At 45.7% G+C, this 247,943-nt stretch overlaps 4 protein-coding genes and 1 pseudogene across 9 annotated transcripts in view; 4 read left to right on the top strand and 1 right to left on the bottom strand.

Annotated features, from left to right (window-relative positions):
* Nucleotides 1-33,497, top strand: part of kalrna (kalirin RhoGEF kinase a) — a 1,017,450-nt gene extending 983,953 nt beyond the window's left edge. For all 6 annotated transcript variants that reach the window (XM_085986273.1, XM_085986275.1, XM_085986274.1 and 3 more), the window contains 3 exons: nt 11,916-12,116; nt 20,687-20,825; nt 25,214-33,497. In XM_085986273.1, the coding sequence (XP_085842399.1) occupies nt 11,916-12,116; nt 20,687-20,825; nt 25,214-25,759 (886 nt within the window). In that variant the 3' untranslated portion in view covers nt 25,760-33,497. The remainder of the gene's footprint in view (nt 1-11,915; nt 12,117-20,686; nt 20,826-25,213) is intronic.
* Nucleotides 33,498-56,788: 23,291 nt separating this feature from the next.
* Nucleotides 56,789-132,863, top strand: LOC147120400 (rho guanine nucleotide exchange factor 25-like). The gene is made up of 11 exons (XM_085986271.1): nt 56,789-56,908; nt 60,074-60,140; nt 62,082-62,185; nt 69,712-69,781; nt 72,716-72,802; nt 77,698-77,790; nt 80,102-80,152; nt 108,610-108,687; nt 112,604-112,789; nt 114,794-114,965; nt 127,220-132,863. Exons 1-11 carry the CDS (start codon nt 56,841-56,843, stop codon nt 127,354-127,356), a joined length of 1,113 nt encoding a protein of 370 aa, XP_085842397.1. The 5' UTR covers nt 56,789-56,840; the 3' UTR covers nt 127,357-132,863.
* A 14,251-nt stretch (nt 132,864-147,114) lies between these two features.
* On the top strand, nt 147,115-170,072 carry umps (uridine monophosphate synthetase). The gene is made up of 6 exons (XM_085986270.1): nt 147,115-147,290; nt 154,928-155,081; nt 160,724-161,431; nt 166,691-166,866; nt 167,464-167,578; nt 169,748-170,072. The coding sequence occupies exons 1-6, from the start codon at nt 147,156-147,158 to the stop codon at nt 169,924-169,926; spliced, it is 1,467 nt and encodes a 488-aa protein (XP_085842396.1). The 5' UTR covers nt 147,115-147,155; the 3' UTR covers nt 169,927-170,072.
* Nucleotides 170,073-183,641: 13,569 nt separating this feature from the next.
* cybrd1 (cytochrome b reductase 1) lies at nt 183,642-229,684 on the bottom strand. The gene is made up of 4 exons (XM_085986269.1): nt 228,691-229,684; nt 227,247-227,455; nt 185,986-186,140; nt 183,642-184,523 (listed from the first exon to the last, which is right to left on the bottom strand). The coding sequence occupies exons 1-4, from the start codon at nt 228,875-228,877 to the stop codon at nt 184,229-184,231; spliced, it is 846 nt and encodes a 281-aa protein (XP_085842395.1). The 5' UTR covers nt 228,878-229,684; the 3' UTR covers nt 183,642-184,228.
* A 4,836-nt stretch (nt 229,685-234,520) lies between these two features.
* LOC147120397 (uncharacterized) lies at nt 234,521-235,391 on the top strand (annotated as a pseudogene).
* The last annotated feature ends 12,552 nt before the right edge of the window (nt 235,392-247,943 follow it).

The raw sequence follows: 247,943 nt of genomic DNA, 5'->3' as shown, positions 1-247,943 counted from the left end.
GGTTGCGCCATTATCCACTAGGCTGTCAAGACAGCATTTTTTACAGCAGAAACCTTTTAGGGCCTCATGTTATGCTGATAAGAAGCTGCTATCTCCCTCAAAAAGCTGTTGAGGCTAGGTCAATTGAAAAATTCAAAACTGAGAGAGATAGATTATTGTTCGGTAAATGTATTAAGGGATTTGGAGAAAGGACGGGTAAATGGAGTTGAGGTACAGATCAGCCATGATCTAACTGAATGGCAGAACAAGTTTGAGGGGCTGAATGGCCGATTCCTGTTCCCACACCCCTATTATGAAATATTTAGTTGTATAAACCTGTTTGGATTTTTTTATTTGAATGGAGATATATGTAATATTTGTTTTTGTGTCTGTCCTGTCTGAAGTCTCATTCAGGAGTTTCTGATTGTTCAGTGTTACTACTGTTTATGATTGGTGTTTATAGTATTATTTCTTCCTGAAAAAATTTTCATCTGTGTTTTCAGGCTATATTTGTTTTCTAAACAGGGAGGCTGTCTGTTTTTCAAAACAAAGAGGCTTTGTTTGTAATTAATATACGTGTCTGTGCGTGTGCGAGTGAGAGTCTGATTGAGTAAAAGACAGACCAGTGATTACACATCCGTTGTAACTTTTGTTTTGTGCTCTGTGAACTTTAGAAATTGTATAAAGTTTAAAGAGTCACAAGGAGCTGATTTTAATGTAGTGCCCGACACAGGTACGAAGTTGGCAGAGCCACCGCTTTGCCCACCCGTTGGTGCCGGCATGAAGCCCGAAACTCATTAGTATATTACCAGTGAGCTGCAGGCCCAAAGTGGGTGCCCCGCTACAGCATGCCTGTTCTGGGAGTTTGGGAAATCAGCTGGCTCCCACAATGAGACAGCTGGCAGGATGGCCCTGGATGGGGAGACAATCCCGGGGCCGGCAGCGGGCCAGAGTTTTATTGGGGGACCCAGGAGGAGCATTCCTGCTTCTCATGGCTCCACCAAAATGTGTTTTTTCATTTCCTGGGCCGTTGTGTGTGCAGCCACCAATGGTCCCTTTAAGGACTGCTAGTTAGGCCAACCAACACCTGCTACAACTGGGCAGAGTGGACATGGCGCATACTCCACCCATTTGTACCTGAAAATTACAATCGGAGTACTACAACTGTTTCAGGTGGGCAGGCTGCTTGCCCATTTACAGGCCCACCTGAAATTATATCAGGCAGGCCTTGAGTGTTAATGGGGCGGCCGAGGCGCTCCCCCCCTTCTGTCTCCCCCCCTTCTCTCTCCCCCCCACCTTCTGTCTCCCCCCTTCTGTCTTCCCCCCCCTCCTGTCTCCCAATTTACAATTTACAATTTAAATCGCTTTATTGGCATGATAAGTTACATCTTATGTTGCCAAAGCATCAAAATACATTTATGGTTTAGCACATAAACGCAGTTCTATTCATACAGTGTATAAACAGGTATATCCCTGAGTGTATAAATATACATTCGCATTGTTTATATATATTTTTTTCTTAGTTTACTGGTTGTCCCTCTGTTCATGGCAAGCTGTAACATAGTGCGCCGCCAGTGTTATACAGCTTCTCTCCTCTCCCAGTAGGAATGGGAGTTTTTGGTTGTCATTCAGATTTCTGAAATCAGGGCATATTTGTGAGAATTTTTGGTAGAAATTCTCCCTGATGCCCTGATATTTTCCACAAGCTGTGAGGAAGTGCATCTCTGTCTCCACCACTCCCTGACTGCAGTGAGAGCAGTCTCCCCCCCCCTCCTGTCTCCCCCCCTCCTGTCCCCCCCTCCTGTCTCCCCCGCCCCCCCTCCTGTCTCCCTCCTCCCCCCTCCTGTCTCCCCCCCTCTCTCCTGTCTCCCCCCTCCCTCCTGTCTCCCCCCCTCCTCCCCCCCTCCCTCCTGTCTCCCCCCCCTCCCCCGTCCCCCCCCCGTCTCCCCCCCCCCCTCCGTCTCCCCCCCTCCCCTCCGTCTCCCCCCCCTCCCCTCCTGTCTCCCCCCCCTCCCCTCCTGTCTCCCCCCCTCCCCTCCTGTCTCCCCCCCTCCCCTCCTGTCTCCCCCCCTCCCCTCCTGTCTCCCCCCCCTCCTGTCTCCCCCCCTCCCCTCCTGTCTCCCCCCCTCCCCTCCTGTCTCCCCCCCCTCCCCTCCTGTCTCCCCCCCTCCCCTCCTGTCTCCCCCCCTCCCCTCCTGTCTCCCCCCCTCCCCTCCTGTCTCCCCCCCTCCCCTCCTGTCTCCCCCCCTCCCCTCCTGTCTCCCCCCCCTCCTGTCTCCCCCCCTCCTCCTGTCTCCCCCCCTCCCCTCCTGTCTCCCCCCCTCCCCTCCTGTCTCCCCCCTCCCCTCCTGTCTCCCCCCCTCCCCTCCTGTCTCCCCCCCCTGTCTCCCCCCCTCCCCTCCTGTCTCTCTCCCCCCCCCTCCCCTCCCGTCTCCCCCCCAACTCCCGTCTCCCCCCCTCCCCTCCTGTCTCCCCCCCTCCCCTCCTGTCTCCCCCCTCCCCTCCTGTCTCCCCCCCTCCCCTCCTGTCTCCCCCCCCTCCCCTCCTGTCTCCCCCCCCTCCCCTCCTGTCTCCCCCCTCCCCTCCTGTCTCCCCCCTCCCCTCCTGTCTCCCCCCCCCCTCCTGTCTCCCCCCCCTCCTCCTGTCTCCCCCCCTCCCCTCCTGTCTCCCCCCCTCCCCTCCTGTCTCCCCCCCCTCCCCTCCTGTCTCCCCCCCCTCCCTCCTGTCTCCCCCCCCTCCTCCTGTCTCCCCCCCTCCCCTCCTGTCTCCCCCCCCTCCCCTCCTGTCTCCCCCCCCTCCCCTCCCGTCTCCCCCCCCAACTCCCGTCTCCCCCCCCTCCCCTCCTGTCTCCCCCCCCTCCCCTCCTGTCTCCCCCCCTCCTGTCTCCCCCCCCTCCCCTCCTGTCTCCCCCCCTCCCCTCCCGTCTCCCCCCCCCTCCCCTCCCGTCTCCCCCCCCTCCCCTCCCGTCTCCCCCCCTCCCGTCTCCCCCCCCCTCCCGTCGTCTCCCCCCCCGTCTCCCCCCCCCCGTCTCCCCCCCCCGTCTCCCCCCCCCGTCTCCCCCCCACTCCCGTCTCCCCCCCTCCCGTCTCTCCCCCCCCCTCCCGTGTCTCCCCCCCCCCCGTCTCCTCCCCCCCCTCCCGTCTCCTCCCCCCCTCCCGTCTCCTCCCCCCCTCCCGTCTCCTCCTCCCGTCTCCTCCTCCTGTCTCCTCCCCCCCCTCCCGTCTCCTCCCCCCGCCTCCCGTCTCCTCCCCCCCCTCCCGTCTCCTCCCGTCTCCCCCCCCCTCCCGTCTCCTCCCGTCTCCCCCCCCTCCCGTCTCCTCCCGTCTCCCCCCCCCTCCCGTCTCCTCCCGTCTCCCCCCCCTCCCGTCTCCTCCCGTCTCCCCCCCCGTCTCCTCCCCCCCCCCGTCTCCTCCCCCCCCGTCTCCCCTCCCGTCTCCTCCCCCCCCTCCCGTCTCCTCCCCCCCCTCCCGTCTCCTCCCCCCCCTCCCGTCTCCTCCCCCCCTCCCGTCTCCTCCTGTCTCCCCCCCCCGTCTCCTCCTGTCTCCCCCCCCTCCCGTCTCCTCCTGTCTCCCCCCCCCGTCTCCTCCTGTCTCCCCCCCCCGTCTCCTCCTGTCTCCCCCCCTCCCGTCTCCTCCCCCCCTCCCGTCTCCTCCTGTCTCCCCCCCTCCCGTCTCCTCCTGTCTCCCCCCCCGTCTCCCCCCCCCTCCCGTCTCCACCCCCCCTCCCGTCTCCACCCCCCCTCCCGTCTCCTCCCCCCTCCCGTCTCCTCCCCCCCCCGTCTCCTCCCCCCCCGTCTCCTCCCCCCCCTCCCGTCTCCTCCCCCCCTCCCGTCTCCTCCCCCCCCTCCCGTCTCCTCCCCCCCCTCCTCCCGTCTCCTCCCTCCCGTCTCCTCCCCCCCCTCCCGTCTCCTCCCCCCCCTCCTCCTGTCTCCTCCCTCCCGTCTCCTCCCCCCCCCTCCGTCTCCTCCCCCCCTCCGTCTCCTCCCGTCTCCTCCCTCCCCCCCCGTCTCCTCCCCCCCCTCCCGTCTCCCCCCCCTCCCGTCTCCTCCCCCCCCCTCCCGTCTCCTCCCCCCCTCCCGTCTCCCGTCTCCTCCCCTCCCGTCTCCTCCCCCCCTCCCGTCTCCCCCCCCGTCTCCTCCCCCCCCTCCCGTCTCCTCCCCCCCCCGTCTCCTCCCCCCTCCCCCCCCGTCTCCTCCCCCCTCCCCCCCGTCTCCTCCCCCCTCCCCCCCGTCTCCTCCCCCCTCCCCCCCCGTCTCCTCCCCCCTCCCCCACCCTCCCGTCTCCTCCCCCCCTCCCGTCTCCTCCCCTCCCCCTCCCCCTCCCGTCTTCTCCCCCCCCTCCCCCTCCCGTCTCCTCCCCCCCCTCCCCCTCCCGTCTCCTCCCCCCTCCCCCTCCCGTCTCCTCCCCCCTCCCCCTCCCGTCTCCTCCCCCTCCCCCCCCTCCCCCTCCCGTCTCCTCCCCCCCCTCCCCCTCCCGTCTCCTCCCCCCCCTCCCCCTCCCGTCTCCTCCCCCCCTCCCCCTCCTCCCCCTCCCGTCTCCTCCCCCCCTCCCCCTCCCGTCTCCCGTCTCCTCCCCCCCTCCCCCTCCCGTCTCCCGTCTCCTCCCCCCCTCCCCCCCCTCCCCCTCCCGTCTCCTCCCCCCCTCCCCCTCCCGTCTCCTCCCCCCCTCCCCCCCTCCCCCTCCCGTCTCCTCCCCCCCTCCCCCTCCCGTCTCCTCCCCCCCCCTCCCGTCTCCTCCCCCCCCCTCCCGTCTCCTCCCCCCCCCCCCGTCTCCTCCCCCCCCCTCCCGTCTCCTCCCCCCCCTCCCGTCTCCTCCCCCCCCCCTCCCGTCTCCTCCCCCCCCCCTCCCGTCTCCTCCCCCCCCCCTCCCGTCTCCTCCCCCCCCTCTCCCGTCTCCTCCCCCCCCTTCTCTCCAGTTGCTGGCCGCTGGGTTTTCAAGCAAGAAACAAACATCCACCAGTTGAAAAATCGCACACAGGGTGTTTTTCCTCATTGTAATTAATTAGTTACTTTTTGAAGGAAGCAGCTTCTAACTACCTCATTTGATTATCTCTGTTATTTTGACAGTTAGAAAATGCACACATTCAAATTCCTAAAAGCTGTCACACAGAGAAAGCAAGAGCTAGTGGCTTTCCTCATTTCATTTGTTTTATCAAATAAGAACCAACTGAATTGTATTTAGAAAGCTCTAATTACTACCTATGTTTTTTTTTGATAATTAGCAATTAGAATGATTACATTGCACTGCAGCTGTGAGATAGAAAGAGACAGACAGAAACAGACACATAAATAGACACCCAGGAACCAATTCACAAAATACCAAATTCAATATTTTCAGAGATTATTTAGAAAGTTGATGGACGTGGGACCTCCCTATCCCAGCCCCCACCCCCACAACCGTTGGAGTAGGGCTCATGCCCTGTCTCTCTCCTCTATGCTGATGTACACCAGGAATCCACCAGTGAGTCAAACCTCACACTCTACTCCCAGCTGTCCCAAACTCCAGCCCCCCTCCCCACCACTTCCTCCCCCACAGTGATACCAGATCAAAAGACCCTTTCCCCAGGCTACCAAACTCCAGCAGCCTCACAGCAGTACTATCAGACCCCAGTGCTACCAAAGCCCAGGACTGCCCCGACTGCAGTTACATCCCACTCCCCTCCCTAGTATTGCTAAATCTTGCATACCATCTTGCTGTGTATTATCAGCTTTAAAAATGGAAAAGGATAAAAATTAAATACATAGGTAAGTTGAATAAATATAAAATATAACAGCTGCAGTTTTCATGGAATAATTGTCCGAGTTTTGAAATTGAATCCCCAAAGCATCAGTGACAAAATCCCAGAATACATTTAAATAAAAGTGATATTTGACTTATTCAGTCACTGTAGCTCAATGACCCTGATCTTATTCTATTGCATAAACATCCTTATTGATAGAAAACAGTGGGAACCTTCACAACTGACCCCAGCAAACTTTCCATGGTCAGGAGAACATTACTAGTTAGCCTGAAAATGGAAGGCACTCATGTCACTAGGGGTTTATCTGGGGTGTTCACTATATTAAAACACCTGGAAAGTGCAGTGAGCCCAGGGTGGGGTGTCGGGCATCTCACCAGAAACAACACAATTGTGTCTGCAAAAGCCTCATTGCTAAGGGCTGCATTACAATTTGGATTTTTTTTTTTTTTTAAACCCTTTGTTCTTTAGGGGTCCAGGCCTAAATTCTGACCTGGATATCGCAATCGCTGGTGTTCAGGGAGGTAGGCCTTGTTAGACCAGGCTCTGAAGGCCTGAGGCATGGGAACTCCTGATGTAGGAAGTCTCTGTCCCCTTACAATGATGGGCATGTCTGGGCAAACAGAGGCTCCATCCCCAATAGACCATACAGGATATTTGGACGCAAGGGAAGGACCCAGTGTATCCCAGTCTGTAGTGTCCGTGTGTAGATAAAGACACTGAAGACAGGAGTTGGTTCATAGGTATTTACTAAGCAAGTCTGGGGGGGGGTTTCTAAAGGATATACACAATACACAGGCTTATATAGCCCAAGTGGCAATTACCGGCATTACGCACACCTGGGGCTCTTAAAGGCACATACACCATAATTGCTCTTAAAGGCACATACACCACAATTCCTCCCCTTCTAGCTAACTAGTACATCATATTTTAAGTAAAATTACATGTTATATGCAAAATAATATACATTGCTGTATTAATTAATTATAAGTTAGTCTCTCAGGAGGCTTCCTGACTCGGTCCGGATAATGCCTCGGGGGTGTAGTAGTTTCTGGTGGTGTAGTAGGTTCTTCTGGCAAGGCTGATTCGGCTTGAAGGCCAGTGTCGGGTTCATCGGGCTCCAGTATCACCGGATCGGAGGTAGATATGGGTATCTCTACTTCATCGTTAGATGTATAGAGTGGTGGTGTAGGTTGTCCCTTTTCGGATGACTTGATGATTTGGTCAGCATGGCGCCTTATTATGCTGTCTCCGATGTCCACGGTATACATCAGTGGTCCTAATCGTGTGCAGATAGTTCCAGGCTGTCATTTCTCAGTACGGTATTCCCGGGCCAAAACCGGTTGGCCTATCTGGAAGGCCCTAGTTGGCCTTTCATTCATGCCCTGAAACTGCCGGTTCTCCACGTCCCTTCGGATGTTGGGCTTGACCAAATCCAGCCGGCATCTTAGGTTTCTATTGTAGAACATCATGGCGGGAGTTTGGTTAGTAACCATATGCGTTGCATTCCTATATGCAAATAAGAAGTTATCCACCTTGTGCTGAAGTTTTATGTCTTCATTACCCATGGCCTTGATGGCCTTCTTGAAGGTCTGGACAAACCTTTCAGCCAATCCATTGGTGGCGGGATGGTATGGGGCAGACGTGTAGTGCTTTACCCCATTGTTCTTTAAGAACTTTCTGAATTCTTCGGACACAAATTGCGGTCCATTATCAGAACATATCTGCTCCGGCAGCCCATTCCTGGCAAATATGGTCCTTAATACTGTGATGGTTTTTTCCGTGGTGGTGGAGGACATCTTTATTACCTCCGGCCACTTGGAGTGTGCATCAACTGCGATTAAGAACATTGAGTCCATAAATGGACCAGCAAAGTCGATGTGCACCCTTTGCCAGGGAGATGAGGGCCACTCCCATGGATGTAGAGGGGCCTGTGGCGGAGCATTTTGGACCTTCTGGCATCCTAGGCAGCTCTTGGTCATGTCTTCGATGTCTCCATCGATACCTGGCCACCATACAAACGCCCTACCTAGGTTCTTCATTTTCACTCCACCCAGATGCCCCTCGTGAAGCTCCTTTAGCACTTTATCCTGGAGTTTGGGCGGAATCACCACTCTGGATCCACACATCAAGGTTCCTCGGCACACTGACAGCTGTTCTCTTCTTTGCGAGTATGCTGGCAACAGTGGTTCGCCATGTGCTGGCCATCCCTTCACTGTTAAATCGTAGACCCGTGAGAGAGTAGGGTCATTTCTTGTCTCCCTTTCAATGGCAGAATTTGTCACCGGTAGACATTCCACTATGGTAGAGTGGAATATCTCTACTGGGTCTACTGTAGGTGCCTCTTCTATCGTTGGCAACGGTAGGCGTGATAAACCGTCAGCATTCCCATGCTGTTTTGACCCTTTGTATTCAATGTTGTATTGGTGTGCCCCTAGAAAAAGGGACCACCTCTGTAGTCTTTGTGCCGTCATAATGGGGACACCTTTTTTAGGGTTGAATATGGAGATGAGGGGTTGATGGTCAGTCAGCAAGGTAAATTTTTGTCCGTGTAGGTAATGGTTGAATTTCTTCACTCCCCATACCAGGCGGAGTGCTTCCCTGTCTATCTGGGCATAGTTACGCTCAGCTGAGTTCAATGAGCGTGACGCAAAAGCTATCGGCCGTTCCGAGCCATCAGGGAATCTATGGGACAATACCGCTCCTATGCCGTAAGGGGATGCATCGCACGCCAGTCTGATTGGTAGTGATGGGTTGTAATGAGCCAAAATTTTCTCGGATGTGATTAAGTCTTTACATTTATGGAAGGCACGTTTACAGTCTTCGTTCCATTTCCAAATCACTCCTGTCTGTAGAAGATCATTAAGAGGGTGTAGAATAGTTGATAAGTTCGGTAAAAATTTATGATAGTAATTTATTAATCCCAGGAATGACCTTAATTGTGAAACATTTTCAGGTGCTGGGGCTTTTATAACTGCTTCAATTTTTTCAGGTGACTTATGCAACCCTTCCTTATTAATTATGTGGCCACAATATGATATCTGATTTTGGAAAAATTCGCACTTGGGGCGATTTGCTCGTAGGCCTCGTTCTTTCAGCCTAGTGAGCACCTGCTCCAAATTGGCAAGGTGCTCGTTGTCATTTTCTCCTGTTATAAGGATGTCGTCTAGGTAGCATTGAGTCCCCGGAATCCCTTGCAGGACTTGCTCCATAGCTCTTTGCCAGATAGCTGGAGCTGATGCTATTCCAAAAACCAGTCGATTGTACTGGTACAGGCCTTTGTCTGTGTTTATTGTGAGATACTTTTTAGAGGTCTCCTCAACCTCCATCTGTAGATATGCCTGTGCCAAGTCAATTTTTGTGAAACGTTTCCCTCCGGATAGTGAGGCGAAAATATCTTCTATCCTCGGAAGAGGATACTGTACCGTGTGAAGGACCGGGTTTACAGTCACCTTAAAGTCCCCACAGATGCGAATTTTTTTCTCTTCCTCAGAGTTATTTTTCAATGTTTTTTTCATGACTGGAACGATGGGTGTTGCCCATTCGCTCCAATCTACTTTGGATAATACGCCTGCCCTTTCCAAATTCTTCAGCTCTGCCTCGACTGCCGGACGTATTGCGTATGGCACCGGTCTTGCCTTAAAATTTTTTGGAATTGCTGTATCTTCCACTTTTATTGAGGCGGTGATGCCTTTCAAGGTTCCTAGTTTCTCTTGAAACACTTCTTTGGCGTTGGCCAAGATGTCTTTTAATCGTTCAGGCATGATGTCATCATTGTTTTTTTCCTTACTGGTCACCGTCAGTGCCTGAATGGAGTGCCAGTCTAAACGTATCTTCCTTATCCATTCACGTCCCAACAACGGTGGACCACCATCTTGTAGAATGTATAAATACAACTTTTGTATTTCTTTGCCGTTGTATACCACAGGCACCCTTATTTTTCCTTTGGGGTAGACTTTCTGCCCCGTATATGCTTTTAAGATAATGGATGTGTCTTTTAGAGGTATATGCGAAAATAGCCTCTCGTAATCTCGTCGATTTATTACGGTTAGAGCTGATCCTGTATCTAGCTCCATTTTAACTGGGGACCCTGCTATTGTGAGGGTAACCCAAATGGTTTGGTAATCCTCTTTGGCAAGTACATTATGTAATTTGAGACAGCTTAGTCTCTTGTTTCCAGAGTCGCTATCGCTATTCTGGTCTTCGGAGCTACTGTCCGCCATCATTTGTACCTTCCTGTACTTTTCTTTATTGATTCTTTGTTTTCTGTCAGTGGATTTATTTTGTCCAGATTGGCATACCCGTGCAATGTGTCCAATCTTACCACATTGCCTGCATGCTTTGCCCTTGAACCAGCAGTCCCTCTGGTTATGGGTGGATCTGCCGCAGCGATAACATCTTCCGAACTCCTGTGTCATTTTATGGGTGCCGAAGTCCTGTGTCTCTTGTTGTATCTCTGCAGCTCCTTTTGCTGCTGCTTCGTATGATACAGCCATACTGAAAGCTTTGTCCAATGTTAAATCTTTTTCAGAAAGCAGTCTTTTTTGTGTTCCTTCACTTAAGAGACCGCAAACAAATTTGTCTCGAAGATAATCCGATAGTCCTGCTCCGAATTGGCAGTACTTTGATAGCTTTCTTAATTCGGTTAGGTAATCAGCGTTACTTTCATTCTTGTGTTGATTTCTCTTGAAGAACTTGAATCATTCCGCTATCAGCAGCGGTGTTGGGTTTAAATGCTCCTGCAGGGTATCAACAATTTCTTTAAAAGTCTTGTCCTTTGGTTTGGCTGGAGTGATTAAATTTCGTAACAGCCCGTATGTCTTCGCGCCCATTAAGTTCAGAAGTACTGAAGCTTTTTTTTCATCTGTTATTCCATTTGCAGTGCAATAAACCTCTACTCTTTCCACGTATGTGGTCCAATCTTCTATTTCGCCATGAAAAGCCTCAATATTACCAGATTTAGGCATTTCAGAAAAGATATGGCGCCTCCCGCGCTTTTTTTTTTTTCTCTCTCTGTAGCAACGATATGGCGCTTCCCGCGCTTTCCCGCCGCTGCTACCGATAACAACGCTGTTTTACTGTGGTTTCCGTTTATTCACTGTTGGAGACTCGTTCCCGACGGAGGTCTAAACGCTGACCTGCTTGCCGCGCCGGCCGTCTCTCGAGTGCACCCTCCCAGTCCGTTATTGCTTGCCTCCGATTTCGCTGCCTGTCTCAGCTGTAGAGCCCGCCGCTGGAGCTCCAGCCTGATGCCCAGGAAGGATTAGCGCAGTACCTGTCACCAGCTTGGCCAGCTGGTGAAACCACAGTTTCTCTTACTTCCTTGTGTCTTCTGGACGCTGGAGGAATCGATGTCCTTGAGGTGCTGCCGAATTGCAGGTAAGTCCGTTTCCACTTCGTCGCCACTGTAGTGTCCGTGTGTAGATAAAGACACTGAAGACAGGAGTTGGTTCATAGGTATTTACTAAGCAAGTCTGGGGGGGGGGTTTCTAAAGGATATACACAATACACAGGCTTATATAGCCCAAGTGGCAATTACCGGCATTACGCACACCTGGGGCTCTTAAAGGCACATACACCATAATTGCTCTTAAAGGCACATACACCACACAGTCCTAGCCTAGTTTTCAGCCGGTCCAATGGACTCCCGCTGAAGTTACAGTCGAAGTACATCAGATATGCGTAGTCCATCTGATACATTATGCCTACCACCTTGTTGTGTATTTTTAGTTTTAAAACTGGTAAGGGATAAAAATTAAATAAGTAGGTAAAGAAATACATATAAATTAAAGGCCACCCATTTACAATTTTTAGAACTGTGGAATTTGATCCCCAAAGTGCCAGCAAAACCCTGAAGACTTGCTATTCAATTCGAATGGAATAGGAAATTATTCAGTAAATCAATGGCCCTGATATTCTATTCCATACGCTATAAACGCCCATTATTATTAAACAGTGTATCTTCCAACTCACCATCAGCAACACCATGGGACATTTGCTAGTTTTCACAATAAATATATAAACCAAGTGTTAAGCGTACATTCCTGAATCAGCAAGTAAGAGTTACTGAACCCATTCACAGTCTGTAGAAGTTAATGTGTGCCAACAATTTGCAAGATGCAAGACTCCAAAAGACCTGGAAACTCAATTAAGTTATTGATCCTATCGACTTGTGTTTTGAACACTGTTCTGTGTTACAGGGGTCGTTTCTCTGTGGTGAAGAAATGTATACAGAAATCAACCAAAAGAGAAGTAGCTGTCAAGTTCATCAGCAAGAAAATGAAGAAGAAAGACCAAGTAGCACATGAGGCAGCTATCTTACTAAATCTACAACACCCACAATTTCCTGCAATATGTGATACATATGAGTTTCCTACCGGCTATATCTTAGTTCTCGAACTGTAAGTGTCCATTTTGTATCCCCTAAGCTGTCAGCATTTGTTAGATAAAGTATCATTTGCATTAACACTATGGGATTGATTTGCATCTTTACTTTGGCCAGCCTAGTCATTCATGTAAATTCATTTTCCTCCAAAAGTTCAAGCAGCCATTTTTCTTCCTCTTTCCCATTAGTTTTCATCCCTCCTCTTGACATTGAAAGCCCCTACTGGGATATGGTTTGTGGGAGCCATGTTCCCTATGGTACTTTGCCAAGCTCTCATTATTCATGGATACGCCCAGACAGTGAGTGTTGGCAGGCAATTTGACCACATAGGGCATCACAGTCAAGCCCAATTCTGTTCTCATTCAACACATGCACCTTCTAGCAGGTGTCACTGTATAGCAATTGGCAGCAGGATCCTAGCCATTGTTGTTTTCTTTATCTCCTCCATAACCCAGAGACACTAAAGATGATTGTAGCATCTCTTCCACCATCATGGCCAGAATCAGCAAACTCAGCATAGACTGGAAATTTAACCTGCGGTCTTCCTGGTTTATATGTTTTCAGCTACTCACTGCCTTAACCAGTTGAGTCATCAGGGAAGCTTGAGCATTTTTCATGCTACTTAAATGAGCTATTTTGTGACACAAAAGCAACAATTTTGCACACTTGCCAACTGTTCAGTCTTGTCCTGAATTTACCTTACAGCAGCATCACTGCCAGTGATAGGCCCGACTTCAGCAGCATCACTGCCAGTGATAGGCCCGACTTCAGCAGCATCACTGCCAGTGATAGGCCCGACTTCAGCAGCATCACTGCCAGTGATAGGCCCGACTTCAGCAGCATCACTGCCAGTGATAGGCCCGACTTCAGCAGCATCACTGCCAGTGATAGGCCCGACTTCAGCAGCATCACTGCCAGTGATAGGCCCGACTTCAGCAGCATCACTGCCAGTGATAGGCCCGACTTCAGCAGCATCACTGTAAGGTAACTGAGGTGGTGGTGCTGCCCACAGAGTTAATACCATCCTTGGTGCCAATATAAATGCTACTGCTGGAAGAAGAATGTTACCATTTATCCAGGTGCCAGCAGGTCGGGCGGCACAGCCAGTCACTACAGCCTTGCAATGCAGTTTTGCACTTAATCACAATGGGCCAGAAATTCCAGGCCAGAAGCGTGAGTACGGTCGGGTTACTCACGCATCTGGCCGTTGGAAATGCTGGCGTTCAGCAGGAACAGCGCATGCGGGGAACGCCGGCATTTCCAGACCCGAGGTCTATTCACAGCGCGTGCGACTGCACAGGCAGCGCTTGCGCAGTGAACTTTGTAGATTTCACTGATGGATTGAGTGAGGGTAAGTCCCTAGAACTTGCACTTGAAAAAAGCAAGTGTAAAGTTGTTCATTGGCTGGGGAAGGAGATATATTTTATGGAGGAGCTTATGAAATGCAATATTTAGGTTTGGGAAAGGGAGGGAAGTTATTTTAAGAAATTTTAACTAAGTTTTAAACTTTAATTTTTTTTTTTTAAACGGGTTTTCAGAACGGTAGGTAGAAGGAGCAATTGTGGCTGTGTGAATGGAATGTGAGAATGAGTTATGTATGTATGTCCACATATATTCCTTTACGTATATGTATGTATGTTTTATATTCCTTTACTAATGTGTATGAATGTATATTTTTAATTATGATTTTCCAATAAGTTACTTTCTCTGAAAGTCATAATTAAATAATACATTTATACACATAAGTAAAGGAATATATACATAACACACAAAGGAATATATACAGACATACATACTTTCAGAAGCTCCACGATAAGAAATATCTTCCTCCGCAGCCTCTGGAGCAACTGTACCCATGCTTTTTTCATGTGTAAGTTGTAATGACTGGACCTCACTGAAAGCATTAATGAAAGCGGCGAATTATACTGCGCACGCGCTGCCTGTGCAGTCGCACGCGTTCTGCCTCTGAACCCCTTCGTTCAGAGGACAGGAAATGCCGGTTTTCCCCACATGCACGGTGCATGCTGAAAACCGGCATTTCATCCGGCCAGATGCGTAAGTACCCCGACCGTACTAGCGCATTTGGAAGGGAATTACTGGGCCAACATTTTACATGTCAAAATAAAAAATTTAACAATTGCACAACTTGCCCCCTCGCATCTGCGACTGAGGGTCCAAGGAGGTGCATTGCGCAAGAGGTCATCATCGTACGTATCCTCACACTGTTCCCTTTGGGGAACTGTATGAAGTGGTGGAAGGATTTATGGCTGTGATTAACGCTCATTCCGTGACCGTAACCATCTTTGAACCAGCCATTAGGGTGGTTAGTCCTATGGCGGGCGGGTTTTACGGGCTCCCACAACCCATCTGAGGGGGGGGGGGGGGGGGCCAGCAACACCCACGGACGCAAGCATCCCGCTGGATGTCCACCCAGAATTTAAAGTTGGAGCTCCGACTCCACTTGCTGGGACTGTCTGGAGTGGGGTTCAAAACCCTACTCCTTCTGGCCCAGCGGCAGGGATGCTTACTGCTACGCAAAAGGCCCACTCCGCACAAAAGGTGACACCCATACGTTTCCTGCGCCTTTTCCCTCCCCGTGACTGGAGCCCTATGCTGCCATTTCACGTTGCTAATTGGATTGGGCCTTTGTCATAGTGGTAGGATCCCCGCCGCTGGGCCAGATCAGGGTAGGGTTTCGAACCCCGCTCCAGACAGTCCCGGCAAGTGGAGTCGGAGCTCCGGCTCTAAATTCTGGGTTGACATCCAGTGGGATATTTGCGTCCGTGGGTGTGGGTGGCCCCCCCTCCTTGTATAGCTTGTGGGATCCCGTAAAACCCTCCCGCCATAGGACTAACCGCCCTAATGGCTGGTTCAAAGATGGTTACGGTCACGGAATGAGCGTTAATCATGGCCATAAATCCTTCCACCACTTCATACAGTTCCCCAAAGGGAACAGTGTGAAGACACGTATGACCACGACATTGCTAAATAAATAAATGGAATTAAAAAAATTCTTTTAGGGCTTTTAAAAGTCTTTAAATTGCTTTAATTCTCTTTAAAACTACTTCAGATTACTCAAAATAATGTAAACATTTTAAAAAGTTTATAAAAGTTACCAAAATCTTCAAAAAACTTCCAAAAACCTATTTAAACTGCTGCTTTGCATGTAAAAATCCTTAGCAGCTTGACAGAAACATTGGGGGCGTGTCCAGTGAAACTGAGACCTCAAGTGGCGTGTCTCACTTACACTGCACGCTCCTGGCATCGCACTGGCTGCACTCCTGGGCGGCGTGATGTCATACGCTGCCCGGGAATGTGCTTTCTATTTCTGCAAGTTCAGGCGTCCCAGGAGCTGATCGGCACGAGCGCGGGGTAAGTGTAAATACGGGGCTTGCACGCGCTGCAAGCCCCGTTCTGGAATTTCTGGCCCAATATGATTAGGCAGAGTCAACACGGTTTTATGAAAGGAAAATCGTGTTTGACAAATGTATTAGAGTTTTTTGAGGGTGTAACTGGTAGATAAGGGGGAATCAGTGGATGTAGTATATTTGAATTTTCAGAAGGCATTCGATAAGGTGCCACACAAGTGGATGTTACACAAGATTAGTGCTCATGGGATTGGGGGTAATATATTAGCATGGATTGAGGATTGGTTAAATGACAGAAAACAGAGAGTAGGAATAAACGAGTAATTTTTGGGATGGCAGAGTGCTGCAAGGATCAGTGCTTGGGCCTCAACTATTTACAATCTATATCAATGACTTGGATGAGGGAACCGAGTGTAATATATCCAAGTTTGCTGACGATACAAAGCTAGGCAGGAAAGTTAAGCTGTGAGAAGGACGTAAAGAGGCTGCAAAGGGATATAGACCGGTTAAGCAATTAGGCAAGAAGTTGGCAGATGGAGTATAATGTGGGGAAGTGTGAAATTATCCACTTTGGTAGGAAAAATGGAGAAGCAGAATATTTTTTAAAAAAAGGTGAGAGACTAGGAAATGTTGGTATTCGGAGGATTTGGGGTCCTTGTACACGAATCACCAGAAAGTTAGCGTGCAGATACAGCAAGCAATTAGGAAGGCAAATGGTATGTTAGCCTTTATTATAAGGGAGTTGGAGTATAAGAGTAAGAAGTCTTGCTGCAATTATATAGGGCTTTGGTGAGACCACACCTGGAGTACTGTGCACAGTTTTGGTCTCCTTACCTAACAAACGATATATTTGACTTAGTTGCAACGAAGGCTCACTAGATTGATTCCTGGGATGAGAGGGTTATCCTATGAGGAGAGATTGAGTAGAATGGGCCTATACTCTCTGGAGTTTAGAAGAATGAGAGATGATCTCATTGAAACGTATAAAATTCTTAGAAGACCTGACAGGATAGTTGCTGAGAGGCTGTTTCCCCTGGCTGGAGAGTCTAGAACCAGGGGCCATAGTCTCAGGATAAGGGGTCGGCCATTTAGGACTGAGATGAGGAGAAATTTCTTCACTCAGAGGGTTGTGAATCTTTAGAATTCTCTACCCCAGAGGGCTGTGGAGGCTCAGTCGATGAGTATATTCAAGACAGAGATCGATAGATTTTTGGGCACTAAGGGAATCAAGGGATATGGGGATAGGGCGGGAAAGTAAAATTGATGTAGAAGTTCAGCCATGATCTTATTGAATGGCGGAGCAGGCTCAAGGGGCCGTACGGCCTACTCCTGCTCCTAATTCTTATGTTCTTATTATGACCTATACATTATCTTCCTCGGCCATTGGGAAGCTCTGACTACCATAAAATAAAATCATGAAACTATGACTTAAAAATAATTGCAGCTATTTATATATGTTCAGTTCTTTTTGTGACGGTGTTGCGCTGTAGAATCCACCTCTCTGTAAACATGGCAGATTCCTCAACATGGGAGTCCCTGCCAGTGGTAGGCTATATTACTGCTTAGAATCATTTCTTGAAGGTATTTGTAACATAAATGTAGCATTAAACTATAGTCAGATATACAAAAAAACCTGTGCAGATTTTCATGTTCTAGCACAAATATTTTTAAATTGTGTTGGGGGGCCAAATAGGCAGCAGGGAAGGCCCTCGAGGTTTCACACCAGGGCCTCGCGTTTCTGCTAGTGCAATTTGCCTGAAATTGGCCAAACCAGCGTAAAAATCGAGGAATTTTAAGCGCAAGTTACGTCGAGCGTAAATTGAGTTTCCGCGATCTTTAACGCTGGTTTATAAAAACATCGCAGTGGAAAATGGCCCTGTCTATAAAACTGGCCACGCCCCCAGAACGAAGTAATGAGCACGGTGAGTTTCCGTTCGAGAATACTCTTCAAGTTAAGCTGTTTGTTTTTAGGCGCAAAGGCACTAGTAGGTACATTTTAAAAACATTTAATTTACTAATAAACTGACTAGTGCACACCAACGAAACTAATAATTGGTTCTGTATAGTTTTTTAAAAGCCATTTTCAGTGATTTAAAATCAGGTGGTGGACTAGACACCCTTATTAAAAATGCTAATGTTTTGCGATTATCCCATTTTCAGCTGTATTAATAAAACTGCACCAGGTTAACACTCTTAAATATATCAATGAATATTTTTACAAGAAAAACAAATTAGGTTCTGTTACGCTGACCGATTGTGCTGGTTTTACGTTTGTGATTATGCAAATAAGTTTGAGCGGAAACTTGAATCATAACTTTACGTCGGAAAACCAGCGTAATTTCAAGTGCAGTTTGCGCCCAGGTTGCCGATTGCACCCAAAGCGGAAACTCTACCTCCAGGAGTTCACTGAGGGGCCAGATAAAATTTATCATCAGGGTCACAGAGGGACCTGAGCATGTGTAAACAAGTTGGGCGGTGCTGTACTGCTGATAGATTGAAATCACACAGCGGCTGCATTTGATTTCACTTTCAAGCAGATACATTTAGTGCACCAGATTTTTTCTTTTATCTTTCAACACTCAATGGCTTTGTAGTGCAATCGCATGCTGAGTCTCAGAGCCAATACACAGTGCCAGTAATGGGTGATAGAGCTAATGGCCCAGAAATTTGGGTCTTCACGGGTGAGTACGCACGGGGTACTCACGCGTGGGCCCAATGGAAGTGCCGGTTTCTTGCATGCACAGCGCATGCGCGGGAAACCGGCACTTCCGTTCCTCTGAACGAAGGGGTTCAGAGGTCGAACGCGTGTGCGGGGGAGTCTGCGCGTGCGCTTTGAACTTACGTTTTTTATACAGGTTTTTCCGTGAGGGTCAGCCTTTAGATTTTAGAAATGTAACAACCAGGCGTAAGGCCTGCATTTTAAAAGGTAAGTGGTCAAGTAATTAAAATTAAAACATTTTTTCCACAGGTTTATTATTTTTAAATACTTTAAAGCAAGGTAAGTTTATTTTTAGCCCCGTTTGAATATAAAATTATTTTTTTCAAAAATTTAAATTATTGTTTAAAATAGTTATTTAATGTAATTTATAGTTTATTTAAAAAGTGTGATGATTTTTAAAAATGTATTTGAAGGTTTACTACTATTTTGAGGCCGTAATATTTATAAGTTTTGACAAGTCTTCCTGTCACTACTTATGAATGGGCTTTTCCCTGCGCCAATTGGCTGCCCATGGCCCACGTGATCTCAGGGGACGCATCGCACTAACTACGCCCCTGGGACACGCAAGCACTGCGCGCCAGCAGCTGGGCCAGGCCCCGGAGCGGAATTCCACGGGGCCCTACAGCTCAACTGCCGGCACGCAAGGTAAGTGCAGGTCGGGGGCTTACACCCGCGGGAAGCCCCCGACCCGAATTTCTGGGCCATTGTTACTTGACAGATCTTTGAAAAGCCATTCACAGTACCACCTATGGATGTAATTAGAACTGCATCCAAATGTTACATAGGATTACATAGGATTCACTCAGTTGATTCCTGAGATGAGGGGGTTGACTTATGAAGAAAGGTTGAGCAGGTTGGGCCTATACTCATTGGAATTTAGAAAAATGAGAGGTGATCTTATTGAAACATATAAGATACTGAGGGGGCTCGACAAGGTAGATGCAGAGGATGTTTCCCCTCGTGGGGAAATCTAGAACTCGGGGGCATAGTTTCAGAATAAAGGGTCGCTCTTTTAGAACTGAAATGAGGAAGAATTTCTTCTCTCAGAGGGTCGTAAATCTGTGGATTCCTCTGCCCCAGAGAGCCGTAGAGGCTGGGTCATTAAATACATTTAAGGTGGAGATAGACAAATTTTTGCAAGATAAGGGAGTGAAGGGTTATGGGGAGTGGGCAGGGAAGTGGCTTTGAGCCCAAGATCAGCCATGATCCTAATGAATGGCGGAGCAGGCTCGAGGGGCCAAGTGGCCTATTCCTGCTCCTATTTCTTATGTTCTTATATACGCCACAGAAACAGGCCATTCGGACCAACCAGTCCATGCCGGCGTTTATGCTCCACTCAAGCCTCCTCGCGTTTTTCCTCATCTAACTCTGTCAGCGTAACCCTCTATTCCCTTCTCCCTCATGTACTTATCTAACCTCCCCTTAAATGCATCTATACTATTTGCTTCAACCACTTCCTGTGGTAGCGAGTTCCACATTCTCACCACTCTCTGGGTAAAGAAGTTTCTTCTGAATTCCCTATTTGATTTCTTGGTGACTATCTTATATTGATGGCCTCTAGTTTTGCTCTTCCCCACAAGTGGAAACACTCTCTCTGTACCTACTCTATCAAAACCTTTCATAATTTTAAAGACCTCTATCAAGTAAAAAGAGACCCAGCCTGTTTATCCTTTCCTGATAGGTATACCCTCGCATTTCTGGTATCATCCTTGTAAATCTTCTCTGCACCCTCTCCAGTGCCTCTATATCTTTTTTATAATATGACGACCAGAATTGTACGCAGTACTCCAAGTGTGGTCTAACCAAGGTTCAATACAAGTTTAGCATAACTTCACTACTTTTCAATTCTATCCCTCTAGAAATAAACCCTAGTGCCTGGTTTTCTTTTTTTTATGGCCTTGTTAACCTGCGTCGCTACCTTTAGTGATTTGTGTATTTGTACTCCGAGATCCATTTGCTCCTCTACCCCATCCAGACTTGCACCCTCCAAGTAATAAGTGACCTCCCTATTCTTCCTACCAAAATGTAATACTTCACATTTATCTGTAATGTTGTTAAATGTTGGCACTTTTAAAATTAATTTTGCCATAGTCAGATCCTAACAGGAATTTTCAATACATTTTTGAATAGAACGGTGGGACCCGCTCATTGAGGGTAATTTTAACCTAACCCACCCAGTGGGAAACTAGCGGAATATGGCTGACCGCCTATTTTATACCCCGTCCAATTTTACTCTCCATTGAAGTCACAGGAGAAGAAATGTAATTGCAATTCACCCAGAGTTCGAGTTAAATCTGTGTTCCGCATACCAATTTCGTGGTGGGACATCTCATGCCAGAAGTGCTCATGAAATGCATATAAACTACTGTATATGTATAAAATAGCATGAATGTGAAATAATTGTAATTTGTTTTAGTCCCTCCTCCTCATCCCTTGTTATTATTAAAAATGTACTTTTAACATTAGGATATTCTAAATACTCCTGTTTTTGTCTCAAAGCTTGGATAATGGTCGCTTGCTTGAATTTCTGGTAAATCAAGGGGAACATTTGGAGGAAAAGGTAGCCTTTTACATCCGGGACACCTTGGAGGCCCTCCAGTATTTACACAACTGCAGGGTTGCTCATTTGGATTTGAAGGTAAAACTTTACCTAAATTAAGAAATGATTCATTATAGGTTTCTTATTCTTCCAATACAAATTTATATTTTCTGAAATTTTGTTGTGTCATAAAATTTTTGTGTTTAAATTTAGTGGCCAAATGAACATCAGAAGGTTGTTTTTTCTCACTTTGGGTAATGCAAAATTAAGCAAATAATTAAAATGATGTTAGATAAACTAGTTCCTCAATTCCAGCAACACAGTAAACAATAAACACCAGTGTGAAGTCCTAGCTGCTTATTGCACAATATGTTTAGCAACATTGTATACCTTGTTGCTCTTTGACAGAAAAGCAGGAGAAAGGAGAAAATTGGCACCAAGACATTAACGCCTTGCTAGGGCATGGCTCTAGATTCACCAACATCCCTTTGGTGCTACATATTTGAGTCGAGACAATGAGTATCTGTAGGAAATTTGACAAAGTAGGGCATTACAGCTGAGCCTGATTATGGGGCTGTATTCATCTTGCATTTATATCATTCCCACTCATATGAAATAACATCTCAGAGCACTATACAAGGGGGATAGGAGGACACTTAGCAGGAAGCAGAAGAAATGTGGAAGAACAGAAGGTATGGCTGAAGAGAATTTTTTAAGAGTCTATTGAAGGAAAGGTGTTCCAAAGGGCAGTGACACAGTGGCTGAAAAATGGTGGAGTATAGGAAGCAGTAATCCAAAGTCAGAGGAGCAGAGAGTTGAGTATAAATCTAGAGCTTGATAAGATGGAGGGAGACCATAGAGAGATTTGAAAATGTGCACGAGGAGTGAGACATGGATATGCTGGGGAGTAGAGCTGACAATAATGGGGCTGTGGATGTGTGTGCCGGTGCTGGCACTCTCTCCTGTAACCCCATTTCTCCCAGTTCCTTTTATATTCCTCCTTTTCAAATAATTACCCCATTCCCTTTTAAATATTCTAGTCTCTGCCTGAATAGCCATTTGTGGTGAAGCATCCAATGGTATAATAGCCCTTAGTTCAAAAACCTTCCTTCTCCTTTCCCCTCATTTCATACAGTGAGAATCCTAGGTCTCCATACCTTTGTCCCCCATTTGGCCTCCAGTGGAAACAATCTTTCATTATTTACCCACAAGAAAGCCCCCAGGTTTCACTCACTCCTTTACTGGCTGCTCCTCTCTCAGTACTGCTCCCACTCGCCATGTTGCTACTGCTGCTGCTCCTGGCTCTGCAAAAATTGCTGGGCCCTACCCCCACTCTCACCTCAACCCTCACCTCAACCCCCACCCTCACCTCAACCCCAGTCTCCCTCTCTCTCTCCCTTTGACCGAGCTCCAATCACCTCAACCCCCAGTCTCCCTCTCTCTCTCCCTTTGACCGAGCTCCAATCACCTCAAGCCCCAGTCTCCCTCTCTCTCTCCCTTTGACCGAGCTCCAATCACCTCAACCCCCAGTCTCCCTCTCTCTCTCCCTTTGACCGAGCTCCAATCACCTCAACCCCCAGTCTCCCTCTCTCTCTCCCCTTGACCGAGCTCCAATCACCCCAACCCCCAGTCTCCCTCTCTCTCCCCTTGACCGAGCCCCAATCACCCCAACCCCCAGTCTCCCTCTCTCTCTCCCTTTGACCGAGCCCCAATCACCCCAACCCCCAGTCTCCCTCTCTCTCCCTTTGACCGAGCTCCAATCACCTCAACCCCCAGTCTCCCTCTCTCTCTCCCCTTGACCGAGCTCCAATCACCCCAACCCCCAGTCTCCCTCTCTCTCTCCCTTTGACCGAGCCCCAATCACCCCAACCCCCAGTCTCCCTCTCTCTCTCCCCTTGACCGAGCTCCAATCACCCCAACCCCCAGTCTCCCTCTCTCTCCCTTTGACCGAGCTCCAATCACCCCAACCCCCAGTCTCCCTCTCTCTCCCCTTGACCGAGCCCCAATCACCCCAACCCCCAGTCTCACTCTCTCCCTTTGACCGAGCTCCAATCACCTCAACCCCCAGTCTCCCTCTCTCTCTCCCCTTGACCGAGCTCCAATCACCCCAACCCCCAGTCTCCCTCTCTCTCCCTTTGACCGAGCTCCAATCACCTCAACCCCCAGTCTCCCTCTCTCTCCCTTTGACCGAGCTCCAATCACCCCAACCCCCAGTCTCCCTCTCTCTCTCCCCTTGACCGAGCTCCAATCACCCCAACCCCCAGTCTCCCTCTCTCTCCCTTTGACCGAGCTCCAATCACCCCAACCCCCAGTCTCCCTCTCTCTCCCCTTGACCGAGCCCCAATCACCCCAACCCCCAGTCTCACTCTCTCCCTTTGACCGAGCTCCAATCACCTCAACCCCCAGTCTCCCTCTCTCTCTCCCCTTGACCGAGCTCCAATCACCCCAACCCCCAGTCTCCCTCTCTCTCCCTTTGACCGAGCTCCAATCACCTCAACCCCCAGTCTCCCTCTCTCTCTCCCCTTGACCGAGCTCCAATCACCCCAACCCCCAGTCTCCCTCTCTCTCTCCCTTTGACCGAGCCCCAATCACCCCAACCCCCAGTCTCCCTCTCTCTCCCCTTGACCGAGCTCCAATCACCCCAACCCCCAGTCTCCCTCTCTCTCCCTTTGACCGAGCTCCAATCACCCCAATCCCCAGTCTCCCTCTCTCTCCCCTTGACCGAGCCCCAATCACCCCAACCCCCAGTCTCACTCTCTCTCTCCCTTTGACCGAGCCCCAATCACCCCAACCCCCAGTCTCACTCTCTCTCTCCCTTTGACCGAGCTCCAATCACCTCAACCCCCAGTCTCCCTCTCTCTCTCCCTTTGACCGAGCTCCAATCACCTCAACCCCCAGTCTCCCTCTCTCTCCCTTTGACCGAGCTCCAATCACCCCAACCCCCAGTCTCCCTCTCTCTCCCTTTGACCGAGCTCCAATCACCCCAACCCCCAGTCTCCCTCTCTCTCCAGTTGACCGAGCCCCAATCACCCCAACCCCCAGTCTCCCTCTCTCTCTCCCTTTGACCGAGCCCCAATCACCCCAACCCCCAGTCTCCCTCTCTCTCTCCCTTTGACTGAGCTCCAATCACCCCAACCCCCAGTCTCACTCTCTCTCTCTCCCTTTGACCGAGCCCCAATCACCCCAACCCCCAATCTCCCTCTCTCTCCCTTTGACCGAGCTCCAATCACCTCAACCCCCAGTCTCCCTCTCTCTCTCTCTTTGACTGAGCTCCAATCACCCCAACCCCCAGTCTCCCTCTCTCTCTCTCTTTGACTGAGCTCCAATCACCCCAACCCCCAGTCTCCCTCTCTCTCCCTTTGACTGAGCTCCAATCACCCCAACCCCCAGTCTCACTCTCTCTCTCTCCCTTTGACCGAGCCCCAATCACCCCAACCCCCAGTCTCCCTCTCTCCCTTTGACCGAGCTCCAATCACCTCAACCCCCAGTCTCCCTCTCTCTCTCCCCTTGACCGAGCCCCAATCACCCCAACCCCCAGTCTCCCTCTCTCTCCCTTTGACCGAGCCCCAATCACCCCAACCCCCAATCTCCCTCTCTCCCCTGCCAAAGCCCCATTCTCCTGACCCATATTCCCCAGTCTCCCTCCCTCCCCAAGCTCCCATTCCCTTGTCCCTCTCTCTCCCCAGTTTCCTCTCTCCCCAATGGTCCCATTCTACAACCCCCATTCCCTAGTCGCCCTCTCACGCAAGTTTCTTCTCTCCCCATACCCCCATCGCACCTTCTCCCACCCCATCCCGAGTCCCAGTCCCCAGTCACCCACTCTCTCAACCCCCAGCCCCTGCCCTCTAGCCTCTGTTCACCCTTATCCAACCCAGCGCCGCGCCTGTCCCCACTCTGTCTCTCTCCCTCCCCAGACTCCTGACTGTTTCTCCACCAGCCGGTCCGGTTTCCAGCCAACCCCAAAGCCGTGGCCAGCTCTATGTGGTGGTGGCCAGTGACATATTGGAGAAGGGGGAGCTGATGTATTGGCAGGAAATTTATAGGGCAAAATTCTCCCGGGCTGTTAGCAGCATTGGCCAGGAGATTCATGTCCCATTTTGGGAGACTCCCGAGCAAGCCGGGAGGGTTGGCAACAATAGTGGATTGGAATTTTGACAATAGAGGACAGATACATTAGCTGGAACTTCCCTGCAGAGAATGAAGAAAATCCTTGAGATGTCTTTAGACAACAAGAAATCTGCTTGATGGCGATGATTGACAATGGTCCAGGAGGCAGGTGTCCGCTGCGGAATGGGGTGTCCTATGAGAAGCCCCCAAAAAGGTTATTTCTGCAGTGAGAGGAAATTGTAGATTATTGGACCTAATGCTCCATATCAGTGTTAAACTGAGTGGGTTTGAAGTCAATCATTTGGGTTCACACAGACCTAAGTTAACAATGCATGTGGCACTGTTTCAGCTTTATTAATAAATATTTTCCTTTCTAACAGCCAGAAAATCTGTTGATTGACCTTCACACACCTGTGCCACGTGTCAAGCTTATAGATTTGGGTGACGCTGTTCAAATCACAACTTATTATTATGTACATCAGTTGTTGGGAAATCCTGAATTTGCAGCTCCTGAAGTAATTCAGGGAACACCGGTTTCACTAAGTACAGACATCTGGAGTCTCGGGGTCCTCACTTATGTGATGCTAAGTGGGGTATCCCCCTTCTTGGATGAGAGCGTAGAGGAGACATGTATGAACATTTGTCGACGAGATTTCAGTTTCCCTGATGAATATTTTCATGGAGTCAGCCATGTTGCCAGAGACTTCATAAGGGCCCTGCTTCAGGGAGACTTCCGCTGGAGACCCACAGCTGCCACTTGTTTACAAAATCCTTGGCTACATCCTCAGAATGACAGTTACTCCACAACCCCACTGGATACCTCACGGTTGGCTTTGTTTATTGAGCGCCGCCGACATCAAAACGATGTGCGCCCTGTCAGCAATGTGAAAGGTTTCTTACCAAGCAATCTTGGATCAAGGATGTGAAGCAATAGTGACCTGTACATACTGAGTCACTAACATGCTGCTGAATGATGTGTTGAAAGTAGTTTCACTCCACGCAGTGCTGGAATAGTGAGGCTGAGCACAACTTGAATAGATTTAAACAGGTCTATGTTACAATAGAATCATGTATATAGAATGTTTCTGAAGTAGTATCCTTGGAGACACGTGGCAAGCCAGATGAGCAAATTTCAATCTATTTACTTTCAATTGAGTGCAAATGTTTTAACCCTTTGAGAAATTAATATTCTTTGAAGTTTTAAAGAGAAATGAGTTTTGTATTGCACATAACATCTGCAAAATTAAACTCCTGGAAATTTCACATGCTGAATGTTGAAAAGTAGATGCCAAGAAAATGCAGAAAATTGCAACAGTAATCATATATGCTAAACAAAGTAACTTAAATGCTAACCCTGCTAGATTAGGTTTAATAAAGCAATGCTGTTATAGTCCTTGAAGAGTTTGCAGGTAATCTGTGAGGTCCAATTTTAAGAATATGCACTACAGGTGAGAAATCTCACTGACACCTGTGCATTTTGGGAAATTGTGGGCGCATAATTTTCCATCCCTTAGTGGCACTGCACTGCACCCACAGTCTCCCGAAATGCAGGGCTGTCGATGAGACCTCCTCCGGTAGCACACATTCATAAAATAGACCATGTGGTCTAGTGAAATATTGTCAAAAAAAACTTGTTTTAACCCAATTTTCTCCTCTCCTTGGGATCTGGCAGACCTCTGGCACTTCACCCAAGTAGCCTCTCGTCATGTGTGAGCCTAGCTGGTGAGTGTTGACAGGCTATTACAGCCAATCTTGCACTCATCAATATCCACATACATGCACTCCAATAGTAATCAAAAGATAGCAATCAAGAGCAGGAACCCTAGCTATTTTTTCTTATTCTCCTCCCTACCTCACTGGTAATTAAGGTCAACTTTACCCTCCCTACTTCCACTCTGGTTTATATTAGTTAACTGAGTAGCTAGCGATCATTAAACCTGGTACTTCCTGTTCTGTGTGGCCTAGTACTACACCGTGTGCTGCCTTTAACTCACTGAGCGTTAAGGGAGCTTAAAAAAAATCAAATTTCCCTTATGTTCTTCTGAAAGCTGCATTGTCATCTGGATTCGGATGTAGAGGTAGTGAAAATGATGTTCACTCTATGACCCAGTTAATTTTCATAATAGTTCATTCATACTAGTGTGACTAAAGGTGAGTAAGATTGTCCAGATTGAGTAAGAAGCTTAAAAATACTATTGTCAAGTTATGGTAGATTTGCATGCCTACTACACCCTAAAAATGCCCCTATTTACATGCAAGAATATCTGGCTTGCAATCTTAAAATTCTGGATTATGAAAAGCCTTATGAAAACACTGCAACATTCTTATTTTCATTCAGTTTTATGAATGGGGCTCATTTTCACCTTTGCTACACCCTGAAATGGAGTGCTAAATTAGGCAAATTTAAGGCCTATTTCCATCCTGGTGAATTGAAACTGCCATCTGAAGCAGGCGAGACCTTCATTTGCTTATTAAAATGGGTTTGGGATGTCATCCACATGATTTCTTGGCATGCAGGAAATTACGTCAACTTAGAAAAATGAAATGCTGGTGGAGGGTCTTCTTCCCAAAGGAAGCTGGGCCAGCAGACACCAGTGGTATCATTATGGTATGTAAATTGGCATATTGCAATCCTGATCTATGGGGATGATACAATGGAGTGACAGAAAGGGCAACTTTCACTGAAAGCATCTCATGCAGCTCCCAATCCACTTCAGCAACCATCAAACAGAGGGTTGGGTGCTGGGCTGCACTGTCACTTGTTTGCAGACCCATGCCTGCACTAAAGTTACTATTCCTTTCATTTTCACCTGCAACTATTAATTGCCTGTCCTATCAGCCTTGAGAACGGCTGCTAATGGGCTGAGATGTCTTTTGAGGCTCTCCAAAGGCTTTCACAATTTTTGTCCCCATCAGTTAAATCTGATTTATTTTCAATTTTCCCCTCCTAGACCTGAGTCTGCATCTGTTGACCTGTTGTGATTAATCATGCAAATGTGCCTACATCATAGAACTAAGTGCCATTAGCATTGACCTTCATACGGGATTTGCAATAGTTTTTAATCATTTAAAATTGATTTACAGCTGTAGATTGAAATCAGCCCCCATGAATTTTAATAATGGCCCGGATTTTGCAGTAAGAATAACAGTGAGGCTATCAGCGGTCACCACTATTAAGGAGTAAATCGGACAGCAACTTCTGGCGTCCACATATGCACAGTTAAATGCAGAAATCAGGAAGTTGCTGTCCGAGTTGCCCTGCTCCTCCAGAACCTTCACTGTAACAGTATCTCGCCGAGAGATTCGGCATTCACATACATGGAATGGCTTGAAATTGCGGTACTTGCCCACTAAATACCTACTAAACACGCCAGAAAAAGTTAGGGCTTATCCATTCAAGTGTAAGTGATTTTTTAATGGTGTGATAAGTCTTAATTACTGCCAAACAACCTGTCTGGCACTGAAAATTTACTTTTAAAAGTGTGGAGTCTCATTCCTTCAGATTTTAATTATTGTTGGAAATTAAAAAAAATTCTTAATCATAGAATCATAGAAATTTACAGCACAGAAGGAGGCCATCTTGTCCATGCCGGCCAACAAAGAGCTATCCACCCTAATCCCTTATCTCTTTTATCTCTCTCTTAATCTTATCTCTTTCTCTCTCTTTATCTTGCTTTCTGTACATGATTTTGGCACTGAATTAAATATTCCAACTGACATTTCCTGGTTTAGACTCTGCGTGCCTCAGTAAGGATTCTTCAATCTGATTGGTTAAGGGGACACACCATTGCTTACCCTGTTCACACAGGTCCCAGGTCCCCTGTAGAAGGTGCCGCACTGTTTTGAATCTCTAATAACCGCAACTTCCAGTAAGTGTTATGAACGACGAGCGCCGTTCATTCGCCGCTGACAGGAAAATCTGAGCCATTATGTATAATTCTGTAATGTACCGAGATGGGCGATGGGAGTGATTCCTACAGCATTACAATGCAACATTCTGAATGGGTTCAAATATGTCGTCAAGACTATTGTCTAATTTGATTTTTAATGTTTTAATCTAGCATATCAGAAGGGATATTGATAACTTGAATTTCCTTCTTTACTTAAATCCCACAGTTTAGAATGAGTTTTCAGAGTTACCCATAAATATGGTGCTTATATCAACTCTGTGCATCTGCCAAAATATCTCCATTTGCCTACACGGTTATGTTTGTTTACATAACAGTGACTACAATTGAAAAAGTAACTTGTGTGAAGCACTTTTAGATGTTTCTCAGAGACATGATATATAAAACTTTTTTTCTTTTCAATTTAATTACCAAGTAGATAGCAATAAAGATCAAACCCTGATGGCTTAATGAGTTTATCCATTGAATAGCTGAACCACACAGACTAGGAAGATGCCAGGCTCAATCCTCAGTCTGTGCTGAGTTAGATGATCTCACCTGGGTGGTGTCAGTCAAGCTATAATTGACCTGTGTGCTCCTGGGTTAGAGAGGAGGAAAACAGGCTTGGGGTTCCTGCCATTGATGACTATCCAATGACTGCTGCTGGAAGCACACTTATTTGGGCACTGCGAGGGCAGGATCAGGCACTGCCATGACACACCTATGGAGAAGTAGCCTGCCAACACTCCTGATCAACAGTCACACATGAAGAATAACCCATATAAGTGAGGTACTGGGGGAACTGATCCCTGTAGATCTGTTATGCAGCTACAAGTCAAAGACCTGCAGGAGGTGTGAGAGAATTGTTAAAGGAAAGGAATTAAATTATACTTTGTTGTGTAACAGCAATTCTGCCACAAATGAAGGGCGACAGACACTCAGTTTACAACTAGACTTTGAAAAAATGGATAAATAATGCATAATATTTAAATCATTGTTAGACTATTACTTCTAATACAATACTTACCTAGTTTTTCACATGCCACCAAGACCATCCTTCCATATCTTTTATTTTAGTTGAACCAGTTTTTCTCCTATTTGCATGAGCACAAATATTCTCTACCGTATAACAAACTAACATCATAGGTGAGAACGGTGACAGACTTCCATGGCTGGAGACATCAGTGGTGATTCTTATGGTGATGTGGAAACAAATATCTACATTGTAATTAGTAAACAAAGCACATAGTGAGTTGAGTAGAAAATGTGTACTCTGGTGATTTGGGCTATAAATATCATTTAGTAACGACACCATGTGTGGGGTTTAATTATGCCTCAACTATGGATCAAATCAAACTACTGTCACAAAACATATTTGCTATGAACAGAAAGCTAATGTGTCACAAAATCTGTAACAAGCTTGCACTTACAGTGGCTACAAAATATCAAAGAAAGCAATTTAGATGGTGTGTAAAATCACTGTGTACTGAATCTTTGCAAATGATTCTTTTTAGAGGCAGGTGCCTTTTAGGAATGATCATACTTGAAGAGTACAACATATACTGATAGACAGCCTCTTTAATTTGACTGTTTCAGCAGTGGAGGATTACATATCTGTAGGTTATTATGCTGGTGGATAATGGATTTTGTGGCAGACTGATATATTTGTACAGGTGCTCAGTTTATATTCAAGTATGATTTGAATAGTTCACATGTGGCAGTAATAAAGACACATACCCTTAGATTATCAGGTAGAGCATTCACTGTAGAAAGGAAAGCCTCGATGTTAAACCCTCCCCCCACCCCGCGTCACACACCAGACAAGAAGGGGACATGCGGGTGGGGGGGAGGGGTAGTGTGGCATTCACCAGGCTACATTTTAACTGGCAGCAGCGAGGTCATCAGACAAACCCGGCACACAGGATCAACAGGCCCAGAAGAGGGCCAAATAGGTCAAATATTTTAGTTTTGACCAATTCCAGGAGGAGCAGAAGTGCTCATCCAGGACCCACAAAGAATTCTTGGGCCTCCCCAGCTCCAAGCAGTTTTCCACCTGGGACCTACCCTGTCCCCCCCGCCCCCCTTTCACCTACTTTGCTGGGAACCCATCCTGCGGGTCCCCGACTGTGGCCTCCTGCTGCGCTCACCTGACTCCCACCCACTGGCCTGATGTCCTTGATGTCGGGTTCAGGCAGGCGTTGGGCCTGCTCTGTTTAAATGAGGCTCGATTATTAAAATGACTTGGACCTCATGTCGGCGAGCCGGGGCAAACTTGGCTCTCAGCTTGCGGTCCCACACTTGCCATTGCCCGGAGTTAAAATCGGGCCTTAAGATTCTTGCATTGTACTACACAGATCAATCATTGGGAATGGTCATAAAGTTTTAAATGTAAAATGATTTCTTTTCTTTTTATACAGAGGAATGTAACTTAACAATGAAATGCTAGAGTGCAGTAGAGTTCTAATGGCAATTTGTTCATTTCAATTGTAGCACAGCACAAAGGGTTAATAAATTCATATGAAAAAGATTGAAACCAATGCACAACAACTTGCTGAAAATCTTTGCTGCTTATTTTTATCAGTTCCTATCATAGCCATATCTTCGTTTTTAGATTGAACCATCTGCCTTCTTAATTGACTGCTCAGAAATTTCTAAAATGCAAGCTAGGCATCGAAGATATTTTAACCTATGTGGAGACTTTTAATTATTAAGGTTTTTCAATGAATTTTCATTATCAGTAAAGCAACTATCAGAACTCAAGGCATAATCCCATCATCCCACCCTCCTTGTTCTGTCCCAATCCTGCCTAGTTTTAGATCTGGAAGATGGATGCAACCAGGCTGCCGATTTAAGAGGGAGCAAAAGTGGCATTGTGTACCTTTGCATGACATTTGCATATCGTACAACCGACGGTCATGATTTTCTTGATCTCCTTGGCCACCATCTTGAATCAGCCAATTGTTTTCCACAAATGTTCCAATTGGTTGGACACTGCGGCTAAGTCTGTTGCTATTCAGATTGGTCAGAGGTGGCCTGTAATCTGATGGTGACCCTTGTGCCGGGTATCCATGCACTGAACTCGCAAACAATACTTAGTGCCCTATGCACATTTCGTCAGTAGTTGTGCCGCTGCGCTTGCTGAAAATTATGGAGAAGAATGTTGTCTCTTTTGCTTACCCTGTTGAAAGAAACGATGAGGTAATGGCCTTTGAAAAATATTCAAACAGAAATATTGCTGGTTTTTCTTTTGGGCTGCTCCTCCTGTTGACGGCAGGGTCAGGGCAGTCTATGCAGCAGAATATTTCATAATTACTGCTGCTGTTCCTCCCTAATCCGCAGCAGGCATGATTTTATATTTTTCTCGCCTTGGGAATGAACCGCCTTGCCTGGGCATGGTACTCCAGCCAGCAGCAGCCCAGCTGAGAATAGATTAAACAAGTAAGTTTGAGCAGCACTTGAACTCATTATCTGGTTACAAATTGATTGCTAACACTTGACCTACCAGGTCACTGACCTATACATTTTTAAAACCTATTTCTGAACCTATCACTGAATGAAACCTTAATGCTTGTTTATAAAATGCATTTTTCTACCAGCAAAGCTTCTGCCTATAGTTTTCTTTGACAATTGCCATTTTTATTGTGTTATCTCGACCTATTTAAACATCATCCATAAATCTTCATACAACCTTTTACAAATTATGCTACAACAATGAAACGGCCACACTGACATCAGCAGGTTTTATTATGTGTGGTACTTAATCCTGTGTATTAGTTTTAACCTCTTGATGCTGGTATATACTATGACACACTTCTTAATACGCAAAATCACCCTTTCCCTTCACATTTAAAATGAATTTTATTCAGTATGCTGCACTAATAATATTCAGTCAGATTTTTAATTTAAAGATTGATTTTTTTTAAGATTATGAATGTTTGCAATGACTTATTTTACAAACATTTCATTAATATATCTTTTCAAAGTTGACATATAATGGCGTGCGATCCCACAGATGGTTGTAGTACCCGAAAGGCAAATGCACCGTTTGTAAAGTCTAATTTTCACAAATGTGTGCAATGCTGTCAGAATCATTTGTGAAAGTGCTGGTCATGTTAGCTGAGCTTTGTCTTAGAAATTTGTTACCTTTTTCTGCTTAATACATATTTCACATTTCTGCACAAGGCAATTCTGTACAGTTAGTGTTAGTAAACGATCAGACCAAACAAAGCATTTCTAAAGCTGACTTTTGAAGCAGTAATGACTTATTTTTACATTATAGAATTTAATAAGGATACATACAGCTTTACAGCCTTAAAGTATCTCAATTGCTTGCCTCAGCACTATTCCATGTCAGCCTTTTATTGATCATTAAGCTTTGTTGCATATTTTTTAGTACTAAATGTTATATAAAGTCTGGTGTATATATTTAATTTTTGATGATTTACAGAGATAAAATATGTTGTAATTTTTTGGAAAGTGGAACAGGAACATTTTAGTAATTGCTAATGATTCTTTTTACTTGTCGAAAGCTAGCAGACTGTGTATATGCTTATATTATAAATTTGAAACTGCATGCAGCATCCTGTATCTCATATGACACAGTTCAAACAGGTGACGCACATAATTAGAGTAATAAAAGTTAGAATATTTCATACAATGTATTGCTTTGGTTATAATATGTTAGCAACAATCCAAAACAGGCCTTTACTGTTTCACATGTGCTGGCTGTTTGTTATTGAATATTTAATACGTATTAAATGCTTGGTTTCTAAATATATCCCTTTCTTTTTCATTTTGCTGAAATAGTGATTCAGTTCTGGAGTGCAAGTGTGTTCTTTCATATTGAAGCTTTAGTACCAAGGAAGAATTCATATATTTCATCGACAATCTCATGTTCTGTTTTTGCTTCTCACGGTATATGCATACATGTGAATCTAATTCTACTGAATGACCGTTGTCCTGTTTGCCTTGAGCTTTCTGTATTGCTCTATACTGTAAATAGTTATTTAACTGCACAATCACCAAATTGTAAAGCAGAAGTGGGGGCTTCTCCAGTGGCCTGCAATCCATGAGCCATACAAATCAGGAGGGTTCCACGTTGAATCCTGGACTGTGCTGTGTTTGAACATCTCAGCCATGGCAGTGATAAAGGCATTACAATTGGCTGCTGGTTAAGGGTTGCCATCCCTGATTGCGAGTAACTGCTGGAGCATCATGTGTAGATGCCTGACTGTGAAGTCCAGTTTGCTGACTTTTGCTGTCAAGCCTCACACATGAATAATGGACATTTCAGCAAGGTACCATAAGGCACCCACCACCCTTGAAACTTTCACAGAAATCACAGAATCACAGAAACCTCACAGTACAGATAGAGGCCATTTCGGCCCATCAAGCCTGCACCGACACATATCCCACCCGATCCCCGTAACCCCTACACATATCCCACCCTATCCCCATAACCCCACGTATTTAATCCCCCTAACACTAAGGGTCAATTTTTATCATAGCCAATCAACCTAACCCCGCACATCTTTGGACTGTGGGAGGAAACCGGAGCACCCGGAGAAAACCCACGCAAACACGGGGAGAATGTGCAAACTCCACACAGACAGTCACCCGAGGCCGGATTCGAACCCGGGTCCCTGGCGCTGTGAGGCAACAGTGCTAACCACTATGCCAGTTTACGGCATAGAAGGAGGCCATTCGGCCAATCGTGTCTGTGCCGGCCAAAAAGAGCTATCCAGCCTAATCCTACTTTCCAGCTCTTGGTCCGTAGCCTTGTAGGTTACGGCACTTCAAGTTATAGCCAAGTACTTTTTAAATACGATGAGGGTTTCTGCCTCTACCACCCTTTCGGGCAGTGAGTTCCAGACCCCCACCACCCTCTGGGTGAAAAAGTTTCTCCTCAACTCCCCGCTAATCCTTGTACCAATTACTTTAAATCTATGTCCCTGGTTATTCAATTCTCTGCTAAGGGATATAGGTCCTTCCTATCCACTCTATCTTGGTCCCTCATAATTTTATACACTTCAATTAAATCTCCCTTCAGCCTCTTCTGTTCCAAAGAAAACAACCCCAGCCTATCCATTCTTTCCTCGTAGCTAAAATTTCCAGTCTTGGCAACATCCTCGTGAATCTCCTCTGTACCCTCTCTAGTGCAATCACATCTTTCCTGTAATGTGGTGACCAGAACTGTACGCAGTACTCTAGCTGTGGCCTAACTAGTGTTTTATACAGTTCAGGCATAACCTCCCTGCTCTTATATTCTGTTCCATGGCTAATAAAGGAAAGCATCCGTATGCCTTCTTAACCACCTTATCTACCTGTCCTGCCAAGTTCAGGTATCTGTGGACATGCACTCCAAGGTCCCTCTGTTCTTCTATACTTCAGCCATTCTACCGTTATTGTGTATTCCCTTGCCTTGTTACCCTTCCCCAAATGCATTACCTCACACTTCTCCAGATTAAATTCCACTTGCCACTTTTCTGCCCACCTGACCAGTCCATCAATAGCTTCCTGCAGTCTACAGCTTTCTTCCTCACTATCAACCACATGGCCAATTTTTGTATCATCTGCAAACTTCTTAATCATGTCCCCCACATTGAAGTCTAAATCACTGATATATACTAGAAAAAGCAAGAGACCAAGTCAATGTTCCCTGTAATTATTTTTCATGTGTGGCCCCTTTAACTGGCCCATTCAAATCTTTGCGCATGCGCAGTTATTTCCATTGAAAAGCCGGTGAGTGTCCTGCGCAGCTTAATGGGAACATTGGAACTAGTACTGAGCCCTGCGGAACCCCACTGGAAACAGCCTTCCAGTTACAAAAACACCCATCAACCATTACCCTTTGATTCCTGCCACTGAGCCAATTTTGGATCCAACTTGCCACTTTTCCTTGGATCCCATGGGCTTTTACTTTTCTGACCAGTCTGCCATGGTGAGACTTTGTCAAAAGCCTTCCTAAAATCCATGTAGACTACGTCAAATGTGCTACCCTCATCGACCCTCCTTCTTACCTCCTCAAAAAACTCAATCAATCAAACTTTACCCTAGTAAGAAAGTCAGTGGCCTAAAGAATCTGCTGGGGCAGCTACTTCCACTGTGCAGCTCTGGGATTGGCCCTCCCTGTGTTTGTGGGGTCAGGGGAAGGGCCTCCATGAGCGGGCCTTTGGCAGATTGGGTGCATATTTGTGGTGCCCACCACCAAGGACTCTGAAATGCTGCCTTAAGCTGGGAGGGAAGGGGCTCCGGATCCACCTACCAGGAAAAAGAATTGTGTCACGAGGCTGCTTTAGAGGTTTTTTCCCCCCTACCCCTGATCTTTGAAGTTAGAGACCCCAATCATGGCCTGGGCCCTGTAACGATCAATAACGTGTCATCCTATAGTGGACACAAGGTGGAGCCGTAGAGCTGTATATAGCTGTATGTATAAGACTACACTGCCCAGCTGTATGATATTAAGACTATATTACCCATGAGGCACTAGGCTACCCACAAGGCAGCAGTCAAGATGGAAGCCTCTACAAGATGCTGTACAAGTCCACATGTGCTCAATAAAAGTAGCTAGCAAAAGCTAGCTGTGTTCATAATAAGAATGTCTATTTATTAATGAACATAACATGGTACCAGGGTGGTGAAGATCTGCTGAAAATTGTGAAAAGCGACATGGAGAATTTGAAGCCACCAGAGCGTTTGAATCTCACAGAAAAAATCGACTAGAACTGGCAGACTTTTAAACAGCAATTCAAACTCTACATTGCAGCCATCGGATTCGGTACGAAGCCAGACGCAAGGAAGATAGCGTTGCTGCTTACGGTTGCAGGCCCACAGGCGATAGAGGTATTTAATACATTTGTATTTAATCCAGCGGAGAACAGAGAAAAATTAGAAGATGTGCTAAAAAAATTTGATGCACATTGCTCTCCCAAAAAGAACGAGACGTATGAAAGATACATCTCCCGTTCTCGGACACAGCAACAAAATGAGACTTTTGATAGCTTTATAACTGATCTGAAACTGAAAGCACAGACATGTAATTCTTCTGAGCTCAAAGCATCCATGATTCGTGACCAGATTGTGTTTGGTATTCATGATAAAAAAGTCAGGGAACGCCTGTTGAGAGAAACTGAACTAAATTTGGAAAATGCGGTGAAAATATGCCAAGCCAGCGAGCTAGCTCGAAATCACGCAAAGACTTTCAGTGAAATCAATAATGATGCGAATGTAATGAGTGATAATGCTGCTGTCGGTGCTGTGTCCTACAAGGGGAAGAAACGTGGGCAGAACAGAAATGAAAAGCAATCGGAGGATGAAATTTTTAATTGTAAACGCTGTGGTTACAAACACCAGTTAAGACAATGCCCAGCGTTTGGAAAATTGTGCACAAAGTGTAATGGACAGAATCACTTTGCCAAACAATGCTTTTCAAAAGTAAAAACGACGAAAGGGCAACGAGTTAATGTGATTGAGGACACTGATTTAAGTGAGACATTTTTTGTAGGAATGGTGTCATGTGACGATATCAAAAAAGATACAGAAAATGTGCAGCCCTCAGAAATAGATAATGCTGAACATAAAGTTAATGCAGTAAAAGAGGACAAATGGATGATCCCACTGCAGATAAATGGAGCATTAGTTACATTGAAACTGGACACTGGGGCAAAAGCAAACTTAATCAGTATGAGTGACATAAAAAAATATGAAAGAAAAGCCCAAAATACAGAAAAAGTCAGTACTACTGAAGAGCTATAATGGACAGAAAATAGATGGCTTAGGTGTATGCAGACTTAAAGTGACAGTCAAAGACAAAGTGCATCATCTCATGTTTTCTGTTGTGGCTGAAAGACTTGATTCGATACTAGGTGACAAAGCTTGTGAAGACTTAGAACTGGTCAAGAGAGTCTACCGTATAAACTGTGCCATAAGCAGACCAGATGACTCAGGTGATGAAGCAGAGAGCCCATCAAGGATGAAAAGGCCAAAGGGTATCCATGTCTTCAAAAAGCCTAGTTTCTCCAAGAAGAAAGAAAAAGACTTTAAGGTCAAAGAAAAGCACAAAGAGGAAAAACACAAGGAGAAAAAGTCCAAAGATATAACCGCAGCAGATGTTGTTAAGCAGTGGAAAGAGAAAAAGAAAAAGAAGAAGTCTGCACCAGAGCAGGAAGCAGTTCCGGTGGATACTCCTTCTTCCCTCAGGCCAATCTTTGGTGTTCCATTAGCCGAGGCTGCTGAGAGGACTATGCTGTATGATGGGATCCAGCTGCCAGCAGTTTTTCGAGAGTGCATTGACTACATTGAGAGTTATGGCATGAAGAGTGAAGGAAACACTGAAACCCTCTCCAAGCAAAGATCGCAAGGAGACCTCGATCTATTCAAGACCAGATTGATGACAATGCCGCAACTGCATCTTGTCATTCACCGCCAGAACAATCTCATGAAGACACATCAGACTTACCCCTGTTGAGAAGATCCACACGTGAAGTAAAAGAGCCTGATAGACTTAATCTTTGAATACAATGTAAAGCTTTGAAAATGTGTTGACTGTTTTGAAAATGTTTATGTTTATAGAGCACTAACAAAAGTGTTACTGATATTATCTTTATTGTTTTCTTGAAAATTGATTGATATTGATTTTGTTAAACCTCAAAGAAAGGGGGATGTAACGATCAATAACATGTCATTCTATAGTGGACACTAAGTGGAGCCGTAGAGCTGTATATAGCTGTATGTATAAGACTACACTACCCAGCTGTATGATATTAAGACTACATTACCCATGAGGCACTAGGCTACCCACAAGGCAGCAGTCAAGATGGAAGCCTCTACAAGATGCTGTACAAGTCCACATGTGCTCAATAAAAGTAGCTAGCAATAGCTAGCTGTGTTCATAATAAGAATGTCTATTTATTAATGAACATAACAGGCCCCACATCCACCATTATTGGCCAGGTACACCGAAGAGACCAAGAATTACTGTGCTGATGCTACATCGGGTCCCGACTGAGGGCTCGGGAATGGGAACTCCTGACTTAGGGAGTTTCTACCCCGCCCCGCCCCGCCCCAACCCCCTTACACTACTGGCCTTGTAGAGGCAAGAAAAGGCTCTGCCCGCACAAGACCATGTGGGAAACTTACACTTACGGCTGTAAGGCAGGAGCCCATCAGATCAGCCATGAAATTTTGGCGGCCTATAACCTTCAGGAAGGGGAGAAAACATGACCAAAATAAATGTTAAAAAGTAAAGCAAAAATATATTGTAAACTGAAACAAAACATTGGCCGGGAATTTCCTCCGAGCTGTTTCTGCTCCGGTGCCATAACTTAACTGGAAGTGCGGTGGAAACCCCATTTATGCGTGTTAAATGGGATTTCCACCACACTTGCAGTAAAGTTACAGTAACAGAGTGAGAGCAGTTCCAGGAAATTCCCATGATTTCAATCCTGTTTCTGAATACAGTAATACATTCTCATTTCACACAAACATTTTCTTGGACTGGATATTAGTTGAAATATCTTAACAAGGTGGTGTGTCATAAAGTAATAGATAGCAAGTTAATGCCGTAAAGTGCCCCCCAGGTGAGTTCCTAATCTCACTTGTACCGTACTAACAGATACAAGGGTGAAACCAGGTGCTCCCCAAAGGGACAGAAATAACGTTGGAGGGAGGGAGTTAACCTGACCAGTGGATGTTGTGTATTTGGATTTTCAGAAGGCTTTCAATAAGGTCCCACATAAGAGATTAGCGTGTAAAGTTAAAGCACATGGGATTGGGGGTAAGGTACTGACTTGGATAGAGAACTGGTTGGCAGACAGGAAGCAAAAATTTGGAATAAACGGGTCTTTCTCCAAGTGGCAGGCAGTGGCTAGTGGGGTACCGCAGGGATCGGTGCTAGGACCCCAGCTATTCACAATTATATTAATAATCTAGACGTGGGGACTAGGTGTAATATCTCCAAGTTTGCAGATGACACAAAGCTGGGTGGACATGTGTGCGGTGAGGAGGATGCCGAGAAACTCCAGTATGATTTGGACAGGTTGGGCGATTGGGCAGATGCATGGCAGATGCAGTATAATGTGGATAAATGCGAGGTTATCCACTTTGGTGGCAAAAACAGGAAGGCAGATTATTACCTGAACGGCAATAGATTGGGAGAAGGGGAAGTGCAATGAGACCTGGGTGTCCTTGTGCACCAGTCGCTGAAGGTAAGCATGCAGGTGCAGCAGGCAGTTAAGAAGGCAAATGGTATGTTGGCCTTCATAGCGAGAGGATTCGAGTACAGGAGCAAGGATGTCTTGCTGCAGTTGTACAGGGCCTTGGTGAGACCACACCTTGAGTATTGTGTGCAGTTTTGGTTGCCTTATCTGAGGAAGGATGTTCTTGCCATGGAGGGAGTGCAGCGAAGATTCACCAGACTGATGCCTGGGATGGCAGGAATGACGTATGAGGAGAGATTGGGTCGATTGGGCTTATATTCATAGAAACATAGAAACATAGAAGGTAGGAGCAGGAGTAGGCCATTTGGCCCATCGAGCCTGCTCCGCCATTCAATGAGATCATGGCTGATCATCCAAATTCAGTACCCTGTCCCTGCCTTCTCCCCATATCCCTTGATCACTTTAGCCTTAAGAAATATATCTAACTCCTTCTTGAATATATTTGATGAATTGGCCTCAATTGCATTCTGTGGTAGAGAATTCCACAGGTTCACCACTCTCTGGATGAAGAAATTCCTCCTCATCTCTGTCCTAAATGGCTTACCCCTTATCCTTAGACTGTGACCCCCTGGTTCTGGATTCCCCGGCCAGCAGGAACATCCTTCCTGCATCTAGTCTGTCTAGTCCTGTTAGAATTTTGTAAGTTTCAATGAGATCCCCTCTCATTCTTCTAAACTCCAGCGAGTATAAGCCCAATCGACCCAATCTCTCCTCATACGTCATTCCTGCCATCCCAGGTATCAGTCTGGTGAATCTTCGCTGCACTCCCTCCATGGCAAGAACATCCTTCCTCAGATAAGGCGACCAAAACTGCACACAATACTCAAGATGTGGTCTCACCAAGGCCCTGTACAACTGCAGCAAGACATCCTTGTTCCTGTACTCGAACCCTCTCGCTACGAAGGCCAACATACCATTTGCCTTCTTAACCGCCTGCTGCACCTGCATGCTTACCTTCAGCGACTGGTGCACAAGGACACCCAGGTCTCGTTGCACTTCCCCTTCTCCCAACCTATTGCCGTTCAGACAATAATCTGCCTTCCTGTTTTTGCCACCAAAGTGGATAACCTCGCATTTATCCACATTATACTGCATCTGCCATGCATCTGCCCAATCACCCAAGCTGTCCAAATCATACTGGAGTTTCTCGGCATCCTCCTCACAGCACACACGCCCACCCAGCTTTGTGTTGCTGGAGTTTAGAAGAATGAGAGGGGATCTCATTGAAACTTATAAAATTCTAACAGGATTAGACAGACTAGATGCAGGAAGGATGTTCCCGATGGCGGGGGAGTCCAGAACCAGGGTCACAGTCTAAAGATAAGGGGTAAGCCATTTAGGACAGAGATGAGGAGGAATTTCTTCACCCAGAGAGTGGTGAACCTGTGGAATTCTCTACCACAGAAGGCAGTTGAGGCCAATTCATTAAATATATTCAAAAAGGAGTTAGATATATTTCTTAAGGCTAAAGGGGTCAAGGAATATGGGGAGAAAGCAGGGACAGGGTACTGAATTTGGATGATCAGCCATGATCTCATTAAATGGCGGAGCCGGCTCGAGGGGCCGAATGGCCTACTCCTGCTCCTATCTTCTATGTTGCCACACGTGCACAGTGAGAAAAATTATCTATTTTTGTTTATTTTAGTTGGTGGCTGTCACTATACATCCAGTCACAAGTACATGGATAACTTTTAAAAAGTGAAGGATTTTGGAATCTCAATATGGGCTTTTAATACTAGTTTTTAAGGAAAACTAAATGGATGGCTAGAAACCCTGGACTGCATGCTAAAAGAGCTGAATTTAGTTACAAGTATTAACAAATGCTAGAACACAGAACTGTTAAACTTGACCAAAATCAGAAGGCATGCTGGGAAGTGTTATGTTCATTAATAAATAGACATTCTTATTATGAGCACAGCTAGCTTTTGCTAGTTACTTTTATTGAGCACATGTGGACTTGTACAGCATCTTGTAGAGGCTTCCATCTTGACTGCCGCCTTGTGGGTAGCCTAGCCTCATGGGTAATGTAGTCTTAATATAATATATAGCTGGGTAGTGTAATCTTATACATACAGCTATATACAGCTCTACTGCTCCACCTAGTGTCCACCACAGAATGACATGTTATTGATCACTACATCCTCCTTTTTTTGAGGTTTAACAAAATCAATATCAATCAACTTTCAAGAAAACAATAAAGATAATATCAGTAACACTTTTGTCAGTGCTCTATAAACATAAACATTTTCAAAACAGTCAACACATTTTCAAAGCTTTACATTGTACTCAAAGATTAAGTCTATCAGGCTCTTTTACTTCATGTGTGGATCTTCTCAACACGGGTAAGTCTGATGTGTCTTCATGAGATTGTTCTGGCGGTGAATGATAAGATGCAGTTGCGGCATTGTCATCAATCTGCTCTTGTATAGATCGAGGTCTCCTTGCGATCTTTGCTTGGAGAGGGTTTCAGTGTTTCCTTCACTCTTCATGCCATAACTCTCAATGTAGTCAATGCACTCTCGAAAAACTGCTGGCAGCTGGATCCCATCATACAGCATAGTCCTCTCAGCAGCCTCGGCTAATGGAACACCAAAGATTGGCCTGAGGGAAGAAGGAGTATCCACCGGAACTGCTTCCTGCTCTGGTGCAGACTTCTTCTTTTTCTTTTTCTCTTTCCACTGCTTAACAACATCTGCTGCGGTTATATCTTTGGACTTTTTCTCCTTGTGTTTTTCCTCTTTGTGCTTTGCTTCGTTTGGCTTCTCTTTGACCTTAAAGTCTTTTTCTTTCTTCTTGGAGAAACTAGGCTTTTTGAAGACATGGATACCCTTTGGCCATTTCATCCTTGATGGGCTCGCTGCTTCATCACCTGAGTCATCTGGTCTGCTTATGGCACAGTTTATACAGTAAACTCTTTTGACCAGTTCTAAGTCCTCACAAGCTTTGTCACCCAGTAGTGAGTCAAGCCTTTCAGCCACAACAGAAAACATGAGATGATGCACTTTGTCTTTGACTGTCACTTTAAGTCTGCATACACCTAAGCCATCTATTTTCTGTCCATTATAGCTCTTCAGTAGTACTGACTTTTTCTGTATTTTGGGCTTTTCTTTCATATTTTTTATGTCACTCATACTGATTAAGTTTGCTTTTGCCCCAGTGTCCAGTTTCAATGTAACTAATGCTCCATTTATCTGCAGTGGGATCATCCATTTGTCCTCTTTTACTGCATTAACTTTATGTTCAGCATTGTCTATTTCTGAGGGCTGCACATTTTCTGTATCTTTTTTGATATCGTCACATGACACCATTCCTACAAAAAATGTCTCACTTAAATCAGTGTCCTCAATCACATTAACTCGTTGCCCTTTCGTCATTTTTACTTTTGAAAAGCATTGTTTGGCAAAGTGATTCTTTCCATTACACTTTGTGCACATTTTTCCAAACGCTGGGCATTGTCTTAACTGGTGTTTGTAACCACAGCGTTTACAATTAAAAATTTCATCCTCCGATTGCTTTTCATTTCTGTTCTGCCCACGTTTCTTCCCCTTGTAGGACACAGCACCGACAGCAGCATTATCACTCATTACATTCGCATCATTATTGATTTCACTGAAAGTCTTCGCGTGATTTCGAGCTAGCTCGCTGGCTTGGCATATTTTCACCGCATTTTCCAAATTTAGTTCGGTTTCTCTCAACAGACGTTCCCTGACTTTTTTATCATGAATACCAAACACAATCTGGTCACGAATCATGGATGCTTTGAGCTCAGAGAAATTACATGTCTGTGCTTTCAGTTTCAGATCAGTTATAAAGTTATCAAAAGTCTCATTTTGTTGCTGTGTCCGAGAATGGAAGATGTATCTTTCATACGTCTCATTCTTTTTGGGAGAGCAATGTGCATCAAATTTCTGTAGCACATCATCTAATTTGTCTCTGTTCTCTGCTGGATTAAATACAAATGTATTAAATGCCTCTATCGCCTGTGGGCCTGCAACCGTAAGCAGCAACGCTATCTTCCTTGCGTCTGGCTTCGTACTGAATCCGATGGCTGCAATGTAGAGTTCGAATTGTTCTTTAAAAGTCTGCCAATTGTAGTCTATTTTTTCTGTGAGATTCAAACGCTCTGGTGGCTTCAAATTCTCCATGTCGCTTTTCACAATTTTCAGCAGATCTTCACCACCCTGGTACCATGTTATGTTCATTAATAAATAGACATTCTTATTATGAACACAGCTAGCTTTTGCTAGTTACTTTTATTGAGCACATGTGGACTTGTACAGCATCTTGTAGAGGCTTCCATCTTGACTGCCGCCCTGTGGGTAGCCTAGCCTCATAGGTAATGTAGTCTTAATATAATATATAGCTGGGTAGTGTAGTCTTATACATACAGCTATATACAGCTCTACTGCTCCACCTAGTGTCCACCACAGAATGACATGTTATTGATCACTACAGGAAGCTTGACCAAGTTCGAAAGTTTTCATGGATATTATTATTGCTTCAGACTTTTGAAGACTATCTGCTGCGTTCAAGAGACTTGATGCATTTTCACAGAGGTAAGGAGGGAGGTTAGAGATAAGACCTTGGGAAACTGAGAAACTGTCATACACAGTAGCAAACTGTTTTGCAGCAGCAAGGAGGGATTTTAAAACTGCCATTTTAGAGTTCAAGGAGACAAAGAAAAAGCAGTTCATAGAAGATGTCAATGAAGAATTAACCCCTCAGTCTCTCGAAGCAGAAGAATTGATCATTCTGAGTTTTGAGTTGTATTACCGGCTAGGGTTGCAAGCATCTCTATTTGTAAAACTGTTGTGTCTTAATAGCAATAAAACCAATTATTTAGAAAAGATTTTCAGTGTCGGTTGATTGTAAAGAGAAAGTTAAAAACCCTACTAAAGCGACTACTGCAGGTCAGTCCCCTGTACAAATCTTATTTTGATACATTAGGAGGTTTCCTGTGGCATTGCTCATGGTTTTATAAGAACAAGTGTGCTAATGCCAAGTAACAGCAACATTTATATAGCACCTTTAATATAGTAAAACATCCCAAGGTGCTTCACTGGAGCGTTATCAAACAAAATTTCACACCGAGCTACACAAGGAGATATTAGACAGAAAGCGGTAGGTTTTAAGGAGTGTCTTAAAGAAGGAGAGAGAGGTAGAGAGGCAGAAAGGTTTAGGGAGGGAAATCCGTAGCTTCGGGCCTAGGCAGCTGAAGACATAGCCGCCAATGGTGGAATGATTAAAATCGAGGATGCGCAAGAGGCCAGAATTGGAGGAGCACAGAGATCTCGGAGGATTGTAGGGTGGAAGAGATTACAGAGATAGGGAGGGGCGAGGCCATGGAGGGATTTGAAAACAAAGATGAGAATTTTAAAATTGAGGCATTGCCGGACCGGGAGCCAATGTAGGTCAGCGAGTACAGGAGTGATAGTTGAACGGGACTTGGTGCAAGTTAGGATATGGGCAGCAGAGTTTTGGCTAAGCACAAGTTTATGGAGGGTGGAAGATGGGAGGCCGGCTGGGGAGCATTGGAATAGTCGAGTCTGGAGGTAATAAAGGTATGGATGAAGGTTTCTGCAGCAGATGAGCTGAGACAAGTCCGGAGACGGGCAATGTTCCGGAGGTAGAAGTAGGCGGTCATGGTGATGGAGTGGCTTTGTGGTCGGAAGCTCATCTCAGGGTCAAATACAACACCCAAATTTGTGAACAGTCTGGTATTATGAACTACACTGATATCAGTATTGGGAGTACTGGGAAGAGTGCCAGGAATTCAGACATCCTGGAATACGATCACAGAACCTTGCAGTATTTTGAGGGGGTCCTAAGGTCTGGAAGCGCCAAGATAGAGTGTGAGAGAACTGGCACATTGGAGAAGGAGGTTCTGGTATGGGGCAGGTTCTGGGTCTTGATTCTTGGGGAAAGATGTTTCAGGGTCTGGAAACATTGGCAGTTGCTTCTGGGAGCATTGGGAATGTAGTTTATGAGTACTGAGAGGAAGTCCCAAGAACTGGGAATAGAGGGGAAATTTGCTTCGGCGGGGGTTGGTTGAAGTCCAGCAGGACAAGGGAGGGGTAGTGTTGAAGTTGCTGGGATCTGGCATTTCTGAGGCGGGGGGGGGGGAAGGGGCAGCAGAGTCCAACAGTCTTCATAGGTTGGGGGTCAGTAGAATGGGACCTAAAATGCCCTGGCCCCTTTTGAACTATTGGGTCCTGACCCCTCACCATGTTCCCAACCATCACCACCCCCCTCCCTCAACCTATTCACTGTCCTTTTTTATTATATATCCCTCCCCCCCAACACACACACACACACACACACACACACACACATATACACACGCACGCACTACATTGCCTTTACCTTCTGTTTTTAAGTAAGGATACATTTTCTGCTTGTTAAAATTTATAGTGGAAAATCACAGGCTGGGCATGCGCAATTTTCAAAATATGCTCCCGGCCTGTAGCAGATGCAGAAAATATACCCTTAAGTGCACTATTAGTGAGTTTGATGACTTATAAAGTGATTAATAAACAAACATTTCGATAAACAAAATTGCCTCACAAAAATGTTCAAAATTTCATCACTTACACAGTTTCCAAGTTATATAAATATTCCCTAAGCCCCAAAGTTAGCAGGGAAGAGAAAATATTTTAAACTGAATGTATGCAACTAAAATAAAGAGCTGATTGACGTAAAATAAATCCATCCTCATTAAACAACTCTTTTTAACCCATCAACAATGAAACAGGCATGACTAATCAGAGATGCCTGAGCAGTCCATAACAAAAAACTGCAATTCTTAAAATAAATGTCATCAATGGCCTAAAATAAAGTTTTCAGAATTTAATTACCAGTTTCTTTCAAATTATTTTGGAAACAGCAATGAAACTCTCAATCCCTTACGATCAGGGGACAGACTTTACTGCCATTCAACCCCTGTTAATGTACAGACTGGATCTTGGAAATGCTACAAAATGCTCATATTCACAATGTACAGGTATGATTGGTGGGCAAGACCAATCTGCCGAAGAGCAACCTCCAGAGATGTCGTCAGCAGCGGCTCCCTCCAAGGAGCCATTTCAAACTCATGACCACTTTGTACAGCCTGAATAAGCCTCTCATGCTACAGGCTCTTAGGGAGCACTTAGACACAAGGCATGGTTAAAGATGATGAGGAAGCACAGTGCTAAGAAAGAGTGGGATGTCTTATGTAACAACAGAAAACACTGGAAATATTCAGCAGGCCAGGCAGCATCTGTGGAGAGAGAAACAGAGTTAATGTTTCAGGTCTGGGACCCTTCATCAGAACTGGAAAAAGTTGGAGATGCAACATATTAAGCAGGTGCAGAGCCGGGGGGCGGGGGAGGTGGGAGGGGAGGAAGGAATTGAAGGAATATACTGTGCTTATATAAGAGGCAGGAAAGATAAAGGGCTAGATTTTCGGAGAGCCGTCAGGCGGGGTTTCAGGCGTGTGGGGGGGGAAAATCCCGACTTTGGGGGTCCCGACACCATCCCGCCCAAAACCCCACCCCACGTAAGTTTCAGGGGCGGCGGGTACCTGCCCCACACTGGGACCCGCCGAAACCAGGCGGGAAGGGATTAGTGCCAATTAACTGCCTAGTTAACAGGTAGTTTTTAGCCTAATCTCCATTTTGAGGGGTTTCGTGTGGGTTTCCCGACGGCTCCAAACCACGCCAGGTTAGAGCAACGTGCCGTCGGGTTGAATGAGTTGGAGGGGTCACGATGTCGGTGCTCAGGTGAGTGATGGGTGCATGAGTGTAAAGGTAAGTGTGTTTTGGTGTGTCTAAAGTGTGTAAAGAACTTTTACTTAACTTTACTTACCTTAACAGCCTTTCTTCCTGTAGCCGTCGGGAGCGCAGCACTCAGCCGGAACTGGAAGCTGAACGGCTGCGATCTGTCAAAAGTGACAGCCTTCAGCTTTTAGTGCTGCTGAGATTTCTAAATGAGTCTGCGCAGAAGGACTCATCTTAGAAATCAGACTGTCAGTGTTTGACAGCTTCAAACAGCTGTAAAACACTGATATTTCATCTGTCAGAAATCTTGACAGATGAAATTTCAGTCTGTGACGTCACCTGTTGCCGGGTGGCCCTAAATTGGCCTGCTGAGCCCGCTGGGCGGGCTCAACAAGGTCAATCAAGGGAAAATCGCGTGAATTGGCTGGACGTTGAAGTAGGCGGGTCAGAAACCCAAAAGGGGAAGTCCCGCCTTCTTCCCGACAGGTTTGACAAAATCGACCCCAAAATGTTGCAAAAGGGAATGGCAAAATCATACAGCATGAAAAATGGGGGCAGGGGTTATAGTTTGAAATTGTTGAACTCAATGTTGAGTCCAGAAGGCTGTAAAGTGCCTAATCGAAAGTTGAGGTGCTGTTCCTCGAGCTTACCTTGAGCTTCATTGGAACAATGCAATAGGCCGAGGACAGAGAGATCAGAGTGGGAGTGGAGCGGAGAATTAAAGTGACAGGCGACCGGAAGCTCGGGGTCACCCTTACGGACTGAACGGAGGTGTTCCGCAAAGCAGTTTCCCAATCTGCCTTTGGTCTCCCCAATCTGCCTTTGGTGACCCCCAGGATGTTGATAGTGGGGGATTTGGCAATGGTAATGTCATTGAATGTCAAGGGGAGGTGGTTAGACTCTTGTTTGTTGGAGATAATCATTGCCTGGCACTTCTGTGGCGCGAATGTTACCTGCCACTTATCAGTCCAAGCCTGAGCGTTGTCCAGGTCTTGTTGCATGCGGGCATGGACTGCTTCATTATCTGTGGAGTTGTGAATGGCACTGAACACTGTGCAGTCATCAGCGAACATCCCCATTTCTGACCTTATGTTGGAAGGAAGTTCATTGATAAAGCAGCTGAAAATGGTTGGGCCTAGGACACTGCCCTGAGGAACTCCTGCAGCGATGTCCTGGGGCTGTGATGATTGACCTTCAACCACCACAACAATCTTCCTTTGTGCTAGGTATGACTTCAGCAGTGGAACGTTTTCCCCCTGATTCCCATTGACTTCAGTTTTACTAGGGCTCCTTGATGCCTCTAGGATTTTAAGTTCCTCAGGCCTTGCTTCCTATTTCTGCAACTGTCAGCATTGTTTCTTATCAGTTTCTCAGATCTTGTAGTCTTCTTTAAAAACAAGTATTAAAAGTCCATATTGAAAATTCCAAAATCCTTCACTAGAGAAAGGCAATTTTAGTAATGCTGTGAAGAAATGCCTCTCCACACATAGTGATCAACAGATGGAGTGAATTTCCAGGTAGAGTTCTGGAACCATTATGACTTCTTGCTGTTACATGGGGTAGGGAGATGGGCGAAAACTAAAGGTTCTTTTCAGATGGATGAGCTAAGATTGTCGAAATAGACACACTGATCTGTATTATCTTGTGATACTTAATGACTTCATGCACGAAAACCCGGAACTTGTGGTCTGTCAAGTTTCACTTGGACAGAACCTTTGCATCCGTTACAAGATCACTTTTGCTGGCGCAGAATTGGGCTATTTCCCAACTAATGCCCAGCAAATGCCCATGAAACCCTTACGCCTGGTAAAAGCAGGCGTTCAGTCCGTAAGGGTGACCCTGAGCTTCCGATCGCCTGTCACTTTAATTCTCCGCTCCACTCCCACTCAGACCTCACCGTCCTCGGCCTCTTGCACTGTTCCAATGAAGCTCAACGTAAGCTTGAGGAACAGCACCTCATCTTTCGATTAGGCACCATACAGACTTCTGGACTCAACATAGAGTTCAACAATTTCAGACCATAACCTCTGCCCTTATCCTTTTTTTCCCATTTTTTTTCTCTCTCTCTCACATGGCAGCTGTCTTTCATTCTGCCAGTGCCATTTACACTTCATCTAGAGCCATCTTTTATTTCTTAACTTGTTCCATTACCATCTCCTTTTGCCTTGCACCATCTCTTAATCTCTCTTAATGTCTCTTAATCTCTCCTGCCTTCCACTCTATCACAGACCTTCCCTTTTGTTCTTTCCTCCCCTCCCCCCTTTCCCTGCCCCTGCCCCTGCTTAAAAACCTGTTGCATCTCCAGCTTTTTCCAGTTTTGATGAATGGTCATCGACCTGAAACGTTAACTCTGTTTCTCTCCACAGATGCTGCCTGACCTGCTGAGTATTTCCAGCATTTTCTGTTTTTATTTCAGATTTCCAACACCTGCAGTATTTTGCTTTTGTAAGGCCTTCGTTTATCGCCGTAAAGGGTAAAATAAATGTTAAAATAATGTTTTTAAATGATTGAAACATACTCATACATTTAAAATAAGTTGAGGTAAATTTTGGCCCATTTTAAAAATGTTTAAATTTATTTTTCAAAAAATAAAACTTTTATTTTAAATGCTTAAAGGGTCTTTTAATTCATTTTGAACATGTGATCATTTATTTTTATTTAAGTGGTGTGAATTCTTATTTATTTGGGGATTTCTAATATGCTTACGAGGATTCCACACGTAAATGGAATCCCCATAAACATCATAGGAATCCCCTTTGTGATTGGTTGACTAGGCCCACGTGATCCCAGGGACTTTTGCGAACCGCCTGTGCCCCTGGGATCTGTGGGCCTTAAGCTTATGCCTGCAGGCCCAGGACCTGAAGAGTCCGATGCTCTGGAGTCACCAGGTACATTCGGATTTTTTTTCCGGTTCAGAGGCATAGGGCTGGATTTTGATACTGGAGGCATGATGGAGGCGGGACTACAACTTTCGGGGTTGTAGTCCCGCCTCCATCGAGTTGTGGCCAACCCACACAATTTTCACTTGATTGACCTTGTTGAGCCCGCCCAGTGGGCTCAGCAGGCCAATTAAGGGCCGCCCGGCAACAGGTGACGTCACAGATTGACATTTCATCTGTCAAGAGCTTTTGACAGGTGAAATATCAGCGTTTGACAGCTCTTTGAAGCTGTCAAACACTGACAATCTGTACTCCAAGTTAATTCCTTCCTCTCAGGCTGATTTAGAGATCTCTCCAGAACAGAAAGCTGCAACTTTTGACAGCTCGCGGCCATTCTGCTTTCTGTGCCGGTGAGATGAGGGACTCCCGAGACCTGAAGGAAGGAAGGCTGTAAAGGTAAGTAAAGGTAAGTAAAACTTCTTTAAACACTTTACACACACCAAACACACTTACCTTTGCACTCATGCACCCATCACTCACCAGAACACCGGACATCTTGAACCCTCCAAGCCCTTCAGCCCGACGGTCTGCCTCGCTAACTTGGCGTGGTTTGGAGCCATCGGGAATCCCACACTTCAGCAATAAAAATAGGGATTAGGCTAAAAACTGCCTGTTAACTACCTGTTAACCTCCACGGCCCAATGAAAATCCTGCCCATAGTGTTCTGTTATGCCTCCGAACGCAAACTCACGGCCCATATGTTTTCTTACCACCCCATAACATATTCTGTCCAACTCATTTTGTAGTCCTTGGGCTGCCTTTTGGGATTCAGCTGCCCCTCCTAGTTTATTATTGTCTGTGAATATGACCAGTTGGTGTTGAATTTCTAATTCCAAATCTTTAATGCAGATTAGAAATAGTAAGGGTCCCCAGACAGATCCCTGGAACATTCCACTGTGTACATCTTCCCGCCCGCTCACCCCAAGAACTCACAAAATGCTGCTCAGATCATCGTCTTAATTACTAGAATCTTGTAAGATTTGAAAAAATCTGAGGATTTATGCATAACAGCATGAGATTGTAAATTACCTTGGGAATGAGTCTGAGATCTGTTGCACTTAAAGCATTGGGCCTTAGACTAAAAGGCTGATTTTAACACCCGGCGGGAATCCTCATTTGAATGCTGCCGGTCACCTGTTTCCGGTGGAGAGAGACGAAGTTTGGCATAAAGAGAAGGCTGCTGGCAGCAAGGTAAGAGTGGGAAGAGGGGGTGTTGTGAGGGTCTCGTGGCTGGCGGGGGCAGCCTGGGGTAGCAGAGGCCTGGACTTACCTTGTGGAGCCCGGAGAAGTACTCCTGCACCTCTGGACCCCACCAAGGAAAGCTTTTATTAAACTTACCCTATCGGGCCTTGCTATCTTCCTGAAAGGTTCACCTGGCCCACTCAGGAGCAGCTTAAAATTCCATTGGGGTCCCATGTATGTTATGGGACCTCGATTTGCATTTATTAATGAGGCTATCGCCAGAGTCCAATGGGAACCTAAACCAGTAGCGTTAGAATCGCAGATCGATGGGAACGGAACGAGAAATGGAGCTACTCCTTTATTAACTGCTCCCCTGCTCCATTCCCGCTGATCAGGGAGAGTTAAAATCATCTCGTAAGTGTGTGATCCTCACGTTTCTTTATGTATTTGGCTGCTACTGAAAACAGTTGATTCTACTCAGCATGCAGTTGCATTGTGTAATTTGTTGACTATAATATGGAGTGTGTGAATATTCATTACGCTTAATACAATGTGTTATTTAGTAATAAGCATGCAAAATATATGCAAACCAATACGCCCTTTTCATAGCCAATGTCGTAATCCAATGAATAATATTTGCTATGAATAGTCCATATAAAAATCCTTCAAACCATTCTCCACATTTCCTCCCCTTCCCTCTCCTACAGTGGTCATTTTAAAAAGGCACTCCATGGAAACAAACTGACTGCTGCTGCTGCTGTAGTTGTCTGCAGACTGAACATTGACTGGAATACTTATAGTCAACTGTGTTTAAGTTTTGAAACTGTTCTTGGTAAGTTTACCTTATAGTATTGGACTGAAAATGTTTCCTTGTCCTGTGTTTGCCAATATGACATAGATAAACTTAGTTCTTTGTTTCCCTTAAGTATTTGCCTGGTAGTTCATTCTTTTTTCTAAAAGGGGCAGTGTTTACATATGATAAGCGGTCTGTAGTCTGTTTCAAATCAAATTTTATTCTTTAACTCTAGTTTGCACTCTATCTGCTAATATTGTTCTGAATTGATTCTTAAATCTGGGAAAACAAATATTCCATTATTTACCTGTTTTAGACCTGGGGAAAAGTGTAGAAGCTTATCTAACTTATATTTTTAACTATCCTATTGCAAAGAACCGATAGTCCTATCCTGGCATTGCCTGAGAATAATGTGGTACTGCACCAGGAACACAACCTCAGCACCTGATCTTCCTCTTGGGGCCTGATTTACATATCATAGATATGCACCAGATGCGCATGGGCAGGTGCTTTATTGGACCAACCAAGAGGAAGTCTGGACTGTAAATGTGCCTTAAAAGACAGCAGCAACCTTAAAGGGGCAGGTCAAAAGGAAGTGGACTTAAAATTTAGCAATGGGAATAGGATTTTTATGTGGACAGCTTCTGAAGACGCCTGCAAGTTGTTAGATCCTTTTATATCTGCTGGAAGCTGTGATTTGCATGTTGGTGATTTTCACATTTATGTAAATGTGATTGACTTTTCTCTGCTGTGCCATCCCTGTGATGACAGCAGCACCCCAAGAAGGCTCATATCTCTGTAGACTGCCATGGAGGGCGTGGTTAAAAGGCAACACCATGGTGCCAAGCAGTAGGTGAAGAGACAGTGAAAACAAATGTGTGTATGAAGAATGGTAGTACAGTTAGGAGGTGGGCCTGTGAGAAATCACTTTATATTGCAGATGGGATGGAGTAGTTGCATGGTCAGGGGAGGGGATATTCTTGTCCTGTGGTAGGGAAACAGTTATTAATGGCTCAATAGGGCCAGACAAGTAACTTCAGCAGTTGTCGAGAGGGCTCGTGATTGCTTCCCCTTTTTCATCTCCAAATAAATCACATCACAATATCAGGGTGGGGAGGCGGGGGGAGGGGGGTGGGGGGTTGTGCGGGTTGACACAGTACTGAATACTGCCTCCATCACTAGGTGTAAAAGAATAACAGTATTCTACAACAAGGACTGAAGTAGCAATACCACTTTTTAATTCAAAAAGACTTACAGCACCAAACCAGTAATGCCAGGTATTTATGGTGAAAGTCTGCCCTCATCTGTAGCTATCCCTGTTGGAGGAATTCTGTGTATAAAGCCATTTGAATCAAAATGTGAAATCAAAAATAGAAAATTGCGCATGTCATGCTGCTATTTAAAAATGGTGAAAGAGGGAAACCAGGGTATTATAGACCAGTTAGCCTAACACCTGGTGTCGGGAAATTGCTAGAGTCTATAATTAAGGAGAGGGTGACTGAACATCTCAAAAATTTTCAGTTGATCAGAGAGAACCAGCATGGATTTGTGAAAGGTAGGTCAGGCCTGACAAACTTTATTACATTTTTTGAGGTGGTGACTAAAGTAGTGGACAGGGGAATGTCTATGGATGTTAATTATATGGACTTCCAGAAGGCATTTGATAAAGAGACTGCTAACTAAGGTAGAAGCCCATGGAATTGAGGGCAAATTATTGACCTGGTTAGGAAATTGGCAGGAGGTAACTAGTGGTGTCCCGCAGGGATCTGTGTTGGGGCCTCAACTATTCACAGTATTTATTAATGACTTAGATGATGGCATAGAAAGTCAAAAATCCAAATTTGCCGATGACACAAAGATAGGCGGCACTGTAGGCAGTGTAGATGAAAGCATAAAATTACAAAGGGATATTGACAGCTTAAGTGCATGGGCAAAACTGTGACAATGAAGACAAATGTGAGGACATCCACTTTGGACCTAAAAAGGGTAGAACAGGGTACTTTCTAAATGGTGAAAGACTAAAAACAGTGGAGGTCCAAAGAGACTTGGGGGTCCAGGTACATAGATCATTAAAATGTCATGAACAGGTACAGAAAATAATCAAAAAGACTAATGGAATGCTGGCCTTTATATCTAGAGGACCAGAATACAAGAGGGTAGAAGTTATGCTGCAGCTGTACAAAACCCTGGTTAGACCACACCTGGAGTACTGAGCAGTTCTGGGCACCACACCTTAGGAAGGATATATTGGCCTTGGAGGGAGTGCAGCATAGGTTTACCAGAATGATACCCAGTCTTCAAGGGTAAAGTTACAAGGAAAGATTACACAAATTAGGGTTGTATTCCCTAGAATTTAGAAGGCTAAGGGGTGATCTGATCGAAGTTTTCAAGATATTAAGGGGAACAGATAGGGTAGATAGAGGGAAACTATTTCCATTGGATGTGGACTCTAGGACTAGGGTAAATAGTCTAAAAATTAGAGCCAGACCTTTCAAGAGTGAAATTAGGAAACACTTCTACACACAAAGGGTGGTAGAAGTTTGGAACTCTCTTCCACAAATGGCAATTGATGCTAGATCAATTGTTGATTTTAAATCCGAGATTGATAGATTTCAGTTAACCAAAGGCATCAAGGGATATGGGCCAAAGGCAGGTATATGGAGTTCGGTCGCAGATCAGCCATGATCTCATTGAATGGAGGAGCATGCTCGAGGGGCTGAATGGCCTACTCCTGTTCCTATATTCCTATGTTCCTAAAGGTTATAGAGGAAGTGATATTCAGGAGCAGAACAGGGAATAACGATTAACAATGGCCCATATTTTCCGATCGCAGGCCTCCCGCCTCTCCAAACTCCAAGTGCGCAGGGCCCACGTATCCCAGAGGCACAGGCAGTTTACAGCGTCTCTGGGGTCACGTGGGCCATGGGGAGCCAATCAAAGAAGGGAATCTCCCTTCATACACTTGACAGGAAGACCTGTCAAATATATGAATGGAGATCACCCCAAAAACATAGTAAAACTTTAAATATTTTTTTTTAAATCACATTTTTAAAATGATTTGAAATTACAATAAATTAAATATTTTAAACAAAAATTTATATTTTTGAAAAAAATAATTAAAGTTTTTTATGGGGCTAAAAATAAACTTACCTTTTTTTAAAGTATTTTTAAATGATAAAGCAGTGAAATTAAAAAAAAAAAACTTTTTTCAACTCTTATCCTGGTAAAAGCAGGTCTTACCAGATGTAAGAATTGTAAGGGTTTTCTGCGGACGGAGGTTCTCCAGAAAGCGGAACTATCCGCCCGCAGAGGCCCTTCTCCAGGGCAGCCGGAGGATCTGTCAAGACCATTCTTGACAGATCGGAAATGCCGGTTTTCAGCACATGCGCTGTGCATGCCTGAAACAGGCATTTCCGATGTCCTTACGGGTGGGTACACAGCGCGTACCCACCCGAAGGGATCGGAATATCTGGGCCATTATATTTTCTCTGCATTGCATCCATTTTATAGATGAAATTTGGGAACAGAGCAGAGGAAATTTTACCCTGTGTATATTACATATTATTTCTTTTAAAACTCTGTCTTAACTGTAACCTCTACTTTCTCCTCCCTTCTTCCCTATTCTAATAATGTATTACAAGTGACAGACTATTCATTTGTTTTACTTCCCTTTTCCCTGCTTTCACTTCTGGTAATGCTTCTTCCTTTTTTATGCTCATTTTCTTCCCCCCCTCTCCTGAAGGTTCCACTTGTGTTGGCAACACTCTGGCATCTCTTTCAAGTGACCATTTTTCATTTGTGAGCCTAGACAGTGAATATTGCGGGCTAATTCCTATACTCACTTGATGTACACACAAGAGTAAAGGACAACTATCGGGAGCAGAAACCCTGGCTGATTTTATATTTCCCTGCCCTAATTTTGGGGAGTTGAGAGCATTTATAGCACGCCAACTGTTGCCACAGCTAAATCAGCACAGATCAGGAATCAAACCAAAGTTGCCGTGCTGCCTGCATTACACTGAACAGGGGCGGGGTAATCGGCATCGCGATCCCCGTGCCCGTTTTCGGGGGCCATCCAATTTAGCCCCCGTGCAGTATTCATATATATGGTTATTGCCCACTTTTTATTAAAAAAATTAAAAATTTCTCATGTCAACATTTATTCTCTTCTAGACTCTGGAACCAGGTTGTTGTTTCTTAAGTCATTTGAAAGATCCCCTTAGTTCCAATTCAATGACTTCTTCACTGTCACCTGGAGATCATGATGAAGAAAAACAGGCCAAAGGACTTAAAGGCATAAAGTACGCTCATTTTCTTTATAATTTTACAAGTAAAATGCAATATTAAATAATATCTGTATATTAAGATTTGTCTAAAAAGCTATGAATATATCTTGTGTAGATGTAATTGGCTATAATTTTAAATAGTGGCAGAACATTATGAAAATTCAGCACAAGGTCTATAGTTGGTATTGCACCAATTACCAGACTCTTCAGATACGATATCACTCTGTTTTATTTATAGGCTCAATGATTGATAACAAATGGAAGGGTAGATTTTCTACCTGTTACTGTTTGGATCTGATAGATCAGGAGAAGTCCTGTCCTACTGTAAATGTGGTAGGTTTGTTTCCGAATGCATTTTCTGCATAGAACCAAATATGTTTACAGCACAGAAGGAGGCCATTTGGCTGTAAATCTAAAAACAAAGCAAATGGCCTCTACCTGAAATATTGACCAGTCTTTGTTTAAGATGTTGACAGACCTGCTGTGTTTTTCCAGCATTTTCTGTTTTTACTCCGATCTCCTTTATACAGGTCCACAACCCCTTATCCGCAATTCCGAAATTCGAAAAGCTCTGAAAACCGAAAGTTTTTTCGTGGAGTGTCACTCGTGTGCACGACATGACCCGAGTGGCACCAAACATGACCCGACGCGGCCGATGCTTGACCCACGCAGGTGTGAGGCGTCAGTTGTGTCTCAGCGCTGCTACCAGTCACACGTGCGTCTGCTGCTCGCTGATATTTTTTGTTATTTTGTGATTTTGAGTTTAATTTCACAGTGAAAATGTCAAAAAGAGCTGCAGATACCCCTATGGTTCTGAAATCCGAAAAATTCCGAATTCCGAAACACATCTGGCCCCAAGGGTTTCGGATAAGGGATTGTGGACCTGTATGTTTTATTTTCAAGTGAAAGGGTAAATTTCTACTACTTCCCTCATTCTTCTGTATTTGTCATACATCATCTTACTAAGAAATGGCTGTGCTTCCTGAAACACCCATCCTCTGCAGTTCACCTTCACAGCTTTGTAGACAATTGACATTGAATATCATCACCTTAACACAAAGATACAAACAGGGAGTTTGAAAAGAAACTTGCAAGAGATATCAAAATCAACGCAAAAAACTTTTACAATGATATTAGGAAAAAGAGGGTGGTTAAGAGCAATGTGGGCCCCTAAAAACTGATGATATTATAAATGAAAATAAGGAAATGGCGGACATGTTAAACAATTACTTTGCATCAGTATTTACAGTAAAGGAAGAGGATAGCATGCTGGACATCCCAAGGAATCTAATACTGAATCAGGGGCAGGGGCTCACAAAAATTAATGTAAGCAAATTAACAGTAATGAAGAAAATAATGGCATTAAAGAGTGACAAATTCCCAGGATCAGATGGTTTTCATCCCAGGGTTTTAAAGGAAGTAGGTGAAAAAATTGCAGATGCCCTAACTATGATTATCCAAAGTCCTTTCGATTTAGGAACCATTTCTTTAGATTGGAAAATTGCACATGTCACTCCACTAGTAAAGAAAGGCGAGAGGGGGAAACCAGGGAATTATAGACCAGTTAACCTAACATCTGTTGTTGGGAAATTACTAGAGTCTATAATTAAGGATAAGGTGACTGAACACCTTGAAAATTTTAGCTGATCAGAGAGCCAGAATGGATTTGTAAAGGGTAAGCCATGCCTGACAAACCTGATTGAATTTTTTGAAGAGGTGACTAAAGTAGTGGGCAGGGGAATGTCTATGGATGTTATTTATATGGACTTCCAGAAGGCATTCGATAAAGTCCCTCATAAGAGACTGTTAGCTAAAGCTGAAGCTCATGGAATTGAGGGCAAATTATTGACCTGGTTAGGAGATTGGCTGAGCGGCAGGAGACAGAGAGTAGGGATAATGGGTAGGTATTCTAATTGGCAGGATTTGACTTGTGGTGTCCCACAGTGATCTGTGGTGAGGCCTCAACTAATCACTGTATTTATTAACGACTTAAAGTTAGGGATCGAGAGCCACATATCCAAGTTTGCTGATGACACAAAGATAGGCGGCATTGTAAGTAGTGCAGATAGAAGCATAAAAGTACAAAAAGATATTAATAGATTAAGTGATTGGGCAAAACTGTGGCAAATGGATTTCAATATAGGCAAGTGCGAAGTCATCTACTTTGGACCTAAAAAGGATGGATCAGAGTACTTTCTAAATGGTGAAAAGCTAGAAGCAGTGGAGGTCCAAAGAGACTTGGGGGTCTATGCACATAGATCATTAAAATGTCATGGCTTTTTTCCAGTTCTGACGAAAGGTCATCGACCTGAAACGTTAACTCTGTTTCTCTCTTCACAGATGCTGCCTGACCTGCTGAGTATCTCCAGCATTTTCTGTTTTTATTTCAGATTTCCAGCACCTGCAGTATTTTCTTTTTGTATTAAAATGTCATGGACAGGTACAAAAAATAATCAAAGAGGCTAATGGAATGCTGGCCTTTATAGCCGGAGGACGAGAATACAAGGGGTTAGAAGTCATGCTGCAGCTGTACGGCAGCTGATGCTGGATCAATTGTTAATTTGGGGAAACAGCAGCCAATATTCATGCAGCTGGTAGCGACCCTGTATCCAGAAAGGCGGAATCATGGGACGCATGCAACATAAAGAACCAACACCTCATCACTGATCCAACAGCAGAGGTCCCTGGCTTCAACCTCCCTCGAAGACAGTGGACAGCGCTCAACCCAATCCGCACAGTGTATGGACGATGCGGTCACCTGCTCCACAAGTGGAAGATAAGGGACAACCCCAAGTGCGACTGAGGCCATGAGTCCCAGACCATGGAAGACATAATTATGAACACATAACATCAACTTGCCCACTAAGTTCTGTTGTAGGAGGCACCTCATTTCTCCACTCGGCATCTCAGGAGGCCATTGAATGGACAGCCAAACTAGACATCCCATTATAAGCTTTTTCCATCATACAAAACAACAACAAATCTGATATTGATAGATTTCTGTTAACCAAAGGTGTTAAGGGATATGGGGCAAAGGGGGGTATATGGAGTTAGGTCACAGGTCAGCTATGATCTCACTGAATGGCTGAACAGGCTCGAGGGGCTAAATGGCCTACTCCTGTTCCTATGTTTCAAACAGAATTCTTACCTATCAATACATAACATTTTATCTTATTACAGGTATGTCCTAAATGAACTTGTTCAAACTGAGAAAATTTATGTGAAAGACTTGGGAGCTGTGGTCGAGGTAAGATGAGTTGGATCTAATTAGACTACCATTGAAATGAGTTTAGTAATATTCACTGTGCAGGGTTCTCTCATCCAGTTGGCTAATTTGGGAGTCTAGATTTTCTGATTAGAGTGCACCTCTGGTGGGGTGAGACCTCCACTCACAATACAGGTGCCCTCCCGGCCTCCCAACTCCAGCCAATATTCCAGACTCAGGGGGCTAGATCTTCTCAATGGAGACGTGCTGGAGGCGGGACTTCTGGTTTCCATGTTTCAGTCCCGCCCCCAGCGATGTCTGACCAACCCACGCTATTTTCCCTTGATTGGCCTTGTTAAGCCCGCCCTGTATGCTTACCAGCCAATTAAGGGAAAGCCGGTGACAGATGACGTCAGCATATGATGCTTCAACTGTCAAAAACATTTTGACAGATGAATTGTCAGTGTTTGGCAGCTTTGAGAAGCTGTCAAACACTGACAATCTCTGTTCTAAAGTGAGCCCTTGCACAGAAGGCTCACCAAGACCTCTCTCCTCAGCAGAAAGTAGATGGCTGCTGAATCTGAGAATGCAGCAGCCATTCTGTCATCTCTGCCATTGAGATGAGGCACCTCCAGATCCTCAAAGGTTGAAGCCTGCAGAAAGAAGCAAAGGTAAGGAAACTTTTTCCAACACTTTACACTCACCTCTCATGCTTACCTGTCCACACTTGCACCCATCACTCACCTCTACATCTGACATGTCGACCCCTCTCACCCCCGCAGACCCACTGCTCGCCTCACTGACCCTGGCGAGGTTCGCAGCCAATGGGGAAAAGCCTCAAAACTGCCTGTTTACTACCTGTTAACAGGCAGTTAATTGGCTCTAATCACCTTCCTGCCTTGAGGAGACGGGTCCCTGCGTGACTCGGGGACCCGCCTCCCGGGAAGATGGCACGGAGGCGGGTTTGGAGCGGGGTTGGTATCTGCTCCCAGTTTCTGCCATTTTCCCGGCAGTCCAGTCTCCATACCTGCCTCCCCAGGGCTGGGAAAGTTCCCTCCCTCGGTCAGTTAAATACAGGAGGCAAACTTGCCGGCTTCAGCTAGGTAATCCCACTGAAATAGGGGTGGAGTTCTGCTGTGGCATGTTGTCGAGGCCTCCCACAGGGTAAAGATGCTGGCACCTGCAAGCAGGCCAAAATGTTTTCTAAGTTTTTTTTACAGGGTTCTTGACTGACAGAAACTTTTCCTCCTCCACCTAACAGTCAGCCCTTGTATTCAGCATTCTAATGATATAGATTCCAGGAGATAAATTGAAGGATAGATTTCCTTCATTTTACATGTAGCCCAGGCCAGTTTTAATCAAATGCACCTGAGGCAGGTGGAACTTCTGTCCATCTCATACATGGCCCATGATGTAATAGGAGACAGGACCAGTGGGGAGGCTTTCCCCCAAATGGAATCCATTGGCTCCCACCCCCATCTGTCTAGTGATCAGGATGCCAGAAAGAATCCAGCATTCAGGTAACTTTAGTGACAAAGTGGAGCCATCAAGTTCTCTGGGCCTGGAAGCCCCCAGAATTGCTGCCATGCAATGTGCTTGATTGAAGCTTTTATAAAGGGGGCTAATCAACTGCAGTGCCTGAACTTTTGGAGGGGGACTACCACCAGCCTCCCAGGCAGCCATCCGCCTATGCATTTCTCCTTTGCCTTCTCCAGCTGCTGCCTAAAAGGTGCCCACTGAAAATATTTAAATCAGGTGACCCCCACCTAACCCCAGATACTCTGACGGGGTCATGAGCAGAGGTCAGTGGCACCTGCATCATTACGTTTACGCTAGTGGAGCAGGCCTGAAGATTTTCCGGGCCTTTATTCATTTGAGTTCAAGCATTTGGTAAGGAAGTGTAATATACAATTTACTATCATGGCATGCGTTACAAGAGACTTTCATTGTGATACCAGTTTCTGCATGTTTCTGATACTTTAGGGTTTCATGAAAAAAATGGAAGAAAAAGGAGTTCCTGATAATATGAAAGGAAGAGATAAGATAGTTTTTGGAAATGTTCAACAGATCTACGACTGGCACAAAAAGTATGTAGGTAGCCATCTTGGATAATTATTGCTGAAGGAACAAATCAATAATCTGTGAAGGGAATTCCTTTTTTTTTTCTCACTAATATTTCTCTGCCAATTTTCTCCCCTTTCCCTGAAGATCTTAAAACTTTCCTAGCATAGTTCCACAGCCTGTAGTCACCGTTCAATATTTTGCCCAATTGAGCATTTAAAAAAAATAAATTGAAATGATGGATTGGCACCAATATTGAAAAAGAGGAAACAGTAAATTAGGAGTGGCGATGCTGAGTTTGGGTTTTAAAAGCCTAATGATTGTAGGAGGAAGGTAAAATTTCCCCACACTGAAGTTAGCATTCTTGGTGACTAACATAAAGCATAAGTAACGGGTCTATTTCTCCTCTTCTAATGATAATGCCTGCTACCCTTAATGACTACAATCAACTCATTAATCAGCCTACCTGTATTCCTGATTGTCCCAGGTAATCACTTGGCTATCTTGCTCACCTCCCAACTAAACTCCTGACAGCTGGACTTTTCTAACCACTGTCTCAAATCTGCCTCTTGCAATACCTTGCAACAAATAACACTCTAAATCAGTCCCATCTTGTTTGGAATTATGGGGGAAATTATGCAGTTCCATTGGTGGGTCAGTGTGACTGCAATGCATCATACACAAAACGCAAAAATAACAGAATTAACCTTATGTCTTTTTACAAGGTCAGCTTATTTACATGTTTATTTACATGGCCAGGTTCAGTGCTATATACATCGGCAGGACCTGGGAAGAGATGCAGCAGAAGACAACATATTTTAAGGCAGTGGTTCTCAAACATTTTTGGTTGAAGGACCTCTTTTCAAGTCAATTAGTAACCATGGACCCCTGAAGAACCCCTTTTCAAATCAATTAGTAATCACGAGCCCCCCATCTAAATTATAATACTCAGAATATGGAAGTGCTGCACATAAAGAGTGTTTTAATAATGCTTTTAAGAAAAGAAGTATTTACTTACAGATATCAGTGAGATGGGTGTGCCTGCTTCTCACTATTTATCCTTGGTGTGATGTTTGACAATTTATTTAAAGCTGCACCTGCTGTTCACTTTCCTACTTGTTACATTAATTTTAAGTACGGTCCTAAAAACTACTGCTCATCTACAAATTTTAATTACGCACCTTTATTTTTTAAATATAATTTTAAATTAGCAATAGCCTCAATTTTAATTTAATGCTAAAGACCTAAAGAAGTGAAATTAAAAAGAACTCAAGACAAGTCTAGGAACAGTGCGGTACAAACAGAAAATAGGAAAGAAACACACAGCCCAAGAGTGGCCTCGTCCTTTCCGCGCTTACTCTATGTTCCGGGATTAGATTCTAATTGATCAAAGGGTCCAGAACTCCTGAGATAGAAACTAGCATTCAAACTATCTAAATCCAAAACAGACCTTAATTGAATCAGGCCCTTTTATTACTAAATTAATTAATCACCTCCGAATATCTTTGTTTAGTTATTATTTATACGAGTTCCAGATTTCCACAACCTTTTGTGTGAAAAATGCTACTTGATTTCACTCCTAAATGGCCTCACTCTAATTTTAAGATAATGCTCTCTTGTTCTGGATTCCTTCACCAGAAGAAATAGTTTCTCCGTATCGACGCTATTGAATTTCTGAAAAAATTAATATTTCCTAAGTATAAGAAATATTGGGGGCAATTTTAACCCTCAATTAGGGGTGGGCTGGAGAGGGCGTTACAATTTTAACCCCCAATTAGGGGTGGGCTGGAGAGGGCATTACAATTTCAAAAATCAGAAGCCCGACCCCAATCTGCCTCCAATGTGCTCGCTTCTGGTTTTAACAGAGGTGGGTTGGGAGCCGAGCAACTATTTTGCTCCCCAGAGGCGGGTCTGTAATTTAAATATTTTGATGAGGCTGCGTGCCTTAAATTTTACCACAGATTTAAACTTAAGTGCTAGGGCTCAGGAAACCTGGCAGCTGAAGGAAGGCGAGAACAGTTGGATCCGTCAGGTAAGTGCCTTTCCAGCACTGCTTGTAGGCCAGGAGGAGCAGGAGTGCTTCAGCCAACCCACCAAGCTAACCTCCTTCCCTCTCTGCAACTGCCCCGCGATCGGACCCCCGACCCATGATCGGACACGCCTCCCCCCGCGCATTTGGACCCCCGACCCACGATCGGACCGCTGACCGGAACCCCCCACCCCCGCGATTGGACCTCCAACCCATGATCGGACCCCCGACCCACAATCGGCAGGACCTCCAGGTTACCCGCATTTCCGGGTATGTTTAAGGTTTTTAAATTGCATAACCTAGTCCTAATTATACTGATAATTACGCAAGCCAAAAGAAATCACATGGCCACAGTGCAACACTAATTTATGTGTAATTCACTTCTATTTGCCAGTCATCAAAGATGAAGTCAAACACAAAGATGCATTTAATTTATTTAACAACACCTATGAGAATACAATTAATACCATCACAAGGTGAAGCATTGAGGATTACATAAAGTAATTGGATGTTTACTATTAACCAGAGTCTGAATCATCATTGGCAGAACGGTAGTTTAGGTCTATCACAATTGGGCCAGAAATTCGGGTCGGAGGCTTCCTGTGGGTGCAAGCCCCTGACCTGTACTTACCTAGTGCGCCTGCCGTTGTGCTGTGGGCCCGTGTGGGATTCCGATCCTGGGCCTCCTCCAGCTGCCGGCGTGCAGTGCTTGCGTATCCCAGGGGCACAGTTAGTTCTGGGATCACGAGGGCCATGGAGAGCCAATCGTAGCAGGGAATCTCTATTCATAGATTTGACAGGAAGACCTGTCATATCTATGAATAGAGATCGGCCCCAAAACCTAACTAAAACTTCAAATAATTTTTTAAAAAAACATCACATTTTTAAAATAACTATAAATTACATAAAATAACTACCTTAAACAATAATTTAAATTTTTGAAAAAATTAATTACAGTTTTTAACGGGGCTAAAAATAAACTTACCTTTCTTTAAAGTATTTAAAAATAATAAACCTGTGGAAAAAATGTTTTAATTTTACTTAATTCACCACTTACCTTGTTAAAAGCAGGCCTTGCGACTGCTTTTTAAACGCGCTGCTGCTAGAGACTTACCCTCCCGGAGAAACCTGTAAAAAAAAACGGACATGTTCGACCTGTGAACCCCTTCCTTCAAGGGAACGGAAGTTCCGGTTTCCAGCGCATGCACAGTGCATGCACGATACCGGCACTTTTGTTGGCCCTACGTGTGAGTACCCAGCGCGTACTCACCCGTGGGGACCCGAAGTTCTGGCCCAATATGTCAGTTTTAGCTAAATTTCTTGATAACAATATGCATTCAATGGCTAAGATTACAGTGCAGCATAGCAAGATTAAAATTACAGCTATCCCTCTGTGATTGGAGCACTAAACATACCTCATAATTTTAGTAGGTTTAGTGGTTGTACCTCCCACTGGAGGGGTGGGGGTGGCTTTACCACGGGGGCCATCTGTAGTGTTACCTTCCAGGTTGTCATTTTCTTTCTTTAGTTGTCTTCTTCATTCTGGCTTAACTAAGCCTGTATGCATATATTTTTCTATATCATTATCCTGTCATTTTACTCTCTGGGTTCAGAGACTGAAGCTATTAAATGATAGTTGTGATACATTAAACAAATGTTCCTTTTGTTCGATTAAACATGTAACCTTTCCTAACCTTCCAACTTTCACTCTTAATATTTTCTGCACTTGGAAGACCTATTTCCAACATCCTTTAACCATCCACCCTTTGTAAACCTGAGGGAGTGCTGCACTGTCAGATGTGCCGTCTTTTCGATGAGATGTTAAACAGAGCCCCGTCTGTCTTCTCAGGTAGACGTAAAAGATCCAATGGCACTTTTTTGGTTCTCCCGTTATCCTGGCCAACATTTATCCCTCAAGCAACGCCTAAAACAGATGATCTGGCCATTTATTTCATTGCTGTTTGTGGGACCTTGCTGTGTGCAAATTTGCTGCCGTGTTCCGTACATTACAACAGTGACTAGACTTCAAAAGTACTTAATTAGCTGTGAAGCGTTTTGGGACATTCTGAGGTCTGAAAGGCGCTATATAAATGTTTGTTTCCTTTTTTTCTCTCTCCAATTAGCACCTCCACTTATCACCAGCTCTATCTACTCATTTGCTGATGTTTACATTTTACATTCATTATTTTCCTCAGATTATATGTTCTCAGAGCTAAAATTGGCCAGTCACCAAACAATGTAAAGGGACCTTGATTAGCAAGGGCAATGTAAAGCACACAAATTGTTATGTGAAGGTACTGTTGCACATTCCTATGTGTCTTTTATGAAAATCATTATATGGATGTAAGATCATTCCTATTCATAAGTAAACTGCAGTATTCTGTATTTATCATTTAAATGCAAATGTAGGGAAATATCTCAGTCTTTTTTATACACTGAGTTTATAAATGAAAGCAGTCTCCATTTCAAATATACAGGTCTTGTCGTAGCTAGAGAATCACCTGCAACGGCTTCTCTTCCCGCTCCCACATCGTTACTTCTGGAGTCCCCCAAGGCCCCTCCTATTTCTCATCTACATGCTGCCCCTTGGCGACATCATCCGAAAACACGTCAGGTTCGATATGTACGCTGACGACACCCAGCTCTACCTCACCATCACCTCGCTCGACCCCACCACTGTCTTTAAATTGTCAGACTGCATGTCCGACATCCAGTACTGAATGAGCAGAAATTTCCTCCAAATCAATATTGGGAAGACCAAAGCCATAAGAACATAAGAAGTAGGAGCAGGAGTAGGCTATACGGCCCCTCGGGCCTGCTCCGCCATTCAATAGGATCATGGCTGATCCAAACCTAGACTCACGTCCACTTCCCTGCCCACTCCCCGTAACCCCTAATTCCCTTATCAGCTAGGAAACTGTCTATCTCCGTTTAAAATTTATTTAATGTCGCAGCTTCCACAGCTTTCTGAGGTAGCAAATTCCATAGATTTACTGCCCTCTGAGTGAAGAAGTTTCTCCTCATCTCAGTTTTGAAACAGCAGCCCCTTATTCTAAGATTATGCCCCCTAGTTCTAGTCTCACCCATCAGTGGAAACATCCTCCCCGCATCCACCCGATCAAGCCCCCTCACAATCTTATGTTTCGATAAGATCGCCTCCCATTCTTCTGAATTCCAATGAGTAGAGGCCCAACCTACTCAACCTTTCCTCATACGTCAACCCCCTCATCTCCGGAATCAACCAAGTGAACCTTCTCTGAACTGCCTCAAGAGCAAGTATATCTTTTCTTAAATATGGAAACCAAAACTGCACACAATATTCCAGGTGTGGCCTCACCAGTACCCTGTATAACTGAAGCAAGACTTCCCTGCTTTTATACTCCATCCCCTTTGCAATAAAAGCCAAGATTCCATTGGCCTTCCTGATCACCTGCTGTACCTGCATACTAACCTTCTGTGTTTCATGCACCAGGACCCCCAGATCCCTTTGTACTGTAGCACTTTGCAGTTTCTCTCCATTTAGATAATAACTTGCTCTTTGATTTTTTCTGCCAAAGTGCATAACCTCACACTTTCCAACATTATATTCCATCTGCCAAATCTCTGCCCACTCACTTAGCCTGTCTATGTTCTTTTGCAGGTTTTTTATGTCCTCCTCACTCACTGCTTTCCCTCCCATCTTTGTATCGTCGGCAAACTTGGATACATTGCACTTGGTCCCCTCCTCCAAATCATTAATATAGATTGTAAAGAGTTGGGGTCCCAGCACTGACCCCTGCGGAACACCACTAGTCACTGATTGCCAACCCGAGAATGAACCATTTATCCCAACTCTCTGTTTTCTGAAGCCATTGTCTTCAGTCCTCACCACAAACTCCATTCTCTAACCACAGACTCCATCGTTCTCCCTGGCCACTGTCTGAGGTTGAACCAGACCATTCGGAACCTTGGTGTCATATTTGACCTCGACAGGAGCTTACGACTACATATCGCGCCATCACCAAGACCGCCTACTTCCACATCTGTAACAGCCCCCGACTCCGCCCCTGCCTCAGCTTATCTGCTGCTGAAACCCTCTTCCGTGCCTTTGTGATCTCTAGGCTTGACTATTCCAATGCTCTCCTGGCCGGCCTCCCATCTTCCACTCTCCAAAAAATAAAGCTCACCCAAAACTCTGCTGCCCATATCCTAACTCGCACCAAGTCCCGTTCACCCATCAACGCTGTGCCCGCTGACCTACATTGGCTCTTGGCCTGGCAACGCCTCAATTTTAAAATTCTCTTCCCTGTTTTCAAATCCCTTCATGGTCTCGCCCCTCCCTATCTCTGTAACCTCCTCCAGCCCTACAACCCTCCAAGATCTCTGCACTCCTCCAATTCTGGCCTGTTGTGCATTCCCTATTTTAATTGCTCCACCATTGGCGGCCATGCTTTCAACTGCCTAGTCCCTCAACTCTGGAATTCCCTCCCTAAACCTCTTCACCTCTCTATTTCTCTCCTCCTTTAAGACGCTTCTTAAAACCTACTTCTGTGACCAAGCTTTTGGTCATAGGTCCTAATATCTCCTTATGTGACTGTTGTCAAATTTTATTTGATAACATTCCTGTGAAGCATCTTGGGGCGTTTTACGACTTGAAAGTTGTTGTAAATGGATGACTTGGTAAACACTAGATTTTCTTGTAATGGCACCGATGTTCTATGGATTTGAATCTGAAAAATGAAGGATCTCTCTTTAACTAATAGTTTTTAGCTATTTTGATAAATAAACATTTAAAAATAATAAAACAAGCTGACAATACATTTTCTAAAATGAAATTCACCAAAAACCAAATGCTAATGAGCACAAATTGTATTGCTCTGGCACAGTACGCGATCACTATGAGTTTGAATTAGGAGGCAGGCAAAGGCACAAGTTAGATGAAGAGGGGTGGAGGGAGGCTCTTGTGGCACACAGACCAGTTGGGTTGAATGGCCTGTTTCTGTGTTGTAGACTCGATGTAACAAGTTGAAATTCCACTTGAGGGCTTTAGGAGGTGGTGGATCTGGTGGGAGGAGTTTGGAACTTCAGTCTGTCCTATGGATGTGCCCTGACCTCATCCTAAATCCTGCGACCTGGTATATTTGCATATTGTGCAACATCAACTTTGCTGAATCATAGGGGAATTTCAGACCCAAGATGACTAACAAAACATTCTGAAGGTGGCACATGTATGTTGACATGCTAATATTTTGACTGTAAAGTATTAGAGCTGATGTCGCACCAGAACACTTCTTATTAATTATTCACATATGTTGGCCATCAAATGAATTTGCTAGACTAATGTATTAGCTTGTTGGATTGTTTTCTAAATAGTGCAGCCCTGGAGTAAATGCACCACAGCATATTGCAAAGAATGTCCTACAGTCCTTAAGTAGTTAACACAATTGATTACACCGTGCTACTCAGTATTCAAAGTGGTAGTGGAGAAATATGCACACAGTGAGACAAAGTTGTAGAATGATTACTGTTCATATTTCTTTGTAGTTATTTCTCAGGAGAACTGGAAAAATGCCTTCAGGATCCAGAGTATTTGGCAGAGCTCTTCATCAAACAGGTAAGTTTTTACAGTTCTCGTTAGATCTTTGAATAAGAATAGCAACTTGGCCCAGTTAGTGCTGAATTGGAGAACATTTCATTACGTTACACTTTTCCTTCTGTCACCTGCAAGAATGTACCAAAATAGGAGTAAATGTGCTACAATTCACCTCAACATCCCAGTTAGGAGGGCTCAATTAGCCAGGGTTCCCACAAAACTCCTTGTAATCACTATCCAGTGACCCTTGTTGGATAATTTATGTATGTGGACGTCAGGTGAGTTTGAGAAGCGTACACCCCACCCACCACTTAAGTACCAATGTGAACTGTGTCTTTTGCCCCAGATGGATCTCTATGGACTGGTGAGTAAGAACAAAAGGGCAAATAATGAGGAGAGTTAAGGATCTGGCGACATGTCCAGCAATTGAGGGACAAAATACTTCTTCCTCCTCCTCCTCTTTACTGTTTGCTGCTACCTAGCATTTAGAAGGAAAGAACAAGGTCAAGGGTTTAGATAAGGAGCTGGGCAAAGTAGGAAGTCACATATTTACAAAAAAACTGGCTGTGCTCTCACTGCCGAGCCGAGAAAAGCAGCAGATTGTTGCCAGAAATAATGGGGGTGGTGTGGGGGTGTGTGTGTTTGGGGGGGGGGGGGAGGAGAGGTAAAGGACTTCCCACTTCTCCATTGCCCACAGTGTAGATCAAGTGCCTCCCCAACAATGACAGCACTTCTTCATCATGCGGAGTTAGTACACGAATGTCAGCAGGAGTTTCTCTGTTGCCTGCCTCTCCTTTGCACTATGGAGAGTTTCCTCCTGCAAGAAGAATTCAGATAGTGTGAAATGCACGTTGGAAGGAAGCAAGGACATGGGAAGTGAGCTTTCAAAGGGTATCCAGAACTGCCTACTTCTGTTTATTTATGAAGACATTTTAGGGACTGGGCGTTGAGCTGGCATACTCAGAAGGTGTATATGGGAGAGGGACGGAAACAGGAAGCAATAGTGCATTTTGTAGCCCTATAGAGCAGTGACTGAACGCTGTGAAGACAATGAGTGATACAGTAGCAAAGAGGGTCTGATAAAGAACTCATGCCAGCTCAACTCATACCCTTCCTGCCCGTGTTAGCTGTGACTCATTGGTAGCAATTCAAGTCCCACTCTAGAGACTTCATCACATAATCCAGGCTGACACTTCACTGCAGTACTGAGGGAGTGCTGCACTTTTGTGGGTGCCATCTTTTGGATGAGATGTTAAATTGTCTGCCCTCATGGGTGGATGTAAAAGATCCTACAACACTATTTCGAAGAAGAGCAGGTGAGTTCTCCCACTGTCCTGGCCAACGTTTATCTCTCAACCAACACCTGAAAAACAGTTGATCTAGTCATTTATTTAATTGCTGTTTGTGGGAATTGGTGTGCGCAAATTGGCTGCCGCGTTTACTACATTGTTTACTTCTATGATTACAAGTGACTACATCTCAAAAGTTGGTTGTAAAGTACTTTGGTATGCCCTGAGATCGTGAAATGCGCTATATAAACACAGGTGTTTCTTTCTTTGTCAGGTCATTAAACATCTTCCTAGGTGAAAGTGGCCCTCACAGTCATTGCAACCTCCTTTCACATGGCTCCAGCAGCTAAGGGAGTTGGTTTCCTGTCACTCACCCCAAGTTTTGAATCCCTCCTCTGATGTACCTCTGTCAACAGTATCTTATGATCAGCCTCAGAGAAACTAGCTGTCCTCTATTTAGCTGTTGCTGTCATTTTCACTGTGGTTTTTTTGCTGTCACTGATTCCTTTAAGCTACTGAAGGCCTGTAAATCCTCCAGTAGGTGCCAGCTCTCCACACTCCCCATGAGTTTTCTGAACCCTGGCACAACTGGCCAACTGCTAGCTGGACTTATGCTGTTTGCTGGCCAACAACCTGCTGAGCCTGGGATTTCTCAGTCAGTGTTAGACTGGAAGTCCTATCCCATCACAGTTCTAGTGGTGGTGTGGGAACCCAGGAATTTCATGGCCCCTAAGGTTTCTGTAAATACAATGGCCAGGAATTTCCTCAGATTTGCTCTCACTCCACCGCTGTAACTTTGCCAGAAGTGTGGCGGAAACCCTATTAATATTGGTTAGGCCACAGTTAGAGCACTGTGTGCCGTTTTGGGCATCCATTATAGGCAGGCCATTAAAGCTGTAGAGAGTAGCTTCACCAGGATGATGCTAGGGATTTGAAGTATTGGAACTATTTCCACTTGAACAGGAAAGGCTGAGAGAAGATTAAACAGAGGTATTAAAAATTATGAAGGGATTTGATAATAAATAGGAAAATATTTCCTCTGGTTGGGGAGTCAATGATGAGGAGTCATGAATTTGAAAAATGTCACTACAGAGTGAGAAGAGACGTAAGGAGAAATTTCTTTACGAATGGAATGCTTTGCCACAGGGAGTGGTTGAGGCAGAGACCATTGCATCATTGAAAGGAAAATTAGATCAGTATTTGAAGTAGAGGAAGATACAGGGCTAGCAAAGAGCCAGCACAGACATGATGGATCAAATGGCCTCCTTCTGTACTGTAATCTTCTCTGGTTCTATGGCATAATCTTCAATTTGCTTAGCCTCTAAGCATGTGGCAAGTAATAGGAAACCTGCAAGAAATAATCTTATGTACTTACCATCTGAGACTGTTCTAAGAACTTACTCAGAGGGGCTATAAAAATTCTGAATGCTGTCTTTTCACATCCAGCTCAATTTGTATGCAGTGTAATTTTGATTATTATATCACCAGTATCTTACCGATCTTTTCCCCAGGCATTGAAGATCATAGTGTGTACTGCTCAATACCAGGATATTTGCCCACTATATCATTAGGAGTGGATAGAAATGGATGACACCTTTGGGCGGTGAAGTAAGAGACTGTAACACTGGCTATCTAGTTACCACAGCTCTCCATTTTGTTTTTGCAGGAAAGACGCTTAGGCATGTATGTGGTGTACTGCCAAAACAAGCCAAAATCCGAGTACATTGTGATTGAGTATGATGCCTACTTTGAGGTGAGCAGTTGGTTGTCTTTTTTCAATGGTAATATAGATAAACAGCACCAATTGGAGACCAGTGGTTTACCGCAAATGAATCATCAACCTATGAAGAACACAGTTAATTATGTTGGCTGGAACATGACTGGAATTTTCTGTTTATAGAGTAGAGATGATTAGTTTCCTTTAGACCTGATTTTTCTTTCTGCTTATTTTGGCTTGTGAAGTGGCCTCACGTAGAGGGGGGAAAGTTTTTTTTTTAAAGAAATGTTATTGAAAGGTATAAAAATGATATTCTAATGTAAATTTCAAGATACTCTTTCTTAATATATTCTCTATCTAAAGAGACACACTGAAGTTTGGTTTTCAAGCAATTAAACCACACTAACAGTTTTTACCCTTTTTTTCCTCCTTGTCTCATGAGGACAGAACTACTGAAATGACTGATGCTATGTAATCGTTCCATCTGCATGGCAGCCATCCAGTATCTTGCCTAAATATCTATTCTTCATGTGTGAGCCAAAGTGATGTTGGTAAGCTGTTCACCCATTGGGGAGGAACAAGCCCAAACCCGGCCTCACTCAACTGCCATACAAGTATACCCTCTAGAAGTGCTCAATGGATAGCAATCAGAAGTATGAATCTTGGTTGCTGATTTCCTCGCCCTAGCCCAGAGACTCTAAGATCAATTATAATGCCCTCAACATTGACCAAAGCATGAGATCACCTAACTCAGCACAAACCAGAGCTGAAGCCAAAGGGATACATTTTGGGGAGTCTCAGCCACCAGATACGAAAACTGTGGTGTATGTAACCGTTCCACCTTTAAGAGATGCACTACTTTATCTTGGCTGCTGTATACTTAATACCGGTGGTGACCACACCGGTATATAAGTGCTGTGTAATGATTTATTGGGCAGTTCCGCCCTGACCTTCGACTAGTAAAGACCTGTTAAAATTTACTCTTGTGGTCTGTGTAGTAATTCTCACTATAACACACAGACTTAACAGTGGCGACGAGTACGATCTTACCCTGCGGCAGAGATACATCCAAGGCAGTTGACGGGCGTTGAGAGGAGGCATCCGCCCTCATCATCCTGCTGAGAAAAGACGCAGGTCTGAAGAGCAAAGGAAGAATCCTGACACGAAGTCTTCCATCAGCAACAGGCAGTGATCATCCCTTCTATCACGGTGGTGGGTAAGCCGATCAGCGACGAGCAGCAAGTCGGCCACGTTGGCTGTGAAGTAGGGGAGGGAAAAACGGAGGATATAAGGGCGGAGAACTCGACCACGGCCGGGGAAAAGAGCCGGACAGAAGTCGGGGCCAGAGGCGCTGAGACTGGGGCAGCGTAAGGCACGGGAGCCGCGGTGAATGCAAACGCAGCCGGTGTAAAAGACCGGGCTGCAAGCGGGCTGGGAGACGCAACAGCGTCGAGAGAGAGCTCGACCGCGACCGGTGAAAAAGGCCGGGCAGCTACCGAGGCCGCGAGGCGCAGCGACCGGGTCAGCGTAAGGTGCGGGAGAAATTTTTTTTTTTAAAAACCGCGGAGAACTCAGCCGCAGCCGGGGGGGGAAGGACCGGACGCAAGAGGGGCTGGGAAGCACGATTTGAAAACCGCTGGGGAGGGCGAACGCAGCAATACGGCAATCGCCATTACAGCCAGCGGGGGAGAAAAGCAAACGCGGGAAGCCGCCATTTTCGTAGGCGGGGGAAGAAGACAAGCGCGGGAAACCGCCATTTTGAAAAAAAAAATAAAAGAAAAATTTCTTTTTGTTTCTCAAGAAGATTGCGAGGATGCCTAAGCGTGGTAATATCAACGATTTCGATCCCGATGTTGAAGATTGGGCCACGTATGTAGAACGCATAGAGATATATTGTAAGGCAAATAAAATATCAGATGAAGATAAAGCACTAACCTTACTAAACTCAATGGGTGCGAAGACATACGGGCTATTGAAGCATCTTCTATGACCAGCTAAACCGACGGATCAGACTTTCGCTAAAATTGTTGCTGTCCTGAAAAATCATTTGAACCCCACACCACTGATGTTAGCGGAACGATTTAAATTTTATGCGAGAACGCAACTGAAAGAGGAAAGCAACGCGGAGTATTTAATTGAACTGCGTAAGCTAGCGAAATACTGTCAGTTTGGGGAAAGTCTGACAGAGGCACTGAGAGACAAATTCGTGTGTGGATTGTCGAAAGAAGGAACACAAAAGCGGCTGCTTGAAGAGAATGATCTTACACTTGATAAGGCTGTCACTATTGCAGCATCGCACGAAGCCGCAGCGAGAGGCACTGTGGAAATGCAGCTGAAGGCAGCGGTACTCAGCGTAGATCAAATGGCTTTGGGTACAACGAAATGTTATCGTTGTGGAAAGACAACACACGATCAGAACCAATGCTGGTTTAAAAACCAGGAATGTAGAAAATGTGGCAAGCTTGGTCACATAGCTAAAGTATGCCGGTCAGGAAAGAAGACCAGCAACAAAAAGTCACCGCAGGAAAAGTGCAGAAAGGTACATAAGGTGGCTGAGAAGAGTTCGGATGAACAGAATTCGGATTCAGACTCCAACAGCAAGGAACTGGGTAGTCTGAGAATTCACAATGTGAGTAAGGAAGCTGACCTACAAACTATCTGGGTCACACTTCAGATAGCAGGAGTCCAAGTGAAGATGGAATTGGACACCGGATCGGCGTTGACGGTCATGAATAAGCAAGATTACAAAAGGTTATTCACACATATTCCCCTACGGGATACGGAGATAGTATTGCAGACATACACGGGGCAAAGAGTATACCCCATCGGAAAGATAAAAGTCAAGGTGGTACACAAGGGCAAAGAACACCAAGGAATGGACTTATATGTACTACCTGAGGGAGGTCCACCACTTCTGGGACGGGAGTGGATCAGGAAAATAAATATGGACTGGCACTCCCTAAAAGCAATAACGGTAGATTCCGGAAAAAAAAAAGATGTCAAACCTGAACGATTGTCCAGAATATTGGATGAGGGCATATGCAGCAGTGACAGTGACAAAGCAGAGAGTGAGAACTCGGTGAAGACAATCAGCTCAGACTCTGGAACTGATGATGGTAAGACCAGCCTATGTGCAAAAGACAAGTCTAAAATGGACTTGCAGACTAATGGTGGAAAAACAAAGGAGTGCATAAATGCTTCAGAAGAGAACAAAGTATCAGAACAGAATTCCACTGAACAACAACAACATAGTTTGACAGAGAATTCTGAGTCTGTCCAGTCTACAGGCATGCACATTTCTGAGGGCACTGCTGATTCAAAGAATGAAAAAGAATTGCTAACCAGAAATGAAAAGGAAAGTAAATCTGATAAACAAGTCACTCTGGTCCCGGATTCATTAACTCTCAATGGAGCAGTAGATTCTACCAATAGAAAGTCAGAGAAATTCTGATTCGGGTAGCATATCTGCATCCGATAGCATTGACTTGAACATTTACCTTTCAGGTGATCTCTCTTTAAACAAGGAAAGTGGCTCTCTATCAATACGGGGTAACCAAGCATACAACAAAACTCTGAAACGAACTAGAAAATTTGTTGTCGATGGAGTGGGAGTGAGTGTCACTACTTCAAAGATTATTGGTGAGGATGAGAAGAAAGCTGAGGAAATGCGATTCCTAAGGCGGCAGGAGCTGCGAGAGTTGCGGTTGCTTCAGAAGGAGGAACACCGGGCTCGAACTCAACTCAATTTCAAACTACAACAGCAATTAGAACAAATGATTCGCCGTTTTGAGCAAGAGATGAATGCAAAGAAAAAGTTCTTTGACACAGAGTTGGAGAATCTGGAAAGACAGCAGAAGCAGCTGATTGAGAAAATGGAACAGGAACACACAAACCGTCTGCGCGATGAGGCCAAACAAATCAAAGCTGAGCAAGAAAGGGAATATGTCAAATTCATCGATCAGTTGAAAGCTAAGAAGAAAGAGCACCCTTTTGTGAGCAGTGTCAGCAGTAATAAGCCACTCAGGGAATTGGTGGCAGAGGCAAAAGCTGAAGTGATGGAGGAAATAGAAGACAATAGAGAGGAAGCAGAAGATGATGACTCACCTGAACCATTATCACCCCTACCAGGTCACGCACGTGGTCCCTCCGAACTGAGCAAAATCAGTCTGGAAGCAGAAAAACTTCCCAAGGTACTCGAGCCTTTAGAAGTCAACAATGCTGGTTCTGAAGTTACGAAAGATCAAGCTGTTAAGTCCAGTGAAGGACTATTAGATGAGTCACCCCAGCAATGAGAACCAGAGACCCCTGAAAGGCGTTATCCGTCTCGGATCAGGAGGCCTCCTCAGAGACTGAATCTGTGAACTGTTTTTACATGAAGTTGTGTATATGTGTTATTATGTTATGTTAATGGGGAATATATACTGTTAAGCTAAAAAGGGAGGATTGTGGTGTATGTAACCATTCCACCTTTAAGAGATGCACTACTTTATCTTGGCTGCTGTATACTGTAATACCGGTGGTGACCACACCGGTATATAAGTGCTGTGTAATGATTTATTGGGCAGTTCCGCCCTGACCTTCGACTAGTAAAGACCTGTTAAAATTTACTCTTGTGGTCTGTGTAGTAATTCTCACTATAACACACAGACTTAACAAAAACTGCACACAGTTTTCTAACAATTAATTTAAATGATCATAAAATCATGCATAGCCCACGCCAGAGTTTCCAGTACCCGGGAGTGCAATGTCAGAAAATTACTCTATAGAATGTTCCTAGTCTATATGGTTCAATATAACACCACAAGGGCACTTACCCATTGAGCTATTAGAATATCCACCAGACAGTTCTTTTTGAAATCTGGTGGTAGCTCAGCAGACATAAAATTATAAGATATAACATTAAGTATCACATTTTTTGTCTTATTTTTCAGGAGTTAAAACTGGAATTGGGTGAGAAGTTTAGCCTGAGTGACTTTCTCATCAAACCTGTGCAGAGAATAACTAAGTACCAGCTGCTGCTCAGGGTGAGGACTTCTCCAACTGATAACCTGCATAGAAATATAGGAACAGAGTAGCCCATTCAACCTCTCAAGCCTGTTATGCCATTCATTTAGGCCATGGCTCATCTGTACCTTTTTGGTAGCAACCTCTAGCGGTACCGTTAAGGACTGCTGGTAGACATGGTTATCGTGAATGCAGCAAGGCAACCCAGTTTTAGGAAGGGGTCCTGAAACAATTGTTAGGTCCCCTATTTGCATATGCAAATTGCCTAACAGCCATTTCAGGCAAAGGTTCTGGATACCTATACTGGATCCTTCACCAATATAGCGGCCTGCACGCTTCTGACGCAGAATGTGCGCAGGCCGCCCACCATATTGGATGCTTAGGCACCCATTCTAGCTGTAAAAGGGGCGTGGCCAACATTCCCTCTAAGCTGCGCAGCTCTCTGCCAGTCCCATGTTGCCCGGGACTGGCTTTCTCAATGTTAAATTGCGAAACTGTGAATGGGCCGCAAGGCCCTTAAAGGGGCCGCGCACCCAAAAAAGCTTAGGGGGAACATTGGGCGTGGCTTCAACTAATTTCTTGCCATTTATGTCTGCATCCTAGCATGAAAGCTACTTTCTCTGTTGGCAATGTATGACGCAAAATTAGTCATGTACACTGGGCACTCTGCTCACTTCAATGGATGTAAATTGGCAGAAATTTTGGATGCAGGGAAGTTGTGTTCTTTTAAAGGGATTGCACCGTGTTTTGTATCTTGTTGCGGTCAGGACCCTGATCACTAGGAAGCTTTGTTTTGGTTTTTTAAAGGAAACTATCATGTTTTTATGTTGAAGTATGAACATTCTCAGTTTTGTTTTCAAAGTGTGTGACAGGACAGAAAGATATATTACTAGCACCAAAACACCACTTATACAAGGGGAAGATGAAATATTTACTGACAAGATAAACTTCTGCATGTGTGCTTCATGTGTTACGGTGACCCATGACTCATCACAACCGGGACAGATCTTGTCTCACCTGATGCCCACTTGCCAGAACTCACTGGGTAGCCATCAGGAGCAGACTTCAAGCACTTTGGGAGGGAATCTGATAGAATTCATCCACCAACTGGACTCTCGCGTCAGAATGCCCTGACTGATATCCCATCCACCCCCCAGCCCAGGGGAGCTGAGACCAGTTGTTGCGTCCCAACCGAGATCCTCCTTCTCAATGGTCTGCACTCACCGTGTGTTTCCCTGTTTATCGGTGGCAAGGGCTGCCGCGATGTATTGGTTGTACAGTGTCGCGTTGCTGCAGCGCTTGCTGTCCAATTCCACGTTGTGGTTTGCAATGTCGTGTTCGAGTCCGGCCAAAGAATCTTCCAGCAACAGAATTGCACACTAGCTTTAGTCTTCCTTCCGCCCTCTTTAGTTTCCAGTCTGGTGCACTGCTGGTGGAAGCCAAGCCCTTTTCTACCTGGTTGTCGAGGTCGGAAGGACTGTTGCCCAGTTACTCTTGTGCACCTCCTAGGGAGTGACTGAGAGTGGTGTTTATGGACCCTGGAAGCACATTGGGCACAAAACGCACATTATCAAAAAGGAGAGAATTTTTCTCTCGAGATTTACTCCATACAAATCTACCTGCTCCCCAATGAAAGCCACCGTATAGAGTGTGTTTGTGTAGGCGTCAGGTAAAGGCAGGGTTGTGATGCGCCCACAGCCAAACAGCCTGCTGATGCTGGAGTATTGTGTCCAATTGTGGACACCACACTTTAGGAAGGACGTGTAGACTTTGGAGTGGGTACAGAAGAGATTTACTAGAATGGTTCCAGGGATGAGTGGACTTCAGTTATGTGGTTAGACTGGAGAAGTTGGAGTTGTTCTCCTTGGAGCAGAGAAGGCCAAGAGGAGATTTGATAGAGGTGATTAAAATCATGAAGGATTTAGATAGAGTAAATAAAGAGAAACTGTTTCCAATGGCTGAAGGATCGATAACCAGAGGGCACAGATTTAAGGTGATTGGCAAAAGAGCCAGAGGCGGCATGAGGAAAAACTTTTTTACGTAGCAAGTGGTTAGGATTTGGAATGCACTGCCTGATAGGGTGGTGGATACAAATTCAATAGTAGCCTTCAAAAGAGAATTGGATAAATACTTGAAAAAATAATTGCTGGGATATGGGGAAAAAGCGAGGGAGTGGGACTAACTGGATTGCTCTTCGCCAGAGCCGGCACAGACTCGAAGGGCCGAATGGCCTCCTTCTGTACAGTACTATTCTATGATATCTTTGTGCAATAATGTTATTTACGCAGCGTGCTAAATATTCATTAATGACTGAAAATTATTTTGTTCCAGGACTTCCTTAAATACAATCAACAAGCTGGGCTCGAATGTTCAGAGATTGCGGTAAAACTTGCTTTCTTAGATTGACAAACATTTATAGTATTAGTGGATCTCCTGTCACATTGGTGGCAGAAAGTTGGAGGAACTGCTGAATACCCATGCAAATTTATTAAGTAAAGAAATAGCATCTATTTACTGCAATTGTCTTTGCATAAATTTTAAAAATTAAGTGAACGGGGCAGTTTAATGGAACGGAGTTAGCGCAAAATTTATTAATTAAATTCTAAAAAAATATTTTCAGAAAAAAACTCAAGGTGGATAAGTCACCTTGTGGCTGTTGAAAGAAGTGAGTGAGCAGATAGCAGAGGCCACAATTTTTCAACCCTCTTAAACTATCTAAATTGCCCATTCAGCCCCTCAAGTCTGTTAGGAACATAGGAATAGGAGTAGGCCATTCAGCCCCTCGAGCCTGTTCCGCCATTCAATTAGATCATGACTGATCTTTATCTTAACTGCAATTACCCGCCTTGGTTCCATATCCCTTAATACCCTTGCTTAACAAAAATCTCTCTGTCTCAGTTTTGAAATTTTCAATTGACCCAGCCTCAACAGCTTTTTGGGTGAGAGAGTTCCAGACTGCTATTAACCTTTGCGTGAGGAAGTGCTTCTTTATTTCACTCCTAAATGGCCTAGTTCTCATTTTTAGATTGTGCCCCCTTGTTCTGGATTTCCTCACCAGAGGAAATGGAACGTAGCAAATGTAGAATCATAGAAAGTTACAGCAGGGAAGGAGGCCATTTTGGCCCATCGTGTCTGCGCCGGCCAACAAAGAGCTATCCAGCCTAATCCCACTTCCCAGCTCTTGGTCCGTAGCCCTGCAGGTTAGAGCATTCCAAGTGCACATCCAAGTACTTTTTAAATGTGGTTAGGGTTTCTGCCTCTACCACCCTTTCAGGCAGTGAGTTCCAGACCCCCACAACCCTCTGGGTGAAGAAATTTCCCCTCAAATCCCCTCTAAACCTTCCCCCAATTACTTTAAATCTGTGCCCCCTGGTTTTTGACCCCTCTGCTAAGGGAAATAGGTCCTTTCTATCCACTTTATCTATGCCCCTCATAATTTTAAACACCTCAATAAGGTCTCCCCTCAGCCTCCTCTGTTCCAAGGAAAACAAACCCAGCCTATCCAGTCTTTCCTCATAGCTAAGATTCTCTACTCCCGGCAACATCCTTGTAAATCTCCACTGTATCCTCTCTAGTGCAATCACATCTTTCCTGTAATGTGGTGGCCAGAACTGCACGCAGTACTCTAGCTGAGGCCTAACTAGTGTTTTATACAGTTGAAGCATAACCCCCCTGCTCTTGCCTTTATTAGCCGTGGCATAGAATACAAGTATTCCGTATGCCTTCTTAACCACCTTATCTACTTGGCCTGCTACCTTCAGGGATCTGTGGACATGCACTCCAAGGTCCCTTTGTTCCTCTACACTACTCAGTGTCCTACCATTTAATGTGTATTCCCTTTCCTTGTTAGCCCTCCCCAAATGCATTACCTCATACTTCTCCGGATTGAATTCCATTTGCCACTGTTCTGCCCACCTGACCAATTTATTGATATCTTCCTGCAGTCTACAGCTTCCTTCTTCAGTATCAACACACAGCCGATTGTAGTATCATCTGCAAACTTCTTAATCATACCCCCTATATTCAAGATAAGATCGTTGATATATACCACAAAAAGCAAGGGACCCATAACCGAGCCCTGCGGAACCCCACTGGAAACAGCCTTCCAGTCACAAAAACACCCATCAACCATTACCCTCTGCTTCCTGTCTCTGAGCCAGTTTTGAATCCAAATTGACACTTTGCCCTGGATCCCATGGGCTTTTAACTTCGTGACCAGTCTGCCATGTGGAACCTTATCAAAAACCTTGCTAAAGTCCATATACACTACATCAAACGCACTGCCCTCATCTAATAATATCTCCAAGTTTGCAGATGACACAAAGCTGGGCGGGCGTGTGTGCTGTGAGGAGGATGCCAAGAAACTCCAGTATGATTTGGACAGGTTGGGTGATATGGCAGATGCAGTATAATGTGGATAAATGCGAGGTTATCCACTTTGGTGGCAAAAACAGGAAGGCAGATTATTATCTGAATGGCAATAGATTGGGAGAAGGGGAAGTGCAACGAGACCTGGGTGTCCTTGTGCACCAGTCACTGAAGGTAAGCATGCAGGTGCAGCAGGCGGTTAAAAAGGCAAATGGTATGTTGGCCTTCGTAGCGAGAGGGTTCGAGTACAGGAACAAGGATGTCTTGCTGCAGTTGTACAGGGCCTTGGTGAGACCACACCTTAAGTATTGTGTGCAGTTTTGGTCGCCTTATCTGAGGAAGGATGTTCTTGCCATGGAGGGAGTGCAGCGAAGATTCACCAGACTGATACCTGGGATGGCAGGAATGACGTATGAGGAGAGATTGGTTCTGTAATGTATATACCTTTAAGGGGGGAACTACTTTTTACAGCTAATGTATACTGTAGTACCGGCAGTGACCACACCTGTATATAGCACTGAGTAGTAATCTGTACAGTCAGTTCCAGAGTGAGCCACGTTGAGTAAACACCTGTTGTACCGTTCTCCTGCAGTCTTGTGTCTTACTACTGACAGACACAACATTGGCGACGAGGCAAATTCAATCCTACCTGCAACTCTGCATCACCTCCCAGGGATTCGTTCCTGGAGACCAGTAGATTGGAGGTCAAGGCCAGAGACACAGGCGTCGACCACGGGCAACCGCCCAGTCATCCAGCAGAGACTCGAGAATTGCGGGGGAGGCTGTTGAGAGCCAGGCTTGGCTTTCCAGTCGCGGTGGTCCAGCGAAACGGGCTGGCAACAGGTAGTGCGCAGACCCTTCCCAGACAGTGGCGGGCTAGAGCCCGACTGAGCGGCACAGCAAAGGGCCGAGCAGCGTCGACGGGAGAGAGAGAGAGTGAGGGCAGAGCGCACAGGGCGCAGCCGGTGTTCAGGGGCCGAGCAGCGTCGAGGAGAGAGATGCGCAGAAACCCGCGAGGCGCCGCCATTGCCACAAGGACCGCCGAGAGCGGCGTTGGCAGCAGCGCAGGAGAAGCGCGCAAAACCTACAGGGCGCCACCATTGCCACGAGGACCGCCGAGAGTGGCGTTGGCAGCAGCGGGGGAGGAAGGAAAGTGCGGGAGACGCCATTTTAAGCCACACACAAAATGCCGAAGAGTGGCAGTATCACCGCATTTGACAATGAAGTTGAAGATTGGACTACATATGTCGAACGAATAGAGGTACACTGCAAGGCAAATGAGGTGTCAGATGACAAGAAAGTGCCGGTATTGTTAAATTTAATGGGTGCAAAGACGTATGGCTTATTACGAAATCTAGTAACCCCAGCGAAGCCAGTGGAAAAGAGTTTTGGAGACATAGTGACGATACTACAGGAACATTTAAACCCCACACCGCTGCTGATCGCAGAAAGATTCAAGTTTCACAAATGGAACCAGCATAAGGATGAAAGCAATGCTGAATATTTAACAGAACTGCGCAAACTATCGAAACACTGCCAGTTTGGAGCGGGACTGGCAGATACCTTAAGGGATAAGTTTGTGTGTGGGCTTCAAAGTGAAGGAACCCAGAAACGGCTTTTATCTGAAAAGGACCTTATGCTGGACAAGGCTTTCAGCATTGCGGTATCATATGAAGCAGCAGCACGGGGCGCTGCAGAGATACAACAGAGACCGCAAGAATATGGCACAAACGAAATGTCATACAGAACAGAGAAGTGCTATCACTGCGGCAGAACAACACATGACCAGAATGATTGCTGGTTCAAAGACAAAGTGTGCAGACAGTGTGGAAAAGTAGGACACATAGCACGAGTCTGCAGGTCGGGAAAGAAAACCAGCAATAAGAAATCTCCAAAAGAAAAGTACAAGAAGGTACATAAGGTGACGGAGAATAGTTCAGACGAACAAAAGAGTGATACCGACTCCGAAAACAGGGAGCTGAGTTGTCTGAAACTACATAATGTGATCATAAGAAACCAGCACAAAGATGAGAGCAATGCTGACTATCTTACGGAACTACGCAAGTTATCGAAGCACTGCCAGTTCGGAGCAGGAGTGGCAGACATCTTACGGGATAAGTTTGTCTGCGGGCTCCAGAGTGAAGGAGCCCAGAAACGACTACTTTCGGAAAAGGACCTGACGCTAGAACAGGCTTTCAGCGTGGCAGTATCCTACGAAGCAGCAGCACGGGGAGCTGCGGAAATACAACAGAAACCACAAGAATACAGCGCTAATGAAATGGCGTATGGAGCAGAAAAGTGCTATCGCTGCGGCAGAACAACCCATAATCAGAAGGACTGCTGGTTGAAGGACAAAGTATGCAGGCAATCTGGGAAAATGGGACACATAGCAAGAGTCTGCAGGTCAGGAAAGAAAACCAACACTACAAGAACTACTAAGGAAAAGTACAAGAAAGTAAAGAAATTGACAGACAGTAGTTCGGAAGATCAGGAGAGTGATAAGGACTCCGGGAGCAGGAGACTAAGTTGTCTAAAGTTACACAACGTGATCGCAAAGGAGGATCACCGAACCATTTGGGTCACCCTCATGATAGCAGGGTCCCCAGTAAAGATGGAATTGGACACAGGATCAGCCCTAACTGTCATGAATCGACGAGACTATGAGCGGCTATTCCCACACATACCCTTGAAGGACACGTCCATTGTATTGAAGACATACACGGGGCAAAAAGTCTACCCCAGAGGAAAAATAAGGGTGCCAGTTGAATACAATGGCAAGGAAACACAGAAACTGTATCTATATATACTACCAGATGGAGGACCACCATTATTGGGACGTGAGTGGATCCGAAAAATACAATTGGATTGGCATTCCATTCAGGCGCTAACTGTGACTGATAAAAAGGATGATGACGTCACACCTGGACGACTGTCAAAGATTCTAACTGACGCGAAAGAGGTGTTCCAACAAGGACTTGGGACTCTAAAAGGAGTAACGGCAACGATAAAAATCGAAGATATCGCAAACCCAAAATTTTTTAAGGCCAGACCGGTACCTTACGCGATCCGCCCAGCCGTTGAAGCAGAGCTGGAGAGTCTGGAGTGTTCGGGTGTGCTGTCCAAGGTGGACTGGAGCGAGTGGGTCACACCCATCATTCCTGTAATGAAGAAATCATTGAGCAGCACGCCTGGGGAACCGAAGAAGGTTCGCATCTGTGGGGACTTCAAGGTAACTGTGAACCCAGTCCTGCACACAGTACAATATCCACTTCCACGGATAGAAGATATTTTCGCCTCACTATCTGGAGGGAAACGCTTTACAAAGATTGATCTGGCCCAAGCGTATCTACAAATGGAGGTGGAAAAAGCATCTAGGAAATACCTCACGATAAACACTCACAAAGGCCTTTACCAGTACAATCGACTGGTATTCGGGGTAGCATCAGCCCCGGCTATTTGGCAGAGGGCAATGGAACAAATCCTGCAAGGGATCCCGGGGATCCAGTGTTATTTGGACGACATCCTGGTTACGGGCGAAAATGACAGTGAACACCTTGCCAACCTGGAGCAGGTGCTCACGAGATTACAGGAATATGGGCTACGAGCCAACCGCCCCAAATGCGAGTTCTTCAGGAGACAAATCTTGTATTGTGGCCACATGATTGATGAGGAAGGGTTGCATAAGTCGCCGGACAAGATTGAGGCTGTAGTCAAGGCTCCAGCACCGAAAAATGTGTCGCAACTGAGGTCGTTCCTCGGGTTGGTGAACTACTACCATAAGTTCTTGCCGAATTTATCTACAATTCTGCACCCACTGAACGCCCTGCTGCAAACTGGAGTAACATGGAAATGGAGTGATGAGTGTAAGCGTGCCTTTCAGAAATGTAAATGCCTAATCACTTCAAAAGAAGTATTGGCACACTACGATCCAACACTACCGATTCGGTTAGCATGTGATGTGTCTCCCGATGGCATCGGAGCGGTGCTGTCACACAAATTCCTTGACGGTTCAGAGAGGCCAATAGCCTTTGCGTCGCGCTCGTTAACCTCAGCCGAGCGTAACTACGCCCAGATTGACAGGGAGGCCCTCAGCCTTGTGTGGGGGGTGAAGAAGTTCAATCACTATCTGCACGGGCAGAAATTCACACTACTGACTGATCATCAGCCCCTGGTCTCCATTTTTAACCCAAAGAAGGGCGTTCTGGTGATGACGGCGCAACGGCTGCAAAGATGGTCACTTTTTCTAGGGGCACATCAGTACGACATAGAGTACAAGGGTACGAAACAGCATGGAAACGCTGATGGGCTGTCACACCTACCGTTGCCTACGGTAGAGGAAGCACCTGCAGTGGACCCTGTTGAGATATTCCATGCGACCATAGTCGAATGTCTACCTGTTACAAACTCAAGTATAGAGAAGGAAACCCGAAATGACCCAACACTCTCTCGAGTCTATGATTTGACGGTGAAGGGATGGCCAGCACATAGCGACTCACTGTTGCCAGCATTCTCGCCAAGGAGAGAACAGCTGTCAGTGTGCCGGGGGACCTTGATGTGTGGATCCCGAGTGGTAATCCCACCCAAGTTGAGAAATAGAGTGCTCAATGAGCTTCATGAGGGTCATCTGGGAGGGGTAAAAATGAAGAGCCTAGCCAGGGCGTTTGTGTGGTGGCCGGGAATCGATAAAGAAATCGAGGATATGACCAAGAGATGCACAGGATACCAGAAGGTCCAAAACGCTCCACCAAAGGCCCCGCTACATCCATGGGAGTGGCCCTCATCTCCATGGCAACGGGTACACATTGATTTTGCTGGTTCATTTATGGACTCAATGTTCCTAATCGCTGTGGACGCCCATTCGAAATGGCCAGAGGTCATCAAAATGTCCTCCACCACCACGGAGAAAACTATTGCAGTCCTACGGACCATCTTCGCCAGGAATGGGTTGCCAGAACAGATTTGCTCCGACAATGGGCCACAGTTTGTGTCAGAGGATTTCCGGAGGTTTCTGAGGAATAATGGGGTGAAGCATTACACATCTGCCCCATATCATCCAGCCACAAATGGATTGGCTGAGAGGTTTGTTCAGACCTTTAAAAAGGCAATAAAGGCAATGCATAATGACGACATACCACTACAACACAAGGTGGATAATTTCTTGTTTGCTTACCGGAATGCGACACATGCAGTCACCAACCAAGCTCCAGCCATAATGTTCTTCAACCGAAGGCTAAGATGTTGCCTGGATTTGCTCAAACCAAACATAAGACGAGATGTTGAGGATAAGCAATTCCAGCACATAAATGAGAAGCCAACCAGGAGCTTCAAGATAGGGCAACCAGTCTTGGCCCGCGACTAATGAACAGAAAAATGGCAGCCAGGAACATTATGCACACAGCAGGGACCACTAATGTACACAGTGGACGTTGGAGAGAGCATCGTGAGACGCCATGCTGACCAGATTCTAGAGTCACAGGAACAAGCCAAACCCATACCATGAGCAGGTGCACCTGGTAATCAACCCGAAGTACAGATTACGTCTACCTCAGAAGCAGTGGTATTGGAAGCTGACGAACCAACCAATGACAATGAGCCAGAATCAACTCTGCCTCAAGAACAGGATACTCGAGAAAGGCGCTATCCAGTCAGGATCAGGAAGCCTCCTCAAAGACTGAAATTATAAATGATTATTTCAGTTGTTGTATATAGTACAGAGGAAATTGTAATTGTAATTAGTTATTATTTAGTTGTTAAATGAATGTTATGTACTGTTTATCTAAAAGGGGAGGAATTGTTGTGTATGTACCTTTTAAGAGAAGAACTGATTCTATACTGCAGTACTGGCAGTGACCACCCCTCTATATAAAGCCATAGCAGGCTTCTGTATTTCAGTCTTAAGTTACCCTCTGTTCAGCTGCAAGCACGAGTAGAGGGAGCAGCCAGACTTTGGAGAGTGGATTAAAGTGGTGGTCCCCTGACCAGGAAGAGGAGGAGAACGTTGGACCACCACCACCAACTCCACCATCATTACATCAACTGAGGTGCCTGGAGAGAGAGGACAGAGGAGGAGAAGGAGAAAGGAGGCCTACATCAACATCAACCAGGGGAGAGGCCTTTCTATCACTGCCTCCCCAATTTGGCCTCCACTTCAGGAGAGGGAGAGAGGGGAGAGAAACCAACTGCTTGAAAGGAGGGAAGAAAACTTCATCCGGAACATCTACAGGTGGGTGTTATTTGGGGCACTCTCCCAAGACTTTGTATTTTAGGTGGGGGGAGAAAAGAAGAAGCAAGGCCGGATCATCAAGGGGTGTAGTGTGTGTGCTCTTGTTAAAAGCTAGGCCACACACACCACTAATTAGCATCCCTTCTATTGCCTGCCCTGGGAGAGCTTGGAGCTGCCCAAGGTGAAGTCCTTAATTTAATTTAATTACCTCGTTAAGACCTGTTGCAGGACTAAGCCTGGGCTTCTCCAGCTTTTCCAGGTGAAGACGTCTTCTCCCCCTGCCAGAAGACCACCATCACCAAAGACTTTTTCCATCGGAGAGTGCAACCCTGCCTACACCCACCCACCATCCTGAGTGGCAACACTGCCCTTTGCGGCCTCCCTCCTTCCCACCCCCCCACCTCTCTCTCTCTCTCTTTGTCTCTCTCTGCCTGTCTTTCTAAGGCACCTTAGTTTCATCTATTTTATTAATTGCCAATTGAAGCAGAGGGGCGAGGGCTCCTCTCCCAATTTAAATCAATAAGGAGAGAGGTGTGTCCTCATTTTAATCAGCTCCCTCTGCTCAATAGAGGACAAAAAAATATATATATACACCGAGGCCATTAACACCTTCAGGCCTGTGACTTGGGGTGAGTGTAGCCCTTAAAAAAAGCATCCCAGAATGGCGACTGCATCTTCGCCGGTGGCGGGGCCAGCCGGGACCTATGCGAGAGTGGTAGCCACAGCCACAGCTGCTCCCGCTGTTCCTGCTGCCCCGTCACCTTTTCGATTAATAACGAAAAAGCTTGGGGTGAAGAGCTACACTCACCCCACTATGACCATCGAGGCCTGCGTCAAGGCCATGGCTGGGGTTGTCGGCCCCTCAGCCATCGTCGCGGCCTCGAAAATGTATGGGAAGGCTGTGTTCTTCCTGGGGTCGGAGCGGGCGGTGTCCCTGGCTGTCGCCAAGGGGCTCACCGTGGGCGGGACTTTCCTGCCGGTGGATCCTCTCGAGGCCACCGCGCAGAGGATCATTATTTCCAACGTCCCGCCCTATGTTCCTGGTGAGCTCCTCCTTCCCCATTTGCGACAACTTGGGGAGGTGAGGTCGGGGATCACGCCCATCCCGCTCGGCTTCCGGGAGGCCAGCCTTCGCCACGTCTTCTCCTTCCGGCGCCAGCTGTTTATCCAGCTGGCGCGGGAGGAGGACACTGAAGGGGCGTTCGTCGTCCTCCACGAGGGGACCGCCTACCGCGCCTTTTGGACGTCGGACGGTGTGAGGTGCCATGCCTGCAGGGAGGTGGGGCACATCAGGAGGAACTGCCCTGCCTCCAAGGCCGCCGGACCGTCTCGTGCGGCTGAGGCTGGCGCCGCCGCCGCCGCCCTTCCCCCCGGATCTGCCCACGCGTCAAGTACGTCTGATGCGCGGTTGACGTCGGGGGCCGATGCCACCAAGGCCTCCGGCGGGGGGGAGGGAGCGTGTCCGGCCGGAAAGAAGGCGCGGGGAAAAAAGAAGCACCTTAGGGCAGGTCCGCCCGTGGATGGTGAGCCCTTGCCCCTTGAGCCCCTTACACCCGCGCTCCTCGCGGAGTTGATCAGGGCAGATGTGAGCGGGAGGGGCCCCGTGCCCGAGCCTGTGGCCGCAACCGCCGCAGCGGTAATGCCAATACCTGCGGCCGGGCTCGGGCCCGAGGAACCCGACAAACCTGCTCCGCCGGAGGGAGTCGAGGAGGAGGCCTTTGCAGACATGGAGGTCTCCCTCGCTCCCTCCGTGCTAAAAAGAAGGCGCGACCCCCTGGATGAGGAGGAGGACCGGGAGGAGGAAGGTCCCTCCGAGCAGGGGGAGTCGTCGCCCGCCGCGGGTACTGCGCCCCCCCGCCCCCCCAGCGCTGTCGTCATCACCAGCGATCGGCAGGGGTCGCCTGTCCCTCGGGAGGCTGAGGCAGATGTGTCTGTCCAGCACGTGCCTCCCGGGGATGGGGATGAGACCCTGCCCGTGGGGGGGGTTGCGGATCAACCCGCGGCAGTAATTGAAGTTGACCTTTTATCGGTGTCGTTACCCCTCGCCGGGTCGGGCAGCCTGGGGGCTGGGTCGGGCGAGCTCGAGGATAATGAGCTCGCCCAATGCGACCCGGACGTCTCCCAGGGGATGCTCGTCCTGGTGGAGCTTTTAATTCAAAACCCCCCGTCCGCTGGGTCGGAGGTTGGTGGCGGGGAGGAGGATGGCCCCCTGGCTGCGTCTCTGGTGCCGGACGTACTGGAGGAGCTGGAAATTGTTCTCTCCCCGGTTTCTCCGGTCGTTCCGGCGTCTGAGGCGGAGGGGAGCTCTGAACCGCCGCCGTCTTCTGGCCCGGCACCCCTAGAGGAGCCCAGGGAGAAATCCTCTGCCGCCGATCCTGGGGGTGAGATCCGGGCGGAGGCGGGGCTGGCTGGCGCGGCCGAGTCGTTCGCTTCGCACTGCGCGGCGGACGGGTCGGCCGCTGGTGACGACCCCCTGGAGGAGGATGGGGACTCGGTGATGGGCACGGAGGACGATTCGGACTCCAGCGCCGACGTGGCGATGGATGACCTCGTGCCCCTTGCCGAGTCTCCCCTCATTTCCGTAAGGGAACTCCGGGATTTTATGGCCACGTGCCTGGGTCAGCGCAATAAGGTCCGGCTGGCCCTCGACAGGTGGTCGGAGCTGGCGCTGCTCATCGATTCCGTCCGCGCCGCCGTTAAGATCTTGGGCGCGGACGAGGGTGTGAACCCGCTCGAGCTGCGTCGGCTCACAACGTTTCTCACTGGGCTGCTGAGGAAGTGGCGGCTGACCAGCGGCTGCGCTTCCTCGCCCCGTTAGGTGTAGGTAGAGGTTGCACTATGCTTCTGACATGAAGATAACCATAGCCAGCCTCAACATCAACGGCAGCAGGGAGGCGCGCCGCAGATTCAATAACTTCTCGGTCCTTCGGGACGGGAAGTTTGCGGTGTGCTTCCTGCAAGAAACCCACACCGTTCCGGGAGACGAAGCCACGTGGCTCCTGGAGTGGCAAGGAGGGGTCAGCATGAGTCACCTCTCCAACAATTCCAGCGGGGTGGCTATCTTGCTGGCCCCGCATTTTCAGCCGGAGATCTTGGGGGTCAAGGAGCACGTGCCGGGCCGCTTGCTCCAGGTCACTGTTCGCCTGGGGGGCGTGCCGCTCCATCTAGTGAACGTGTACGCCCCTCAGACCAGTGCGCAGCAAGTGCGCTTCTTCGAAGAAGTGTCCGCTCTCTTGGGCTCCATCGACGTGGGCGAGTGCGTCATCCTCGGGGGGGATTTTAACTGCACCCTCGAGGCGAGGGACCGTTCGGGTCCCCCGCGAAGCCCGGCGGCGATGGAGAAGTTGAGGGACCTGGTTGGGTCCTTCGACTTGGTGGACGTCTGGCGAAATCTCCACCCCGACTCCAGCGCCTTCACTAGCGTGAGGTCTGGGGGAGGAAGGTCCAGAATCGACCGCCTCTACATTTCCCGGGCGTTCGTCTCCTGCGTTCCGGCAGCTTCCATGCGGCCGGTGCCGTGCACGGACCACCACCTGGTGTGGGCGGAGCTCGCTCCGCTGCGCACGCGGGGGGGGTCCGTGTACTGGCATTTTAACAACCTGCTGCTGGAGGACGCACGGTTCCGGGATTCGTTTCGTCGATTCTGGGCCGACTGGAGAAGGAAGCAGGGGGGCTTCCCCTCCTTGAGGCTATGGTGGGATGTGGGCAAGGCTCACATCCGTCTCTTCTGTCAGGAGTACGCGAAGGGGTCGACCAAGAGGCGGGAGGCCCGGGTCGGGCGGTTGGAGAAGGAGGTGCTCGACCTGGAGTCCCGTCTCGGTCAGGTCGTCGAGGACCCGGCCCTGCGGAAGGTGTACGAAGAGAAGAAGGGCGCGCTGAAGGACCTGCAGCTCGTCGGGTCCCGAGGCGCGTACGTGAGGTCGCGGATCCAGCTCCTGCGGGACCTGGACCGCGGCTCCCCCTTCTTCTACTCGCTGGAAAAAAGACGGGGGGTCCGTAAGCAGCTCTTGGGGCTGCTGGCCGACGACGGATCTCTGGTCTCGGATCCGGAGGGAATCAACGCGGAGACCCGCGCCTATTACGGGGCTCTGTTCTCTCCGGATCCGTCCAGCGAGGATGCGCGCAGAGTTTTGTGGGAGGACCTGACGAAGGTTGGCCCGGAGGGCGCCGAAAAATTGGACGCTCCGCTAAGTCTGGCGGAGCTGACCGGCGCCCTCCGCCAGCTCTCTAGGGGAAAGTCCCCGGGGCTGGACGGGCTGACCGTGGAGTTCCACAGGGCGTTCTGGGACGTCTTGGGGGGCGACTACGCGCGGGTCCTGGGGGAAAGTTTGGCGACCGGGGAGATGCCCCTCTCTTGGCGCAGGGCGGTCATTGTCCTGCTGCCTAAGAAGGGCGATCTCCGCCTCCTTAAGAACTGGCGCCCGGTCTCCCTCCTCAGCACGGACTATAAAATCTTTGCCAGGGCCATGTCTGCTCGCCTTGGCACCGTGCTGGCCCACATGATCCACCCCGACCAGTCCTACACGGTCCCGGGCCGGACCATCCACGATAACATCCATCTGGTCCGGGACCTGGTCCACCACTCCCAGAGGGCTGGTCTGTCGGTCGCCTTCCTTTCCCTGGATCAGGAGAAGGCGTTCGACAGGGTGGATCACGAGTATCTCTTCGGGACTCTGCGCGCATTCGGGTTCGGGACGCATTTCGTCGCCCGGATCCGACTTCTGTACGCCGCCGCGGAGTGTCTGATTAAAGTTAACGGGTCCTTGACGGCGCCCCTTCGCTTCGGGAGGGGGGTGCGTCAGGGATGCCCCATGTCCGGTCAGTTATATGCCATTTGCGTGGAGCCTTTCCTGCGCCTCTTGCGGAAGAGGTTGACGGGACTGGCTCTGCAAGGGCCGGGCGTGGAGGTGGTCCTCTCGGCTTACGCCGATGACGTGCTCCTCACGGTCACGGATCCCGCTGACTTGCGGAGGATGCGGGAATGCCAGCAGATTTACTCGGACGCATCCTCCGCCAAGATCAACTGGGAGAAATGTTCCGGACTCCTGGTGGGTCAGTGGCGGGTGGACTCCCTGCCGGAGGAGTTCAGGCCTTTCGCCTGGAGCACCACGCACCTCCTCTATTTGGGAGTCTACCTTAGCCCTGCCGAGGACGCTTGGCCGGCGAACTGGCAAGAGCTGGAGGCCAAAGTCACCGCTCGCCTAGGACGCTGGACAGGACTGCTCTGAGTGTTGTCCTACAGGGGTCGAGCGCTAGTCATAAACCAGCTGGTGGCCGCCATGTTGTGGTACCGGTTGGTCACTTTGATCCCTCCCCCTGTGTTTGTCGCCAAGATTCAGAAGAAGCTCATCGACTTCTTCTGGGACAAAAGGAAGCACTGGGTCTCTGCCGCGGTTCTGTGTCTCCCGCTTAGGGAGGGCGGTCAGGCGCTGGTGTGCCTTCGCACCCAGGCTGCGACTTTCCGTCTTCAGACGCTGCAGAGATACCTGTACGTCGAGAATCCTCCGAGATGGTGTGCGCTGGCGACGTTTTTCTTCCGCCAGCTGCATGGCCTCAATTACGACACGCAGCTCCTGTTTGCGAAAGTGGGCAGCAGGCGTGCCGGCCTGCGGGAGCTGCCTGTCTTCTACCAGGAACTACTATGGGTTTGGAACTACGTCGCTTCCAGGCGGAGCTCTCCCCCGTCAGGAGCGGCGGCTCTCCTTCGGGAGCCGCTGCTCAGGAATCCGCACCTCCACGAACACGGGTTCGGGCGGCTGGCGGAGGGTAGGGCTGTGGCTGGCAAGGTGACCAGAGTCGGGGACCTGCTCGATGGCGGAGGAGCGGGCTGGATGGCGCCAGAGGAGCTGGCGCGGCGCCTGTCCTGGGCCAACGTCCAGCTCGCGGTCGAAACCATCGAATCGGTAAAAGCGGCACTGGGCCCCGACTCCACTAGGTGTATCGAGGCGGCTCAAGCACGTGGGGCGATCCCGTCCGAGCTTACCCCCGTTCGGACGGAATTCCTCATCGGCGCTCGGCCCCGAAACTCCCCTCGGGAACCGGCGCCTCACAACTTCAGCCGTCTCGAGGAAATACCCTCCGTGCCTTTTCATTCCGCGCGGAGGGGTTTCCTGTACGGGCTGCTCCTGCACACTCTCCACTTTGCCATCTTCGTCTACCGTCCGGACACGCCTTGGCGTGGCGTTTTGCCGACCGGCGGTAGCGGAGGTCCCCAATGGAGGGCTCTCTATGCGGGAGTCCTCCCTTGTTCCATCGGGGACTTGGCCTGGAGGGTGTTGCACGGAGCGGTCCCGTGCAATAAGGTTTTAAGTAGGTTCACGGACTCCCAGGCCGCCTGCATTTTTTGCGGCCTGGAGGAGTCCGTGTTTCACGTTTATATGGATTGTGAGAGGTTGCAGCCCCTCTTTCACTACTTGAAGGGGCTGCTCCTCGATTTTTGGTTGCACTTCAGTCCCACGCTCTTGATCTACGGTCACCCGGTGCGGAGGGGAGCGGACAGGTTGGAGGACCTCCTTGTGGGCCTGCTCCTGGGCCTGGCTAAAAGAGCCATCAATTGGTCCAGGCAGCGGGCGGTCGAGGGGGTCGTCCAGCCGGATTGCCTGCATCTCTTCCGCGGCCATGTTCGCGCCCGGGTGGCCCTGGAGATGGAGCACGCGGTGTCCGCTGGTGCGCTTGAGTATTTCCGCGACCGGTGGGCGCCGCGGGGACTGGAGTGCATCATCAACACGGAAAACCAAATTTTAATTTGATTTGTTAAGCTTTAGTTGAACTTTTGTTTATTTACAGTCGAATTGGTTTTTTTTTTTGGGTCCAAATAAAAGAGTACCCTCTGTTCAGTAAATACCTGTTATTATTCTCCTGCAGTCTGTGTATTATTTATACTCGGACACTACATAAACACCTGTTGTACCGTTCTCCTGCAGTCTTGTGTCTTACTACTGACAGACACAACAGGGTCGATTGGGCTTATACTCACTGGAGTTTAGAAGAATGAGAGGGGATCTCATTGAAACTTATAAAATTCTAACAGGACTAGACAGACTAGATGTAGGAAGGATGTTCCTGATGGTGGGCAAGTCCAGAACCAGGGGCCACAGTCTAAAGATAAGGGGTAAGCCATTTAGCACAGAGATGAGGAGGAATTTCTTCACCCAGAGAGTGGTGAACCTGTGGAATTCTCTACCACAGAAGGCAGTTGAGGCCAATTCATTAACTATATTCAAGAAGGAGTTAGATATATTTCTTAAGGCTAAAGGGATCAAGGGATCAAGGGATATGGGGAGAAGGCAGGGACAGGGTACTGAGTTTGGATGATTAGCCATGATCTCATTGAATGGCGGAACAGGCTCGAGGGGCAGAATGGCCTTCTCCTGCTCCTATCTTCTATGTTTCTACCCTCCTTTTTACCTCCTCAAAAAATTCAATCAAGTTTGTATCACCTTTGTTCAAGAAGGGAAGGAAGGATAAACTGGGTAACTATAATCCAGTCATACTAATGTTAGTTGTGGGCAAACTCTTAGAATCTATAATTTCCTCATGAACTCCTGAGGAAATGTTCAGTGTTACAGTATAAGGATATTCATAAGGCGTTCAATAATGTGTTTCACAAGAGTCTCATTGACAGACAGGAAACATAGAGTTAGGGTAAATGGATTATGCTTAGATTGGAGAAGGGTTGGATCTGTATTGTACCTGAGTGGTAAGTACTGGGTCTACTTTTGTTCCCAGTATATATAAATGATGTAGACTTGGCATGGGAGCACAATCGTGAATGTTCCTGATTACCCCCTCTTTGTCATTTACCTGAGAGCCACTGCTAATGTTGCAGCGGCCCGATCTTCAGAGATGCTTCGCCATCTGAGCTGCCTCTCACTCTCTCCGCAGCTCGCCGACATCATGGAAATTAGGCCCGAGGACCAATATTGGGGGACCTCGGGCCTCAACATTCAAGTGCAGGGATTGTGCCCGGTGGACCCTGCACGCCCCAAAATGGGTGTGTCTGAATTTCTAGGCCATAGAGCACTTACAGTGTAGATTCTCCAGGATGATGCCAGGGATGGGAAACTATAGTTATTAGGAAAGCATAAGATTATTTCCAATGGAGCAATGAAGATTAAGAAGAGATTTCATCAAAATTTTTATTAATTATGAAGCGATTTGATAGACTGAATAGGGAAAGATTGGCCGGAATTTTCTTTACCTTGGCGGGTCCAGTGCAGGCGGTGGCCATGTCTGGTCGCGACCCTGCTGCTGGCCCTATCCCGCTGTTGAAAATGAACTTACCTTAATGGGACCCCTCCCGCGCCCCCCCCCCCAGCGCGTTTGCCGGCCCAATGAGATGGAGTGGGTCTGGCGACGTCATTCATGACACGTTTTCAGCTGGCATCTTTAAAGGGACCATGGCCACATAACATTTGAAGTTTAATCTAAAATAGTGCTGTCAGTGCACTACAGTATTGGAGTGCTGCAAACACTGACAATGAATGCACAGAGGCAGAGGGCTGCACCCAGGCTCTCCGATGACTCCCTCCATATGCTTATGGAGGGAGCCAGGGCATGCAAGGAGGTCCCTTTCCCTTCCGATGGGCGGAAGAGACCTCCCCAGGAGACCAAGACAGCCTGGTTGCAGGTTGCAGAGGAGATCACAAGCAGGGATGTGGTCAGGAGGACCTGGGTGCAGTGCCACAAACGTTTCAATGATCTCATTAGATCAGGAAATGTTAGTACAAAGCCACATTCAACTGCATCCTGCTGTGTCTCTCATCACATCCCTATCACTCTGCCTTCCCTACCCTACTCCTGCACATCCTTCATCACACCAACATACCTTGCGCCTCCACCCATCCCTCTCTATCTATATTATCACATCCCCATCTCACTAGCCACCCCTCACACTCACCCTCATCCTAATGCAATCATACCAACTAACAACACACAAGGGTAGCCACTTGGTGTTTTATCCAATGTTTATGTAAAGTTTCTATTAATGTGGTGGCAAACATAAAAATCTTTATTTTCAACACTTTCCAGTCTTGGACAGATTTGTGTGCATCTTTGGAAGTGGCTTAGTGAGTAACGGTACCCCCTGCAATGCTGATGAATGTGAAAGGAATGGCTTGGGCATTGTAGGGATGCTTTATGGTGTTGGGGTGGGGTGGTGCCAACCTGACACATCATGTGGCAGCCATATGTGTGTACAGCATAAAGTTAACTAAATCTGGCCATGATGAGGCCATCCCTGACCTCCCGGGCAGCAATATGCTCGGATGCCGATGCCCTCTGTCCTGTGCAGCATCAGGTGATTGCGGAGAAGGTTGGTGTTGTTGGTGCTGCTGGTGTGCCTGGTGTTGCCAGTGTTGGGGCTCATCGTGGTCTGATTCTGAGGACCAAGGTGAGACAGTATAAATGGCACCCATGTTGACGGAATAGATGGCAGGTGAAGTACAGATGACAGAAGCATTCTGACAATGGTGTGAGTTCTTCCAATGAGGTGACACTGGATGGAGACTTTGCTGGAAACACTTGCAGCCTGCAGAATCTGTGCTGGAAATGGACTGAGCAACAGCTCCTGCCTGAGAAAAGTGATCATCTGTCAGGTGGGAGCTTTTACTGTACATTTCATGCTGTCAAGTAATCAGCTGGAGTAATGGCCATGGAACTCTCACCTCAGGTTGACAGACGTGGTTCCCAAGCTGCGTGAATCCTGTGGCCATGCAAGGAAATTTAAAAAGTAAGTGAGAAAAGGCTCTTAAGTGCCTGTAGACTACCTGATAATCATTTCAATTGGGTCCTCCATCACGGCTGGTCTGTTCGGCTCCGCGATGACAGACGCACCTGGGGGAAAGGCGTGTGGGAGCGAGATGACGGCGGGTTCCTGACTCGCTGTCAAAGATAACAACTTTCCCACTTTCCCACCCGACCCGCCACCGATCACGCCCGCTACCACCCCGGAACATTCCGGACATTATTTCCTCTGGACGTCAGTGATGAAGGACCATCAATTTAAAATGAGGGTATGAGGAGAGAGCTCTTTATCCAGATAGTTGTTGAAGAATGGGTTGCTTTGCCACAGGGCCCATTGCATCTTTCAATAGAAAATGTGTTAAATATTTGAAGCAGAGGAAGATACAGATTTATGGAGAGTACAGTGTTGGCTTGCTCTGACAAAGAGCTAGCACAGCCACAATGAGCCAAATAGTCTCCTTCTGTGCTGTAAAATTCTATGGGGGAATTTTCCGAGGGGTCAGCAGGCGGGATTGGTGGCACGTCGGGTGCAAAAGTGTTTTTTTTGGCAGCGGGGTCCCGCCGCCACGCACCTGTACCAAATGTCGGGTCCATCAGCGCTGAGCAGACCCGACACACAGCGGCAGGGGAGGCAATTCAGGTCATTATGACCTTGTTAACGGAGGATTAACAACAATTTTGAGCTCACCTTCAGAATTTAGCAGCTCGCCAACGGGGTCCGCGCTGCTCGGGATCACGTCTGTTAAACTGGGCGTGAGTTGAATGGCCATGGAATCATCTCATTACTTGACAGCTTGGAATGTGCTATAAAAGCTCCCATCTCACAGCTGTTTATTTTCCAAGTTCAGAAGCTGTTCCTTACTGCATTTGACAGACAGATTGAGCATTATGCAGGTTGCATGTGTTTGGAGCAAACTCTCTGTCCAGTGTCACCTCATTGAAACAACCTCTCTCACCATTGACAGATTGGTTCTGTCATCTCAAGTTAACTTGTGGTGTATGTAACCGTTCCACCTTTAAGAGAACTATTTTAAGAGTTGCACTACTTTATCTTGGCTGCTGTATACTGTAATACCGGTGGTGACCACACCGGTATATAAGTGCTGTGTAATGATTTATTGGGCAGTTCCGCCCTGACCTTCGACTAGTAAAGACCTGTTAAAATTTACTCTTGTGGTCTGTGTAGTAATTCTCACTATAACACACAGACTTAACAGTGGGGACGAGTACGATCTTACCCTGCGGCAGAGATACACCCAAGGCAGTTGACGGGCGTTGAGAGGAGGCACCCGCCCTCATCATCCTGCTGAGAAAAGACGCAGGTCTGAAGAGCAAAGGAAGAATCCTGACACGAAGTCTTCCATCAGCAACAGGCAGTGATCATCCCTTCTATCACGGTGGTGGGTAAGCCGATCAGCGACGAGCAGCAAGTCGGCCACGTTGGCTGTGAAGTAGGGGAGGGAAAAACGGAGGATATAAGGGCGGAGAACTCGACCACGGCCGGGGAAAAGAGCCGGACAGAAGTCGGGGCCAGAGGCGCTGAGACTGGGGCAGCGTAAGGCACGGGAGCCGCGGTGAATGCAAACGCAGCCGGTGTAAAAGACCGGGCTGCAAGCGGGCTGGGAGACACAACAGCGTCGATAGAGAGCTCGACCGCGACCGGTGAAAAAGGCCGGGCAGCTACCGAGGCCGCGAGGCGCAGCGACCGGGTCAGCGTAAGGCGCGGGAGAAAATTTAAAAAAAACGCGGAGAACTCAGCCGCAGCCGGGGGAAAGGACCGGACTGCAAGAGGGGCTGGGAGGCACAATTTGAAAACCGCTGGGGAGGGCGAACGCAGCAATACGGCAATCGCCATTACAGCCAGTGGGGGAGAAAGGCAAACGCGGGAAGCCGCCATTTTCGTAGGCGGGGGAAGAAGACAAGAGCGGGAAACCGCCATTTTGAAAAACAAAAAAATAAAAGAAAAATTTATTTTTGTTTCTCAAGAAGATTGCGAGGATGCCTAAGCGTGGTAACATCAATGATTTCGATCCCAATGTTGAAGATTGGGCCACATATGTAGAACGCATAGAGATATATTGTAAGGCAAATAAAATATCAGATGAAGATAAAGCACTAACCTTACTAAACTCAATGGGTGCGAAGACATACGGGCTATTGAAGCATCTTCTATCACCAGCTAAACCGGCGGATCAGACTTTCGCTAAAATTGTTGCTGTCCTGAAAAATCATTTGAACCCCACACCGCTGATGTTAGCGGGACGATTTAAATTTTATGCGAGAACGCAACTGAAAGAGGAAAGCAACGCGGAGTATTTAATTGAACTGCGTAAGCTAGCGAAATACTGTCAGTTTGGGGAAAGTCTGACAGAGGCACTGAGAGACAAATTCGTGTGTGGATTGTCGAAAGAAGGAACACAAAAGCGGCTGCTTGAAGAGAATGATCTTACACTTGATAAGGCTGTCACTATTGCAGCATCGCACGAAGCCGCAGCGAAAGGCACTGCAGAAATGCAGCTGAAGGCAGCGGTACTCAGCGTAGATCAAATGGCTTTGGGTACAACAAAATGTTATCGTTGTGGAAAGACAACACACGATCAGAACCAATGCTGGTTTAAAAACCAGGAACGTAGAAAATGTGGCAAGCTTGGTCACATAGCTAAAGTATGCCGGTCAGGAAAGAAGACCAGCAACAAAAAGTCACCGCAGGAAAAGTGCAGAAAGGTACATAAGGTGGCTGAGAAGAGTTCGGATGAACAGAATTCGGATTCAGACTCCAACAGCAAGGAACTGGGTAGTCTGAGAATTCACAATGTGAGTAAGGAAGCTGACCGACAAACTATCTGGGTCACACTTCAGATAGCAGGAGTCCAAGTGAAGATGGAACTGGACACCGGATCGGCGTTGACGGTCATGAATAAGCAAGATTACAAAAGGTTATTCACACATATTCCCCTACGGGATACGGAGATAGTATTGCAGACATACACGGGGCAAAAAGTATACCCCATCGGAAAGATAAAAGTCAAGGTGGTACACAAGGGCAAAGAACACCAAGGAATGGACATATATGTACTACCTGAGGGAGGTCCACCACTTCTGGGACGGGAGTGGATCAGGAAAATAAATATGGACTGGCACTCCCTAAAAGCAATAACGGTAGATTCCGGAAAAAAAGATGTCAAACCTGAACGATTGTCCAGAATATTGGATGAGGCTAAAGAGGTGTTCCAACAGGGACTGGGAACACTGAGAGGAATTAAGGCAAAAATCAAGATTGCAGAACATGCAAACCCAAAATTTTTCAAAGCCAGACCGGTACCTTATGCGATACGACCTGCTGTGGAAGCTGAGCTGGAAGGGCTTGAACGCTCAGGAGTACTGTCTAAGGCGGACTGGAGTGAGTGGGCCACGCCCATTGTTCCCGTCATGACGCGTTCATCGAGTAACTAGCCAGGGGAACCGGGGAAGGTCCGCATCTGTGGAGGCTTCAAGATCACAGTTAATCCGGTGCTTCACACGGTGCAATATCCGCTTCCGCGGATTGAGGATACCTTTGCTTCATTGTCTGGCGGGAAACACTTCACCAAGATAGACCTGGCGCAAGCGTACTTACAGATGGAAGTTGAGGAAGAGTCGCGCCAGTATCTCACAATCAACACGCACAGAGGCTTGTATCGATATAATAGACTGGTTTTTGGAGTGGCTTCGGCTCCAGCAATTTGGCAGAAGGCCATGGAGCAGGTATTACAGGGAATTCCAAGCACTCAATGTTACTTGGACGATATCCTGATTACAGGAGATGACGATGAGGAACACCTTGCAAATTTGAAACTGGTGCTCACCAGGTTGAAGGAATATGGCCTTCGAGTTAATCGCCAGAAATGTGAGTTCTTTCAGAAACGGATCTCGTACTGTGGTCATGTCATTGACCAGGAGGGGCTGCACAAGTCACCTGACAAGATCGAAGCTGTTGTGAAGGCTCCCGCTCCGGAAAATGTATCCCAGTTGAGGTCGTTCCTAGGGTTGATTAACTATTACCATAAGTTTCTGCCAAATCTATCCACGGTGCTGCACCCGCTGAATGCTCTTTTGCAGAAAGAAGTACCATGGAAGTGGAGCGAGGACTGTAAGAAGGCCTTTCGCAAAAGCAAGGCATTGATCACCTCAGAGGAAGTGTTGGCTCACTTCAACCCAACACTACCTATTCGTTTAGCTTGTGATGCTTCTCCTTATGGTATTGGAGCAGTACTCTCACACAAGTTGCCAAATGGCTCGGAAAGGCCAGTCGCATTTGCATCCAGATCATTGACCTCCGCTGAGCGCAACTATGCTCAGATAGATAGGGAGGCTCTCAGCCTGGTGTGGGGAGTAAAGAAGTTTAATCATTACCTGCAGGGCCAGAAGTTTACACTGCTGACAGACCACCAGCCGTTGGTATCCATATTCAACCCTAAAAAGGGCGTTTCCATTATGACAGCGCAAAGGCTACAGAGGTGGTCCCTTTTCCTAGGGGCACACCAATATGACATAGAATACAAAGGATCAAAACAGCATGGGAATGCTGACGGTTTATCGCGCCAACGGTAGAAGAGGCGCCAGTGGAGATGTTCCACTCAACCATAGTGGAATGTCTACCAGTAGCAAATTCTACCATCGAAAAGGAAACGAGAAATGACCCGACTCTCTCTCTCGAGTCTACGATTTAACGGTGAAGGGATGGCCAGCACATGGCGAACCACTGTTGCCAGCATTCTCGCAAAGAAGAGAGCAGCTGTCAGTGTGCCGAGGAACTTTGATGTGTGGATCCAGAGTGGTGATTCCACCCAAACTCCAGCATAAAGTGCTAAAGGAGCTTCACGAGGGGCATCAGGGTGGAGTAAAAATGAAGAACCTAGCCAGAGCGTTTGTGTGGTGGCCAGGTATTGATGGAGACATCGAAGAAATGACCAAGAGCTGTCTAGGATGCCAGAAGGTCCAAAACGCCCCACCACAAGCCCCTCTACATCCATGGGAGTGGCCCTCATCTCCATGGCAAAGGGTACATATCGACTTTGCTGGTCCATTTATGGACTCAATGTTCTTAATCGCGGTGGATGCACACTCCAAGTGGCCGGAGGTAATAAAGATGTCCTCCACCACCACGGAAAAAACCATCACAGTATTAAGGACCATATTTGCCAGGAATGGGCTGCCGGAACAGATCTGTTCTGATAATGGACCGCAATTTGTGTCCGAAGAATTCAGGAAGTTCTTAAAAAACAATGGGGTTAAGCACTACACGTCCGCCCCATACCATCCCGCCACCGATGGATTAGCTGAAAGGTTTGTCCAGACCTTCAAGAAGGCCATAAAGGCCATGGGTAATGAAGACATAAATCTACAACATAAGGTAGATAACTTCTTGTTGGCGTACAGGAATGCAACACGTGGTTACAAACCAAACTCCCGCCATGATGTTTTTCAATAGAAGACTAAGATGCCGGCTGGATTTGATCAAGCCAAACATCAGAAGGGACGTAGAGAACCGGCAATTTCAAGGCATGAATGAAAGGCCAACTAGAACCTTCCAGATAGGTCAACAAGTTTTGGCCCGGGACTACCGTACCGAGAAATGGCAGCCTGGAACTATTTGCACACGACTAGGACCGCTGATGTATACCGTGGACATTGGTGAAAGCATAATAAGGCGCCATGTTGACCAGATCATAGAGTCATCCGAAAAGGGACAACCTACTCCACAACTCTATACGCCTAATGATGAAGCAGAGATACCCATAGTATCTACCTCCGATCCGGTGATACTGGCATCAGATGAACCCGACACTGGCATTCAAGCCGAATCGACCTTGCCAAAAGAACCTACTACACCACCGAAAACTACTACACCACAGAGGCGTTATCCGGACCGAGTCAGGAAGCCTCCAGAGAGACTGAATCTGTGAACTGTTGTACATGAAGTTGTGTATATATGTTATTATGTTATGTTAATGGGGAATATATACTGTTAAGCTAAAAAGGGAGGATTGTGGTGTATGTAACCGTTCCACCTTTAAGAGAACTATTTTAAGAGTTGCACTACTTTATCTTGGCTGCTGTATACTGTAATACCGGTGGTGACCACACCGGTATATAAGTGCTGTGTAATGATTTATTGGGCAGTTCCGCCCTGACCTTCGACTAGTAAAGACCTGTTAAAATTTACTCTTGTGGTCTGTGTAGTAATTCTCACTATAACACACAGACTTAACATAACTTGCCATCTATTCCATCAGCATGGATACGGTTTATACTCTCTCACTTCGTTCCTCAGAATCCCACCACGATCAGCCACAACACCAGCATCACCAGGCACACTAACGGCACCAACAACCACACCAACCTTCTCCGCAATATCCTGATGCTGCTCAGGACAGAGGGCATCAGCACCCGACCACATTGCTGCCCGGGACGCCAGGGTTGGCCTCACCCTGGCCAGATTTACTTTGCTTGACACTGCATATCCTGGCTGCCACATAATGCGCCAGGTTGGCACTACCCCACACCAACACCATAAAGCATCCCTACAATACCCAAGCCATTCCTTTCACACTCATCAGCATTGCAGGGTACCGTTATGTCTCACCATTCACTGCAACTCACTAAGCCACTTCCAAAGGTGCACACAAATCTGTCCAAGAACAGAAAGTGTTGAAAATAAAGATTTCAATGTTTGACAGCACATTAACAGAAACTTTACATGAACATTGGCTAAAACACACAAGTGCCTACCCTTGTGTGTTGCTAGTTGGTATGATTGGACTAGGATGAGGGTGAGTGTGAGGGTTGCCTGGTGAGATGGGGAAGTGATAATGTAGATAGAGAGGGATGGGTGAAGGTTCAAGGTAAATTGGTGTGAATAAGGATGTGCAGGAGTAGGGTAGGGTAGGGAAGGCAGAGTGATGGGGATGTGATGAGTGGCACAGCAGGATGAGGTTGAGTGTGGCTTTGCAGTAACATTTTGTGAGCTACTGAGATCATTGAAAGGTTTGTGCCACTGCAGCTTGGACCTCCTGATGACATCCCTGCTTGTGCCCTCCTGTGCAATGTGCAACCAGGCTGCGTTGGTCTCCTGGGGAGGTCTCTTCCACCCATTGGAAGAGAAGAGACCCTCTCTGTGTGCTACGGAGAGCCTGGGTGCAGCCCTGCACCTCTATGCAATGCTTGTCAGTGTTTGCAGCACCTCAATGCTGTAGAACACTGAAAGCACAAATGTCAAAATAAATTTGCGCATGGTCCCTTTAAGGAAACCAGCTGGTGATGTGTCATCAAATGACGTCATCAAATGACGCCATCAGACCCGCTTCCTTCAATTGGCTGGGAAACTCAGTGGGTGGGCTTAACAAGCCCAATCAGTGGAAAGTCATGTCGAAGGCTGGGATGGAGCCAGCAGTGAGGCCTCGACCCACCACTGACATCGCCCGCCACAGGGAAATCACGGCATATGGTTCTAAAAGCAGTCACAATTTGATGGTAATGGGTTGGCCATTTAATTGGATAGGTTTGCACAAATTTATTAATTAAATAAAAGGAGTAGGTATTTAATATAACAGAGTTTCCATAAAATCATTTAATTAAATAAAATAATTGAATAGAGTTAACTCCAGTCAAAATTCATTAATTAATATGAGTAGGAAATTGAACAAGGTAGCACTTAAATTATTAATTAAATAAAAGTATCAAACTGAAGAAGGTTCTTCGAAAAATAATTTTTTAAGCACGATCAGTAAATCAAATATGGCTGCCATTAAATCAAACAACAGCAATGGACATTTAATGGGCAGTAGGCTGTGAATAAGCAATGAAGTATGAAGGTAAATTGGAGTTAAAATTAATTATTTTTAATGGAGTGTTGGACGAAGGACAGGAGAGACTGTGGCCTAGAAAGGGTGGAAGAGAAGGCTAGGATAGTCAGGGGAAAGGCAGGGCCCAGAAAGGGCAATAGAGCAAGCTAGGAGCTATAAGGCAAGAGGCCGCAACCCAAAAATAATTCAAATGACTTATACAGTCAAAAAAGAGCAGTAGAGGAGAGCCAGGAACAATTGGGGAGAACACAGAAAGCGGTGGGGCATCCAATAAGAGCACAGTAGGGCTGAGCACAGTGGCAACAAAGGTGGAGAGAGAACACCAAGAACAGCAGGGTGTTAGAGGCAACACCAGTGGGGCAGCAGAGCAGAGTAGGAAACATGAAATTAAAAATAAATGAAAACAAATAAATACAATGGAAAAAAATTAAAAATATAGCTTACCTGTGAAAATGGCGGGCAGATCCATGCCACAGCACCACCAGTGGTGAGAAGACAGAATAATATACATTCCAGCGTTACCCATTAAAAGTAATAGACAGGTGTTATTAAATGTCACAAATCATGATGCAGAAGATAGTTGCGCCAAGAGTTTAATTTTATATATATGTCACATTAACCGTACAAGAATATGGTAAAATAGATTTAAATTCAATCCTATTTAAATATTTTAAGGTTTAGACTGGAGGGCTTTAATGTGAGTTTTTTTCCTAAACATTCAACTACCTCTCTTCAGCCTAAAGCGTGTTGATATCATCAACTGCTCCGTTTCCTCAGGAATTTCTCCTTGCCTATCAAATCTACCTGCCTTCTAAAAATGCTCACTTTGACCCCTCCATTCTTTCTAATTATCACTGCATTTCTAACCTCCCCTCCCTCTCCAATGTCATCAAATGCATCTTCACCACACAACTCTGCACCCACCACTTTCATCACTCTGTTTGAATCTCTTCAGTCTGGTTTTCACAGCATCAAGAAAGTGTTATAAATTCTGTGTGTCCTGCGGTGCATTTTCCCTTCCTGTCCTCTGTCTGACCTTCATTATGGTCAACCATTCCATCCTACTCCATGGTCCATCTCCAATATCCTATCATGGTTCATTTTTGACTATACCACTGCAATCAGTGCATCTTCTGCAATGGCTTCTCCTTCCTTGCCCACACAGTCACCTCTGGTTACATTCTTGGCTCCTACTATTCCTATTCTATATGCTGCCTTTTGACTATTATTCAAAAGGTATGGCATCAGTTTCCACATGTACACTGATGACACCCAGCTTTACCTTTCTGCCACCATCCTCGACTGTATGACTGTTGCGATGCTGTGTGACATCAAGTTGTAGGTGCGACAGAACTTTTTACAGCTAAATATTGGCAATATAAAAGCCATCCTGTTTGGCTCTCGCCAGAAGCTTTGCAGTTTAGCACCTGACTCCATCCCTCTTCCTGGCTAATTGAGTAGAACCTAACAGTGCAAAACCTCTGCATACAGCTTGATCCTGAGCTGAGCTTCAAATCCCACATCCAGTCCATCATAACGACCACCAATTCTGAAACTTTGACCCATGCATTAGTCACCTCCAGGTTCAACTTCTCCAACTCTCCTCACTGGTCTCCTGTGCACACCCAATGTAAATTCCAACTCATCCAGAAATCTGCTGATTGTAGCCTATCATCTAAAGCTCTCTAGTCTATAATTCTGTCTTCAACAACCTCCAGTGCGACATTTTCCCCAGCATGTTGATTTCAAAATCTTTGTCCTTGTTTATAAATGTCTTCATGGCCTCTACCTCTACAACCTCCTAATTTGTACTTTCCAGGCTTGCCATCTCTGGATTACTGTATGTTCCCCCTCAATGGATGTTAAAGTAATCTAGAACATTGGTGCAGTGTCAAGTCTATTTTCCTCAAGTTTTTTCTTATTTCATTGAAACTTAGTAAAATTGAGAAAGTTAATCCAGAGAGCAGAATTTTCTTTTGCTCTTGGGATGTAGGCAAGGCTGTATTTGCTTCATCATCAATGGCAGTGTTTCAACTATCACATCCCTGCACGAGGCAATTTTGTTCCTAAAACCTTTCTATTTCACACCCACCTTTGAAAGCTTTCTCGTAACCTACCTTTTCAAAACCTCCTTCAAGCACTTCCTCCAACTCCTCCCTCAACTCCTGCTTGGTGTTCATTCCTCCTTGTGAAGCACTTGCGGGCATTTCACTATGTTAAAGGCACTCTACTAGTGGAAGTTTGGCTGCCACATAACAATAAATTCTAAAACTAATGCTAATTGAAAGCATCAATATTTTATGTCCATCATTAACTACAGTTCAAACAATTAAAACAATAGGTAGTTTGATAAACTGGTATCGGGGACACTTAAAGTACAAGGTTAATTAATCTCTGGCACTGTCATATTAGATTTTGGTTTAGTGGTAATATATGTGTTCAACTTCATTGTTTATTTTTCAAATATTATTGAATAACATCTTAATATTATCATTTTGCAATTTATAGAAAAAGTATAATTATGCAAAAAGACACAAACATATAGAATTGAAAGTAAATGTGTTGGATGGATTCCAAAACTATTATGCTAAAAATACTTATATCTGCAAAAACTGATATCACCAGAAACCCATTAAGTTAGTTTTGTGTTTTGTTGACAGAAAGCTGTTGATGTGATGTACCTTGTACCGAAACACTGCAATGATATGATGAATTTGGGAAGGCTTGATGGTTTTACGGTAAGGTTTATATCCCTTTCCTCTCCCTGCATTATTATTTCACTGGTGTATAAGTATACCAGAATTTTATGTCCATGAAATTTGTTAGTAATAAATTGAAAAAGTTTCAAAATGCACTACCATATCTCAGATCATCTTTCTGGTATACGATGGCCTGCGGCGAATTTTTAAGGAGAATGAGAGAATGTTCTGTTGCGTCACTGGGGGCCAGTTGAGTATACAATTAGTTTGCTTCAAAAAATATTAGCTGGAGCACCAGCTGGTAGTTTTTCAGCTGTGAGATCTTTATTACCTACATGGTAAGCAGATGGAACCTTGGTGCAATGGTTCACATGAAGTGCCTCATCTCTACATTCAAGCTGCATAAAACTACTTTGGGCTGGTACTTACAAGGGTTAACTGTTTCCAAAATAATGATTTTACGTAGGACTTGGATAGGATACAACACTTCAATGCTTGCTCTGAGCATTGGAGGCTTTTCTTTAAAGCCCAGGTGCTTGTTGGTATCTGGGTTGAAAACCTAAATCTAAGTAAACATTTCTACTTAAATTGTTGTTTCACAAAAAAGTAAAATAAAAGTATTTTGCAGTGTTGCTTCTATAATGAAAATAACAAATAGAACAAATAATATGTGTGAACAACATTTGGTGCGTTGCTTCTCAAATTTGACTTACAAATCTCAGTAGATGGATGTTAGTAATGTAATCGAGAATGTGGGTGCAGTGTCATAAAGTGTTCTCCTCAAGTTGCTTCTTATTCTATTGAGACTTAGTAAAATTGAGAGGAGAAATTTTTATTTTGTTCTTGGGATGTGAGCAATGCTGGCAAGGCAGCAATTATTGCCCACCCGAGCTCCCCGTGAAGGTGTTAGTGGGCCTTCTCCTTCAACCACTGCTGCCCTTGTGGTGATGGCCCTTCCACAATGCTGTTAGGTAGGTTATTCCAGGATATTGACCAGTCACGATGAATGAAAGGCAATATATGCCCAAGTCAGGATGGTGTGTGATTTGGACAGTAACTTAGAAGTGATGGTGTTCCCACAACATTGCTGCTTTGTTCTTCTTGGTGGTAGAGGTCGCAGGAGAGTGATTTGATGTCAAAGTAACCTTGGTGAATGCTGCAGTACATCCTTTTGTACATCCTGCAGTACAACCCAAGTCCACCAGTGATGGAGGATATTGAATCAAGAGGCAGGAGCACTGATCAAGGATGGTGGATGGCTCTTCATTGTTATTGTGCTTGCACCCATCCAGGCGAGTAGTGAGTATTCAATCATACTCCTTACTTGAGCCTTGTAGATGGTGCAAAGGTGACAAGTTAGGAGGTGAGACACTTCTCAGAGTGCCCAGCCTCTGCCATGTCTTGCAGCTATCATGTCGATACAGCTGATCCAGTTCACTGTCTGGTCAGCGAACCCCCAAGATGTTAAAGGTGCACGAAGTAGTGATGGTGGTACCGTTGAATATCAGTGGGAGATGACTGGGCTTTCTCTAGTTCAAGGTGTTCATTACCTGGCTCTAACGTGGCAGTAATATTACCTACCACTTGTTAGCCCAAGCTTAGATGATATACAGGTCTTGTATAGCCTGGCATGTGCTGCTTCATTATAAGAGTTGTAAATGGAGCTGAACATTATAGAGTAATCAGTAAACAGCCCTTGATCTTATGATGGAGGGAAGGTCAATGATGAAGCTGATGAAGAAGGTTGGGCCAATGACGCTTCCCTGAGGGACTCCTACATTTATATCTTGGAGCTGTGATGACTGGCCTCCATCCACCATAACCATCTTCCTCTGTGTCAGGTATGATTCCAGCCACTTGAGTGTTTCCCCTTTAACCCCCATTGACTTGAGTGTTGCTAGGACTCTTTCGAGCCATTCACAGTTGAATACCACCTTGATGTCGAGGGCAGCCACTCTGAACTCTCTTCTGGCATGAAGCTTTTGCATCCATGTCTGGATCAAGGCTTAGATGACACTAAGATAGGAGGCGCAGTAAGTAGTGCAGATGGGAGCAGGAAGTAGCAAAGGAACACAGACAGATTAAGTGAGTGGGCACAACTATGGCAAATGGAATTCAATGTGGGCAAGTGTGAGGTCATCCACTTTGGGTGCAAGAAAGATAAATCAGAATATTTTCTAAATGGTGAGAAACTAGAAACTAGAAACTGTAGTGGCGCAAAGAGATTTGGGAGTCCAAGTTCACAAATCATTAAAAGCTAGCAGACAGGTACAAAAAGCAATCAAAAGGCTAATGGAATATTGGCCTTTATCTCCAGGGGGCCGAAATACAAAGGGGAGGAAGTTAGGCTTCAGTTGTATAGACCATTGGTCAGGCCCTGGCTGGAGTACTGCATTCAGTATTTGGCACCGCACCTCAGGAAGGATATATTATTTAGCCTTGGAGAGGGTTGGAGGGTTAAATTATGAGCAAAGGTTGCATAAAATTGGCTTATATTCCCTTGAGTTTAGAAGATTGAGATATGATCTGATCGAGGTGCTTAAAATGTTAAAAGGATTTGATCGGGTAGATACGGACAAACTATTTCCTCTGTTGGGGGAATCAAGAACAATTGGTCATGATCTTAAAATTAGAACCAGGGCACTCAGGAGCGAAAGGTCCTGTGCAGCCAGCTCACCGACTTTTAAATGGACAAACCGCACATGCCCGTTAAAGGGGCTGCGCGGCCCAAAAAAAAATTAGAGGGAACATTGCACCTGAATGCACCACCTCTAACTTTTTTTGGTGTGTTTAGTGGGTAATTACACCAAGTTCACGCCTTTACATGGATTTCGATGCCGAGTCTATTGACAAGGTACCTTCTTAAATATCGGTATTACGTTAGCTATCCACCAGTCCTCTGGCACTACACCTTTTTCTAACGAATTATTAAATATGCGTAGTAATTCCTCTGCTATCTCTTCCCTAGATTCTTTTAAAATGTGTGGATGCAATCCATCCGGACCAGGGGTTTTATCCTCTTTGAGTTTGATTAATTTATTTTATATATCCCCTCTTTTTATTTTAAATGCACTTATCTCATTACTAATCTCATCATCCAATGTCACGTCCAACTGTTCTCTCTCCCTGGTAAATACTGAAGCAAAATAATTATTTAATATTTCTGCCATCTCTCTATCGTTACCTGTGGTATTGTCCTGATTATCCCTTAATGGCCCTATTCCCATGATTGCATCATGTGGGTCTGCTCCACGCCCGTTGCCGCACATTTGGCGCCAAACCCGGAAGAAAAATTATAATGATGTGCCTGCGTTAAAATGTCACAGATAGACGCGCTGAAATTACTTCTGGGTTTCCCGCACGATAGTGGATGTGACCTGAAGTTAATATCGGGGCCATAGAATTTCAGGGCAAAAATAGACCATTTGGCCTATTGTGCCTGTGCCAGCTCTCTAAAAGAGCTATTCTCTTAGTTCTATTTCCCTATCCTTTCCCCAGATACCTTTTTTCATTAAAAATTAACTACTTCTCTTTTAAAAGATATTATGGATTCTGCTTCCACCACTGTTTTTGATAGGACATGCCAATCTTCCTGGAATCATATGGGTTTGTGCAAACAATTCCCTGTACAGTGAATTCCCAATCTCAGCTAGCCTGTTCACCAGATACGAAACAATTATCATTTCTCGTCCCTCACCCCAGAAAATAAACAATCAACTGGACTGTTTTCACGACCCTTTTTACAGAGAACCACTGGTGGAGGCCTGAGGTCAGATGACTTGTTTGCTGCGTCCCCATCAGTGAATGAAGGATGAGGAGTGGAGTCCCAAAAAGGAAAGGGGAAAGATTAATCTATTTTAGAAATGGGTGCAGAAATCCTTTATTTTTTGAATGTGAAATGATAAAATGATGCCTGACAGAATTGAATCAACTTTGAATTATTTGTTACTTCCAGGGCAAACTCACAGCACAAGGGAAGCTGCTACAACAGGATACATTTCTTGTGATAGAGCAAGATTCTGGAGTTTTGTCCCGAAGCAAGGAACGACGAGTCTTCCTCTTTGAGCAGATTTTAATCTTCAGTGAACTACTGAACAAGGGTTCCTCAACACCAAGGTATCAGTTCAAGAAGAGCATTAAGGTAAATATGCAAACGAGTAACTAACGATTGCATCATAATGATACTCAATTCTTTACAATCAGCTCGCAGAGCTGGGAAAACAGATAACATAGATTTTACTTTTGAACATGGTGATCAAAAAGTTATACTTAGTTCATGGGTACTGACAGCTTTCCCTTCTCCAAACCAAATGGCCACTCTTAATGTGTAAGCCTGGACAATGATTGCTTGGCGACCTGTTCAACAATGGGAAGCATCATATCAGAGTATTGTTCTGCCTTCTATGACATGTACTTTCTAACAGGGGTCACTAGATAGCAATTAAATGCAGTTACCGTACCTGATATTTTTTAGGTCCCTTTGTTAGCTTAGCCTAAGGACACAAAGATCAATTCAACATAGACAGGTACTAAACCTGGGACTTTCCTGGTGTGGCTCACATGATGCACAACTCACTGAACCACTGGAGTTGTTTCTCCTCCTCCGTGGAGATATGGCACACTCCCTCTCTTCCACTCCCAGGTCCTCATTCTCACTGGTACTCAGTGTTTCACTGAGTTGGTAGCCTTTCTGATTCATCAGCTACTTCCTCCTGAGTGGGTTTCTCTAAGCTGCTGCTTGCGCAAGTAAGATGCTGAGTTGGAGTTGGTGATGAAGTTGTGGATCTGGAAGTGGTCGTCTGAACAATTGGTCTCTTCCTGCGAGGCAATCCCTGTGATGTGAAACACACAATAACTTGTTTAACTGTGCACACCACAATAATTGTCCTTGAAGAAACAGTTGTTGAGTGCAAGGCATTGCAATACTTTGAGAAGGTACGTGAAACTGTGATTATATATGACAAGCCTTGGCTAGCCTTCACCACCCATCTGTTGCAACCTTGCCTCTAACCATGCCATCTCCCATAGTCTTTTGTCTCTGTCTGCCTAAGATGTCTAAGATTTCTTTTACTGCAGTTTTGAGTGATGGCACTCCTCCCTCGGTTGCACATCTCATGCGATGGTTATGGGCAAGCTTTTCCTTTGTAAGGAGAGAAAAGAATGTTAAAGGCATGTGAGTAACATGGACTCTTGCTCCATATGAGTGCATGCATGCCATGATGATGAGAGATAAAGGTGCATTGTTCCTCTAAATGAAGTATCCTTAAGACCAGCAGACACCTTTGTGGCAGGTTATGTGAGTTGACAGAGTGGTTGTTGGTTAAGATGGTGCTTGAGTATTTTGAGATGTTGCCCTTTGCATTAATGAGCTTCCCCAAAGCCCAGGTGTTGAGAACAAGATAGGTAAGGAAGTGAATGAGGGCAGTATGAGTGGTAGAAGATGTGTAATGGCACCAGTGTCTAGACATACCTTAGCTGGCATTGTGAGGTATCGGAATCTCTTCTGGCACTGTGTGCCACTTCTCATGGTGGTGATGGTTGCACTGATTGCCTGTCAACCTCCCTTCCCTCATAGGAACAGGAGTAGGCCATTCAACCCCTCGAGCCCACTCTCTAGACTTGGGGTACAGAGGCCAATTGTAGCAACCCAAATGCTGCCCAAGCTGAGATCAGCTAACTCAGCACAGATTGGAGATTCAATCTGTGGCTGGCCTGGCCTGGCCTGTACTACACCTACAAGGTTCAAATATCACATTAGTAATGTCTTATTGAGGAAGCCTGCTAAGATCTGCAGATGAAGGTTTGCTCCTAAAGTAAAAAAACACTTTGGAGGTAATTGACATAACAGCCGAGATGAGGAAAAACTTATTTACACAGCAAGTTATTGTGATCTGGAATCCACTGCCTGAAAGGGAGGTGGAAGCAGATTCAATTATAACTTTCAAAAAGGAATTTGGAGAAATACTTGAAGGGGAGAAAATTGAAGGACTATGGGGAAAGAGCAGAGGAGTTGAGACTAATCGGATAGCTCTTTTAAAGAGTTGGCACAGGCACGATGGGACGAATTGCCTCTTTCTGTGCTGTAATATTCTATGATTCTAACTCGTACACCTTTTCAGCAGTTCCTTTGTCTGATCCATTTCAGATGAATGACCTAAACATTGAGGATAATGTGGACAATGAACTTTGCAAGTTTGCTCTGCTAGCCCATGGAACATCTGAGCGGTTCATCTTACAGGCGCCAAACACTGAAATCTGGCAAGCTTGGGTTGATGACATCAAGAAAATGCTCGACTTTCAACAGAACTTCTTGAATGGTATGCAATTCTTGTGTCCTATTTATTCTTTACTCTACATTATACTTATTAGTTTTTAATTTAAAATCATTTCCTTAGATCTGCCCCTCACAAAAATAAGCCTGTTGCTCTCTCATTTAATTATCCCTGTTTGATTTCCATTGGTCTTGTGTGTGACTCTTCAACCAATATTAGCACAAGGGTGGCACCTGCTTTGTGGCGGCCCTGTGCAAAGGTTCGGTTTGGAGCCACTATATTTTACTAGATAGTGATACTAAATACTACCTACTTAATCTGGTGTCAAATCCGCACATGTACAATTGTGAAGAGGCATGTTTGCAAAAGATAATATAAAAATAGTGACAAAATGATAAGCAATAGATAATACAATAGCAAATGACAATGAATGATTATAAAGGTTTTGAAACACTAATGCTATTTTAGTACATGAGCCTTATGACAACTTAAACCAGCTTTTCATGCTTTAGTTGCATTGAAGTATTGTATAATATCTGAGTAGTCGAGTGGTACTCACAGTTCATAAGAACTGAATTTCGGCTTCTCCTTTTCCGACTTAAGCCATGACTGCCCACAGGTTGGAAGGATGGAGGTAAAGAAGTATTCATTCAAGTGGCAGAGGAGGAAGAGATATGGATGTAGGTACCGGACAAGGGGGGAAATAAGAGTCAAAATGAGAGAAATTAGTTCAGTGGGATAGGAACAGACAGAAATGATCTAGTCCAGTCCTGTTACTGCACCTTCGGGAGAAGATAGAAGTGGGCTGTGTAGTGTTGGGGAACAATGAGGTTGGAGGCAGTGGGGGGGGGAGGGGGTTGAGGGGTGGAAGATCGCCAATGGAGATGAGGTCAGTCCAGGAAATTAGGACTTTGTGTTCAATAGTGAAGTTGTGCTCCAGGGAAAGAGGAGGAAGAGTATCAGGGCTAGATTTTCATGAAGCTGTCGGGAAGGAGGCGGGACTACAACTTTCGGGTTTTAGTCCCGCCTCCATCGACGTCCGGCCAATCGACGCGATTTTCCTTTGATTGACCTTGTTGAGGCCACCTGGCAACAGGTGACATCACAGACTGAAATTTCATCTGTCAAGAGTTTTTGACAGATGAAATATCAGTGTTTCACAGCTGTTTGAAGCTGTCAAACACTGATAGTCTGACTTCTAACCTGAGTCCTTCTACGCAGACTCAGTTAGAACTGTCACCGACACTGAAAGCTGAAGGCTGTCACTTTTGACAGATCGCAGCCATTCAGCTTTCAGTTCCGGCTGAGTGATGGACTCCTGACGCCTAGAGGAAGAAAGGCTGTTAAGGTCAGTACAGGTAAGTAAAACTTCTTTACACACTTTAGACACACCAAACACACTTACCTTTGCACTCATGCACCCATCACTCACCTGAACACCGACATCGTGACCTCTCCAAGTCCTTCAACACGACGGCCCGCCTGCACTAACCTGGCATGGTTTGGAGCCGTTGGGAATCCCACACGACACCCCTCAAAATAGGGATTGGGCTAAAAACTGCCTGTTAACTACCTGTTAACAGGCAGTTAATTGGCACTAATCCCTTCCCGTCTCGGGTCGGCGGGTCCCAGTGTGGGGCGGATACCCGCCTCCCTTGAAACTTATGTGGAGGCGGGTTTTGGGCGGGATGGTGTCGGGACCCCCGAATTCGGGATTTTTGCCCCCCGCACGCCTGAAAGCCCGCCTCACGGCACACTGAAAATCTGGCCCTCAGTATCAATAAGGTTGTACTGGCCGCGCTAGACGTGCTCCTATCTAGTTATCCAGCAAGTTAAATACTTATTCAAAAATAATTCTTCGTGAAGCCGTTTGCTGTTTTGAAGCTTTACTTAACAAATTTGTGAAACTGTAAACAAAGACAAAGTATGTTTTGTACATAAACTGAGTACTATACATTCGATATTACATACGCTATAACATATTTACAACAGTAGAATAGATTAATTGTATAACTAACTAACATTTGGACTCACTTCTGTAACTATCAAATATTAACCTTTTATAAACATATTATTGTCAAAATACTACTCTGACAACGTTGCTATTATGCTAACAAACAAAGATACTCACAGATATTGCACTTGGCCTAACATATAAAATCAGATTACATTGGATTGTGAAACCCTCATGGAATCCTCCATTACTGCCAGGTTCTTCCTGGAATTCTACTTCCTGGGTTACATAGGAAGAAAGGTACGAAGGTCAAATGACCTCTCATAGGAAGAAAGGTACGAAGGTCAAATGACCTCTCACAGGAAGAAAGGAACAAAGGTCAAATGACCTCTGTTTCATACAAACACACTGCTAACACAATAACCACCACCAGAGGGTGCTACTGCATGTAAAAATGTCCAGAATGTCACTGCAATACGATAGCTACCACCAGAGGGTGCTATCTGCATGTAAAATGTCCATAATGTCCACATAATGTCCAGAACAAAGGTAGAGGTCCTTCTGCCATACAAACTACAGTAGAATGTGTCAAGTCACAAAGCTACATCTGGACTCAAAAAATAAAGACAAGAAAATGTCAATTCACTAAGACTGAAGTGTGTAGGCTGAATGCCTTGTTGCTATGGCTTCCATTCTAGAGTGTCCTAAAAACAATTTGGCCCCAGTATTTATTGAAGCATATGTTTGGAATGGGGGTGGGGGGGGGAGGATTAATGGACGGGAAACCCGGAGGTACAGGTTTCGCTGGCTGCCTGTCGGGCAGGAAAGTCCGCTGCAGAAGGACGCAGCGGAAGAGCAGATAGGTCTAGTGGTGGTGGTGGTGGTTGGGGGAGGGGGAAGAGATTGCTGGGCGGGGCGGGGCAGGGTGGCGTTAGAGCATGGTGGGGGGGCAAGATGGTGATTGTGGGAGTAGCGCGTGGTCAGGGGTGACGAGTTGTGGAAGTGAGGGGTCGGACAGATCATGGGGGGGTTTACAGGGTAGCTTGTTGGGCCTGGAGGAAACCCTCTTCCTCCTCCTGGCCCACAAGTAGTCCTGTAAAGGCGTTGTGGTAAACCACTTTATCGTTACACTATAGTTATCACTGTTGTATTGTTATCACCGTTGTATCACGATACGAGGTCGCCTCTTGTCGCGCTGTTATACCTGGGCTGACCACCTCCGACTCCGCCCATGGCTCCACCTACCTGCCCAGGTATAAAGGTAGTCGACTGGCTGGTATTCCTCCTTGTTGGACCCGATCACCCACGAGGGTGGGCTCTGTTATTTAGTCAATAAAAACCTTTAGTTACGTTCCTAACTCGTCGCCTTTTATTGGACGAATTGATAGGTATATCAATTTTATTGACTAAATTTTAAAGATGTCTACTACTGGCCAGCCAGAAGCCCTCCCAGAAGCACAGCCACACCAGCCGGCTTGGCTGCAAGCCCTCAAACCACCGTACCTGGATCTAAACCCACAGGCAGCAAACGCAGCCCTCAACTTCAAACACTGGCTGGACTGCTTCGAATCCTACCTGGAAGAATCCGGCGCCCCGCAGAGATCCAAACTAAGACTTCTGAACGCCCAAGCGAGCCCGAGAGTATACGCACTCATACAGGACACGACTACGTACGAGGCCGCTATCAACCTACTGAAACAGCAGTACCGCAGCCCGGTAAATTACATGTACACCAGGCACCTCCTAAGATCCCGCCCGCAACAGCCAGGAGAGTCTGTAGCTGAATTTTTACGGGCGCTAAGAGCACTCGGCAGGAACTGTGACTTTAAAGCGGTGACGGCTGTTGAAAATACGGAAGATAATATCCGCGATGCCTTTGTGAAAGGCCTACGGTCCGACTACTCACGGCAAAGACTGCTTGAAGCTAAAGACCTCGACCTGGACAAAGCTGAAGCCCTCGCTCTCTCCCTGGAGGTGGCCCATCAGGACCAGGAGGCGTTTTCCAGGTACTGCTCGCGACCCTGGGACTCGGGCCCGACCCCTACCGCAATACCCTTCGCAGCGCCGCCCCCGGGACCTACCTCAGCGTCGGCGTCCCGGACCCGACCGGGCCCGCCACCCCCGGTACCGGCTCCGACATCGGGCACCCGCGATCGGGCCGCCGGCTGCTTCTTTTGCGGCCAGGAGAAGCACCCGAGGTCGCGCTGCCCAGCCAGGAACTCTACCTGCACAACCTGCAGGAAGAAAGGCCATTTCTCTAAGGCCTGCAGGAGCGGATCTTCAGAGGCCAGCAGTGCCTCATGCGAACTGTGGGGGCGGCCATCTTCTTTCACGGCAACTGAGGCCAGTATCCCCACACGTGAGTCATGGGGGCGGCCATCTTTGATCAAGGCAACCGACCCCAATAGTGCCTCATGTGAGTTATGGGGGCAGCCATCTTCTCCGCCATTTTGTCCTACCTCGTGGGAGACGCCATTTTACCCACCACGCCCGACTGCCACCGGGCCCCCGGACCCGACGACCGCCTCGCCCGCAGACGACAACGACTCGCTTACCTACACGCTAGCCTCCGTCACTCTGGATCAAGCCCGCCCACACCACCTGTCCAAGTCGATGATGGACATCAAAGTAAACGGCCACGCCACGACCTGCCTGTTCGACAGCGGAAGCACGGAGAGCTTCATCCACCCAGACACGGTGAGCCACTACTCCCTCCCTGTCCTGCCAACGCGCAACCGAATCTCGATGGCATCGAGGTCCCACGCCACGGACATTAGCGGCTACTGTGCTGTGACCTTGTCGGTTAAGGGTACAGAGTATAAAAACTTTAAACTCCTCGTCCTCCCCCAGCTCTGCGCTGCCGTCCTACTAGGGCTGGACTTCCAATCCCACCTCCAAAGTGTAACCCTAGCATACGGTGGACCCCTCCCCCCACTCACAGTCGACAACCAGCGAAGGTTAAACCGCCCACCGCGTAACACCTGCAGCCTGTCCACCCTCAAGGTGCCGCCACCTTCCCTGTTCGCTAACCTCACCCCCGACTGCAAACCCGTCGCTACCAAGAGCAGGCGGTACAGCGCTGGGGACAGAGCTTTCATTTGCTCTGAGGTGCAGCGTCTCCTGAAGGAGGGCATCATCGAGGGGAGCAACAGCCCCTGGCGTGCCCAGGTCGTGGTCGTTAAGACCGGCGATAAAAATCGCCTGGTCATCGACTACAGCCAGACCATAAACAGATACACCCAGCTGGACGCATACCCCCTTCCCCGCATATCTGACATGGTCAATCAGATTGCACAATACCGCATATTCTCGACCATCGACCTTAAGTCGGCCTACCACCAACTCCCTATCCACCCCGAGGACCGCCAGTACACCGCCTTCGAGGCGAATGGGCGCCTATACCACTTCCTTAGGGTCCCCTTCGGTGTCACCAACGGGGTCTCGGTCTTCCAAAGGGAGATGGACCGGATGGTTGACCAGAACGGACTGCAGGCCACATTCCCCTACCTAGATAACGTCACCATCTGCGGCCGCGACCGGCAGGACCACGACGTGAATCTGGAGAAATTCCTCCGTACAGCCCAACGGCTGAACCTCACCTACAATAAGGAGAAATGTGTGTTTAACACCTCGCGCCTTGCCATCCTTGGCTGTGTAGTAGAGAACGGACTCATCGGCCCCGACCCCGAAAGAATGCGCCCCCTCATGGAGCTACCCCTCCCCCACTGCCCTAAGGCACTTAAGAGAACCCTGGGGCTCTTCGCCTACTATGCCCAATGGGTGCCCAATTATGCGTACAAAGCCAGACCCCTCATGAAGTCCACATCCTTCCCCCTTACGGAGGAAGCGTGCGCAGCCTTCTCCCTCATTAAGGGAGACATTGCCAAGGCCACTATGCACGCAGTGGATGAGTCCATCCCCTTCCAAGTCGAGAGCGATGCATCCGACTTCGCCCTAGCCGCCACCCTTAACCAGGAGGGGAGACCGGTGGCCTTCTTCTCAAGGACCCTACAGGGCCCTGAGATCCGACACTCGTCGGTCGAGAAGGAGGCCCAGGCGATTGTGGAGGCGGTACGACGCTGGAGGCACTACCTGGCAGGCAAACGATTTACCCTCCTTACCGACCAACGTTCGGTCGCTTTTATGTTTAATAACAAGCTGAGGGGCAAAATCAAGAATGACAAGATCTTGAGGTGGAGAATCGAGCTCTCCACCTACGATTATGATATCTTGTACCGGCCAGGTAAGCTGAACGAACCCCCCGATGCTCTGTCACGAATTACATGCGCCAGCGCGCAAAGTGATAGACTTCAGACCCTCCACAACGACCTCTGCCACCCCGGGGTCACCAGACTTTACCACTTCATTAAGGCCCGCAACCTGCCCTACTCCATCGAGGAGGTCAGGACCATAACCAGGAACTGCCAGACCTGCGCCGAGTGCAAACCGCACTTCTTTAGGCCGGACAGAGCAAGCCTGATCAAGGCCACCCGCCCCTTCGAGCGCCTGAGCATCGACTTTAAGGGGCCCCTCCCGTCCTCTGACCGTAATGTGTACTTCCTCAACATTGTTGATGAGTACTCCCGTTTCCCCTTTGCCTTCCCCTGCCCAGACATGACCAGTACCACGGTCATTAAATGCCTGAACGACCTCTTCGCCTTGTTCGGGTTCCCAAACTATATACATAGTGACCGGGGCTCCTCTTTCATGAGCGAGGAACTCCGTCAGTTCCTACTAGCGAGAGGTATTGCAGCAAGTAGGACCACCAGCTACAACCCCCAAGGGAACGGCCAGGTGGAAAGAGAGAACGCGACGGTATGGAAGGCCGTCCTCTTAGCCTTAAAGTCTAAGGGCCTCCCAACCTCCCGCTGGCAGGAAGTCCTCCCGACAGCGCTGCACTCCATCCGGTCACTACTTTGCACTGCCGTTAACGCCACCCCCCATGAACGAATGTTTGTTTTCCCCAGGAAGTCGACTACGGGAACCACTCTACCAACCTGGCTGACCTCTCCGGGGCCCGTCTTGCTGCGAAAGCACGTGAGGGCCCATAAAACAGACCCCCTGGTCGAAAGGGTGAACCTCCTGCACGCCAACCCCCAGTACGCCTACGTGGCTTACCCAGACGGGCGGGAGGACACTGTCTCCTTACGAGACCTCGCACCCTCGGGCACTCCGGAGACACCACCTTTACCCCCCCCCCACCACCCCCCCAATTCCAGCCCAGGTAGACGGCATGCCGGAACCCCACGAGCCTTCGCCGACCACGCAGACACCAGCACTAACACCGGATAATGCAGCACCGCCGCTGCGACAATCGGAGAGGCTTACGAGGCCTCCGGACAGACTGACATACCAGAACTGGTAGTACACTTCACCCCGCCGGACTCAAATCTAAACAAGGGGTGAATGTGGTAAACCACTTTATCGTTACACTATAGTTATCACTGTTGTATTGTTATCACCGTTGTATCACGATACGAGGTCGCCTCTTGTCGCGCTGTTATACCTGGGCTGACCACCTCCGACTCCGCCCATGGCTCCACCTACCTGCCCAGGTATAAAGGTAGTCGACTGGCTGGTATTCCTCCTTGTTGGACCCGATCACCCACGAGGGTGGGCTCTGTTATTTAGTCAATAAAAACCTTTAGTTACGTTCCTAACTCGTCGCCTTTTATTGGACGAATTGATAGGTATATCAGGCGTACCTTATGGATCCAGCCATTCTAGCCTCCTTTTACCCTCCGAGTTTCCTTGGCCTCGGGAAACCTAGCCGACAGGAGTTAAAAATAGAAAGCTTGTTAAAATGGAGGCATGAAGCCTCCTTAAAAGCTTTCAATGACTGACCCACCTTCTGAGAGTTGATTTGTTGCCCCCCCCGGCCCGTCCCACCTCCGTTAAAACCGGAAGTGGATGGGTTCGAGGCGTGTTGGGTTCGGGTTTGAAATTTTTTCAATTTTGGCTTCCATCTCCTCCTAAACCCACCCGTTTTGGGATGTTAAAATTACCCCCTATGTTTTAGATTAAGACATGGAGCTAAAACTGGATTCTAGTTCGTCCAGTTTCTTGTCAAAAGACCTAATTGGGGCAAAATGGGCCTGTGAATTAAATTCTTCAATGCTGGTAAGAAGATAGCTGAAGATGTAGGCCATGATAGCAGTACGGCATATATGAATTATATATTTCATGTACATTAGATAAGTAGTTTAATTCCATCTTTTATTGACCACATATTTATAAATGTGCAATATATTTTTGTAAAATCAATCTATTGTACATGTTTTATTCCGTACTTTGAAAAAAAATTGTTTATGGGATGTGGGCGTCGCTGACAAGGCCAGCATTTATTGCCCATCCCTAATTGCCCTTGAGAAGGTGGTGGTGAGCCACCACCTTGAACCGCTGCAATCCGTGTGGTGAAGGTACTCCCACAGTGCTGTTAGGTAGGGCGTTCCAGGACTTTGACCCAGCAACGATGAAGCATCGGCGATATACTTTTAAGTCAGGATGGTGTGTGACTTGGAGGGGAACTTGGAGGTGCTGGCGTTCCCAGGCTCCTGCTGCCCTTGTTCTTCTAGGTGGAAGAGGTCGCGGGATTGGGGGGTGCTGCCGAAGAAGCCTTGGCGAGTTGCTACAGAGCATGTTGTAGATGGTACACACTGCAGCCACGGTACGCCGGTGGTGAAGGGAGTGAATATTTAAGGTGGTGGATGGGGTGCCAATCAAGCGGGCTGCTTTGTCCTGGATGGTGTCGAGCTTCTTGAGTGTTGTTGAAGCTGCACTCATCCAGGCAAGTAGAGAGTATTCCATCACACTCGTTACTTGTGCCTTGTAGATGGTGGAAAGGCTTTGGGGAGTCAGGAGGTGAGACACTCGCCACAGAATAACTTGCCTCTGACCTGCTCTTGTTGCCACAGTATTTATGTGGCTGGTCCAGTTAAGTTTCTGGTCAATGGCAACAAAAAACTTGCGACCTAAAGAACAGATGGTGGGTGGAGAAAGCGCAGGAGATCCAGCAGCTAGCCGACAACCATGACGTGCGTGGATTCTTTAGCGCAGTCAAGACCATCTACGACCCAAGGCCCTACCCCACTGCAGGCCAAGAACGGAGAGGTACTTATCAAGGACAGAGAGGCAGTCAGTGCCCGCTGGAAGGAACACTTCGAAGATCTCCTTAACCATGACTCTGTCTTCGACGCAAGTGTCCTCAACTCCATCCCACAGCATGCTACCCGCCACCATCTCAGCACAACCCCAGCCCAGCATGAGGTTGAAAAGGCCATCCGACAACTGAAGAACAACAAGGCATCAGGAGCAGATGGAATCCCCGCCGAGGCACTAAAGCATGGCGGAGAAGCACTACTGGCGCGAATTCATGAACTCATTTCTCTTATCTGGAAGGAGGAGAGCATGCCAGGGGATCTCAGAGATGCCGTAATTGTGACCATCTTCAAGAAAGGTGATAAGTCCGATTGCGGTAATTACAGAGGAGTTTCCCTGCTGTCTGCCACAGGGAAAGTCATCGCAAGAATCCTCCTCAATCGCCTTCTCCCAGTGGCCGAAGAGCTCCTCCCAGAGTCGCAATGCGGATTCCACCCACTAAGGGGCACAATGGACATGACCTTCACCGCACGACAATTACAAGAGAAATGCAGGGAACAGCACCAACTGCTGTACATGGCCTTCTTTGATCTCACAAAGGCCTTTGACACTGTCAACCGTGAGGGATTATGGAGTGGCCTCCTCAAATTCGGCTGCCCTCAAAAGTTTGTCACCATCCTCTGCCTGCTTCACGATGACATGCAAGCCGTGATCCTGACCAATGGTTCCACCACCGACCCAATTCACGTACGAACCGGGGTCAAACAAGGCTTTGTCATCGCACCAACGCTCTTCTCGATCTTCCTTGCTGCAATGCTCCATCTCACCCTCAGTAAGCTCCCCACTGGAGTGGAGCTAATTTACAGAACAAACGGGAAACTGTTTAACCTCCGTCGCCTCCAGTCCAGATCCAAGGTCATCCCATCCTCTGTCGTTGAATTACAGGATGCAGACGACGCTTGCGTCTGCGCTCACTCGGAGATGGAACTCCAAACCATCATCAACACCTTCACCGAAGCATACGAGAGCATGGGCCTTACACTAAACATCCGTAAAACAAAGGTCCTTTACCAACCTGCCTCCGCCACACAGTACTGCCCCTGATTATCAAAATCCACGACAAGGCCTTGGACAACGTGGACCACTTTCCATACCTCGGGAGCCTACTGTCAACAAGGGCAGATGTCGACAACGAAGTCCAACACCGCCTTCAGTGTGCCAGTGCAGCCTTCGGTCACCTGAGGAAGAGTGTTTGAAGACCAGGACCTCAAACCCGGCACTAAGCTCATGGTCTACAGAGCAGCAGTGATATCCGCCCTGCTGTATGCCTCAGAGACATTGACCATGTACAGCAGGCACCTCAAAGCACTGGAGAAGTACCACCAATGCTGCCTCCGCAAGAGCCTGCAAATCCATTGGCACCAACGTCCGTGTTCTTGCTCAGGCCAACATCCCCAGCATCGAAGCTTTGACCACGCTCAATCAGCTCCGATGGACAGGTCACATTGTCCGCATGCCCCATACGAGACTCCCAAAACAAGCGCTCCACTCGGAGCTCCGGCACAGCAAGAGAGCCCCAGGTGGGCAGAGGAAACGCTTCAAGGACACCCTCAAAGCCTCCTTGAAAAAAAGTGTAACATCCCCATTGACACCTGGTAATCCCTGGCCCAAGACCGCACAAAGTGGAGGAGAAGCATCCGGGAAGGCGCCGAACACCTCGAGTCTCTTCGCCGGGAGCAAGCGGAAGCCAAGCGCAGGCAGCGCAAGGAGCGCACGTCAACCCAAGCACCCCACCCACCCGTCCCTTCAACCACCGTCTGCCCCACCTGTGACAGAGACTGTAGGTCCCGCATTGGACTCATTAGTCACCTACGAACTCATTTTTAATGTGGAAGCAAGTCATCCTCAGTTCCGAGGGACTGTCTAAGAAGAAGAAGATTATTATTTATGTGGCTGGTCCAGTTAAGTTTCTGGTCAATGGTGACCCCCAGGATGTTGATGGTGGGGGATTCAGCGATGGTAATGCCGTTGAATGTCAAGGGTAGGTGATTAGACTCTCGCTTGTTGGATATAGTCATTGCCTGGCGTGAATGTTACCTGCCATTTATCAGCCCAAGCCTGAATGTCGTCCAGGTCTTGTTGCATGCGGGCATGGACTGCTTCATTATCTGAGGAGTTGGGAATGGCACTGAACACTGTGCAATCATCAGTGATCATCCCCATTTCTGAGCTTGACCAACATATTTTACAAACAAAGCATTCCACTAATAATCTGTGCTTTAACTTGAGGTAACACAGCAAGCAGGGATTGGGTACAGCTCCATGTACCCATACATGTCAGTGTGCAGTTAAACTTAGACTGCGAGTACCTATTGTCTTCCTATTTCTATCTAAAGTTTAGCAGTAGTGTGCTTGTGATGTAATCCTAATTGTATGCTGCAACTGACATCATTTGATTTGGAAACTAAGGGGTGAATTTTAACTCCCAAAAATGGGTGGGTTGGGGTCGGGTGAGATGTCAAAACTTTAAAAATCTCAAACCCAACACCAACACGCCTCCAACCCACCCACTTTCGGGTTTAATGGAGGCGGGACAAGGGATCGGAACGCCCCCACTCCGCCACGCTCCCAGAAGCAGCTGCAGGCTCCCTATCTGGGGCTGCGGACTGCTCCAGAGTGCTCCCCACCCAACTGGAAGCCAAGCTGGTCAATCAGGCTGCCTTCTGGGTGGGGATTGTGGCAAAAATAAATGCACTCTGTGGAATCAAAACCTCACAGCATGCGGGGAAACCCGGGCTTTTGGGTTTCCCGTACGAAATTCCAAACCCCCCAGCCTACGCAACCCGCCTCTGTCAAAATCGGGATTTAAGTCTTGTGATATATATATAGTGCTCGTTATAGGACTGACTGTAAGCTAAGATTCTTTATAGTTAGATCAAACGTAATTATTAGTAACAGTGGCACCCTGTAAAACTAATGGAAAAAGGAGTATTTTGAGTTGCAGCATATGGCTCTTATGATAGACCAAGAACATTGTGATCTTCCTTGCAAAGAGACCAATAATGTAAGTCACTGTTGGAGGCCTTAGTTATCACTCTAAAGATTATTATAATTTGTACGAACACAACAGTAAGAATCAACGATCAAGCAATGTATTTTGTTTTTCTATGGTCTTAATGCCAACCAGCTTTATGTCCCATTCTTAAATTATCACAGTCCTCCCATAATATGTTGCTCTTTATTTCAGCACTGCAATCACCAATCAATTACCTGAAAAATGAAACTGGTTCCTACATTTCAGGCAAGACACAAGCGAGAAGACTATCCCAAACCAACCTCGGGCCACATGCCTCCAATGGCACTACAGGCTTCGATAAGTTATAACAGCATGGAGACAAAAATGAGCAAAGCAAAGCACCTATAAATTGCAAGAAAGTCCTTCAACCTAATTTAATAATAGATGAATATCACATATCATAGTTAAAACATGGTAATGGTTGTCCCCTACTGCTACTTTCCATTAAGCTGGTGGAGCTAACCACAACTCGTCCTCAGATCGCCAGTGCTCTTATTAAGGTTAAGACAAATGAAACACCTCAACTAAATTATTAAACATTTTTAACAGTACAATCATGCATTCTCAATGGTTTATAACTGGCATCATCAGTAATACACCGATCTCACCTGGACCATAGAATTTACTCAGGTAAATACAACTAATATATTGATAAAATCACCAAATAAGACTACATAGACCTCTTGTACAAGATAAAAATGGGCAGTCTTTGGAAGGGAACATCCACTTCATTTTTCAATTTGCTCCTTATTAATATGTTCCTTATTTCCAAATATTTAGAGCTGAATGAAAAATAATTTAAAAGTTCTTACTATTCTTTTGCTAGAAAAAAAATCAGCTTGCTAGATTGTTTGTTGACTTAAATGATATCCTATTACATTAATAATAAATATATATAAAATTAAAATCAGCTGGTTTGAGGCAGTGAACAGGTGTAAGCGTTCATAAAGAGACATTTTTCTTTCAGCGTAGGGATTAGAGTAGTGAGACAAACCACATCCTTCACGTGGGAGGTACTGTCCTCAATTCGGTAATCTTCTCCATGTAAACAGTTTTATATGGCAGGATGACCAGTGGCTCCTATCTCAATGCTATTGTTCTCTATGGTAAGATATCCTTAAAGAGTTCCTTACATCACTTGATATGGGATTTTATTAAAGCCCCTACTGTTACAGAAATGAATGACACAACACTTTTAGCAAGATTCACAAAGTTCTCACAAAATGCACCATGTTGTTTTTTTTTTTTTTGCAGTAACTTAATTAATCATCATATATGGTATGGGATTACTTTGGAAAGCTCTGAAAGTGACATAATTGTGACAAAACTACTTTGTCTGTCATCCATGTTAAAATGAAACCCTGAACTCAATGTTCTGAGAAGATGGGACAAATGGCATGAATTAAAATTGAGTAATAAATTAAATATATTAACTAACATGGGCATGGAGTAACTATTGCCACATTACTATCCTAACAATGGCAACCTCAGATTAGTCCAAAATATTTGGTAAACCTATCCAGAAAAAATAATGTGGCATATTAAATATGTATGCAGCTGTTCCTTCAGGTTGGTGCCTTCTCTAACTGAGTCCGCCTGCTAGGATTGTGTTGTGTCTCAAAGCTGTCCTCTGGTGGACAGTATGAGCTTTTTGTTTTTATAAAATAAATGAGAGGAAAACAGACTCAGTTGTGGTTGCATTACAGACATTTTCAAGTAAATTAGAAAACTGCTTCATGTGCAACTTGTTGGCATAAATACCTCGGGGTAGTGGGTTCCATAGGGACTGATTTTTCACAACATTCTATGCCATTTTCCGAACATCTTTTCCCATAAATGGACCCTGCAGAGGCTGTACAGCTGCAGATGATAGATCTGTAAGCAGTGCTTAATACTTTACAGTATCACTTCTTGTGAGGGCAACCCCACTCCTGAATGCTGCCTACAGCTACTGGAAGATTACTACTGTAGGTACCAGTTTTTAGTTAATTTTTTTATTGTTTCATTTCCCTTTTTTTGAGAGCAGGAGGCTTTTTATAAAACATATACAAGAAAATTTAAAAAAAATGAAAAAGCACCCAAATTAAGAAAATCTGTCTTTCTAGTGTGCATCCCTTATTCATGCTGGCTACTCTCCCTAATTTATAATGAGCGTGGAATGGGACAGTGCTAGACAGAACAATCATAATGTTTATTACAGAGGATTCTGCATTTGTGGAGGATGCCCATGAATGCCACAGAAGTCAGAACAGGCGTAGAGCTGATTGAGGGGCAGGGTGGGGGTTGTTGGGGAAGAGAAGATGAAATCACCAGCTAAGAGGGGAAAAAAGGAAGATCTGAACAATTGAGGGAAGAAAAGAGGCAAAGAGCTAGAGAAAAGAGATGGAAAGTACAAGGAATAGAAACAAAAAGGGAAGTTAAAATAAATACACTTATTCTGTCTGAAGTTAGTTAGCATTGACTGCCCTGATGGCCAATGCATAAGGCAACTTAATGATTAAGTTACAAATGCTGAAAATTTATCAAGAAATTGTTTGCAGCTAACAACTAGGTAATTAAATGACATTGGGCACACTTCCTGTCCACAAGCCTTGTTCCTAGTTGTCATGATTTTCTGTCAGTATTTCATGTCAACATTTACAATGGAAAAAACTCATAGGAACATGTCAATGTTTTATAATTGAAAAAACATGTATCGACAAGTTTTACGCTGTAGCTGCAGGGCCTCTGGCTAGCAGATGGTGCTGTAGCGCAAGACTGTATTTGCAGATTTCTCACCACTGTGGTATGAATTGCCCAAGTTTGCCTGAAAAAAAATTTGTGCAAAGATTTCTCCCTTTACTTGTCCTTCAATTTTTAATGTTTCTGCAGGTAAAATTTCAAACAAAATGATCCTTTCCCCATTGCCATTTTTCTGGCCGTTCTTGCTTCCAGGCCTCCTGTACCATGTTCCTTCACCATTTGGTTGGGGTCTGTTGCCTCCTATATACTGGCCCAACAGTCAATTCTCATCCTTCTCCTTCTTAGACAGTCCCTCTGAACCGAGGATCCCCACACACCTCTCACCCCGCCATGGTGGTCCTGGATAGTACAAGGGTCTTCTTCCCGTTATTTGCCAAGCACCTCCCATGATCTCACGCTATCTGTGGGGCATCCTTGTGATATTCAGTAGTAAATCAACTCTTCAGTTCTAAAAGTAATGGTCAGAGATGGCAAATAGTAAACAGCAGACCCCAGCCTGACATAACCACCATGGCAGGGTGACAAGTAAGTGAATAAAAAAAATGTCACAAGTCAGGGAACAGCAACAATATCCATTGTCCTTTATATTTTCTGGCATGTCTCTTTAATACTACCTATTCTGCTCTATTTTCTGCAACTTCCCTTCTTTAATACCACATTTTACTTGTTTACTTTTTTCCTAATCTTTAGTACTCACTTCTCTTTTTACTCAGGCTCTTTCTTTAGTTTTTAATAACTTAATTATCCTCTGTTTTTCCCAACTCTTTCTTTATTGGCCCCATTCTACATTTGTTTTCTTTCCCTGCTCTCTTTATAAAAAATAAAAAAAATAAAAAAATCCATTCAGCTTACTAAAAGTCTTATTAAGAGTTTTAATAAGCAGAATGGGTTTTTAAAAGAATTGTTCTTGGTCTCAGTGTGAGTAACGCCACTGGTGTATCACTATATTAAGAATGGTTTAATACTAGTTTAATTTAAATTAAAATGTTAAAAGTAACACTACTTACCCCCAAAATGTGGAGATGAGCAAAAATGTCTTCCTGAGACACCTTGACAACTGAAAAACAAATGTCATCCATTGAGCTTAGTCTTTGGTTTCATACTTTAAAAGATGTTTGCATAATTATATCTTATGCTCATACTGTTTTGTTAATATTTCTTTGACCTTGACCTTTCTAAGGGGTTCTTTCCTCCAGCAATGAAATACCCATTTCAATACTGGATTTTCTGCATGCGACTGCTATTGTCCCCATGACATTGAACGGTCTGGAACTTGTAGGTGTTTCTTCTTGATTCGTTCAAAGTACAAGCCCTGATAAACAGGACTAGATGCGGGTTCCCTCTTCCCCTTGCTACCTATGGCCTGGGCTTAGCTCTGGTTTTTGTCCCGCTCTCATAACAGCTTTCAATAATAAGACTGAGATTAATTGAGATGCATCACTTGGTTTTCCAAGCCTCCCTGTTGATATTCCCAGTTCTGTCCTGCCCTTTCACTAAAATATTAACAGCATGTTGACTCATGAAAATACGTGAATATCAAGTACTATATTAATACAGTGATACACTGATTTTTTTAAAGAACTAATCAATCTTCCATGGCATTGCAGACAGGGAGTCAAGACCAAATGCAGTATTCAGGTCAAGCAGCATTAGAGGGAGAAAGGTAATTGTTCCCAGACAGGGTGGATGGTAAGGGGGGAATGGAAAGGGACAAAGAAGGGAAGGGGAAAGGTAGGATGGAGACATAAGGAGTGGGGAAATAAAGGGAAAATTAGTTGCTATTCAGTCATGTACCACTGGGAAATGCCTACTGTTCACTTTCAAAAAGGAGACGTGTTGCTGCATAATGTTCAAGGTCTGCCCTGTTATAAGGCCTTTTAAACGCAGACACCAAAGGGTTCACAGTGCTGTATTTCAGGCCATTCATGTAACGTTATATTTGAGTGGCTGGGGACAGCTGGAGTTGCATTATCATTCCCTTTTCAGGAAGGCCCACTCGGTTACTTTATATCTGGCCCAACTAAGTATCATTGGTACTCAGTTGCCTTCATTGTGGGATGGTGCACTGAGTTTTTGCTTGATCTACACATATAACTAAAGTGCCATCCAGTGGTCAGACTGAGCAATTGCCAGCATATTGGATTATCCAGGATGCATCTGCAAGCTGACTGTTGGTATGCAAAGCTACACAAGTTATGATTGTAATTATCTGTCACAGCATTACAGTTGCTGTATGGAATGATCAATTTTAATTATGTCATGATAATACCATATTTATTAGATGCATTGAATCTGTCCCACCCTGTGTTGGTTCTAGACTTGGGAGAAGGTAGCAACTCTAACGCACTGCTAAATGAGGAGGGCAGCAATGTAACCACCATTTGGGGAATGATAAAAGTCCCAACACCCCAGGTAGCCATCTCATACCAGCTGATTTTTGTTTTGTGCAGCAAAGACGATTAGTTTGAATTTGACGTAATGCTTGGATTTCTGCACGAGATTATAACAATGATTAATTCCTTGTTATCACAGATGCTGCATTGGTCATAATAAATACCTCTGAAAGCTTTTTGGGTAATACATTATATACTTTAATTATTATTTGACATTTTTAATACAGAGGCATTAGGATTTTGTAGTTGTCATTAGGACAATTAACATTTTAATTATTATTTGACATTTTTAATATGTCAGAATATCATACAGCATTCTGTATTTAAACTGCTATTGTTAATAAACCAATAATGCGCATTGTATACATACACAGCTTTGCTATATATAATGTATGTCTGTGTGTGTGTATATATATGAAAGAATGGATAAAGATGTAGAGAACTTAATCAATTTATGTTGCATATTTATAGTTGGGTACCTGAAACTATGTATGGTTTGCTAACAAAGGAGCAAAAGACTTGATCAGTGAGTTACTTCAGTTTTTCTCAACTTCTATGTGATTTTGTGCATCTATCCAGTCATTTTGTCTTATCATTATTGTTGTTAAAAAACACAAAGGATTATTTTTTTCAGACATTTTGCTTAAATCAAAAAATAAAACTTTTATTTGTTATTTTCATTAGGTGTATGATCTTTTCTTCTAAGTATTTTGAAACAGTATTCAATACAAGGCTTTTTTTTATAAAAACTGTCTCATGCATTCACATACTTTTCTAGAAAAAAATCTGAAACTGATTAATTAAATTGAGAGATACCAGAACTGAGACATTATGCCCATCAGGAAAGATTGAACTGGCTGGGGCTCTTATCTCTAGAGGGGTGACCTGATAGAGGTCTTTAAGATTATGAAAGGGTTTGATAGGGTGCACATAGAAACATAGAAGATAGGAACGGGAGTAGGCCATTCGGCCCCTCGAGCCTGCTCCGCCATCTCATTGAAACTTATAAAATTTTAACAGGACTAGACAGACTAGATGCAGGAAGGATGTTCCCGATGGCGGGGGAGTCCAGAACCAGGAGTCACAGTCTAAGGATAAGGGGTAAGCCATTTAGGACTGAGATGAGGAGGAATTTCTTCACCCAAAGAGTGGTGAACCTGTGGAATTCTCTACCATAGCAGGCAGTTGAGGCCAATTCATTAAATATATTCAAGAAGGTTGCACCCCGCGATTCAATGAGATCATGGCTGATCATCCAAATTCAGTACCCTGTCCCTGCTTTCTCCCCATATCCCTTTGTGATAAATCCATTAAGTGGAACAAGGACTCAAAGAGGCGATATCGTAGAATTAACACGAGTACTTTATTAACAACTGGGAAACACGTTTACAGACAGCCTGCATCAGCATCCTGGCATTCCACCTTGTGCTGAACTATACAGGAAACAAACCTCTGACCTTAGTAGCAGCATTGGCTAAAGCACCACCTGGTGGATAACCTTAATCATAACATCCCAGATTACTATATCCCTCCTCCCTTAAGATTTCAGTATGAATTTCCTAACAAACAGCCATTCCTGAGGGTCACATAAGGAGTCTCCATTCATCATGTTCCATACTTGATGAATCTAACAGTTCAGTATCAATCTCTCTGGTGGCTTGCGAGGCCTTTGTGAATGTCTAACAGTAAAGTCCCTGCTTGTTTGTGGTGAAGCCACCAGCTGCTCCTGAGCAGTGCTCAGAGTATCTGACTCTGCAACGATGGTTTCCTCTTGACGGATAGGTTCCTGTGGAATTCTCTCTGTCCCTGGTGGTGGCACCACAGATGCACTTGGATAACTGGGGGCAACCTGTCTTCAGTCATTGCATCTGGAACCTTCATTTCAATTTCCCCTTGTCTGGGAAGTATCTGATCTACATGTCTGCATACTACCCTACCATCTCCCAACATGACCTTGTATGATACTGGACCTGTCATTGAGTCTATGAAGCCAGGAATCCACTTTGGTCCATAACTGAAATTCCTGGTAAAGATCGCATCTCCTTCTCCAAAACTTTGGCACTTTGTTCTTTTGTCATGGTTCTCTTTTTGTTTGTTTTGTCTGTTTTCCATTTTCCTTTTTAGGTCTGGGTGGACAAGGTCAAGAGTGGAGCGTAGTCTACGACCTAATAACATCTCAGCAGGAGCGAGTTCTGTGGTGGATTGAGGTGTTATTCTGTAGCTGAACAGAACCCATGACACTTTGGCTGCTAAACTCCCTTCTGCACTTTTTTTCATCATCTCCTTAAATGTTTATACGGCTCTCTCCGCATGTCCATTCGAGGACGGATGATATGGAGCCGAGGTCACCTGCACTATGCCATTTTTTCTCGAGAACACTTTTGTCTCTGTACTCACAAAACAAGTGGCATTGTCACTCACCACAATCTCTGGTAGCCCTTGATTACTGAAGCTCCGACGCAGGCAGTCTATAGTAGTAGTGGCAGAAGCAGAATTTACAGGATAAACATCCATCCATTTGGAATGTGCATCAATGATTATGAGGAACATCTTCCACATGAATGGACCCGCATAATCTAAGTGCAATCTTCTCCATGGTTTATCCGGTCACTCCCAGGGGTGGAGAGGAGCCGCTGCTGGTGCCTTCCGGTGTTCCTGACAAGTGCTGCATGTCTTGACTAGATTTTCTATCTCCTCATCTAGCTTTGGCCACCACAAGTAACTCCTAGCCAAGGCTTTCATACGCGAGACCCCAGCATGACACTGATGTAGTTGCTCTAGGATAGACTGTCGTGCTGGCCATGGAATAATCACTTGTGCTCCCCACAACACGCAACCATCCTGCACACTCAGCTCTGTTTTCCTGACACTGTAGGGTGTGAAGTCAGCCCCTTCCGGATGCTGTGGCCACCCCCTCACCACATATTCTCGAACTCTAGACAGTACTGGATCTTTACCTGTCTATGTTCTTACTTGCTCTGCAGTCACAAGTGCTGTGTCAGTGTCCTCCAACATCAAAACTCTGTCCTCTGGAGCTGCACGGACAGGTGTGCCTGGCAGTGGAAGATGGCTCAAGGCATCTGCGTTCCCATGGTACTTGCCCACTTTGTAGACGATGACATACTCATATGCCCTCAACGTCACTGCCCACCTCTGGATCCGGGGTGACACCATCTGTGGAACTGCTTTCATTTCATTGAAAAGAGAGAGAAGAGGTTTATGATCGGTGCATATGGTGAACTTCCTGCCATATATGTACTTGTGGAACCTCTGTAACCCAAACATTACTGCTAACCCCTCTTTGTCTAACTGGGAATAGTTTTTTCCACTGGTGTTAGAGTTTGGGACATAAACCCTATTGGTCTTTCAGTTCCATCTTCCATGCAGTGTGAAAGAACTGCCCCCACCCGTAAGGTGAAGCGTCACAAGAGAGAATTATGTCTTTCTCTGCATTGTAGTGAACCAGCACATCCGACGACAGCATCAGTTTCTTGGACTGTTCAAATGAAACCCCCTGCTCCTCTCCCCACTGCCACTGTGTCTCCTTGCGAAGTAGTTTGTGAAGAGGTGCTAACACAGTTGACAAGTTTGGTAAAAACCTGTTATAATAGTTCAGCAATCCCAGGTAAGCTTTTAACTCAGCCACATTTGTAGGAGCAGGGGCGTCCTGCAGTGCTTGTACCTTCTCCTTGAGTGGATGGAGCCCAGTGGCGTCCAATCTGTATCCCAGGAACACTGCCTCATTCCCCAGGAAAGTGCACTTACTCCTCTTGAGCCGGAAACCTGCCCTCTCCAATCTCTGTAGTACCTCTCTCAGTGCTCAGATGCTCCTGGTCGGTTCTTCCCGTCACCAGAATGTCATCCAGATAGATGGAAACATGTGAAGTCCCTTGCAGTACACCTTCAATTGTCCTCTGCTAGGTAGCTGGACTAGATGAGACACCAAACAGTAAGCGGTTACATGTAAACTAGCCCTTGTGTGTATTTATGGTGACATACTTCTTTGATTCGTCATCCAGTGTAATCTGCAAGTAGGCATGACTCATATCCAACTTTGTGAATTTCTTTCCTCCAGCCAGGTTTGCAAAGAGAGCCTCTGTTTTGGGAATAGGATACTGCTCTAGTTTGGACACCCGATTGACAGTCAATTTATAGTCTCCACAGAGTCTTACCGAATTGTCCAGTTTTAACACAGTTACTATGGGAGCTGCCCATTCCGAACATTTCACCGGCTCCAGTATGTTCTCTCTCAATAGACGGTCAAACTCAGCCTCTACCTTTGGCTTCATGGCATAAGGCACAGGTCGTTGTTTAAAAAACCTTGGCGGTACCTCCTTGTTTACATAAATCTTAGCTGGGGGGCCATTAAATGTGCCAAGTTCCTCCTTGAACACACTCTCATGTTCACTCAACACTTCTTGCAAAGTCAACTGTTTGCCCGCATCTATTTGATGTACTGCTCCCCAGTCTAATTAGTTCTTTTATCCAGCCCCGACCTAACAGGTTTGGTCTGGTACCCGATAGGTAGCTGTTCCACTGTGTCCCTGTGTTGCACAGTTACCTTAGCTGTACCTAATGTCGCTACTCGTTCACCTGTATATGTTTTAAGATGCAGGGAGCAAGGCTTTAACTCTGGAACTTTTGCACGGTTCCACAATTTTGAGTACTCTGCCTTGTTCATTATGGTCACGTCGCACCCTGTATCCACTTCAAAGTTCACCTTAGAGTCATTTACTGTCAGTTGCAAAGTGATAGGAGCCACTTTTGGAATGTTCTCTAACATGCTATACATTATGAACATGTCCTCTTCTTCCTCAGCTTCCCCACTGATGTGGTGTGCTCCATGTTTTTTCACTTCTCTCCCTTGGTTTTGCTGTCCTCCCCCTTTTGGTTTGGATTCCTCCACAGGTGATTTCGCCCTGCAAGCTCGTTTTATGTGTCCTTGTTTCCCACACTTGTAGCACTTTTCCTCCAGAAACCAGCATTCACTCGCCAGGTGATCGCCCTTGCATCTATAACATGCCTTTACATGCTCACGTTGTGGTTTCTGACGCATGTTCAATTGTGCACAACAACCTGACCTGCAACTTGCGTAGCATTAGCCCTGCCTGAACTCTGTATTTCTTTTACATCTCAGCTCACTGTCTCTATGGCTTGAGCAAGTTCCAATGCTTTTTCATAAGTAAGCCCAGTCTCGGATAATAATCTACGCTCCATTCGGTTGTCCATAATTCCGCAAACTAGCCTATCTCGCAGCATTTCCTTCAGGTTGCTCCCATAATTGCAATCTTGTGCTAATTTACGCAACACCGCTACATAGTCCATTACGCTCTCTTCCTCTTTCCTGTTCCTTGAATTAAACTTGAACCACTGTACAATCTCACTAGGCTTAGGGTTGAAATGTTCTTTTAGCAAAGCCACTAATTCAACAAATGATTTGTCTCCAGGCTTTTCAGGACTGAGCAGATTTTTCATCAAACTGTAGGTTTGGCTTCCCACTGTACTAAGCAGAATGGCTTTCCTTTTTCCGGCATCATTTATTTCATTTGCTTTGAAAAAATAACCCAACACTTCACTGTATTCTTCCCAGGTTTGTGCTTGAATATCAAAAGCGGAAACCGTTCCTACCGTGGCAGCCATGCTCTCTTCCAGCTTGTAGCTAACTTTAGCTCGTGATTTTGTTGTTTAAACGTCCCGGCAGACTTTTCATCTTTATGCAGGGTCCTTAAGATGCCTCATCGCCAAATGTGATAAATCCATTAAGTGGAACAAGGACTCAAAGAGGCGATATCGTAGAATTAACACGAGTACTTTATTAACAACTGGGAAACACGTTTACAGACAGCCTGCATCAGCATCCTGGCATTCCACCTTGTGCTGACCTATACAGGAAACAAACCTCTGACCTTAGTAGCAGCATTGGCTACAGCACCACCTGGTGGATAACCTTAATCATAACTTCCCAGATTACTATATCCTTGATCCCTTTAGCCTTAAGAAATATATCTAACTCCTTCAGTTACATCCTCAAAAAATTCCAGTAGATTAGTCAAGCACGATTTACCTTTTGTAAATCCATGTTGACTTTGTCCGATCCTGTCACTGTTTTCCAAGTGCTCTGCTATTACATCTTTTATAATGGACTCTAGCATTTTCCCCACTACCGATGTCAGGGTTACCGGTCTATAATTCCCCGTTTTCTCTCTACCACATTTTTTAAATAGTGGGGTTACATTAGAAACATAGAAGATAGGAGCAGGAGTAGGCCATTCGGCCCCTCGAGCCTGCTCCGCCATTCAATGCGATCATGGCTGATCTTCCATCGGGAACATCCTTCCTGTATCTAGTCTGTCCAGTCCTGTCAGAATTTTATAAGTTTCAATGAGATCCCCTCTCATTCTTCTAAACTCCAGCGAGTATAAGCCCAATCAACCCAATCTCTCCTCATACGTCATTCCTGCCATCCCAGGTATTCATCTTCGCTGAACTCCTTCCATGGCAAGAACATCCTTCCTCAGATAAGGCGACCAAAACTGCACGCAATACTCAAGATGTGGTCTCACCAAGGCCCTGTATAACTGCAGCAAGACATTCTTGTTCCTGTACTCAAACCTTCTCGCTACGAAGGCCAACATATCATTTGCCTTCTTAAGCACCTGCTGCACCTGCATGCTTACTTTCAGTGACTGGTGCACAAGGACACCCAGGTCTCGTTGCACTTCCCCTTCTCCCAATCTATTGCCATTCAGATAATAATCTGCCTTCCTGTTTTTGCCACCAAAGTGGATAACCAAAAATTAGCTACCCTCCAATCCATGGGAACTGTTCCAGAGTCGATAGCATTTTGGAAGATGACAGCAATGCATCTACTATTTCTAGGGCCACTTGCCTAAGTACCCTAGGATGTAGATTATCAGGCCCTGGAGATTTATCGGCCTTCAATCCCGTCAATTTCCCTAACACCATTTCCCTACAAATACTGATTTCATTCAGTTCCTCCCTCTCATTAGACCCTATGTTTACCGATATCTCTGGGAGATTATTTGTGTCCTCCTTTGTGAAGACAAAACCAAAGTATGTATTTAATTGGTCAGCCATTTCTTTGTTCCCCAATATAAAATACCCCGATTTTGACTGCAAGGGACCTACACTTGACTTCACCAATCTTTTTCTCTTCACATATCTATAGAAGCTTTTACAGTCAGTTTTTAGGTTCCCAGAAATCTTACTCTCATATTCTATTTTCCCCCTCTTAATTAATCCCTTTGTTCTCCTTTGCTGAATACTAAACTGCTCCCAATCCTCAGGTTTGCTGCTTTTTCTGCCCAATTTATATGTCCTCTCCTTGGATCTTATGCTATCTCTAATTTCCCTTGTTAGCCACGGTTGAGTCACCTTTTTTGTTTTATTTTTATGCCAAACAGGGATGAACAAATTGTGTAGTTCATCCATGTGATCTTTAAATGTTTGCCATTGCCTATCCACCATCAACCCTTTCAGTAACGTTACCCAATCCATCCTAGCCAACTCGCACCTCATACCATCGTAGTTTCCTTCATTTAAATTCAGGACCCTAGCCTCTGAGTCAAATACGTCACTCTCCATCTTAATGAAGAATTCTATCATATTATAATCGCTCCTCCCCAAGGAGCCTCGCACAACAAGATTTCTAATTAATCCTTTCTCATTACATAATACCCAGTCTAAGATGGCCTGATCTCTAGTTGGTTCCTCGACATATTGGTCCAGGAAACCATTCCGTATACACTAGGAATTCCTCCTCCACAGTATTGTTACTAATTTGGTTAGCCCAATCTATATGTAGATTAAAGTCACCCATGATAACTGCTGTGCCCTTATTGCACGCATCTCTAATTTCCTGTTTAACGCAATCCCCAACCTCAGCATTACTGTTTAGGGGTCTGTATACAACTCCCACTAACGTTTTCCGCCTCTTGGTATTTCTCAGCACTACCCATACAAATTCCACATCATAAGAGCTAATATCCTTCCTTACTATTGTGTTAATCTCCTCTTTAACCAGCAATGCTACCCCACCTCCTTTTCCTTTTTGCCTGTCTTTCCTGAATATTGTATACCCCTTGATGTTGAATTCCTAGCCCTGGTCACCCTGGAGCCATGTCTCCATAATCCCAATCAAATCATATCCGTTTACATCTATTTGCGTAGCTAATTCATCCACCTTATTACAAATGCTCCTCGCATTAAGACACAAGGCCTTCAGGCTTGTTTTTTTAACACTCTTAGACCTTTTAGAATTATTATTTACTGTGTCCATGTTTGATTTACACCCTTGATTTCTCTGCCTGCCACTTTTGCTTTTCTCCTTCCTGTCTTTTGCTTCTATCCTTGCTTCCCTTTCCTCTATCTCCCTGCACAGGTTCCCAGCCCCCTGCCATTTTAGTTTAAACCCTCCCCAACAGCACTAGCAAACATTCCCCCTAGGACATCGGTCCCGGTCCTGCCCAGGTGCAAACTGTTCAGTTTGTACTGGTCCCACCTCCCCCAGAACCAGTTCCAATGTCCCAGGAATTTGAATCCCTCCCCCTTGCACTATTCCTCTAGCCACGTACTCATCAGAAATATCCTTCTATTTCTACTCTGACTAACATGTGGCACTGGTAACAATCCTGAGATTACTACCTTTGAGGTCCTATTTTTTAATTTACCTCCTAACTCCCTATATTCAGCTTTTAGGACCTCATCCTGTTTTTTACCTATATTGTTGGTACCTATATGCACCACGACAACTGGCTGTTCACCCTCCCCCTCCAGAGTGCCCTGCAGCCACTCCGAGACATCCTTGACCCTTGCACCAGGGAGGCAACATACCATGCTGGAGTCTCGTTTGCGGCCGCAGAAACGCCTATCTATTCCCCTTACAATAGAATCACTATAGCTCTCCCATTCTTTTTCCTCCCATCCTGTGTAGCAGAACCACCCCTGGTGCCAGGAAGTTGGCTGCTGCTGCCTTCCCCCGATAAGCCATCCTCCCCAACAATATCCAAAGCGGTATATCTGTTTGAGAGGGGGATGGCCACAGGGGACCCCTGCACTACCTGCCTGTGCCTACTACTCTGCCTGGTGGTCTCCCATTTCCTTCCTGCCTGTGCAGCCTTTACCTGCGGTGTGACCAACTCATTAAATATATCAAAACATAGATATAAGATATTTCCACTTGCGGGCAAGATCAGAACTAGGTGCCATTAATATAAGACAGTCGTTAATAAATCCAATTGGGAATTCAGGAGAAACATCTTAACTCACGACCACAGGAACGGTTGAGGTGAATAGCATAGATGCAATTAAGGGGAAGCTAGATAAACACATGAGGGAGAAAGGAATAGAAGGATATGTTGTTGGGTTAGATGAAGAAGGGTGGCAGGAGGCTCATGTGGAGCATAAACACCAGCATAGAGCTGTTGGGCCAAATGCTGGAATTAATTTGTAATATTTTATAAAAATTAAAAGGCTACAAAATGCTGGAAATCTGAAATAAACAGAAAATGCTGGAAATACACAACGGGTGCGATCTTGCCAGCCCTGGGGAGGCGGGTTTGGAGGCGGGACTGCCGGGAAAATGGCAGAATCTGGGGGCGGGTCCCCATCCTGCCCCCAACCCGCCTCTGTGCCATCTTCCCAGGAGGCGGGTAGCCGACCCGCGCCGGGTCCCTTTTCCTTAAAGGCGGGAAGGGGATTACAGCCATTAACTGCCTGTTAACAGGTAATTAACAGGCAGATAAGAGGATTATATCAATTTTACCCACACAAGTGCGGGCTTCCCGAAGGCTGCGAACCCCGCCAGGGTCACCGAGGCGAGCAGTGGGTCTGCAGGGGTCAAAGGGGTGCAAAAGTGCACTGTGAAGGTAAGTGATGGGTGCAAGTGTGGAGAGGTAAGTATGTGAGGTGAGTGAAAAGTGATAGAAAATGTTTACTTACCTTTGTTTCTTCCTGCAGGCTTCAAACGTTGGGGATGCGGAGAGTCTCGCATCTGACCGGCAGAGATGACAGATGGCTGCTGCATTCTCCAATGCAACAACCATCTAATTTCTGCTCACAAAAGCGGTTTGATGAGTCTTGAATACAAGAACTCATCAAACTACAGAGAATGTCAGTGTTTGACAGCTTCACAGAGCTGTCAAACAATGACAATTAATCTGTCAAACATGAAACGTCATACGCTGACGTTCTCTGTAACCGGCTTCCCCTTAATTGGCCTGCTAAGCCCGCTGGGCGGGCTTAACAAGGTCAATCAAAGGAAAATAGCGTGGGTTGGCCAGAAGTCGATGGAGGCGGGACTAAAACCTGACAAGTGGGAGTCCCGCCTCCAAAAGCTCCCCATTAGCAAAATCCAGCCCAACAAGTTGGTTAGCAGTTGGGTTAAGCTTTGGTTGTAGACCTGTTCTGACCTGTCTTTTAATAAACGAATTCAATATTTGTCATATTTTGCTGCCAGTTTTTAATGGATCTCCCAAGGCAATGCTCATGGTGAAATGGGTAAAGAAAAATTGAAAACTCTTTGAAAATAAATATTGTTTTTCTTGTATCTCTCTATCCCACTCCCCCGCCCTTTCCCGTAGCCCTCCATTTTTTTTCCTTCAGGTACTTATCCAATTCCCTTTTGAAAGCCACAACTGAGTCTACCTCCACCACCCTTTCAAGCAGAGTATTCTAGAATCTAACCACTCGCTGTGTAAAAAAGTTTTTCCTCATATCGCCTTTGGTTCTTTTGTCAATCACCTTAAATCTGTCTCCTCTGGTTCTTGACCCTCACGCCAATGGGAACAGTTTCTCTCTATCTTCTCTGTCTAGACCCCGCATGATTTTGAACACCGCTATCAAATCTCCTCGCAACCTTTTCTGCTCTAAGGAGACCAACCCCAGCTTCTCTATCCACATAACTGAAGTCCCTCATCCCTGGAATCATTCTCGTAAATCTTTTTTGCACCCTCTCTAAGGCCTTCACATCCTTCCTAAAGTGCAGTGCCCAGAATTGGACACAATACTCCAGTTGAGGCCGAACCAGTGTTTTATAAAGGTTCATCATAATTTCCTTGCTTTTGTACTCTGTGGCTGGAATTTTGCCGGTGCTCAGCAGATGGGATGGGTGACAGATCAGCTGATAAATGTAAAATGATTGACAGTGGGTCAGGAACCCGCTGTCAAAACGCGCACACTAGACTTTTGCAAGGGTGGGGGAGGCAATTAAAATCATTAGTGGCTTGTTTATAGCCACTTATCAATGGTTCTTTCCCAGCTTTTTGAATTTGCCAGGTTGCCCAATGGTTTCCCGCTGTGCCAAGACCTCATCTGTGAAGCTGAGGCAGGAGGCCACTTGTTATTGTTTCAGCTGATGAGTTGACAGCTTCAAATGTCAAGTCAAAGCTCCCAGCTAATTGAGACACGTTCCCTTAGCCACTAGCTTCTCTAAACTGCATTTCCACTACAGATTCAGGATGCTGCAAGTCTTTGCACAAGTCTCCATCCAGTCTGACCTCATTACCTCTCCCACCATTGACAGATCACTTCTGTCATCTCTACTTCACCTGCCATCTGTTCCATCAACATGGGTGCCCTTGAAACTCTCTCACCTTGGTCCTCAGAATCCCACCATGATCAGCCCCAACACCAGCAGCACCAACAACAACACCAATCTTCTCTGCAATCACCTGATGCTGCACAGGACAGAGGGCCTCAGCACCCATCCACATTGCTGCCCGGGAGGCCAGAGATGGCCTCACCATGGCCAGATTTACTTCACTTGATGCTGTACACCTTGGCTGCCACATGATGCGCCAGGTTGGCACCACCCCACACCGATAACAGAGGGACAGGATGGTGGGGGGAAAAAGGATGGCGTGGGGAGGGGCAGGGGGATGGGGGGGCAGGGGAGAGGAGAGGGGACGGGGGAGAGGGAAGGGGAGAGGGAAGGGGTGGAGGGGGAGAGGGACGGGGCAGGGGGAGAGTGACAGGGGACGGGGGAAAGAGGGAAGGGGAGGAAGAGGGGGGAGGGAAGGAGGGGGAGGGAAAGGGGAAGGGGAAGAGGGGAGGGAAGGAGGGAGAGGGAAGGGGAAGAGGGGGGGAGGGGGGAAGAGGGGAGGGGGAAAGAGGGGAGGGAAAGGGAGAGGGATGGGGGCAAAGGGGAGGGGGGATGGGGAAAGAGGGGAGGTGGGGTGGAGGGAAATGGGATGGGGAGAGGGAGCGGGGAGTGGGACGGGGTGGGGAGAGGGACGGGGGCGGAAGTGATGGGGAGGGAGAGGAGGGGGAAAGAGGGGAGGAGGCAGAAAGAGGGTCTGAGGGGAAGGAGGAGGAGAGGGACGAGGGGAGAAAGAGGGCAGTGGGAGGGAAAGAGGGGTAGGAGGTGTTAAAGGGAGGGAAAGAGGGGTGGCCAGCAGAAGAGAGGCAGGCAATCGGGCCGAACGACCTCCCTCGACCGCCTGCTGCCTGGACCAGTTAATGACCACTTTGGCCAGGCCCAGTAGCAGTCCCACGAGGAGGTCCCCCAACCTGCCAGCTCCCCCTCCGCACCGGGTAACCAAAGAGCAGGAGCGTGGGACTGAAGTGCAGCCAAAAATCGAGGAGCAGCCCCTTCGAATAATGGAAGAGGGGCTGCAGCCTCTCACACTCCATGTACACGTGGAACACAGACTCCTTTGCAGGTGTATTTTTTTTTTGGTGCACACAAAAAACAAATAAACTGTAACTTAACTTAAAACATTAAAGGAAACTTAATAAATTAAATTAAAATTTGGTTTCCGGGGAGTAATGATGCACTCCAATCCCCACGGCACCCAGCGGTCGAGGAAGGCCTCGAGCATGCCGGTGGACACCGCATGCTCCATCTCCAGGGCCACCCGGGTGCGAATGTGGCCGCAGAAGAGAAGCAGGCAGTCGGGCCTGTTAGATCCGTGATTCTGAGAGTATGATGTTTTTCAATAACCACACGGATGCTGTAACTTAACAATCAACAGGTATTTACTGGAGTAGGGTAGTCTCAAGACTGGGGTACAGAGGCATGCTCAAGGCTTATATACAGGTGTGGTCACTGCCAGTACTACAGTATACAGGAGCTGTAAAAGTAGTTCTCTCTTAAAGGTACATAACACTACAGGGCGGAACGACCCCCTCGACTGCCCGCTGGCCTGGGACCAATTTTGGCCAGGTCCAGTAGCAGTCCCACGAGGAGGTCCCCCGATCTGCCCGCTCCCCTCCGCACCGGGTGACCAAAGAGCAGGAACGTGGGACTGAAGTGCAGCCAAAAATCGAGGAGCAGCCCCTCCGAATAGTGGAAGAGGGGCTGCAGCCTCTCACACTCCATGTACATGTGGAACATCTTTTTGATGGGGTGTTTAAACAAATTGACTGTAAATTAATAAAACTTTAACTAAAACTTAACAAATCAAATTAAAATTTTGTTGTCCGAATTGATAATGCACTCCAGTCCCCGCGGCGCCCACCGGTCGCGGAATGCCACAAGCGTGCCGGCGGACACCGCATGCTCCATCTCCAGGGGCCACCCGGGCGCGAACATGGCCGCGGAAGAGAGGCAGGCAATCGGGCCGAATGGCCCCCTCGATCGCCTGCTGCCCTGGACCAATTGATGGCTTTTTTGGCCAGGCCCAGGAGCAGTCCCATGAGGAGGTCCCCCACGATCTGCCCGCTCCCCTCCGCACCGGGTGACCAAAGATCAGGAGCGTGGGACTGAAGTGCAGCCAAAAATCGAGGAGCAGACCCTTGGAATAATGGAAGAGGGGCTGCAGCCTCTCACACTCCATGTACACGTGGAACACGGACTCCTTTGCAGGGTGTACTCTTTTGATTTGGGTACTTTAAACAAATTTGACTGTAAATTAACAAACTTCAAATGAAACTTAAACAAATCAAATTCTCGAGGAACAGCACCTCATCTTCCGATTAGGCACTCTGCAGCCTTCCGGACTCAATATCGAGTTCAACAATTTCAGATCATAACCTCGGCCCCTATTTCATTTTTTCTTGTAATTTTTCCACTCCTTTCCCCCCCCCCCCTTTCCTTTTGTTCGTCGCTCTCACACCTGGCAGCTATCCCTTGCCCTGCCAGTACACTTTACACCTAATCTCCGCCTATTACCATCTCGTCTAGCTTCTAACACCTTTTATTGTCTCTTTTTACTTTCTTTTGTTTCTTTTATTCTTTTGTCCGATCGCAGCCCTGCCTCCGATCTATCTTTCTTTCCAGTTTTGAAGAAGGGTTCGACCCGAAACGTCAACTCAAATCTCTGTCCACGGATGTTGCCTGACCTGCTGAGTTTTTCCAGCATTTTCTGTTGTTATTTCGGATTTCCAACATCCGCAGTATTTTGCTATCGTATCAAATTAAAATTGTGTTGTCCGGGTTGATGATGCACTCCAGTCCCCGCGGCGCCCACCGGTCGCGGAAATACTCAAGCGTGCCAGCGGACACCGCGTGCTCCATCTCCAGGGCCACCCGGGTGCGAACGTGGACGCGGAAGAGAGGCAGGCAATCTGGCTGAACGACCGCCCGCTGCCTGGACCAATTAATGGCTTTTTTAACCAGGCCCAGGAGCAGTCCTACGAGGAGGTCCTCCAACCTGTCCGCTCCCCTCCGCACCGGGTGACCAAAGAGCAGGAGCGTGGGACTGAAGTGCAGCCAAAAATCGAGGATCAGCCCCTTGGAATAATGGAAGAGGGGCTGCAGCCTCTTTCACTCCATGGAACACGGACTCCTTTGTTTTATTTGTTTAAGGGTTTTTTTGGGGGTTAAAAAAAAGAGGACGGACTCCTTTACAGGTGTATTGCTGAGACTGTGACGTGCATTGATTAGCGGCGCTGGGTAACCTCCGGCGTCACCTGATTGGCCCGTCCCAACGGCTCCCCGCCATTGGCTGAGCGAAGGGCAGGAGTTTGACGATGCAGGCACGCAGGCGCAGAGCAGCCTTCGCACGGGCAGCATGGAGTCGCTGGTGTCCGAGTTGTACACAGTTCAGGCGGTGAAGTTCGGCAGCTTCGTGCTGAAAAGTGGGATATCGTCGCCCATCTACTTCGATCTGAGGGTCATTGTGTCCTATCCGACTCTAATGAACCAGGTACCATTTCCAGCCCACGCCATTTGTTTGCGGTCGCTTAGGCCCCAAGCCGCCTCCTCTGAGTGGAGTTAAGACCATTTAAATGGCGGTTGACTGGGTCCGCTCTGCCGGCAGGATCACGACCGATTGACGGGCATTTCCCGCTCCCAGCAGTGCAGCTCTCTCTCTCTCCCTCTTACTTGGGATCTGCGGTACTGTAGATTCCTGAGACAGGTCCTGACTGAAGGGGGGCAGCATTGTTGCTGGGAGAAGGAGCTGCATGCCAATCCTATGCACTCCTGCTGAGAATGTTTGTACAACTGCCTGAGATCTCTTTAAATTCCCACAAATCCACCGGCTGACCAGCTATTTCTACTGGTGGGGTTTTTCCAGAAGTGAACACTTTTTTTACAAGAATAGTACTCGCCTCTCAGCTGTGGCTCCATACCTGGCGTGGGAGCAGGAGGATAGCTCAGCTTGGAGCAGCTGACTGACCCAGGCTCACGAGGGCTGAGGCCAACGTTCAGTACCCTTGACCCTACCCGGCATATGGTAGTGTCACTGACATCCCTTCCCACCATATCCCAAACACGGTGTGGCAACCTTTAACTTACCTACTGACATGAGTCCTGATTCTGCCGATTCTACCCACTACCAAGTCTCAGCCTGCTCCTACTGCCTCACCACCCATAGTTAGAGAGAAATAAAAACAGAAGAATAAGAAAGGGAGAAATGAAAAGTAAAAGAGATGGGGAGGGGAAGTAGTGAAGGGAGAGACACAGTGAAGGCAGAAATAGAGACATGCATACATCAGGCATGAAGTGAGAGCAGAGAGAGATTGAAGTGAATTTTAGAATATAATAGAAATTTACGGCACAGGAGGCCATTCGGCCCATTGTGTTGGTGCCGGCCAAAAAAGCGCTATCCAGCCTAATCCCACTTTTCAGCTCTTGGTCCATATCCTTGTAGGTTACGACACTTCAAGTGTATATCTGACTACTTTGTAAATGCGGTGATGGTTTCTGCCTCTAGCACCCTTTCAAGCAGTGAGTTCCAGGCCCACACCACCCTCTGGGTGAAAAAAGTTCTCAACTCTCTAATCCTTCTACCAATTACTTTAAATCTATGCCCCCCTAGTTATTAGAGTCATAGAGTTATACAGCACAGAAAGAGGCCCTTTGGCCCATCGCGTCTGCGCCGGCCATCAAGCCCTGTCTAATCTAATCCCATTTTCCAGCATTTGGTCCGTAGCCTTGTATGCTATGGCATTTCAAGTGCTCATCCAAATGCTTCTTTAATGTTGTGAGGGTTCCTGCCTCTACCACCCTTTCAGGCAGTGAGTTCCAGATTCCAACCACCCTCTGGGTGAAAAAGTTTTTCCTCAAATCCCCTCTAAACCTCCTGCCCCTTACCTTGAATCTGTGCCCCCTTGTTATTGACCCCTCTACTAAGGGGAAAAGTTCCTTTCTATCCACCCTATCTATGCCCCTCATAATTTTGTATACTTCCATCAGGTCCCCCCTCAGCCTTCTCTGCTCCAAGGAAAACAACCCCAGCCTGTCCAGTCTTCATAGCTGAAGCGCTCCAGCCCAGGTAACATCCTGGTAAATCTCCTCTGCACCCTCTCCAAAGCAATCACATCCTTCCTATAGTGTGGCGACCAGAACTGCACACAGTACTCCAGCTGTGGCCTTTTTGTACAGCTCCATCATAACCTCCCTCCTCTTATATTCTATGCCTTGGCTAATGAAGGCAAGTATCCCATATGCCTTTTTAACCACCTTATCCACCTGTTCTGCTGCCTTCAGGGATCTATGTACATGCACACCAAGGTCCCTCTGATCCTCTGTCTTTCCTAGGGTCTTACCATTCATTGTGTATTCCCTTGCCTTGTTAGTCCGTCCAAAATGCATCACCTCACACTTTTCAGGGTTAAATTCCATTTGCCGCTGTTCCGCCCATCTGACCAACCCATCTATATCGTCCTGTAGCCTGAGGCTTCCCTCCTCGCTATTTACCACCCCACCAATTTTCGTGTCATCTGCGAATTTACTGATCATACCTTTTTATATTCACATCCAAATCATTAATGTAGACCACAAACAGCAAGGGACCCAGCACCGAGCCCTGCGGTACCCCACTGGACACAGGCTTCCAGTCACAAAAACAACCTTCCACCATCACCCTCTGCTTTCTGCCACTAAGCCAGTTTTGGATCCAATGTGCCAAGGCACCCTGGATCCCATGGGCTCTTACCTTCCTGACCAGTCTCCTATGCGGGATTTTATCAAAAGCCTTACTGAAATCCATGTAAACCACATCCACTGCACTACCCTCATCCACACACCTAGTCACCCCCTCGCAAAATTCAATCAAATTGGTCAGACATGATCTTCCCTTGACAAAGCCATGCTGGCTATCCCTAATTAATCCTTGCCTCTCCAAGTGGAGACTAATTCTGTCCCTCAGAAATTTTTCCAATAATTTCCCTACCACTGATGTTAGGCTCACTGGCCTGTAATTCCCTGGTTTATCCCTACTACCCTTCTTGAATAATGGTACTACGTTAGCTGTTCTCCAGTCCTGTGGCACATCCCCTGTGGCCAGAGAGGTTCTGAAAATTTGTGTCAGAGCCCCTGCAATCTCCTCCTTTGCCTCACATAGTAGCCTGGGATACATCTCGTCCGGGCCTGGGGATTTGACATCTCTGCTAAGGGAAATAGGTCTTTCCTATCCACTGTATCTAGGCCCGTCATAATTTTACACACCTCAATTAAATCTCCCCATAACCACCTCTATTCCAAAGAAAACAACCCCAGCCTATCCAATCTTTCCTCATAGCTAAAATTCTCCAGTCCTGGCAATATCCTTGTAAATCCCCCCTGTACCCTCTCCAGTGCAATCACATCTTTCCTGTAATGTGGTGACCAGAACTGTATGCAATACTCTAGCTGTGGCCTAACTAGTGTGTATTACAGTTCTAGCATAACCTTGCTCTTGTATTCTATGCCTTGGCTTATAAAGGAAAGTATCCCATATGCCTTCTTAACCACCTTATCTACCTGTCCTGCTACATTCAGGGATCTGTGGACATGCACTCCAAGGTCCCTCTGTTCCTCTACACTTCAGTATCCTGCCATTTATTGTGTAATCCCTTGCCTTGTTTGCTGCCCCCATGCATTACATCACACTTCTCCAGACTGAATTCCATTTGCCACTTTTCTGACCACTTGACCAGTCCATTGATATCTTATAGAGTCATAGAGTTATACAGCACAGAAAGCGGCCCATCGTGTCCGCGCCAGCCATCAAGCCCTGTCTATTCTAATCCCATTTTCCAGCACTTGCTCCGTAGCCTTGTATGCTATGGTGTTTCAAGTGCTCATCTAAATGCTTCTTGAATGTTGTGAGGGTTCCTGCCTCGACCACCCCTTACCTTACCTGAAACTCTGCTCCCTGGTTATTGACCCCTCTACTAAGGGGAAAAGTTCCTTTCTATCTACCCTATCTATGCCTTTCATAATTTTGTACACCTCAATCAGGTCCCCCCTCAGCCTTCTCTGCTCTGAGGAAAACAACCCCAGCCTGTCCAGTCTCTCTTCATAGCTTCAGTCCAGGTATCATCCTAGTGAATCTCCTCTGCACCCTCTCCAATGCAATCACATCCTTCCTATAGTGTGGCGACCAGAACTGCACACAATATTCCAGCTGTGGCCTAACGTTTTGTACAGCTCCATCATAAACTCCCTGCTCTTAATATTCTATGCCTCGGCTAATGAAGGCAAGTATCCCATATGCCTTTTTAACCACATTATCTACTTGTCCTGCTGCCTTCAGGGATCTATGTACATGCACACCAAGGTCCCTTTGTCCTTCCTAGGGTTCTACCATTCATTGTGTATTCCCTTGCCTTGTTAATCCTCCCAAAATGCATCACCTCACACTTTTCAGGGTTAAATTCCATTTGCCACTGTTCTGCCCATCTAACCATCCCGTCTATATCGTCCTGTAGCCTGAGGCATCCCTCCTCGCTATTTACCACTCCACCAATTTTCGTGTCATCTGCGAACTTTCTGCTGATGCCTCCTACATTCATATCTAAATCATTAATGTACACTACAAACAGCAAAGGACCCAGCACTGATCCCTGCGGTACACCACTGGACACAGGCGTCCAGTCACAAAAACAACCTTCGACCATCACCCTCTGCCTCCTGCCACTAAGCCAATTTTGGATCCAATGTGCCAAATTGCCCTGGATTCCATGGGCTCTTACCTTCTTGACCAGTCTCCCATGTGGGACTTTGTCAAAAGCCTTACTGAAGTCCATGTAGACTACATCAACTGCACTACCCTCATCCACACACCTGGTCACCCCCTCTCAAAATTCAATCAAATTGGTCAGACATGATCTCCCCCTGACAAAGCCATGTTTACTATCCTTGATTAATCCTTGCCTCTCCAAGTGGAGACTTTTTTTCCAATAATTTCCCTACCGCTGATGTTAGGCTCACTGACCTGTAATTCGCTGGTTTATCCCTACTACCCTTCTTGAATAATGGTACTATGTTAGCTGTCCTCCAGTCCTCTGGCACCGCCCCTGTGGCCAGAGAGGATCTGAAAATTTGTGCCAGAGCCCCTGCAATCTCCTCCCTTGCCTCACACAGCAGCCTGGGATACATCTCGTCGGGGCCTGGGGATTTATCCACTTTTAAGCCCGCTAAAACCGCTAGTGCCTCCTCCCTCTCAATACTAATTTGTTCAAGTACATCACAATACCCCTGCCTGATTTCTATGCCTACATCGTCCTTCTCCATAGTGAACACAGATGCAAAATATTCATTTAAAACCTCACCTACATCTTCCGGCTCTACACACAGGTTGCTGCTTTGGTCCCTAATAGGCCCTACTCTTTCCCTGGTTATCCTCTTGCCCTTAATATACTTATAAAACACCTAGGGATTTTCCTTTTATTTTGCCCGCCAGTGTTTTTTCATGCCCCCTCTTCGCTCTCCTAATTTCTTTTTTTAAGTACCCCCCTGCACTTTCTATACTCCTCTAGGACTTCCACTGTTTTTAGTCCTTTGTATCTGCCAAAAGCCTCCCTTTTTTTCCTAATCCATTCTTGTATATCCCTTGACATCCAGGGTTCCCTGGGCTTGTTGGTCCCACCCTTGACCTTTACAGGAACATGTTGGCGTTCTACTCTCTCTCTATTTCCCTTCTGAAACACTCCCACTGCTCTGATGTAGATTTTCCTACAAATCGCTGTTCCCAGTCCACTTTGGCCAGATCCTGCCTAATCATATTAAAATTGGCCTTCCCCCAATTTAGAACCTTTATTTCCGGTCCATCTTTGTCCTTTTCCATGACTACCTTAAGTTTCACCGAGCTATGGTCACTGTCACCAAAATGCTCTTCTACTGACACTTCTACCACCTGCCCGGCTACATTCCCCAGAAGTAGGTCCAGTACCGCCCCCTCTCTATTAGGATTTTCTACACGCTGGCTCAGAAAGCTCTCCTGGATGCACTTTAAGGATTCTGCACCCTCTAAGCCTTCACACTATGACTATCCCAGTTAATATTGGGGAAGTTGAAATCCCTTACTATTATTCCCCTATTATTTCTACACTTCTGAGATTTGCTTACATATCTGTTCCTCTATCTCCCCCTGACTGTTTGGGGGCCTATAGTGCACTCCCAGCAAAGTGCTTGCCCCCTTTTTGTTTTTAAGTTCTACCCATATGGCCTCATTAGAGGAACCTGCTAAGATATCTTGATTAATATTGCGATACCCCCTCCTCTTTTACACCCCTCGCTGTCTCGACTGAAGATTCTGTACCCCGGAATATTGAGCTGCCAGTCCTGCCCCTCCCTCAACCATGTCTCTGTGATAGCAACAATATCATACTCCCATGTGTTCATCAACACCTTCAATTCATCTGCCTTACTCGCAAGACTCCTTGCATTAAAATAAATGCTATCCAACCTTGCCATACTCCCTTGTGCCGTTACATATTTGCTCTGCCTTCCAGGCTGACTTGTTTTTTTCCCTCTATATTTGGCTGTGCATCACCCCCTACTATAGCTCCACTCCGTATCCCATCCCCCTGCCAAGTTAGTTTAAACCTCCCCCAACAGCACTAGCAAACCTCCCCGCAAGGATGTTGGTCCGGTTCCGGTTCAGGTGCAACCCGTCCGACTTGTACAGGTCCCACCTTCCCCAGAAGCAGACCCAGTGATCCAGGAAACTAAAGCCCTCCCTCCTGCACCAACTCTTTAGCCACGCATTCATCTGCTCTATCCTCCTATTCCTATACTCACTAGCACGTGGCACCAGGAGTAATCCAGAGATTACAACCTTTTGCGGTCCTGCTTTTTAATCTGCTACCTAGCTCCCTAAGTTCTTGTTGCAGGACCTCATCGCTCTGTCTACCCATGTCGTTGATACCAATGTGAACCATGACCTCTTGACTGTTCGCCCTCCCCCTTCAGAATGCCCTGCAGCCATTCAGTGACATCCTTGACCCTGGCACCAGGGAGGCAACATACCATCCTGGAGTCACGTCTGTGGCCACAGAAACGCCTATCTGTTCCCCTTACAATAGAATCCCCTATCACTGTTGCGCTCCCACTCTTTTTCCTCCCTTGTAGTTTACAGCTTTCTTCCTCACTATCAACCACATGGCCAATTTTTGTATCCTCTGCAAATTTCCTAATCATGCCCCCTACATTTAAGTCTTAAACCATTGATGTATACCACAAAAAGCAAGGGACCTAGTCAATGTTCCCGCTTTATTTGCGGTGGGGGGGGGGTGTGGAAAGAAGGTGTGCAGTTTTGCGCATGCACGAAATTTAGCATTGAAAAAGCCGGCCCTGGGCTTCGCGGGACTGGCAGAGAGGCCACGCAGCTTCTAGGGAACGTTGGACCTAGTACTGAGCCCTGCGGGGTTCCGCAGCTAGTGAATGGGCCACTTTTGATAAAGGTAGCACTTGCATTATAACTTTAGAGCGGATGAGAAACTATATTGTTTTGCCATGAAGCAAAAGTTATATTGTAAATGCACCCTAAATTACTTCCTCATTGAGGGTGAGGAAGTAATTGTTTGTGTTCCATATAGTAATTGACTAGTTAAGTTTAGTGCTTCATATGACATAAAGCTTTGGTAATTAAATTGTTTTGTGTTTGAATCTTACAGTGGAATATTTCTTTCATGTTAATAACAGTGCAATATAAAGCAAAACATTTAATGTTTATTCCTAATGCATTACTTGCTATGAGTGGTCATATGACAGAAGGAAGAGTAAGTAATTGAGGGTGCATTTACAATATAACGTGCATCATGGCCAAACAGTGTTGTTTTTCATCCACTCTAAAATTATAATGTAAGTGCAACCTTTATCAAAAGTTGGTCAATCGCTAGTTGCATCAAATGTTGGACACCCCGATCTAAAAGATCTAAATGCTCTGAATCTGGTAACATTATCAGTAATTAATAGACCTGCATCCTATTTTGGTATTGTCTATAAACTTGCCTATTTTGCTTGCAATAATCATTAAGATATATACTTATCTAAATTCTGGTTGTGTGGTCCTCTTATATGGCTGCTTACTTTAGTACTTGCAGTTACCAAATGAACTGTCTTTTCTTGCAGGTTTCCGGTCTCTTGTGGCAAACTGCAAACAATGCTGGAATCAAATGCAATTCTGTTTGTGGGGTTCCCTACACTGCTTTACCTCTTGCAACCGTTATCTGTTCTTCCAATGGAATCCCCATGCTTATTCGTCGAAAGGAGGCAAAGGATTATGGTAAATTCACAATATAGTACATTTGGTGCTACCTTTTACCCTGGTCAATGTTGAAGTTTAACAGTGCTGAAATTGTTTGTTTGTGTTCCATGTAGTAATTGACTACTTAAAAGTTTAGTGTCATCCAGGTCTTGCTGCAGGCGGGCACGGACTGCTTCATTATCTGATGGGTTGCGAACAGAACTGAACACTGCAATCATCAGCAAACATCCCCACTTCTGACCCTCTGATGGAGGGTAGGTCATTGATGAAGCAGCTGAAGATGGTTGGGCCTAGGTCACTGCCCTGAGGAACTCCTGCAGCGATACCCTGGGGCTGAGATAATTGGCCTCCAATATCCACAACCATCTTCCTTTGTGCTAGGTATGACTCCAGCCAGTGGAGAGTTTTTTCCCCTGATTCCCATTGACTTCATGTCTCTCTTGATCTCTGCCATGCCTATGTAATCCGAATTCCCTCGGTGTCCATTCATTTGTGCATTTTGGCTGCCACTCACAACCTGAGCCTGTTACTTTCTATTTGCCTTTCTTTCCTCTTGGGGCCCTTTCCTGTTACTTTGTCATGGCACCATTAATTTCTCCCCTCTCAGATACTTTGGATTTCTTTCACCTGCGGCCCCCCTCCCCCACCCCACATCACCCCCAACCCATCACTGCTCCTCTGCCCTCCTACTGCCATTCCAGACTTGGATTCCCTGCTGTACCTCGCTCAGAATTCTGAAAAAGTCTCAAGGAACTTGTTGCACCTCCTCTCTCTCCAACTTTCCTGTCCAACGCACTATCTAGGTAAGTGTGGGAGCTAGTAGGCTTGTAATAAATATCTATTAAGCCGACTGCCAAAAGTGAGGAGGGAGGAGTCGGAGGTGGATCATGTAAATGTGTGGGATAGGAAAATAAAAACATTTCATCTCACAGTAGAAAGGCCAGTTATTTTTAATGAAATTAAGGAAACTACTCAATTTGATCTTTTGATCAAAGATAATCTGATCTTTGTGTAAGTGAAATAAGTTATTCAAACTGATGCAGAAAGATTGAGGAATCCTAGGATGCCACCAACTTTTTGAAAAGAGTAGGATAAATCAAGAAAATGATGAATGCCACCAAGTTTGATTTTTAAAAACCTGTAGATGAGTACATGTGCTGTTTGGGTGTATTCCACGGAGCTAGGCGGGCCTTATATAAAGTTTAAATGAATGTTCCCATTAATTTGCATACAACTCAATCCATAGTACTGACAGTCCTTGGAGTCCTGATTTACAGTTTTTCTGCCAGCGAGGCAACAAAGCTAAATGGTCTGTTCCAAACCTCCAGGCTCACAAAATAGAATCAAGGCAAATGACAAGTAAGGCCTCTGTGGTCAGATAGAAATGGAACTGTCTGGACTTTGTGGGCTGGATTTCTGACACTCAGGAGCTGCACCTGGTCCGTGATTGGTAGCTAGAACATCAACGGGTTATGCCATCAAAGATAAGAAGTGTTTGTTGCACTTGAAAGATGCGTAAAGAAATTGTGAATTTGAAGAATTGAAATTTGTCTGTAAACAGCAGCCAACATTGATTACTAAGGAGAAGATTCTACCTGGTCAGCCTTCATTTCTCTGAGGAAATGACAAATGCATGTGGAAAGTGATATAAAAGGCATTTGACCAAGTCATGCATGAAAGGCTATTAGTGAAACGCAACATGTGGGAATTCAAGGTAAATCATGAGAATGGATTAAAAAACTGACTCAAAGGTAGAAAAAGGACACTTGTTCGAGGCAGTATGTTGGGGTGGCAGGTGTTCCAATGATTGGTGTTGGGGCCCCAACACCAGTGTTCCCTGTGAGCTGCACTATGTTCTGTGTGGCCTGCTTCTTTCAATGTGCGGTCCCTTTAACTTTCTGTGCATGTGCTGTATTTCTGTATGCGCTTGGAAAACAGTGACCGGATCAGACAAAGTCAACATGGATTTACAAAAGGTAAATCATGCTTGACTAATCTGGTAGAATAGGTAAAGGAGAACCAGTGGATGTGGTGTATTTGGACTTTCAGAAGGCTTTTGATAAGGTCCTGCATAAGAGAATAGCGTGTAAAGATAAGCACATGGGATTGGGGGTAAGATACTGACCTTGGATAGAGAACTGGTTGGCAGACAGGAAGCAAAGAGTTGGAATAAACGGGTCTTTTTCCGAGTGGCAGGCAGTGACTAGTGGGGTACCGCAGGGATCGGTGCTAGGACCCCAGCTGTTCACAATATATATTAATGATCTAGATGAGGGAACTAGATGTAATATCTCCAAGTTTGCAGACGACACAAAGCTGGGTGGGCGTGTGTGCTGTGAGGAGGATGCAGAGAAACGCCAGTATGATTTGGACCGGTTGGGTGATTGGGCAGATGCATGGCAGGTGCAGTATAATGTGGATAAATGCGAGGTTATCCACTTTGGTGGCAAAAACAGGAAGGCAGATTATTATCTGAACAGCAATAGATTGGGAGAAGGGGAAGTGCAATGAGACCTGGGTGTCCTTGTGCACCAGTCGCCGAAGGTAAGCATGCAGGTACAGCAGGCGGTTAAGAAGGCCTTCATAGCAAGAGGATTCGAGTACAGGAGCAAGGATGTCTTGCTGCAGTTGTACAGGGCCTTGGTGAGACCACACCTTTGAGTATTGTGTGCAGTTTTGGTCACCTTATCTGAGGAAGGATGTTCTTGCCATGGAGGGAGTGCAGCGAAGATTCACCAGACTGATATCTGGGATGGCAGGAATGACTTATGAGGAGAGATTGGGCTTGTATTCGCTAGAGTTTAGAAGAATGAGAGGGGATCTAATTGAAACTTATAAAATTCTAGCAGGACTAGATGCAGGAAGGATGTTCCCAATGGTGGGGGAGTCCAGAACCAGGGGTCACAGTCTAAGGATAAGGGGTAAGCCATGAGATGGAGGAATTTCTTCACCCAGAGAGTGGTGAACCTGTGGAATTCTCTACCACAGAAGGTAGTTGAGGCCAATTCATTAAATATATTCAAGAAGGAGTTATATATATTTCTTAAGGCTAAAGGGATCAAGGGATATGGGGAGAAAGCAGGGACAGGGTACTGAATTTGGATGATCAGCCATGATCTCATTAAATGGCGGAATAGGCTCGAGGGGCCGAATGGCCTACTCCTGTTCCTACCTTCTATGTTTCCAATTTCAAAGCTTGTGTGCGGCCTATGCGGGAACTTGCAGATTACTGCACGGCTGTGCACACGCCCAGCTTAGAGGGAATATTGGCCACGCCTCTTTCTAATTTGCATCGATGACTTGGATTGAGAAATGTGTTGAGGCCACTACTGCTTTTATTTTGCATCAATGACGTGGATTCAGAAACTTAATGCAAATTGGTCAGATTTGCAGATGTGTGAAACCAGAAGGGCAGTGGAATCAGACGAGCTAGGTTTGAAATGACAGAATATGTAAATGAACAGAACACCACCAGATTAAAATCAAAGTGGATAAATGTAAAATACTGCACACAGGAAAGGAAAGTGGCCAATACTGGTGTTGAAATAGCAAAGGATAAAGTTGAAAATGACCTAGGATTTAGCAAACTTGGTGCTCAAGGTGTCCCACTAATGGAGAGCAGCAATCAATGTTGAACCATGTAGCCAAATCTATAGAAGTCAGGGGAATAGTGATCTGGTCAGCCCACCTCTTGAGTAATGTCTAGTTTTGCTTACCTAGACACGAGGAAAACATTCTAATGCTAGAGTAGAAAGAATCACAAGGCTGATCCCTCATGTCAAAGATCTGAGTTATAAGGCAAGACTGGAGAATCTTGGGCTTTACAGCTTTGAAAGGCTGCATCCGAGAGATGATCTTAGAGGTATATAAACTATAGAAAAGATAGTGAATGGCATGGAAAAAGTAAAACCAGAAGTTTACTTTAAACTGAATTGCAACAGTAGGACAGGCTAATAAAGTTCAGACTATTAAAAGGCAAATTTAGGACTAATATCAAGAAATTCTTCTTCACATGAAGAATGATCAGTGCATATAGGAGTACTGGAGATGCAATTTCTGAAATTAATTAAGGAACAGTTAGATGCTGAACAGATTTCAGGGCTGTTCTGGATGGACCTAAGATCCATCTAAATGGCTGCCCTCATCTGTAATTATCTTGTGATCTTTTGAAATAATTTTTCTTTACCTTTATTATTGGGGTTCTCGCAGCATTGGCAAGGCCACGTTCATTGTCATCTCTAGTTGTCCTGAGTAGTTGGTGGTGTACTTTCACCTTGAAACACTGAATTCCTTGCGGCGGTGGTGCTCCCACAATGGTGTTAGCTCGGGAATTCTGGGAGTTTGACTACGTGACTGTGAAGGCATCCTTGTCAATGGGAACCCTCAGGATATTGATGCTGGACAACTCAGTGAAATTGTTGGGTTGGTGATGGTCATTCTCTGCCACTTGTGGTACAAATGTTACTTGTCTTTGTCAGCCTAAGCCCACAGGCTGCTCCATTATTGGATCTGTTGTGAATAAAGCTTAGTAGAATCATCACCAAACAGCCCCACTCTTGACGTTATAACAGAGGGAAGGTCATTGATAAAGCAGCTGAAGATGGTTGGTCTACGAGAGCTGTCCCGAGGATCTCCAACAGCTATGTCTTGGAGCTGTAATGATTGCCCGTACGAGCACTGGCATCTTCCTGCATGTCAGATATGACTTCAGCATTGGAGAGTTTTCCCTATTGACCTCAGTTTTGCTGGGGCTCAAGAGCAGGGGCTCTTGCCAATCCTCTTGCATTCAGCTCTTTGTCATACCCTTGGGCAACACAGACACATGTCAGGAACTGAGTGCTTCTGACAAAAGTGGAACTGAGCGTTGGCAAGCAGTTTATTGGTGAGCTGGTTTCACTTAATGGCACTGCAGATTACTTATTCCATTATATAGATGATGATTGAGAGGCAACTGATAATTAGCCATTAGATTTGTGCTACTTTTTGTGGATAGGACATACCTGGGCAATTTTCTACATTGTCAGGTCATGTCAATGTCATAAATGCACTGGAATAGCTTGGCTAGGTGCTTGGTTAGTTCTGGCGCACAGGTTTTTAGTACTATAGCTGGGATGTTATCTAGGCCATAGTCTTTGCTGTGTTCATTGTATTGAGCTGCTTCTTAATGTCATGTGAAGTGAGCCAAATTGGTTGGACATTGGTATCTGCAATGGTAGGGATTTCTGGAGGAGGCTGAGTAAGATCATCCACTTGGCACTTTTTTGGCTGAAGCCACTTGCAAAGAAGTGCAGGTATTTCAAAGCCAAGGTATTTATCTCTTGTTAGTGTTATAAACTTGCGGCATACTGCTTCCTGACATTTGCAATAATGCTCTACTCGTAGGGTTGAATAATAACCATTTGCATATCTCTATCTTAACGTCTTCTCTGTCACTTTTAAGTTTTTAACTCTCTGGAAAATTAGCTGATAGCTTCTGTCATCAGAATCTGAAGTTTGTCATTTAGCTGTATTATATTAATATTTTCAAAGGTTGGTCTGGAAAGAAAAGCTATTTTAGATGCTGTATTTTCCCGTTGAAATTAACTAACTTCTATTTTTAAAAATTATAATACCGCATTGTGTTTACTATATTTATCAAAAAAGACATTCTATAATTACAGGTACAAAACGTCTGGTGGAAGGCGCTGTCATCCCAGGAGAAACCTGTCTTATTATCGAGGATGTTGTCACAAGTGGTTCCAGTGTCCTGGAGACGGCAGAAGTTCTTCGTAAGGAAGGATTAAAGGTCACTGATGCAGTGGTGTTGTTGGACAGAGAACAGGGAGGAAGGGCCAGATTAGACAAGGAAGGGATACGATTACACTCTGTCTGTTCTTTATCCAAATTATTAGAAACTTTACATGATCAAGGCAAAATTGAATGTGACATCGTAGAAAATGTCAAGACATTCATAAGAAAAAACAACACTTATCCACCAGTGGATAAAATGATGAATGGTTCAACAAAACAGCCCAACAGCCAGCCTGATGGAGCACCTGCAGAGAAACACTATAAAGAAATGAGCTATGGTGCTCGTGCCCAGCTTCCTGAGATTCACCCAATCACAGCACAGCTTTTTAAACTAATGGAAAAGAAGCAAACAAATTTGTGTCTAGCTGCTGATGTCACAAATGCAAAAGAGTTACTACAATTGGCTGATTCGCTGGGTAGCGAGATCTGCGTACTGAAAACACACGTCGATATCTTGAATGATTTTAATCCAGATGTGTTCAAAGAGCTGAGAGCAATTGCCGATAAGCATGAATTTTTGATATTTGAAGATCGAAAGTTTGCAGATATTGGGAACACTGTTAAACACCAGTATGAAGGTATTTAGTCATTCTGTTAAAATGTTTAAATGCCTGTAATGGTGGTTATAAGATAATGAATACCTGGAAATGATCATAAGTAACTGAGTAGGTCACAGCTGAACTGCAAGGGTAGATTACATTTTTGGTTTTGTTTAAATCGCTTGTGAAGGCCTTGTTAAATATCTTTTTTTATTCTGACAAAAATATGTAAATGTTACAATTTTTGAGATGTGTCAGATAGTTCTCTTGCAGCACTCGGTACTTAGGTCCACTTGCATTAGAAAGTCCTCTTTCCCTGCAAACTGCAGTGCGTCTGTATAAGCACAGTATCTGGTAATGAAGCATTAACTAGAGCCTAACAACACTCTTATTACTGTAATTTGTTCTAAGCTTTGGATAATGGAAGAATAATAACGATCTGACCATATGGTTTAGACTATAATCTTGAATCCATTTTATTAAAAGGAAAAGTTGAATAGTAACAATAGATCAACATAGATACTATTGGATTACAATCATTAACAACATCTCCGTGGTTCACGGAATAATAAGACAATATTTCAGTAACTTCTAATGAACCTGAACCTGGGCCAGTGTCTTTAACACAAAATTTAAATGTTGGTGTAAAACAAATCCATAGAATTAATGTATATTAACTTCTACACTAATGGAACAATAATTGCCGAACTGGGAGACAATTGCAAACTGTATTTCATTGCAGTGGCAAGGAGCTGTAAATCAACCCCTTCCTCAGACACTGGGGGAACACCCCCTGCCTTGAAGACCAGGTTACTAGAGTTCACATTTCCAAGGCATTCAACAGCCAAAATATACAATGGCATCTGACTGGCATTTATCTGGCAGCCTTATAATAGTTACTAGACACAAAACCTGGTTCCAAGTACTTACTTCAAAGAAAACAGGTAAATAAAGTTAAAGTTAAAACAGCATATTGAGGACAATTTGTATAATTGCAGCATTCTATAGCTGGTTTGAGCCTTAAAAATAATTACGCTAGTTTAATGAATGCAGTGCTTCCAGACTGAGAGTAGTATTTATTTGAGAGCATATTTTAAACTCATACTGTGGAAATGGTGGACTCGGTGTATATTATCTCTTGTATTGGCATTTGTCCTACAGGTGTGTCTTGCACATGTCTATTGTGGGGAACATCACACTTCATTTCTAAAGGGGATTGCATCTTGAAGCTAGCAATGACAAATGTATTAGCTTGTATATTTTCAGAGCAGCTCATTTTCCGGTGGTTAGACCCAATAGGCACAAACCTTCTGAGGTTCGATGCCCAAACCTGAATGCGGTAATCCAGATGGGGTCTGACTAAGGCTCTGTACAACTGAAGAATAAATTAGCGCCAGGCGCTAATGATTTTCACATTTTAAAAAATTCGGGGTTTGCGCTCCAGGAAGGAAGTGGAGTGCTAAATCAAGCGCTCCACTTCCTTCCTGGAGCGCAGTAGGCGTGCAGCGCTGCCGCGTTGGAAGGCTCCTTCCCTCCCTTAAAGGGAAGGGCCATCGCTGCAGGTTTTGCAAGAGGAAAACGTACCTGGTTCCCAACGGCAGCCGTGATCCAGCCTGATGCACTGCCCAATCGCTGACGAAGAGAAATTGGAGTGGGGGGGGGGGGGGGGGAAGGAGAGAGATAATGAGCATTTCAGAATTCCTTTCACTTACCTCGGCCACCTTGCCTTTAAGTATCGCCCCCGAAGCGCCCGGCCTCCCAATGAACGCCTCCTGCAGCTGACTGTGTTTTCGCCTGGCGATGCTGCAGGTGGCAGAACCGAAGTTCGGGTCCGGGGCGATGCGCACGGTGATGACTTCACGGTCTCCAGGTGAAGGAGATCTGGGCACAACGGCATAGTGCCGTCGCAAACCTCCTGCCGAATATAGCGGGAGTCAATCTTCTTGCTGTGCCTAGTCGGTAAGTGCTTAGCGCCCCCCAGAGGTGCTAACTGGAGGCACTAAGGTGCCCAATTTCTCCCCCTTAATCTTTCACCATTAAGAAAATATCCCAATCTGTCTGTCTTGGATCCAAAGTGGATGACATTTTGATTTTCCCACATTGACCACAGTTGTACCCATTCACTTAATCTGTTCTATCCCTTTGTAACTTCCTGTCCCCATTTACACAATTTACTCAAACTTCAGTGCTCTCAGGTGGATGTAAAAGATCCTATGGCACTATTCCGAAAAACAGCAGGGAAGTTATTCCCGGTGTCCTGGCCAATATTTTATCCCTCAATCAACATCACTAAAATAAAACCGATTATCTGGTCATTTTCACATTGCTGTTTGTGGGAGCTTGCTGTGCACAAATTGGCTGCCACGTTTCCTATATTACAACAGTGACTACACTTCAAAAAAGTGCTTCATTGGCTGTAAAGCGCTTTGGGACATCTGGTGGACGTGAAAGGTGCTTTATAGATGCAAGTCTTTTTTATTTAACTTTTAGAATCATAGAATCTTGCAGCACAGAAGGGAGCCATTCGGCCCGTTGTTTCTGTGCCAGCTCTTTGAAAGAGCTGTCCAATTTGGACCCACACACCAGCTTTCGCCCCCTAATCATGCAAATTAGTTCTCTTCAAATACATGTCCAATTGCCTTTTGAAAGTTCCTATGGAATCTGATTTCACCACCCTTCCAGGTAGTGTGTTCCAGATCATCATAACCCTGTAAATAATTACTCATAATTTTCCCCTCTAGTTCTTTTGCCAGTTATTTTAAATCTATGACCTCTAGTTATCAACCCACTTGTCAGAGGAAACGGGTTCTCCCTACTTGATCTATTAAAACCCCTCAATTTTTAATACCTCTATTAGGTCTCCCCTTAACCTTCTCTGCTCTACGGAGAACAATCCCAGCTTCTCCAATCTCTCCGCATAACTGAAGTCCCTCATCATTGGTATCATCCTGGTAAACCTCTGTACCCTCTCTTCAAGGCCTTGATATCCTTCCTAAACTTAGTGTCATCTGCAAACTTGGATATACAACTCTCTATTCCTTTATCCAAGTCATTGATATTTCTGGGGAAAAGCTGAGGCCCAGTACAGATCCCTGGGGAACACCACTTGTCACATCCCACCAATCAGTGTACATTCTCTTTATCCCATCTCTCTGTCTCCTTACTCCCAACCCATGTCACAAGCTACCTCCAATTCCCAGCACTTTTATTTTGCTAAATAATCTCTTGTCAGGAGCTTTACCAAATGACTTCTGGAAGTCCATATAGACAACATCCAAAGACACTGCCCTGACCTCCTCAGACATAATCTACCATTCACAAATCCATGTGGACTCTCTTTGATCAGCTCATACTTGTTCTAGTGCTTAGTCATTCTGTCCCTGATGAAGGATCCCGGTAACTTTCCCACAACTGATGGGTCTGTAGTTTCCTGGTTTCTCTTTCCCTCCTTTCTTAAGTAATGGAGTGACATTTGCAATTTTCTAATCCAAAGGCACAATTCTTAATTCTGGAGAGCGTTTGAAAATTATGACTAACTCATCCTCATCTGCAATTTCCCCTGCTGTTTCTTTTAATACCATAGTGTGGAAACCATTAGGGCATGGAGATTTATCTATCTTAAGCCCCATTATTTTTTCCCTTAACATTTTCTTACTTATATTAATTAAATTCAATATGTTCCTCTCCTTGACTTATTTTTAGATTCCCTTGGACCCCTGGTATTTTGTCCCCCTCCTCTACTGTGAAAATAGATGCAAAGTATTCATTAATCTCTTCCCTAGAGATGCATCTATTAATGTGATAGAATTACTGAGCTGGGACCCTGCCTTGCAGCATCTGAAGCATATAGAGGTGGTGGGGATTACATTCATTCTTATTGTTTTTGCTGGAACCAGGAAGGATATGGGCAAGTTATTTTTTATGGGGTTTTATTCAGTTTCAAGCCTTAAAGTTATTTGTCTCGACATAAATTAGCAGAAGTCTCCCTGTCATTATTTGGCATGGATTATGCCAGACAAATGATTGTGATAAGTTTATCGGAAATAATTTGTGATGTATTTTTGTCCCCTTCCAACTTTCTCACTTCCTGAAAGTGCTGACATAGGGTTTCACTGGCAATTTTCTGAATTGGCCTCTTGAATGTGCCTACAATAAATTTAAGGCATCACATGGTATTCCTCCTCTTCAGCAGAAAGAAATCTTCACTTAAAAAAAAAAAATGCTTTGCATGGGATGGAAACAAGTTTGAGTGTTAACTCACTATAATGGCCCAGAAATTTGGGTCCCAACGCGTGAGTACGGACGGAGTACCCACGCGTGGACCCGATGGAAGTGCCGGTTTCTTGCATGCACAGCGCATGCACGGGAAAACGGCACTTCCGGTCCCCTGAACGAAGGAGTTAAGTGGTGAAACGCGTGTGACGTATGAGGCAGCGTGTGCGCGATGAACTTCTGGTTTTTTGACAGGTTTGCCCGTGTGTGAAGGCCTGTACTTTTTGCACATTTAAAAACCAGACGTAAGTACTTAGTTTTAAAAGGTAAGTGGTCTAATTAAAGTTAGAATTTTTTTTCTACAGGTTTATTATTTTTAAAGACTTTACAGTAAGGTAAGTATTTTTAGACCCGATTTTTTTATTTTTTTATTTTTTTTTAAAAAAAAATTCAAAAATTTGATTAATAATTTAATTTTTTTTTACAGTTATTAATAGTTCATTTAATTAGTGGGATTTTTTTAAACTTTTATTTGAAGTTTAAGTACTGATTTGGGCGCCCGGAGTTTTCATGAGTTTGACAGTTCTTACTATCAAACTCATGAATGAACTTTTGCAACCTCCGATTGGTTGCCCAGTGCTCACGTGATCCCAGCCGGCTCATCGCACTAACTACGCCGCTGGATCATGCAAGCACAGTGCGCCGGGAGCTGCAGTGGGCCACAGACCGGAAATGCACGCAGGCCCAGGCCTCAACGGCCGGCGCGCTAGGTAAGTGCAGGTCGGGGGCTTGCACCCGCGGGAAGCCCCCGACCCGAATTTCTGGGCCATTTGTGTCTTTGCATTATGATGCAAGTTCATTCACACTGAAGTGGAAGAACACATTTACAAGCCTGACTAGAGTTCCCGGTACTGACAGCAGATTGGGAGAACCAAGAAAAACTTGATATATGCTGATGTCAAAACAACACAGTAGTTTTATGTTTGACTGTGTCATTACTGTGCAGGACCTAAGCATTAGGAGTCATTGACGTTACTGCAATGTAAAAATGCTTTACTTGATTAATTATGTCTTCTTGTCCTCCAGGCGGAGTATACAAAATTGCTTTATGGTCTGACTTTGTGAATGCTCATGTGGTTCCTGGCCCTGGAGTAGTGAAAGGATTAAAAGAAGTTGGGTTGCCTCTGAACCGAGGCTGCTTGCTGATTGCAGAAATGAGCTCCAAAGGTTCCCTAGCTACTGGGGACTACACCAAAGCAGCTGTAATTAAATTATTCTGACTTCTAATCTAATAAAATGGTAATGCAAGACAGATCTCAAAACTGTAAAAGTCCACATGTGGGGTTGGAGGATCTTTACCACAAAGTTTTGAGTATAAAATCTTTCTGCAACATACCACGGTCTCTGTTATGTTGAGGTTATGGGAGGAAACAATTCCATTTTCTCTTGCTGATTATGGCTCCCTAATTGAGATGCATGATGTATGGATAAATGGCAAAAGCCAACAATTTAGTGATGTTTTCTACATAATATATTTTAAGATTCCATAAACCCTGGTCACAGAAATTAGCCTTGAAAATGCTGTAGAATTGCAGTGGCCATGACGAGCAGTGCAATTACCATGTTTTTTCAGTGTCTTAGTAAAGTGATTTATTTATGAATCTTAACTATATTTCATCTAATTTTCTTGGTTCCTACCAATTTTAAGATTATGCCAATTTTATTCATTTTGGATTAACTCTAATTGTAAGGTACACATTAATACATGAAGATATCTTGTGAATTTGTGCTACTAAATAGAGAAAATTAAAGTTAAAATTAATATTTAACTTTTTTATAAACATTTTTTGTTTATTTAGGTAAGACTGGCTGAAGAGCACTCCGACTTTATCATTGGGTTTATATGCAGCTCAAACATCAGCAGCAGATCAGAGTTTATACACATGACCCCGGGAGTCCAGATGCAGATTGGAGGTAAGGTTACTACTTCTCCTGAAGTTCAGTTTTAATAGTGTACAGTATATTGCAATGGTAGAAGGCAAAGAGCTCTTGCTAGTCATTCGAATCTAAATTTTTAAGAGAGGGTGTAGTGGAAGTGGATTACAAGAAGCTGCAGCTAGTAACAAAGTATTTTATACTTGTAATTGTTTCATTGGGAAGGGATTTAAAAAAAAGTCAGCATTGATTTTTTACACTAGGCAGAAATGCACTACAAAGACACATTTTAAAAATGTATTTGTTGCAACATCCTGTGGTGGTGCAACATAAATGTAATAAACCTTCTTACCCACTCACTTCAGCTGCAGTGTTGATTGCACTGGGTTTTTACTCTATTCAGCCCCAGATGTGCAGCTGAGGGCGAAGAATTGGACCCTGAGCTATTAGTAATGGTGCTGTTAGAGGCTGGCCCCTCCCTGGGCTCAATGTGGCTGAAATGCTGGCCAATCACACTGTGAACCCAACAAAAAATATGACAATTATAATTACTAACATTGGACAGAAACAGGCTGCTCAATCCAACTAGTCAGTGATGACATGAGCAGTAGTCCTAATCCCATGTGCACGCCCTGTTCGCATATCCTTTCATCTCCCTTTCCTTCATCCACCTATCTGACCTATTCTTAAACGTTGACCTGATTAATCAATAACTTTCCACAACCTTCCGGGGTTTTTTTTTAAGTTTCTCTTTGCCCTAAATTTCTTTCTTTTAATCTTGTATCTATACCCCCTCAATCACTGGAAACGCTAGCCCTGAATTTGAGGTCAGAAGCGAAGGCAATCACTGCTGGCCCTGAAGTACGCTCCGCACAGGGAGCTCTCAATCCCTGTGTCGAGAACTTTGGGTTTTCCAACCTTGAATTCAATTCAGCGGAACTTAATGGGGATCCTCTTGTGCGAAGTGCTGTGATGTCAACAGGCTGTCTAAGCACCAATCAAAAGGCAGAATTTTCAGACTGAACAAGGAAGTGGGTAAGCCCTTGAAATTCTAACTTTTTAAAATAGTTAGAGAGAGTAAGCCTACATTTCGTTGTACTGCACTTGTGCACTAACAATGACAATAAAAGTTGATTTGATTTTGATTTTGATTTGAGAAAGATTGGGTTCTCACATGGGGGGAAAAGGCAAACCTAAAATAACAATGCACAAACTTAAAAAAAAACATTTAATTTCTTTGAAAAGTTTCAACATTTTTTTAGTAAAATGGACAAATTTCACACTTCACAAAATTAAAATTAAGTAGATTAGATAATCCTATTATTTTCACACGTGTCCAGTTTTCAAACCAACCAGTTCTGTATTTTTACAGAATTGTCACAGGGTTCTAAGCATCTCCAAAATGAATAACTAACCAGTACTATCCTTATTAGTACATACAAACAAAACAAGGAAAAATAAAATCAAATGGAACTGGTAACTTATCTAACATCTTAGTGACACGCAATACTCTTCAACTAGTATGGCAACAACCCTTCACGTGCTCTTCAGGGAGCCACTTCAAAGTGAGCCATAAAACAGTTCTGCTGAGCTGCTATTTTCCAGTATATCTTCCAGAACTAGCCCATGTGATATACTGCCTGCATCAAAACAAAATAAATGCCTCCAAATTTGGGCCAGTATGTTGAAACCAAATTGTGCCAAATTCTTTAAATACTGTGCACGGTGCAATAGCTCATTCCTAATTGTGCCGGTTAACAATATTACTAATTCTGTGGTATTCTTGGGTTAACTGTCCTACTGTCTCCCCAGTGTGTAACCTCTGTTTTAGATTGTTTTCCTAAGACTGCCTGAGCACTTTTTCTGAAATCAAAAGATGTGGTTAAGGTTTGCTTTGTGTGAATTTTACTGCTTCTTCACTTACCCCCCTCCCCCACCCCACCCCTTAATGGTACCATTCAGTACTTCTTTAGACAGGAGACTAGTGAAAATATTTAGCCATGAACAGGACCTCGCTTGTGTGACTTTGCAGGACATTTAGCGATGCAGTGCGTTGCTGCAACCATAACAAAAGTGTTTTAAAGTTGATAATTTATTTGCCGCTAACAGTATTGTACATATTGTTGCATGAAATGTTCTATCTGTAGCCATATTTTGGGCATGTAGAATCATTTCAACAAGTTCTATCTGTCTCAAATTTCTTCTCAGCGGATAATCTGGGCCAACAGTATCTGAGTCCTGAAGAAGTGATTAACAACAAGGCCTCTGACATCATCATTGTGGGCCGAGGGATCCTGTCTGCAAAAGATTGCATGGAAGCTGCAAGAATGTACAAAAAAGCAGGATGGGAGGCCTACCTGAGCAGGTTGTCATCTGTTAGCAATTGAAAGTTTGAACAAAAATACATCAGTGGCTAATTTTGAGCACAAAATCTGTTGAAAATCAATTGATTGTATTATCACTTTCCTTGATTTGTTATTTTGTAATGTAATACAATTAATACATGTACTTTTAAATAAAGACTGTAATTTGATCAATGTTTTAAAGACAATTTCTGACCTTTACAATTGCAGATTGCAAACTAAGGGGTAGATTTTCCCAAACCTGTCGGGAAGGCGGCGGGACTTCCCCTTTCGGGTTTTTGGCCCGCTTACTTCGACGTCCGGCCAATCAGCGCGATTTTCCCTTGATTGACCTTGTTGAGCCCGCCCAGCGGGCTCAGCAGGCCAATTAAGGGCCACCCGGCAACAGGTGACGTCACAGACTGCAATTTCATCTGTCAAGAGTTCTTGACTGATGAAATATCAGTGTTTCACAGCTGTTTGAAGCTGTGAAACACTGACATTGAGTTCTAACATGAGTCCTTCTGCACAGACTCAGAACTCTCACCGGCACTCAAAGCTGAAGGCTGTCACTTTTGACAGATCGCAGCCATTCAGCTTTTAGTTCCGGCTGAGTGGTGCGCTCCCGACGGCTACAGGAAGAAAGGCTGTTAAGATAAGTAAAAGTTCTTTACACTCTTTAGACACACCAAACACACTTACCTTTACACTCATGCACCCATCACTCACCTGAGCACCGACATCGCGACCCCTCCAACTGCTCTAACCTGGCGTGGTTTGGAGCCGTCGGGAAACCCACACAAAACCTCTCAAAATAGGGATTAGGCTAAAAACTACCTGTTAACAGGCAGTTAATTGGCACTAATCCCTTCCCGCCTGGTTTCGGCGGGTCCCAGTGTGGGGTGGGTACCCGCCGCCCCTGAAACTTACATGGGGCGGGGTTTTGGGCGGGATGGTGTCGGGACCCCCAAATTCGGGATTTCCCCCCCCCCCCCCCCCCCAACGCCTGAAACCCCGCCTGACAGCTCCACGAAAATCTAGCCCAAAGTCGTCTTTTGTTGCAACAGAGCTAACGAGTTAATAACTAATGAGCATATATTTAGAATCATAGAATGATGCAGCACAGAAGGAAGCCATTCGGTCCCTCGGGTCTGTGCTGGCTCTTTGGTAGAGCTATCCAATTAGTCCCACTCCCCTGCTCTTTCCCCATAGCCCTGTAAATCTTTTCCCTTCCAAGTATTTATCAATTTTCTTATTTTGAAAGTTACTATTGAATCTGCTTGCACCATCCTTTCAAGCAGTGCATTCCAGATCACAACAACTCACTTCATAAAAAAAAAAAAAAAAAAAAAAAAAAAAAAAATTTCCTCATGTCACCTCTGGTTCCTTTTCCTACTCACCTTAAATCTGAGTCCTCTGGTTACTGACCCTTCTGCCACTGGAAACAGTTTCTCTTTATTTACTTTATCAAAACCATTCATGATTTTGAACACCTCTCTCAAATCTCTCAAACACCTCTGCTCTAAGGAGAATAACCCCAGCTCCTCCAGTCTCTCCACATAACTGAAGTCCCTCATCCCTGGTACCATTCTAATAAATCTCTTCTGCACCCTCTCCAAGGCCTTGACATGCTTCCTAAAGTGTGGTGCCCAGAATTGGACACAGTACTTCAGCTGGGGCCTAACCAGTGTTTTATAAAGGTTTAGCATCACTCCCTTGCTTTTGTAATCTATTCCTCTGTTAATAAAGCCCTGGATCTCAGATGCTTTTTAAACAGCCTTCTCAACTTATCCTGCCACTTTCAAAGATTTGTGTACGCACACCCTGAGGTGTCTCTGTTCATGCACCCTCTTTAAAATTGTACCATTCAGTTCATACTGCTTCTCCTCATTCTTCTTACCAAAATATAAAATTTCACCTGCCACGTGTCTACCCATTTCACCAGCCTGTCTATGTCCTCCTGAAGTCTATTACTATCCTCCTTGTTTACTACATTTCCAAATTTCGTGTCATCTGCAAACTTTGAAATTATGCCTTGTATATACAAGTTCAGGTCATTAATATATAGCAAAAGAGCAATGGTCCTCATAACGCCCCCTGGGGAACAACACTGTACACCTCCCTCCAGTCTGGGAAAACAACCATTCACCACTACTCTCTGCTTTGGATCGGTGCTGCCACTGTCCCTTTAATCCCACGAGCTTCAATATTGTTAACAAGTCTATTATGTGGTACTTTGTCAACCACCTTTTGAAAGTCCATATACACATCAACCGCACTACTGTCATTAACCCTCTCTGTTACTTCAAAGAATTTCATCAAGTTAGTCAAACATGATTTACCTTTAACAAGTCCAAGCTGACTTTCATTTTATTAGCCCATACTTTTCCAAATGCCAAACAATTGTGTCCCGGATTATTGTCTCAAAGTTTCCCCTCCACCAACGTTGGGCTGACTGGCTTGTAGTTATCAAGTTTATCCTTTTCCCCTCTTTTTCAATAGGGGTGTAACATTTGCAATCCTCCAGTCCTTTGGCACCACCTCCATATCCAAGGAGGATTGGAAGATTATGGCAATTTCCACTCTTGCTTCCTTTAGTAACCTAGTGAATTTTCTACTTTGAGGACTGTCAACATTTTAAGTACCTCTTTATTTTTAGCCTATCCAATATCGCTACTACCTCCTTTACTGCTACATTGGCAGCATCCTCTTCTCTGATGAAGACAGATGCAAAATACTCATTTAGTACCACAGCCATGCCCTCTGCCTCCATAAGAAAATCTTTCAGGTCCCTAATCGGCATTACCCTTTTATTATGTGTGTTAATGAAAGACTTTTGGGTTCCATTTTATGTTGGCTGTTAATCTATTCTCATACTCTCTCTCTTATTCCCTTTTTTTGATCTCTCCTGTACTTTCTATATTCAGCTTAGTTCTCTACTGTATTATGAAACTTACATTTGTCATAAGCTTCCTTTTTCTGTCCAGTTTTTAGCCCATAGAGATTAAAATTCAGGGGCTTTATGCCAGCCGTTACCGTCAAAAAATGGCAGAGGGCAGCTGCCACTCTTTCACCAGCTGGTGTGTGTCCTGTGGCGTCCTCCATTTTCCCAGGCCCAACAGCACTGCTGTTAAGATGCATCACCCTGCAAAGTAAAATGAGAGTGGTGACATCAGGCGGCCTACAATGCCGACTGAATGCACCTGGTGAGCTTGGACCTTTGCGTTGAGTTCAGCGCGCTGGGTCCTAAGCAAGGTAAACCCAGCATGCAAGCGGACTCGTGTGCTGTCAGCACCTCTTAAAGAGATACGCACATCTTTCAGGTAAGTTTGCATTTAATCTTTTATTTTACTGAAGTAGTGGCTTGCTGCAATAGATGTTAAGTTTTTTTTTTAAAGTGTGTAGGGAGTGCTGCTGGACGATTGCATGGCCTCGGATGGAAAAGCAAGGCCTCTGAGAAGACAGAAAATTCTGCAAGTCTGGCAACATCCATGGAATGAGAAGCAGCGTTCACGTCACTGATCGAGATGCTGCCTGACCTGCTGGGTATTTCCAGCATTTTATGCTGTCATTTCAGATTTCCAGCATCCGCTCGCAAAGGGAAGAGACTCCGAAAAGGAGGAAACCGAAGAGGAAGAATGCAAACCAGACAGCCTCTTTCTGACCGCGATGGAATTATCTGCCTGCGGTACCAGTGACCATAACCCCAATTCCCCTTTCAACATTAATCCCACATCTTGCTTTCCCTCCGTTACTGACCATCACCATGTCCTTTTGGCCACAATGCTGAAATAAAAGCCACCATAAAGCAAACTTTCCAATCCAACTTTATACATCTATCCATCCAATATGACATCAAGAAATCAACTCCTCACCCTTATGCATTCTCTTAGTGATTGTCTTGTGTGTGCCTTTGCCTAGCCTACTGCTGTCAGTCAGTGCTACCCCTGTAAGAAATAGAACAGAAATAAACTGCAGCAAGGTCAGGTAACAAGCATAAAAGACAAATGGCGAGGCCAGGACACAGGACTGATGAGGGAGTCATAAAATGCAAGATAACATGAACCAGAAAGTCATGAAATGTTCTAACAAGACCTTTAGAACAGAGATGAGGAGGAAAATGACTGCAGGAAGGGGGCTGTCAGAGCTACCCTCTCCCTTGTAATTGAACAATGGGATGGATAAAAATGATTCACACCAGGCAATCACCAGCACGTCAAAATAAAGTATAAAATAGGGGACCGAGAAGGAAATAGTCAGACAGCTAGGGGTGAAGGCATCCTCGAGGTGGGAATCAATGCTGGCTTATGCCTAACACCTTGATAAAGTTTAACCTCTGAGATGGATCCATGCTGGTTCATAATCTAACATCTCCAACAGCCCAAGGGACGAACTAACAGAAGTGACTACAGCTGCAGGCTGCAGAGATCCGCTGACCTGAGACCTCCATGTTGTCTCATCGGGCGTCCGTGGCATTCCGCTTCGGGGATCGTAGATCGCTCTCTACTGTCACAGGTTGTATGTCTATTATGTTTATCTTAACCACATGCAATATCTGATTATGCTTTGAACTGTAACTCTTTAATAAAATACCTTAGACACCCAAAGGGTCTTAAGAGTTTTGTGTGTGACCTGTGATCCAAATCTTAATGGTGGGTACACAGTGTTTAGGAGTTTGGTCAAACGCACATGATTGTTGCTTAGACTGAGTATTTTTCTCTCTGAAAGAAGGGAGCAGGAAAGAGCATGTTAAAAAGCAAAACCAGAAATACCATGGCGTTGGCATATTACCGAGAATTGTTAATAGACAGCCTGGCAGAAAAGGTCGGTAAGGCTGCGGCCACGGGCGTTCTAGGAAGTTTAGTAGATAGTAATGGGGACTATGATTATATTCTTAACTGACTTTCTGAAGATGTCCACAAAAACAAACTTAAGCTGAAAAAAGGCTGGGATAAGTTTGTGTACGGGGTACACTTATGCGCTGTGCAGCTAAATCAGGATGTTAAAGGAAAACCAAACCGGCAGCCAGCTCCAGGCCATCTCGGAGTTCCGCACCTGGCTGCGCCAGGAGCAAAGAGAGAATGACAAAGCAGTGTACCCAAAGGAAGCTAGACCAGATTCTAGACAAAGACATTGAACTACAGGCAGAAAACGATACACTGAGCGAGGAATTGGAAGATGCGAGAGGGGCAGTAAGGGAACTGAATCGACAGCAAACCACCGCTTCCCCCAGGGCAGATCACGCCCTGTGCCTAGCAAAAATCCAACAGCTTCAGGCACAAATTAGCCAACACCGAGCATTAGTGGCAGCTGTCTCCAAAATCCAACAGATTCTGGCCCTTGCTGGGATGGTTTAGGAGAGGGCTCCATTCCCTCTGCTCTCCCTTAGAGTCATAGTCATAACGGCACAGAAGGAGGTCATTCAGCCCATCGAGTCCATTTAACCATTTGAAACTGGGCTTGGGTTTGGTCTGTTGAATTAAAATTCCAGACAAAAAAATTATGGATGCATGCATATTGTAACTCCTCTGAAATAACAGGAATAAACTTACTGTAAAATTAGAAACATACAAATTGCTAGATTAAAAAAGACCACGGTCCATCTGGTTTGCCTTCTGCCATCGTGAAAGTCGCATGATACAATAATGGAGTTGTTGACTAATCATAGGAATCAATCTCTTATCAATTAGTCTACAACAGACCCAGACATGAGGCGAGGAAATCCCCCAGTGGTGAAAAGCTTTGGGAGCCTAGGTCCAAATTCACCTGTTCCTCCCAAGCACACTACACTTACCATATGTCATGTCTCAAATTACTCATATACTGTATCCCAAAATATTAATTTCTGAAAGAAATCCATCACATTTCTAATTGAATGAGTCAACACTTTCTACTGCCACCATCTCACTAAGAAGCCTGTTCCATAGATTTACCATTTGCTACTGAAATAATTGACCAGAATTTGTTGGACTGAGGCATCGCATGGCATGCCCAGTTAGACTTTATCCCTCCAAATTGCAAAAATATTGCACTGCATGTTGCTGGAAGCATGAGCTGATAATGGGGCATCTGGCACCTTGGTGAATGACAGAACCAACAGTCTATCTCCTTAAACAGTGAGATTTAATGATTGAGAAATAAACAGAGGAATGACAGAGGGAAATATGGTGAATTAGAGTCAAATCCTGTAGAAACAAAAATAAAGAGAGGGAAAGAAAGATTGGATTAAGAGAGAAAAAAGAAAGGAAAAGTAAGAAAAAAAATTACATTTTAAAAACCTCTAACAACAATTTACTACCTGTAGGAATGAGACTCCACAGTTTTAATTGTTCCCTTTCAATTGAGCCGGACAGGTTGAATGGCATTGCAGGAACATAAATCTCGCCATTAAAAAGGTACTTGCGCTGTTAAATACCAGCCCAAACTTTTACTGTGGTGAGTTTAATTGACAATTAATATGAAAATGCAGCAATATCTTGAAACTCACCGGGAGGTTAACGCCGAGTTTCTGTTTCCAAGAGGCAAACGGCAGAGTGGCGCAAATTGTCCAGCATCTTAAGGTAATTCACAGGGTATCTCTTCCTTGCCACAAGTTGCTGGATGATTTGCACATTAATAACAGTGTGCACATTAAACTCGCTGTTACTTTGGCAGAAAATTCTGGCCCAATGTTTCAAGAGATTAATTTTGAACTCCCCCCCTCCCCCCTTTTTAAGCATAACCTGTGTTGTATGGTTCTACTTTTCTGGACAAAATGAAACAGCTGGTCATGGTCTATATTATATAGTCCCTTTACAATCCTAAATACACCAATCATATCACTTCGCACATAGCCCTGTTCCTGGGACTAGGGACAGGGTCACTGGTCAAAGGCTTGGAAGCCTAAGCAAAGCCAGGCCTGGTTAGTACCTGGAGGGGTGACTATCAGGGAAGACCAGGTGCAGAAGATCATGGAAGGAGCCCCAAGGAGGGGTGGTTGGTGAGAAGGTCACGGAAGGAGGAGCGGCTGGTGAACAGGCCCGGGCGGTGGGCTGAAGATTGTCGGACAGGAGGAATGGTGGAAATGGAATGGCGGCACGCAGCGGCTTTGCTTCTCCCAGTCATGGGAGCTTGTAAGATCACATTTCATTGTTCATGTACTTGTGCAATGACAATAAAGTTGAATTATTATATTATTATTATTCCCTTTTCCAGTGAGGACATGCTCAATTTACATAATTGCTCCTCATAATCCAATCCCTCCATCCCCTCAATCATTCTGATTGCCCTCTTCTGTAGCCTCTCAATAAGTTACCTTTTTACTCTAACTGCAGGAACCAGCAGTTTCAATTAAGCCATGCTTACGTGATCTAATCAGCCAGCTCAGGCTACGGTCTAATTTTGTAGACGCCAGGATTCTTAATCAGGTTGTGCTTGTGTAAACTAGTTGCTAATAGAATGTAAACAGATGTAGATTGCAAGTGACTTGAGATAGCAGAGGAATGCAAGAATGGCTCTTAGGTATCTTTCAGCAGAGATAATCATGAATGGAATTGGCAAGAGTTAATTCTAAATATGCTGAGCGAGTCACATTGTTTAAAACAGACATCTGTTCTCTGGGTCAGGTAATGGCGATTCATTCTTCCTCTGTAACAGTGCTACAAATAAATTCTGTTGAATTAAACTTCTCTGTGAGCATATTTATTTCTGGTGCCCAAAGTCATTGATTACACAAACAAGAGCTAGTGTAGTTAACAGGCATGAGAGGTAACAGTTACAGGTAAGTATTGACATTATGATATTGCAATTCCCATAGAAAATGTTTAGCTAACAGCTTTCAATGTATTGTGCACCCTATGCAGCATTTCTAATAAGATATTATGGGGGAAAAATTCAGTATCGCCCCGTTTGGGGTGCCATTATCGGCCGTGCGCAAAGTTTAGCGCCTGGCGCTAATTATTGCCTCTGACAGCAAACTTGGCTTTTATCGCCCCTGGAGGTGATTGGGGCGCTAAATCAGGCGCTTCACACCTGTCTTAAGGCGCAAAGGCCGGGGAGCGAGGCGCTACCTCAGAGCGCTGGTGAAGCAAGGGCAAATCAAAATGAACCTGCAAAGTGCTGCTCAGTACCCAAAACTCCTTTACACAGCGTTGAATCTCTCCAGAAGTCTCTCTCTCTCTCAGAATGTGTGGTGCAAAAATGTCACCGACAAAAAAAGGCAGGAAGTGGTCGCCTTTAAATAGGGCTCCCCTAGTCTCTTTCTGACAGCATAACGCTGCCCTGAACCTGTCGTTGCTAGCGGCAGGCGGTAAGGGAGGGGGCACCACTCAATATCCGGTCCGGGGCGCTAATGGGGCATTGCGCACTCGACTGACGTCACGATCTGCCAGCGCAGGAGATCGTGGCGGTAGTGTTTAGCGCCACCGCAAAATGGCTAGATAATTTCGCAAGCGGCGCAAACATCGCTGCGCCCGGGCGCCAGTTGCTTTGCGCCCCAATTGGCGCCCTCTTAAGGCGCTAACGGGAGGCGCAAACAACTGAATTTTTCCCCCTATATATCTTTCAACGCTGGTTGATAGTTGAATATTTGAATGACCATATATTAAGGAACTTGAATTTTCTTTTTAAAAACTTACTTTCAATTTATTCTGTATAAATGAAACACTTGCAAAAGTTCAGGACAAAATTGCTCATATTAGGCGCCTATGTATAGAACTTGAAAATTAAAATTTGATGTTTGAAAATACTTATCTGTATATTATATGGGGGAAAGACATTGTTAATGTGGATATAGTCAACAAACAATCTACTTACTATGTACAATGGTTTTTCCAAAGTATCAATGATCAATCATTATGGAAGTAGTAATTTGTTCAGCATTTCTTCCACAGCCTTCAGTTCTTCTTGAAAACTCTGCAATTATGTAAGCTGATTTTCCTGTTGTCATCTTCACACCTTTCAGTGCATGATGCACATTTCTGATGGGCAAACGGATGGGTGTAGGAAGCTTCCACCTGGGACAGCTGGGAGTTTGCAATTGATATAATGATATAGCTGTGGCACGATAACATTTTCTACACTTTTCTGTGTTTACGCTGGGTCCATGCCACTTCAAATTACTATCCATATAAATGGGCATTCAAGATTGCTAGGTCCTGAGCTGTATATGGAAGTAAGATTAAAGGGCTAATAAGAAACTTCATTCATTCCTATGGGAATTGCAATTCTTAAAAATCTTGGCCGGAATTTTACGGGGGGGGGGGGGGTCAGTGGGCAGGATCGTTGGCAAGTTGGGTGGGAAAGTGCTTTTTTTTGACAGCGGGTCGAGACAGGCGGTGGCGGGGGACCCAATTAAATTCATTAGCATCTAGTTGACAGATCATTAACAGGCTTTTTTAACTTACCTTTTGACTTTAACTGCATGACCACAGGAACCACACTGTTCGGCGACCACGGTTGTCAACCTGAGGAGGGAGTTCAGTGGCCATTGCTCCAGCTTCAAATGTACAGTAAAAGCTCCCACCTGACAGATGATCACTTTCCTCAGCCACAAGCTGTTTCTCAGTCTAGTTCCAGCACAGATTCTGCAGGCTTTCCACTTTCCACTCTCCATCCACTCTTACCTCATTGGAAGAACTCTCTCACCATTGACAGAATGCTTCTGTCATCTCTACTTCACCTGCCATCTATTCCATCCACGAGTGCCCTTTATACTGTCTCACCTTGGTCCTCAGAATCCGACCATGATCAGCCCCAACAGCAGCAACACCAGCAGCACCAACAACAACCTTCTCCGCAATCACCTGATGCGGCACAGGACAGAGGGCATCAGCACCCAAGCACATTGCTGCCCGGGATGGCCTCACCATGGCCAGATTTAGTTAACCTGATGCTGTACACCCTGGCTGCCACATGATGCGCCAGGTTGGCACCATCCCACACCAACAACATAAAGCATCCCTACAATGTCCAAGCCATTCCTTTCACACTCACCACCATTGTGGGTGGTACCATTGTATCTCACCATTCACTGCAACTCACTAAGCCACTTCCAAAGGTGCACACACATCTGTCCAATAATGGAAAGTGTTGAAAATAAAGGTTTCAATGCTTGACGGTACATTAACAGAAACTTTACATGAACATTGGATAAAACACCCAAGTGCCTACCCTTGTGTGTTCTTAGTTGGTATGATTGTACTAGGATAAGGGTGAGTGTGAGGGGTGGCTAGTGAGATGGGGATGTGATAATGTAGATAGAGAGGGATTGGTGGAGGTGCAAGGTAAGCTGATGTAAGGATGTGCCGGAGTAGGGTAGGGAAGGCAGAGTGATGGGGATGTGATGAGAGGCCCAGTGGGATGAGGTTGAGTGTGGCTTTGTACTAACGTTTCGTGATCTACTGAGATCATTGAAAGGTTTGCACCACTGCACCCAGGTCCTCCTGACAACATCCCTGCTTGTGACCTCTGCAATGTGCAACCAGACGGTGTTGATCTCCTGAGGAGGTCTCTTCCGCCCATCACAAGGGAAGAGAACCTCCCTGCATGTTCTGACTCCATCCATAAGCATATGGGGGGAATCATGGGAGAACCTGGGAGCAGCCCTGCACCTCTGTGCAGTCATTGTCAGTGTTTGCAGCACTTCAGTGCTGTAGAACACTGACAGCACAAATGTTAAAATAAAGTTGGCCATGGTCCCTTTAAGGAAACCGGCTGAAGATGCGTGATGATGTCACCAGACCCGCTTCCTCCAATTGGCCTGGGAAATGTGCTGGGCAGGCTTAACAAGTTCTATCAATGGAAAATCATTTTCCAGAGCAGGATGGAGCCAACAGCGGGGTCGGGACCCGCCACTGACGTTGCCCACCCCAGGCCCGCCGATGTGAGGAAAATCTCGGCCCTTCTGTCTACATGCACTTCCTGTGAAGGAAATCTTACTTCCTGTTGTCGCACTTTTCTATCAACCTTTTCCATTATAAACACCAATGTCCACATTTTATTGGACACAGCCTATGTAAACTCATTACCTTGTAACTGTACAAAGTGCACATCAGGTGATGCTGTACTAGCTCAATGATTTCTGTAAATTTTTCACTGCCAATTTTTTGCTCATGAAAGGTCCAGCTTGTTCCCAATGAATTCTGGGATACTTGACTATGTTAACCCCCTATTTACCCATAGTGTAGGTTTAGCTGACTGAAGCACATTTGCAGACTGCAAGATGCCACTTCACTTATCAAGCTTCGGAATGTGTGCGTTCACAGCCTCAGTAGAGCCATTGTCTAAACACGGCCTGTCCTCCCAGGAGATAAGGGTACAACTAACAACCAACATTGTACCAGTCACAGGATACATGAATCACTGCGGCCTTGTAGCCATCCTGCTTGTTCGACAGTTAAGGATAAAACATGTTTTCTCAAACTATAAACTATGCCGATAACGGGGAAGAGATAACAGCAAGAATGCGGGGAGTAGGATGAGACAAACAACATCTGTGACTGGCATGGTCAGAGGGTACCCGAGTTCAAGGGGTAGGCCCGACCGTTGAGTGACTAACCACATAAACCAATAAAGAGTAACTGTTGTGACACTGTTTGTACGTGTACGCCCCCATTCTGTAGTAGGTGGGCGTTGCTTATAGAATTGTATAACTTGAATGAACTGCTACTTATCCCTCGAGAGTGCACCCCTAGCTTGAGGAAGCTGAGTGGCTCTCTCTTGTGCACAAGTTCTCTTGGTTGTTTTAATAAATTCTGAACTTGTCCTCAATTCCATCTCCGTCTGGAATTTCTCCAAATTCGAATCTAACACTCAGTAACTGAAATTTCTATGTCCAAAGTAAAAATTTAAGCACAATAAAATATTCAAAAAGTTACATATTTCACAATAATGTGATTACATTTATTAATTGAATTGTCTTTTAATGTTTTCAGTAAAGTTTTTACTGAAACATTCAACCTTTCCCAAAAGCCTGGGCTTAGACTTTCTGCTCAGAGCAGCTAACTGAATTTGGATTGTGCAGTATACCCAATTTTTTAGGTGCATCAGTACCATTCAGTAGCTGAACCATTGGAATTTTTTGTTTGTTGTTATTTTCGAAAATTATTTGAATACATTTTTGAAATTTGTCCTCTAACTTTTCACATTGCCCTGCTCCTCCAGGATCCACGTAAAGTTATTTTCTCAAAACATTTTGGCGGCGGCCTCCAGCAGACCCTATTCCACTTATCCGGGTTGGGTCCAAAAGCAGGTGTTGTGCCCCTTACACAATGCGGTCAAGGACACCTCTACAGCACCCGAACCAATATGGCGTTGGACATGTTTCCAACGCTGTTCAGTTGCGGGTGGTTGGTACCCTAAATTGAACCTCTGTGCCCCGTTTTCCACATGGAAAATAGGTGCAACAAGGTCTAATTTCACCCCATATCTTTCGTCTTAATTTGAGATTTTTTTCCAAGTGAAAAATTAGTTTAATTTGTTTCATTTAATTTAACCTGTGATTTTTAATAGTTAGCAATCAATATTTACATTTTCTTAGATGTGTGTGAGAGACAGAGAGATGTTTAGGAACCAATCACTACACACTAAATTCAATGGCCCAGAAATTCGGGTCGAGGGCTTCCCTCAGGTGCAAGCCTCCGACCTGCACTTACCTTGCGCGACGGCCATTGTGCTGTGGGCCTGCTCCAACTGCCGGCGCGCAGTGCTTGCGTATCCCAGGGGCGCAGTTAGTTCGATGCGTCCCTTGGGATCACGTGGGCCATGGAGAGCCAATCGGAGCAGGGAATGCTTCATTCATAAGTTTGACAGGAAGGGCTGTCAAACTTATAAATACTACAAGCCCCAAAACATCACTAAATCTTCAAATAATTTTTTTTTTTAAATCACATTTTTTAAATAAACTATAAATTACATGAAATAACTATTTTAAATAACTTAAATTTTTGAATAAAATAATTTTATTTTCTAACAGGACTAAAAATAAACTTACCTTTCTTTAAAATATTTAAAAATAATAAACCTGTGGAAAAAATGTTTTAATTTTAATTAATTCACCACTTACCTTGTAAAAAGCAGGCCTTGCGACTGTTTTTTATATGTGTAACTTCTGGAGACTTACCCTCCCGGGAAAACCTGCAAAAAAAACGTAAGTTCGATGCACACGCGCAGCCTCTCCTGCGCACGCGCTCGAACTCTGAACCCCTTCTTTCAGGGGAACGGAAGTGCCGGTTTGCCACACATGCGCAGTGCATGCAGGAAACCGGCACTTCCATTGGGCCTACGGGTGAGTACCCCGTGCATACTCACCCATGGAGACCCGAATTTCTGGAATGTTTACAGAGATTCCTTAGAGAGTCACAAACCACTGCTGCCAAACATGAGATTTCCCCTCAGCAAACCTCAGGTTTTCCCCTCTATAGTTCTGAATAACCCCTGGCTCCCCTTCATAGTAATGCCAGATCATAGATCCCCATCTCCTGTGCCCCACCCCCAAACACACACACACTGCCACACTCCAGCAGTGCTATCAAATTCAAAGACTTCCATCCCAAAGCTGATCAACTGCAGGACAATTTTTCAGTGCTACCAACATCCAGATTGCCTCCATTGCTACCAAAGTGCAGGACTGCCAAGTGCAATTAAACTCCATTCCCCTTCCCCAGTACTGCTAATTAACAGCTATCTACCTCTACTTGGTCTATTTTGTGTAATAAGTTTTTTAAATGGTAAGGGATAGAAATGAAATCTGCAGGTAAAGGAATTGACTCACCACGAGCAAATGGGAGACATACTAATATATTTTTATTTATGTATAAATATATAGATAGATAGATAGATAGAAAGAGCTAATGACTACAGTGCATCATAATCAATACTGAAGACAGCAATATTTTAATGGCATGTTCTTCTCTAAAGTGGTGCCTAAATGCATCTGATAAATGTATTCGACTTCCATCACAAAGTGTGAAAAGTATCTATTTCATTGTACTTTTCAGACACACATATACAGAGACACATACATACATACAAAAAAATAGCGATTTCATATAGCAGTAATTGGTTTAACAACATTTTGGTCCTTCATAATTACACAAATATCTCCACAAAGAATAATATCTGAATGTTAACAAGGAAGGAAATATAAAGCAATAATGAGAGTCTAAAGATTTTTAATATGCAACATATTAGTTGTGTCTCAACAAAGCATTTCTTTTGGTCAGTATTTTCCCTCTGTTCCAGAAAAGCAAACTCACAAGCACCCTGTTAAGAATGCAATGTTTTGGTTACCTATGTTCACTTAACACTGAAAAAAATGGACTGAATGTTTAACACTAAATCAGTATTTGAGCAAACTATAATTCATTTCTTAGAATGTTGATCTCTGACCCGCGTCTTCCAAGTTGAGGTGTCTCATTCTTGCTGTGCCTTCAGGAACAATTTCCATATTGGTTTCAACAGAAACATTTGTTTTGTTTAAGACAGATCCTTCTTCACTGCCTATGTTTTCTTTTATATGTTCTGGAGGGCGCTTCCACTCTGGACGTGTGGCAATCCAAAAGATGCATCCTCCAAAGATTAAAATGAAAACTCCCAGAGTATTGACCAATATAGCCTCAGGAGGTGACTGAGAATATGAGAGCGTGGTATTTCTACCTGAGCGTCTGGAAAAGAAAATGGAAGAAGTCTAACAATAATAGTGGCAAATCTCCTCTTCTAGCTGAAAAAGTATTTCTGCTCCTATTCTAAAAATGTTCAAACAAATATTTGGAAATATCATAATCCAAATTCAGGATTCTGAGCCTTTCAAAGCATACAAATTTTAGGAGACGGAGTCATGTCTGGGATACACCGGAGTTCGTAAATTGAATATAGCAGCTGTCGAAATTAGATACTTTCCCCGTAGGCCTAGGTCAGTGGTGCTGAGGGGGGGGGGGGTGGGTGGGAAGAAAGAATTGTATTTCAAATATCATTCTTTAAAAAATTTAGCTTCTTTTCATTTGTAACACCCAGACATTACAATAAGGTGTTTCAAAAGGTGGAATGCAGATTTTTCAAACTAATATTTAATTTTTTTTAATGACTATGCCATCATGTCTAAAATATGTTACTGAGTTTTGCCTTATGAAGAACATGAATATCCTTTTCTGAATTGAATGGCCAGCTTGTGAATAAGGATAGGCTCTATCACTAGGTCAAGGATTAGAAGTATACACCCTCTTATCCCCCTCCCTTCCACCCCCACACAAAGGATTGTCAAGGATGCAGATTTTGTTTTTAAATTCACCTTCTTGTGTTGGAATATATGACAGAAAACTAGGTGGGATATTCTGCACATGCAGAGGAAAATGTTGCCTTCTGTCAATGTTTTGTATTGAAAAATATGTAAATTGCTTGATTATTCCAAACTGGCTTTTTCAGATTTTTGTCACATAATCAGCATTGGTTTTTTAATGAATGCAGTTAGTTTATTTATTTACATTGTTAATATTATTAAAGCTGAAGTGAAACGTTGAGATTTAAAAAACATTGAATCTAAATTATTTTTGTAATTTTTAGATTTTAACAAAATCTAAAGAATATAAGGGTAATTTCAGCTATCCTGTGCTCCCAGCCGAGCCATGCTTGAAGGGAGTATGGATTAAAGAAATTAGGCTACAATATCTAAGCCCTCCATACCTAAATCGAGTGTGGCTGAATGTTGAATAGACAATAGAAGCATCACAGTAAACAAGATGTTGTAGGTGATCGATATTGTTCCTATGCATTACCATTTCAGATAGGCTTTGCAGGAGACACTACTGTTGCTGATGACTTGAAGTACCAAATAGTGTATAGAACTAAGGTAAAACAGAGCTATTTGTGCTTATATTTAATATAAAATGCTGATTAATATATATTTACTGTAAAACCTTTTAGTTGTTTGTTAAATAACTGAGAAATGAAACCAGATCACTTTGATTAGGTTTACGATTGGGCCAAAGAGATTAAATGAAAATCTGTTCTACTGGCATGTGCCCCATAGGTCAAAAGGCCTATTTTGTGCAGTAATTTCTATCATTCTATATGTACAATTATTGCTGCCATTTTCTAAATAATTCTTTGATAACACTAGTTTATACTTACAGAGTGAAAATAAGTTTTTCAGTGATTCCCATTTCAGCTGCAGCAATTGCCATTCCAAAGATGAAAAGACCAGCGAAGACATGGATTGACATGTAAAAAGCCTTGATAAACATAGGAGTGAAGGGCAGCAGAAAAATGCACAGCCCTAATACTATCTGTAAGGTAAAAGAAGTTATTCGACAACCTGTTCAATACTTTCCACAGCCGTCAGATGTTTAAGAGACAAACTGGCAGCTTTCCGGAGGAGTAAATCTTTTTCTTACGGGGTTTCTGTGTAGGACAAGCCTTCTTCTGAATTTTTTATGTACTAAAGCACTAGAAAGAAATGAGGTCACAGCTTAAGTGATCTTGAGGTTCTCATCTAACTGAAGAATACTGATTGACTGTCCCATTTAGTTTTCTAAAATAAGCACAACTAAACTAAGTGTTTTACTTCTACTTCCCCCTGCCCTTGACTAAATGGAGTGGGGATAAGCAATAATCTGAAGTTAGAGGAGCAAAGAGTGTGGGCAGCAACAACTTCGTAGTCAACAGTGGCGGCAGAGAAGGAGAACAGGGTGTTGTTGGCTTACGTATGAAAACTCAAGACCTGGTGCTTAAGAATAACTAAGGGATAGCATGCAAACAGTAAGTAAAAGGGGGCAAATCTCAGGTAGCCATCTGTGCAAGGGAGATATTTTGGCTGCTTTGGGACAGGTGAGAATTAAACCAGGATAGAGCAGTGCCTGAAGGTGAACCCCGAAGGAGAGATGGTGGAAGGGGATGGAGTGGTTGACAGTGCTGCAGGTAGCAAAGAGGTAAAGGGCAAGAAGGGACAATGTGATGGACTACAGCAGTCTTGTATATGGGTTGGAAGATGGATTCGAGTGACTCAAAAGGGAGTTTTAGGAGAGGTGGGAGTTGCGTTCAAGGATGTTAGAGGGAAAGAGCAGGTTGGAGACATGGTTGGAGTTAGTGGAGAGGTCTAGGGAATATTTTCTTTGTAATAATGTGATGACAACAGTTTTGAAAGGGTAGAGAAAGTATCAGATGATAGGGAAATGTTGGTAACATCCGTGAGCATGGGGCCAAGAGGAAGGAGTTGGGTAAACTGGTCCTGAGTCAGAAGGAATGATTGGGAACACTAGGTTTCATGGAGGAAATTAGTTCACCGACTATAGGGGAGAAACTGGAGAATGAAAGTAGGGGAGAGTTAAGGAGGCAGCAGTAAATAGCCTTGATTTTGGAGAGAGTTGTCCATGAAATCTCCACATCTAGTGCTAGAGGCAAAGACAGAGGTTGTAGGTGGGAAGATCTGAGGAGGTGGTTAGTGGTTGAGAAAGAAGTTTCGGATCATTCTTGGCTCTCAGAATGATCCTGGAGCAATGGGAAAAATTGGCCATATCTGGCAGTAGATGGCCAGATTGGTTAAATGCCACAAGCACACAGATGTGAGATTGTGGACGTGGTAGGTGTACCTACCAGTGGAAGACTGTCTGTAGCCTAGTGGAGATGAGGGCAAGAAAGATGATCCAAGGCAGTTGTGAAGCAGATTGACAGAAGTGTCAATATTAGCCTAAACGTGAGGAGTGGGAGTTGGGAGCTGGAGTAGGTACTGGGGAGTTGGGAAGGGGGTACTTTTTTCCAGGGATGGGACAAGACGGCGGTGAACTTTAGAGCGGGTAGAAGAATGCAGATGAGGAAGTAGTTGGAAAATATTGGTAATCAAGATCTGCAAAGTGGCCAGGTGGTCTTGTGATTGAGAGGTCAAAAGAGCGACAATAAGATCACGGGGGAACTTAATGTGGTGAGTGATGAATTCATCTGCCTTATGCATTTTAAAGATTTATAATTTTAAGATTTCTACACATTTCTTTAATTATGTTTGGTTATTTAAAAAAGTATGCTTAATGTGCAGTTATGAAGCCGGTGAAAGACATTCAGCACCGAAAGAATTAAAGATGTTGGGCTAGAAATTCATCTCGGGCAGTGGTGTACAACGTGCGGTATCGGATTGGCTGCCCATTATACACAGCGCCTGATATTCCATTCCCTTGACTGCAATAGACTGAATATCAGGCACCCAATCCAATACTGCATGTTTTGTGCCACCGCCCGAGATGAATTTCTAGCCCGTTCATTTTGATGTTCCCTTCAAAGTAACACGACGTCACAGGGAATTTCAATGTTTGGCCTAAACAGTTAAGTGATTAAATTCAGGAGTGCCCATCATTGGGCGCCTCCCCGGGTTATTACTAGATTGACGGACATCGGGCCTCAGACCTCATTACAATGAAGACGGCCCTACGGGAAGAAGCAGCACAAGGCTCCAAGTTTGGAGGCAAGTGGTTGAGGGTCTTTGTTCTTTGTATCATGGGGGTTAGGGAGGAATGGGATCATTGGACCAGGGATCAGGGGCCTCGGGGAATGGATCGGGGGTCGTACTTTGTATCGCGGGATAAGATCGGGGCTTCAGGACCTGGAGTGGCAGTGATCAGTCATTATGGGAAGTACTTACCTTTTTTTATTTATGCGATGTTTCTCTGAGCCTCAGGACAAACCAATATTGGAGCTGGGACCTGAAGCAGGCGTTAGGCTGCTTATTTGCACATGCAAAGGTGTGAACACTTACTTCAGGCGTGGGTCAAGGATGCCTCTTGTTTGCCCTTACCCAATATGACGGGTGGTGCAGTTCCTGCCTGCCATTTTGGGGCCTTAGGAGGCTGCATAGTGCCTGTAAAACAGGTGCGATGCAGCCCACTTTAAATCCCTAAGGTTCTTAAGAGTGGAGGAACAGAAAGATCTAGAGGTGTGCAAATACACAGATCTTTAAAGGTGGGAGAACAGGTATAAAAGGCCATAAAAAGGCAAATGGGATTCTGGACTTTGTAGATGGGGGCACTGACTATAAAAGCAAGAAAGTAATGTTGAATTATTACAAGACATTGGTTAGGTTACAGTACTGCATGCGGTTCTAGGCACTCCATTATAGGAAGGCTATTAGAGCCATTGAAAGGGTAGAATTAAGATTCACTAGAATGATACCAGAATGAGAGGCTATAGTTATGAAGAAAGGCATGATTTTTTTTTCATTGGGTCAGAGATGTTAGGGGATGATCTGAAACAGGTTTTCAAAATGATGAAAGCTTTTGAGAGGGTAGATAATAAAAGAATGTTTGCACTGGTTGGTAAATTGGTAACAAGGGGGTGTAGATCAGGATGGTTATGAAGAAGAATGACAGAGAAATTAGATTTTTTTTTCCATAAAGAGAGTTATTACAATATGAAATGCTTTGCCACAAGTGGCTATTGAGGCAGAGACTTTAACATTATTTAAAAGAGAATTGATTAAGAATTTGAAAAGAAAAAAGAAAAAATGATATAATACTGCCTCCTAGATCAGTATGTTTCTAGTGCAGCAAGTAAAGTAGTGCTGTTTGATTTAGTTTTGAGAAATGAAGTGGGACAAATAACAGATGAGAGAATAGAACAATTGAGAAAAAGCAACCATAACATAGTTAGGTTCAGTGTGAAAATAGAAATGGATAAATGAAGAGTCAAAGATAACAGTGCAGGACTAGAAAAAAGGCAAAGTTCAGTGAGATAAGAAGGGATCTGGCTCTGGGCAGATGAATTAGCTAACAGCACGATGAATTAGCAGTGGGGAATCTTCAAATAGATTTATTCCTAAAAGGTGAAAAGGATAACTCCACAGTTAAATAGAGATTCCAGAGTTAAATAGTGCAGCGGGGATATGAAAGGGAAGATTATAAGGGAATATGAAAAAAGGAAAGCAGCTAATATTAAAGTAAATTGTAAGGACATTTATAAGCATATTAAAAGGAAAAAAATAATTTAACAGACCACTGCTGAAGGGGAGAATCTGGTTAAAGGGGATGAACGTATGGCAGAGATATTAAACACATAATTTCCATTGGTTTGTACAAATGATGGTAGCAGTGAGAATGTGGAAACATTTTTATAGATCATTTTAGAAAAGAATTTGGTTTTGAAAGTATTAGCATAATTCAAGACTGACAAGTCAGAAAGGAGATAGTACAAGCTATGAACACAATTTTTTAATCCTCCTTGGATACACAAATTGTGCTGGAGTACTGGAGGGTAGCTAGTGTAACAGCTCTGTTCAAAAAGGAAACAAAGATAAAGTAGATAACTATAGACCAGTTAGTTTACCATCAGTTGTGGACAAACCCTTGCAATCCATAATTCAAATAAAATTTGTGAGCATTCAGAATACCTATATAGGATAATAAAGACTTGCATTTATATAGCGCCTTTCACGACCTCAGGATGTCCAAAGCGCTTTAAAGCCAATGAAGTGTTTTTTAAAAGTGCAGTCACTGTTGTAATGTAGGAAATGCAGCAACCAAATTGTGCACAGCAAGCTCCCACAAACAGCAATGTGATAATGACCAGATAATCTGTTTTAGGGATATTGACTGAGGGATAAATACTCTCCAAGACACCGGGGATAACTTCCCTGTTCTCCTTTATCCACCTGAGAGAGAAGGCGGGGGGCCTTGGTTTAACGTCTCATCCAAAAGACGGCACCTCTGACAGTGCAGCACTCCCTCAGCACTACACTGGAGTGTCAGCCTAGACTTTTTGTGTTCATGTGTAGTCTTATACTGTATCATGTGCAGTTTTTCTTTTTATTGTGTGCAGTGTCTGTGTTGAAACATAAGGGTAAATGGGTTAAATCTGTTATACTGACAGTTGCTACTGAGCAAGAGTTGTTAACCAAACATTGCGGAACAGGGAGGTGGCAAAACCTGTTTTTTTTACCTTTATATTACCCGCAAAGGATTTTTGCTATTTGGGACAAAGTCATTTGTGAAACCAGCCAAGGCTAAAGTCTGTTACTCGGAACCCAAACACTGTGCTGAGTACGAGCGACACCTGCTGATAGGCAGATCAGAGGAGTGGCGAAACTGTCATGTTTATCTGGCAGAACCTGCTGTTGTGTGTATTGCAAACGTCTGTATAAAAAAGACTAGTGTGAGCCGACCGGTTTTAGAGAGGAAATCGAGAGTGGCTACCCAGGGGCTTGGAGCCATGCAATTGAAACAAGCTAATGACAAACTGGTACTTGAGAATGAGAGCCTCAAGCGACAGTTGGAGAACACGAGGGGAGAGCTCAGGGAACTAATATAGACCAGCCAGGGAGACAGATCGTACAAGTGTCAGTTAAAGATCTATGAGTTACCAGGGAAACTGGGACGCCACATCACCCTTGTTTTTTTAAATTCATTTATATGATGTGGGCGTCGCTGGCAAGGCCAGCATTTATTGCCCATCCCTAATTGCCCTCGAGAAGGTGGTGGTGAGCCGCCTTCTTGATCCGCTGCAGTCCGTGTGGTGAAGGTACTCCCACAGTGCTGTTAGGGAGTTCCAGGATTTTGACCCAGCGATGATGAAGGATCGGCGATATACTTCCAAGTCAGGATGGTGTGTGACTTGGAGGGGAACATGGAGGTGATGGTGTTCCCATGAGCCTGCTGCCCTTGTCCTTCTAGGTGGAAGAGGTCGCGGAGTTTGGGAGGTGTTGCCGAAGAAGCCTTGGCGAGTTGCTGCAGTGCATCTTATAGATGGTACACACTGCAGCCACGGTATGCCGGCGGTGGAGGGAGTGAATGTTTAAGGTGGTGGGTGGGGTGCCAATTAAGCGGGCTGTTTTGTCCTGGATGGTGTCGAGCTTCTTGAGTGTTGTTGGAGCTGCAATATACTTCTAAGTCAGGATGGTGTGTGACTTGGAGGGGAACTTGGAGGTGGTGGTGTTCCCATGCGCCTGCTGCCCTTGTCCTTCTAGGTGGTAGAGGTCACGGGTTTGGGATGCCGATTGTGATGCTGGAGACTGGGGAGATGGGGAAGAGGGACAGCCCGTTAATGTAGTAACTAAAAGTATTGGCCACAATGGCCAGGGCAATGTCATGAGTAGATAGGTCAATTCTACGCCCCTTAAGCCGGAGCAGGCTGCAGCTCTGGGCAAAGAATTAGGACCTCTCAAGAACAATGAGAATCCCATAGAATGGGCATGGGGAGAGTTTAAGAGAAGCCACCCTGAGTTAGAAGATGGAGATCTGAAAACGGTTCTGTTGACAAGTTCGGACGAGGGTTTGAAATCGAGCCTGCCTGCAGCCATATACCTGCCTCGGTCAACTTCAGACGAATTGGTAGTGGAAATATCGGAGGTATTGGGTCTGCACAGTATGAATCTGATGCAGGTGTGTGCAGACACACCCCAGGGCCCGACCGAACACCCAACTGCTTTTGCCAATTGGTTATATGATATGTACTGCATGATCCATGCAGGGGTCGTCGCTCCAGCTGCTCTGGGTTCAGAACAACCCGCAGAGCCACCACAACAACGACAAGACGAACCCCTGTTTAAGCAAATGCATATTAGTCAGTTGCAGTCCTTGTCCTGGGAGTTTCAGTCAATAAGGAACAGAGACGGCAAGATATAATAAGTCTGACCATACAGTGTTCAGGATATTATCCCAAAGGGAAAAAGCAAACCCATGGCAGTAGTAGAGGAAACAGCCCTGAGGGAGACATGGGGTAAGCAAGCCCCTAGGGAATGTGTCTCTCAGCCTCTGGGAAGAAGCGATAGGGGACCCCTGAATAAGGAATAGGACCACAGTGTTAACGCCTGTGGAAAGTTGGGACACTTCACCTGTGACTGTAGGCAAGGGCGAGGACGTCCAAATAACTGCCATGGAACACCCCCTCCATACTTGGAAAGGCAGCATTCACTGGGGTTGGTAGAGGATAAATTGGAAAAGGTATTGGCGGTATTGACTACAGCCAAAATCACTGGTAGGGCTAGGGAGATGGCTGCAGTCTGGGGACCAACGGCACCACTATAGCTATGGCCAGAGGGAGAATGGCCGGCCAATGGAAACTATGGGAGTCAGGCATGAAGGAAACTGGCCCCCCACCCCCCGATCGAGTCGGTAGTGGAGTTCCAACATGATGGGCATGCCAGACCAGATGTCTCGGCCATTATTGATGAGGGCCAATGGCAGACAATGGTAGTAGACATAGGTTCGGCAGTGACCATCATACATACTCCACATCCCGAACGTCAGGTAGCGACGGGAGGGAAATGCACACTTTTGCGAGGCTTTGATGTATCGCCACAGCATGCTTATCAGCTAAGTTTAGTTCATCTCTCACTGAAGGAAGTTGACTGTAAGTCAAGGTCCGCGGTGGCCACGCGAACCAATGATGGTCACGTTATTTTAGGAACCAATGTGCTTATGCGATATGGTGTTATTATAGATTATGAAAATGGATGTTTATGGTAAAATAAGGGAAGTGAAGGGACACCACCAGTGCCGATTTCAGGCGCACACACAGTATATGCAGTCAAGAGGGAGCATATGCTTCTCCAACACATTCAGGTGAGGAAGTGCAGCAGCTGTTGCAAAAGGGGGCGGGAGCTTTTGCCAAATCGAAGTATGACAGCGGGCGCATGGAAGGAAAGGAGCCTGTGAATGGAACTCCTCACCCGTTCGCCAAACAATACCCCATTCCAAGGGTAAGCCATCGTATGTAGAAGCCACTATCCAATCCTTAATAAAACAGGGAGTTATCAGAGCTGGTACCTTTACAACTAACTCTCTGATCTAGCCTGATAAGAAACCCGATAGTAGTTGGAGGTTGACAATTGATTACTGAAAACTTGACCGTGTTACACCCACTTGTTCACCGGTAGCTAGGACAACGGCCACTCTCCTATCTCAAATTCCGACAGGGGCCAACTGGTTCTCAACCCTAGATATAGCCAATGGATTTTGGAGTATCCCGGTAAAGAGAGAGGATCAGTATAAGTTCGCTTTTACCTTTAAGGACCAGAGTTACACGTGAACGTGTCTACTACAAGGCCTTCACAATGCCCCCATGATCTTTCACAAAAAGGTGGCTAAGGTAATTGAAGGGTTTTCAGCACCAGAAAACCTGTTACAATATGTAGACGATTTACTACTTGCCACAAGCAGCAATGGGCAGCATCTGCAACTGTTCGGTGGGTTGCTTGGAACATTTAAGGGGGCGGGACTAAAGTTGAACCCACGGAAAGCTCAATTGCTACAGAAATGAGTGAAGTTTCTGGGCATGTCCATCTTGGCCAAACTCCCAGGCCAGCACCACAGGCATATCACCCTATCAGGCCTCTGGGTCAGAAGGTTGTGGGTTCAAGTCCCACTCCAAAGACTTGAGCACAAAAAATCTAGGCTGACACTCTAGTGCACTACTGAGGGAGTGCTGCACTGTTGGAGATGCCATCTTTCGGATGAGATGGCTCTCTCTGATGAATATAAAAGGCGAGAGTGCTACTAACTGAGCAGCAGCTGACACTTGTTGGAACAGATGGTGGAGTACGTCAATGAAATGAATCGTTTTGTAGCCAGAAACATTGGCAAATCTAACAGCAGATTAAGAAGTATTTCGGTAAAAAGGTGAAACCAGCCAAATATGAGTTTGGAAATGTGGTAATGGTACTAAATTATAGAAAAAAGGAACATGTATTTGAGCCTAAATAGATGGGCCCCTTTCCCATCATGGCCCAAGTGAGTCCAGCTGTGTATCTGATTCAGAAAACTGATACGGGTAATAAGGTCACTAATGGTACCACATCAATCAACTGAAGCCCGCGAACTCAGTCAGTGACAAAACTGGTACTGTGCTTCATCTCAACAGGCTGGCGAAATCCTAAAGGACCAGAAAATGTATCAATGATTATACTTTTAGGTTGTGGGCGGCATGCTCCAGGAATGCTGGCCCCCTAGATGAACAATATGGATATAATCAGACCAGAGAAGAAGAAAGGACAAGAGAAATCGAAGAACGACTGAGTTGATGGTGGAGCTGCAGGTGCGAGATAGCAAGTCTCGATCACATGGAAGAAGTACTGAACGGGAATCGAATTACTGGTGCACAAGTGGAAAAAGGGAAGGGAAGGGAGTACGGGTAAAATGTATTTGTAAAGGGAATGGAAAGGCGGAAGGGATCCAGTGACAGTGGTTTCAAGACCAACTTAGCATGTTTACCCCTCCCATTGGAGATGTCGGAATACCTTATAAGGGGAAGTTGTTCCGACAACTTGATGGGAAGAGTGGCCTAGCATGGACTCAAATGTTAAATTGGCCCCAGTTTTGGAACAGGTACAGCAGTAATGTCCGTTGCGAGCCAAACAAGGGGAGGGGTATAGCACCTTGCATGTAAAATTAGAAGCCATCAAGAAACCAGGTATAGATGCCACCGAGAGCCTAGGCCCTCCGTGCCCTATGATATTCCCTAATCCACAGAAGTATGGGTTGGAAATGAAAAACTCAGGAGCTGTGTTGCACAATGATGTGCACTTTGAGATTGTCCCAATCATTTTAATTTGACTCTTTTACATCTGCCTGATGGGGTATGCCTTGATTTGTTCTGCCTCATGTTGAAGGAGTTTGTAGAGGATTCACAGGCAAGAAACCAGAGAAAAGATTGGGAAAGACCTAACTCAGATGAGAAAGAAGGGCAAAGGCCTGATGCCGACGGAGAGATGTGGCAGAGTGGGTGGGAATAGGAGCTGCAGCAGGCATGGCTGGTATGAATCGAATAGATATAGCAAGTATGTGGGAGCACGACAAGATCATGCGAAGGCAGTTGAAGGGATTACTTACCAAATTTAATCCATGAGCAAGATAACTCCTTGCTATCCACCCAGGAGATAGTAGCGGCCATTCAATTTATCTTAGATAAAGTTAACAAAATTGTTGGGGTTAATAATCAAGAATATGCCCAACAGAACATCTCCAAGGGAGTCACCTGTAGCATGTATGGGAATTTTGTACTTACCCTAATACAGAAGGGTCTGTCTGACCTCGAGTCTAACCATGTCCCCACATTTGTTAAGAAGCACCACTTGGCTACTTGACTGGGAGCCAATAAGACGGAAGAAAACTATACGGCAACATGGCCTAGCCTTTTTCGCCCCTCGGGCTCACTCCCAGAGCAGGGATGATCAGATCCCAGCGATTTTAGCGGTCCCGATCGTCACCAACCCCGCAACTCTTCCTGTACAGTTGTACAAGGTGGAGTCCATAGGAGCCATTGAACATTCTAATGGTGGTACCACCCTCAATGGCTGGTTGACAGAAAGGGCGCATGGGTGGCCCCACACCTGGAATGTTAACATATCAGAAATGCAAATATATAATTCCCTGAAAGTGAGTCCAAGTAGATAAACCATTAAAAAGCTAGTAGTGTTTTTGGTTTTATAAATTGCAACATAGAATACAAAAGCAGAGAGGTTATGATAAATTTGTACAAGGCGATGGATAGGCCACAGTTAGAACACCGTGTGCTGTTTTGAGCATCCTATTGTAGAAAGGTTATTAAAGCCATAGTGTACAGGGTAGCTTCACCAGCATGATATCGGGTTTGAGTCATTGTAGTTATGAGGAGAGACTTAGGTCACCGACAGCACATCATGATGGTGAATGCCCGGTATCCTGGCAGCAGTCACGAGTACAGATGGCCTTGCACGACGACCTCGACCAGCTGTGGACCCAGAAGGCCCGGCTGTAGGCTGCACCACCTCGGCAGCAGTCTAGGCTGGCTGGCTGATAGGCAGCAGCAGCAAAGGCAGCAGCAGCAAGGGCAATGGCAGAGTGGCAATGGTGGGAGTAGGAATGCTGTCATCCTGAGGGAGAGGACAGCAGGTTCTTGCTCCACAGACCCACTGCCACTCCCTCGGGGCAGCGCCGCAGCATTGCTAACAATCTGTTGGAGGACAGATTGCTGGCCTGCTAAGACACCCTGCAAACCACTTTCGAGACTCGTAAACCCAGCGACAATGGCAGCAATCTGAGCTTCCACTGCAGCAGTGAGACGTTGGGTCACTTCCGCCTGTGCTGCAATGGAAGCTGCAACATCGCCCATCACACCCAGCATCATGGCTGGGTCCACAAGGTCTCACCTGGAGTTGTCCATCATTTCTATCCTGGAATAATGCTGCTGCTGCTTCTTCTGTTTGCTCAAGATGAGGGACAGGCTGGCCTGTCAGTTCTTGGGTGTCTGGAAGCAGAAAGGCACAAGGGTCGGGTTGTGGGGAGTGGCGGGGGAAGTACGATATCCATGCATACACCATTAGCAGCTTCTAAGTGAGAAGAGATTGTGGGATGTGAAAAGATGGATTAGGTATGACCATACCATCATCATCAGCAATGCTTTCAACTTCTCCGCTGGCGACGGACTCAGTCACTGCCCCTTCAATAATTTCAAGCACGGATTCCTCCAGGCTGGTCAGGTTCTCTATTGTGGCTTGGCTGCCTCCTGTCTGCTGTTGCTCCCTCCTGTTATGTTCCTCCTTGGCCTGCAAGAGAAAGGGAAGTGTGTCAGTGAGTGTAGTGCAATGTGTTTGGGTGATATGCCTGCCATAGTTGAATAGTTGTCAGTGTGTGCATGGTATGAGATGTGGGCGTGAGGCTTGCAGCAGTGTTAAGGTTGTGAGGGTGAACTGAAGCCATGATTGTGAGGTACGAGTGGTGATAGCTAGAAATTGTTGGTAGGTGATTGATGGGGGTGTGGTGCACTGAGCAGTGCGTGATGCTTGTGGTGCAGATGGTAGGATATAGCATTTGCTGAAGCCTTCACTCACCTTGACCAGCCATGTGAGGTCATTAAACTTTTTTTGGCACTGAATACAGGTCATTGGGACCATACTGGTGGCTATGACGGAGTCAGCAATCTCCTCCCACAACCTTCTGCAAATGGCCTTGGATGGCTTCTTGCATCTCTGCGGGTAGAGGACAGCCCGCTTTCATTGCACTGCCAGGACCAAGGCCTCCAGGTGCAACATCTGAAAACCTTCTTGCTCGCTCCCTAGGTTGCTGTGCCATGGCTTGCTCCACAATGACAATGATGTGCTTCTGCAACAAAGCACCTCCTTTAAGTAGTGCAGCGCAGAGTGCACGAATCTTGTGTGTTGCCTGCGCCACTTGGAACAGGCGCAGGCAAGTAGGGTTGGGCAGTGTCACCACCCGTTTTCAGGCCTTATCCAATTTCTAGGCCATAGTGTGAACAGTGAGTCGTGGTAGCCTTTGCGGTTACAGAATATCTCAGAATTGGTATACAGTGCTCACAAAGCCACCTGTGCGCAGTCGATGGTGCCCTGCACCATGGAGAAGTCCGCTATCCTGGCAAAGCTATGTGCGTGCTCGTCCTGCTTCTCTCTGTTCAGAGAGAAGGCAATGAAGTCCCTTCTCCTGGAGTAGAGAGCCTCCGTGACCTCCCGGATGCAGCGATGGATGGCAAACTGGGAAATGTTAGCTATGTCTCCTGCTGCAGACTGGAAGGATCCGCTGTCGAATAAATTGAGGGCCACGGTGACCTTGAGGGCCACTGGGAGAGCAATGGTTGCCTTGTTCTGAGGCTGCAGGTCTGGGTGCAGGAGGTGGCAGAGTTCTGTGACCAGCCCCTTAGTGAAGAGGAGCCTCCGAATACACTGCTCCTGGCTTAAGTGGAGGTAAGAGAAGTGCTCTCCGAAGACCCTAGGTGGGTAAGGCCTTCTGCTGAGAGCCTTCCTGCCCCTCCTCCTCTCCTCCCTCTGCAAGCATCTTCTCCTCTTCTTCGCTGCCTCCGCTCCCTCTCCCAAAGATACTCGAGCGTGAGGGGGACTGCAAGTAGAACCCCCATGACTTAAGAAAGTGTTGTGAGCAGAAGCCTTTCAATGAAAATCAAGGCGTTCTCCATTTGAAGCAACATTCCTTTTGACCTCAGCAACTTTAAACAAGTTTAGAAAATTCCAAACAGTTGCAGAAATGTAGACAGAGCCAGTAAAACTGAGAAACCATGTCAGCTGCAAGTTGTTGCTGATGATCCCTTTAAATAGCGCTGCTGGAGGCCCCGTTCTGCTGCTGAACACAGTCAGCTGGTCATGATTGAGAGAGGCCGGTAAGTGGCGCGGCGACTTCGAAAATGACGCACATGCACTGACATCACAATCTGCCTAATTTCAGATCAGATCATTTAGTGTCAGCCGTGGCTCAGTTGGTAGCACCATCGCCTCTGAGTCAGAAGGTTGTGGGTTCAAGACCCACTCCAGGGACATGAGCACAAATATCTAGGCTGACACTCCAGTGCAGTACTGAGAGAGTGCTGCACCGTCGGAGGCGCCATCTTTCAGATGAAACGTTAAACCGAGGCCCCGTGTGGTGGATGTAAAAAATCCTACGGCACTATTTCGAAGAAGAGCAGGGGAGTTATCCCTGGTGCAATAGACAATATTTATCCCTCAATCAACATCATGAAAACAGATTATCACATTGCTGCTTGTGGGAGCTTGCTGTTGCAAAGTGGCTGCCGTGTTTCCTAAATTACAACAGTGACTACACTTCAAAAAGTACTTCATTGGCTGTAAAGCGCTTTGGGAAGTCCATTGGTTATGAAAGGCACTATATAAATGCAAGTCTTTCTTTTTTTCCATTTCTCTAGTGAATGCTGGCAACGGCAGCACTGCCGACCTACCCAAAATGGCGGCCGATACAGGACCCGCCGGAAGCGAGTCGGCTGCCATTTTTTCATCAAAACAGGCCTTAACGGCTGCGCTAAGCCACTGAATTTCTAGCCTATGACCACTGGAGTAGAGAAGGCTAAGAGGAGATTTAATAGAAATTTTTTTAATTCTAAAGTGTTTTCATAGGGTGAATAGGGAAACATTATTTGCTCTGGTTGGGAAATCAGTGATGAGGAGTAATCAATTTAACATAAGAACATAAGAAGTAGGAGCAGGAGTAGGCCATACGGCCCCTCGGGCCTGCTCCGCCATTCAATAGGATCATGGCTGATCCGAATCTAGACTCACGTCCACTTCCCTGCCCTCTCCCCGTAACCCCTAATTCCCTTATCTGCTAGGAAACTATCTCCGTTTTAAATGTATTTAATGTTGCAGCTTCCACAGCTCTCTGGGGTAGCAAATTCCATAGATTTACTACCCTCTGAGTGAAGAAGTTCCTCCTCATCTCAGTTTTGAAAGGGCAGCCCCTTATTCTAAGATTATGGCCCCTAGTTCTAGTCTCACCCATCAGTGGAAACATCCTTACCGCATCCACCCGATCAAGCCCCCTCACAATCTTATATGTTTCAATAAGATCGCCTCTCATTCTTCTGAACTCCAATGAGTAGAGGCCCAACCTACTCAACCTTTCCTCATACGTCAACCCCCTCATCTCCGGAAGCAAGTATATATTTTCTTAAATATGGAAACCAAAACTGCACGCAGTATTCCAGGTGTGGCCTCACCAATACCCTGTATAACTGCAGCAAGACTTCCCTGTTTTCATACTCCATCCCCCTTGCAATAAAAGCCAAGATTCCATTGGCTTTCCTGATCACCTGCTGCACCTGCATACTAACTTTTTGTGTTTCATGCACCAGGACCCCCAGATCCCTTTGTACTGTAGCACTTTGCAGTTTCTCTCCATTTAGATAATAACTTGCTCTTTGATTTTTTCTGCCAAAGTGCATAACCTCACACTTTCCAATATTATATTCCATCTGCCAAATCTCTGCCCACTCACTTAGCCTGTCTATGTCCTTTTGCAGGTTTTTTTATGTCCTCCTCACTCACTGCTTTCCCTCCCATCTTTGTATCGTCGGCAAACTTGGATATGTTGCACTCGGTCCCTTCCTCCAAATCGTTAATATAGATTGTAAAGAGTTGGGGTCCCAGCACTGAGCCCTTCGGAACACCACTAGTTACTGATTGCCAGCCCAAGAACGAACCATTTATCCCAACTCTCTGTTTTCTGTTAGATAGCCAATCTTTCACCCATGCCAGTATATTACCCCCAATCCTGTGACTTTTTATCTTGATCAGTAATCTTTTGTGCGGAACCTTGTCAAATGCCTTTTGGAAGTCCAAATACACTACATCCACTGGTTCCCCTTTATCCACCCTGTATGTTACGTCCTCAAAGAATTCGAGCAAATTTGTCAAACATGACTTCCCCTTCATAAAACCATGCTGACTCTGTCCTATTAAATTATGTTTATCCAAATGCTCTGTTACTGTTTCCTTAATAATGGACTCCAACATTTTGCCAACCACAGATGTTAGGCTAACTGGTCTATAGTTTCCAGCTTTTTGTCTACTTCCCTTCTTAAATAAGGGTGTTACATTAGCAGTTTTCCAATCTGCCGGGACCTTTCCTGAGTCCAGGGAGTTTTGGAAAATAATCACCAATGCATCCACAATCCCTACCGCCACTTCTCTCAAGACCCTAGGATGTAGGCCATCAGGTCCGGGGGATTTATCCGCCTTAAGTCCCATTATTTTACCGCGTACCATCTCCTTAGTGATTTTAATCGTGTTTAGCTCCTCCCCCCCCCCACCCCATTTGTCCAGTGTTGGGATATTTTTAGTGTCCTCTACTGTAAAGACTGATACAAAATATTTGTTCAGCGTCTTTGCCATCTCCATGTTCCCCACCATTAGTTTCCCGGTCTCATCCTCTAAGGGACCAACGTTCACTTTAGCCACCCTTTTTCTTTTTATATAGCTGTAGAAACTCTTGCTATCTGTTTTTATATTTTTTGCTAGTTTACTTTCATAATCTATCTTCCCTTTCTTAATTAATCTTGTAGTTATTGTTTGCTGGCTTTTAAATGCTTCCCAATCTTCTATCCTCCCACTAGATTTGGCTACTTTATATGCCCTTGTTTTCAGTCGGATACTATCCTTTATTACTTTACTTAGCCACGGATGGCTGTCTTTTCTTTTACTCCCTTTTCCTCAGTGGAATATATTTATCTTGAAAGATGTGAAATAGCTCCTTGAATGTAGACCACTGCTCTTGTACCGTCTTACACTTTAATCTGTTTTCCCAGTAACAGACTGAATGGAGAGTTTGGGAGAAATTTCTTTATGCAGTGCATTTGTGGAGCATGGAATGCTTTCCCACAAGAGTGATCCAGAGATCATTGTATTTTGTCAAAGGGGAGAGTAATTAAATAATTGAAGCAGAGAAATTTAGACAGCTATGGCAAGTGCAGGGGCAGTGGGATTGGTTCTGGATTGCTCTAGCATAAAGTCAGCAAAAACACGGTGGGACAAATGAACTCCATCTATGGGAAAGCACAGAGAAATGGGATTAGTAGGGACCAGAACCAGGGGTCACAGTCTAAGGATAAGGGGTAAGCCATTTAGGACAGAAATTAGGAGGAATTTCTTCACCCAGAGAGCGGTGAACCTGTGGAATTCTCTACCACAGAAGGCAGTAGAGGCCAATTCATTAAATATATTCAAGAAGGATTTAGATATATTCCTTAAGGCTAAAAGGATCAAGGGATATGGGGAGAAAGCAGGGACAGGGTACTGAATTTGGATGATCAGCCATGAATGGCGGAGCAGGCTCGAGGGGCCGAATGGCCTACTCCTGCTCCTATCTTCTATGTTTCTATGGATCAATAAAGTTAGTTTTTACTAATCTCCAGTGGTGAACGCTCAGATTTTTCTGAGTGGTGAATCATTAAGAACTGATTTCCTCCCGAATTTGAGGGAAAAAACCCTAAATTTCCATTGTCACCAAAATTAGATACAGAGATGTGCATGCATTGCATCAACACACATCACTGGACTTGATTTTCAGCAACAAAGGCACAAAGACTACGCAGTTTACATTTTTTTTTAAAGGAGACCTGGATCATCTTTAGGATACTGCTTTAAGGACTATATTAGTTAGACTGCAGCAAATGTCAGCCTTTCATTCCTAGTTAGATGTGAAGCCAGGATAATAGTGCATTGACACAGTTAGCGCAATGATAGTGCCCTGAAGACTGAAGTCATCAAAGGCTGACCCAAATCACACACCAAGGCATTGTTTACTACAAGCAAGATGACAACTATTCTGCAGTGCATAAATTCTGACAATTTTTATTATCCCACCATCATAATTGCAAGTAAGTAGCTAGAGCCACAACAACTACTATCAAGGGATTAAGTGAAATTCTGATGATGAGTCTCCTAAAAAAAATGTCCATGAACTGTGTAAATATCTGTGCATTGTCACATGGCTTGGCTTATTTTTAAGCCCATTACTTCTTTTCTTGAGATTTAGCAGTGTTCAAAATAAAATCTTTTTTACCGATTCTGAATTTACTTGGCATTTTCCCAAATCCAGTATTTTCTCCTTTTATAACACTAAAAATAAAACCTGAAAATAAACAGGATTTTAAATTGGCCACAAAAACATACTTTAATGATCCTTTGGGATTAGATAGTTTCAGTGGAAGAGCTAGCACTGACACAAAGGGATGAATTACCACCGTCTATAATTCTATGAAAGTGGGTACTAGAGACCTTAGTTAGCACAGCAACTGAAGGTAGGAATTACTGAGGTTAGTTGTTGTTTTCATATTTTCACACTCTTCCCTTAGAGAATAGTGAAAGGATTTGCAGGCTGACTAAGCCAAAGGCTCTCTCCGCTGAGGCTAGTTAGAAGCATGATAATAGAAAAAAAGGAACTGTTCTGGTGTACATGTTGCTATGTGGATCTCAATTAAGGGTTATGCCAATATCCTAACGTTCATATTTGCAGAACAAACTTGTAATCTTCCCGATAAAAGGTTATACAATGATCCAGTACAGTACTTCTTAAAGAAATGCTCCCATTTATATAGAGAGCCCTTCAGGCTTATTTATACCCCACATAGATGCAGAGCAAAACACTTATCACATGCCAGATGGTGATGACATGAAAACTCTTGATAGAAACTGAAGTGACATCTATGTCCCAGTATTTTCCCAGGACTATACATAAAACCAAATTGCAAATGATGTTAGATGTGAATTGATGTTAAAATTAAGTCTCCAAAGATTCAACTAAGAGCTGTAGTGTTGTAATAATCTCATGATATAAGACTAACACTAGCTTAACCATCATTAATTACAAAGTTAAATGAGGTTAGGCCCCTGTTAAAGTACTGTGTACAGTTTTAGGTGCCACATTACAGAAACAACATTAAAACAGTAGAGAGCATAGAGTGAATATTCAACAAGAATGGGAAACTATAGTTATGAAAACAGACTTGAGCTAATGGGACTACTTCCACTGGAACAGAGAAGGCTAAGAGATTTCATGGAGTCATACAGCACAGGAGGCCATTCAGCCCATTGTGCCTGTGCCAGCTCTTTGAAAGAGCTATCTGATTAGTTGCACTCCCCTGCCCCTTCCCCATAGCCCTGCATTTTTTTCCTTTTAAAGTATATATCCTACTCTTCCAGAGTCTGTAGAATTTTGGAACAGTTCTCATGGATTGGAGGGTAGCTAATGTTGCCCCACTATTCAAAAAAGGTGGTAGAGAGAAAACGGGGAATTATAGACCGGTAAGCCTGACATTGGTAGTGGGGAAAATGCTAGAGTCCCTTATAAAAGATGTAATAGCAGAGCACTTGGAAAACAGTGACAGGATCGGACAAAGTCAACATGGATTTACAAAAGGTAAATCGTGCTTGACTAATCTACTGGAATTTTTTGAGGATGTAACTGGTGGAATAGATAAGGGAGAACCAGTGGATGTGGTGTATTTGGACTTTCAGAAGGCTTTCGATAAGGTCCCGCATAAGAGATTAGCGTGTAAAGTTAAAGCACATGGGATTGGGGGTAAGGTACCGACTTGGATAGAGAACTGGTTGGCAGACAGGAAGCAAAGAGTTGGAATAAACGGGTCTTTTTCCGAGTGGCAGGCAGTGACTAGTGGGGTACCGCAGGGATCGCTGCTAGGACCCCAGCTGTTCACAATATATATGAATGATCTAGACGCGGGAACTAGATGTAATATCTCCAAGTTTGCAGATGACACAAAGCTGGGTGGGCGTGTGTGCTGTGAGGAGGATGCAGAGAAACTCCAGTATGATTTGGACAGGTTGGGTGACTGGGCAGATGCATGGCAGATGCAGTATAATGTGGATAAATGTAAGGTTATCCACTTTGGTGGCAAAACAGGAAGGCAGATTATTATCTGAACGGCAATAGATTGGGAGAAGGGGAAGTGCAGCAAGACCTGGGTGTCCTTGTGCACCAGTCGCTGAAGGTAAGCATGCAGGTGCAGCAGGCGGTTAAGAAGGCAAATGGTATGTTGGCCTTCGTAGCAAGAGGATTCGAGTACAGGAGCAAGGATGTCCTGCTGCAGTTGTACAGGGCCTTGGTGAGACCACACCTTGTGTATTGTGTGCAGTTTTGGTTGCCTTATCCGAGGAAGGATGTTCTTGCCATGGAGGGAGTGCAGCGAAGATTCACCAGACTGATACCTGGGATGGCAGGAATGATGTATGAAGAGAGATTGGGTCGATTGGGCTTATACTCGCTGGAGTTTAGAAGAATGAGAGGGGATCTCATTGAAACTTATAAAATTCTAACAGGACTAGATAGACTAGATGCAGGAAGGATGTTCCCGATGGCAGGGGAGTCCAGAACCAGGGGTCACAGTCTAAAGATATGGGGGAAGCCATTTTGGACAGAGATGAGGAGGAATTTCTTCACCCAGAGAGTGGTGAACCTGTGGAATTCTCTACCACAGAAGGCAGTTGAGGCCAATTCATTAAATATATTCAAGAAGGAGTTAGATATATTTCTTAAGGCTAAAGGGATCAAGGGATATGGGGAGAAAGCAGGGACAGGGTACTGAATTTGGATAATTAGCCATGATCGCATTAAATGGCAGAACAGGCTCGAGGGGCCGAATGGCCTACTCCTGCTCCTACCTTCTATGTTTCTATTCCCTTTTGAAAGGTATATTGAATCTGCTTCCTCCACCCTTTCAAGCAGTACATTCCAGATCATAAAAACTCTGCGTAAAAGAAATTCTCCTCATTTCCCCTCTGGTTTTTTTGCCAATTATCATAAATCTGTATCCTCCTGTGTTAAGTCTGTGGGTTGTATTATAAATAATCACAGACTCCACTGTTAACAAAATAAAACACGTCTTTACTATTCAGAGGCTCGGGCGATTCTGCCCTAGTTAACGTATCACAACCCTTATATACTGGTGTGGTCACTATCGGTATTACAGTATACATGAGCCAATAGATAGTGCCACCCTAAAGTAGTGCTCTTAAAGGCGAACGGTTACATTCTATAGTTCCCTTAAAGGTAAACGGTTACATACACAACACTCCTCCCTTCCTAGCTTATTACTTACAGAATCCCGTTAAACATACAATCTTCAACTTTATATAACAGTTTGCAGATATACTCTCGATGGAGTCAACGTCATATAACAATTTACAGATATACTCTCAATGGAGTCAACGTCATATAACAGTTTACAAACATACTCTCAGTGGAATCAGTTTACAGGTTCAGTCTCTGTGGGAACAGTTCATAAATTCAGTCTCTGGTATTAATTCGTTCCAGACAGCATCCTCCATAGCCTTTTTTTTTTAACAGCTTGTACTTTCGTCCTGTTGAACCGGCAGTGCGGACTTATACAACCCACTGGCTGTCTTGATAATGTCCCTGGATTTATTTTACAAATTTAGCACCTTTCGTAGTGTTCGGACTGAGGTAGTAGAAGTAATAATATTTTAAACAGTTATTATTTTCTGCTTCTTCTTTTTCTTTTCTGCCTTTTTGAAACTCTCCGAGCTCTTTTCCCGGCTGCCATCTGTAGCGCCACCAACTCTCTATGTTCCTTAGACCTTAAGTGCTTCCTCAGGATTTCAGCACTTTGGGAGTTCCCATCACAATTTGGGCAGACCACATCCTCATAACATTCGGTGTCACTCAACAGGTCAAAACCCTTCTTCAAGCAATCATATTCATCCTGCTCTTCCTCGGATGTCTGCCCTTCCTTCCCTCCTGGCCTCATTTGTGCGTTCAATCCTTTCCCTTCCTTCAGGGATTTCGTTATCAGGCTATTTAATCCTTCTACTGAAGTAGCTGTTTCCCCATTCTCCTGTTCCCCTGGACGTAATTCAGCGTACTCCTCCATTTCATCCATCATTTTCTCCAATGCTTTCATCTTCTCTTCCTCTTGTACTTTGGCTTCCAGTGCTTGGAGAAGTTGCGCCTCGATGCTCTCTAGCTCATGTTCAGGGCCCATTCCCAGTTGAAACTGTTCTTCAAGTCGGTCAACCTCGGTAATTGCCGCCTCATATTTGTCTTGGGCTTCCTTCCATATTTTTATGAGTTCTGCCATGTCTTTCACCTCTACATCCTCATCTATGTATGGAACTTCTACCGATGAGTCTGTCTTGGCCCTGAGCTCCTCAAGAATTTCCTGCAGCCTTTGGACTTCTTGCTCATGTTCAACCTTTAGTTGCTCATATACTTCCAACGAAACTAGCTTTTCGGAGGTTGCTGAGTTAACCCCCTCCAGAATTGTAGTCTGGGCCTGTTCATACTGTTTTTTCAACTTCTCGCACTCTGCTTGTAAGGAGTCGTAGAGAAGAACTGGAATAAAATCCTGGCTTCCTGAAGATTCCTCTTCATTTGTTTCTTTCGCAATTTCCTGTTGGAGTTCAGCCAAGGCTGCTATGCTATCTGCCTCTCGAAGTCTCACTGCCATCAACTCTTCTTTATTCTTGCAGTCCATCTCAGCCATTTCCCGTTTACTTTCATTTAACTGAGTGAGTAGTCCCTTATTTTGGGCTGAGAGATATTGCACCTTCTCATGTAGACCCTTGCACTCCTTCTCTGCTTGACATAGCTGATTACCGCTGATTTGGTTCTGCGTTTCAAGTTCCAACATCCTTTGCTTAGCTTCTTTCAGTTTCGCCCCTATAAGCTCCTCTTGCAACATGGCCACATTATTCTCATCAGGTAAAGAAGCGTTTCTCTTTTCCATGTCCAAGATTTGTTTCTGCATCTCCTTAAGAGCACCCTGTGATTCAACTTCTCTTAACTTTGCCTGCACTAGCTCCGTCTCTAATTGCAGAACAAAATCCTCAGTGCAGCGTGATTTGCCCTTCTGCTGTATCTCTAGATCATGCAAATATTCTAACCCCTGAACATCATCAGGGAGATGTGATCGGTAATTGGTCACGATGGCTCTATGGTCGCTCTCTGCTTGAGCCAGTAGGTTCTGTTGTCTTTCCAGACTCTCCCATTCGGTGTCATAGAACTTTTTCATTGTTTTCATCTCTTGTACGAGGCGGTAACTTAATTGTTCTAATTGTTGTTGTACTTTGAAATAGCGTTGAGTTCGAGCCCGGTGTTCCTCCGTAATGCATATGTCTGTAGCTTGAACAGACTCAGAATTCTCTGTCTTTATGCACGCCATCGATTTTCCAACCTTAGTCTGTGAGTTAATGTTAACCTTGTTTTTCATACATAAGCTGGACTTATCGTCTTCCGGCTCAGAGTCTGAGCTGCTTGTCTGCACCGAGTCCTCACTCGTCATTGCTTGTCGGTAGTGCCATTCCATGTCTATTTTCTTGATCCACTCCCGTCCTAGAAGTGGTGGTCCTCCCTCAGGTAGTACGTACAAATTCATTCTTGGGTGTACTTTACCCCTATCTCTCACCTTGACTCTTATTTTCCCCATGGGGTATACGCGATGCCCCGTGTATGTCTGTAATACGAACTTGGTATTTCTTAAGGGTATGTGAGAGAATAGTCGGTGGTAGTCCTTTTGGTTGATGACTGATACAGCTGATCCCGTGTCCAGCTCCATTCGTACTTGGACTCCAGCTATTTTTAGTGTGACCCAGATCGTCTGTAGATCATTTACTTTACCCACATTGTGGATTCTCAGACTATCCAACTCCTGGCTGTTTGGGTCTGAGTCTGAATTTTGTTCGTCTGAACTCTTTTCAGCCACCTGATGCACCTTGTTGTACTTTTCTTGTGGTGGTGGCTTCCTTTGCTTGTTGGTCTTCTTTCCGGACCTGCATACCTTTGCGATGTGACCCAGTTTGCCACATTTCCTGCACTCTTGGTTCTTAAACCAGCACTGATTCTGGTCGTGCGTTGTCTTTCCACAACGGTAGCATTTGGGAGTGCTTGCTGTAATTTGGTCCACCCCGAGTGCCGCCGCCTTTAGCTGCATTTCCGCCGTCCCTTTCGCTGCGGCTTCGTGCGATGAAGCTATGAGGACAGCCCTGTCCAGTGTGAGGTCGTTTTCTTCCAGAAGTCGCTTCTGCGTTCCTTCTTTGGCCAAGCCGCATACGAACTTGTCCCGCAGCGCCTCTGTCAAATTCCCTCCAAACTGGCAGTATTTCGCTAGCTTACGCAGTTCGACTAAGTATTCCGCATTGCTTTCATCTTGCCTCTGGGTTCTGGCGTAAAATTTAAATCGTTCAGCCAGCATCAACGGTGTGGGGTTCAAGTGATCCTTCAACACTGTTACGATCTCTTCGAAGGTCTGGTCCACTGGTTTAACTGGTGCTATTAGATGTTTCAAAAGCCCGTATGTTTTTGCTCCCATCGAATTTAACAAAGTTATTGCCTTGTTGTCATCCTCAATTTCGTTGGCTACGCAATATATTTCTATGCGTTCCACATACGTGGCCCAGTCTTCTATTTCAGCATTAAAGTCATTAATATTTCCTCGCTTAGGCATCTTCTTCTCTTTTCGAGTACAGTACAAGTATTACTTTACTTATTATTAATTTTCTTCTCTCTTCTTGAGAACACCACAAGTATTGCTGTACTTATACTTATTTTCCCTCTCTTCTTGAGAACACACCAGCCTTTCTGAAAAATCTTATTACTTTCCTGAAATTCTTAATAATTTCCAAGATGGCGGTTTCCCGCTTCTTCCTTCTTCTTCAGCGGTTTCCCCGCGAAAAATGGCGGCTTTCCCGCGCTTCTCGCTCTCCCCGCCCACTTCGATGGCGGTTTTCCCGTGCTTCTCGGCGCTCTCCGCCCACTTCAATGGCGGTTATCACCCGTTCCCCGACGCTGACTTTCAGCCCGAGTGCGGGCCTTATCAGCGGATGCGATCGATGGCCCGGCTGCGCCTCGCACTTGAAAGCGGCCCCCGGCCTCTGGCTCACCCGCTCGCGCGGCTCTTGCTCGCTCCCTCCCGGGCTCTGGCTTACCCGCTCGCGCGTTTCACCGCGGCTCTTATCAGGGATTGCGATCGCCCTGTCTTTGCAGCCAACGCTGCGGCTTACCCACGAGGTTATGGAGGCTTCAGGGTCCTAATGCCTGTCGCTTCCAGCCTGTCGGTTCCAGACTGGTGAGGATTGAAACCTCTCTTCAACGTCCTGTCTTCGGACGAAGCCGCCGTGGAACAACTGCCGCAGGGTTCGAATCCTGACTCGTCGCCAATGTTAAGTCTGTGGGTTGTATTATAAATAATCACAGACTCCACTGTTAACAAAATAAAACACGTCTTTACTATTCAGAGGCTCGGGCGATTCTGCCCTAGTTAACGTATCACAACCCTTATATACTGGTGTGGTCACTATCGGTATTACAGTATACATGAGCCAATAGATAGTGCCACCCTAAAGTAGTGCTCTTAAAGGCGAACGGTTACATTCTATAGTTCCCTTAAAGGTAAACGGTTACATACACAACATCCTGTCCATGGAAATTCTTCATAATTTTGAACACCTCTGTTAGGAAAAGGAGTAGACCAATCAGCCCCTCGAGCCTGTTCCGCCATTCAATGAGATCAAGGCTGGTCTGTATCCTAACTCCATCCACCCACCTTGGCCCCACATCCCTTAATACCCTTACCTAGCAAAAATCTATCAATCTCAGATTTAGAATTATTAACTGAGCTAGCATCTACTGTATTTTGTCGGAGAGAGTTCCACACGTCTACCACCCTTTGCGTGAAGAAGAGTTTCCTAACTTTTCTCCTGAATGGCCTGGCTCTGATTTTAAGGTTATGTCCCATTGTCCTAGACTCCCCACAAGTAGAAAAAGTTTCTTTCTATTTACCCTATCAATTCCTTTCAAAATCCTAAAAAATATCCAGGGAATACAAGCCTAGTTTATGTAATCTCTCCTCATGATTTAACTGTTTAAGCCCGGGTAACATTCTGGTGAATCTGCACTGTACTCCTTCCAAGGCCAATATATCCTTTCTAAGGTGCAGTGCCAGAATTGTACAAAATACTCCAGACGTGGTCTAACCAGGACTTTCTGGTTAACCTTCTCTGCTCTAAGGAGAACAATCCCAGCTTCTCTAGTCTCTTCATATAACTGAAGTGCTTCATCCCTGGTATATCTCCTCTCTACCTTTTCCAAGGCTCGACATACTCCCTAAAGTGTGGTGGCCTAATTGGACACAATACTCCACCTGAGGCCCAACCAGTGCTTTATAAAGGTTTAGCATAACTTCTTTGCTTTTGTACTCTATGGGCTGGATTTTACCAGCTCTGAGGAGGTGGGTTTGGATGTGGGAAAATTTGAAAAAATTACGTAGGGTTCCGATCCCACCGTCAACCCGCCTCCGTGCAACTTTGCCAGAGGCAGGCTTGCAGAGTCTGTTTCGGTTGCGCCTCCAGGTGGTGGGATAGGCCCTTAAGGCACTTAACTGCTACTTAAGTACCTCTATAATCCCATTTTGAGAGGCCTTTCAAATTTTGCCACATTTCCAGCGTGCTGCACATCTTTCCTGAAACACGCCAGCTAATCCTATTAGGTTGACAAGTGGCTGGCTTCCTAACAGCTGCAGCTCCACCATAAAAACGGAGCTCTCAACAAGGATCAGTTGCAAGTGGTAAAACTTTGTTTTTTCAGGCCTTGGAGAACTTTTTGCAGGTCCACTGATCTTGGAAGTGGTGAAGCCGAGATCCATCTCCACTGTGACCTCCTGAGAAAACCCTCTCTCCACATTGACTGAGCGCTTCCTCTACAGAGATATCTACCAGCAGTATGGGAACCATTTATTTCCTTTTATCCTGGACATCAGATTCGGAGGACGAGCAGCCGCGGCAGCAGCAGTACCAGGCACAACAGCAGCACCAACAGCAGCAACAGGAATGCCAACCTGCTGCTCACCCACCTGATGGTGCACAGGGCAGAAGGCGCCAGTGTAGGAAAGCACATCGCCGCAGGAGATACCCCCAAAACAGGGTTTACAGGATGAGGATGAGCTTCCTCAACATGACTGAGCTGCAGTGCCAAAGGAGGCTGAGACTTTCGCGAGAGGTAGTCGGTGACATCTGTGCAATACTGCACCAACACCTGGAGCCCAGAGGAGCGGGTGGACACCCCTTACCAGTGGCCGTCAAAGTCACCACCGCACTCAACTTTTTTGCTTCAGGCTCCTTCCAGGGATCATCAGCAGCATCTCCCAGTCGGCCGCACACACTTGCACCATGCAGGTTACCAACGCCCTCTTTGCAAAGGCGCACAATTACATCCACTTCTCCATGGATCAAGCAAGTATAACCGTGCGTGCGATTGGCTTTGCAAATATGGCAGGCTTGCCAAGGGTGCAGGGCGTCGTAGACTGCACACGTGGCCTTTAAGGCACCCCATCACAACCCAGCTCCTTTTGTCAACCGCAAGGGCTTCCACTCCCTCAACGTGCAGCTGGTGTGTAACCACAAGGAGGACATTTTGCATGTTTGCGCCAAGTACCCTGGCAGTTGCCATGACTCATTCATCCTGTGGCAGTCTAGTGTGCCTCCGCTCTTCAGTCCGCCAAACCAACTTTGCGGATGGCTACTTGGAGACAAGGGCTATCTCCTGAAGACGTGGCTAATGACACCGTTCAGGAGGCCATCCAACAAAGCTGAGGAACGCTACAACTCTAGCCACATTTTGACCAGATTCATCATCGGGCAAACCATCGGCTTGCTGAAGATGCGATTCAGATGCCTTGACAGATCAGGTGGATCAGCAGCCAGGGTCTCCAGAATCGTCGTGGTCTGCTGTGAACTGCACAACATCGCACAGCATCGTGGCTTGCAGTTGCCTGAGGAACAAGTGGCTCAGCGCATAGCCTCCTCAGATGAGGAGGAGGATGAGAACGAGAACGAAGATCTTGCGGATGCGCATCAACCAGCTGCAGCAGCACGCGAGCACATTGCTGCCCGGGATGCACTCATCTTGGCCAGATTTGCTTAAGTTGCCCATTCAAACACATGTGCCTGGCACCTTCTTACCACACCATAGACAATGGACAAGAACCTGTGGCTTCCTGTCACTCTGACCACCATCATGACAAATACAATTCGTCCTGAGCCCTCAATGTGGAACTTCCATTTCCGAAATGACAAGAGTCCAGAACTTCAAGTTTGCCATCACTTCATTTTAATACATTGACTAAAGGATGGCATTTAACAATTAAACATAACAGAACACCCAAGTGACTACCCTTGTGACTACTTGTGCTTTATCTTCCACTTATGCGTGCTCCTGCATGGTGCTTCCCCTGTGGTTTCAGCAGATGTGGAGGCCCCTTGCTCATTCTCATGCTGCTCCTGCTTTGACACCTTTGGCGGGCGTCCTCTGGGGTTGTGAGCCTGTGAGAGCTCGCCAACAGTCTGCTGCTCCTGCGGCTGTGCAGGGGCTGAGACGCCCATCTCAGTTGGGTGAGGACTCTGGTGGGACTCTGACCAAGGGCTCCACAGTGGCATGGGAGTGAGCGTGATTGGAGAGGAGCCCCCACTTCCTTGTTCTCTGCCACCAACATCCCTCTCATGAGTCAGCCCCACTTCAGAGCTAGCAAGTGGCTTGACAGCACCTTGCTGCACATCAGGGGAGCTATGAGGACTCGTTTCGGCACTGGCAGTCCTACTCCAGAGGACTTCCGTGAAGGACTGGTTTCTCTGATCAATAGCTGTCCATCGCTCCTCCAGGGATGTCAGTCTATTCTGAACATTCACCATGTTTTCCACACTCTGGCGACTTAGCTCCTCCATGGCCGTAGCCATCCTCTCCTCTGCCGTAGCCATCCTTTCCAGAGAGGTAGCCATCCTTACCACGGAGGTAGCCATCCTTTCCACGGAGGCTGCCATCCTTTCTGCGGTGATGTGTTCATTCGCCTATGCCTCCACAAAGGCTCTGCTCATGTTAGCATTGGACTCTTCCATCCGCTCCACACTCGCAGTGACCCTGGAGACAAAACCTGCCAGAGACACCTGTTCCTGGAGTTCCAGCACCGCTCTCCTTCTGGATGGACCCAGATGCACAGGGTCGACATGCAGCTGGGCAGAGCTGGGAGCGTCCTGCGGCCTCCGACGAGGACTCTCCACTGCTGTCCCTGTCTCCACCATCTGCTAATGCTCACTTGTGAGCTGTGATACACCAGGTGACAACACTAATCTATGTCCCAAAGGTCCCACCGAGGTGTGCGTATCTGCGCTAGTGCTGGGTGCGCTTAATTCTGCTGACGCTGCGCCCTCAGAGGTTGCAGGTTCCTCTGAGGAGTCTTCCGGCTCAGCCTCTTCCTCCTGGACAGTGGGGAGGGGGCTGTCGATGGTCCTGTGGGGGAGTAAAAGCATGAGTTAGACATGTGATATAAACGTAGCATGCACATGGAATAGTGCAGATGATCATGTCAATCTGTTTGAGCATCATAAGCCATATCAGTCACTCATGTAATGTCAATGAGATGCAAAACTATTCTGTCACCAGCTTGCTCTGATGTGCCCGTCTGTCCGTCCCCCACTTCCACGTCCTCCTCGGTGCCAGCAATCTCTAGGGCTGCCTCCTCTGCGCTGGTAAGATGGGCTATTGAGGCTGGCCCTCCTCCGGTCTTCGCCCTTTCCCTCTTATTGTGTGCTCTCTTTTCCTGCAATGAGGGACACAAGTGGAGTTTGAGTGAGAATGATGGCGTGAGTGTAGATAATCCATAGCATAGACGCTTAGAAGGACACAAAGATGGACTGAGGTGCCAAAACTAAGGGCCCTCCCTGTGTGTTGTTAGTTGTTGTCATAGCATAACAGTGATAGGGAGTGTGAGGGCAGCATAGTCGAATAGTTAAGTGATTGTGCACATAGAGAGGGAATGGTTAAGGGTGCAATGGATGTAAAGGTAAAGTAGGTTGTGTAGGAGTAGGTTGACAATGCAGAGTGATGGTGCTGGGAGGAGATGGGGAGCAGAATGAGGGTAAAGGTGATGGTATACTCACTTTGCCTGTTCGGACAAGGTCATTGAACCTCTTTCAGCACTGCAGCCTGGTTCTGCTGCACATCGATCTGGAATTGACCTCCTGGGAAACTTGCAGCCACTCAGCTTTGTTCTGCTGAGGAGGTTTTTTCCTCCCAGAGGATGGAAGGAGCACCTCCTTTTGTGCTCTGGCACCTCCATCAGAGCATGGAGTGAGTCATCATTAAAGCGTGGTGAGGCCTTGGGCCTTGAAGTCGGCATTCCACTAGCTCCAAAAACTATTTTCAACAGAAGCAAACACAAGCGTATAGGCACAAAATGAACCAAGGCTGCTTGGAGCCCTTAAATGCAGCTGGAGAAATGACGTCATCAGGGGTGAGTTTCAGGCCGAAAAACTAATTGGGCCAGGGGTGCGCACATGCTGGGAATCAATTGCCCAATTAGGGTAAAAAAAAAAGCTATTTTTTCCTGCCCGACAGCGGAGGCGGGATCAGGACCCGCCAACCACCTGACCCGCCCCCAATGGTAAAATCCAGCCCATAGCCTCTATTTATACAGCCAAGGATCTCGTATGCTTTTTTAACAACCTTATCAACTTGTCCTGCCATCTTCAAAGATTTATGTGTGTGAACCCCAGGGTCTCACTACATCCCCTTTAAAATTTTACCATTTAGCTTATATTGCCTCTCCTCATTCTTCTTTCCAAAATTCATCACTTCACATTTCTCTGCATTAAATTTCACCTGGCATATATGTGCCCATTTCACCAGTCTGTCTTTGTACTCCTGAAGTTTGCTGCTCACTCTTTGCTACATTTTTTGTCATCAGAAAATGTTGAAATTATGTCCCCTATACCCAAGTCTAGGTCATTAATATATATCAAAAAGAGCAATGGTCTTAATATTGAACCCTGGGGGATACCATTGAATACTTCCCTCCAGTCTGAAAAACAACCGTTCACCACTACTCTCTGCTTTCTATCTCTTAGCCTTTTACGTATCCACTCTGCCACTGCCCCTTTAATCCTATGAGCTTTAATTTTGCTCGCAAGTCTATTATGTGACACTTTATCAAATGTCTTTTAAAGTCCATATACACAACACCCACTGCATTAACTTCATCAACCCTCTATGTTATTTTATTGAAGAAGCCAATCAGGTTGGTTAGACACGATTTGCGTACAACAAATCTGTGTTCGCTGTCATTTATTAACCCATATTTTTCCAAGTAACAATAAATTGTGTCAAGGATTATGGTCTCTGGAAGTTTCCCTTTTTTTTGAACAGGGGTGTAACATTTGCAACCCTCCAACTCTCTGGCACCACTCCCATATCCAAGGAAGATTGCTAGATTGTGACCAAAGTCTCCGCTATTTTCACCATTACTTCTGTCAACAACCTAGGATGCATCCCATCTGTTGTATCCGTGTGTTACTGGAGACACGGAATGCAGGAGTTGGTTTAACAGGTGTTTACTGAACAAAGTCTGCAGGTGAACTAAAAAATACAAGACGCTATACAGGCTTATATACCCGAGTGGTCACTACCGGTACTACAGTACACAGGGGCTCTTAAAGGTACATACACCACAATTCCTCCCCTTTTAGATAATTAGTACATAACATTTTAAGTAATCATTAATTAACATGTTTACAAGAACAATAATCTACACATTTGCTGCAGTTAATCAATTATAAGTCAGTCTCTCTGGAGGCTTCCTGACTCGGTCTGGATAACGCCTCGGTGGTGCAGTAGGTTCTTTTGGCAAGGTCGATTCGGCTTGAATGCCAGTGTCGGGTTCATCTGGTTCCAGTATCACCGGATCGGAGGTAGATACTATGGGTATCTCTGCTTCATCATTAGGCGTATAGAGTTGTGGTGTAGGTTGTCCCTTTTCGGATGACTCTATGATCTGGTCAGCATGGCGCCTTATTATGCTTTCTCCAATGTCTACGGTATACATCAGCGGTGCTAGTCGTGTGCAAATAGTTCCAGGCTGCCATTTCTCGGTACGGTAGTCCTGGGCCAAAACTTGTTGACCTATCTGGAAGGTTCTAGTTGGCCTTTCATTCATGCCTTGAAATTGCCGGTTCTCTACGTCCCTTCTGATGTTTGGCTTGATCAAATCCAGCCGGCATCTTAGTCTTCTATTGAAAAACATCATGGCGGGAGTTTGGTTTGTAACCACGTGTTGCATTTCTGTACACAAACAAGAAGTTATCTACCTTATGCTGTAGATTTATGTCTTCATTACCCATGGCCTTTATGGCCTTCTTGAAGGTCTGGACAAACCTTTCAGCTAATCCATCGGTGGCGGGATGGTATGGGGCGGACGTGTAGTGCTTAACCCCATTGTTTTTTAAGAACTTCCTGAATTCTTCGGACACAAATTGTGGTCCATTATCAGAACACATCTGTTCAGGCAGCCCATTCCTGGCAAATATGGTCCTTAATACTGTGATGGTTTTTTCCGTGGTGGTGGAGGACATCTTTATTACCTCCGGCCACTTGGAGTGTGCATCAACCGCGATTAAGAACATTGAGTCCATAAATGGACCAGCAAAGTTGATATGTACCCTTTGCCATGGAAATGAGGGCCACTCCCATGGATGTAGAGGGGCTCGTGGTGGGGCGTTTTGGACCTTCTGGCATCCTAGACAGCTCTTGGTCATTTCTTCGATGTCTCCATCGATACCTGGCCACCACATAAACGCTCTGGCTAGGTTCTTCATTTTCACTCCACCCAGATGCCCCTCGTGAAGCTCCTTTAGCACTTTATGCTGGAGTTTGGGTGGAATCACCACTCTGGATCCACACATCAAGGTTCCTCGGCACACTGACAGCTGTTCTCTTCTTTGCGAGAATGCTGGCAACAGTGGTTCGCCATGTGCTGGCCATCCCTTCACCGTTAAATCGTAGACTCGTGAAAGAGTCGGGTCATTTCTCGTTTCCTTTTCAATGGTAGAATTTGTTACTGGTAGACATTCCACTATGGTTGAGTGGAACATCTCCACTGGGTCCACTGTAGGTGCCTCTTCTACCGTTGGCAACGGTAGGCGCGATAAACCATCAGCATTCCCATGCTGTTTTGATCCTTTGTATTCTATGTCATATTGGTGTGCCCCTAGGAAAAGGGACCACCTCTGTAGCCTTTGTGCTGTCATAATGGGAACGCCCTTTTTAGGGTTGAATATGGAGACGAGGGGTTAATGGTGTCAACAAGGTAAATTTTTGTCCATGCAGGTAATGGTTGAATTTCTTCATGCCCCACACCAGGCTGAGTGCTTTCCTGTCGATCTGGGCATAGTTACGCTCAGCTGAGTTTAATGAGCGTGACGCAAAAGCTATCGGCCGCTCCGAGCCATCAGGGAATCTGTTAAGTCTGTGTGTCCCAGTTATGCTTATTATAAATCACTGGACACAGACCACAAGAATAACTTTAACAGGTCTTTACTATTTGGAGGTCAGGGCTGAACTGCTCAGCAAATCCCTACACAACACTTATATACCGGTGTGGTCACCACCGGTATTACAGTATACAGCAGCCAAGAGAAAGTAGTACATCTCTTAAGGTAGTTCTCTTAAGGTGGAACAGGTTACATACACCACAATCCTCCTTTAGCTTAACAGTTATATCCCCATTTAACATAACAACATATATATATATACACAACTTCATGCAAAACAGTTCAAAGGTTCAGTCTCTGAGGAGGCCTCCTGATTCGAGTTGGATAGCGCCTTTCAGGGGTCTCGGATTCTCGTTGCTGGGGTGACTCATCTAGTTGGTCTCTTATGGATTGGACATCATCATCAGGTACATTCACTTCTGAGGTAGATGCTTCAGGTTCACTAACTTCTTCCACGGTTGTCTCTGCCGTAACCATGGGTTCGACCCTTGTTCTCGATTCTACCAGTTGGTCAGCATGACGCCGTATTACATTTTCACCAATATCTACCGTGTACATCAGGGGTCCTTGTCTGGCCCGAATTGTTCCAGGTTGCCATTTCTCGTTTTTATAGTCCCAGGCTAACACTGGTTGTCCTATTTCGAAACTCCGAGTGGTCTTGTTATTTATATGCTGGAACTGTTTGTTTTCAACTTCCCTCCGCACATTTGGTTTTAACAAGCCCAACCTGGACCGCAACCTCCTGTTATAGAACATCATGGCAGGACTTTGGTTTGTCACTGCATGAGTGGCGTTTCGATATGCCAGTAGGAATTTGTCCACCTTGTGTTGTAGTGGAATCTGATCTTCGCTCATGACCTTTATTGCTTTTTTGAACGTTTGTACAAATCTCTCGGCCAACCCGTTTGTAGCCGGATGATATGGGGCAGAGGTATAATGTTTCACCCCATTCTTCTTCATGAATTTCTGGAATTCTTCTGACACGAACTGCGGTCCGTTGTCTGAACATATTTGTTCTGGCAATCCATTTCTTGCAAATATCGTTCTTAGCACCGCGATCGTCTTTTCCGAGGTAGTGGTAGTCATCTTAATCACTTCTGGCCATTTAGAATGTGCGTCCACCGCAATTAAAAACATGGAGTCCATGAATGGAACAGCAAAGTCAATATGTACACGTTGCCATGGGGTTGAAGGCCATTCCCATGGATGCAGCGGTGCAATCGGAGGTGCATTTTGCACTTTTGGCACCCTGAGCAGCTTTTCGTCAGATCCTCTATCTGTTGGTCGATACCCAGCCACCACACATAAGCCCTAGCAAGGCTTTTCATCTTGACTCCCCCCAGATGACCTTCATGCAGTTCCTTTAGAACTCTCTCTCTTAACTTAGGAGGAATAATCACCCTTGTTCCATACATCAATGTTCCTTGACAGACGGACAGCTGTTCTCGTCTTGCTGAGAATGCCGGTAACAGTGGATCACCATGTGCTGGCCATCCCTTCACTGTCACTTCGTAGACCCGGGACAGTGTCGGGTCGTTCCTGGTTTCTCTTTCAATACTTGCATTGGTGACTGGTAAGCATTCGATGATGGTCGAGTGAAATAACTCAACAGGGTCAACCGTCGGTGCCTCCTCCTCTGTAGGTAGTGGCAGGCGCGACAGCCCATCAGCATTACCATGCTGCTTTGTACCTTTGAATTTGATCTGATATTGATGTGCCCCTAGGAAAAGGGACCATCTCTGGAGTCTCTGTGCTGTCATCACCGAAACACCCTTCTTAGGGTTAAAAATGGATACCAACGGCTGGTGGTCTGTCAGAAGCGTGAACTTTTGGCCCTGCAGGTAATGATTAAACTTCTTTACTCCCCACACAAGGCTGAGAGCCTCCCTATCTATCTGAGCATAGTTGCGCTCAGCGGAGGTCAATGATCTGGATGCGAACGCTACTGGCCTCTCCAGGCCATTTGGCAACTTGTGTGAGAGTACTGCCCCAATACCATATGGAGAAGCATCACAAGCCAAACGAATAGGCAGCGTTGGGTTGAAGTGAGCCAACACTTCCTCTGAGGTGATCAATGCCTTGCTTTTGCGAAAGGCCCTCTTACAGTCCTCGCTCCACTTCCATGGTACTCCCTTCTGCAAAAGAGCGTTCAGCGGGTACAGCACCGTGGATAAATTTGGCAGAAACTTATGGTAATAGTTAATCAACCCTAGGAACGACCTCAACTGGGATACATTATCCGGAGCGGGAGCCTTCACAACAGCTTCGATCTTGTCAGGAGACTTATGAAGCCCCTCCTGGTCAATGACATGACCACAGTACGAGATCCGCTTCTGAAAGAACTCACATTTCTGGCGATTAACTCGAAGTCCATATTCTTTCAATCTGGTGAGCACCAGTTCCAAATTTGCAAGGTGTTCCGCGTCATCATCTCCTGTAATCAGAATATCGTCCAGGTAACATTGTGTGCCTGGAATTCCCTGTAATACCTGCTCCGTGGCCCTCTGCCAAATTGCTGGAGCCGATGCCACTCCAAAAACCAGTCTATTATACCGGTACAAGCCTCTATGCGTGTTGATCGTGAGATACTGGCGTGACTCTTCATCAACTTCCATCTGTAAGTACGCCTGCGCCAGGTCTATCTTGGTGAAGTGTTTCCCGCCAGACAACGAAGCGAAGATATCCTCAATCCGCGGAAGCGGATACTGCACCGTGTGAAGCACCGGATTAACAGTGATCTTGAAATCTCCACAGATGCGAACCTTCCCCGGTTCCCCCGGCTTGTTGCTCGATGAACGCTTCATGACGGGAACAATGGGCGTAGCCCACTCACTCCAGTCTACCTTAGACAGTACTCCTGAACGTTCTAGCCCTTCCAGCTCAGCTTCCACAGCAGGTCGTATCGCATAAGGTACCGGTCTGGCTTTGAAAAATTTCGGGTTTGCATGTTCTTCAACCTTGATGTTTGCCGTAATTCCTCTCAGTGTTCCCAGTCCCTGTTGGAACACCTCTTTAGCATCGTCCAATATTCTGGACAATCGTTTAGGTTTGACATCTTTTTTACCGGAATCTACCGTTAGTGTTTTTAAGGAATGCCAGTCCATATTTATTTTCCTAATCCACTCCCGTCCCAGTAGTGGTGGACCTCCCTCAGGTAGCACATATAAGTCCATTCCTCGGCTTTCTTTGCCCTTGTGGACCACCTTTACCTCTATCTTCCCGATGGGGTATACTCTTTGCCCCATGTATGTTTTCAATACAATCTCCGTATCCCGTAGGGGAATATGTGGGAATAACCTTTTGTAATCTTGCTTATTCATGACCGTCAATGCCGATCCAGTGTCCAATTCCATCTTCACTTGGACTCCTGCTATCTGAAGTGTGACCCAGATTGTTTGGAGGTCTGCTTCCTTACCAACATTGTGTACTCTTAGACTACCCAGTTCATTACTGCTGGAGTCTGAATTTGACTTCTGTTCGTTCGAACTGTTCTCTGTCACCTTGTGTACCTTTCTGTACTTTTCCTGCGGTGACTTTTTGTTGCTGGTCTTCTTTCCTGACCGGCATACTTTAGCTATGTGACCAAGCCTGCCACATTTTCTGCATTCCTGATTTTTGAACCAGCACTGGTTCTGATCGTGCGTTGTCTTTCCACAACGATAACATTTTACTGTACCCAAGACCATTTGATTGGTGCTGAGTTCCGGTGACCGTAGCTGCATTTCCGCAGTGCCTCTCGCTGCGGCTTCGTGCGATGCTGCAATAGTGACAGCTTTATCAAGCGTAAGATCATTCTCCTCAAGCAGTCGCTTTTGTGTTCCTTCTTTTAACAATCCACACACAAATTTATCTCTCAGTACATCTGCTAGTCCTGTTCCAAACTGACAGTACTTTGATAGCTTACGCAGTTCAATTAAAAATTCAGCGTTGCTTTCGTCTTTCAGCTGCGTTCTTCTGTAAAATTTAAATCGTTCCGCTATCATCAGCGGCGTGGGGTTTAAATGATTTTTCAGGACAGTAACAATATTCGCGAAAGTCTGATCCGCCGGTTTATCTGGTGACAGAAGGTGCTTCAATAGCCCGTATGTCTTCGCACCCATTGAGCTTAATAAGGTTAGCGCTTTCTCATCATCTGGTACCTTATTTGCTTTACAATAAACTTCCATGCGTTCTACATACGTGGTCCAATCTTCGATATCGCTATCAAAGGTATTAATGTTCCCATGTTTAGGCATCCTTGCAAGTTTTTAAATTTCTTTTTCAAAATGGCGGCTTCCCACGCTTGTCTTCTTCCCCCGCCTACTAAAATGGTGGCTTCCCGCGCTTGGCGGTCTTTCCCGCGCTCGTCTTCTTCCCCCGCCGACTACAATGGCGGATTCCCGCGTTTGCCTTCTTCCCCCGCTGGCTGCAATGGCGATTGCCGTGCTGCTGCCGTTCTCGCCTCCCCAGCGGTTCTCAATTCCCCGACGCTGCTTTTACTCCCCCGCGGTTCCCGTGGGCATTCACGCTTCCCCTGCTGTTGCGCCTCTCAGCCCCGCATGCAGCCCGGTCCTTTACACCGGCTGCGTTTGAGTTCTCCGCGGCTCTCGTGCCTTAAGCTGCCCCAGTCACTGCGCCTCTCGGCCTCGATTGCAGCCCGGCCCTTTTCATCGGCCGTGGTCGGGTTCTCCGCCCTTTTTCCTCCGTTTTCCCTCCCCCACTCCAGTCAACGCGGCCGACTTTCTGCTCGTGTCGCTGATCGGCTTACCCACCACCGTGGTAGAAGGGATGATCACTGCCTGTCGCTGATGGAGGGCTTCGTGGTCAGAATTTTTCTTTTTAACCCAGGTTCTCTATGCCTCCCGTGCGATGGTGCTCAGCAGGATGATGAGGGCGGATGCCTCTTCTCGACGCCCATTCTGAGGACGAAGCTGCCTTGGATGTAAAACTGCCGCAGGGTAAGATCGGACTCGTCGCCACTGTTAAGTCTGTGTGTCCCAGTTATGCTTATTATAAATCACTGGACACAGACCACAAGAATAACTTTAACAGGTCTTTATTATTCGGAGGTCAGGGCTGAACTGCCCAGCAAATCCCTACACAACACTTATATACCGGTGTGGTCACCACCGGTATTACAGTATACAGCAGCCAAGAGAAAGTAGTACATCTCTTAAGGTAGTTCTCTTAAGGTGGAACAGGTTACATACACCACAGAATCTATGCGATAATACCGCTCCTACGCCGTAAGGGGATGCATCGCACGCCAGTCTGATTGGCAGTGATGGGTTGTAATAAGCCAACACTTCCTTGGACGTGATCAAGCCTTTGCATTTATGGAAGGCACGTTTACAGTCTTCGCTCCATTTCCAAATTACTCCCGTTTGTAGCAGTGCGTTAAGAGGGTGCAGAACAGTTGACAAGTTCGGTAAAAATTTATGATAGTAATTTATCAATCCCAGGAACGACCTTAATTGTGAGACATTTTCAGGTGCTGGGGCTTTTATGACCGCTTCAATTTTTTCAGGTGACTTATGCAACCCTTCTTCGTTAATTATATGGCCACAATATGATATTTGTTTCTGGAAAAATTCGCACTTGGGGCGATTTGCTCGTAGGCCCCGTTCTCTCAGCCTAGTGAGCACCTGCTCCAAATTGGCAAGGTACTCGTTGTCGTTTTCTCCTGTTACAAGGATGTCGTCTAGTAGCATTGAGTCCCCGGAATGCCTTGCAGGACTTGCTCCATAGCTCTTTGCCAGATAGCTGGAGCTGATGCTACTCCGAAAACCAGTCGATTGTACTGGTACAGGCCTTTGTGTGTGTTTATCGTGAGATACTTTTTAGAGGCCTCCTCAACCTCCATCTGTAGATATGCCTGTGCCAAGTCAATTTTGGTGAAATGTTTCCCTCCGGATAGTGAGGCGAAAATATCTTCTATCCTCGGAAGAGGATACTGTACCGTGTGAAGGACCGGGTTTACAGTCACCTTGAAGTCCTCACAGATGTGAATTTTTCTCTGTTCTTCAGATTTATCATTATTCAACGTTTTCTTCATGACCGGGACGATGGGTGTTGCCCACTCGCTCCAACCTACCTTGGATAACACGCCTGCCTTTTCCAAATTCTCCAGCTCTGCCTCGACTGCTGGACGAATTGCGTATGGCACCGGCCTTGCCTTAAAAAACTTGGGAATTGCCGCATCTTCTACTTTTATTGAGGCGGTGACGCCTTTCAAGGTTCCTAGTTCCTGTTGAAACACTTCTTTGGCGTTGGCCAAGATGTCTTTTAATCGTTCAGGTATGACGTCATCATCATTTTTTTTCTTACTGGTCACCGTCAGTGCCTGAATGGAGTGCCAGTCTAAACATATCTTCCTGATCCATTCACGTCCCAACAGCGGTGGACCACCATCTTGCAGAACGTATAAATACAACTTCTGTATTTCCTTGCCGTTGTATACAACAGGCACCTTTATTTTCCCTCTGGGGTATACTTTCTGCCCCGTATATGTCTTCAAGATAATGGATGTGTCTTTCAAAGGTATATGCGGAAATAGCCGCTCGTAATCCCGTCGACTTATGACAGTCAGAGCTGATCCTGTATCTAGCTCCATTTTAACTGGGGACCCCGCTATCGTGAGGGTAACCCAAATGGTCTGGTAATCTTCTTTGGCAATTACATTATGTAATTTGAGACAGCTTAGTCTGTTTCCGGAGTCGCTATCGCTCTTCTGGTCTTCGGAGCTACTGTCCGTCATCATTTGTACCTTTCTGTACTTTTCCTTATTGATTTTTTTCCTGTCAGTGGATTTTTTGTTTCCAGATCGGCATACACGTGCGATGTGTCCCATCTTTCCACATTGCCTGCATGCTTTGTCCTTGAACCAGCAGTCCCTCTGGTCATGGGTGGATCTGCCGCAGCGATAACATCTCTCGAAACCCCGTGTCATTTCATGGGTGCCAAAGTCCTGTGGCTTTTGCTGTATCTCTGCAGCTCCTCTTGCTGCTGCTTCGTATGATACAGCCACACTGAAAGCCTTGTCTAGTGTCAAATCTTTCTCAGAAAGTAGCCTTTTCTGTGTTCCTTCACTTAGGAGACCGCAGACGAATTTGTCTCATAGAGAATCTGCCAGTCCTGCCCCGAATTGGCAGTGCTTTGACAGCTTTCTTAATTCGGTGAGATAATCAGCGTTACTTTCATTCTTGTGCTGATTCCTCCTGAAGAATTTGAATCGTTCCGCTATCAGCAGCGGTGTTGGGTTTAAGTGCTCCTGTAGGGTATCAACAATCTCCTTAAAATTCTTGTCCATCGGTTTGGCTGGAGTGATTAAGTTTCCTAACAGCCCGTATGTCCTTGCGCCCATCAGATTTAGAAGTACCGATGCCTTTTTATCATCCTCTACTTCATTCGCTGTGCAATATACCTCCACTCTTTCCACATATGTGGTCCAATCCTCTATATCACGATCGAAAGCAGTAATATTGCCAGTCTTAGGCATCCTGAAAATCAAAAATGGCGCCTCCCGCGCTTTCCTTTCTTCCCTGCCGAGAAAAAAATGGCGCCTCCCGCGCTTTCCGGCCGCTGCCGACAATGCTGTTCTCCGCGGTTTTTATTTACACAGATATTTTTAATAGTTGGAGACTCGTTCCCGCCGGACTCTCTGGGACCTTTCCCTCCCTCTGCTTGGTCCGAACGCTGACCTGCTTTGCAGCGCCGGCCGTCTCCCGAGTGCTCCACCCTCTGTCTCTGTTTGCTTCTGCTTTCCGACTCGCTGCTCGGCCCCGCTGCAGAGCCACCCGATCGAGCCCCAGCCCGCCTCCCAGGAAGGATTAGTGCAGTACCTGCCACCAGCCCGGCTAGCTGGTGAACACTCAGTTTTTTTTTTGTTTGTTTTTTTTTCTTCTTCGACCTTCGTCTGAGAAATCGATCTCCTTGAGGTGCTGCCGAATTGCAGGTAAGTCCGTTTCCAATTCGTCGCCACTGTTGTATCCGTGTGTTAATGGAGACATGGAATGCAGGAGTTGGTTTAACAGGTGTTTACTGAACAAAGTCTGGAGGTGAACTAAAAGTACAAGACGCTATACAGGCTTATATACCCGAGTGGTCACTACCGGTACTACAGTACACAGGGGCTCTTAAAGGTACATACACTACACCATCCAAACAGGGTGACTTTTCTACTTTGAGCTTTGCCAACCTTATAGTGCCTCCTCTTAATCTATTTCTACACTATCCAATGTCTCTACCCACTCCTCCTTTATTGTGACATTAGCAGCAGCCTCTCTTTTGCAAAGTAGTCATTTAATCCTTCAGCCATGCCCTCTGCCTCCACAAGATTTCCTTTTTGGTTCCTAATCAGCCCCACCATTTCAAAACTTCATTTAACAGAGGTTTTTAAATTATGAAGTGTTTTGATAAAGTTAATAGAAAGACTATCTCTTTCTGATTAGGGATTCAGAGCCATGGCATTGTCAATTTAAAATTGTCAGAGAGTGAGGAGAGAGGTTAGGAGAATTTTATTTACAGAGGGTTGCTGGAGCACGGAATGCTTTGCTACAGGGAGTATTTGAGGCACAGGCTATTCATTTTTAAGAGAGAGAGAAAATTAAACAAATATTTGAAACAGCAAGATATAGAGCTAGGAGAGAGCAGGGTAATGGGAATGGTTATAGATTGGTCTAGCAAAGACCCGACACGGATACGATAGGCCGATGGGCCTCCTTCTGTCCTGTAAACTTCTATGGTTCTATTGTAAAGTTAACTTATTTCCACACTTTGTTTATTCACTTAATGTTAACCTGTGCAATAACTGCACATTGCTTCATTTCAATGTAGTATGCATTGAGGCTGAAAAATGTCTTACCTGTAGAGCATACATAGTAACAGCAGCCAGCCCGATCCAGCTGTGTAAACTGTACATATTAGGAATGCTCTTGGAGTTATGAAAATCAAAAACTGCCGCGAGTGAAATGACCATGAGAACAAAGGTTACAATATTCAGGCCAGCATGAATGTACTTCATAAGGGGCTTACTGAAGTTCCATGTCCAGGGCAGCCTATAAATGATGAGAGCTGAAAGAAATGAAAATATTTTTACTTCAGTGTGTAAATCCACAGTAACATTACATTTTCATTGTCATGGACCTATGTGTAATACTTTATTAGTCATATTTATTTGGTTGAAAATACAGGAATGGAAAGGCAGGCTTTCAGCTGTACTTGAAGTCGTTATCAGGGCAGGTTCTGGCAGGGTTTCAGTTTATTAACAGGAGCTGACATTTGGAGATAAATCAGTTTTACTGCAGTTGGCCAGTATTGGCTGTAACAGTATTGATCAAAGCATAAGACTGTAATGTATGAAATTCTATCTATTTATTGTTAAAGTATAGTAAGTTTTTGATTTAGGTGAAAACAGTTAAATGTCTGACTCCTATCCAACCAGAAAGTGAGTTAAGTTATGCATTTATCAAGGCTCAATTCTGATATAGAAAGGTGGAAGGTTACTATGTACACAAGATAAAGGGAATACAAACTCCTCCTGAGAAGTGTTAACTTTAATTTGCAGTAAGTTGACTTTGTGCCTACTTTACTATTTTTAAAGTGACATGGTTATTTCCAACGATGTAAAACAAAGTTTAGATAATGTTACAATGCTTAGAGCATAACTGTTTATGTTCAGCAAATACTTAACCTCTGCATATTTTTCTGAAAAGGAAAATCTTTACAACGCCTGAAACCGACAGTCGCAAAACAGGTGAAATCCCAAAGTTTTAGGCTCGATGACTACTTTATCAAAGTTTTAAACTATGGTGACGCAGCAAGATATATCCCCATTCAGTAGTGTTTAGTATTTACAACGGTGAACTGCGATGTTGCCCAGGCAGGATGCTTATTGATATTGCTGCCAGACTCTGTTGTCCTCACGCAATATTTATTCATCACTCAACCTTCAAGGATCGAACATTCATTTCGATACAAGGCAAAAAAATGCCTCTAGTTTAAGTGCATAATTTTACAACGCAGAAATGTTGGCACGGGGTCACGGGATCATAGCTGAAGATCCGAACAAGTTTGGGGCTACGTAGTGAAATGTACTTGCTCTATGACAAAGAACCGATGGCCTCAACGTCTGGACATACAGTCCTGCTTCTCTGAGGAACGCAAAATCGATACTTTGCTTAGTACATCTGCTCACTGTCGCTACCCAGTTTATATTAGTCAGCCCAGTGCTCTATTTATCTATAATTTAAAGACTTATTAACGGTATGCTCAGGCACGAACCCTCACAACCGGGGATTTATACATACCGAATCCATGAATGAGGATGAATCCGATGGTGCTGAGGACTGGGTGCCAGTTAAATTCAAGCAGTCCCAGGTCCCACGCCAGTCCCCCTCTCCATTGAAGCACCCAAGTCAAAACAAACACAACCGAGAGGGTCCCCAACAACGCTGCGGCCAACAGAAACCCTACAAACTGTCGGAAGTTCTCCATTTCTTAAAGCTTGCCTCTTCCCAAAGTAGCGCAGCTCTGAGGGAGGAGTGAGGGGGAGACAGCAGGGAGGGAGGAGTGGGGGGGGGGGGGGCAGCGCTCCGAGCGGAGTAACTCCAGCGGGGGGCAGCGCTCCGAGCGGGGTAACTCCAGCGGGGGCAGCGCTCCGAGCGGAGTAACTCCAGCGGGGGGCAGCGCTCCGAGCGGAGTAACTCCAGCGGGGGGCAGCGCTCCGAGCGGGGTAACTCCAGCGGGGGGCAGCGCTCCGAGCGGGGTAACTCCAGCGGGGGCAGCGCTCCGAGCGGAGTAACTCCAGCGGGGGGCAGCGCTCCGAGCGGGGTAACTCCAGCGGGGGCAGCGCTCCGAGCGGAGTAACTCCAGCGGGGGGCAGCGCTCCGAGCGGAGTAACTCCAGCGGGGGCAGCGCTCCGAGCGGAGTAACTCCAGCGGGGGGCAGCGCTCCGAGCGGGGTAACTCCAGCGGGGGGCAGCGCTCCGAGCGGGGTAACTCCAGCGGGGGCAGCGCTCCGAGCGGAGTAACTCCAGCGGGGGCAGCGCTCCGAGCGGGGTAACTCCAGCGGGGGCAGCGCTCCGAGCGGAGTAACTCCAGCGGGGGCAGCGCTCCGAGCGGGGTAACTCCAGCGGGGGCAGCGCTCCGAGCGGGGTAACTCCAGCGGGGGCAGCGCTCCGAGCGGAGTAACTCCAGCGGGGGCAGCGCTCCGAGCGGGGTAACTCCAGCGGGGGGCAGCGCTCCGAGCGGAGTAACTCCAGCGGGGGCAGCGCTCCGAGCGGGGTAACTCCAGCGGGAAGTGTGTGAGAGGCGGGCTCAGGCACGGTTTTGGATGGGAGTTAAGTTGTTCATTGAATTGCAAGCAACTGCGAATTGATCCCACACATTTCGTGAATGGTTAAAAAAAAATTCAGGAAAAGGCCATGTTTTATAAGTAAGATGTATCACTTTTGACAAATAAAGTAACTTTTTAAAAAACTTTATAACGGTGCGCATGCGCGAGTTAGTCACTCCGAAAAGCATCTGAAATATTTCTTGAGTTGGCACGCTAATGGTTCAGGCACACTTAAGTCAATACGTGACATGATTGTCAAAGATAGTTTTTTTGCAGTATTTTAAATGTCAATCAAAAAATCATATAAAATAACGGTATTGATTTTAATGTCGATTATGAGATTTGCAAATGCCTCCAAGCTGTTGTAATCGAGCAGTTTGTGAAATGGTTCCAGTTGCTGTTTTCTGGAGGCTGGAAAGCCGTGGATTCGGACGCCAGTGAGTCAGTCGCTTCACGACAGGACGAGATGGGGTGGGAGGAGGGAAAGTGACTATCACTCTTGGCTTTCATTGGGTAAATAAGTTGCCACCGTTACCAGTGAGTTATGGCACAACAGGCTGATAATCCTATTAGCTCATTGTACCACTACATATTTTAAAATGTAAACTATTATTTTTTGAACTTTTATGACTTCACAAGCTATTTGGGAATCTAAATGATAAGTCTAGGCCGCGAAATTCGACCCCATAGCAGCGGTAGATTTGGCTGCTTTTATTAAAAAATGACTTCCGCCTTGCATCGGCCCATGCTGTTCACCATCTTGGTGAGGGTGATAGCATAGGCGGTACGTGTGTGCACCGGCAGTATGCAGAGTAGGCATTTTTGACGTCGCCCCTCCATTCAACACCCTCACCTAAACACGCACAGCTGAACGTGTTCAGCAGTATGAGGGACCCCCACCAGCACTACTTAAACAGATACAAGTAAGTTGATTATTGCTTTTGTACTGACTCTTGCAGAGGCTTTAGAAGTACTGGGTTGCTGTAAGAGATTTCAAAAGTTGTTGAAGTGTGCAGGGAGTGCTGCTGGACATTGGGAAGGCGTTGGCTGCTACTGGAAGGCCTCTGACTACACCACTTGCTCCCAGTCATGGGCGCTCTAGTTGCAGTCCCCCTCACGTTGCAGCATGACAGGGAGATGGAGCAGAGGCAGCAAAGAAGACAAGCTGCTCGCAGAGGGAGGGGGAGGAGGGCTCTCAGCAGGAAGCCTTACCCACCTAGGGACTTCAGGGAGCACTTCTCCTACCAGCACCTAAGCCAGGAGCAGTTTGTTCGGCAGCTCTGCTTCACCAAGGAGGTGGTCACAGAACTCTGTCACCTCTTGGAACCAGACCTGCAGTCTCAGCAGGACGGCGACGGCGCTGCCAGTGGCCCTCAAGTTGACAGTAGGCCTGAATTTTTTCACCAGATCCTTTCAGGCTGGAACAGGCGACATAGGAAACATCTCGCAGATTGCTGTCCATCGTTGCAACCGGGAGGTCACAGAGGCTCTGTACTCTAAGAGAGGAGACTTCATTGTCTTCTCTCTAAACAGAGAGAAGCAGGAGAAGCACGCATGTGGCTTTGCCAGGATATCGGGCTTCCCCATGGTGCAAGGTGCCATCGACTGCACACACATGGCTTTGCGGGCACCGCATCTCCAATGGTGAGATGTACTGTAACTGCAAAGGGTACCACTCACTTAATGTGCAGTTGGTGTGTGACCACACCCAGCATATCATGATGGTGAATATCCGCTATCCTGGCAGCAGTCATGATGCCTTCATCCTGTGCCAGTCCCGTGTGCCAGCAACCTTCCAGCCACTGCGTTGAACCCGATGGCAGCTGCTAGGCAACAAGGGCTATCCACTCTACACCTGGTTGATGACTCCCCTCCACAACCCCACTCGTGGCCAGCAATTATATAATGACAGCCATGCTGCCATAAGGAAGGTCATTGAGCAGACCATTGGGGTGCTCAAGCAATGGTTCTGCTGCCTTGACCACTCAGGAGGATCCCTCCAGTACTCGCCAGAACGGGTGTCCCAAATCGTGGTGGTCTGCTACATCCTCCATAACTTGGCTATCGTGAGAGTGCAGCCCTTGCCACCACAGATTCCATGACCACATCAGGAGGAGGAGGAGGAAGGGAGGGGACAGCCTGCAAATCCACATTCCAGATGGGCTGTCCGTGAGTGCATCATCAGACTCCGGTTCCTCTGAATGAAACCCCAGATCCCCGTTGTTCACCACTTCCCCGCCTTACCATTCCTTTGTCACGGACCATCACAGCGTCCTCTTGGCCACAATGTTGAAATGAAAGCCACCACAAAACAAACATTCCAAACCACATTTTAAAAATATTCAATCCAATACTACATAACAAAGTCAACTAATCACCCTTGTACATTTGCTTAGTGCCTGTCTTCCATGTGCTTTTGCCTGTCCTAGTGCTCCTACAAAGTGCTACCCCAGTGGCTGCAGCATGGCTGGTGGAAGGCTGTTGACTTTCAGTGGGGGAGACTGCAAGACGACCTTTAGCAACACTGGGCCTCGAAGGCCCGGCTGTAGACTTCACCACCTCGGCATGGGTGGCAGCAGTCTGGGCTGGCTGGCTGACCGGCAACAGCAAGGCCACTGACAGAGTGGCAGTGGTGGAAGTACGAATGCTGTCATCCTGAAAGAGGACAGCAGGTTTGTGCTCCATGGAGCCACTGCCACTCCCCCGGGGCGGAGCCTCAACAATTCTAGTAATCTGTTGGAGGACAGATTGCTGGACTGCTGTGACACCCTGCAAGCCCTTTCCACACTGATAAACACAGCCACGATGGCAGCAGTCTGAGCTTGCATGGCAGTAAGCTTCTTCTTATCATGTCCACGGACAGTCTATACATAGCCCAGCCAGAACTGGACACATTTTTGCACCTTGTTGTTGGATTCGGCAAGATCTGCAACAGTGCAGGGTTCCTCTAACGATGGGCATTGCAGGAGATGTTGCATAGTCTGTGCCTCAGTTCCACATTCACAAGTTGTCGGGCTGGTTGAATATCTCCATTTGCTTAGTGACACCTTTGAGCAACCTACACCGGTCCTAAGTCTGTTAAGGCACTTCCAGATTGCCCAGTTGCAATTAGCTCCTGGGGGAAGGCTTTCATCAGGTAAAATTTCCATCGCTGGGGGTTGTTCAAGACTGGTGAGCCGGTCTTTCCACAAGGCGATGCGGGCTTCAGATGAGGTTGATTGTAATGGAACAACACTGTTCATGAAGCTCTTCCTTGACTTTAGGCGGCTGGGTGTAGGTGTATGACAATGCAGAGGGTGCCTCTCATCTGATGTTTGACGGAGTCGCTCTTTCTTGCTGGCTACCGTTCTTCTTATATCAGGGGGAGCGATACCCGCCAGGATATATAGGCTGTTGGTGTTTGTTGGTTTTAAGCAACCTGTGATAAATCGGCAGCTTGCATTCAGAACGGCATCCATCTTCTTGGCATGAGTAGACCTTTCCCATGCAGGGCGTATTCGGCAGTGGAATAGCAAAGAGCAAGTGCACTGGTTCGCAATGTTTTCGGGCTTGCTCCCCATCTTGTGTTAGTGAGCTTATTTAGGATGTTGTTTCGTGCGCTCACTTTTGCCTTTGTCTTCTCGATGTGGTTCTTGAAGGTGAGCACACAATTTGAGACCCTTCTCGCACATGTGGTCATCCCAGACACATGAAGTATCCCAAACCTCCCACATTACGCAGGTAACACAGCCTCCATTGTTTTCTTCCCCCTTTTACTAACCTAAACTGTTTTCTCTGAAAAGTTTAATACAATCGAACAACTTAGTCATTTAAACCCTCAAATATGCTTAATATAAAAATATAAACATAACATACAGCTGACTGTTTGCAATAGAATCTTAAGCAGAAAACTAAAAATTTAAATTTGAAATCCAGTCTCCTCTCAGGATATATGCAGCAATAATTGAAATTTAAATTTAAACAACTAAGTGAGGTGGAATAAGTCCCAAATTGCCCTTTATTATACCAAATATATCAAAAACTGGTGTACCCATATCTTAACTGTCACATTACTTTGTTCCATTAACTTGTTACATTACAGTTATATTTACAGGTGGCAAGTTACAATGGTTCAATATCTCCACCCAACACCAATCATTTGCACTCAATGGCCCGTAATTTGCGGTCAGTGGCGAAGCGTCGCCGCTTACCTGAAAAAAAATCCAAACTAACCTTCTTCGTTCCTCGTGACGAAAACTTTGGGAAAAAGGCCAGAGTGTAGCGCGCAGCATTGACTCCCACGGATCTCAGGAGCACTGGTTATCGCAATTGCGAACGTCACACCACATGGGGGGTCAATACAAGACACGGCCACAAAATCTGACAAAACTGACAGGAGGATAAGACACGCCCACAAAATCAGATTGGACTTTAAAGAGAGGTGAGTAATTACCTTTTTAAATTAATTATAACTGCAGAGAATATTTTATAAACTTTTAATAAAATTGCAAAGTAAAATGGACAGTTTGTAAAAAGCTGAGCCATGTAAAATTAACAGTTTTTAAAAAGGTGTGCACTTCCAGAAAAAAATATAGCAGAGCAAAAGATTAATGACAGAAAGAGGTGTCACAACTTCAGTGAAGACGACCTCAACACACTGCTCAGTGAGGTGGAGGCAAGGCATAGGCAGCTTATCAGGAACAATAAGTGTAGGGTGCCATGAAGAGTTAGCATGTTGGCGTGGGAGGAGGTGGCAGAGGCTGTGAGTGCTAACTCACCGTGCCACGGAGCGTGGAACAATGTCGTAAAAGGCTGAATTAATTAATGCAAGTTGAGATGGTAAGTGAGGTGGAGGAGGAGGAAGATCGGGGATGGCATCCAGAGGAAGATGAGGGTCTGCACCTTGGCTGTGAGGGCAACCGAAGTGGTGTCGTCACTCCTGCCCCCACCTTCAGGGTGTTGACGTGGGGCAATGAACCTCAGATCACCCTTCTCCATCTCCTGGCCCCTCTGGGTCTGTGCGAGACCCACATGACTGCCCTCTCACAGGCAGCCACCAAGCTGATGCTGCGGGGCAAGTGGGAGGAAATGAGATCCGTGTATCCGACCTGTCAGGGGCTGAGGGACCTCCAATAGTTGCAGTAGATGCGCCCCAGCAGTGAGACAGGGAATACATCAGCCCCATGTTGATACTGAGCTGGAAGAGGACTTCATTATGGAGGCAAACATTGGTCGATCAACATAATAGATACCTTGACTTTCTTAACACCATGAGACAGGAGATAAAGGACTTTGGAATTAATCTGTGTAATCAGTTGGCCATAAATACACAGACCATTATTGATCAGTTGGGCCTTAATAATCAGAAAATGTGTAATCAGTTTGTCATTTATAAAAACCATTAGTGATCAGTTGGCATTTATTAATCAGACAAATTTAAATCATTTTGCCCATATGGAGGATCATTTAAGGCAGCTTAGCCAGGCTCTTATCAGGTTTGGCTAGAATCCCCCCCCCCCCCCCGCCGGCTCCCAGCGCAGACACAGTGCAGGCCCACGAGCCAGCAGCTGCGCCGATAACGGTTACGACTTCTAATGTCGCCTTAGAGCAGCTGATGGGCAAGAGATGGGCAAGTCATGCTCTTGGCGCAAGAGGGGTCAGTTCACGGGAAAGGGCAAGGGGCAGGAGGCAGTAGGGTGCCACGTCTTGCAGAGTCCACCTCCTTTTACTCACACCTTTTGTCACAGTGACCCTCAAGCACGGATGCGAGGGGGCATGTCGTTTTTTTTAATTTTTGCTATTCTTGATATGTTGATGTGTTATTTTATGAAACTTATATTTATGAATGATTGTATTATAATTGATTTATTAACATCAACCATTTTTACATTACAACTGTTTACATAGTAGCAAATAGCGAGTTAACGATATTTGTTTTTAAAGTCTTGCACTAAGCACCTTATGTTTATACAATATTTAGCAATAACTACCTCAGAAGTCGTGCAGTGAGTATTTGCTGCTACAATAAAAGTTCAATCTTTCACTTTCAATCTTGCCTGCTCTTTTGTATGCCTTCCTGGGGAAGGGAGAAGGCACCTTGCCTCTCTCATCACTATCCAAGTGTATGAACCACCAGCTGCTCTCTAGCCGCTCTGCCCGCTGTAGCCATGGTTTCTTTGGGTGGGCCACACAGCAAGGTCCACCCAAGGTCCACAGCGACATCCATGTTAGAATTCTCCATGTCGTCCATTTCAGCCAGAATCTCATCTGCCAGGTTAAGGGTCAGTCCTTTCCACAGGACAAAGTTGCACAATGTGCAACAGACCATGTAAATCCTCGCCATTTTCACAGGTGAATACTGCAAAGTCCCCTGACCTGTCCAGGCACCAGAAGTGTGATTTTTTAAAAATTCATTCCTGGGATGTGGGCGTCGCTGGCAAGGCAAGTATTTATTGCCCATCCCTAATTGCCCCAGAGAAGGTGGTGGTGAGCCGTCTTCTTGAACCGCTGCAGTCTTTGTGGTGAAGGTACTCTCATAGTGCTGTTAGGGAAGGAGTTCCAGGATTTTGACCCAACGACGATGAAGGATCGGCGATATACTTCCAAGTCAGGATGGTGTGTAACTTGGAGGGGATCTTGGAGGTGGTGGTGTTCCCATGCGCCTGCTGCCCTTGTCCTTCTAGGTGGTAGAGGTCGTGGGTTTGGGAGGTGCTGCCGAAAAAGCCTTGGTGAGTTGCTGCAGTGCACCTTGTAGATGGTACACACTGCAGCCATGGTATGCCTGTGGTGGAGGGAGTGAATGTTTAAGGTGGAGGATGGGGTGCCAATCAAGCGGGCTGCTTTGTCCTGGATGGTGTCGAGCTTCTTGAGTGTTGCTGGAGCTGCACTCCTCCAGGCAAGTGGAGAGTATTCCATCACATTCCTGACTTGTGCCTTGTAGATGGTGGAAAGGCTTTGGGGAGTTAGAAGGTGAGACACTCGTTGCAGAATACCCAGCCTCTGACTTGCTCTTGTAGCCACTGTATTTATGTGGGTGGTCCAGCTTTGTTTCTGGTCAATGGTGACCCCCCAAGATGTTGATGGTGGGGGATTCAGTGATGGTAATGCCGTTGAATGTCAAGGGGCGGTGGTTAGACTCTCGCTTGTTGGAGATAATCATTGCCTGGCACTTGTGACTGCGGCGAATGTTACTTGCCACTTATCAGACCAAACCTGAATGTCGTCCAGGTCTTGCTGTATTTGGGCATGGACTGCTTCATTATCTGAGGAGTTGCAAATGGAACTGAACACTGTGCAGTCATCAGCGAACATCCCCACTTCTGACCTTATGATGGAGGGAATGTCATTTATGAAGCAGCTGAACATTGTTGGGCCCAGGATACTGCCCTAAGGAACTCCTGCAGTGATGTTCTGGGGCTGATATGATTGACCTCCAACAACTACAACCATCTTCCTTTGTGCTAGGTGACATGAATCTTGTCATTCATGTGGAAATGACTTATGAAATAATACTGGGTGGCCTGCTGGTGGCGCTGTCCAGGGAGAGTATAAATACTCGGGCATGGGCCCAGCTTGTTCAGGACATTCTTTAACAGGAACTAGTGAAGGACACAACTAGACCTCCATGTTGTAAAACAGTTGATTAAAGCTTAGTTTAATGCTTAGACCAAGTGCCTAGTAGATTTTTTACATCACTAGTGTAAGGGGTGGTGTGTGTGGTCAGCTTCACCTCTGACTCCCTGAGCGGTTCGAATCGCACCCACTCCCTTGGCTCTAGACTTTGGACTTATTTGGGGGTTGTAATGAAATTGCAACAGACACCTGAGTTGGTCAAAAGAATTGAGATTTTTATTTTTGAGACAGGAAAATATACAATACAATAAATCTTATACTCTAAAAGGGGGAACACTTCAGAATATGCGAGGGAGAATAACAATAGACAAAAAATACCTTGCCCTCCCAATCCCACTATCCTAACTAGGCTGAATTCCAGAGGACCAGGAAATGCTCACCAAACGACTTCCTTGACAGATTGTAGAGGTTCGCGAATTCGGGGTTCTCTTTATTTGTGGCGGTTGGGGTCTGCCGTACCCTGGACGTGGTGGAAGACTGCACCTGTGTTGGGTTTTCAGTCTTCGCCTGTCCGCTGATGCGGTTGGATGCATAGTTGGATTTATCGGGTAAGTACCCAATTTTCTTTGGTTAGGTATAGTTTTTAGAGTCTTTTGTGTCAAATCTTACCCAGGGGTAAGTCAGACTAGCTTGTAGAGTGGAAACAAGTTTGTGAATTTTCAACTTCTTGGTTGGTTTCTTGTTGGTCGCGGTGGCCCAATGTTACCTAGTTGGTGGTAATATTGTTAGTTGTTGGTTTCTTGAGGCCTTTGGTTGCCGCAATTTCCTTTTCCTTCCGTTTCGTTCTTCTTTCCTCGAGTCTCCGATCCTTCGACTAAATACAGTGATGATGATATCTTTTTCTGAACCGTACTTTCTCTCTCCTGTACTGAACTTGAACCTTCTGGAGCTGTGTCCTCAACTGTGTGAACTGTACTGTCTCTCGAACGCAATGATGATCTGATCTGTTTCACTGAACAGGCAGGCCTCAATTATACTGTTTTGAGGCCTGGCTTATCTGACCGCCAAATCTCCTCTGGTCCTTTGTTAATTTTGGCGGGCTCGTTAATTTTAATGCGTTTAAATTCTCATCGAGTTTCGGGGATGGTCCCATCTATTTTTAATTGATTTTTAACTGGTTTCAGGATTGCTTTGAAATCAGTTTAAAATGTGCAAAGTGTTTTGGAAATCTTTGAGTGGTTTTAAACTGTTGTTTGATTGTTTTCTTCCTGCTGGGGCCAGGTTCTCTTTTGTTGGTTGTTGGCATGTATTGTATTATTCATGTTCTTGGTGGCCCTGTAAGTTTCGGCGGGAACAGTCTTTTCCGTGGGCTTATTGTCTTTATGTAGAATGACTGGGATGGCCCAGAACATTCTCAGACAATCTGGCCTTTCCAATACTCAAACTGTCTGTCCCACCCATTCCTTTTGTGGCAGTTTTTTTCCACAGTCCTGAACATGCCTTTTAAACTAGCCAAATCTTCCTGGGGTTTTGATTTTAGGTCCACTTTGGCCCAATATTATTTCAAACAGTCCAATATCTCTTCTTTCTTACTTTGGGGGAGTCTGTATAATTTTGCGAGCCTTACACTAGGTATGACTCCAGCTAGTGGAGAGTTTTCCCCCTGATTCCCATTGACTTCAATTTTACTAGGGCTGTAGGTGGGTTTGTCGGCCTTTTAAATTGACCTTGACGGTTCGAATCGTCCCACTCCCTGGTTCTGGGGCTTGGAATTATTTAGGGGATGTGATAGATGTAGGCAGACAACTGTTTGGTGCAAGAACAAATATTTTATTTAGAAATCGCACACCACACGAATTAACTAAACAAAAACATATATGCAACGGGTACAGAGGTTATGCAGTGAGAGAAGGAAAAAAAAAACCACCTCCCACCACTACACTAACTAAGTTAGGCTCTGAAATTACAGGGACTATGCTCACCAAAGGATTTCTCCAAAGTTTAGACCAGTTGCACGCTGTTTTCTCTCTCCTCAATCTTGTGGACTCCTTGGCTGGTTGCGGTGTCTTCGGGATTAGCACTGGTTGACGTTTTAATGGTGAACAAGTTTTTCCTAGAGTCAGCGCTGGATGATGGTTGATCTTTCAGTGACTCCCAGGCTTCTTGTTAGGTTTCCTTGTTGCGTTGCTGTAACCTCGTGTGGCAAGTTAGATGTTTCAAAGCCAGAGTCAAAGAGCCCAGAGTCCAAGTGCTTTTCCAGCGTGTTCTCGGATACATTTCTTCTGCTTCGGTACGCTGCTGCTGCTGCCCGCTGGCACTCTCTCTCTTCAGCCCGTCTGTTGAGGTCTCTTTAGCTACTAGCAAGCCCCCAGTTATACCTAAAGAGGCTGCTTAAACTTTTGCGCCAAAACTCGGGTGCACAATTGATTTTAGATGACTCCCTTTTGTGCGATTTTGGCAGGCTGATCAACTCTGATGTAAACCCTTTGTGAGAATTTTGGTGGGCTGATTGAGCATTAGCATGATACAAGATTCCCAAAGGTGTTGATGGGGTTTTTGAATGGTGCTGTTAGAATGTAATCAGGTCTTGATACTGTCCATTGTGTGTTTTGCTGAGACCAGGGTTTTTCTGTATAGCCATTTTAAGAACTGTTAAAATATGTATGTATCTGGGTCCCTGGTAAGTGGGCTTTTGTTAGACTGCTAATATCTCCCTGGGGGCCTGCCTCCCAGGTAGGTTAGCAGCCCTATAAGGATCCCATTTTCCTGTGCAGACCCAGCATACAATTTAAAATGTCTAAACTCAATCCAATAGGCCCTAGTTTAGTCCAAAGGTGCCCAATAGTGAGATATTTCTGTCCACATTTCTCCTCCAAAAGGTCCAACACAGTCCCTTTTTAAATTGCAGACACATGTCCATTGAGTAGGGGTTCCCGGAATTTTGTGAATCCTACAGTCCCGCCTTTGACACTATTCCCTTATAGTGTCACCGTTGGTGAACAAAATTCTTAATATCCCAGAGCCGAATCTTCCCTCAATTACCTAGTAATTGAAAAAAAAACCTTGAAACTTTACATTTCCCTCATGAATACAGTACATCAAGTATGCCTTTTGTGTTACAAGTTCCATTGGCTGAGGGGATCCAACCCCCCGCCCCCCCCAGTTATACATTTCAATATATAACGCAGATTCTTCAAGGTACATTACAAATTTTCAGAGTAGACTCAAACATCACAAAATTTTACTTACACTCCCCTAGGCGTACTTTACAGCCGGGAGGTCAGTTACGCATTAACCAAACATTCAGGTTACACACCACTTTTATAAAAAATAAAAATACAGCACTTTCCCTTTTAACCCAAAGCCCTGCGCTTGTACAGCAAGTGGTCTGGGACTTTAAATTTAAATAGAAATCCCTGCGATCGTACTGCCGTGCCTCATATCTCTGTTCCATGTTTTACTCCCTCCACACACGTCTCGCAGTCTATTCAGGCCTCATCGAACACCCTCTGGTGCCGGGATTGGCGGCCTTTTTTCCTCATCCTGCAACTAGTCCACAGTAAATACACTACAATGCCAAGCTGACACAAAACAAGAGTATGGGAGGCAAACCAAATCCATGGAGGGACTTCTATGTCCTCCATCAAATCCCACCAGGGTGGAACTTTTATTTCTGTGATTTCACTCCCAATTTGCACTATTTTCTGTTCTAGCATGTAGAAATTTTTCTGGGACACTTCCTCTGCCTTAAGCAGAGCGGTGAGATGTTCAGGGGGGGGGATTGTATACCCAAAATGTGCAACGTAATTTTGCAGGTTTGTTACATTGCTCCTGACAGTGAGGTGAATGGTAGAGGGTTCAGGAATGGGTAATATTCGTTCCTGGGCCACTTGAACTTCTGCTTCGGGTTTAAAACAGAAACTGCTTTCTCTCACCGGGCACCAGATGTAGGGTCCATGTTGATAGTGGGGCGCACTGGTGGTGACACAATATGTCCCACCCCCTACATATGCCACTTGTGGAGGAACGTGGTCTTGGGCCATCACCTCCATAGTGCAGTTGCTAGGCCGTGCGCCAACAGCTTTAAACCCACATTGTGATCTTGCATAGGCGTTCAAGTGCTGGGGGCACAGTATTACATGTGCACCCCGGCTCCAACACCCGGAGAGGTCAGTACCTGTCATAGCGTGCTCCCACTTTATGACATAAGATGGGACCGCTGTGAAACAAATGTGTGCTCCTCCCTGAATGATCCCTATGTTCTCCACTCTGTAAACAGGTGCTGGTTGGGATGTCTCACTCATGACTGGCATCCTGACCACTATCCCCATAAGTGTATGGTTGGACCGTCCGTAGTTTACTGGCACGGGGTAGGCTTCAGAGGCTAGACGGAGCTGACACGGACTTAGTGAATGACTATACGGGTGGAGAGCTGCGAGGTGCTTGTTACTGATCCATGAGGGGAGTTGACCTTAGCTCAAGTCCTCCAGGTTGCTGCGGCCCTCGCCCAGCAACCATGCCCGTACAGCACGCACATCTCATTCTATGCCGCCTGATCCGAAGCATCCTGACCCTCCCGTATCAGTGCATTCACAGTCTTTGCATGTCTTCCCAGCTCTTCAGTAATATCTTTTAAATGGACCGTCATAGCTTGGTCCTTCCTCGTGTAGCTCTGAGCCCACCACTGTATTCTCATCCCCCAGTATTTTGCGTAACTGATCCTTAAGTCCATTAATTTGAATCTAGAGTTCCACATCGTCCATGCTGTTGACATCTGAGGACCCAGTGTTATAAGCCGTAAAAATACCGTTCCACGTCCCCCTTCTCTGCCTCCCTGTACCACTATTTTGCTCTGCGGGGAAACTGTACAAATGTTCTTTATCCACCTCCCAAAGTCTAGCTCGTAGAAACATTTCCTGAAGTAGAGCTTGATACAATCGCTCTGTCTCCTTGGGGCACTGTGGTGATTATTCTTTATGTTTAGTAAGAAGTATTGTGATTGGTTGTTTGTTTCCTGCCTTGGGATATATGCTGTAATCTCATTGGTAGTTGATGTCATGTGATTTGTGGTGGCCATCTTAAATTCAGTTCTTTCCAGCCTTTAGTTGGGACTGGGTGTTGAAGATGTGCTACCGGATTTTTAAGTTAATAAAGCCTAGATTAGAAAGGCAAATCTATTCCTTGTTTCAATTTATTAACTTTATGTCAGAATGGAGCGATATCTTCAACCAGAACGATTCAATGCTGACCCTAATTCTGCAGGAGTGGATGATAAATGGAAACATTGGTATTGTACATTTAATTTTTTTTGGGGCGTGTTGGATCAAGAGTCTCTAAATAAGCTGAATATGCTGATCAACTACATTGCTCCGGATGTGTATAAGTATATTTTGGACTGTAAAACTTACGAAGTGGCTATTTCTACATTGGAAAAGATTTTTGTTAAACCAAAGAATGAGGTATTTGCACGTCACCTTCTATCTGCCTGTAGGCAGCAGGTGGGAGAGTCTTTGGATACTTATTTACAAGCACTTCGGTGCCTTAGTGTTAACTGTAATTATAAGGCCGTGACGGCTGAAGAATATAAGGAAGAATCGGTACGGGATGCTTTTATTAATGGATTACTGTCTAGATCAATTCGTCAGCGGTTGTTAGAAAATAAGACTTTGGATCTTAAGAGTGCTTTTGAGCAAGCTTCTACATTGGATGTGGCTCAGAGAAGTTCGGATTCTTATGCTCTTTTTAATCAGCCTGTGACTGTGGTTTCGGCAGTTCCGGATGAAAAGGAATTATGTGGACTTAATAGGAGTGGTTTACTAGATTCTGAAACAGTTTCTACTTCAGCGGCTGTTGCCTCTAGGATTCAGAAGTGTTATTTTTGTGGGAACGTCCGGCACCCTCGTCTGAAGTGTCCTGCTCGGGAGGCTGTGTGTAGTAAATGCGGCAAGAGAGGTCATTACGCACGTGTGTGTAAATCATCAGGTTCAATTACCTCCTCTGTGACTATTCAGCCTTTAGATAGGGCGTTTATTGCATCAATTTCTGCTGCATTTGCTCATGGCCTAAACAAAGCTATAGTTACGGCCCAAGTTAATGGGTTGGAAGTGAAGGCCCTTATAGATACGGGCAGTACCGAGAGCTTTATAAGTCTTCAGTTTGCAAAGGAGAAGCATTTGAAAATTTCGCCTGTTTCCTATCAGGTGTGTATGGCTCAGACGACTCTCACTTCACAAGTAGCTGGTTGTTGCCTTGTGAAATTGATTCTTCTAGGTAATACGTATACTGATATACGCCTATCTGTTTTGCCTAATCTCTGTGCGGATATTTTGATTGGTCATGATGTGCTTCAGTTACACGAGAGTCTCAGTCTTTCATTTGGAGGGACTAAGCCACCTTTATCTATTTGTGGATTAACCTCTTTATCCATTTCTCCATTATCACTTTTTTCCAATTTGATGCCGGATTGTAAGCCAATTGCTACCAAGTCAAGAAGGTATAGCAGTCAGGATAGAGAATTTATTAATTCTGAAGTTCAACGTCTCTTATTGGAAGGAATCATTGAACCTAGTTGTTCGCCTTGGCGGGCACAGGTAGTTGTCACGACTAACGAGAGACATAAGAAACGAATGGTGATAGACTATTCCCAAACTATTAATAGGTATACTCAATTAGATGCATACCCTTTGCCTAAGATTGATGAGCTTATCAATAAAGTATCTCAGTATAAGGTTTTTAGCACTATTGACCTAAAGAGTGCTTATCATCAGATTCCTATTGTTAAGAAGGATCAACCATATACGGCCTTTGAGGCTGGTGGAAAGCTGTATCAGTTTTGCCGAATACCATTTGGTGTTACTAATGGTGTTGCTTGTTTTCAATGGGCAATGGATGCTTTTATAAGTGATAACTCTCTCTCTGACACCTTTTCATATTTAGATGACATCACGGTGTGTGGCAAATCAAGGGTGGAGCATGATTCTAATTTAGAAAGATTCCTTCAAGCTGCGGAAAAAGTTGGTTTAACTTTCAATAAAGAGAAGTGTACCTTTTCGACCACTGAGGTAAATCTACTGGGGTACATTATCTCGGGAAACAAGATTAAACCAGACCCAGAACGTCTGCGACCATTGATTGATTTACCTTGTCCTACTAATTCTAAGGCTTTGCAACGAGTTGTTGGACTGTTTTCTTACTATTCTAATTGGATTGCAAATTTTTCACAGAAGATCCGGCCTCTTATTCGGGTTACGACATATCCTCTATCATGGGAGGCCAGGACGTGTTTTGATAATTTTAAAAAGGATATCCTTGGAGCAGTTGTGCATTCTATTGATGAGCAGGTTCCTTTTGTGATTGAGACGGACGCTTCTGATTTTGCAATTGGGGCTACTCTGAACCAAAATGGAAGACCTGTGGCCTTTTTCTCACGTACCTTGAACAATAGTGAAAAAAGGCATTCTTCAATAGAGAAAGAGGCGTATGCAATAGTAGAAGCACTGCGTAAATGGAGACATTATTTATCGGGGCGACATTTTACGTTGGTAACTGATCAAAAGTCTGTGTCCTTTATGTTTGATGTCAAACATTTTGGAAAGATTAAGAATGATAAAATAATGAGGTGGAGGATTGAGTTGGCATGTTACCATTTTGATATAGTTTATCGTCCGGGGAAGGATAATGTTGCTGCTGATGCGCTGTCGAAGGCTTATTGTTCTGTGATTCACGGAGATACGCTTATTAATCTTCACAATGCCTTATGCCATCCTGGGGTTACGAGGATGATACACTTCGTACGCAGTAAGAATTTGCCCTTTTCAGTTGAAGACGTCAAGCGGATGACTTCATCATGTTCTATCTGTGCTCGGTGTAAACCGAATTTCTTTAAGCCTCAACGAGCTCATCTTATAAAGGCTACTTCTCCTTTTGAATGTTTGAGCGTCGATTTCAAGGGGCCTCTTCCTTCAACTACTCAAAACCGATATATATTTACTGTTGTGGATGAGTTTTCAAGGTTCCCTTTTGCTTTTCCTTGCGCAGATGTATCAGCTGCTACAGTTATCAAATGTCTGACTCAACGTTTTGTCATCTTTGGGATGCCTGCGTATATCCATTCGGATCAGGGAAGTTCTTTTATGTCTTCCTAGTTGAAGGAATACCTTCAGAGTCGGAGAATTTCTACTAGCAGAACTACCCCGTATAATCCCCAGGGTAATGGACAGTGCGAACGATACAATGGGGTGATCTGGAAGGCAGTTATGTTGGCTTTGACATGCCGGAACCTTAAGAATACACAGTGGGAAATGGTACTGCCTGATGCCCTGCATTCCATTAGATCATTGCTTTCAACGGCTACTAATGTGACCCCCCATGAAAGGCTCTTTAACTATCCGCGGAGATCTACTACAGGATATTCGGTACCTTCATGGCTTACTATGCAGGGACCTGTGCTGCTTCGACGCCATGTTAGATTGTCAAAATATGATCCTTTAGTGGAGGAGGTGGAGCTGTTGGAGGCAAATTCCCAATATGCTCATATTCGATTCCAAGATGGGACAGAAAGTACCGTTTCAATTAAAGACTTGGCTCCTTGTGGTGGCCAGCCCTCTTCTGAGGATATTAACAATAGTCATGATTCAGATAATGTGGATGCTGTTACAGATACTACGAATATTTCCAATCCGACTGCAGATAATTATACTTCTATTAGTCAGCCTTCGATAGATGTTCATGACCGTCCCAGTTTACCTCCTGATGGGATTTCTAATCCGGAAACCGTTGAAAATCGGGATATGGATAGCCTTCCTGCAGAAGATACTTCTGTGTCTCCTGGTGTGGGAGGGCAAGGAATTTCACCAAGGTTAAGAAGGTCGACATGAACAAGATATCCGGTCGACTGATTGAAAATGGACTTTTAAATTGATAGTAATGTTTTAAAATTGTTGAAATATTATATTATATTGTTTTAGTTGAGAGATACTTAACACTTATGTGCAATGTTACTATTTGTTGTTGCTCACTTAGTATTGTGTCATGTTGAATAGTTTTATTTTGTCTGTGCATAGTTTTAGTTGTAAATAATTAATTATAAATTGTAAAGGTTATTTAGGTTGGAGTATATTTTAAAAGGAGGGGTGAATGTGGTGATTATTCTTTATGTTTAGTAAGAAGTATTGTGATTGGTTGTTTGTTTCCTGCCTTGGGATATATGCTGTAATCTCATTGGTAGTTGATGTCATGTGATTTGTGGTGGCCATCTTAAATTCAGTTCTTTCCAGCCTTTAGTTGGGACTGGGTGTTGAAGATGTGCTACCGGATTTTTAAGTTAATAAAGCCTAGATTAGAAAGGCAAATCTATTCCTTATTTCAGGCACCATGCTGGTAAGTGGACTTCTGTCAGATTTAGTATTACTGATACCACTGCATAGTATACCCCCTGGTATAGGATTTTTCCTGTAGGTATTAAAACTAGCCTGTTCCCTGGTCCCTTGGTAGTTGTGGGACACTTCTCTAGTATGGTCTTAGCTGACGGGGCGGTTGGTGGGGGCCCTCTAGGGTGTGCGACTAATTCCGTGGCATTTATTGGGTCGGAGGACGTGGGATCACACAGGCATGTAGGCTTTGGTCCCACACCATCCCCTTCCCTGAATCCTGCCACTGTCTAACGAACACTATAGAGATGCCTGCTGGACAGACCTTCTCCGATACCCACATGCACACATACATTCCTTGCTCTGACTCCCACCATTTATCCCAACATACTCTCACTCCGTCTGGGGCACTCGTAATGGTCCAGTAGGTATCATTGTTAAGTCATACCCATCCTGCTTCCTGGTCCCCCGCCTCCTTGCTCAGCTTTCTGAGCCACCACCACCTGCCCAGGGGAATCCGTCCTTTACAACTCAAACACACCCTCTTTCCTTCCGTCACCCTAACCCGGGAAGCAACAATTTGTACCCTTGGGCATGGGAGGGACACCTCCCCGTAAGTAAACCCGGCCTGGCTGGGGGATTTGGTCGAATTGGACCCCAGCCATCCTGGCCACCTTCCCTGGTGGTGATAGATGGCAACCTCACTCGCGCCTCGAGTACCATCCCCGGTAGTAACGATGGGCGCTCTTCCACCCGAGCACCCAAAGATCCGGGACTCCTCGACATCACGTCTTTTGCCGGTGCTTGCCCCCAGTAGGGTGAGTAGGAACAGGATTCCTTCCATCATCTTCTGGTTTTTCCTGGACGGGTCATAAACCGACAGCCTTGCCTTTGAGAAAACGTTCTCTGGCTTGGCTACAAGGTAATCTTATTCAAATTTAAACTTGAAAGCTCTAAAATCCAAACCAAACTACTAACTTAAAACTCAAAACCCCTTTAACTTAGACACTAACTTAAACCAAAGCTATATATAGCGCCACCCATCTCCAGGTGGCCAGGTTACGTCCTGGATGTCCTGTGCCTTCTGCGGTATCAGGGCAGCATTTGTACCGGGGACCATGGCGTCCTAGGCTGTGAGACTCGGCTACTCCTTCTCACGGGGTCGGTACTCGGGGGGTTTTCCGAGTCCCATACCATAGGCGGGATGGCTCTTCCCTCTATGCAGTGAACTGCGCCTAACCCTAAAGCTAGTGGGACTACTATCTCCCCTGTTGGTTCCCCATAGTCGGAACCTATGTCCGGTGGGG

Source organism: Somniosus microcephalus, chromosome 4 (assembly GCF_052327205.1).
Source record: "Somniosus microcephalus isolate GS21.2 chromosome 4, FLI_Smic_1.0, whole genome shotgun sequence".
Classification (NCBI taxonomy): Eukaryota; Metazoa; Chordata; class Chondrichthyes; order Squaliformes; family Somniosidae; genus Somniosus; species Somniosus microcephalus.
The sequence above is the reverse complement of the archived record's forward strand: the minus strand, read 5'-3'. Positions and strand labels throughout refer to the sequence as shown.

What these genes read in the sequence shown, in the direction of transcription:
- LOC147120400 (XM_085986271.1), top strand. Translation starts at nt 56,841, where the DNA reads ATGACTTCTTCACTGTCACCTGGAGATCATGATGAAGAAAAACAGGCC. An exon ending in AAAGGACTTAAAGGCATAAA is followed by an intron (nt 56,909 to 60,073) that starts GTACGCTCATTT and finishes ATCTTATTACAG; the next exon opens with GTATGTCCTAAATGAACTTG. An exon ending in CAGAGCTCTTCATCAAACAG is followed by an intron (nt 69,782 to 72,715) that starts GTAAGTTTTTAC and finishes TTGTTTTTGCAG; the next exon opens with GAAAGACGCTTAGGCATGTA.
- umps (XM_085986270.1), top strand. Translation starts at nt 147,156, where the DNA reads ATGGAGTCGCTGGTGTCCGAGTTGTACACAGTTCAGGCGGTGAAGTTC. An exon ending in AAAGGAGGCAAAGGATTATG is followed by an intron (nt 155,082 to 160,723) that starts GTAAATTCACAA and finishes CTATAATTACAG; the next exon opens with GTACAAAACGTCTGGTGGAA. An exon ending in GGGACTACACCAAAGCAGCT is followed by an intron (nt 166,867 to 167,463) that starts GTAATTAAATTA and finishes TTGTTTATTTAG; the next exon opens with GTAAGACTGGCTGAAGAGCA.
- cybrd1 (XM_085986269.1), bottom strand. Translation starts at nt 228,877, where the DNA reads ATGGAGAACTTCCGACAGTTTGTAGGGTTTCTGTTGGCCGCAGCGTTG. An exon ending in CATCCTCATTCATGGATTCG is followed by an intron (nt 227,456 to 228,690) that starts GTATGTATAAAT and finishes CATTTCTTTCAG; the next exon opens with CTCTCATCATTTATAGGCTG. An exon ending in TTACTATGTATGCTCTACAG is followed by an intron (nt 186,141 to 227,246) that starts GTAAGACATTTT and finishes TTTACCTTACAG; the next exon opens with ATAGTATTAGGGCTGTGCAT.